Raw genomic sequence first — 237,865 nt, 5'->3', positions numbered from 1 at the left:
TGGGCCCAGGGGAGGGGAGGTGGCAGGGCCATGGAGGGACTAGGCAAGGGGGCCTACTGTATTTATATGCCTAGGGCCCACTGAAGAATTAATTCTGCCCTGCTAGGAATACACCTATTTGAAGCCTGTTCTATAAAGAAAAGTAGGCCTCAATTTTTCTTTGTATAATACCAGCACAAGTGGTCAATAACACAAGAACATAAGAATAGCCTTACTGGGTCAGACCAAAGGTCCATCAAGCCCAGTAGTGCATTCTCACAGTGCCCAATCCAGGCCACTAGTACCTACCTGGCCAAAACCCAAAGAGTAGCAACATTCCATGCTATCGATCCAGGGCAAGCAGTGGCTTACCCCAGTTCTTTCTCAATAACAGACTATGGACTTTTCCTCCAGGAAATTGTCCAAACTGTTCTTAAAACAAGCTATGCTATCCGTTCTTACCACAACCTCTGGCAATGCGTTTCATAGAAAGCTACAAAGAACGCCTCGGAAAACTGGGATTGTTCACCCTCGAGAAGAGAAGACTGCGAGGGGATATGATAGAGACTTTTAAAATACTAAAAGGATTTGATAAAATAGAGCAAGAAACATCGTTATTCACTTTGTCAAATGTGACTCGGACAAGAGGCCATGGACTGAAACTGAGGGGCAGCAGGCCCAGGACAAATGTCAGGAAGTTCTGTTTCACACAGCGAGTGGTGGACGCTTGGAATGCTCTCCCAGAGGAGGTTGTGACGGAGACCACCATTCTAGGATTCAAGGGCAAGTTGGATGCACACCTTCTTGCAAATCACATTGAGGGATACAAGTAAACAAGGTCTTCATCAAGGAACACCTACGTAGCCTTCGCATGTGCGGGTCGCCGGATTAGATTGACCTATGGTCTGATCCGGTGAAGGCATTTCTTATGTTCTTATGTAACTATTCTCTGAGTGAAAAAAATATTTCCTCCTATTGGTTTTAAAAGTATTTCCCTGTAACTTCATCGAGTGTCCCCTAGTCTTTGTCATTTTTGACATAGTGAAAAATTAGCAAATAAGATCTGACCGCTTACATCAGCCATAGAGCTGATGTAAATGCTTGAGCCTACATTGCAAAAGAACATTCATAAATTATAGTATTCTATAAATTTGCATGTAAGTCTGTGGTCTACTCCTGCTTTGCCAAAACTCCACCTATGTGGAAACCGATTGTAAAGTACATGCCATCAAATTCTGGCGCTTACTTACAGAATAGCACATAGACAGAATATGGTCATTTACATGTATAAATGACTAGAATACCAGCCCAACATTTATGATGCCTAAAATTGGATGGCTCTTTATTGAATCACTGTCTTAGCTTTTTCTTGAATATTGGTTCCATTGTTTTTATTTTGTTGTTTGTATCATGACAGTTCTAAACAAGATCTTCAAATGCAGAGACGTATCTCTGTACAAAATGATTTAACATGTCCAAAACCATGGTATTTTCAATAATGTCAATAATGACAGTTGAAAAATGAAGAAGCTTGACAGGAAGAAGATCAATACCTTCGAATTATGGTGCCAGAGAAAAATACTATGGACTACCCAAAGAATAAATTGGAGGAGATCGCAGCTAAGCTTTCCTTGGAAGCTCAATTGATAAGATTTCAATTTTCATGCTTCAGACACATCATGAGATGAGAAAATTAGAGAAAGACATCAGGTTGAAGGTCAGTACAAAAGAGGAAGAACAGCAATGTGCAACAGCTATGGAGGCCATTTTAACAACGATTAGCTACCTGACTGAAGATTGAGCACAATTCTAGCAGCTATCCAGAGGGTCACTATGAGTCAGCAACACCTTGATGGCACTTAACAGCATATTTTTGCGGGAAATGGTTGGGGCGGGAGAAGTGGTAAGAGGGTGTGTTAGTAGAATGCTGGGGAAAATGTATCACAAAACAAGGGGCTTATGTGGAAAAGTGATGTAGTTTACTTTTGAGATATTTAATATTAGTGTTTAAAAAAATAAAAGTGCAGAAGATTTTTGAAGATCCCTCATACATTGCATTGAGCTATTGGGATGACATACAGTAATTTAAAAACTCAACTAACTTTATAAATACATCTTATAAAGTCATTTAAAAACCTATATGGTGTAATTTGTAATATTGCATGTTATCTGCCACAGATAAAGCAGGGGGGTTAGGGCTTTCTGTCCATTAATATGAACATAAAAATAGCCTTACTGGGTCAGACCAATTGTCCATATAGCTCAGTGTCCCATCTTCACGGAAGCTGATCCAAGTCACAAGTTCCAGGCAAAAACCCAAATAGTAGCAACATTCCATGGAACCGATCCAGGGCAAGCAGACTTATCATAGGAATAATACATAATAATGCAGCAAATACTGTTATCATATGAATTCCATATAGAGTGCCAAATCCAGATCCATTTCCATAAACAGTATACTAAAGCCAGAGCATTACTCTAAGAATACCACCACAGCAATGCTCCCTCTAAGGGCTAACCAGATGCAAGCAAATTTTCTCTCATATGAGCAACAAGTTCTAAAAATTCCAAATTTCCCAGTCTTGCAAGTATTTTTGTGAGCAACCATGTCAAATCTGTGAACGATTCTCCTAGAATGTATGAGCGATGTCCACATGCTCCGCTTAGAGGGAACATAGCACCATAGTATGCAAAAATCCAAATTAGTGTCATGATAATATAGCAGTACAGTGGGCCAAATCCAGAGAAATTTTATAGGGATAACATGCTGTATTGTAGGGGTGCACATGCTTGTTTCATTTTGTTTGGTGGGTTTGATTCATTTCAGGGTTAGTATGGCCAGAATCACTCCTGTTTCCTTTTCATCCCTCAGGTGGGATAAGATAGGTCGTAGAAGGCCTCTGTGCTGAGGAGATGGGGAGAGGGCTTAAGGGCTTTTATGTTTGGTTGGTTGGTTGGTTTGGTATAGTTACAGGGACATGCTCTAATTAAAAAAACAAACAAAAAAAGAAACAAAATCAAATTATATTTTCCTTAATTTAAAACAATTATAAAATAAAATAGGAAATTTTGTTGACTTTCTACTTCATTTCCAACAAAAGCACATTCTTACTTTGTTGAGCTAAATTCAAAGGCTAATTTTAAGAACAGCACCCTATAATGTACTAAATTCATGGAATTACTACTGGAATATCACACTATAATGTACCAAATCCAGAGAAAGGAATACATTAAGAGTGACAATAACTAAAAGGGTAAAACAAAAACAGAGGGACTGACAGTGAAATATAAATAATCATAGGAAATTTATCTTAAACTAAAACATAGATATTAACATGGAAATAAGAATATCAATAAATTCCATATCTAAAACATGTGAGGTTATCTCTTATATATAGCCTTGGGCCATAATGATGCCTTTGGTTCCCTTCCCTGCACCAGAGGTATCACTTACCGTATAATATGTTGTCAGTGGGTTGGGGAGGATTTGAGTAGGGAGGAGGCTTTGGCCAATGGGGATGCTGCAAGGATCTCGCTCATTATAGGGAACTCTCTTCCTGCTGCCATCTCTTCCTCCCCCACCTCCTCCTTCTCCTTCAGCCATGAGGTCGTGGTTCCCTGCCTGTGACATCACAGCAGTTCCCACAGCAACAGGGCATGATGTTACTGGAGGCTGTCAGTGTGTGTGACTGCTATTTGCAGAGAGTAGTAAGAAAATGAGGGAGACGTACAGAAGCAGACAAAAAAAGGGTGTGGGAGATGGATAGCAAAATGAAGCAAAACACACAATAAAATAAAGGAAGAAAAAACTGTTCTGTTCAGTCTTGGGATTAGAATAGTAGTACATTATTTTACTTCTTGTGTACAGTTTTTAAATGTCTTTAGTCCTTTTCAACACTGAAAAACATTTAGATCCTCTTTTACTAAGCTGATTACTGCGGCAGCCTGCAGTAATCGCAGAGAAGCCCATTTGGGAATTAATGGGCTTTGGTGCCATTGCTGCACAGCAGCCGCTAGTGCAGCTTTGTAAAAGGGTGGGGGAAGAGTTAATATGGTAGTTCAATCTACCTGTCTGACTAGAGACAAGATAGCTCTACTTTTAGAAAAGATATTAGGCTGAAAATTTATAAGAAGGCCAACTAAAATCATGGAATTTGATCTATCAAAACTGGCTAGAATCTGATCAGAGAAAAGTTGAAAAGTATTTTTTTTTTTTTAATTCTTTATTTAATTTTATAGTTTGACATGATAAACAGTCAATTCAAAGAAATATTCCAATACCAGTTCTCAACCATTGTTAACATAATAATCAAAAAGGAAATTTATAATAGAAAGAAAAAGATAAACAGAGCAATAGTACAGTGCAATAGGAAAAATTTTCTTTTAAAATTCTAAGTATACTGGATTGGAAATAATTAGACTTCAATAATGGGGGAGAAAGCTACTTTCACTGAGCTTCTATCAAACATTACTAAGAAAATACAGATGGTATAGAGTAGAAGCAAGGAACCTAATTAAACTAAGCGGGTTATAACTACAATTCTCTCAAGATTATCAAATTACTCTTTTGCAGAAATAAATTTTATCAACTGCTGAGGTTCAAAATAAACATGTCTATTCCCCTGATAGACCATCACACATTTACAGGGATATCCGAGTACGAACGTAGCACCCAATTGTATGACCCTTGGTCTCAAAATGAGAAACTGTTTTCTTCTCTTTTGCGTCATCCTTGACACATCAGGATACATTCTCACCGTTTTTGTCATAAATGGTATATCCTTAAACTTAAAAAACATCTTAAGCATCCATTCTCTGTCAGAGTCTATAGCAAACTGTACTAGCAGCGTTGCAGTTGCCGGTGGCTCATTATCCGACCTCTCGAGGAAATTTGTTAGGTCCAAACTATCAGCAGACAAATTCTGCTGGCCTGGTTCCTGACCAGAAGTCCTAGTTGGCAAATAATATATTTTAGTGAGGGGCGGATAAGAAGATTCAGGCACTTTCAAAATCTCTTTCAGGTATTTCTTAAACATATCTTGTGGAGAAATAGATAAAAGCTTAGGAAAATTTATAATCCGAAGATTACATCTTCTGGTCATGTTTTCCAGCATTTCAACTTTAAAGTTAAGATTTCCACTATCCCTGACCCACACCGAGGCCTGGGACTCCACAGATTTTATCCTGGTCTCATGCCCATCCACTTTTGTTTCCACACTAGATAATCTATTTTTCAATTCCATATTTTCAGAAACAACAGTTGTATATCTTGTGGTAAGTTGCTGCATTTGAGATCCTAAAGAGAGTTGTAAAGTAGATATTGCCTCCCATAATGTTTCCATCGTGACAACTTTGGGCCTCTGCATGGGAATTAGTTCAGACCCCTGACCCTCTGTTGCAAAAAGGTTACCTGAAACCTCAGCTGGAGATACATTCAGTTTCAAAAAATCCTGAGGAATTTGCAGATCCAATATCTCCAAGTGCTCAGATGTCCCTCTTGGCTTCCCTTCTCCATCCACCGAGACGTTCCCCAATCTCGGTTTCACTGGCAAGGGAACACCCTGGGGCGCTCTGACCTCCATCTGATGGTCTAACGCCCCCGGGCGACTCAGAGGACTCCGCTCCTCCGGAGACAACGATGTCGCTTCGAGGGAGAGAACTGACGCCTAAGCCTGCGCGTCTCTCCCTACCGAAGAAAACTCCGGATACGTTCCAGCCCCACGCTGGAGGAAAGCATCCATCGGGCCCGAAGCTGCCGCCGAAAATTCCTCCGGGAAAACCCGGAGCTTAGATTTTCGCTTAACCATAGGTAAGAAACCAGCAGCACGGAGCCTCCGTGAGTGCTCAACGCCAGGCACTCGCAGCCATCTTGTTCAGCACACGATCCAGCCAGTATTTTTTAAATATCCCTTTCTTATGTAAGGGTTTGATTACCTTCTTTTAACTAATATTCATATTTATAATGTGCTCTGCTCCAATAAGCTTTATTTCTGGCGGTGGCAAGTCAAATGAAGTCCTGCGCGCTGTTGTCTTGTGCTCACTTGTCTTGCACTCAGAAGTCTTGCGTTCACTTGTCTTGCTTGCGCATTATACTATGAACCCTTCGCGCTCAGTTGTCTTCTGCTCAGATGTGTTGCGCTCATTTGTCTTCGCCCATTTGTCCACGCGCATTTGTCTTGCACGCGTTTGACTATGAACCATTTCTGGCAATGTAATGAGTGTTTTTATACTTAAATACACATCAAAGTTGACAATTTGTGAAATCACTTTTTGGAATAACATAGAAACATGATGGCAGATAATGGCCCATACAGTCTGCCCATCCGCAGTAAACATTATCTCTTCCTCTCTCTAAGAGATCCCACATTCCTATCCCAGACTTTCTTGAATTTAGACACAGTCTCTGTTTCCACTACTTCTTCCGGGAGACTGTTCCACGCATCTACCACCCTTTCTGTAAAAAAGTATTTCCTCTACTCCTGAGCCTGTCACCTCTTAACTTCATCCTATCCCCTCTCATTCCAGAGCTTCCTTTCAAATGAAAGAGACTCGACTCATGCACATTTACATCATGTAGGTATTTAAATGTCTCTAGCTTTCGCCGTCACCTTTTCAACCTGTGTGGCCACCTTAAGATCATATAAGGTATCACCCAAAGTGGCTCAAAGGATTCAACTTATTATATATGCTTAAACATACCACTTATTAGGAACAGTGCACTTACTACCATCAGCTATTATAGTGTCTTATAAGAACTAAACTCAGGAAAAGGCCTCAGAATCGGAGCCTACGCACAGTCTTGATCATAGACTGTGGTTGTCAGCATAGTTTTTTTAGCTCCAGTCATAGGCCAAAAAACCTGAGAATGTGTATTAGTATTTTTTAGATAATTTTTAAATATTTTTAAATACTTTTAAATCATTTTTAATAAATACTTTTAAATATTCTAAGTGACTGAATCTTATTCTAGTAGATGCAACTATTCCTTAGTTTTGAAAAAAACTAGCAACTGAGCACTTATCTCAATCTTCTTTCATGTGCTTCAGTATTGCCTCAGCTTCAAATGATTCATTGTTTACTGTTAGATTGTTGCCACTGCCGTTTCGTGGATACACTACTTTTTCCACTGCTTCAGGGCCAACGGCAAAAGCAATACAGCATCTATAGTATAATTGAAAGAGTTAAAAGAAAAGAAAAGTTATCTATGTACTAATAACATTTCTTAATTCCATAGTAACAGAATATAACTTACTATTCACAGCCGCCAGAAGTTTTCCAAACTTAGGTTTTTTGGCCTATGACTGGAGCTAAGGAGCTAAAAAAAACTATGCTGACAACCTCAGTCTATGATCAAGACTGTGCGTAGGCTCCGATTCTGAGGCCTTTTCCTGAGTTTAGTTCTTATAAGACACTATAATAGCTGATGGTAGTAAGTGCACTGTTCCTAATAAGTGGCACCTTAAGATCATCACATACAATCACACCCAAGTCCCACTTTTCTGTCATGCACAAAAGTTCTTCACCCACTAAACTGTACAATTCCTGGTTTTTTGCAGTATTAAATTTTAGCTGTCAAATTTCAGACCATTCTTTTAGTTTCGCTAGGGCTTTCTTCATGTCATTCACACCATCCAAGGTGTCTACTCTATTGGAGATTTTTGTATTATCCACAAAGAAGCAAATCATAAAGCCCTTCAGCAATATTGCTTATAAAAATGTTAAAAAGGACAGGCCCAAGAACAGAACTTTGAGGCACACCACTGGTAACATCCCTTTCGTCAGAGTGATCTCCATTGACCACTACCCTCTGTCGTCTTCTACTTAACCAGTTCCTCACCCAGCCCATCATTTAGGGGCCCATCCCAAGAGCACTCAGTTTATTTATTAGCCATCTGTATGGAATACTGTCAAAGGCTTTGCTAAAATCTAAATACACCACATCTAGTATACTCCCTCTATCCAATTCTCTGGTCACCCAGTTAAAGAAATCGATCATATTTGTCTGACAAGACCTACCTCTAGTGAATCCATGTTGCCTCTTGTCCTGTAATCCACCAGATTCTAGAAACTTCACCATTCTTTGTTTTAAAAGCATTTCCATTAATTTGCTTACCACAGAAGTAAGACTTACTGGCCTGAAATTCCCTACTTCTTCCTTACTTTCACTTTTGTGTAGAGGGACCACATCTGCCATTTACCAGTTCTCCGGTACCACACCCAACTCTAGAGAAGCATTGAAAAGGTCAGTCAGTGAAGCCACCAGAACTTCCCTAAGTTCCTTCAGCACCCTTGGTTGTACACCGTCCGGCCTCATCACTTTGTCTATCTTTAATTTAGCTAGTTCCTCACAAACACGACCCTCTGAAAATCAATTGGGTCTACCACTCCACCATTTGTCTTCTGCTGTCCTGCTGTCAGATCTTCAGCCGTGAACACAGAATAGAAATATTTGTTAAGCAATTCAGCCTTTTCTTATCAGCTTCTACATATTTCTCCCCTTCACTTTTGAGTCTCACAATGCCACATTTGCACTTCTTCCTATCACTGATATATCTAAAAAAATGTTTTGTCTCCCTGTTTTACCATGTCAGCTATTTTTTTTCTTCCATTTGTATCTTTGCTTTCCTGACTTCTCGACCAGCCTCTCTTAAATTTTCTAGATATTTTTGCCTGTCTTCTTCTTTCTGTAATCTTTTGTAGTTTATGAAAGCTAACCTCTTATTCCTTACCTTCTCAGCTACTACTTTTGAGAACCAAAGCGGCCTTTTTTTCCTCTTACTTTCACTTACTTGCCTCACAAAAAGATTTGTTGCCCTTACAATAACTCCTTTCAGTTTTGCCCACTGCATTTCTACTCCTTCCAGACGTTCCCATCCAGATAATTTCTTGACGTAATCACCCATCCAAAGTTAGTTTTTTTTTTAAAGTCTAGAACCTTTACTTTTCAATGAGCCTCTCTATAACCATCTTAATATTAAACCATGCAGTGATCACTGGATGCCAGATGATCACCCACTGTAACATCAGAAACACTTTCCCCGTTTGTAAGCATTAAGTCCAGTATGACCCTATCCTGCATGGGTTCCATTACCAACTGCTGGAACAGTTCTCTTTTTAGAGAATCCTACTTCTAGAATACCCTGCAATAGGGATACCCCAATCAACATCCTGCATGTTAAAATCACCTATTAATAAAACTTCCTCTTTTTTTAGATATATTCTGAATGTCTACTATTAAATTTCTGTCCACTTCTTCATCTGTGAAGGAGGCCTGTAAATCACATCAATGTAAATATATTTACCATTCCCTCTTTCTCTATTTAGATGCTGTAATTGAAAAAGGAGAAATTTGTGCTGTTGAGTCAAAGCTCTAAGTCTGGTCTCTCAAAACCATAAGAACATAAGAATGGCCTTGCTGGGTCAGACCAATGGTCCATCAAGCCCAGTAGCCTATTCTCACAGTGGCCAATCCATGTCCCTAGAACCTGGCCAAAATCTAAGGAGTAGAACATTCCATGCTATCCAATCCACGGCAAGCAGTGGCTTCCCCCATGTCTTTCTCAATAACAGACTATGGACTTTTCCTTCAGGAAGTTGTCCAAACCTTTCTTAAAACCAGCCACACTATCCACTTTTACCACAACTTCTGGCAATGCGTTCCAGTGCTTAACTATTCTCTTAGTGAAAAAATATATCCTCCTATTGGTTTTAAAAGTATTTCCCTGAACTTCATCGAGTGTCCCCTAGTCTTTGTAATTTCTTATGGAGTGAAAAATTGATCCACTTGTACCCATTCTACTCCACTCAGGATTTTGTAGACTTCAATCATATCTCTCCTCAGCCATCTCTTTTCCAAGCTGAAAAGCCCTAACCGTTTTAGTCTTTCCTCATACGAGAAGAGTTTCATCCCCTTTATTATCCTTTTTTCTGAGCACCAATGAATATGATATATTGTATTTGTTCAATTAGAAATGAATTAGAAATGAATATGATATATTGTATTTGTTCAATTGGTTACATTGTATCACATTATCCTTGGTGATACATTTGATATTAAGTACTCCAGAGTGTGTTGGATTTCCTGTATGTTTGTGTGTACCTGTGTATTGTACATGTGTGTCTGTGCATGCATACTTGTTTGTATCTTTGCATATTGTGACAGGGACACCCGGCTAACTCTTCCCGAGCCGACTGGAGCCCTGTCCGGCTGAGTAGTTTGGCGTGTGACTTTAATTATGCAACCTACGATTCAGTGCTTCCCATACACACTGCTGGACCTAGCTTTACTTGGATAGGTTTCACAAACACCACACAGTCTTTAAAGGTGAAAAATGAAGGTTTCAGTTTTTGTTTTCAGGCTTGACTTAAAGCCACTTATTTTTAACTGGTCAGGAATACAGTTCACTAGTTAGGATTACAGTTCATTTCCCCTCCATGAGGGTAGCAATAGCAGAGCTCAAAAACAAAACTCTCAACAGAATATTGCAGCTCATTCTAAAACAATAATGCAGAACCAATGAATCAAAACAGTCCTTTTCTTCCTGGGAACAGGAGAGCTTTGGCTTCTCTGCCTCTCCCCTTCACCGTGCCTGTGGCACTGGGGAAAAAAAAAAACCTCAAAAGGCAAAACTCCTTTTCCTGCACTCCCAGCAGGGAAAAGAAAACAAACTTTAATACTGGCTTAACCCAGAATACTAGGCAAAGTGAAAATGGCCAAATAGCCTTCTTAATACTTCTGGGTCTCTCTCTCTCTCAGTCCCCAAAAACAGAGAGAGAGAGAGAGAGGAAGGAAAAAAAAACATTCAAAAAGGCAAGCTTCTTAAAATGTCCTCAAATGCATGAAGCTTCTGGCTTTGCTTTACACAGTTCACCTGAGCCCGTTTCAAATGGCAACACTCACGTGCCAAGGGCTCAGGTTTCAGCACAGAGAAAAATTAACACAATCAGCAAACAAAGCAGCAAACTTTCCCCATTTTAACTTTGAAACTCTGACCTGCTTTACATGCTGTGCTACAGTGCATGGCCTCCAGCACGGGCAATTCTTCAACAGGCAAATCTCAGTCCTAACTGTTATCATTCCATCAGCTCCCAGGACTCCTCCCCTGGACTCTCCAACCTGCTTCTCCCCATATCGCCAACCTGCTCTCCCCAGCTCTTCCACAGTCCTCCTCCCTGGCTCAACTTTGTTGGAGGATAAGGGCTCACATGTTTCAGGCCCTTCCCCCTAATTAATCTCAATGAGCATACCAGAGGCCTCCTGGCTTGAAGCCATGGTAATTTTCTGTCTCTTCTTAAAGAGGCAGAATGGAAAAAAGGTGCAACCCAAATCTGCTTAACTTTTCTAGGCTGCACTGCTCTCAGCTTGGGAATAGACACAGGGATAGGACTACAATGCTGCAGATCAATGTCAGGGAGTGCAGCGCGGTGTCCCTGTCACAATATGAGCATGTGTATTTATTTATATTGATCTGTGACTTGGAGAGGAGATAAGATGGAATCTGTCTGAACGAGGGGCTGCTGAAAAGTTCTTAGCCAAACCAAGAAGAGAATGATATGGAGCCATGAAACTTACAAGTTATTCCACACTTCTCTTGACACTTTTCATTTCATTTCATATAATTGAAACAAAAAGTGTCTAGAAAAGTGTGGCATAACTTGTAAGTTTCATGGCTCCACATCATTCTCTTTGTGGTTAGTCTAAGAACTTTTCAGTGGCCTCTTCAAATGTTGCAACTGCTGGAGCTGCTTCTCCGTAGAAATGCATTGGACTTTTTTGAGGATCTTTATTTCTTTAGAACCCCCCAGCCTGATTTTGCCCATTTTATAACTCAGTGGGTCTTTTCACCATTTTTTTCTCCATGCTAAATTTGGTCCTGTTCTGCTAAATATTTAATGTTATTTTGAGAGGCAGTCAGAGGAGCATTTTTTTAGCCTTTTATGTATAATTTCTTGCCAACAATCGGTTGGGTTGGAAATAATAATAAGGATTCTCTTAAAACATTTGAATAATTAAAACTGAATTTGGCATCTTACAAGTACACATTTTCTGAAAGCTACAATTACGTCATATATTAGGTGTTGTTCTGGGAAGGGTGAGCAATTTGCTGTTGATCTCCTCTATAATAATTTAAGAAACAATGAAAAGCCACTGGAGCTTCTAAGACAGATATGGGATGACAATGGTGTTATCTTTTCTGATGAATCATGGGAAGAGAATTTATCTCTGTTAATACCAATCTGAAGCTTACTCATTTTAACTTTATATATATTTGATTTATTATATTTCAAAGAGGCTTTTAAAACCAGGATGTAATGAGTCTTTAAATTGCAAGAGATTGACAGATACAAAAGACTCACGCTTCCTTATGGTGTGTTAATATGAGTTTATTCAGAACTGATGCAACATGGTAAGCAATAAACCTACATGTGTGCCTTCTGTAAATTACCTACAGAATATGCAGTCTTTTACTATTTGTAGGGGAAAATTAATATCAGGGGATTAAGAAAAATAGCTCCCTTAATTCCACTTATAAAGAACTGGCTGAAACAATCACTTAAAAACAAAACCCATATTTGCTTTTGAGGAACTATAAATCTTGATGTATGATTTTTCCCACATACATATGTGTTCCTATTTGGAAACAAGGATTACACATGTAGATTTTATTCCCTCCCAAACTCCACCCATATCACGCTGAAATCACACCCTCTTGAAATATCCATATGCTATGGATTTGCATGTATAAACATCAGCTTTCTCAAAAGCGGTTTTCCTTATGTATGTAACATATGAGGGGCGCTGAACAGTTCTCAGCCCAACCAACAAAGCTGGAGCAGTCTTCATCGAGGTCTATACATTTAGTCCAGTGATTTTTTTCCTTTTTTTTCATTGTCAGAAAAGTACAGAACAAATAAAAGTAGAAAATCACTAGACTAAGTGTATGGTCCTCCAAGGAAACTGCCACAACTTTTTGGGTTGGGCTGCAAACTTTTCAGCAGCCCCATACATGTGCAAATAATGTTTTTTAGATGTGCACATCTTGAATAAGCCTTCTAAAATAACTTGCACACATTTATACTTTATTTGGTACAAGAGTGAATTTGTGCTAGGAATTATTTAAAAAAAAAAGGGATAGTTAACAAGATTAAAGATATTATAATGCCTCTGTATTGCTCCATGGTGCGACCTCACCTGGAGTATTGTGTTCAATTCTGGCCTCCTTATCTCAAGAAAGATATAGTGGCACTAGAAAAGGTTCAAAGAAGAGCAATCAAGATGATAAAGGGAATGGAACTCCTCTTCTATGAGGAAATACTAAAAAGGTTACGGCTCTTCAACTTAGAAAAGAGACAGCTGAGGGGAGATCTGATTGAAGTTGACAAAATCATGGGGATGTTAATTTTCTTTCTTCTACTATTTGTAAACGTTTTCATTGGCGGTGAGCTGCGCCAATATGTTTAAATAGACGCAGTGTGTCATTATGCACAAGCGCCATTTAAAAAAAAAATTAAAAAAAGTTATAAAAATGTTTCTTATTGTTGAACAAACTCCCCCCCCCCCCCCAAGAAAATGAAAAAGTAAAAAACTATTTTCAATAAGTTCCAATGAAACATTTTTGGTATTTTCTTTGTTTCATATTGCACCATTTAATTATTGCTTTGCCAGCTGCCCACATATGAATGGCACCTTTGAAGTATAACCCATCATTTTCTTTACAGCTTAAGTGGAACCTTGCAAATAATATCTATTTTACTGTTAAGGGCTGATTCCAGAAGCAGCATAGGTGAATGTTGTATGCAAAACTTTTTATGCACTTTATAAATGTTTAGAGGGATCTCATCACCTTGGAGACTAACTAAATGGAAAGGAGTAATTTGGGTTTTCATTCCAAGAAGCCTGCAAGGATTTAAAAAAAAAAAAAAAGAAAAGAGAGGCTTAATCAAGGATACTCTCTATCAGGGAACCACTAAAGCTTGCTAAAGGAATCTTAAAGGGCCTTTAATTCAAAGAGACAATTCTGATTGAGAAATGGAGTGAGTGATGTTCTCATTTAGGCAACTATATGAGGAATTTGAAAGAAGGGGAAAGTTCTTACAGAGACAATTATTCTAGGTGTGATGACCCTGGGCAAGTCACCTAATCCCCCCATTGCCCCAGGTACATTAGATAGATTGTGAGCCTGCTGGGACAGACAAGGAAAAATGCTTGAGTACCTGAATAAATTCATGTAAACCGTTTGGAGCTCTCCTGGGAGAACAGTATAGAAAAATGAATAAGGCACAGGCCTCAACACTAATTCAGTGGCTTGTGGCTAATATGCTCTTCTACTGCAGGCTTCCTTTGCCTTGTCAAATATGTAAACTAATAATGTGAAAATGAGTACACAGATGGATTTCCCCACAGGGAATGGTCATGGGAGGATTATAATTGATTTCACTAAGAATATAAAGGGAGATGTTTTGGAGGGAAAATGATCTTTGCCTCCTTTCTGTGTGACATTTCCAGCCCCAATGCAGGAACTGTCACTGATAGATCCGGTGTCAGAGCAATTCCTAAAGGCAGGAAGGCACCCAAGCAAAGGGTCACAGACAACACAGAACCCAGAGCTCACTATCATGAAGAGTATGACACTGAACAGATTGCAGATCAAGAACCTGTTAGTGCAACACACACTGATGAGTTCTCTTCCTGTAATATGCCTAGGGAACTCAGAGAGAGCCAGAGAGCATGCAAGCCTATTCCCCAGCCAGGTTAGGGACTTAAACAGCTCTCAAACACTCTAAGGCAGGAAGTCCAAGAGGGCCTGGCACATAGCACTCTTCATGCCAGGCATGGATAAGGCACTGAACAGGAGCCCATGGATAGGTAATGAAGCCCCAGAGGAAACCATGGAGGTTGCGGAAGTTGATGTGCCAGAATACAGCCATCAAACTGATTTATAATGCAAAAAAATTCGATCACGTTTCCCCATTATTGATAGACGCACACTGGCTACCGATTAGCCATAGGATCTTATATAAACTTATGTTTTTAATTTTCAAGACCCTTTCTTCTAGCGAACCGCAATTTATATCAAAATCTTTGATTCCCTATAAAACCCAACGAGCTCTGCGTTCTTCTGAGCAAAGCTTATTAACAGTTCCTTCATTAAGGACCATAGGGACACGTAGGGCTGACATGTTCACTGTCGCGGGGCCACAATGGTGGAATACTCTCCCCCAGTACATTAGAACAGAACAAGATATGGCAACGTTTTAAAACTTTTTAAAAACTTACTTATTTAAGGATGCTTTTAATCTCTAAATAACAGATGATTAATTAATGTTTACGAAAAGTGCTTTGGTAAATTTTATACCCCCCCTTTTGTTCTTCCCTTTTTTTCACCATACCCAAAAATGTAACTTTACCCGCCTTCCTATTACTCATGTCAGTCAGAACTGGAAAACATTGTTATTGTATTAAGTTTCTTTATTGTATTTTATTGTACTTTGTACATCGCTTAGAAATTAATATAGGCGATTAATCAAAAACAGAAATAAACTTGAAACTTGAACTTGAAACTTGAAACTGAGTTTATGGAGCTGATGGTTGTGAGTGTGGCAGTTTCCTGCCAGTGATTTATTTTGCTCCTTTTGGACATTTTTGTTCTGGGGACACTGTACTGAATAAGAAAGCTTCTATAGTGAAACTTGGTGCCTGAATGAATAACTACAAAGGAACTGTGTTTGTGAAGTTTTTTTTGTATGTTTGTTGCACTGCAGTGGGGGCTGAGCTGTAAGCAGTGCTGGAGTTGTGCACAGGCACTGATTTCTTAGTTGTGCACCAGCTGGGACAACCTAACTGACTGACTGGGACTGAACTGTGGTGAAAAGAAAGTTGGTGGGGGGTTTTCCTTCTTTTCTTTTTGTTTGCCTTGTGACTGAGATGGCTTATGGCAACATTATTCATTAGGTGAACTCCAGAATTGTGGGGAGTTGTTATTGATCAACATCTGACCATGAAAAAAGCAAATAGATGCCGTGGTACAAAAGGGTTATTATACCTTATGGAAGTTGCGTACCATAAAACCGTATTTTGAGTTTTCTGCTTTCAAACGTCTAGTTCAATCATTTTTGTTGAGTCTTCTTGACTATTGCAATATAATTTATTTAACATACACCAAGAAAGAGATGGCTAGATTTAGATTAATTCAAAATACGGCAGTCAAATTGATTGATTTGTGGTTTGAGGAAATATGACCATGTGAGACCCTTCTACCGCAAGTTGCACTGGTGGAAGCTCGCGTTTTGTTTAAGTTGGGTTGTCTTTGCTATAAAGTCATGTATGGTATTGCTCCAATCTATATGACTGACAGATTCCTTATAGCATCTTATAAATATAGAAGAGGATCACATGCTTTGTAAGAAATCTTTGGATCATACATTAGCATTCCAGGCTGCTTCCTACGATAAAGAATTTCGACCGTTGTTGTGTAGTGCTTGCTCTTACAAACATTTTAGAACCCAGTTGAAAACTTACCTTTTCTCACAGTACCTGGCCAAATATTTTATGTGATTCTTATGTTATTTTTATTATTAATCTTTTGTTAACCGTGTTGAACTTATGGCTACATAGTTTATACATACGATGTTATGTTATGTATCCTGGGTGGGTTTTACTATGGGTCACTTGTTAAAAGCTTTGTTGAACAGAGTGAATCCAGCAATTCTTTCTCCCAGTTCCCAGGAACTGAGGAGTTGCCTTAGCATGAGCAGGCAACCAGGATGGTCTCGGGACTCAAGAACCTCCCATATAAGGAAAGACTGAATAAATTGCAGCTATACTCACTCGAGGAACGTAGAGAGAAGGGGGACATGATTGAGACGTTTAAATATATCACGGGCCGCATCGAGGTGGAAGACAATATCTTCCTTCTTAAAGGACCTTCAACCACAAGAGGTCATCCGCTGAAAATCCAAGGCGGGCAATTTCATGGTGATGCCAGGAAGTATTTCTTCACTGGATCATTGGAATGGACTTCCACTGCAGGTGATTAACGCCAGCAGCGTGCTAGGTTTTAAAAAGAAATGGGATATGCTTGTGGGATCTCTAGCAGGATAAAGTCTGAGGGTGGGCCACTAGGTGGGCAGACTTGATGAGCTATAGCCCTTTTCTGCCGTCATATTCTATGTTTCTATATTGTGATGAACTTGATGATAAGGTACAGAACTGTTTTTTCTTCTTGTGTATTTTTGTTTGGGGGTTGTGTTTTTTTTTAAAAAACAAACAAACAATAAGAGCCTAATGAAGATAAGAGCTGTGCCGTTTTGAGCCCAGGACTCTGGAGAGTAGTGAAAGTTTTGGTTTTCTTTTCTTGACTATATTTGGAACTGTGCTAAGATATTGCCAGGACACTTTGGACTCAGCAAGAGTCAAAGGAACCTGAGTGAAGTGTCTGGTTCCTTCATGAAAAGGCTGGCAGGATTGCTTTCTGTTAGCAGAGTAAAAGTTAATGAACTGCGCTACACTTCTTTTTTGGACTTTTTCTTTTGGTCTGTGCAACTCTTGTTAGCAGTCAGGGAAGTAAACCCCTTTGTTTGTGTTTGGATTTTGACTGCAGCTGGAATTAAAAGGACTGAATTTGTTTATACAAAAATGCTTGCAATATTCTATTTGTGACTTTTACTCCTTGAACTTGAGTCAGTGACTTTTGCGCTGACTGCACTGTCTGGGAGACACACCAGATTGTGTGTGTCATTCCTGCAGCTTTCCCGTGACCCCGGCAGTTGGCATCTGCCAGGCTATCAAGAGCAAGTATGGAGTTGCTAAGGATTCAGTGTCCTGGGTCAAAAGCATAACTAGGATTTGATGTCAAGGGGGCAGATCTTTTGTAAAATATGTGCCAGTGTGAGTTTGATGGGCCAAACTGCATAAGTGCTGTTTCATTCAAAATCCTCCTCCCCCCTCCCCTGACCCCCCCCCCCCCCCCAGCTACACTACTGTCCTGGGTATTGCCATAGTTTCTGGACAAAGAAACATTTGAGGGATTATGGTCTTTGCTCTCCTTTTCTTAAACTACAAAATAAAGTAGAGGGGTTGCTGGAGTTTTATGTCTGTTGAGTTCCTTCTCCAAGGCTGGTAGTGCAGCTAATTGTCGTGAAATCCTCTCTCCCACTTATCCCTTATATTCCACCTCATACCCTTCATTCCTCAAAACAAACCTTTGTCATCCCAAATAATAGGCATATTACCTACACCAGTGGTTCCCAACCCTGTCCTGGAGGACCACCAGCCAGTCAGGTTTTCAGGATAGCCCTAATAAATATGCATAAGAGAGATTTGCATATCATGGAGGTGGCAGGCATGCAAATCTGTTCCATGCATATTCATTAGGGCTATCCTGAAAACCTGACTGGCTGGTGGTCCTCCAGGACAGGGTTGGGAACCACTGACCTACACTACAATACGTCACACAGTCTTCAGTTGAAAGCCCCTTTCTTAGGAATGCCCTCCCTTCACACCTATGATTAGAAAACCTCTCTAGTTAAATTCAAGTCTGCTTTAAAAACATTCCTATTCAGGGATACCTTTGAATGAACTAATGGCAAATCGCTAATCCTCTGAAACATAGGCTTTGGAACGGGGAAGGCCACAGGGAACATGACCTCCTCAAAATTTGGCGGTCAGAAGAGCTAGTTATGGATCTACTCCCCCACCCACCTCCTCTCAGCCACTGTAATTTCAAATCTGTGGGCAGCTGCCCTTCATCATCGTTGTAGAATGGAGACTTCTGGGGCAGGCCTATTCATTGACATTGCAGGTGGCTGCCCAATGATTTAAAATTACAGCAACTGGGAAAGGTAGGTGGGGGAGTCGTCATGCTACAGGATCCTGCTGGGGATAGGGCAGAGCTTTTGGAACCCCCCTCCCCCCAACAAAAAAGCATTCCGCTGCCTATGCTTTGAAATGACCTTTATACAGGCCTTCAGTGCAACCTGTTCTGACTCACCCTACCATTATCTCCCCTCCTCTTTCATATTAAGTACTGTATTTACACCCATTATCCCCTCTCACTTCTTGCTTTATTTGTTGTGATTATGTGAACTGAATAAGAACTAAAATTTTTGGGAAAGTTGGATTAAAATATCACTAGTACTGAGCTGATGTTTGGTTTTCTGTGCGCAGTTCAGAATCCAGCATGCCTCACAAGTTGTACTTTATTGGCATTCTTTCAATGAAACTAAAAGTTAGAAACACCACCCACCCCCCTGTTTATTTGCAATGTCTTAGGCCAATAAAATTGCATAAAATCATCTTTCTGCTTTGAGTAGGGAGATGTGGGGAAAAAAATTAGGACTGCGGGGATGATAAGGGGATGGGGCTGAAAAATGCAGGGATGGTGAGGGGATGGAGAAGAAAAATGCGTTTCACTGAAGGAACAGTGAGGGGATGAATCTTTGTCCCCATGTCACTCTCTAGATTGGAAGACTGTTCCTGCCCTAACTAGACCACTAGGGACTATAAGGTAGTTTTGGGAGGGAGGCCTTGTCTTTGTGTAAGTGTGGTCCCTTGTATACCCAGTTATAAGATAGGGATCCTCACAATTTAATTATATTTGTGGGCCGTGAGCCAGGACCAGTCATCTGGCAGGCCCTCTTCTCACTCTCTTCTGAATAATCCCAGACCACATAGGCAGTTATGAACAAACCAAACTCCAATTTTATTCCTTCCCTCCAAACGGGAGAGAGGCTCATCTTGTAACAGTACAGTTGCAGGTTAAAACAACAAACTATGCACAGAGACCATTTCAGTAAAGTTAATATAAATGTTGTAAATACTGTATCTCCTATCTCCTATTTGTAAGAGCTCCCGTATTGGTAGATCTTGATCTTTTTTTTTTAAACTTTATCTTTAATGAATTTTCAGAATATACACAAGACAACCTTGTTCAAGAAAATCAGCTGTAAAATTACAAAATTAAATCAGTTCTCAAAGAAACAAATTAAACCTTCTTAGACCACAATCCTCTTTAGAAAGTTCCTGGACAATGTGAAGAGAGACAATATTTCTAGTAATAACTTGATATATAAAGAATAGGCTTAGCAGTAAGGTTGCCTGTACAACTTAATTAACACTAGCAGTAGATAACTTCTTCATATCAAGAAATGCGCGCTAGTGTTCAGGTAAAAGAAATACATATTTCACTGCAAGGTACTTTACTAAACATTTACATGGGTAGGCTAATAAGAAAGTTGCCCCCAGCGTCACTATCTCAGCTCTCATTGCCAAGAAGAGTTTACGTCTCTCTTGTGTTTGTCTTGCAACGTCTGGGTATATCCAGACCCTATTCCCCAAAAATGGTACTTGAGAGTTTCGAAAATATAATCTCAGAAGTGAATTAGCGTCTTGCTCAAACACAAAAGAAACCAGTAAGGTAGCTTGCTCTGTAGAGTCTGTAAAAGATGATTCAAGCATATCTGTAAGATTTAATTGCTCTACAGCTGGTCCATCGGGAGTGACTCCTGTCTTTTTTGTAGGAATATAATATATACGGTTAACCAGAGGAATTAAGTCAGATACTTCAACAAGATATTTTCTTAACATCTCTATAGGTGACACTCCAATAGAACGAGGAAAATTGAGAATCCGCACATTTAATCTTCTATTATAATTCTCCAATGGATCCTGATCTTATGATGGAGATAACCCAAAAGACAATCTCCCGCCCAAGGCAGAAGCTTATGAAACCTCTGATGATGTCACTCATATTTTTTTTTTCAAATTTCTTTATTAAATTTTGGTATAAAATATACAAACAAAGTTAACAGCAAAACACATAACAGAAATGTTGCATTATGATTCAAGAAAATAACATGCAATAATAGGTCAGATTTCTATTGATGACTAACATATTTATCACAGTTATATTCAATAGGAGCCCAAGTTTTACAGAAATGGGAGTAACTATGAGTTTTAAAGTCAATGATCTCTTCGTATTTTCATATGGAACAATGGTAATAACACCACTCAGTTAAATTCAACTGAGAGTTATCCTTCCAGTGGCACACAATTAGATGAACTACCAAAGCAATCATAATATTATAAAGTTTGGAATAGCATTGAGGTATTGGGATTAAGTGATCTTAAATTGATAGTTTTGTATGTGATGGGAACTGAGCTATCTATAGAAAAAATCAAGTAGATTTTGTTCCATATTGAGCACCAATACGTGTGCACATTAGGGCAATAGAACAAAATATGAGACGACGTGCCTGAGGGTGAAGAGCAAGACCAGCAGGAGTTTAATGAATCAATTTTAAAGATTCTGGCTAATTTGGAGGGGATCCAGTAGGCTTTGTGTAAAACGAAGAACGATGATTGTGATAGTGATGCTGACATAGTAGGACGAGTGGTATATGTCCATATAGATGACCAATCAATTTCTTCAAGAAGTAGATTTTGTTATGTTTCCCAAAATTGTTCTATATGGGTATTGTGGTGACTAATGCATTCTTGTAATTTTTTTGGTAAATGTGAATCCACCATTCAGGGAGAACCAAGCCCCGCCTGGGGTCTCATGAATTCCACATTTCTAGAAGTTGCTGGAAACCCAAAGGCTGGGTTTCCAACTGCCTTTTTGTAAGATGTGTGCTGTTCAGTAACAGTGCAGGTCAGGTTTCATGAATCTGTTCTAACGAGCAGCAGCTCCAATCCAGAGCTGCTGTTTTCCAGTTCACATTGCTCCAATAACCTTTAACACATATGCAGCCCTAACATACAGACTGCTAGGTTGGGGAGATTCATGCACCAAATCTCACATTCCCTGGTGCATGAAATTACTCTCAGTCTACATTTGTCTTTGGGGTATTTTTTTTTTCTTTCTGTACTGTAATTGCAAATAATGCAATTATGATCTTGCACAATAATATATATGGTAACTAGAGTGCTCCAAATAAATGCTTTTGATACAAAATTTTAGAAGGAATTTGTCTGTAAATTTGGGATGATAAACTCCTTAGGAATGAACTTCTCTGTAGAGTTATGACAGCAACAACTGTAAAAGCACTATTGCTTTTAGTTTCAGTTTTCATTATCTGAAGTCCATGTTAAGGGTCATGGATTTGATATACCACCTTTCTGTGGTACAACCGCAAGGGTTTACATTTATTACTGTATATATAGATTTAGCAAAGGGATTCAGACTGCAAGGTCTGACAACCTCCAGCAGCCTTCACTGCTTCACATTCACACAACCAAACTCAAGTTTTTGGTTTCAATTTCAATCAAAACTAGGTAATGTGTTTTGGCTGCAGTTTCAGTTTCGTCCAAAACTGAAACATAGCTATTTTGGTCAATCTCCAATTGTAGCACATACTTCATAGAATTACCCTTTTATCAAGCTTAGATGTATAATTTCAATCCCCTGGAATGTCCCAAATTTGGCCCCATTTTTGGATGTATAATCATTTCTCTATCCAAAATTATCTGTTCAACACCTGGGAATTCTTGTAATAAAAGCACTTAAGTAGTTGATTCCACTGACGACCAAATGCTTTTGAATATTGACCTGATTACTCCTAAAGCATATCTCATCCACTGGTTGTCAGTTTTATGGAGGATATGGTTTAGAAAAGTGATGGTAATAATTTTTCAAGCTCTGACTGGTGTTGCTCCTCAATATCTAAAATCCATAATCCAATCATATATTCCTGTTCCAGGTCTTCACTTTGCTTTTTCTGATCAGGGGTTGGTAGTTGTTCCACACAAAAAGCAAGGTCAACATCTGTTTCTGAGAGTATGTATATTTTCAGTGGCTAATCGGATGTTCATGTGGAGGTGAGTTTGCAAAATTTTAGCAAGAAAATAAACACATATATTTTGATCTGGTTTGTGGTTATTCCCCCCCCCCCCATCCCTTTTACAAAACCGCAATAGCGGTTTTTAGCGCAGGCTGGCGTGCTGAATGCTCTGTGCTGCTCCCGACGCTCATAGAGTTCCTATGAGCATTGGGAGCAGCGCAGAATATTCAGCACATTGGCCTGCACTAAAAACTGCTATCTCGTTTTGTAAAAGAGGGGGATATATGAATTAAACAAAACCAGATTTTGTTTTCTCTGAAAATGTGTTTTATGTTTATTTGTGATGTGATCTGCTGAGTGAAATGTTACCAAAAGTGGAGTTACAAATAAAGTCTATAAAAGTTTGGAGGTGCAACTTTCATTTTTGAATATTTAATGTTCTATAGGGTCAGTAGAATATGACTAAGCAATTTTTTCACAATGATGATATTTTTCATATTCTACAGCCTAAAAACTGCAGGTTCCTAAAGTGGGGTATGTGATTTCTGGGGTTAATTGCTGTATTATTGATAAACATTTCTAATTGTTTTAAAGATGTTCATAGTCCATATCTTAGGCTAAAAATTTGCAGGATTATGCAGTTGATTTCACTGTATCTTGTGGCATAAATAAGTCACATGCCTCAATTTTGGTATTTCTTTGCTCAGCAGGTCACATTTTGGCCAGCTTTTATCAAGCTGCGCTAGAGTTTTTTGGCGTAGGTCAGCGCGGTAAATGCTACGATGCTCATAGAATTCTTATGAGCGTCGGAGCACTTACCTCGCTAGCCTGCGCTAAACACCTCTAGCGCAGTTTGATAAAAGAGGGGGTTTGTTTGATGTTTATATTTTTATATATGTTGTAAAGCTCAACACTTACCTTCCTTTTACAAAACCGTAGCACGGTTTTTAGTGCCGGCCGAGGCGGTAACAGCTCCAACGTTCATAGGAATTTTATGAGCATTGGAGCTGTTACTGCCACGGCCGGTGCTAAAAACCGTGCTATGGTTTTGTAAAAGGGAGGGTTAATAATGTACTCTTACTCCCCTCCCCTCTTTTCTAACCTTACCATCATGTTTGTTATTGCAAAATGTCTTCAATGTACTCCTCTCTTCCTTTTTACAAGTATTACTTTTTATAATCATTACTCCTATTCTTATTTTATCATTTTATTGTAAACCAGCTAGATACTAGTTGATAGTCGGTATATTAAAAATTAATAAACTTGAAACTTGAGATTAATGAGGATGAACAGAATGTACATATTTCAGATAAATGCGTATTGTTTCACTTTCTTCTTGTGCTCTATCTCCTTGCATCTTCTTCCCTTAATTTGTGCTTTCTCACCTCTCCTCTTTCCTCCCGAGCTCCTTGTTCTCCGTCATACTAGTGCTATTTTCTCTGTGTTTCTTCTCTCTCTCCACCCCCTCCCCCCTTTCCAGCATGCTACTTAACCTCATTTCCCTTCACTGTCTTCCTGTACTCTCGTCTCTCTCTCTCTCTCTCTCTCTCTCTCTCTCTCTCTTAGTTCCATAGCATTGCAAGCTCTTCAGGGAAAGAGAAGAGAATCTCTGGCCAGGTATTCCTTATATGCAGCATTTGGCTCTCATAGGGAAAGATATAAGGTAAACCAGCTCTTCTCTTTCATGTGGTATCAGCAGAAATTTTTCAAAGGGAGAGGGAGAAGGGAATTGCTGGCCTACTTACCTTCCCATGATAACAGAGGCAGTTCTTCAGGGCTGAAGGGAAGGAGGGAGAGGTTCAGCTGCCAGAAACAACTCTTCAGGGAGAAAATGATAAGTAGTAGTAGTAGTAGTAGTAGCAAAAGTAGAAGATTGGTATCCATCATCCTTCAGTAGTAGCTAAGGCGGTTCTTTAGAGAAGAGTAAAGGGATTCATGGGCTTAGCCTCTGGAGGCAGCGCTTCAAAGAGGAAGGGAGATTGGCTCTGCATGCAGTAATGGGAAGGAGAACAGAGGCAGCCTATTGGAGGAAAGGAGGTAAACTTACCTCCTTAACTGTACAGTGGGTTTCAAGCCAAATGGCTATTTCATAGTTAATAATTCTTCGACAGAACACAATTCCAGCTCTTGGTCCAGTCCCTAGTCCTAGGTCTTCTAGACTACTGCAACATACTCTACCTCACCTGCCCCGCAATCATGATAAAACAACCACAAACAATTCAAAACACAGCGCTAAGACTTATCTATTCATTGAGGAAACACGACCACATCATGGCGGCATACCTCGACTCACACTGGCTCCCAATACAAGCAAGAGTACAATTCATATTCTACTGCCTACTATTTAAAACCATAAATAGTACATTACAGCCTACCTTAACAACCGCCTAATCCAAACTACCTCAACCAGACATAGGAGGACCCACAAACCATTCACACATCCTCCAATCAGAGACGTCAAATGAAAAAAACTGTACGATGGCCTTCTAGCCACACAAGCAGCAAAACTAGACTACCAACTCTCCAATTTACTGATAACGACCCCAGACTACAAATTGTTCAGAAAAGAAATAAAAACCATGCTAGTCAAGAAATCCATGAAGACAAGCTAACACCGCAAGACTCGTCCCAATTCTCTGAAGCAACCCGCTCTACTCTTCAATTCCTCTGGAAATGGCCAGATAACTCCTTTTGTAATCCGCCTTGAACCACAAGGTAATGGCGGAATAGAAATCACTAATGTAATGTAATGTAATATATATATATATATATATATATAATCTAGGGAACAATATATAGATATAGATATATAAGGTTTAAGGTTACATTTATTTGATAGACAGCCTACAGTCAATCCATCAAAGTGGGTTACAATCAACAATAATCTTTAAAAGTAGAAAAAATACATCCTATTAAAAAAGAACAATAAGTTCCCCATGTTCTGCCAAACCCTAGGAGAAGGGAACAGCTCATCTGCATGTCATCTGCATGTGGTGCAGAGGCTAGAGCTACAGGCTCAGCACCCTGAGGTTGTAGGGTCAAATCCTACACTGCTCCTTGTGACCCTAGGCAAGTCACTTAATCCCCCCATTGCCCCAGGTACATTAGATAGAGTATGAGCCCACCAGGACAGATAGGAAAAAATGCTTCTGTACCTGAATGTAAACCACTTAGGCTATAGGTGGTATATAAATACTCAGATAAATAAATATGTATTAAAAGCTATTCAATATAAATGGGACCAACAAAATTTTAAATGCAGAAAGAGAATCTTCCATTTGCAAGGTAAAGGGAGGGGCATTCCATAGTGTGGGTGGTACCACACAGTACATTGATTTGCACAATATTTCTAAAGGCACATTCTAAATTGAGGAGATAGATAAAACTTTATTTTGCCCAGAGCGCAAAGCTCTTGTCAGATCATAGGGTAGGAAAACTGAGGACAAAAATGAAGGGGAACCCAAGTGTAAAATCTTAAAAGTCAGCAGCAAAATATTATATACAGTGCAATGTCCTTCCGGAAGCCAGTGTTCCATCTACAACAAAGGAGTGACATGATCAAGTCTTATAGCATTAAAAAGTAATTTAACGCAAGAGGTTCCTAGCTGCTTAAATCACCTGTTCGGGGCTATCTGCTGATATGCAACAGCACTTAACCAGTTAATGCTGCAGAATATCAGTGCTGGCTGCTAAATTTTGTGAGTGGTCCAGGAGCAGAGTTGGCACATATGTAGTTATAGTGGTGTAGTGAGGTCGGAAGGCACCCAGGGTGGTGGCACTCCCACCCTCTTCTTTGCCCCTTCCCTGCTACGCTTGTGCATCACTTCCCTTTCCCCTTACCTCTTTAAGTTCCCCGGTGTGAGCAGCCTCTCCAACATGCTACCTGCGCCGACCTTGGCTCTCCTTCTGATGTCACTTCCTGGTCATGGGACCAGGAAGTGATGTCGGAGGGAGAGCTGAGGCCAGCGCAAGCAGCAGGTTAGAGTTGCTGCTTATGCCAGCGAAGAGCTAGAGGTGCGGGGGAAAGTGAAGGCATGCACTTGGCAGGGGAGGGGTGGGAAGGAGTGGGGGAGGGGCATTGAGGAGAAGTGCTGGTGCTTCTACCAAGATGGTGCCAGGGTGATCTGCCCCCCACCCTTACTATGCCACTATGTGGTTATTCAACATTTAATCTTTTACGTGGCCAAATCAGACTGCATAAATCTCAGTTTTATCTTTATGCGGTGTCACTAAAGTGCTTAAGGGCTGAATATAACACTTAAATGCATAAGAGATAGCTAACCACACAAACCTGGATATTCAATGTTGGTGCTCAGACATGACCCAGCATCGAATATCTGAAGATAACACTGGCGGCAGTTATAAATTGCTCATCACCACTAGATGAATATCTACCTCTTATTTTCCTCTTATTATGAAAATACTCAGGGCTCTGTAAAATTGATTTAGGACATGGACCCCATGGGCTCCTGTCTCACAAACGCCCCTGTTGTATTCTCTTCTAGTTTGGTTCTTGTGATTCCAGCCTGCTGGTTGAGGCACAATCCAACTTATTTAATCCGTTTTCTATCCCATTCTCCCCAATGAGCTCAGAACGGGTTACAGGTTAACATACATAATATGCATTGTGGCTCTGATCTTCTCCTCTTATATATACTGTCCCCAGTAGCACAGCTAGATTTCAACTGCTGTTTCACATCTGTCAGAAACTGATAAGACATTAGTCCTACAGCAGATTGCTATGATGCCCTGACATTTCATCTCTAAGATGAGTCTCTTTTCTCACCACAGTTGCGTGTGTGGATTAGTGTGCTCAGCTCTGTAGCACACGTATCTATTCCTACACCTGAATCTTGGTTGTGGGTGAAAAATTACCTCTCATTTCCAGAGTCAGAAACATCTTCATAAGTCGATCAAATGTTTCATGTTCTTGTGGCACTCCCTTCTTTGCCCTTTTCTCCAATGAGATGTGTAAAAAAAAAAACGCTTTGAGGCTCATAATAAAAAAAAAACAAAACGTCTAAAAAGTGGCCTAAATGGGTACTTGGACGATCAAAAAACCTGATCGTTCAAGGACCCGTAATCAAAGCTGGTTTTAGTCGTATCTAAAACTAGCTTAGGCCTTTCCCCTGCCTCTAAACGCATAGAGCGAAAAGAGGCGTTTTTAGAGGATAGGAAAGAGCTGGAGGTGGGCCGACCTAGACATAGGTGTACAGCAGGTATAACCAAAAGTTTAGGCAGGTTGTCTAGTCGGCACTTATATATTTTGACTTAGACCAAGTCAAAACAGGTCTAAGTGCCAAAAAAGGAGCTGCTGAGCTGATTGCTGCAGCTCAGTAGCCCCAGCAACCTGCCTACCGTCTACTAACACTATCACTGCAGGAGAGATGGCTCATCTCTCCTGCCGCGATGGTGATCGCCCACACCCCCTCCGAACCGCGGCACTTCGGGGTGAGCATTGTGGCAGGGCATCTCCCTGCTGGCGATCCTCACTCCGAAGTGCCGCAGTTTGGAGGGGGGTGGGCCTTCACCATCACAGCAGGAGCGATAAGCCATCTCTCCTGCAGTGATCAGCCCTCCCCCACGACACGATTGGGGCAAGAGGGAGCCCAAGCCCTCTTGCCCCGGCGAGCCTGACCTTCCCTGACACGATCAGGACAAGAAGGAGCCCAAGCCCTCTTGCTCCGGCGAGCCCGACCTTCCCCGACACGATCGGGGCAAGAGAGAGCCCAAGCCTTCTTGACCCATGGCAACCCCCTGCCAATTACGATTGGGCAGGAGGGAGCCCAAGCCCTCCTGCCTAGGTGAGCCCCTACCCGCCACCCCCACTAAGATATGGGCAGGAGGGATCCCAGGCCCTCCTGCCCCCCTCCCACGAATGCCCCCCCCGAACACCCGATCAGCCCTCCTCCTACCGACCCGCAAGACCCCGCCGACCCCTCGACCCCCCCCATGCCAATCCTCCTCCCCGTACCTTAAATTCATTGGCCGGATGGACAGGTGCCAAGCCTGTCCATCCAGAAGGCCAGCCATCCATTGAATGGCTGTCCTTAGGGCCTGATTGGCCTAGGCGACTCAAACCCCGCCCACAGGTGGGGCCTGAGGTGCCTGGGCCAACCGGAATAGGCCCAGTAGCCTTAGGCCCCTCCTGTGGGTGGGGCATTAGGCACAACAAATTTAAGGTACGGGGAGGGGGATTGGGGTGGGGGGATCGAGGGGTCATCAGGATCTCGTGGGTCGGTGGGAGGGGGCCGATCAGGGGTTCGGGGGGCATTCATGGAATGGGGGTGCATCAAAGGGAGGAGGGCCTGGGATCCCTCCTGCCTGTATCTTAGTGGGTGTGGGGATAGGGGGTTCACCTGGGCAGAAGAGCTTGGGCTCCCTCCTGCACAATCATAATTGGCAGGGGGTGGTGCCGCGGGGCAAGAGGGCTTGGGCTCCCTCTTGCCCAATCGTAATTGGCAGGGGGGTTGCCGTGGGGCAAGAGGGATTGTGCTCCCTCTTGCCCAATCATAATCGGCAAGGGGGGGTGCCGCAGGGCAAGAGGGCTTGGGCTCCTTCTTGCCACGATCATGTTGGGGAAGGTCGGGCTCACTGGGGCAAGAGGGCTTGGGCTCCCTCATGCACCGATCTTCGTCGGGGGTTGGGGAATCGCTGGGGCAAGAGGGCTTGGGCTCCCTCTTGCCCAGATCATTGTATGGGGGGGGGGATTCTGTAACCGGTGTTGTTTTTGACAGACACCGGTTACAGAATCCAGTTTTTAGGCGAAGGACAGGCTCCTCCTTCGCTTAAAAGCTCTTTTTTTGGGAGTTTGGGAGTTCGGCTTTTTTTTAAGTTGATTATATGTTGTTAGTATAGACGTAGTGGTGGTCTCGGCATTTAAACAGCTGAACGTAGAGGCAGGCCATTATAAAAAAAAAACCCTCCTTTTGGACGGGTTTTTTTTGATAATGGACATTTTCCCTGCTTCTACTTTCAACATTTAAGGCCTTAGGCTAAAAGGGGACTTAGATGTTTTTTTATATTATGCCCCTCCACACCTTCATTTATTTTCCTGCATTGCCTCCCATGATCAGTTCTGTGTATAATCACAGATCTTTCGTCAGTTGCTGTCGTGCTTGCACCAAATTTCTGGAATGGAAATCCACTTCCGGGCTTTTGAGGCTTTCCAGGCTGTTTACCACCTGCTGTAAACCACTGCTATAAAGAACTCCCTTTAAGCTGTAAGTCTGTGCAGACTAGCTGCTGCTACATTGTATAATGCAAATATGGACTTCTTTAAAGCCATTAAAACCATTTCCTTATTAAAACTATTTGCAAATGGCCATTAACAGTTTGGGAGGCAATTCTATAATTGAACACCCTCTTTTAGATGCCCTGATGCCATGCGGTGAGAGTGGCGGAATTGCCTTCCTGGACAATTACAATGTATGCAGAATTATCTGCATTTTCATAAGCTTCTGAAGGCACATATGTTTCAGCAGGCCTTTTAGAAGGAGTCATTTTATATTTTTATTTTTAACTATGGTATTTAGTTTGCTGCTGATAGTGGCTTAGCATAAGAATATGCTTTATTTATGATTGGTTAGTGCTGTTTATACTGTTCTTATTATGAATATTTTTTGTACATTGCCTAGCATATTAGATAGACTGGTATAAAAGCTGTGTAATTAATAAATATTCCATAATAGCATTTGGAGAGAGTGTGGTGCAGCAGTTACAATTAAAGCCTTAGCACCCTGAGGTTGTGGGTTTAAACTCATGCTGTTCTTTGTGACCCTGGGCAAGTCACTTAATCCCCCCATTGCCCCAGGTACATTAGATGGATTGTGAGCCTGCTGGGACAGACAGGGAAAAATGCTTGAGTACCTCATTTAAAGATGTTTGGAGCCCCTTAGAAGGTTTTGTTAAGCAGTATGGGTGATCGTACGATTGACCTGCCAGACAAATGGGAAGGTGGTAGGATGGGGGTAGGGTTTGGGTTTGGGTTAGGGAGAGAGGAATGGATAGATAATGACATGACTCTGTTAAAATTTATTGCTACATGTTTATAACATATTTGTGCTGCATTTCTTTGTAAGATGTTAAAACTTAATAAAGATTGAACAACAACAAAAAAAATCATGTAAACCATTCTGAGCTCCCTTGGGAGAATTGAATAAATAAATGTACAGAAAATTGAGTAAAATGTTCATAAAATTGAATAAATAAATGTTGCTGTGGAATATTAGCATAACTGGGCACTAACATTAAGGCACCTGCATTTGCACCAGCTAAAGAGCTAGCGTACCTGCAGGTGCCTGTATATGACAAGAATGCACATAACGTACTGTATTCTGTAAGTTGTGCATGTGAGACGCAGCCCTGTCCATAAGGACAATTCCTTACATTTACACACTACAGCGTGGTCCTCATTTTGCAAGCTCTATTTACATATGATAAGTGCATAAACTAAGTCCCAATTTTACAAATCTGGGATATGCATGTATCAAACCTCAAGCGCATGCACATGGCGAGAGGGTGTGGTCTAGGCATGTCATCATCAGGGCAAGCGCGTGACAAGTTCATAGACATCTGTGCCTCATTTCAAAAGGGGACTAAACATCTATGTCGTAAAAGATCCATGTCGAGAATACTCCTGCTCCCAAGCACATTTAGGATTTGGCAATCAGCTGCTATTGAACAGCGCTCCACAGGAGGGATTGGAAATTTGTCCCCTTAATTCTCCAATATTCCCTCCCCTCAATGACAAAATGGAAAGAGAAACTGGCCACTGTGACAGCGTTGGGATAATAACTGATTATATTTTCAAGGTTGCAGCTATGTGCTGGCTTTGAACCTAGCAAATTTTAATATATTCCCTTTTGTAAAATGGATGTTTATGCTGTATGCACCCAGTGCATGACTGTCCATTTCGCCTGTATTTTAGAACAGGCGCTATGTTGGCAAAATCAGTTCTAAAATACCGGTGAAACTTGACCTGCACATCTCAATTCCTACTTGCTGCACTCCATTTATGCTCACCCTCGAGTCTCCGCAGTGCTACAGTCAATAAAGTAGATCTTGAATTTGACACCCATGGCGGAATTATTGACATCTTATGCTCACGACTCCTCTGTGGTGCTGCACCCTTACAGAATAACACTCAGTGGATTCACTGCCATTTAAATCCACATAATCACCATTTTTCTATCCTTTTACACATGCAGGTGGCATGGAACGTAAGTGCCCAGTTATAAAATTGCCTCTCTTTATTAGCAATGTCATACCCTGCAGATTCTGAGATGCCAAGTCTCACCCATTAGATGAGGTTCACATGTAATTTTTTATTTTATTTATTAGGCATTTATATACTTCCTATCAAGGTTATCTAAGCAGTTTGCAATCAGGTACTCAAGCATTTTCTCTACCTATCCTGGTGGGCACATGTCTATCTAATGTACCTGGGGCAATGGAGGATTGAGTGGCTTGTCCAGGGTCACAAGGAGTAGTGTGGGGTTTGAACCCAGAACCTCAGGATGCTGAGGCTGTAGCTTCTAACCATTAGGCCACTCCTTCATCTGATGGAGGACTCTCACATACAGCAAGCCCTTGTACCAGTGAAGGGATCCTGATCCCAGCTCTAATGAGAGCAAAACTGCTCTGAGAAAAGCCAAGTAGCCCCACCAATAGTAAGAAATCTGAGCATACTGCAATTTACTTCCCATTTTAAAGGCTGATTCCCCTATTCAGCCCTCCTAGAACTAATCAGCCCATTGAGAATTAAGTAGCCATGTGCTCAAGGGCCATTTTTAAAGACAAAGAGGAGGAGGGAGAACTGAGCAGGAGTTGAAGAAAGTTCTTCTGTTATTTCTCCAAATTCTATTAATAACTCTCTGTGCCCCCACTATCTCCCCACTATCATTGTGTGCCTTTCCCTGCATTTCAATGTATGTGTTTTCCCCTCTGCATACATATATGTATCTCTATTCACTCTATTCACTGTTTGTCTTCTTTCCATTTTTATCTACTTGTGTCCTTTTTCATTTGTGTATCTCTTTCCTTCTGTTGCCTTTCTTCATGTATTCGTGTGGACATGTCTCTCTTTCCCTTTATGTTTGTGTACCCATCTCAATGTTTCTACCTTTTCTCCCTCTGTACTGTATATTCCTTTCTTGTTCCTGGAAGAAAAAGTGAAATAAAAAGTTTCCCTTTAAAAATTTGGACCAGCGAGGGCCAGAGGTATAAAAATGTCTGCAGAGATTGTACAGGCTTTTGCTGCAGCTACAAAATTCACCAATGGAGTACAAGCAGGGATTTCAGAATCAAATATCCAGATGTACTCTCCTGACAGCTCTCCCCTTCCTCTGTCCATTTTCCCCACAGTGAAGCCCACACACATATTTCCAGCCACTGAGTGGAGAGCAGCTTTAGTGCCTAGAGAATTTATCCAGTCAACTGGGCAAAAACCTTTGAAAATTGCTCTTATATTGTCTGCTTTGTTTATATATCTTTTCAGAAGCACTAAAGAAAGGCAGGTATTATTTTGTGTTGTTTCTTTAGTTTGTGAAGTAGCATGACACTTAACCCCCCCCCCCCCTCCAACACACACCTTTACAAAATCGTAGTGAGGTTTTTAGCACCAGCCACGGTGATAACACTCCGATATTCCTAGAATTCCTATGAGCGTCAGAGCTGTTACCACTGTGGCTGGCACTAAAAACCACACTACTGTTTTGTAAAAGGAGGGGTTAATTTTTTCTAGATTTATACTCAAGATACTATCTGAAAAATCTCTCTCTGGGGTCAACTCTCAACAGGTCACACTACTTTGGAGTGGAGGAGTAGCCTAATGATTAGTGCAGTGGGATTTGATCCTGGTGAACTAGATTTGATTCCCACCACAACTTCATGTGACCTTGGGCAAGTCACTTATCCCTCCATTGTCCCAGGTACAAAACAAAAGCTTAGATTGTGAACTCACTAGGGACTGAGAAAGTACCTGCATATAATGTGCAGAGCATGGCAGATGCCTAGTAGCACTACAGTATATTAGTAGTAGAAGTAGTAGTACAAATAATGCTAAAAAGGCATTTGATATGTCAAGTTTATGCTTCTCTGGCTCACTTAGAGATATTATCCATTTCACTCTCCCTCTATTGTGCCCTCCTCCCTGTCATCTAACTCAGTGTTTTTCAACCTTTTTACATCTATGGACCAGCAGAAATAAAAGAATTATTCTGTGGACTGGCATCAGTGTGTGGACTGGCGGTTGAAGAACACGGGCTAAGTCATGGGCCTGACCCCACCCATCTCTACCCAATCTCCACCCTAGACCCCACCCCCATAATAGTACTAATTGCACCTTGCACGTCCCGTGCCTCATTTGGAAGCCTTCCCTCTGACGTTGCAACGTCCGAGAGAAGGCTTCCAGTTCAGGCGCAGGATGCCCGTAGGAGCCACTGCCTGTGGCTTTGTGCACTGAATCAGTTAGGAAGAGGGAGCTGGCTCGAAGATAACACCGCATCGATCGCACCGTGGACCGGCGGTTGAAGAACACTATTTTGGGCCTGATGCACATGCTGGCCCTGTGGACCGGCAGGAAAATTCTGTGGACCGGCACTGGTTTATGGACTGGTGGTTGAAGAACACCGATCTAACTGTTTTGGATCATGAGGCAATGTCCCCTCAATATTCAGACCATGAGAGATCACTGGCCATTTCCCATGGTCCGCAGTGAACCCAGAAATGTAATGCCAGTGCTGCATCCAGTGACCAGCATTGAACTTCTGGTCTATTTGTGGCCAACCAAAACATAGCCGGATAGGCCAATGTTCAGCAGCTAGCCAGCAAGTCTCAGTGGCCAAAGATAGATCACCCTTTTGGCCAGCAAACTGCTGAATATTGCCAGTGACATAACTGGTTACCGGCCAATCTGCTAAGCTGGATATTCAGCCGGAAATACAGTAGCTATCTCCCATTGAATATCGCTGGATAGCCAGCCATTTGCTATTTGGCCAGCCAAGAGCCATTTCCAACCAGCTAAACAGCACTGAATACACTGCACAACAAAGTTTTTGCTTCCTGAACACTGCTGGGTGTTTCTTATAGAATTTTGGGTGCTGATCATGAATATTACATCAAAAATTACCCATCACGTACCATTTCAGAGAAATCTTCAATTTTGTCGTGATTTTTTCTTATATTTGGATGCAAACAATTTTTTCTCCCATAAGTGTCTTATCAACAACGGTTTGTGCCGCCTGGGTATGTCCATGCATAAAATCTAGCCAGGTTGGAAGCTGTTTTATGGAAGATGACATCCTGGGCATGTCTGGGCAGGTCTGAACGAGCTTGCGCTGTCTCACCATGCTATAATGGTGGCTTCCATACACCGATCCTGCTCATTTGGTTAATATAGATAGTCCGTGTGTGTATATAGTATCAGTATAGTAAAGTATAGTAGTATAGTAGCTGTAGCAATATAACAGTAAGTAAGCTTGATGCTATAGACGTTTTGGTGTCGGGCAATATGTCTCGTCGGTGTCGTAACAGCCGCGACACATTCTGCTATATCTGTGGGGAATATACACTTACGCCTCAGAGACGTTCGATGACTGCCCTTGTAAAGAAAGCCTATCATCTGTATTTTGGCTGCAAAATAGGTGATCAAGACAAGCAATGGGCGCCTCACATTTGCTGTGCGACATGTGCTGTTAGTCTGAGAGCCTGGCTCAGAGGTACTCGAAAGACGATGCCATTTGCTGTTCCGATGATATGGCGAGAACAGAAAGACCATGTGACGGACTGTTATTTCTGTTTGACTAATGTGTCTGGTTTCTCTGCTAAAAACAAGAAGTCAATTGAATATCCTAATCTGCCTTCAGCAATGAGACCCATGCCACATGATGACAGTCTTCCAGTTCCGAAACCACCAGAGGATTGGACCTTAGACGAACCAGATGAAGAAACTGCAGTGCAGGGTTCTAACAGTGACATTGACCCGGATTTTGAACCATCCTCATCAGGCGATCCACATCTGATAACACAGTCCGAATTGAACGATTTGGTCAGAGATTTGGGTCTGTCAAAAGCAAAAGCTGAGCTGCTAGGTTCGAGACTGCAGGAATGGTGTTTGCTATCACCAGGTACGAAAATTTCTGTGTTTCGAGACCGGCATCATGATATAACCAAATTTTTTGCACAAGTCGACACTCTCTGTTTCTGTTGTGACATTGAAGGATTGTTCTCGGTCTTTGGTTGTGATCACAACCCGGAAGAGTGGCGTCTTTTCATTGATTCGTCAATGTTAAGCCTGAAAGCTGTTCTGTTGCACAATGGCAACGTTTATCCTTCAGTACCTGTTGGCTATGCAGCACATATGAAAGAAACATATGAGAATATGGAAATGTTACTAAAGTATGTCCAGTATACCAGGTATAACTGGAATATCTGTGGAGACCTCAAAGTCGTTGCTCTGTTACTAGGACTGCAGCTTGGCTATACAAAGTACTGCTGTTTCATCTGCGAATGGGACAGCCGAGACAGAGAGTCGCACTATTCTAGAAAGAACTGGCCACTCCGTAAAAAGTTAGTTCCAGGACAGAAAAATGTAGCACATGAATCGCTTGTTGACCCGACAAAGATATTTTTGCCTCCTCTTCACATTAAACTGGGACTCATGAAGAATTTTGTGAAAGCAATGAACAAGGAAGGGGAAGGTTTTCGTTATTTAAGACAGATGTTCCCAAGAATAACTGATGCCAAGATCAAAGAGGGTATTTTTGTTGGCCCCCAGATCAGACATGTTATGAGTGACAAGCGATTTGAAGATCTGTTAGTTGGGCCGGAAAAAATTGGCTGGAAAGCCTTGAAAGACGTTGTTGACAATTTTCTGGGCAATTACAGAGCCCCAAACTACATTCAGCTGGTAGACAAACTTCTCAAAGCATACAAGAGAATGAAGTGCAATATGTCACTCAAGATTCATTTCCTCCATTCACACTTGGACTTCTTCCCCGCAAATCTCGGTGCTGTGAGTGACGAGCACGGTGAAAGGTTTCATCAAGACATAGCTACGATGGAGAAACGATACCAGGGCAATTGGAATCCGTCAATGCTTGCCGACTATTGTTGGATGCTACAACGTGATGCACCAGACACTGAATATAAAAGAAACTCGGGAGCAAAACACTTTTAATTCTGTTTCATTTAGTCGCTTGTGCGAAACGTAAACTTGACTATATATTTTATTGTCAGTAAACATAAAAATGTCTATTTCTCATAGTTCTTACGTGATGCAGTAAAACCAAAACCATATTTGAGCATACCAAGTTGGTACCTGTCATAATCACCAAAAACTTTTCAGGAATCAAGACTTAACCAAAAAATTGTTGTGCAGTGATATCAGTCTCTATTTTTGCTTCAGAATGGTTGCTCTCCAAGGTTCTGATATCAGCTTAACAGAAACTTCACTATGCCTGTATGTACACTATTTTCCATCTACATTTCCCAGAATAGCTTTGTAACAGTTTCCACTCTGATATAGTCCATCTCAAACCCTCTCTCTTATATCTGCTGTGGAAAGGTCCTGCTAAACTGGTGTTATTTTACAGAGAAGGCTGTATTATCTGGTTGCACAGCTCGCGTTCTTCATTCTCTGCCCCCTCACACTCGCACATAGCTCACCCACGTAAGGAGGAGGCGGCCAGCATTTGGGAAAATGTTTAAAAAACGCATCTTATCTCATTCTTTGTGCCCACCTTTTCCTGCTGCTGGCCTTTTGCCAGATACTCCATCCCACCCTGGCCCCTTCCCTCTCTCACCCCTGAGCTTTCCGCTCCCCTTCACAAGACCCCTCCACATCAAAAGATATATTTGAACAGTGTCTTCTCACCCAGAGATTATATATAGAGACAAGGATGGATAGCAACAGAAAGAGGCAGATGGAGAAAAACAGAGACAGAAGAAACAAGATAGAGACTGCAAGAGAATCAGACTGAGAAAAGATCTTTTGACAACTTATGGTCAAAACTGTACTAAATCTAGGCAGTGAGCCAAATGCTTTTTTTTTTTTTTAACTTTGCTTAAGAAACAAGAAGGAATTAACAAATCACATGAAAAGCACTCATTTTTTAAATTTTAAAATTTTTAATTCATTTTTTCCTTTTTTTTTTTTTTTTTTTACAAAATAGATGAGAAGATAAGATCAGTCATTTATTTGGCAAACTGTAACTCTTGGCACTATTTAAAATATCAGATTGGCTCTCTCCCCCTTTAGACCCTTCCTCGCTTGTGCTGGCAGCTGTGGAACATTCAGAGGGGCATGGGGGTCCATAAACACCACAGGGCATGAAGACCAGATGAGTGCAGTTCCCAAGTTCCAAAGAAGGTGAACTCCACATTCCCCTGCAACAACGCTGAACAATAATTTACCCTGCAGCATTTCCTGCTCTAGCAGTAAAGAACGACTCCCTCTGCAGCATGTCATGCACCACCACTCAACAATGACTCTCTCAACAGCCAATACAAAACAATGGTGCCCTGCTTTAATACTGAATAATGCCTTAGCCTTTAGCATAGTCTGCACTAATAAAATATGTACATTGTGATCCACATAGATTAGTGGATAAGCAGAATATAAGTTAAATAAATAAAATAAATAAATACTTATTTCTGCAGCATATTCTGCTTTAACACTGAATGATCACTTCCCCTATGGTATACCCCATATTAATACTAAATGAAGGCTTCCCCTGCTGTATCCTTCAGTAATACCAGTGCTCAAATTTTTGTGATATCGGCCTGTACACTATGTCAATATTTTTCTACTCCACACTAGCATAACAGAAAGATGAGTTGCAATCCTTACAGGACGTGAACCCACTTCTCCATCTGCCCTCATTATCCTTTGTGGGATTCATCATCATGGTGACCGTAGACAGGCCAGTAGTAAAAGAACAAAGAAAGCCTGCTTCCTGTCTCTGTGGCTGCACATTCTTCTTCTCCTCCTTCCTAAGCAAGCAAGTTGAAAGGAGATGTTCTGCGGAATACTGCCAACATGCCAAAAACTAGTACCAGTGTGGTTCTGACTTGCCCAGTGGTGCGTGGAGAAGAACCAGAATTTTGGAAAGGTTGTGGAAAGCAAGAACCTGAATAGGACATTGTGAGATGGACACAGGGACCTGAAACAGAAGGGGGAAGGAAAAAAGGAGCCTGGAAAGGGAGATGGGGAAGAAAGGATGGTGGATCATGAAAAATGGTAAGGGTGAAGAACTGGAATGATAATGAGGGGGGGCCACAAGAAAATTTAGGGCACCTATACTCCCCCTCCCCTACTTCAGGCTTGATATAAAGCTGAATGATGACTTCCTTACACTGAATTAATACTAAATTCTGACATCTCCTGCATTGCTGTTTGCATTAAAGCTCAATGCCGATTCTTCCTGCAGTTATGGATTCACTCTAGCGTTGGGAATGTTAACGCCAGTCAGGTGGCAGCCAAGCTCTAGCTGACAACTCAACATAAGCCTCATTCATGATTTGTCTTCTCTCTGTCTAAGGGAAAATGCCTTAATGAATTGGGTCTTTTATCTATTTTTGTATCTGCTGCAGCAATTCTCCGATTTTGTGTCAGAGCAAGCTTCGAGTTCCTGAGTAAGCCTGTTTTATCCTATGCGCTGCCTCTCCTCACCCACTGTAAGACATAGCGCAACTATTTAGCACAGAGACTCCCAAACTTTTCTTGGAATACTGCAGCCAGTCAGGTTTTCAGGATACCCCTAATGAATATGCATGAGACCAATTTGTTTGCACTGGACAAATATCCCTTAATTCTATAAAACTGGATGCCCAACTTAACGTTTAGCTCACAAAGTTGCACATGCAAGTTATAGAATAAAGTCTGTTGCATATGTAACTTATTTTGATAATGAGGTAATTGATGTTAACTGGCATTAACTAGTGCCAATTAGCATGCAAAATTCATAGTGTGCAACTACAAACAGGCGTGGATGTGTCGGGGCATGCCCAGAACTTGTGTGCACATGTTACAGAGTGTAGGCAGTTATGCATCTAACTCAGGGGTGTCAAAGTCCCTCCTCGAAGGCCGCAATCCAGTCGGATTTTCAGGATATCCCCAACGAATATGCACGAGATCTATTAGCATACAACGAAAGCAGTGCCTGCAAATAGATCTCGGGCATATTCATTGAGGAAATCCTGAACACCCGACTGGATTGCAGCCCTTGAGGAGGGACTTTGACACCCCTGATCTAACTACCTACAGTTAGGCATGAGCACTTACACCAGCCTTTAAACTGGCATAAGTGCTCACACCTAAATTTAGGCACATAAACAGACTCACACTAGTCTTCTATAATGGCAGTTAGACACATATGTGGACTCAGTGGCATAGAAAGAGGGGTGCCGGGGGGGGGGGGAGATCTGCCCCGGATGCAGTCTTCCTAAGGGCACCACACCCCTCCTCCTCCTCTCTGGCCCCTCCTCCTTTCCTTATCACACACAAGTGCCCCTTGCCTTCCCCTGTACCTTTTTTACTTCCCTGGTGCAAGGTTGCTGCAGCGCTCTCTCTGACGTCGCTTCCGGGACCCACGCCTAAGAAGTGATGTCAAAGGGCAAGCTGACAATGACATGGGCACGCTGCTCATGCGGGAGAAGTTAAAAAGGTACAGGGAAAGGAAAGGAGGCACGTGTGATGGGGGAGGGGAAGAGGGAGGGGAGGGGCGCTGCTCACCCTTACTATTCCACTGTGTGGATTTACTCTAATACACTATTATTCATTATGACAGTTCCACTTAGCACCTAAATTTAACCCATAGGGGGCATTTCTATAATAGTGTGCCTGGTAGAAGCCTATTCTGCAAAGGAATGACGGTACTTACTTAACTTTTATAGCATATTAGTTTAACTGGGCATTAATGCACTTAACACTTAGGCACAACTCCTTATGCCAGTCAGAGCTGATGTATTAGTACAGGCTTGTCCAACCTATTTTTTTTTATTAGGGGTCACATTATATATTTCATAACATTCGGAAGTCAAGACATACATGTGTGAGTGTGTGCACACATTCATGCTCTGTCTCTCATCTGTCCCCCCCCACCACCAACCTTCACCCAGTCTCTTTCTCCCTCTTTCATATATCCCTCACCACCATCACTCAATTTCTTTCTCATGTCCCCCAGCCTTCATGCAATCTTTCTCTCTCTCTCTCTCTCTGTTTTCCTCCTCATAGCCTTCACCCAGTTTCTCTCTCTCTCCTGTCTCCCTCCCCAGTCTTCACCCAGTTTTTCCCCTCACCTGGCTATAGTAAATGAAAAAACAAAGGGATTTCTTCTTCCTTGCTGCAACTCAGCTCCCAACAAACTTGAGTCGTGCAGTACTAGAAGTTTAGGTTGGTCTTCTGGTGTCAAGTCTCATGAGACTTGAAACTATAAGACCAACCTGAACTTCTAGCATCATGACTCAGCAACCTGCAATATTGAGCCATGCAGTGCTGGAAGTTCAGGTTGGTTTCATGATTTCACGTCTTGCGAGACTAACCCATACTTCCAATGCCACAAAACTCATGCTTTCACAGTGGTGAGTCATGGTGGAGAAGATTCTGAGAATTGCCTGTGCTTCTGCAGGCCAAGAGGAATCATGGTCCATAGGCTGGAAAGCATGTGTTAGCACCTAAATGCCACTAATGCACACATAACTTACAGTATGCTATAAATTATACATGTAAGTTTGGGTCTTGCCATACTCCACTCCTGTGTATGCCCCCCTTGCAAAAATATGCTATGTAAGTTAAGCAGATAATTGCAGAATAGCACTTAGGTGGCATGGGCCCAAAGTGACAGACTGGGTCATGAAGTGGTTGAGTGGAAGGCGACAGAGGATAGTGGTCAAAAGATCTCTCTGAGGAAAAGGATCTTACCAGTGGTGCACCTCAAGGTTTGGTTTTTGGGCCTGTTCTTTTTAACATTTTTGTAAGCGATATTGCTGAAGGGCTGTCAGGTAAGAGTTGCCTCTTTAAGGGTGATACCAAAATCTGCACTAGAGTAGATACCTGTGATGGACCTAGCGAAGCTTGAAGAATGTGTCTGCTATGAAGAATGTGTCTGAAATGTGGTTGCTAAGATTTAATGCTAAGAAATGCAATGTCATGCTTTTGGGATGCAAAAACCTGAGGGAACGGTACAGTTTAGGGGGTGAAGAACTTTTGTACACAAAAGAGGAGTGGGACTTGGGTGTGATAGTATGTGACAATCTAAAGATGGCCAAATAGGTTGAAAAGGTGAAGGCAGAAGCTAAAAGGATGTTTGGGTGCATAGGGAGAGGTATGGCCAGTAGGAAAAAGGAGGCATTGATGCCCCTGCATAAAACTCTGGTGAGACCTCATTTAGAATATTGTGTATAATTCTGGAGACCGCATCTTCAAAAAGATATAAACAGGATGGAGTCAGTCCAGAGGAAGGCTACTAAAATGGTAAGTGGTCTTCATCATAAGGCATATGGGGATAAACTTAAAGATTTGAAAAGTGGGAGATGGGAAATACCTACGTGGCATAAATGTGCAAGAGGCAAGTCTTTCATTTGAAAGGAAGCTCCAGAATGAGAGGGCATAGAAGTGATATGCTCAGGAGTAATCTAAGGAAATACTTTTTTACAGAAAGTGTAGTAGATGCATGGAATAGTCTCCTGGTAGAGGTGGTGGAGACAACGACTATGTCTGAATTAAAAAAAAGCATGGGACAGGCATGTGGGATCTCTTAGGGAGAGGAGCAGATAGTGAATGCTATGTATGGGCAGACTGAATGGGCCATTTGGCCTTCATATCCCTTGATGTTTCTATGTTGGCATATAGGCATGCATGTGTGTATAGACACAAATATATACTAGTATTCTAAACATTCATGTGCATAACTCATGTTAATAGCTATTTAATAGAATTGCCCCACTAGTGCATGGAGATAGATCTCTTGAATATTTATTTTGGGTATCCCAAAATCCTGTCTGGTTGCTGGGTCCCAAGCACAGATTTAGGAAGTGCTGATTTACCAACATTAATGGTCTAAGCCTCTTCAAGTTGAACTTATGCCTGAACAGCAGGAAAAGAGAAAAATGCTGATAAAATCATCCAATGTAACTTTGTGAGGCAGGAGGTTTGCTATCTGGCAATCTTGCCAAAATCACTACAGTACTAGCTGTGATTGTCACAATAGCATATTAAAGAATCTTTTTTCAAACAAAACAAGCAGGATAGTGTGATGTAGTGGTTAGAGCTACAGCCTCAGCACCCTGAGATTGTGGGTTCAATCCCTGCACTGCTCCTTTGACCCTGGGCAAGTCACTTAATCTTCCACTGCCCCAGGTACATTAGGTAGATTGTGAGCCCACTGGTACAGATAGGGAAAATACATAAAGTGCCTATATCTAAAGTACTTTGAATGTGGTTGTATAACTACAAAAAGGCAGTATTACAAGTCCGAATTCCCCCCTCTTCTCAAGATGGCAACACCAGGCCATATCAAAAAGCCAGACTCAAACATCACAATGGGATGTGAATGCTGAATATCTTTTATTTTACACAAATAATCTCATGAAAAAATATTCAAAAAGCCATTTTGATAAATGGTGTGGAATCCGTAGAATCTCTGAGATGGTCCACAGATAAATCTTTGGAAGATTTTAGATAAGAAATGCTCCTTCATCACTGTTCATCTCCTAAGGTTTCCATTCCACAAAAGGAAGCAAAATGGTTGAAAACTGCAATTTGGGGGAGTACTTAAAAGTTAAGCTGCCAGTTTATCTGTGATGCCCACGACAAAGTTCCACAATGCAGAGCTACCATGTTACCCAATTCCAGGATGGAGATTTTTTGGCTAATCCCAATTTTCTACTGACATCCCAAAGCAGTTTGTAATCCCTGAGTCTACCCACTGAAATTAGTGCAACATGTCCCATAATGCATCAGGATAATCTTATCAGAAATTAGAAATTCAAAATTTCCTTCCCAGAACTGGGTAACTTGCAGGAGGATAACTTGTCAGCTCTAGCAATATTGCAACTGTGCCCAGGCTCATCTAACTGTAGTTTTCAGATTAAACTCTAACCCGGTCTTCATTAAGTATCAAGAGAGGGATCCAAACACTTCAAATCAAACACATAAACCAGCAACAGAATGGCCATGGACAGCAGGATTCAAAATCATAAGAAGAGATGATGTAAATTTCAATCCTGCTGTCTGTGACCAACTCTGTTGCTGGTTTGCAGGTCTTTACCAAGACCTTCATTCCCAGGTAGCTAGAATGAGCTATCCTGTGATTTCAGGGAAGACCATGGCTATTTAATACAGTTTATTGTAGCCCAGAGAATAATGTGCAGTACATAGATAAAAGTGTAACATGCTCAGAACCAATGCTCACAGCTGCTCAAGATAAGGTCATCAAAGTCCAAACCAAGACTGAGCACATGAAGAAAATGTGTTCAAACATTTCAACAGAGATACATCAAAACTGAACACTGATCAAAATCAGTCGGCAAACCCAAAATATGAGAGAAGACATATAGCATGCTAATATAAGAACTTAATGGACCTTTGGTCTGTCCCAGTATGGCAACTCTTAAATTCAGTATGCCGATTTCAACAGTGGCTAATCCAGGTCACAAGTACCTGGCAAGATCCTCAAAAAGTAAAACTGATTTTATGCTGCTTATCCTAGAAATAGGCAGTGGATTTCCCCAGGTCATCTTAATACAGGCTTATGGACTTATCTTTTAGAAAATTAACCAAGCTCTTTTAAACTCTACTAAGCTAACTGCTTTCACCACATTCTCTAGTAACAAATTCCAGAATTCAATTATACATTGAGTGAAGACATATTTTCTCTGGTTTGTTTTAAATCTACTACTTAGGAGCTTCATTGCATGTCTCCTAGACCTAGTATTTTTTGAAACAGTAAACAAGCGATTCAGGTCTACTCATTTCACTCCACTCAGTATTTTATAGACCTTTATCATATCTCCCCTTAACTAACTCTTCTCCAATCTGAAGAGCCCTAGCTGCTTTAGCCTTTCCTCATAGGAAGTCATCCTATCCCTTTTATCATCACCTTTCTCCGTATCGTATATATGGATTTTCAGAAGGCATTTGACAAGGTCCTGCATGAACGACTACTTCGAAAAATTGTGAGCCATGGAATCGAGGGTGAAATACTCACGTGGATTAAAAACAGTTTGGCAGATAGAAAACAGAGAGTGGGAGGTAAATGGACAATACTCGGACTGGAAAAGCGTCACGAGTGGAGTGCCGCAGGCTTCTGTGCTTGGACCCGTGCTCTTCAACATATTTATAAATGACCTGGAAATTGGTACGATGAGCAAGGTAATAAAATTTGCAGACGATATGAAGTTATTCAGAGTAGTGAAGACACAGAAGGATTGTGAAGACCTGCAACATGACATAAACATGCTCGAGAAATGGACTGCGACATGGCAAATGAGGTTTAACTTGGATAAGTGTAAGGTGATGCATGTTGGTAACAAAAATCTTATACACGAGTACAGGATGTCCGGTGCAGTACTCGAAGAAATCCCCCCAGGAAATAGACTTGGGAGTACTGGTCAACAAGTCGATGAAGCCATCCGTGCAATGCGCAGCGGTGAAAGGGGTGAACAGAATGCTAGGAATGATTAATAAGGGGATCACATACAGATCGGAGAAAGTTATCATGCTGCTATACTGGGCCATGGTACACCCCCCACCTGGAATACTGCATCCAGCACTGGTTGCCATACTTGAAGAAGGACACAGTACTAATTGGAATGGTCCAGAGAAGAGTGACCAAAATGGTTAAGGGGCTGGAGGAGTTGTCGTACAGTGAGAGATTAGAGAAAGGGGACATGATCGAAACATTCAAGATAATAAAGGGAATAAGTAGATAAAGACGGGTTGGTTGTTCACCCTCTCCAAAGTAGGGAGAACAAGAGGGCACTCTCTAAAATTAAAAGGGGATAGATTCCGTACAAATGTAAGGAAGTTCTTCTTCACCCAGAGAGAGGTAGAAATCTGGAATGCTCTTCCGGAGGCTGCTATATGGGAAAACAGCCTCCAGGGATTCAAGACAAAGTTAGACAAGTTCCTGCTAAATCAGAATGAACGCAGGTAAGGCTAGACTCAGTTAGGGCACTGTTCTATGATCTAAGGGCTGCCGCGGGAGTGGACTGCTGGGCACAATGGACCACTGGTCTGACCCAGCATCAGCAATTCTTATGTTCTTATGTGTGTGTCCCTACCTCTGCTCCACCCAGAATCTGTCTGCGTATGCCCATCTGCAATTATGCATTAATGAAGATATGCAAGCATGCACTTAAAGAATAGTGAATAAGCAAAAATTTGACATATGCATATATAGTATTGTAATCATTTACATGCCACATACATGTGGGTGTCTGTTTTAAAGAATTATAGCTCTCACTCCATATACTGTCCCAAATGTGCCTGCCTTTATAAAATAACCTCCCTGAAAGCTCCCACACAAAGATAGTCCTGCATGTAGGAAAATTTGTGCATGCAATTGCTGGTAGAAACAATATCTGCTCTGCCCTGGGAATGCACATATGTGTATCACAATCAAGCTTCATACAGCACTCACTTTCTTATTATAATATTTTTGTGAGGATGACCAATGTATATCTCACCAGGATATGTACCAGACCTTAGTACATATCACAAACTCCTCACTAAGGTATGGTACATATCCTGGTCACAATCAAGCTTGACACACTTCTTATCAATTTGTCCCCTAAATCACAAATTTAAAGGACAAGAAGGGAAGTTAATAAGGTGTACCTGCTGCACAAAGTTGAGAATATCATGGAAGAAAGAAAGTGTTGCAAGAAGAAGCTGCTGTCCTGTTTCATGTGCTACAGAGTCAAGTGAAGAATCAAAGTCTCCACAATATGAAACCATGATGATTTTCAGGAAGCACTATGTGAGATGGAAAGGAAGAGTCACTTTCACTGTCATCTCACAAAAGATAGACAATGTTTTGCAAAACTGTGCATAGCAATGGACTATCCTACCTGAACACTCACCTAACTTGGAACAACTCTTCCAGACCAAGGAGAACTCAGACACCTTTCACCTACCCCAATCAAAGACATTCAGTGTAAAAAAATACATGACAGACTATGCCACGCAACACAGCGAAACTAGACAGCCACATCTCCAATTTACTGATTTTGGCACCAAACTACAGAACCTTCAGGTGGGAAATAAAAACCAGGTTGTTCAAGAAATATGTCAAGGCAAACTCCTGATACAACCAATATCCTCATTCCATCACCAGACTCCAAATGTTCCAACCAAAAGCTTCCCTGTAATCTTCTGGAAATGACCAGAATCTCTTCCTTTTGTAATCTGCCTAGATCCGCAAGGTATTGGCGGAATAAAAGAAACTAATGTAATGTAATGCATTTAGGTCTTGATGTTGTCCACAATCACAACAATCAAACATCTTGAAGAACAACATAAATGTTATGGGATATTGTAAGTGTTCAGTGTGGTACATATTAAAGTTTACTGCTACTACTGTTCTTAAGTGGTCATAGTACAAGCCACTTCAAAAGAAATTGGTTTGATGCACATACATTTCGGGATCAGGAAGATCTAGTCAAATGACAAGTGCCCTATTCCATGAATTCATCAAAGTCTTTGCAGAGGAACTGGAGATATAAAAAGGACTAAAATTCCATTTGGATTTTGATCCATCTATAACTCTAAACAATGCGTGGAAGCGGCGAAAAGGGCAAACAGAATGCTAGGAATGATAAAGAAGGGGATCACGAACAGATCGTAGAAGGTTATCATGCCACTGTACCAGGCCATGGTATGCCCTCACCTGGAGTACTGCGTCCAGCACTGGTCACGGTACATGAAGGAGGACACGGTACTACTTGAAAAGGTCCAGAGAAAAGCGACTAAAATGGTTAAGGGGCTGGAGGAGTTGCTGTACAGTGAAAGATTAGGGAAACTGGGCCTTTTCTCCCTTGAACAGAGGAGATTGAGAGGGGACATGATTGAAACATTCAAGGTACTGAAGGGAATAGACTTAGTAGATAAGGACAGGTTGTTCACCCTCTCCAAGGTAGGGAGAACAAGAGGGCACTCTCTAAAATTGAAAGGGGATAGATTCCGTATGAACGTAAGGAAGTTCTTCTTCACCCAGAGAGTGGTGGAAAACTGGAACGCTCTTCCGGAGTCTGTCATAGGGGAAAACACCATCCAGGGATTCAAGACAAAGTTGGACAAGTTCCTGCTGAACCAGAATGTACAAAGGTAGGGCTGGTCTCAGTTAGAGCGTTGGTCTTTGACCAGAGAACCACCGGGTGAGCGGACTGCTTTGCACAATGGACCACTGGTCTGACCCAGTAGCGGCAATTCTTATGTTCATAATGGAAATCTCATCTTTGGGCAGAATTCAAAACTTGATACTTGGATTAAATGCAATGTTTCATAAGGTGTTTCATATTCCCAAAGTGAGCAAACTCATCATTTCAGATTGCCACAGATAAAATGAGTTATTAGAAATGAGAAAATTAGTGAGTTGCTGGACTACAACTTTCTTGCTAAGTTTTGCAACATATGGAATGTTAAAAATAAGGCAATAGTTATCTGGTACAAAGGGATCTTGGTTGTGTTTTTTTAACAAACATTGGATAATTGATATCTTTTAATTTTTTGGCACATCTTTTTATCTCAGGTCTAGAAGACTGACATCCTATTAAAAGCCAGGTAAGTATTTCATCTGTTAGATAGCCATATAAGCTTACTTAGGATTACCATATGGCTCCAGAAAAAGGAGGATGGCTTGACACATCCGGGTTTTACTTCCATTGAAAACAATGGAATTAAGGAGGATAGATTGAGACATCTGGGAGTAAAACCCAGATGTGTGAATCCATCCTCCTTTTTCTGGAGTCATATGGTAACTCCAAGTTTACTAAGCCAATAATCTTTTCAAGACTAAAGTGAGTTAAAAGGAGAAAATTGGTCAATGAACTTTGGTAAATACCAGAACAGACAAAGGAATTTGTTGGCCTCAACAGTGCTTATACTAGAAAGAGCTAGCACATTATTCAAAGGATATTGTGTAAATTGATCAAAACTAATCAGATCAGAACTGTCAATAGGAGGTTTTGAATACAATGTTAATCTTCTCAGTATTTGATAGAATTGCTTAAGGTTGTTTTTTTATGAAAGAGTAAGCTTTGAAAAATAAGACAATTAGGCATGTTTGATCATTCACTTGATTGATGATCAAGTGATTGATGTCTTCTATATAAGTCTAGGTTTTGACTAGAGCAGTTTTTTCTCCATTGACTCTCTATATGATGCACTTGTCTCCTGACGTTTCATAGTTTTGTAGTGTATCAGGAGTTACTTGGGCAGAATCTTGTTTTACTTTTTACTAATGAAGCATGCTTGTCCAGCATATCCTATATATTTGAAGTCCAGGTATGGACTTTTTAAAATTTAATAACATGGCTGAGAAAGTGGAAGAAAGAGAGAGAGTGCAAGACAGAGAATTCCTGTCCAAAATTTGCAATTTTTTGTAATAGGAAGGACTTGACTGAATATGGGTAATACAAGCTGCCACTGAAATGTCAAAGTTAACCAAATAGCAGTCAGCCCAGGATATGAGGATAATACAGGGATGTTTATTTGAAAAGATGCAATCACTAAACTAAACTAAAACTTAGCTTTGTATACCGGTTCATCAACCAAAATGGAGCGCGACTCGGTTAACAGAGACTAAAGAAAAAACGAAAATAACAGTCAAAAAGTGTTAATGTGCCTGATTTCCGAAGTGTTTAGCAAATAAAAAAGTTTTTAAAGGTTTGCGAAAGAGTTGAAAAGGGCAAGGACCCCTTAAGATAAAAGGAAGTTCATTCCATAGTTGAGATAGTTTGAAGACTAAGGATTGACTGAAATTCTTGATTCCTTTGACTGAAGGAAGGGAGAGTTTGAATTGTTGGGTGACTCTTGCATAGGAGAATCTATAAGCATCTACTATAATAATTCCCTTAGCGCGTATGTGTACTTCTAACCTGGTGGCGTCCGTAGCTCCGTGGCCGGCAGAGAAATTGTAGCAGAGAAGTTGGTAAACCGTGCACGGTGCTTGTGACACGTGAGGCATGCGCGTTCGATTTGCAGTGAGTGGTGGTTTACTTCTCCCAGCAGCAGTTATTCTGTGCCGTTTGATTAAAAAAAAAAAAAGTAGGTGGGAGAAGGGGCACAATAATTTACATCCCCCCTAAGATCCCCAATATTCCCCCGACATCACGGACCTCCATCGACATCCCCTTGACATCTCCACACACACAGACAGGGGCCAAGCAGACGGGACTGACAGAAAAGATGGCAGTGAAAGACACAGAAGGACAGGGAGCCAAACAGACGGGACATTGACAGACTGACAGAAAAGGTGGCAGTGAAAAACACACACAGAAGGACAGGAAGCCAGGGAGAGAGATTGAAAGAAAAAAAAAACATACAGTGGTCAAGGAGACAGACAGCAAAAAAAAGACAGACAAAGGTCAAGGAGGCAGTCAGCAAAAAAAGACAGACAGACAGACAGCGTCCAAGGAGAGAGAGATAGAAAGAAAGACAGACAAAAAGCGGCCAAGGAGAGAGAGAGAAAGAAAGACAGACACACACATCTATTCTAGCACCCGTTAATGTAACAGGCTTAAAGACTAGTTCCATAATAAAGGAACAAGAGGAGTGAAGATGCTATATAGAATTTTAAAAGTAATACATGCACATTTAAAGTGAATCCTGAGATAGACCGGGAGCCAGTGAAGGTTTAGAAGCAAAAGAGACACAAGGTCAAATTTACTTTTTCCAAAGATTAATTTTGCAGCCTCCAGATCTACATAATGTTCACTGATATACATAGGTAGAGAAGAAAGTATAGAGAAGTCTGAATCCTTAAGAAACTACAATAACTCAGTTTCTGCTCATGAGATGGTACTGTCATCATGCCCATTAAGATCCCAAAGTAGTAATTAGGACTCAGAGTGTAGATTGAGATCTGTTGTTAAAGAACTTAACTCTTGTAAGGACCCTTGAGAAACAGGAGGGGCTTGGTAGATAACCACACAACACAACTTACCCTCAATCAGGGGGAATTTGAGTGAGAAATGTAATGGGGTATATAGGATATTTTTGGAAGGCACGAAAAAAAATAGAGGTTTGTACCAGCTGAAAAAAGCCCTATCTGTCTAGAAGAAAATAGACAGTGGAAAAAGAAATGAAAGAAATAAATTAAGCATCAGGACCACTATGTTTAGGAAGGAATGATCAGGAGTGCTCAAGACGCATAAGAAGGAGCATGTTAAGGATCAAGACATGCTCCGTGAACATGTTCCTTTGGTATGCGCTATAACACAGACAAGTTTAAAGCTCTTCGTGGTTGTCACCTTGACAAATGAAGTCAGTGGGTGAGCTAGCACAGCAATGGAGATGAAATTTGGTGTCCAAGGTCAGTGGATGGGGTTAGCACAGCAAAATAGGCACAGTAAGGGATATGAAACTGCAATAAAACTATAGTGTATAACAAAACAGAAATTAGGTCCTAAATATAGGAATTTGCTTGTGGAATCTACAACTGTCAGAGTTAATAAAGCTCTCAAGGCCAGTCTATAGTCTGTAATCTATAAAGTATCTATTGGTGTTAGTAGAAAGAGTAAAAAAGTTTTCTAAGGTGGATTTGCCCCAGACTTTTCTATAGTTGGAGCTGATAAATCCCCAACACAAAAGCACTAACTGTGCATACATTATGGAGAATTTCACATCAAACACTTGGAACAACCTGCCCGAATCCTTACGGCAGGCTCCATCTCAGGCAGTGTTGAAGGCCCAGTTAAAAGCCCACCTCTTGAGAGTGCATCCCCAACCCTGTAAGAACATATGCTATGTCTGTCTGTCCAAGTTAGATTGTAAGCTCTTCTGAGCATGGACCGTCTATAAATGTAAAAATGTACAGCGTTGCATACGCCTTTCAGTGCTATAAGTGATAAGTAGTAGTAGTAGTAGTAGTAGTAGTAATAGTAGCAACCATATCAAAATTATTTCAAAAGGGTCTAGTCTTATTTGCTGCCTTTGGTGCCAGTGTTCATGCCCCTGTCTGTACTGTTTTCCCTCTCTTTTGGTGCCATTGGGTGTTCATGCCATTCTTGCCACCAAGTTTTAAGCAAGTTTCATAGAAACTAGATAGAAGGCTTCACTGTTGAAGTTATTAGAGAGGAACAACAAAGATGCAAGCATCTCTGTATACTGAACAGAGGAGTCTGACTGCAGTGGTCCATGCCATGACTGTAATGCCCCATACCCTAGTCAAACCCCCCAAAATTTGCACCATCTCCAACTAATTCAAAATGCTGAGGATGACACCCCCCACCTCCCCTCCAGCTGCTTCCTCCACTGTCTTTAACAGATCTAAATGAAACAAATAAGTTCCAAAGAATCAAAAATAAATGAACCAGATTAAAATTTTAATAAAATAAAAATGAACCGAATTGGAAATGGTATCCATGCACATCCCTAATATACAACTATAATTAAGACTACCATCCTGGGAAATCTATTATGGCTGCTAATAGACCTAGCCAACTGCTGCTGAAGTATAAATAATTTAATATTCTGCTATCTTCTGATGTAGAACTAATTTTGCATGCCAGTTATATCACAAGGATGATATCAAGGTAACAGGACTCGTCAAATGTCTGTAATGTCAGTGTGGAAGGAATGGAATAGCCCATAAAGACACTGGAGGACCAGATGAAGCCTTTCTGTTACTTGTCAGAGCATCTTGTTAAGGCCCATTTTAGACAGTCAGGATCATATTCAGACTGCGCTCCCATGGTCTGTGTCGATACTGGAAATTCAATGCGGATGCCATATCCAGCCACTGACATTGAATTTCTGGTCTAGTTTTGGCCAGCTAGAATATAGCTGGCTATGCCAATATTCAGTGACTAGATGGCTAAGTCTCAATGGCCAAAGATATACCACCCTTTTAATGGTTGTATACGTCCGCCAAATTTAGCTGGCGAGCCGCTGAATATTGGCAGTGACCGGCTATGTTGGCGTGACATAGCCAGTCACTGGTCAATCTGGAGACTGAGATATTCAATGTGAGATAGCTGTCTATTCCTTGCTGAATACTGGCGGATAGCCAGCTATTTGCTACGAAAAGGCACTGAAAAGTTCTCAGCCCAACCAAGAAAAGAATAATGTGAAGCCATGAAACTTACAAGTTATTCCACACTTTTTTTGACACTTTTCGTTTCAATTATATGTAATGAAAAGTTTCACGAAAAGTATGGAACAACTTGTCCACATCATTCTCTTCTTGGCTGGGCTGAGAACTTTTCAGTGGCCCCTCGTATTTAGACGGCCGGGAGCCGATCATGACCATCCAAATAGTGCTGAATATCAGGGCCAGAATGTAGAAACCAGAATTGATAGGTCTAGGTCAAGACATGTACAGTTCCAATAGTATTATAGAAAATGATCTGCTGACATAGATTTGGTGAATGTGTATTTGGTGGCACATGCAACATAAGTATTTATCTTACAAAGATAAAAGTGGAAACAATTCACAATGTTGGCACTTATATGTGCATGGTTGGCATTTTTGGAAATCTATACATGTAACTACCCCTAATTAACTACGAAGGCCACAATCTTTCTTTAGTATCAACTTGGAGGAGGAAAGAAACCTGCTTAATTCCTCTTGTTAGGGGCTGGCCCAAACCAGCACTTTTAAAAACCTATGCATGCGAGAGAGCCGCTGGAAATCTTCACATAAGTACTTTGGGACACACACATACACGTTCTCCCTTTCTGAAGCAGGAAATACACAAATAGGAGTTGATATTTAGTTGGCAGTGGTGAACATTTTTTTTTTTTCCGCCGGCAGTGTTTTTCCCAGATATTCAGTGTTGGGCCATGTCTGAGCCCCAGAATTGACTCATTTCCTTCCAACACACTCATCCACTCACCTGAAGCCACACCATACACTCACTCATTCTCTAAACCCCTTCTGATGCCGTCACTGCCCCCTACCCCTCAAAACAGTCACCCACAGACCCACCTCTTTATGATAACATTTACTGACCCCTCCTTCCTGGACTTCCCTTGCCTCTTTGCACTCACCTATTCCCTGAATCGCTCTCAGAAAGAATACATATCCCAGCTGCAAGTCACCCCCACCACAGCTGTTTAAGGCTTCCCTTCAGGAGAGGAGAGCTCACAGTCGGAGAGAAGGTAACAGAGTGGAAGGAAAAAATCACGGTAGGGGGGGGCAGAAAGAACATCCCCACAGCTGCTGCTAGTTCATTATTGACCTTGCAATTCTCCCGACAACTAGGGCCTTGCCACTGACCCATTCTTCACCCAATTACTGCCATTTCTTTAACTCTGCACAGCTCTCAGAGAGATTGAGCTGTGCAATGCTTGTACTCCCCTGCGTTTTCTTTCTTGTGAGAATGGCAAAGGTGGAAAACACTCACTGAAAGAAACAGCAATGATTGGGCAGTGTACTGGACGGCGGGAAGATTTGTTGCTGTAAAAAAATGGTGGCCACATCTGAAAAATTTTGGCCTACCATGCACGTTACATCTACTCCTGCCATGGCAGACAAATCACTAGAGAACAGTGGCATTTGTCATCACATGCAGCAGACCTCTGATTTCTGGTGTGTGTATATATTTATTTATTTTAGTATTTATATACCACTTAAAGCCGAAATGGTTCGCATTCAGGTACGAAAGCATTTTTCCCTATCTGTCCTGGTGGGCTCACAATCTATCTAGTGTACCTGGGACAATGGGGGATTAAGTGACTTGCCCAGAGTCACAAGGAACAGCATGGGATTTGAACCTACAACCTCAGGGTGCTGAGGCTGTAGCTCTAACCACTGTGCCACACACTCCCCTCCTTCTTTGTCTTCTCTCCACAGCCTCCCTCCCTCCAGACCAGAGGTGACAGCTCACTGTGTGCTTTTAACTTCCCCACACAGCTGCCGTTAGCATGAGTGTAGCCATTGAGCACCCAGTCCTAATTGGGAGTGACACAGCTAGAAATGCAGCATTATTGAACCCTTGAAAAAGCCTAAACAAGGAGGGAAAGCGGATCCAAGATGGCTGCACGTTAGTTTTGGCGTCTCCTACTTCTCTCCACGGAACCGGCTAATATTGCAGGAGCTGTTTTTTTTCTTCTACCAAAATGCCTCACACCAAAGGAAAGGAGCTCTGAAATTTGTTCCCTCCCAGTTCAGCTCATCGCCAGTTCAGCAGCAGACCTTGGAGCGGTATCTGACCCAACTCTTAACCCACTTACCGAGAGAAGAGGGCCCTGCTATAGACGTGGACGATGGAGCGTCCAGTCTTTTGGGGCATGAAGTATCTTTGTCCCCTCCAGATTCCAGTACATCCCCGCATCCGGTGTTCACACAGGTTGTCCCGGCGGTGATCCCAGGGGCGGAAGTCGCAGAGCTGGGCGCAAGCCTGGAGGAAGGTACACCCGGTGAAATTAACGCCAAAGAATCAACTTTTGGAGCGGCGGCGGGTATCCCGCTGCTTTCAACTCCTCCGGTGGTGACCCTAGAAAGTATTTGACAGGCCTTGCAAAGGCTGGATGGTTTGCTGGTTAAATCAACACAAGAGGTACTTTAATCTATCCGGGAAAGTAGATAATTTGTCAAAAAATGTTGAGAAAATCAAACAGGACGCCAAGGAACAAATGATGCAGGTTAAATCTAAGATAAAAGATTTAAAAGGAATAACAACAACTTTGATCAAAGATAAGATCTTAGTACACCGAAAATTTGAACAATTTGAAAACTTTAATAGAAGGCTTAATATTCGTGACTGAACTTCCCTAGATCACTAGCCTTAAATCCTGTAGATTATTATTTTTTTTTAAATCTAACTGAGATTCTTAAATTTCCTCAACAAGCTATTCCTCCATTCAATAAGATATATTATATTCCAAGTTTGTTTCCTAAGGCTGCTGATGAAGGAAATTTAGTGCAAGAAGAAAAAATTGAAAAGGATGAATTAAAAGATTTATCTGCTATCTTGGAAGAATCCCTTTCCGAAGTAAAGGAAAGGGCGACATTGCTAGTTTCTTTCGTATTTGAGCAGGACTTGAATTCTGTGATGAAACTTTATTTTCGAAATTCACATTTGACCTTTTCTGGGCAAGGGATTTGGATGTACCCGGACATTTTGAAAACTACACAAAACTGTGGAAAAGAATTCCTGTCTATGCGAGAAGAAGTTAAAAGGTTGGAAGCTTCCTTCTTATTAGCATACCCCAGCAAATGTTTGATTCGATATATGGGGATTAAGCATACCTTTTTTGTACCATCACAGTTAAGAGCCTTTCTAGACCTTAAAAAGATTTCTAGTGATTTACAGGTTTAACTGAGAAAAAATGTATGTTTGGGTTTGTTAAGCGTATTCAGCTTTCTTAATAATGGTTTCTTCTTTAAAAATCCCCTCCATGGGTTTAATGGATGCCTTCTGTTAAATGGTGGTCTACGAAAGAAAATATTTTGAATTCCTTAATAATTTTTCTTATTTGTAATCAATTTACCCTTTCTGTTTTTTCTGTAACATGTGTTTATTTGTGATATTATTGCAAACTTAATAAAAATAATTAAAAAAAAACACAAAAAGTCTAAACAAGATGAAACGGGTCTCGTCGGGCTATGGATTTGGCATTTATCTAAGATAAGTTACTATATTCCTTTGCTGGGTTGAGGATAAGCCATTGACATTTTGAAAGCAAGTAATTAAAGCAATTTTAAAATAAGGAAGCACTTATAAGAGAAGCAATAAAGAATATAGACAAAAATTTTAGAGTGTTACATAATGGTTTTGGGAATCAATGACGCAAATGTGGAACTTATAAGTCTTGGCTGAGAAACTTTATTCTATTTGTTCAAGCTGGTTTCTGAGATTCTCAGTCACCCTTTCTTAACATTCTATGCTTCAATTTTTGGGACTCTGTTTTTCCTGTGGATTAAGTGACTTGCCCAGGGTCACAAGAAGCAGTGTGGGTTTGAACCCACGACCTCAGGGTGCTGAGGTTGTAGCTCTAATCAGTACACCCCACATATGAGCAAGATGTTTGGCCCCCATATCCCTGAATAAACCTGTATTCTCATGTCTTGCGTCTCCTCACTTATTCTAGGCAAAGGCACAGGAAAACCTTACCAATAATAATAATAATAACACGTTTATTCTTGTATACCGCCCATCCGTGAGGTTCCGGGCGGTTAACAGAGAAGAAGAACTGTAGTCAGTGTTACATGCTACATTAATACTGAAGAGTGACTTCCCCTGCCATCTATGGTTTATTAATACTTAAAGTCAACTTCTACTGCCTCTTACTCTGTATTGCCATTCAGCATGGACTTTGGTGGCATACTCTCCAGTAACACTAAGCAATCAATACTGAAAACAATTTTAGATCCCTAAGTTAGATACCTGTTTCAGCTGAACTCAAAAACCTAGGTTTTCAAACATTAAGCACCTACAAACTGAAGCGGGACATTGAGTTTCCTAACTTTAGGCTCCTGAGTAGAGAATGACACAGGGACCGTTTACCACGGTAAACCGTGGTCACTGCTGTAAATCAGCATGAATGGATGCATTTGCAACTGGTTTACCGCAGGATCGGGGACAAGACCTTTTACTGCCCTGTGATAAAAAAAAATTGTGTCTGTGTCAGACTCGTCATCTCCTCCCCAGCTCCTCATGCGCCTATTTTACCTTTAGGAGCCAGCCATGCCATGATGAAGACAAAAGGAATCCAAAACCAAAGCCTGAGATCAATGTGATTTGAAGAATAAAATTACCAGACAACAAAAGATAGAAAAAAATTAATTTAGTTTATATTTTGTGATTAGAATATTTCAGATTTGAAATATGTATCCTGCTAGAGCTGGTATTAGACATAGCTGGGGACCACAAAGCCCAGGCTATGCTTCTTTAGCTTCCAGCTGGCTTAGGGCTCTCTGTTTGAGCAGTTGCCCTAGTTGCACTCCCCTAACACTATTCCTGCCATGTGTGACTGAAGTATTCTGTTAGCTTCATTTTTCTATGTAGCATTCTGTAGTAATTTGGTTTGTTCAGTTTTCACAATAGTGGACGGGATATTTGTGAAGGGGAGGGGAGACAGGAGCTTTGTTGATCCTTGCTCTGTATTATTTGTGTTTATAAAATGAAAATTATACAGAATATTGTCTCTTTTTATACTTTAATAAAATAAGTTCAGTATCAAATCATAACTATTCGAGGCTTGTGCAGATGGGATCTGACAGCTTGCAGGGTGGTTACGGGGACTGGGATTGCGGGGATGGGGCAGGGACGGGGACCAAGCTTGCGGGGCGGGAACTGTGATACCTTTTTTCCCTGTGTCATTCTCTGCTCCCGAGTTGTGCACCTAACAATACAACTCAGCTCTTTAAACAGCACATAACATGTAAGCTCCACGGAACACACGTGTCGATCGTAAGCCAGGCTCCATTTATAGCATTGTGCCTAGGGGCGCCTAAAGCAGTCTTAAGTACCGGTAGGCGTTAAAACCTTAGACGCAGTTTATTTATGCCAGGATTTCCTTTGCCTAATTGACTGCACCTAAGTTAGACACCTACCGGTGCCTAAGCCAAAATATGCCCAAGATCTGCCCACAATCCGCTCCTAACCATGCCTACTTTCTGGTAGGTGTCTTGGAGTAGACAACTACCTTGAACTGGTAGGCGCTTATCCTCTAATTAATTGTAATTTTTGACTAACAGTGCCAATTAAGGCTTTTTTAAATAATTAACCCCCCCCTCCTTTTACTAAGGGCTCCTTTTATCAAGCCGCGCTAGCGGGGTTAACACGCGTGACATTTTATCATGCATTAACCCCGTGCTGGCCTAAAAACTAACGCCTGACCAAGGGAGGCATTAGCAGCTAGCGTGGCCGGCGGTTTAGCGTGCACTAATACGCGCATTAAACCGCTAGCGCGGCTTGATAAAAGGAGCCCTAAGTCACAGTAGAGGTTTCTACTGTGGCCCGGAGCACTAAATGCTCCAAAGCTCATAGGAATTCTATGAGCACCAGAGCAGCGTCGGAACATTTTACGCGCTGGGACACAGTAGAAACCGCTGCCATGGCTTATTAAAAGCAAGGGTGGGATGTTCGGCACCTAGATTGGCTAGGTGCCTAACCTTAGGCGTCTTTTATAGAATCAGAGCCAGAATGCCTCACTTTGCTCTCCTAAACTGTCTTCTCACCTGATCCCACTTTTTTTCTGAACAGTTGTCTGACTGGCAGGCTGAATATCACCATTACCTGAGCAACAAGAAAGAAGAGAAGACCCAAATTCCCACAGCAGAAATGGCAAACCAAACACAAACAACAATGTTCTTGACCTTGGTTTTATTTCTTCAACAAACCTAAAACACTGTCCACATTTGTGCTTGATGGACCCAACACAGGCCGTGTTTCAGTAAAACACCTTCCTCAGGGGTCCTAGAACATTAGTAATCAAAGGTCAAGAACGTTGTTGTTTCCACACCATTATCTGAGCAACATCAACAGTCACTGCAAAATCCAGATGCTCAGTATCAGCCACTCTCTGGATTTATTTCAGCCGGGGTAGCCAGCGTTTTTTTTTTTTAAAAAACCCAACCCAAACAAGTGGAATACTGACTCAAAAATATTTAGATGCCCAGCTTAAGGAGTTATCAAAATATTTACATAGTGGAGAAAATAACAAGTCACTACATTGATGTCCCAACAGTACAGAATATTATATCACAAACCTGGCATGCTGCTTATGGGATTTGTATTCTTCCTACATAATGCTTAATGAGTTAGACTGCCTAGATCTGTAACACTGAAAATTCCCTGAGTCTCTAAATTTAGATTAATAAAAAGTGAGTAGGCTTAGGTGATGGGGCAATTATCACTATGCTGGCAGGGATCACATACAAGATGGTGTAACATAGTTACAGTAGAAAAATAGAGCCTTACAGACTGTTACAGAACCCTATACAGAAATTCCAGGGACCATCCTTTGTCCTCAGACCACTCCAGTACTATCTGAATAGCACCGGGGTATTCTGCAGTGATTTTCAAGCAACATTATCTGGATAATGCTGATGAAAATCAAATGTTAGCCCTGGTCAACAACACAAGGGTCTCAATTGGAAAGGCTTATTTTTTTCCCATTTTTTGTCTACAGGAAGGAGCTTGATAACCCTCCCTATGACATGCCCTATATGTACACTGAATAATGGCTTGCGTACCCTAAGAAGAACAAAGACGGTATTTTTATGGGAGAGACGATGGATGTATCTTTTTCTCCCTCAAATTCATGCCAGGTAGGCAGTGTGGTGCAGCGGTTAAAACTACAGCCTCAGCACCCTGAGGTTGTAGGTTCAAACACATGCTGCTCCTTGTGACCCTGGGCAAGTCACTAAATCCCCCATTGCCCAAGGCACGTTAGATAGATTGTGAGCCTGCCAGGACAGACAGGGAAAAATGCTTGAGAACCTGAATAAATTCATGTAAACCATTCTGAGCTTCCTGGGAAGAGCAGTATAGAAAACTGAACAAATAGAATATAGCAATTGGGTTTTTTTCTCCTATGACAAGGGGCCAAATTTTCCCCATCCCTATGGGATCTCTCTATCCCTGTCCCATCCCCTTGAGCTCCGTCCCTGTCCCTGCCTCATTCCTGAAAGCTCTGTCCTCATCTGTACAAGCCTCGAACACTTTAAAATCATTAGTGTTCGAGGCTTGTGCAGTTAAGGCAGCGCTTACAGGAATGGGACTGAGACGGGGTCAGAACAGGGATATTGAGATCCCAGAGGGACAGGGACAAATTTGTCCCTATGTAATTCTCTACTCCTAATACTCTAGCCTTTCTGGGAAGAACCTAACAGGTTAAGACATCTCCCTTGCCTTTTTTGTTACCCTTTCACAAGGCAAGTACTCTCTGTTTGTTAATAACCTAACAATGCCAGAACCAATGCATGAATAAAGTCAAAACTGTTGTATACAACCAACTAATAGAACGCTCTTGTATTGCTATCTAGCGTTGATATTAGTACAGTTAATATGGTAACTACTCACTGTTATAGTATAACATTGCTAGCTAGTGATTCTGGTACTGCTACTAGCTGAAGTTAGATTTCAAACATATTTCTAAACAAAGCAGTTTGATAGTAGCCATCAACTAAGCAATGCCAACTAACATAAGTGCCTAATGGTTTTTGTAAAGGTAACGGGCCTAACCTTGATACCGGTAATTCCCCAAGATCCATCCTAAAAACTTTTGAACTGGGCAGAGCCATGTTTCATATGAGCCGGTCTACCGCCTCCACCTTGGAATGTGATGCCCCCCCTCCCCCGGCACAGCATATCTGTTTAATTTAGAGGGGGAGATTAATATGAAGATTAGATTGGTGGGGAAAGATGTGATTTGCATTGGCTGCAAAGACACAACTAGAGAATGTCCCAGGGAATTAATGTGCAGACAATTTCTATTTGATGGACTCATTTAAGTAATTCTTAAGGAAGTATAGGGTCCAGGGCCTATATAGGATGGCACATAACTCTTGGTGCATCTCAAGTTCTGCATTCACAAAACCTTCTCTAACAATGACAGTATTGCCCATTACACCAGTACATTTCCTACTAGGAAAATAGAGCAAAGCAGATTGCTATGGGATCCTATGCAGAAATCATCTTTTAGCAGAATCCCTGACCTTAGCTTCAAATGCATAGCACAGGCAGTGGCCAGAATAAGTGACCAGAAATTAGAAATATTCAGACAAAAAAAAGTAAAATCCTAAGAAGCCAAATACTGCATGCAGTGCAACACTGGAGATATAGAAATATATCCTCTCATCTGCTAATCAAAAGATGCAGGCTATATATTCCCAAAGTGGACATATTCCAGTCCTCAAGCTAGAAATAAAATGTATCCTATATTTGTATTATGTTGATTCCAATTTCTTTTCTGCTTTCCCCCTCTCTTCTCCTAAGACCTTATCCAGGGTCTTCTTTGCATTTCAGTTTCTTCTCTTTTCTCTTTTTCACTTCCTTTTCTAGATCTAAGATTGATCTTACACTTGTACCTCTCTACACTTCTCCCTCCATATTCGCAGTTTCAGCAATTGCTCCCCCCAAATTACATCAGCTTGCATAGAGAAATCGCTGATTCCAAGCATTTATAGAGAAAATCGCTGATTCCCAGCACTTTCTTCATCGTGTTTTGCCTCTTCTTCAGGAACAGGCCAGGTCTCCCACCTTGTTATTCGTGGTTTCACCATATTTATGATGGATTTTAATAGAAAAGAGTGAATAAGATATGAAAAAGTTATTTGCAGATTTTCTGTGTTCGCGGGTCTGTTAATCCTCTATCACAGCAAATACGGAGGGAGAAGTGTATTTTTTTTGCCACTATCCACTCAAAACTATTTCACCCCTACATTTTCCTTTTCACCTTCAGGTCTTCAATTCCTCTTTTTTCATTTCTCATCTTTCTCACTTCTTACACAGGCCCAGATGCACTAAAGTCAGCGATTGTCAAACAATCATTGCTAAACCAATTTTGACTGGTTTAGTGATGATCAGGTTTGCTGACCCAATGCACAAAATGGCTCACCGTTTAGCTTTCTGCACGATTGCTCATTCTCCAATCTAGCCATGCAAATAAAGTCATTAATATTGAAATGTTATGTAAAGTAGCCAAGTGACTAATGCTCTAACATCGCTTTGCAATGCACAAAAAAAGTGATCAGTTTTAGTGATCCGAAAAAAGTGACTGGTCAAGACCAGTTGTCAGCCCTGAAATTAATTATTTATAACATTGATACCATAAATACAGTTTTTACAATAACAGGGACATATTTGTGTATTATATGCACGTGAGCATGTGTGTTGAAGATGTGTCTAATGCGTGCCCGTTAATAGTGCAAAATATAAAAGAAAGGGCAGCGAAGAGATGGGTCTAATGAGAGAAGGCTTACATTTTCATTCCTCATGATTAAAATATATACAAGCTGGGCCAGATCTTTATACAGCACCACTCTCATTTATGCCCTGCATTTGCGTAGTCTGCTGCTACCTCTCAGCAAAGCATCAAGGGATTGACGTCACTGTACTATTTAAAAGTGCTTGAAATACCAGCATTTGTTAACTGCATGTGCTTTGTGCGCCATGGGACACTTGTACTTGTGCTTCAATGGTTAACATTATGAATGGCAGTTGTAGGCTCTGATTTATGCAGGCTGCCCTTTCCCTGGGAGGAAGAGGAAACGATGATGGCAATCGAAGGAGGGAGGACCAGCTGTCACAGAGGAGTCTGACGTAGCAAATCTAGCGCATGTGTACATTATTGCTGTAGCAACTGGACTATTCTGTGCATGTGTGAGAGTTGCTCTCACAGCAATTGAGTGGACGGGATCAAATGGAGATTACGGTGAACCTCCGTGCTAATTATTTGCATGCAAACTTGTTTGAGCATCGATCGCTGTTTCGGAATTGGCCAAAAATTTGGCCCACTGTGATTCACACGGTCTTACCGATCATGTGTAATTCATCTAGCCCACAATCTCCTATTCTGCCACTTCCACCTCTTATACTCAGTTCTTCTCTAATCCTCAAGTACTTTTCTCTTCACACCAGCCCTAGCTCCTCCCCTTTGTTAATGCTCTATCACACCTCCAACCTCTTCTTTCTGTCTTTTAATCTCTACTCAGCTTCCTGTACCCCTATTTCAAGTCTCATTCCCATCCTTCCTCACCATCTTCACTAATCCATTTCTCTTTCACTCTTCATAGTGTGAACATTCTTTTCTACTCTCTCAACCTCTGTGTAGTCTTCAAGAGCATCAGACCACCTCTCACCCCCTCACTACCTTTCAGCCACCTTCTATGACCCCTCAAACCCCTAGCCCATCTAACACACCCCCCTCCCCAAATTCATATCCAATTACTATTCCCATTGTTCCCCCAGCTCCCTCAAATTCTGGCTCTGCTCCCCAATGCTATTTCTGAGTCTTCAATCTACCTTCACTCACTGAGACTTCATTTATCCTCCTCCTGTCTCTTAGTTTCATTTTCCTCTTCTCTCCATCTTTCCAGACCCTTAATCTTTTTTTCCTCTGCTATCTCTCCCTCATCTCTGAGTTCCCCTTCTTCTCCTGCTCTCCTTCCAATCTTACAGTCTCCAATCTTCTTCTGATAACCCTCCTAATTCCAGTCTCCATTCTTATCTTTCTCCACCAATCTCTGAGTTCCTATTGCCTCCGCAAATTCTCAGTTCTAGAATTTATTCTCCTCCCTCAAAAAGCTCTAAATATATTTACTGTTCCTGCTCTGTTGAACTCTACTTCCTTAAGATCTTCTATGACCTGGCCAGAGGATCAGTGCTATTAATCAAATAAAGGTTTCTACTGTAAAAACCCACCTTTTTGCCTAGTCCAGGGGTGTCCAATGTCGGTCCTCGAGGGCCGCAGTCCAGTCGGGTTTTCAGGATTTCCCCAATGAATATGCATGAGATCTATGTGCATGCACTGCTTTCAATGCATATTCATTAGGGAAATCCTGAAAACCCGACTGGACTGCGGCCCTCGAGGACCGACATTGGACACCCCTGGCCTAGTCACTCCCTCAACCATTCACCAGCATCAGTAAGTAATCCTATATGAAGTTATATTGCAACACACTATATGTAAACCCTATATTGTAACACTGTGAATGTAAACTGAGTTCTTTGGGGAGGAAGGGATTTATATCTAAATAAATAAATCCTCTTCTGTATCGTTTCTAGCCCATTCAGTACAACAACAGCTGTTTGAACTACATGGAGATCTCTATGGAGGCCTGTGTGGTTCAAACAACTGATATTTGACCAGAAGAGGTACCAGTACTACAGCAGCAGAACGGTTGTTAGTGTGCATGGAATACATTAGTGCACCTTAAAAATTTAGTGCACACAAAAATCAATTTAACCCATCTTAGCCTACACAATAACATGAATAAAATCAACTTGCACATGTTAAAATGCTCTACCAAAGGTTAAAAAAAATTATTAGCACAACTGTATAAAAATGAAAAAATTCAAAGACTAGATAAAAAAGCAAAGGAACCAATTTTTTTTTTTCCTGGGCACATCTATAGTAGAGGTTCGCTTGGTTAAAAGTGCAGGCTCTGGGCAAATGGGAGGAACATCCAGAATAAGGACAGATGCCTACACAGGTCATGGGAGAATCAGCAGGAGGAGAGATCTCTGCACCTTCTAGATGCATAAGTTGTTCCTATTATATTATATAGGGAAAGGGACTTGATATACCGCCTTTTTGTGGTTACAGTCAAAGCAGTTTACATATTGTATACAGTCACTTATTTTGTACCTGGGTTAGTAGAAAGTTAGGTGATTTGCCAAGAGTCCCAAGGAACTGCAGTGAGAATTGAACCCAATTCCTCCAGCTACTACACTAACCACTAGGTTGCCACTCCTCCACCCAACTAGGCATTTTCCACTCCCCCTCCCCCCACCCTGAAACTCTTCCCCTTGTTGCATGCACCATTGCAAACAAAAGACCCAATTTCCCATTATCCTGGCAAACTCCGTCTAGGTCCAGCCACTTATCCTGAGCTTGGCTCCACTCTCATCCTTGTGATATCTAGCTTTGGTGTTTCTGTGGATGGGCCGACTGGATGGACCATCATGTTTCTAATATACATGTAAATAAGAGAGCCATTTACCAGTGTAACCAGTATTACTGCCTAGTTCAGTTACTGCTAGCAGCTCATACTAGCAGCTCATACTTTTTATCTAGTACTTGTAAATAGTTCAGCTAATTAGTGCTGTTAACTAGTCTTGCAAGCTAATCTGTGTCACCCAATACTGCCAGTTAGTTCTGCAAATGGGATACAGCTAATGAATGATATTGAAAAGAACTAACTACGGTACTGCTCCTAACTCATACAGGACTGGAGTATGTTTTCTGGAATTCTACAATTGGCTAGATTCTGGGTAGCCTCCCTCCCTCCTGGGAATGAGCCACAGTAGTGCAGTGCATAAAAGAGAGACAGGGGAAGAGGTAGGCCATATTTTGGCACAAAACCATTGCTATTTACATGAGAAATGTCTGGGTTGGGATCATGTGACTGCAACAGACAGCAGTGGATCTTAGCAGGGATGTAGATATGAGTAGCAGCAGCAGGAGAACAAAAAGTTCACACTCGGGGGCACACTTACAAATGAAGCATGTGATTAAAAAAATGTTAATGGCATGATTGGATAAGAAATGGTACATCCCATCCCTACCCACCCCCACCCACCATATCGCCTTTTATTTCACCCCATCCCACCCTCCATCCCCCACCCCCATCCCACACACACACACTCTTCCTCTCAGAAACAGCCTTTTCAGATGGAGACTTCATACTCCCGAGTGTCCTAGAACAGAATAGGGAGAGAAAAAGAGAGATTATAATTGGGGGAAAGATGGATAGTAGAAAAATGACTAGAGGTGGAAAGAAAATGGGGAGAGACGGGAGGGAAGGAATAGATAAGACTTTTATTTTTTAATCTAGGGAAAGGGGCAAAGAAAATAACCATAGAGAGGGAAATTGGATGTCACAATTTGGCTACAACTAAGAATCTCCTGGTCTATTCCCAAGACAGTGCGCACAAAACTAGGGATCCATGAGAACATAAACAGGGCCAGGGCTCCCATCTCCAGCTCCATAATCATAGAATTAGCAGAAGACTGGGGCATCCTCTCCATGGAATCCGAGAGGGGAGAGGCACTGAGTATGAGGTCAAGGGATCCCCTCCTTGTGCCCCAGGAGCATTAAGACAATGGGCAGAGGGCTAGGGCAGCAGAGAGATAGAGGATAGGGAAATGGTTCACATGTTTACATTTTTCTGTACACTAATAGCAGTCTTACCAAAAATAGTGATTTTAAGGAAGTGTCGGATGATCATAAAACAATGAAAAAGAATTGCTCGACAGCTATTACAGTGGCTACTGTAAACATGGCTAACACATGTGATGTGACCCTTTGCCCAGTGGAGGCCAACAAGAGAAGACACAGTCGGTGCATCCCTCATCTTTCCCCTTGTGATACCCAATAAGGCCAATTTAGTTCTTCAGAAGCCAAAAATATAAAATGAGACCTTCTGGTGAGGTGCCACTGCCCTGGGAGTCAAGGAGTTGCTTCTGGTAAGATAACTGAAATGAAGTTGTGTTCATAGTCCTGACTGGAGAGGAAGGCTTGGAAAAATAAGACAGAAAATGGGGGATGGGAGGAGGCAGAGAGAGAAAATGGTAACAAAAAGAGAGGAGTTGTTCTTGATCAGTGCTTGACCATGTTATATTATGTTATGTTATGTTAAGTAGGCACTGTAGAGGAAAAAAAGGTTCTCAGCTCCAAACACCGCAGGTATCTTTATTGATTCCTGGAATTATTAAAGCCCAGCTGAACCAGAATGTGTGTTTATCTTATTTGGGGAACCATCTCTTGCAGTGTAGTCCTGATATTGGACACATTTTTTTCTGTAAATTTTCATCATGTGTTTTTGTTTTAGGTCGGGGATCATATACTGCATATATATGTTCTTCCCCTTGGAGCTATTACTATTCTGAAGGAACAAGAGAGGAGAGTGGTGAAAAAATGGGAAGATTGGAATAGAAAGATTAGAGGTTCCTTGGTACATGGTTTTTGAATACAGTATACTGTATGTGTACATACATACATATATATATATATATACTAGTCTTATAGCCCGTTACATTAACGGGTGCTAGAATATATGTGTGTGTGTCTGTCTTTATTTCTATCTCTCTCTCTCTCCTTAGCCTGTTTCTGTATTTCTGTCTTTCTTTTTCCTCGGCTGTCCACCACCACCCCTTGCCTGCTCCCCCTGTCCATTCTCCCTTCCTTTTACCTCCCCTGTGTCCACCACCACCCCTTGCCTGCTCCCCCTGTCCATTCTCCCTTCCTTTTACCTCCCCTGTGTCCACCACCACCCCTTCACTGCTCCCCTTATTTACCAAGCCTGAAACATCTGTATCCTGCTACCTGTCAACTTTTTTTTTTCTCTCTCTCTCTCTCTCTCTATATATATATATACATGCAGTTCTTGCCCATTTTTAATTTGCAGGCTTGGCTTTTCCCTGTCCATCATTATACCCCCTTCCCTTGCAAAATCTTATTTTGCAGAGCCAATAGACAGTCCTACCTTCCAGGGTCACTTCTTTGCCGGCTTTCTTCAGCGCCTGACCAGTTTGAGAGCCAACTAAGTGGCTGCTGCTGGCGGGCTGGCATGTGTTCGTGGGCTCACCGTCTCACGCAGAGGGCAAGGGAGCACGTGCTCGTTGGTTCTCACTCTTGCGCAGGTGCACGCTGGCAGGCCGGCGCACAGCCGACCGCTTGTTCGTTCGGACGGAACGCTGTGACTGATTGTGGTTGTGTGTGAGGAGGAGCAGGGAGGAGACGGAGAAACTGCATTGCCGCCTGGGACCGGGACTGCCAGTGCCTGTTTTTCTTTCTGGGTTGGATCCGCGCGATCGGGATTTAATCTTATACCAGGGAGGCGAAAACTCAGGAACCACGTCCGCACAGCCAGCGACCGCCGGGGCCTTGGTGAGGCGGGGAAGGGGGGGGTCTTGCCTGCCATTCCTATTTAAAACGGCCTGCTGAGGTTCGCGGCCGGCTGTAGCGAACCTCGCAGGCCGCTGTTCACCTCAGTAGCATGTTCCCTCTGACACGATCGCGTCAGAGGGAACGTGCTACCATGTGTAGAGCATCCTGCGAGGTTCGCTACAGCCGGCCGCGAACCTCAGCAGGCCGTTTTAAATAGGAATGGCAGCGGTTATTGGAGGGAGGGGGAAGAACAGGAGCGGTAGCGGTTGTTGCGGGAGGGGGGGAGTCTGCGACGTGCAGGCAGCTGTGAACAGAAGCGGCAGCGGCCAATGCAGCTAACTGGCGCATACGGGGACTCGCGCATGCGCACTCCTTCGGCCACAGACCTACAGCGCACGGAACACGCAAATAGAAGTGCGCATGCGCGGCTAGCTCTTTATTATATTATAGATGTGTGGTGTACATACGTATGTACGTACATACATATATGTATGTGTATATATATATATATATATGTACACATACAGTATAATGTATTTAAAAACCATGCACCAAGGAACCTTTAATCCTTCTATTTCAGTCTTCCCATTTTTTCACCACTCTCCTCTCTTGTTCCTTCAGAATAGTAATAACTCCAAGGGGAAGAACACATGAGATCCCGTTCCCTCTCTCTTTCTTTCCCCCCTCCCCCAAGAGGCAGCTCTTCTTTCTCTACTCTTATATATTGGTCCCATTCTATAAAGCCCCGCAGCCCATGCTTAAATGGCACAGACATTAATGCACTAACTCGTGGAGCTTTATTGTCAAGTCTCCTTACGGCTGGTATAGAGTACAGTTGAAAGGTTTTGACTGCCTTTTCAATGGTCCCCTTGGAGAACGTATATAGCAGCACCAACTTCTTCAACTAACTCTTATGTGGTAATAGGAAATAGGAGTCTCACTGAAGCAGGTACAACACAGTGATGGCCGATTTGATTAGATAGAAGCAAACAGTGGAGATAACTAAACAGTCCAAAGATAAAAGGATTTCTATTTAAAATAATGCCTTCACAGGACTCAACAAAGACTGTGTTTTGGCACCTCTGCCTGCGTCAGGAGTCATTATTAGAAACATAGAAACATAGAAACATAGAAAGATGACGGCAGAAAAGGGCCAAGGCCCATCAAGTCTGCCCACTCTATAGACCCTCCCCTTAATATTAGCCAATGTTCTACCCTGATCCACTTAGGGATCCCACATGGGCGTCCCATTTATTCTTAAAATCTGGCACGCTGCTGGCCTCGATTACCTGTACTGGAAGCTTGTTCCATTGATCAATCACTCGCTCCGTGAAGAAATACTTCCTGGTGTCGCCGTGAAATTTTCCGCCCTTGAGTTTGAGCGGGTGCCCCCTTGTGGTTGAGGGGCCTCTGAGAAGGAAAATGTTATCTTCCACTTCTATACGTCCGGTGATGTATTTAAACGTCTCAATCATGTCTCCCCTCTCCCTGCGTTCCTCTAGAGTGTAGAGCTGCAAACTGTTTAGTCTTGCTTCGTACAAGAGACCTTTAAGCCCTGAGACCATTCTGGTGGCCATCCTTTGGACCGACTCGACCCTCTGCATGTCCTTGCGATAATGTGGATTCCAGAATTGCACGCAGTATTCCAGATGAGGTCTCACCATGGTCCTATATAATGGCATTATGACTGCAGGCTTTCTGCTGACGAAACTTCTACGGATGCAACCCAGCATCTGTCTTGCCCTTGATGAAGCCTTCTCCACCTGATTGGCAGATTTCATGTCTGCGCTGATGATTACTCCTAAATCTCGTTCTGCTGAAGTCCTTGTCAAGGTCTCACCGTTCAAGGTATAAGTTCTGCACGGGTTTCTGCTACCCAGGTGCATGACCTTACACATTGAAGCCCAGCTGCCAGGTTGAGGACCAGCTTTCCAATGTACGTAGGTCCTGCGCCATACTATCTTGTAGTTTGCCCTCGCTTACCATATTACATAGTTTGGCGTCGTCGGCGAATAATGTTACTTTACCATGAAGCCCTTGAGTCAGATCTCCTATGAATATGTTGAAGAGGAGTGGACCCAAGACCGAGCCCTGCGGCACCCCGCTGGTCACTTTCGATGTCTCAGAGAAAGTACCGTTAACCATCACCCTCTGAAGTCTGCCACTCAGCCAATCATTGACCCATGCCGTCAGAGTCTCTCCTAACCCCATCGATTTCATCTTGTTTAACAGTCTGCGGTGTGGGACGCTGTCAAAAGCTTTACTGAAGTCCAGGTACACTATGTCCAGTGATTCTCCTTCGTCCAGTCTTTTTGTTACCCAATCAAAGAAGCTGATGAGGTTTGATTGGCAGGACCTACCCTTGGTGAATCCATGTTGATTGGGGTCCCGTAGATTCTCTTCGTCCAAGACCGTGTCCAATTGGCGTTTGATCAGTGTTTCCATGAGTTTGCATACTATCGATGTCAGACTCACCGGTCTGTAATTTGCAGCCTCTGTCCTGCATCCCTTTTTATGTAGAGGAACGACGTTAGCTGTTTTCCAGTCCAAGGGGACTGTCCTTGTACTCAGTGAGAGATTGAAGAGCACGGCTAACGGTTCTGCCAGGACATTACCTAACTCCCTGAGCACTCTGGGGTGCAGATTGTCCGGTCCCATGGCTTTGTCCACCTTGAGTTTTGTTAGCTCAAAGTAAACCTCGCTGGGTGTGAATTTAAAATCCCGGAACGGGTCTTTTGTGTTTGACTGTGGCTTCAATTGAGGGCCGGACCCTGGCGCCTCGCAGGTGAAGACCGAGCAGAAGTATTCATTTAGTAGTTCGGCCTTTTCGGGATCCGATTCTGCGTAATTCCCGTCCGTTTTTTTCAGGCGTACTATCCCGTCTGTGTTTTTTTTCCTGTCACTGATATACCGGAAAAAGGATTTGTCCCCTTTCTTAATGTTGTTTGCTAGAGTTTCTTCCACTCGTAGTTTGGCCTCCCTGACTGCCGTTTTGACCTCTGTGGACTTGATCCTGTGTAGCAGTTGATCTTCGCTTTTCCCCGTGCGTTTGAAGGAAGCAAATGCGTTTTTCTTCTCCTTAACGAGACGCGAGATCTCTGCGGTGAACCACTGGGGTTTTTCTTTTCTTCGCCGTTTGTGTGATGATTTTATGTAACGGCCGGTTGCCTCGTGTATGACAGATTTCAGGGATGACCACATATCCTCCACATTCCCTGTCTCAGTTTGGGCCTGGAGCGCCTGATGGACGAAGACTCCCATGCGTGCAAAGTCTGTTCCTCGGAAGTTGAGTACCTTTGTTTTAGTGTTTGATCTATAGAAACCTTTCCTCAGGTGGAACCATACCATGTTATGATCGCTGGAGGCTAGCTTATCTCCCACGAAGACTTCTGAGACGCTTTCCCCATTGGTGAGTACTAGGTCAAGGATCGTTTGGGCCCTAGTGGGCTCCATTACCATTTGATTGAGGCGTGCTCCTCTTATGGAGGCTAATAGCCTCTTGCTGCCGCTGATTGTTGCTGAAGGTATGCTCCAGTCTACGTCCGGCATATTGAAGTCTCCCATTAGTACAACGTCCCCCCGTAGAGCGATATTTTCTATGTCTTCGATTAGTTCCGTGTCCTTGTCTTCCGGTTGTCTTGGAGGTCTATATACCACACCAAGATACAGGCATTTTTCTCTCCCTCTGGCCAGGTTCACCCAGAGGGATTCCCCGGTGTACTTAACGTCCGTGATTCTGGTGGTTTTGATGCCTTCTTTAATGTATAGCGCTACCCCTCTTATTAGTCTCAGTCATCTAAAATAAATGAAAGCAAGCAAAAGACCAGGTCATAATCGGGATTTTGCACTTTAGCATCTTAGCTTGAATTGCAATTTTATGTTCATAGCTCCCATTGCTCTGCTATATGCAGGAAACGAAGACGGGAAACTGACTGGGTTGACGGTCAGTCTAGAAGAGGTATGCAGGCAGATTGATAGGCTTAAAAATGATAAATCCCCTGGACCGGACGGCATCCATCCGAGGAACTGAAAGGGGTTATAGTTGAACTGCTTCAACTAATAGCCAATCTGTTCTGGAAGACTGGAAAATGGTAAATGTTACGCCAATCTTCGAGAAAGGTTCAAGGGGAGATCCTGGAAACTACAGGCCGGTGAGTCTGATCTCGGTACCAGGAAAGATGGTAGAGGCGCTGATAAAGGATCGCTTCATTAGTCACCTAGATGGACACAATCTGATGAGGACCAACCAGCACGGCTTCGGCAAAGGAAGATCTTGCTTGACGAACCTGCTGCACTTCTTTGAGGGAGTAAAAAGGCAGATAGACAAGAGTGACCCAGGTCAATAATGTATATCTGGATTTTCAGAAGGTGTTCGACAAGATCATAGAAACATAGAAACATAGAAATAGATGGCAGATAAGGGCCACGGCCCATCTAGTCTGCCCACCCTAATGTCCCTCCCCTACCTTTGCCCTGTTAATAGATCCCATGTGCCAATCCCATTTGGCCTTAAAATCAGGCACGCTGCTGGCCTCAATCACCTGTAGTTGAAGACTATTCCAGCGATCAACCACCCTTTCAGTGAAAAAGAATTTCCTGGTGTCACCTCGTAGTTTCCCGCCTCTGATTTTCCACGGATGCCCTCTTGTGGTCGTGGTACCCTTAAAAAAGAAGATATCTTCCTCCGCCTCGATGCGGCCCGTAAGATACTTGAACGTCTCGATCATGTCCCCCCTCTCTCTGCGCTCCTCGAGCGAGTAAAGCTGTAATTTGTCAAGCCGTTCTTCGTATGGAAGATCCTTGAGTCCCGAGACCATCCGGGTGGCCATTCTCTGCACCGACTCCAGTCTCAGCACATCCTTGCGATAATGCGGCCTCCAGAATTGCACACAGTATTCCAGGTGGGGCCTCACCATGGATCTATACAATGGCATAATGACTTCCGCCTTACGGCTGACGAAACCCCTTCGTATGCAACCCATGATTTGTCTTGCCTTGGATGAAGCTTGCTCCACTTGATTGGCAGTCTTCATGTCCTCACTGACGATTACCCCCAAGTCTCGTTCTGCTACCGTTTTTGCTAGGATCTCGCCATTAAGGGTATAAGACTTGCATGGATTTTGGCTGCCCTGGTGCATAACTTTGCATTTTTTGGCATTGAAGTTGAGTTGCCAGGTCCTAGACCAGCGCTCCAGTAGGAGTAGGTCGTGCATCATGTTGTCGGGCATTGAATCTTCGTACGTTGTGCATTTGCCCACTACATTGCCGCATGAACGACTACTTCAAAAAATTGCAAGCCATGGAATCGAAGGTGAAATATTCACGTGGACTAAAAACTGGTTAGCGGATAGGAAACAGAGAGTGGGGGTAAATGGACAATACTCTGGCTGTAAACGCGTCACGAGTGAAGTGCCGCAGGGTTTGGTGCTTGGACCCGTGCTCTGCAACATATTTATAAACAACCTGGAAATTGGTATGACGAGCAAGGTGATAAAATTTGCAGACGATACGAAGTTATTCCGAGTAGTGAAGACACAGAAGGATTGCGAAGACCTGCAACGTGACAAACACGCTCGAGAAATGGGCTGCGACATGGCAAATGAGGTTTAACATATATAAGTGTAAGGTGATGCATGTCGGTTACAAAAATCTTATTCACGAATACAGGATGTCCAGTACAGTACTTGGAGAGATCCCCCAGGAAAGAGACTTGGGAGTACTGGTCGACAAGTCGATGAAGCCGTCCGCGCAATCTGTGGCAGCGGCGAAAAGGGCAAACAGAATGCTAGGAATGATTAAGAAGGGGATCATGAAAGGATTGGAGAAGGTTATTATGCCGCTGTACTGAGCCATGGTATGTCTCCACCTGGAATACTGCATCCAGCAATGCTCACCGTACTTGAAGGATACAGTACTACACAAAAGGGTCTAGAGAAGAGGGACTAAAATGGTTAAGGGGCTGGAGGAATTACCGTACAGTGAGAGGTTAGAGAAACTGGGCCTCTTCTCCCTTGAAAAGAGGAGACTGAGATGATCGAAACATTCAAGATAATGAAGGGAATAGACTTAGTAGATAAAGACAGGTTGTTCACCCTTTCCAAGGTAGGGAGAACGAGAGGCCACTCTCTAAAGTTAAAAGGGGATAGATTCCGTACAAACATAAGAAAGTTCTTCTTCACCCAGAGAGTGGTGAAAAACTGGAACACTCTTCTGGAGGCTGTTATAGGGGAAAACACCCTCCAGGGATTCAAGACATAGTTAGACAAGTTCCTGCTGAACCAGAATGTACGCAGGTAAGGCTAGACTCGGTTAGGGCACTGGTCTTTGACCTAAGGGCCGCCGCAGGAGCGGACTGCTGGGCACGATGGACCACTGGTCTGACCCAGCAGCGGCAATTCTTATGTTCTTATGTTTTATTTATTTTAGATGACTGAGACTAACATAAGCTCCTGATGCAGACAGCAGGGCTATAACAAAGGTCCATGTTGAGTCCTGTGATGAAATTATTTTAAATAAAGACCTTTTCACCTTTGGAGAGTAATTTAGCATGACTGTTTGTTATTTCCAATGTTTGTTTTTATCTGGACCTTTTTTGTGGAGATTGTCTTCCCCTTTTTGGTTATTGGGGAGATTGATTAGCCAGCATGTGAAAAACATTGGTCTCTTGGAATTCAATGGTAGATAGAAGCATCAGAGAATTTGATGCAATTCTGGAACTAATATATAACAGTGCCAAAAGATTTCAGTGTTTATTGTATGGCAGCCTTGATCTCATTGGAGTTTCATGGTAAACCATAATGTAGGTTTTGACTGAGTGTTGATTTGGTGTGTTATTGTTTTGGAGGTTTTGATTAACTGCTGAATACTTTTCCTTACCCCTGCCTCGTAGAGTGGATTATTGAAGTCTGATTCCACGGTAATGGGGCTGTAAGAGTGAGAATTGGAGAAGGAAAACCCAAATATCGACTTTCCTTGGAACCTAATGGAAAATGTGAGATGATGGGAGAGAAAGAGAAAGAAAGAAAGATAAAAGGCCATTAGTTACATCCCTTAGGATTTTAGAAAGACTCTCAACCCTATCCATCCCTTGCTATCTCAGCATGGAAGAGTTTGGTCTTAATATGCAACTTTCATTCTAATACTAAACCTACATCTAAATTCCTAGTCGAGTTAACACTCTTCCCCCAAGGAAAAATCACATATGCCCTGCGTTAATGATAATATACTTTCTTATTACAAAATATACTGTAGTAAACGAATGCACAAGATCTTATTCTATGGAACATACTGCTCCAAAAAAAGATCAATTAAAGAAAAGAGAGCAATTTTTCAATACCCAAAGGCTGCTAAATATGGCAATTTTTTTATTCACAACAAAACAAAAAAAAAAACCCTAATATTCCACAGTGAGTACAATTCAAATGATAAAAACAAAAAACTGTGGATGAGGAATGTTCTGAAAGATGATTTATTATTCATTCTTCATCATAAAAATACAAATATAAGTTCAAGTACACATGTGATTGTCCAACCGGACCCTACACGGTCCATGTTTTGGCAAACACGCCTTCCTCGGGGGTCCATATGATATAGGGTACAGAGATAAAAATGTGGATTAAAAACAGTAAACGCCACTTTGTTCCATAGCCATTTTGGTTATCTGCTCAAAGACATGTACACTGTTTTTAGTCCACATTTTAATCTCTGTACCCTATATTATCCAGACCCCTGAGGAAGGCGTGTTTGTCGAAACACAGACCGTGTAGGGTTCAGTTGGACAAACACATGTGTACTATATACCATATTTTTTGCTTCATAAGACGCACTTTTTTTCCACCCAAAATTGGTGGAAATGTCTGTGCATGCAATCACTGCACGCTGGCCCTTCCCTTCCTGGAGTTGGGGCAAGTGGCAGACTGGGGGCAGAGGAGGAGGAATCAGCTGCAGATAGGCAGGCTTCGGCATGGCAGGGAGGGAGGGAGGACAAAGGACAAAGGCTGGAAGGCAGTAAGGGGGAGGGGGCACAAACTCGGGACATGGGAGAGAGGGATTACGAAGGACAAAGGCTGGAAGGCAGTGAGGGGGAGGGGGCATGAACTTGGGACATGGGAGGGAGGGAATAGAAAGTGACAATTGTTGGTCCTGAATGAAGAAAGGAGTGTGGCAAGGAGTGTGGGGTTGGGTGCAAAGCCTGGCAGGGAATGAGGGGGGCTGGGTGCAGAGCCTGGTACACAGTACACAATTTGGTTCAGAATGGGTTTTTTTCTTGTTTTCCTACTCTAAATCTAGGGTGCGTCTTATGGAGCAAAAAATACGGTATTTGGACTTATATTTGTATTTTTATGATTTTATTGTGCAGAGTGAATAATAAATCATCTTTCAGAACGTCCAAAGTTTTTTGTTTCCATCATTTAATTTTTTATTCACAGCATAGATACTGCAGATATGGTAATAAGAGTAGAACTTGTATGGCCAGACTGGTATTACAGCATAAGGAAATAAGGGCTCCTTTTACAAAGGTGCGCTAGCGTTTTTAGCGCACACACCGGATTAGCGCGTGCTACCCAAAAAACTACTGCCTGCTCAAGAGGAGGCGGTAGCAGCTAGCGCACGGGGCATTTTAGCACGTGCTATTCTGCGTGTTAAGGCCCTAACGCACCTTTGTAAAAGGAGCCCTAAATTTATTCCAAATATCATGGATACTAATGGAAAAAAATAAGGTTAATAAGGAATGCAGATATCAATAAAACAATTTAAGCAATATTACCAAAAGTTTTATGCCTTTGCAGGTTTAAATGAGTTAGAAATTAAAAGCTTTTTATAGCAGATAGAACTCCCAGAATTGAGTGGGAAGAATTTAGAACAGCTGAATTCTCTGCTGCAAGGGAAAGAGATTGTCAAACCAGTAGGACATCTAGCTAAATTACAAGACACCAGGCCCATATGGGTTCCCTATTAAATTTTATAAAATTTTAGGTCACCAAGTAATGCCCACATTGGTAACAGTCTTTACTGAACCTATAAATAACAACAGGTTCAAGCCAAACCTGAACTCTGCATTAATTACAGTTATATTGAAACCTGGGAAGATCCCTGACATATTATTTTATTTATTTAATTTTCTTTACCGTTCTCCCAGGGGAGTTCAGAATGATTTGCATGAATTTATTCAAGTATTTTTCCTGTCAATTTATTCAAGCATTTTTCCTGTCTTTCCCAGTGGGCTCACAATCTATCTAATGTACCTGGGGCAATGGGGGGGGGGGGATTGCGTGACTTGCCCAGGATCACAAGGAGCAACGTGGGATTGAACCCACAACCTCAGGGTGCTGATGTTGTTGCTTTAACCACTGTGCCTCACTTTCTTTGGTATTTCTAGGACATAGAAGTCCGCCTGGAACCATCCTTACATTCCAATCATAGGAGTTGCTGTCAAAGCCCACTCCAGTCTATCTCAAACCATCTTGCTATATATGGGACACAGACTATAATACAGACTATACAAGTCTGCCGGCACAGGCCTTAGTTCTTCACAGCTGGAGCTGTCATCTAAGCGCCACTTGGCTCAGGAATACATGTAGTCAATATAAGGCTAAATTCGTATACCGATCGGTTTGCACCCCTTTGTGACCCGATTTCCCTCCGACCCGAATCACTAACCTGTGTCTCGATCATTCTCCGATCCACGCTTGCAAATGAGGGAGAACTGTATTCAAATGATGGCAGGCAGCAATTCACTAACAAAAAACCTGCAACATAGACTGGACTGGCCGATCCCACACAAGCGACTGCTGAGGACCAGTCGCTCAGGTCCTTTCTGACAGCCCTGCCTTCTGCCGCCCTGCTCTCTGCTCTGAACTCCTGCTCTCAGCCCTGATCTCCTGCCTGCCCCGAACTCCTGCAGCCACGATCTCCTGCCTGCCCCGAACTCCTGCAGCCCTCGATCTATTGCCTGCCCCGCAGTGCAAGCCCATGGTTTTAACCCGCAGGCTTAAAGCGGGTTAAAATCACGGGCTTGGGAAGCAAAAAAAAAAAAAAAGAAATTTCCTGCTTTGCCGAGTACAAAGGGCCAGCGCATGTGCAGACCATCTACATAAGGTCTGCACATGCTCAAGGATCGCTGTTCAGTGATCCGATTCAGTCTATTTGGGGCGTGATTCCGATCGCCCTCATTTGCATGAATCAGCAAATGAATCAGCCCCCCGGACATGGATCGGATCTAATCCCTCGCGGATCCAATCCATGCCCTTAGTGAATCTAGTAATAGAACAAAAAGGACTTGCTAGCACTCAGTATAATAGATGTAGCCCTCAGATACCTGTGCTGCACAGTGATCAGAAAACACACTGAAATAGCAATATACAGGTTTGCACGTTGTCTTTCATCGGGCATACATATAATTTTTTAGAATTTTTGCAATGCTTATAATTTAGTGAAAACAGCAAACACCACGTAGTGATAAATAGTGACACTTATCTTTAAAGTGGATGACTCGTTTGCTGAGCTTGAACTCGTGGCCCAACGGGACCCATTTCACCGAATACGGCTTCTTCAGGGATCTATTTTCGTCAAGCGTGTATAGCGCGGTCTGACTTTGCAGAACTAAAAAATTCTAAAAAATTATATGTATGCCCGATGAAAGACAACGTGCAAACCTGTATATTGCTATTTCAGTGTGATTTCTGATCACTGTGCAGCACAGGTATCTGAGGGCTACATCTATTATACTGAGTGCTAGCAAGTCCTTTTTGCTCTATTACAGTATTTTCCTGGGACTTGACACCATTACTTTTGAAGTAGTGAGCCACTAATAATTAACCTTAGTGAATCTAGCCCTAAGAAGTGTGTTTTTTTATACCATCCATTTTCTAATTAAAGATTCTCTGTGTTTCATCTTGCACTTTTTTGAATTTCTTCACTGTTTTAGTCTCCACCACCTCCTTTGGGAGGGCATTCCAGGCATCAATTACCCTTAATTCCTAAGTCTACCATCTTTCAACCTCAGTTTATGTCCTCTAGTTTTACTGTTTCTCCTTCTCTGGAAAAGATTATTTTCTGTATTAATATTAAGGCTGATTCTGGTACAAAGGACATTTGAGTTCTGACAATAGGTGATATTTCCATATTCGCCAGTTGATTGCAGAAAGATGAAATTTATATTCTTCAGCTCCAACACCTTTTCCAGTGCTGTAGACCCCACTGGTTTTTCCTTTTGCAAGCTAGTTGAGAAGGTATGGTTCTGATCTGCTCTGATAATATTTTTTTTTTTTTGGGGGGGTATCAGAGTTTGATACTTTCAGTGTTAGAGAGGTCCCTGGTGACCCCGGGGTAGCTCCACCTGGGAGAGGATGCAGACTCTGTATCAGACATCTGCAGCTGGCAAGGCAACCTTCAGGATTCCTGTCTGACTGGCCTGCATTGGAACTTGTAGAAACTCAGGGTTCGTTCCCCTTGAAGCTAGCTTGCATTCTGATTTATCTGGTGCTTCAGCGCAGGTTGTTTGTCCTCAGCATCATCTGCATTGGGAATAGGGAAGAAATGTGGGTCCTAGTCATGTCTGTCACCTTCTACAGCTCACCACCTTTCTTGTCTTTGCACCTCCAGGTGCCCATCCAGTCCTCAGCTGAGAAGCAATGCCAGGGTTATGCAACCCAAAGATGTCTGCTCCTACATGCAGACCTACCAAAGCCTTATGTGATGGTGAACTGTATTCCTCAGATGCCAAGGTGCCTGACAGCAACACATCAAGGAAAGGAAAGACATTAGGAAGATGGTAGGGCTGCTGGGAACACAGAGGTGTGAGATGAAGCTGTGCACAATGGTTGGGGAGTGGGGAGGGGATGACCAGGTCCACAGAGGTTGTTTAGGCATGGGCCCAATCCACAGCGGTTGTTTAAATATGGGCCCAATAAGCTGCCACAGCTGCCCACTCCCTATTGCACCCATGAGTCATGTGCCCTGCTATGTTGCCACTCAGGAGGGACCCTAGCCCCCCTACCCCACCCACCTCAACACCCAGCCCCTCACATGGGTGCCCTGGAAGTGATTCCATGAGATCTCTTAGGGAGAGTAGGAGAAAGTGGATGCTGTGGATGGGCAGACTGGATGGGCCATTTGGTCTTTATCTCCCATCATGTTTCTATATTTTCCCCGACTCTGGGAGAGGTAGCCCCAAAGGGGACACACACAACATAGCTTCCATCTCCCAAATGTACCTGACTGCTATGTTGCAGCTGACGTGTCCAGGGTGCCATGAATGCTGACTGAGGGGAGGAGGTTGAGGACCATCTGTTCCATTGGGGGCAGCGCTGGAACCAGGAAGTGATGTCAGAGGCAGATTTGAGGCTGACACAAGCAGCAGGTTGGAGATGCTTCTCATGCTAACAAAAAACTAAAGGTATGAGGGGTTGGGGTGGAAGTGAAGGCGCATGTGCAGCGTGGGAGGGATGGGAAGGAGCAGGGGCAGAGAGGAGAAGAGATGTCAGTGCCCCCACCAATATGGGGCCAGGAGTGGTCCATACCCCTCCCCCCTTTACTACACCACTGCCTGGCCTATTCTGCGTTACTTCAATCTCCCTTAGTGTGTCCTAGGCTTCCTTCCTACCCCTTGGTCTGTCCTGTGCCTCCTCCCTATTTCTTTCCCTCCCTCTAAATGTGTCCTGGGCCTGACCCAGCAGCAGGAGTGTGGGCTTCTACTGGGAGGCCTTCTCATTCCCCTTCAGGGCAAGTCCTCTTCCTTCTGTTCCTCTCTGGCCCTTGCAGACAGTTCCTCTGCTTTCTGGGGATGGCAACATGCTCCAGGGGGGAGGTGGTAGCAGTTAATTGCTGCTGCATCTGCTCCTCCTCCACGACAGCCTCTTCCTCCACCTCCTGCAGTGGTTGCTGCCGCCTCTGCTCAAGTTGGCCTGTGTGTGAGAGAGGTTTACCATGAGGGTTTGCGCATGGTTAATGTGTTGCATTGTGATACAGCTGGGAGTGAGGTGGTAGGAATGGGTGTAAGTGTAGAGCCATGTTCTGGAAGCAGGAAAAAAGATAAGAGGGAGGAGGCCAATGAGATGACATGGGAGCAAACCCTGATGTGGAGAGCGGTTGGGATGTGAGAGTGTGATTGTTAGATTTGGGCACATGTCTGTGCAGGGGGCCTCATGGTAGTTGTTATGCATTAGATTGATGTGAGTGGTTGTACTTGAAGGCTTGAGTGCTGGGGGGACAGGTAGGAGATCGCATGTTGACATAGGTAGGGGTTCCCAGGGTTGGAGGGTGATAAAGAGGCAGAGGTATGTGCATGTTTTGGCTCTCCATGCTGTAGTCATTGCTGAGGTGCCTCTAAATAAAAAATGAGGAGGGTAGAGAATGGGGGGAGGGATTCGGTCACCCGAGTGTGATACTCCCGAGGTTTAATGGGACTCCCCTTGGGCTCCAAGCTCAGTCCGGACAATGAAAAGGTCAGAAAAAGCCCCTGCCTATCCTCTCCAAAAGTTCCTAAGGAAAGGCCTAGAAAAACAAGAGAGCACAAGCTTACCACTCCACTGATTCTATGAGGGACAGAACTGTTAGAATTCAGTGTGTTCTCAGTCTCCACCTGCTGGCAGAGCAGCGTGCCGGTCTGGAGGGATGTTAAAGAATAAAATTTTTTAAATTGTTTTTTAAATTGGAGTTTAATGGCATTGATCAATTAACAGCGCCAATTGAACCAATTAAAAAATTAAGTTAGGCATGCTAATCTGGGCACCTAATGGCAGGCACTTTTTATAGGATCAGGGCCTTTATGAGCAAGCTGCAGACCTCGTCATTTCAAAATTAGGCAGCGGTGGGGCACCTACCATCGTCTAGCTTACAGCGCCGTTTATAGAATATGGCCCTTTATCACCGCTGGTGGAGTTGCTCCATACAATGGGAAATGTTAGTAAGGAACTGGACCAGCTGCTCCACAATGGAAATTGGTGTAAACTGTTGTTTTCAAACAAAATTTTTGCCCATAATCTGCTTTTAGTTCTGTTTTATTACAATCACTTGATTTTAAGTAGTTTAGTATTATTTTTATGTGTAACTTTAGGGTTGAGTTTAGTGTTAGGTATTTTATTATTTATGATGTTGTGTGTTTAGAGAATATGATTGGGGTTTTTTTTTTTTGTTTCAATAAATTTTTATTAAATTTTCAAAAAAAGAATATTATGCATATTGCAAGATGAACAGCAACAAGGTATTTCCAAAACACACCAAAGAGCAAAACGCTCAATGAACACATACAGAACAAAAAAAAAGTTTGTACACTATATTAAACAAAATGTATGTTTTTTGTTACACGCCTAGAATTGTAGGATAAGCAGAATATAAATTGTTTACATCAGGGGTGTCCAACCTGTGGCCGCATGCGGCCTTGTGAAGACAGGGGGTGGGTAAGCAGAGTGGGCAGACTTGATGGGCTGTAGCCCTTTTCTGCCGTCATCTTCTATGTTTCTATGAAGTATTTTGTGCGGCCCCGGTCAAGGGCGATGCAGTGTTTTCCTCTGTTTCCCTCGGGTGTTTACCGTCTTGCCGGCTCCCTCCTCTGTCTTGCTGCAGCGTTTGCGCATTTATGCAACCCCAGAAACATTTTTTTTGGGCCAATGCAGCCCAAGGAAGCCAAAAGGTTGGACACCCCTGGTTTACATAAATAAATAAATGTGATTTTGGAATCAGATGCAGCACCTTTTAGAAAATATGATGGAATGGAATGTCTCACAATATGTTAAACTAAACCCTCTTCTACGAAACCGCGCTAGCGTTTTTTAGCACAGGGAGCCGTGCTGAATGGCCCGCACTGCTCCCGATGCTCATAGGAACTCAAGGAACAACTTTGGGCACGAGGATTTATACCACCGCAAACCTGGTGTAAATCCTGGTACACAAGTCAAGCGCAGAACTCCCAAATTCTATAATGCTACAGGGATCTTTAGTTAATGCCGCTGACCTGCCCCCGTTTCTGCCCTGTCCCCATGAGCTCAGTCCCCGACCCCGTCCCCACCCAGTCCACATGAGCTCAGTACCCGTCCTGTCACCGTAAACCATCTGATCTCATCCGCACAAACCATCTCCCTTCTGTGTTCCTATTTTCCCCATTTCTAATATCTCCCCTCTGTATCTGTATACTCCCTCCTGTGTCCGGCATTGCCCCTCCTATGTCCATATACCATCTCCATGTATCTCCCCTTTATGTCTCTGTTCCTAAGCCCCCATGCACATAATTTCCCCTATGTTTCTGTTATCTTTCTGTGTCCAGATTTCCCCTCTCTTCCTCTTCCACACCAATGTGTCTCTCTCCTCTCCAACCACATCTAGCTTCTTTCCCTCTTTCTCCCTCCCCCCCCCCCCACTTCTCCCAGCATCTGGCTCTCCTGCCTGTTCTCACCTTTCTCTTTCCTACTGTGGGTTCAATATTTGTCTCCCTCTTCATCCCCTTGGCCCAGCATCTCATTCCCTTTCACTCCCTCCTTCCTACTGTGAGGAAACGCGCATGGTCATGGATCGCGTGGTCCAGCAATCCCCTCCCACCCAATCGCCACATCCCATCTCCCTCCCTCCCTCCCTCCCTTCCCCTCACCTTATCTGGCAAATTTAATTTTTCTTCTTCCAGCGGCACGCTTTCAACAAGTCACGCGCGCAGCTGTTTGAGTTGAATCTTCTCCTCTGATGCAACTTCCCGTTTCCGGTTGTGTCAGAGGAGAAGATTCAACTTAAACAGCTGTGCACGCAACTTGTTGAAAGCGTGCCGCTGAGAGCAGAAAAATTAAATTCGGCACATAAGGTGAGGAGAAGGGAGGGAGGGAGATGGAGGGACGCAGTGATTGGATGGGAGGAGGCTGCTGGACCATGTGATCTGTGACCACACACATTCCCTTACTTCACTGCGGAGACAAGACCATTCACCGCTTCATGCCATTTAAACACCATTTTAGCTGAATTTCAAGCACCTACCAACGCCTAAAAAATTGGTGCTGGAATCGCGCCTTTGTAGGGCTTTAGGCCTACCTAACACCACTATGAACATGGCTAATGCCGAAAGTGGCAGTAGGTGGCCTAAGGTGCCTATTTGTGCATAATTCACAACAAAGTTAGGCCCCAGAAATGTAGTCCTGGAAAACCCTTGCCTAAATTTCCCATGCCTATCTTTCCCGGAGGTGCAATTCTCTATAGGGCACCATCGTGTCATTGATATGTGATCAATGGCCGTTTTTTAGGCAGCCGCTGATATTGTGCTATATAGAGAATCCAAGCCCAAAACATTTCCACATGGATCTTTATATACAATAGTTCTTCTACTTCTTCACTTCTACTTATCACATATATAGCGCTAAAAGGTGTACTCAGCGCTGTGCATTTTGACATTTATAGACAGTCCCTGTTCGGAAGTACTTAGCAAGATGCAAGTGCAAATCCTAATTGGAGCAAATTAACTGCAACAATTGACTGTTAGTGCCAATTTTAAGAACTTGGTTCTTGGGCACACAATTTTGGTCACCCTATATAGAATCCAGGGGTTAATGGCTATGTATAAGTAATTATTTTTAAACCCCCATCTTGGTCCTGTTACCCACATCTTTTTGTCTAAAACACCCTTACTCACTTGGTGTAGTAGATATATATTCCACCAATAACGAGGATGACCAGAATGATTGGCAGGAAGATGGCTAGGGCGATGTTTCCACCTTCCATCTGGTGAGAAGGGCCTGTTGTTTGGGTAACTGAAAGAGAAAAAAAGACACAGAAAAATGTGTGACCCAATCCATGACCAACGAGAGCTCTCCTGAAAGCACAGACCATCTAGTGAAAGCTTATTTATATAAGAACAATTGGGCTAGTCCAGTGGCTTTCCAGTTGGCTTGGGCTAGAGATGCTGCAGATATAGCATTCACAGATCCCATGAAGGAAGGATTCATAAGGGAAGATTCTCAAATGTTGGCGGTAAAATTTGACAGACCTTGTTGCGGTCGCTACTGTAACAATTTCAAAAAGGTGAGCCATTCTTAAAAAATCAAGCATGCAAATGGGGTTTGCGAAGAGTCACAGAGGGTCACTAAATTTGCATTTGCTGATCACTGGTGACAGCGATCGGCCCATGCACAGAATAAACCCACAAATTTTTTTTAAAAGACCCCCGAATCAAAGATCGGCAGGAGGGATGCCCACTCCCTCCCGCTGCCGACATCAAGCAACCCGCCGGCAGCGGGAGGGATGCCCACTCCCTCCCACCACCAACCAACAGCCCCCCTGGGCCTCCGACGACCCCCCTGCCCTCCTTACCTTGTTTACGAAGGCCAGCTGTCAGGATGCCTACTCCTTCTTGCCAGCAGGCCCGTCTCTACAAAATGGTGGCCCTTCTCCTTCCCCAGTGCATCCTGGGATGCACCGGGGAGGGACCTAAGGCTCTGATTGGCCCATGTTGTTTAAGGCCCCTTCTAGGCCAATCAGAGCCTTAGGCCCCTCCCCAGTGCATTCGGGGAGGGATCTGATTGGCCCAGACACCTAAGGCCCCTCCCATAGGAAGAGCCTTATGCTACCTTGGCAAATCAGAGCCTTAGGCCCCTCCCCGGCGCATCCAAGGATGCACCGGAGAGGGGAAGGTCTGCCATTTTGAAGAGGCAGGCCAGCTGGCCTTTGTAAATAAGGTAAGGAGGGGGCGGGGAGGTTGTCAGAGGCCCGGTATGATGTCAGGGGGGCTGTTGCTTAGCAGCAAGAGGGAGTGGGCATCGCTCCCGCTGCCAAGGGGTGTGTGCTTGGCAGTGGAAGGGAATTGACATCCCTCCCGCTGCTGGGTGAATGTCAGGAGGAGGGTGTTCCTTGGCGGCAGGAGGAATGGGCATTTCTCCCACTGCCAAGGGGTGTTGCTTGGTGGCAGAAGGAAGTGGGCATCCCTCCTGCTGCTGGGGGAGGATGTCGTGGGGGTTCTTGGTGGCAGGAGGGAGTGGGCATCCCTCCCACTGCTGGGAGGAGAGGGGGGTGCGCATTGCTTGGTGGTGGCAAAATTTTCTGGCAGGCCTGAGCTGTTATGCCTTACTTTCCTGTCAATGCCTGAGCCAATCAGCACTCAGGCACTGACCAGAAAGTAAGGCTACGACAGCTCAGACCAGCCGGAAAATTTTGTTCGCAAATGTAAGACAGCAAAGTTAGGGAATCACCTGGTAATAATAGAGAATCGTTCGGAGTGCTCATTTAAATATTAATGACCTCGTTGTAATCCATTTGCATGGCAGAGTCAGAGACTGCTAGGAAGCTCAGAAAAGACCATGGTAAGCCATTTTGATAATCTGCTAGTATAATACATGAACGCTAAACCGGCTGGAACCAGTTTAGCGACCACGTTAAAGTTTTTAGAATCTTCTCCATAGCCAGTATTTTGTGGCTGAATTCAGGGTTCATGAGTATAAGATTCTAGGTACTCTGGTGCATGACTTTGGCTGAGGGTTGTTACTGCAATGACTGGACTTATTACAGTACATTATGAGGATAGATGGAATATAAAATATTGAGAAAAACCTATAGAAGTCAGTTGTGATTGAGCTGGTGGTCCACAGAACTAAGAAGAAACTATTGAGTCAAAAGGAAATCAAACATATCCTGATGAAAGTAAATCAGAGCTAATATGAGGTAAAAGTGACCCAAATCAGCTCTCCTGAAGAAAAGAGCCCAATCAGAGCTTTTCTGATCATGAGCTAGGAGCAGTGGCGTAGTAAGGGAGGGTCTTCCCCAGGCGCAGTCTTGGTAAGGTTTGCCAGCCCCTCACCCCACTCCTTCTCAAACCCCCCTATTGTGCACATGTGCCCCCTTCTCTTCCCTCGTACGTTTTTAATTTTCCCTGCACGAGCAGCATCACGAACTTGCTGCCCGCATCAGTATCGCCTCTCTCTGTCGTCACTTCCGTGCCCCGTGCCAAGGGAGTGATGTCAGAAGGATAGCCGACATGATGCGGGCAGCAAGTTCGTGATGTTGCTCCTACCTGGAAAATTAAAAAGGTACGCAGGAAGGGAAGGGGGGCATGTACGCGGCAAGGGGGGGTCGGGAAAGAGCGGGGCAGATGTGCCACTGCCCCGGGTGCCACTCACCCTTGTTACACTACTGGCTAAGAGTCCCAGAATGCACTGTGGGAGGGAAAGGTGAAAGGTTAGACTAAAAATCCTAGAATGTGGGAAAGAATAAAGGTTGATCTAGAAGTTCCAGAATATAATGAGGGATATGCAGAGGTGAAAACTTGAACTAAATGTCCAAGAATATACTGGAATGGGAGAATCAAATGCGTTTTTAAATGCCCCCCCCCCATCTCTCTCTTTCCCACTCTCTCACCTTCAAACTTCCGGTCATCAAGCAACTCTTCATATGTAACTAGGAGAGACAAAGAGAGAGAGGGTTCACAGACCACAGCACTTAACTTTTAGGTTTTGATCATGTTGGTATCAGTGGATTAGTGGGAGGAGGCTAGGCAGGGATGAATTCAGCATTTTCTAATACACATGATAATACCAGAAATAGTTCTATAGATAACAATATGACTTTTGTATAGGTTGGTGCCTCCGCAAAGTATGTTTCTACCCCACTGGTGGCACTTACCTGAAGGAAAGAAGCATATTGGTGCCTACACAGTAATTACCAGCACTATCATGTACTAGAAAACACTGAGCAACTTCCCATGACCTCTCTTACAAATTTTTCTTTCCCTCTATATCACCATCTCCCCCTTCCTTCCTTCACTTTCCCCTCCACAGCTTCTCTTACCTTCCCTTAGCTTGGTCCGTAAGCCACCCCCTCCCTCCTTTTTGTAGGTAGCTTCTTCTACCTGCACAAGTTTTGTCTGTCATTTCTCCCTAGTCCCTTTCACCCTTTGCTCTGTCCTCCCTTTCGTTGTCCCTTTGCTTTGTCCCCCTTTTCTTTGCCTCCTTCCCTTATTTCTATACTGTTTCCTTTTCATATTCCGTTACTTTCTCTTCTCCCCCTTATCTTACCCCTTTTCGCAACTCTACTGCTTCTCTCCTTTGCTCCTCTTTAATCTCTTGTAATTGGTATAGTTTTTTTTAACTTAATACATTTTGTAGCACATTTTATTCAGCATATAGTATGTTTTATGCAATCACCTTGGTTTCTGCAATTCAACACCTTTAAGAGTTTCATTAAGTCCCTGAGTAGACAATTTCCATATCAAGATGTTACCAAATAATGATTTTGCAATGTATCATAATACATGACTCATTGCCCAGACCTTTTTATGCTCGATGTGTTGTTGTTTGTTTTTTTTAAGTTTCAAAGTTTTATTATGAAATGAAAATACAAGAGAAAATATACAATAATCCGGAAACAAATACAACCAGAAATTAAAAACCAGAACACACGATGAAAGAGTCTACCACGTGGTGTCTGCGCGGAGACAAATGAACCCAACCAAGAAACCAAGCACCCCCCCCCCAAAAAAAAAAACCTCCCCCACCCCTCCAAGCACTCCAGTGTCAGAAATTCATGAGGGCACTTCGGGCGCCATGGGACAAGGAGCCCAAACCGCCCGGAATTTCCTCCATCGACCTGAGCCACAATTCTTAACATCCAAATATTCATACTTTAACAAGGTAAACAATTCATTTTTCCACATAGTAAGGGTAGGCACCTCTGCTTGCCGCCATAAGAAAAGGATACATTTTCGAGACAACAATGAAGCTTTTTTCAGCAATAAGCAATTACCCTTAGAAAATCCCAAAGAAGTGAATTGAGAGAAAAGCAAAACATCCGCTCTCAGGGGAATTCTTTTTTGTATAATCGTCTGCAGATGGAAACCAACAAAGGACCAAAAAGTTTGTACTCTGTCACAGGACCAAAACATGTGAAACAATCCAGCTGGTGTTGAATGGCACTTAGGACATTTGGCATGAGTATGCTCGATGTGTTTTATCTCATGTGTTCTAGTGGCCATGTTGTATTTTATTTGATTTCACTTATACATTGTCAATAAATTTCATTTGCCATTTCCCATACGCTGAAGGGCATTTTTGAAAAAAACATCTACGTTCAACTAGGATGTTTCCAGCTGAACGTTCAAAATTGGAGATTCAAAAATTGCCATTTTCGAATGGCACACTGCTGGACGTCCAAATATATATATATTTTTTGAAAATCATCTACTTAGACGTCTTGTCCACCGGAACGTCTGACTTTATACCACATTTTTGATCAGAAAAACATCCAGGTTGAAAACATCCTAATCCTGACCATTTGGATGTGGGTGGGGCCAGCATAGTAATGGACTGGCCACATAGACATCCCGAGACAGCAATGAGACACCTTAGAGGGTACTGCTTTGAACTTCACATAAAGGGTGCCAGCTGTATATTTTACCATAACCCCCTTTTAATTTAGGGTGAGCCCCACAAACCTACTATACCCTCCTGTGTACCACCTCAATAGCACTTATGACTACAGGTGGCAGCTATATGGCAGTATAGTAGGTTTTGGGTGGGCTCACACATTCTACCATAAATGTAGTGGTTAGAGTGGCTTATGGGCCTGGGTCCTCCTCTCTATGATTCATTAGCCCACCCACCAGGCTACTTAAGACACCTGTGTACATCTCTACTAGACTTCCCCATACCAGATGCTGCTGTTTTAGAGCCAGGTATGTACCTTTTTGTTCTCATTTTTGTGTGGTGGAAGGGGGGTCAGTGAGCACTGGGGGTGTGTGGGGGTGTCTTACCTTGATGCATGCAGTAGTCATCTGGTCAGTTTGGGCACCTATGTGGCACTTAGACCCTTCTAAAATAGGTCTAGTTCCAAATATATAAGTTCCGTCCAGGATGTCTTGCAAAATGTTTGATTATCGCCGAAAGACGTCCATGTCTAACCCACCCTTGAGATCACTCAAAGCCCGCCTATAACATGCTTTCACCACGCCAATCTCATTCTCTGGATGTACAGAGCCTGGAACACCTCGCTAGACATACAAAAAGACTATTTCGATTATCAGCACTTGGAAGTCCTGGCAATTAGGACATCCAAGTGCCGATTTAGGATGTTTTTTGGATGTCTATGTTTTTTTATTATGAGCCTGATAGTGCATGTTTTATATTTTTTGTTTCCTGTTTGGTTTATTTTATACATTTGGCTTATATATTATTTAGGACTGATATTTATATTTTTAAGTGTCATATTTTAGATATACCCCTGAAGAAGCCTAATAGTAGGTGAAATGTGGACCTCATCAGGTATTCCTGTTAATAAAGTTATTTCCTGTGAGAACTTTACTCTGGGTAGAGAATGACATGGGGACAAATTTTTCCCTGTCTCTGCAGGAACTCAATTTCTCCGTCCCACCCCGGCGAGTTTTGTCGCTGTCCATTCCCAGTCCTGTAAGCTATGCCTTAACTGCACAAGCCTCAAACACTTATGATTTTAAAGTGTTTGAGGTTAGTGCAGATTAGAGAGCTGCATGGGAACGGGGACGATGGGAATTCCACGGGACCCGCGGGGATCCCGTGGGTTCCCCCTTCAGGTCACAGGGATCTCGTGGGGATGCCTCCTCAGGTCATGGGGACCCCAAGGGGACCCCCCTCGTAGTCTCGGGGATCCCGCGGGGTTGGAGGCAGCTCGAGCCAAGGGCCTCGTCTTCTTTTCTTGCTCTCCATCTAGCTCTGCTATGCATCGTGCAACATTCCCAGCATGCCACACATAGCTGACCCGGAAGTCTTCCCCCGACATCAGAGCTGACGTCGGAGGGAAGGCTTCGCATCAACCACGTGCAGGGCCCGCTGCCCTGCAAAAAAGTGCAATTCTGACGTCGGGAGAGGTACAGTCTTGTGGGAGGGAGGAAGCACATTGGGACATGGGAGGGGCCTAAACACAGGACACAGAAAGGAGGGAGGGAGTGCATTTTTGGACACAAAAGGCATAAACTTGGGAGAGAGGTTGGAGGAAGGGAGGGAAAGAAATGCTGAGGGGGGGGAATAGAAAGGGAGAATTGGGCATGAGTGTATCAGTGAGAGGGAAACAGAGATGTACACAGGGAATGGAAGAAAGAGGATAATTTTTGGTCATAGGGAGAGAGGTACAGATGAAAGGGAAGAGAAAGATTAGAGGGAGAAATGTTGTGGTGGAAAGGGAACAGTACGACAGATTGAAAGGGATGCAAGAGGGAGGAATGTTGGACATAGTGGTGAAGAAAGGAATGGAGGGAGAGATGTATGGTGCTGGAGAGGGGTGATAGAAGGAGAAATGTTGGGCATGATGTTGGTGGGCAGGGACGAAAGATACTGCACATGGTCCAGGGTATGAGAGGGATAAATGCTGGACCATGGTAGGAGGAATCAATGGACAGCAAAAGAAGAATTTACAGAAGATGGGAAAGCAGAAAAAAGAAACTGGGACCAACTTGATGGAAAAATAAGTCTCCAGACATCAAAGATAAAAATGGAATTTATTGACTAAAATATGTTAGCTTTGGGAAATGTATACAGCAGATGTTTTTGATTTGTGTTCAAAAGAAAAGGAAATGCATTTCTGGTTTTATTTCTACAGTGTTGAAGTACTTGCTGACCCTTGCTGTGGCTGGTGGGGATCCCCAAGCACCGCTAGCAGAGGACCTCCTCTAGAGACGGCTAGAACTCCACTCCACCAAGCGTAGCAGTCGCTGGCAGCATCCATAAGCCACTGAGGTGCCAGCATCTGTGAATCAGGATGCTACTGCTGCCTGCCAAGCTTGGCAAAAGGGACCCCCGGCCAACTGCAGAAGTCCTCAGCTGACAGCATGGGGGTCCTCATCCGCTGAGTATTTATATTTTATATTTACATTAGAGGCTTTGGTAGAAACCCGTTTACAAAGTGTGTATTCTTCCCAATTAATATTTCCAAATTAATAAAGTGTCTTTGCTTATTTGTAAATGGGTCTCTTCCAGAGCCTTTAATTCAGAAGCATAATTAAATGAAATAACTTCTGAAGTTTATAGGGACGGGCGTGGACGGATTTGATTCCAGCGGGGCGGGTTTGACTCCTAGTGGGGATGGGTTTGATTTCTGTTCCCGTGCAACTCTCTAGTGCAGATGAGGACAGAGCTTGCAGGAATGGGGCAGGAACAGGAAAAGAACTCGCTGGGATGGGAACATGAGTTCCCGCAGGGATGAGGAAAAATTTGTCCCCATGTCATTCTCTAACTCTGGAATCTACTGTTTTGTTGGGATTCATGGCTAAGTTCTATTATTTCTCAGGCCCATTCATACATGTCCTTTAGGAAACTATTGAAAACTGATTTATTCGAGAAGTTTGTAAATTGATGTTTCAGAATATTGATTGGAAATTTGCACACTGATTTTATAGTTTTACTTTTTAAGGAATATCTATCTATTTTTGCGAATGCATTTTATTCAATTATTGTATACTTTTAGCCATTTTTAGATTTCGTACTTTTATTTACTGTTGGTATATTTTTAGAAATGTATGTGAACCGCCTAGAACTATATGGTAGGGCGGTATGTTAAAATAAAATAATTATTATTATTTATGATTAAGGCCAGTCCTCATCCTCTTTGACTTAACCACTTTTGATGGCTCTTTGACATTCTGTCTTTGTTTGAGTCCCTTCCATCACAACTTTGGAGCAGTTTTCAAACTTATTTATTTTAAAGATTTCTGTACCGCACCATCTAACATTCTAGCTGGTGTACTACAATATACAAATCATATAAACATATGATATACAAAATACTTATTCATCTCCACATCAATTCTGAAGTATAACATGAAATTTCTGAGTTAGACTAAACCGTGTAGTCCTTTTTACATACAGACTTTGTACCAGATTTCAAAGCAAAAGCATGCACATATTTTCCCTTTGAAATTTGTTGCACATGCAAACTGCCTGCTTTTTATGAGAATGTGGGATTTTTTTGTTTTTTGTTGGGGGTTTTTTTGTTGTTTTTTTTACTGAAAATAAGGTGCATAGGTTTGAAAATGGAATCTGTATGGCTTCACCTAAACACAGTCCTGGGAATGCTTTTTTTAAATGCAACTAAATGTAAACGTATCTGAAACATCAGCATATACAGTGTATTTATTTGCACTGAGGGAGGCCAATTCTCAGAAATATAACTCACTACTTCATAGAGTACTATTGTCTAATAAACATAAAGAGGGACATTTTTGATAGGTCATCTAAATCTGACTTTGGACATTTTGAAAAAAACATGTAAAAATCAGGCAGAGAAAATGTCTATTTTTGAATCCACATGACTTTTTAAAAAATTTTTTTTGAAAATGGCCCAGCTAGATGTCCCTTATTTGTTTTACAAACAGGTATAGCCCAAAATGTCTAAATTGTGCCCTGGACGTTTTCTAAAATGTTTATCGCTGTATAACGTCCAACTGCTAAGCCCGCCCTAAACCCACCCAAAATGTCCTAACATGCCCCCTAAAGATTTAGGGGTCCTTTTATCAAGCCGCACTCGGACATTTCAACATGCGCTAACCCCCACGAAAGGCTAAAAAACTAACGCCTGCTCAATGCAGGCGTTAGCGGCTAGCGCACCTTAGTAAAAGAGGGCCTAACATTTCATTATTAAAGACGATAATTAAAACAATGGATACTTATCTTCCCATGCTGTTAAATGTAATGTCCCATACGGCCTCTTTTACAAAGCCGCACAGCAACAGCCTCGAAGCCCTTTAAATCTCTATGGGCTTCGGGGAGTTAGCGCAGCACAGCCGCTAACGCGGCTTCGTAAAAGTTCATTATCAATTTTTACAGCTGATTGCAAATGTCCCCAAAATTTCCATTGGTGAACGAAAAGGGGCTACTCCTCTGTGCTCTTTACATAAAGCTCCATAAATAAGTCCAAAAATCTCTAGTCCCAACATATTCCAATCGCAGCTTCTTTAGGGGATTGCATAGCGGGAATTCTCTGCCACAACCCCACAGCAATTGCCTTTGGGATTTTTGGACTTATTTATGCCGAGTCACATAAGTTAGTCGTGTGACACATGCATTTAGGCCTCTTCTACTACTACTACTATTTATCATTTCTATAGTGCTGAAAGGCATACCCAGGGATTTACATTTAACATTCTATAGACGGTCCTTGCTCAGAAGAGCTTACAATCTAATTTGGACAAACAGACAGGACATCTCAGGGTTGGGGAGTTTCTGGTAGGAGGAATGATGCAATGGGTTTAGGTATCTGACAGTCAGTGGGAGTTAAGAGTTGAAACAGCTTCACAAAATGTGGACTCTTAGCTTGGATTTGAATACTGCTAGAGATGGAGCATGATGTATAGATTCAGGCAGTCTGTTCCAGGCATATGGTGCTCCAGCTCACATGCCTATCCACCCTGATCTCACCCATTGGCTCCCTACCAGCAATTTGGAGTTTCTCGCTTTGGTTTTTTTTCCATGACTTCCTCGGCCTGGCATCTCTCGCTTTCTCTGCCCCCACTACTGTGGTTTCTAAACTTATTTGTGCCGGTAGTGCTGCAGGACACAGCTTCTAGCCAGTGTGAAGCCTTCTTTCTGCCATGTCCCACCTCCTCTGATGCTACTTTCAGTTTCAGGGGGATGGAGCAAAGCTAGGGGAAGTCACCAGGCCAGCTGGAAGTAGCATCTGTTTAGCACTACCAGACACAAATAAGGTTGCAGGACCATGGGTGGGGGGGGGGGGAGTGCCGGGCCATGGGAGTAGTGGAAGGAATGAGAGAGAGAAAATTTATCAGAGGGAGGAGAAAGGAAAAATAGCGCAGGGATGGGGGAGGAGAAAAAGAGATGCTGGGATAGTGGGGGAAAGGAAGAAAGAAAGAGATGTCTGGTGATGGAGGTAGGGAAAAAAGATGCCAGGACCTGCAGGAAAAGAACAAAAAAGGAGAGATGTTAGACCCCCCCCTCTAAGGGGCAAACATAAGAGAGAAAAACAATTGTGGACCCCTGGAGAGGGGGGCAGGAGGGAGGAAAGAGAGAGGGAGAGTTGCTGGCCTAGGAGAAAGAGAAGATAAGATAGAAATAGGGAGAGATGCTAACAAGTGGTGTTGGTGGGGGTGGGAGAGGGTAAGGACATAAGAACATAAGAATAGTCTTACTGGGTCGGACCAATGGTCCATAAAGCTCAATAGCCTGTTCTCACAGTGGCCAATCCAGGTCACTAGTAGCTGGCCAAAACCCAAGGATTAGCAATATTCTATGCTACCGATATAGGGCAAGCAATAGCTTTCCCCATGTCTTTCTCAATAACAGACAATAGACTTTTCCTCCAAGAACTTGCCAAACCTTTCTTAAAACCAGCTATGCTATCCGCTCTTATCACATCCTCTGGCAAAACGTTCCAGAGCTTAACTATTCTCTGAGTGAAAAAATATTTCCTCCTATTGGTTTAAAAGTATTTCCTTGTAACTTCATCGAGTGTCCCCTAGTTTTTGTATTTTTTGACGGAATGAAAAATCGAACTACATGTACCCATTCTACTGCACTCAGGATTTTGTAGACTTCAATCATATCTCCTCTCAGCCATCTCTTTTCCAAGCTGAAGAGCCCTAACCATTTTAGTCTTTCCTCATACGAGAGGAGTTCCATCCCCTTTACCATCTTGGTCGCTCTTCTTTGAATCTTTTCTAGCACCACTATATCTTTCTTGAGATAAGGAGACCAGAATTGAACGCAACACTCCAGATGAGGTTGCACCATGGAGCGATACAGGGGCATTATGACACTCTTAGTCTTGTTAACCATCCCTTTTTTAAATAATTCCCAGCATCCTGTTTGCTTTTTTGGCTGCTGCTGCACATTGGGCAGAAGGTTTCATTGTATTGTCTACAATAATGCACAGATCCTTTTCTTGGGCGCTAACCCCCAAGGTGGACCCTAGCATCCGGTAACTGTGATTCAGGTCATTCTTCCCAATGTGCATCACTTTGCATTTGTACACATTAAATTTCATCTGCCATTTGGACGCTCAGTCTTCCAATTTCCTAAGATCCGCCTGCAATTTTTCATAATCCACATGCGTTTTAACAACTTTGAACAGTTTAGTGTCATCTGCAAATTTAATCACCTCACTTGTCGTTCCAATTTCTAGATCATTTATAAATAAGTTAAATAGCACCGGTCCCAGTACAGACCCCTGCGTCATTCCACTGTTTACTCTCTTCCACTGAGAAAAATGACCATTTAACCCTACCTTCTGTTTTCTATCTGATAACCAATTCCTAATCCACAACTGAACTTTGCCACTTATCCCATGATACTTTAATTTTCTCAGGAGCCTCTCGTGAGGAAGTTTATCAAAAGCTTTCTGAACAGAGCAAGAATAGGGACATAAAAGGGAAAGATGCTCAACATGGTGGGAGGTTAGGGGCAGGGAAATAGTGGTGATATTGGGCAGGGCAGATAGAGATGCAGAGAAAAGATGGATTGTGGACGTGGAGGAAGAACATAAGACTAGCCTTAATAGATCAATATAAGATATGTTGTTGCCTGCTAGTTTTAGGATAAACGATACTGTGAAGATTTATGAAATCTGGGTTTTAAGATGTAATTATTCATCTGTAATGTAAGATATTTGTATAAGTCTTGTTTGTTTCATTTTATGTATGTAATTTTTGTAATACCGCTTAGGAGTAAACGGTTGATAAATCTTTTAAATAAATAAATAAATAAAGACGAAATGCCAAACTGACAAAGAGATGCTGCCAAGACAGTTATGAAAAGACAGAGTAAAGGAACGCAGAAAGCAGAGACTGGGACCAAACAATAAGAAAAATAAAATGGCCAGCCAAGAAAGTTTTGGCATCTGCCAGAACTGATTTTAGACATGGTTTGGGCCCACAAAGAAAACCTCCAACATTCTCTAACGTTGTGGGGGTAAATCTCCAGTTTTGAAACAGGCCATCCTTGGTGCCTCTGTTATAAAATCACTTCATAATAGGCATTTGCTTGGACTTCCTACCTCAGAAGATTTAGAAAATTACTCTCTCTGTATCTACGAATAAAGGCTTAGTAAATAGCACCCTCAATGCAAAATGTCATGTTGGAAGCAGGGAAGGGGGAAGGAAAAGCACCATGCATTTAACACAAGCATCATTAGCTATGGGGTGGCAGAAGGTGGCAAGTGCCAATTTCAGCAATAAGTCCAATGGTCCATTTAGCCCAATATCCCATCTTCACGGAGGCCAATCCAAGCCACAAGTACCAGGCAAAAACCCAATCCAGGGCAAGCAGTGGCTTCCCCCCATATGTGTCTGAACAGCAGACTATGGACTTTTCCTCCAGGAACTTGTCCAAACCTTTTTTATAACCAGCTGTATTAATTGCTCTTACCACATCCTCTGGCAACGCATTCCAGATCTTAACTATTCTCTGAGTGAAAAAATATTTCCTCCTATTGGTTTTAAAAGTATTACTCTCTAACTTTATTGAGTGTCCCCTAGCCTTTGTAAATCTTGATGCAGTAAAAAAATTGATCCACTTGTACCTGTTCTACACCACTCAGGATTTCGTAGACTTCAATCATACCTCCCCTCAGCAGTCTCTTTTCCAAGCTGAAGAACCTTAACCTCTTTAGTCTTTCCTCGTACGAGAGGAGCTCCATCCCCCACCCCAATTCAATGCTTCACTATTGATGCCTTGTTTATTTTATGTCTAGGAAAATTCTAAGCAACTGCATATTGCAGAATTTGCCTCTGGGTGCACATAATTGTTGGTAAGAGAATGAGAGTTGGAGCTGGTGCTGTAATTCACAGTTCACATTCACATGTGATCCTAACCTTCCTACACCACAAAGCTCTGCTTTCAGTGATGCCAAATTCCTGTGCTGTTCTTGCGAGGGTTTGACATCAGATCAGCACAGTATCTAGGGTTGCCAAATTTTACATTCGTAAAATCCAAACCCCCTAGATCCTCCCCCAGGCCCACCCATCCCCACTCCATTATGCCCCAGTCCTGCCTCTAATCCCGCCCTAGCCCCACTCCCGCTGCTTGCTCTGGTCAGGCAGGAGGGCATCTGCGCAATTTCAGGGGAAGCTTTTCAAAACCCGGACAAAGTGCCGGGTTTTGAAAAGCCGTCCGGACCCCCAGACATGCCCTCAAAAGGAGGACATGTCCGGGGAAATCCGGAAGTCTGGTATCCCTAACAGTACCGCACCTATGCGGGAGAGAAGATGAGCTGGAGGAGACAAGATAGGAAATGTGTTGGGGAGGGGGAAGTGCTGTAGACACCAAAGGGTATGTGAGAAAGGAAATGATCTTGAGGAGACAGGGTAAGCGATATTTTGGCATGGGAAGTACTGAGCACACCAGGGTAAGGAGACGTGTGCAGGAGAAATAATCTGGAGTAGAGAATGACACGGTGACAAAATTCATCACCGTTCCCGTCCCCGCGGATAACCGCGGGAAACCATCTTCATGTCATTCTTTAAGGAGAGAGGGAAGAATCAGAGTATAATTGGGCACAACCACTGACCTGCAAGCTTTGCTTTGAAGAATGCTGGTGTAGAAGGACTGAGGTTGAAATAGACACTAGAAAATGACATGAGATTATTTCCCGCGGTAATCCGCGGGGACGGGAACGGTGATGAATTTTGTCACCGTGTCATTATCTAATCTGGAGGTCACAGGTGTAGGAGGTTTGATTGGGGGTGGGGCAGGGAGCCCTGAAGATACCAGAAGTAAGGAAATACACAGAGGAAGAGATGAACTGCAGGTGATGGGGGAGATGGAGGGGAGGGAGTAGCTGGAAACAACAGGGAGTAAGAGAATATTTGTGGGAAGGGCAATGATCTGGGGAGAGTGGGTAAATGGAGCATATGATAGGGGAGGGGAAGAAGAACTGGGGGAAGCAAAGGATAAGGGGATGTGTGTGGGGGGAAGATGGGCTGAGAGAAAGAACACTGAAGATGGATGAATTGGAGAAAGAGAATATTAGGAGTGGAGCTGAGGAAGGAGAATAGTATAGGTGTGTGTACATAGTGGGGTGGCAGGAGTGATCTACTGCCTTATGTTTAGGGTTTCTGGATATCACATATTTTCTTATGGGAAAGTGCAAGGCCCAAGAGGAATTGCAGGTAGCACTGATTTTTTTCAACTCCGACACCGCTGTGATGCCACAAGCATTGGCAGCAGGTACAAGAAGCTGGCATCATCTGCAGCTCAGAGCTCCCTTTGGGCTTGGTAGATTGCTAAAATAAAAACTGCTGAGCCTGAAAAACAGAAGCCTGAGTTACAGTATGCTATAACTGTACTCCTGGGGAAAATCTGCACCAAAAACTTTAAAGTTAATGCAGTAATTAAGTAAGAACTTTTCTGTTTAGAAGTTCAATTGCTGCTCAGAGGTGGTGGCTATATTGTATTAATTGTGGAAAGAATAGGATGTAATATTTTGCAGAATTTGTAATGTTTTGTGCAGAATTCCCCCAGGAGTATTATTTTGAGTCTGGGTGCAGCAGGAGGCATGCTTGACTAAAACAAAAGACGAAACTGCAGAACAATGTACAAGATGCAGGCAATGTTTATTTCAATAAACAATTTGTTGCGCACAAATAAGCCACTTTAAATGAATAATGGGACCCAACATGGTCTGTGTTTCGATCAACACGTCTTCATCAGGGGTCCTATAGAATGAATGTGTCACTGGACTATAAGAATTTCAGTGTGAATGTGAATATGGTGCAAAGGTCCACATGTTGTCATAGCGTAGTGAGCAATCTGTGATAAGTGGGTAATTCAAAGAAAACCCCATGCAAAAATGATGAACAAGTGTGCATCATGTGTACATTGAAAGTACAAAATATGAAAACAAATATGGTGGATGGGTTTTGTTCTCACCCGTTTTGGTTCAATTATATATATCTTTATTCTTTCCCATTTTATTATCTGAATTCTTAAAAGTTTTTGTAAAATCTTTATTTGATCTTATTTATTTTTTCTTCTTTCTTTGTACATAACTGTTGATTCTATCTGTTCTAATGGTTTCTTAAGCATTCTACTTACCTTTTTGCAGCAGGGTTTATTGCTTAATACTGTTTTCTTCCATCATTTGTATATATCTCCTACCATTCATTTTAGAGACTACTAACATAGATTTTAATCCTGTCTAGGAAAGATTGGGGATATCTATGGGCCATGATATGGTATGGTTTTCCTATCCTTAATGTTAACAATTCCTTCCTTATTATATTCTCTTGTACACTGCCTAGAACTGAAAGGCATTGGGCAGTATATAAATAAAGAATTATATTATGTTATCATATGTGTGACTGCGAAACTCACCACGTGAGTCATGAAATGTGGAGCGAGAAAGACATGAAATGAAATATGGGAGTCATGAAATAAACGAGGTATGAACCCAACAAAACCTACCAAAATCCTACTATATTGCCATATAAGTGCCACATGCAGCCATAAGGGCTATTGGGGAGGTAGACAGGTAGGTACAGTAGGTTTGGGGGGAGTTTGGGAGGGCTCACCCTACATTAGAAGGGGGTTATGTTCAGATGTACTCTGGCACCCTTTATGTGAAGTTCACAGCGGTGCCCTTTTAAGGTGCCCCACTGCTCTATTGGTGTGTCTACAGGGCCAGTCCTTCACAATGCTGGTTCCTCCCACGTCCAAATGGTCTGGTTTTCTGACTGAAAATGGTGAACAAAGTTGGATGTCCTGTTGGCCAAGACATCTACCTAAGCGATTTTAAAAAAATGAAGACATCTTGCAGTGTTGCCGGTTTAAAAAATGGACATATCTCCACATATGACTCTGGACTTAGAGTAATGCCCTCCACATTACTATATAGGAAAATGGAACACCCCCACCACCACCATCCTTAGTGATACCACTTTTAAAATGCCACCACACCAAACCAATTAAGTGGCTAATCAAAACACCTTTTTTCTGAGTTCCAGAAAGCATGGGATAGGCATGTATGATCTCTTAGGGAGAAGAGAAAATAGTAGATGCTACAGATGGGCAGACCAGATGTGCCATTTGGCCTTTATCTGCTGTCATGTTTCTATGTTTCTAACAAACATACCCTTGGACCCAATCACAAAAAAGTGCAATAAAAGTTGTTCACTGAATATCTAGTTTTATTTTAACCATGGAGGTCAGTGTTTACAAAAAGCTGACCACAGTGCCTGACCTCTCTAGCAGCTGAATATCATTCCTAAGACAACAACTCTCCCTATACTCTGCCTGTTATTATCCAGATTAAATCTTGTCCATGATTTTCAGGTTAAGGGATGAAAATACCTGGATAAAAGAGTTATGCATTTGCCGCCTAAGTGAGTTATGCATTTGCCACCTGCCAGCCAACTCATAGCTCACTTTGAATACTGATCCCAGTAAAACCACTGTTACCACCGGGGCCGGTGCTAAAAACCGTGGCACGCTTTTGTAAAAGGGGAGGAGGGGGTTAATTTTTTGTTAGTTTTGCAATTTTATAATTTCAATTATATTGTGCCGTGAAAAACATTTGCTCCATTTAATGTACCGGAGCTACAAAAAAGTTTGAGAGACACTGTTGTAGAGGGTGTGTACAAAGGAGTGAGGGAGGAGGCTCTTACCTTTGCAAAAGGGGCAGGTGAATGAGTGATACTGGGTCCTCACCTTTACAGAGGGGCGGTTGACTGTTCCAATACGAAGGGTGCCCAGGGACACATGTGATAGTCACCTCCCCTATTAGCTCAAAGCCTTCATAGCAGAAGAAGCGTAGAGATTCCTCAGCCTGGTAGTGGTGTTTGTAGAGTGTCTGGTAGCCATTCTCTGGCACTCCAGGGTTCATGCATGGCTCGTATTTCACTGTGGACACACCGGCAGTAGTGAGTATAGAGCAAAAAATTATCCAGACACAATTAACACCACAGACAGTCACAGTCTCATAAAGCCTGTTTTCATCAATTTTGCACATTAACATCCCGCCCCATAGCATCCTCAAAACAAATCTAAAGCTAGCTCAGCCAGTGATACAGAAAAGCCGCTGATACCCCAACACATTGGGGTAAATTCGATAAAGGCCGCTAAATGTTAGGCACCCAAAACTTGGCGCTAAGCTAGTACTCTATAACCATATCATACCATAGAGTTTCTTAAAGTCCACAATTTTCTAGAAGGAATCATTGTGGCTTACAATAAGATTGGGATCAACTATTACATTAGCAAGCAGAATCTAGATAGCAAATTGGGTAGAGATCAGTCATTATGAGGAGAAAAGATAAATCTTCTGAAGCTGTAATAGGAGGGAACTTGACATAAGTGTAGGGGTAGAATATTTAGCAGTGTTGTGCACCAAATCCGTTATAGAATACTCCACCAACAGCAGAGCCTCGGCAAGAGAGAAAGACTCTAGGCAGGTTACGGCTTTCGGATACCCCCATCTATTCCACTCATCTCCACCTCATTCTCATGTTCCCAGATGCACTGTGGCATTTGCAAGGTTGGTGGATCTTATGTGGGGGTCTACATATCCCATAATGCATTGGTTGGGGGGGAGAAAGAGGCCCAGCCCCCAGACTCCCTCTAGAACCAGAGTGTCACAGGGTTCCTTTGGAAACTAAGGCATTGCTATAGTGACCCTTTGAGTAGATCCCAGCACAAGTGATTTCCCTTCCCTTTTGTTCCACTTCTTCCCTAACCCAACCTTTTTATTTTTATTGTAACCTCTCCCTTCTTTATCTCCCTTGTACCTATTTTTTGCTTCTATGTTGGTTTAACTTATTTATTTATTTTGATTTCTAGCCCGTCATCCCCGAAGCTCAGAACGGGTTGCATCAGAACATTCACAATGCGGACATTATACAAAAGCGAGGACATAACTGGTCATAGGATAATGGGTACAAAGGGGGGAGAAAATTGTTGGAATTTCACAGAGACTAAGGTTGAGATTGGTCATTAACTAAAGGGGCACAAAGGAGGGTTACAGAAAGAGAGAGGCAGTCTGTCAGTCTGTTTAGCTGAAAAGTAAGGTCTTCACTGTTTTTGCTTATTGCCTCCCTTGTTATATCTTTTTTAATTTTTTTTTTTTTAAATAATATATTATTGTAAACCGCTTAGACTAACTGTGGTTGTATTTGCAGTATATCAAATAAACTGAAACTTGAAACTTGGAAAGGATAGCAGAAAAAAATTCAGCTCCTAACATTCAAAAGAAATTCACCTGTCCTCGGACCTCTTGCCTAACCTGTTCCCTTATATGTTTGTTTTGTGGAAAACGGGTTTCTGTGGCTATGAAGTAGAAAATTAGTTCATCCACACAGAAACCTCCCTATATGCCTGAGAAACTCCTTCTGTTGAATGTTTTAATGTACAGTGCTGCTTAGTGCATACGTCTAGCAGTGCTATAGAAATGATAAGTAGTAGTATACTCAACTCCACTTAAGTGCATGCCCTTCGGACCGGGTCTCCACGTGCGCTTAAATGGAGTGTGCTTAATAGGAGAGGGGGGAGGGGGAGGCTGTAGTTACGCTGGCTCAGTTAAATATGATGCGTGGGCTGCTGGAGCCTAAAGTACAGAAAAGCTATGCCCTACAGCTTGAGTGGAAGCGGAGCACTCACTTTCCCAGCTGTCTCAGCACTCACTTTCCCAGCTGTCCCAGCGTATAAGCTGCTGTGTGACACCTAGCCATTCCCAGTCAGAGCGGGATTGCATTTAACCGGAGTGAATGTAACGTGAAAGAATAGAGGTTGCACCTATGATATCAGTGCGCATAAGCGGATGGTGTGCTTATCCGAATTGCAAATATCCAGAATTTAAGTCCATTGACTTTAATGTTTAAAAAAAAAACCAACAGGACCGTGGTGGTAGGCTGTGGATAACCAAAGCGTGCACTTAGGTGGAGTCGACTGTAATAGTAGCAGTAGTAGAACACAACCACTTATGCTATTTCTAGGCCTGGCATAAATGGGAGCTAAATGCGGCAACTGGGCATGTAAATGCAACTATTCTATAAAGTGCATGTAAGTCAATGCCCCTCCCATGTTAACGTCTCCTTTGCATTTGTGCCCAAGAGAAGCTAGGTGCGCTTTTTATAGAATAGAGGTGTAAGTATCATGTGTGCAACTACAAATTAGAGCTTGTTACTGCTTCTTAATGCCAATTAAGAACATATGAATTGCCATACTGGGACATCAAGCCCAGTACCAGTTTCCTACAGTGGCCAACCCAGGTCCCAAGTACCTAGCTACAACCTAAGTAATAAAACAGATTTGATACTACTTATCCTAAGAATAAGCAGTAGATTTCCCCAATCCATCTCAATAATGGCTTATGGACTTCCCTTTTAGGAATTTAGCCAAACCCTTTTTAAACTCAGCTAACTGATTTCACCACATTCTCCGGCAACAAATTCCAGAATTTAATTACATTTTGTGTGAAGAAATATTTTCTCCAGTTTGTTTTAAATCTACTACTTAGCAGCTTCATTGCATGCTCCCTAGTTCTAGTATTTTTGGAAAGAGTGAACAAGCAATTCAAACTACCATTTCCACTCTACTCAATATCATATCACCCCTGAGCCCGTCAAGCTGAAGAACCTTAGCTGCTTTAGCCTTTCCTCATAGGGAAGTCATCCCAAACTTTTTATCATTTTTGTCGCCCTTCTCTGACCTTTTCTAATTCCTCTACATCTTTTCTGCGATACAGCGACCAGAATTGCACACAGTATTTGAGGTGCGGCTGTAGTATATAGCGATACAAGGGCATTATAACATTTTCGTCTTTGTTTTCCACCAATTATTTAACAATTTAGTGCCAATTAGCTAATTATCCTCCATTTTACAAAACCCTGAAAGCGTTTTTTAGCACAGGGTGGTGCACTGAATGCTCTGCGCTGCTCCTGACACTCATAGAACCCTATGAACATTGGGAGCAGCATAGAGCATTCAGCATGCCAGCTGGTTCTAAAAAACACTTTTGCAGTTTTGTAAAAGGTGGGTTATGTTACAAGTGTAATGGCTCTATTCTATAATTGCGCAAGCAGGCCTATCTTTGGGTACCATTTATAGAATTTGAGGGGATTGTGTGTGATAAATATGTATTACATTCAATTCTATACTGTAATATTCTGACCTCACTTATATTAGGATCACAACATATGCTGTATATTGTATAGGAAGGACAATTTTCAAAGATATTTACAGGGCAAAGAGCAATTTGAGTGCCTAAATTAGCTCTTGGAAAATTGCCTTCCTTCAATGTGGCTAAATGAATACACATTTTACCACATATAACCACATGTTAAGGAGGTATTCCTAGGGGTATGTTTAAGTCAACACTGCAGATTGTATTTTCAAATCTATGTGCATTACTTTGCATGAAAAAGAACTTACTCAAAAAGCAGGTACAAATGTATAGTAGCAATGAATGAAAGAGTAAGTGTTCCTTCTAAGGATATGAACCACACAAGGTCAAGGCTACAATTAATTTTACTAGGTGGTTGCCTAGGACAACAAACTTTGGAGGACAGCAGAAAGTGCTCCCCTATGTGGCCCTTTAGGACTGAATTTGAATGCTCCTGTTAGGTACTCAACTGTCAAGATCCCTACACCCTGAGGTTGTGGGTTCTGACACGCACTGCTCCTTGTGACCTTGCCCAGTTCACTTGGTCCCCCAATGCCCCAAGTATATTAGATAGATTGTGAGCCCACTGGGACAGACTGGGAAAAATGCTTGAATACCTGAATTAATTCATTATTGTAAACCATTCTGAGCGCCCCTGGGAGTACGGTATAGAAATTTGAATAAATAAATAAAAATATGGAATTGGGATACTTCTCTGGTATGGAATTGATGCTGTTTGTCTAAATGCAGGAATCTTATTGTCTGAAACTACCAACATCCTAATTTTGTAAGTAAGGTGATCTAAGAAGATTGTAAGCCAAGCTTCCACAGGCTGCAGTCTCTTTAACAAATGGTTATAAGCATGGTGCTCCCTTACCAAAGCCTGAACCAGTTATAACTGAATCCTTATAGTACGGTAAATAAAAGACAGAAGATGTTTTGTTTCATTTTGTCTGAGAGACCCAGGTGACCTGTGTTATACTGAAGTTTACTTACTAGCTTTGCAAAAGCTGTTTTGATTTCAATAATCTCCTCTGCTTTGTTTCAAGATCATCAGTCTGTTTGATCCCTCACATCATGGCAAGTTTCAAAGCAAAAGTATGTGCATAGCTTCACTTTGAAAATACAATACAATATAATAAAAGGCTTATATACTGCTGCTCCCCAATAATCTTTATTCAGTCTGGTTCACAATAATAAAGAGCTGGTACAACACTAGGATATATTACACAGTCAATAAAAGTTATCAGTTAAAAAGTCGGTAAATTTTAGAAAATGCAAATGTGACTCCCTCCCCCCTCCAAAAAAATAAAAAGAATGCCTCTGCTGCAGAGCAAGAGGTACTAGATTCTTTGAGGAGTCACTGAGGCCCAAATTCTCAACGCTGTGTCGAAAGGTGATAGGTACCCTATTGCAACCTAACTTAAGTGGTTTAATTGGTGATAAACTGTGCGGTAATTGACTGTGACATTTAAAACCAATTAAAATCTGCAATGAGAGGGCATATGATGAAGTTAAGAAGTGATAGGCTCCGGAGTAATCTAAGGAAATACATTTTTACAGAAAGGGTGGTAGATGCATGAAACAGTCTCCCAGAAGAGGTGGTGGAGACAGAGACTGTGTCTGAATTCAAAAGGGCCTGGGATAGGCACGTGGGATCTCTCGGAGAGAGAAAGAGATAATGGTGACTGCAGATGGACAGACTGGATGGGCCATTTGGTCTTTATCTGCCATCATGTTTCTATGTTGCAAACGACAGCGGCCAACCCCTGTCCATAGAGGCACCTAAAATGCATTGATATTTTTTTGAAATGCAGAATATCAAATAACAATAAAACTTGGAAACTTGGAGTTGGAGGCCCCTTTGTCTGAGTGGGAGGGGGAACAGTATATAAGGGAAGTTGGAAACTTGGAGTTGGAGGCCCCTTTGTCTGAGTGGGAGGGGAAACAATATACAGCAGTGTTCTTCAACCTTTTTACACCTATGGACCGGCGGAAATAAAATAATTATTTCGTGGACTGGCAAACTAATAAGACTGAAATTTTTAAAAACCCCATTGCCGCCATGTCCCCGCGAGCTCGGTCCCATTAACTATCTGATCCCATCCGCACAAGCCTCAAATAGTTATGATTTTATATTGAACATATTTTATTAAAGTATAAAAAGAAACAATATTCTGTACAATTGTCATTTTATAAATATAAATAATACAGGGCAAGGATCAACAAAACCCCCGTCTCCCCTCCCCTTCACATATATCCCCTCTACTATCAAGAAAACTGAATAAGCCAAATTATTACAGAATGCTACACAAATATCATGCTAACAGAATACCGCAGTCACACATGGCAGGAATGGTGTTAGGGTGAGTGCAACTAGGGCAACTGCCTCCTGTCAGAGAGAGCCCTAAGCCAGCTGGAAGCTAAAGACGCACTGCCTGGGCTTTGCACTCCCCAGTTATGTCTAACATCAGCTCTAGCAGGATACATATTTTAAATCTGATATATTCTAATCACAAGATAGAAATAAAATTATTTTTTTCTACTTTTTGTCGTCTCTGGTTTCTGCTTTCATCGTCTTTTCACTCTCTTCCATCCAGCGTCTGCCCTCTGTCTCTTCAATCCAGCATCTGCCTCTTCCATCCACTGTCTGCCCTCACCCCTCCCCCTCCCATATGATATCTGTGTTCTTTCTATGCCCCTCTTTCCTACACCAGATCTAGCATCTTTGTCCCTCTTTCCTTATTTTTCATCTGACCCCCCTTCCCAGCATCAATCTCTCTCTACCTTGTCATTCCTCTGTCTCTCCCCTTTCCCTTATCTGATCTCTCCATTCCATCCTGACTCTTTCCCCTCCTCTAATCTCCCTGCCAGCTGTTTCCTTTCAATGTTCCTCCTCCCCTGTCCAGCAGTACCTTCTCCCTTTCTTCCTCCCCTTATCTCGTCCCTTCCCTTTCCCTTCTCCCCTATCAGAAGTAGCCCCTTCCCCTCCCTTGTCCAGGAGTACCCCTTCTCCCTTTCCTCCTCCTATTATCCAACAGTAACTCTCGTCCCTTTCCTTTCCCTTCTCCCCTGTCAGCAGTAGCCCCTTCGCCTCCCTTGTCCAGGAGTACCCCTTCTCCCTTTCCTCCTCCCCTTATCCAACAGTTATTCTCATCCCATCCCTTTCCCTTCTCCCCTGTCAGCAGTAGCCTCTTCCCCTACCTTGTCCAGGAGTACTCCTTCTCCCTTCCCTCCTTCCCTCTCCAGAAAATGTTCCCTCTATGTAGGCTAGCAGCAGCTCTGTGTGCTTTTAACTTCGGCACACAGCTGCCCCTAAGCAGTATTTTAGCGGGGTTTCATGAGGCAGCCTCAGGGCCTTTGGTAGGCCGGCCCGCTTCGATGATGCAATGTGGGCCGGCCTACCAAAGGCCCCGAGGCTGCCTCATGAAACCTCGTTAAAATACTGCCTAGGGGCAGCTGTTAAAGTTAAAAGCCGAAGTTAAAAGCACACAGACCTGCCGCTGCTTTTCTGGGGATGCGGAGACATACGCGGCAGGAGTCCGTGGTGGCAGGCAGGAGTGCCGGCATAGTGACGGCAACAGGAAGTTGCACATCAGCTGACGCCGGCACCTTTTGCTGCGGCGGGGTCCTGAATCCTTCGCGGACCGGCAAGATTTTTTTTGCGGACCGCCACCGGTCCACGGACCGGCGGTTGAAGAACTGTGATATACAGTATAAGGGAAGTGAGGAGTTGAGTGGGAGGGGGAACAGTATATAAGGGAAGTGAGGAGTAAGATCAAGGCTTTTGGTTATCTGGAATCTCCCGTCAGAGCTCTAGTACTGAGAGAGACTCCTGTGGGTACTGACTACTTGTGTAGGGAAAATCTGAGATGGTTTGCCAGAAGAACAGGCAACAGAGTGAGAGGAGAGAAAGTGGAACCTGGAGAGTTTCACTAAAAGAGAATATACGAGGACAGAATAAGGAGTGTGTGAAGACCCATCTCAAAAAGAGAAACTGTGAAAGAAAAATCCCTGCTTCTTGCAGAGCCTGCATGGAGTGTTTCAACTTGGCAGGAAAGATAAGTGTGGTCCCGGGCTGAGGAAAGAGGGTGGGACCCTGGAATGATTCACCGCATGTCCTAAGGAATTGTATAAAGAGTTTGGGGAACGTAATTGAAGTGTTTCTTGAAGTGACTTTATCATAAACAGCTTTGAAAACCAGTGTTAGATTTCCAGAAAGTGAACTGTAAATAGTTTATGATTTATATCTAAAAATCAAGTTCAAGTAAAAGTTCCAGTTATCAAATGCACCATGGTTTCAGCTTGATTCATTTGGTACGAGAATAAAATAAGGACTGAGTGTGGTGATTGAATACTGGAGTTGTGATCCTTTGGCCTACCGGAGAAAGTCCAGCCTCAGCCTACGTCCAGCTTAAAGATTTAAAGACAGTTTCAAATAAATTTCTTTTTTCAAGTCTTGGTCGTGGGTACCTGGCCCAAAGAGCTGACCAGTGCTCATGGACTGTGTGCGAGCGGGACCAGGGTTACACAAAGTATATAGTTAAAAGTAACCATGGATTTTGTCCTAAGGAAGTCAATTTGAAAATTGCCCTATAGGTAGTATTATACTACATTACACTAGGATGAAAGTGAGGTGCTGGTCACCTATTTAATTTTTATTGTTTTTGATTTATGTTGTATTGTTCTTTTGGAGTTGATGTACGTATGTAGTTCTCCCCACTTTCCTTTCATTTTTATGTTTGTCAAGTATAGTCTAGTCGGTACTTATCTGTTCAATGTTTTCCCCTTTTTTATTGAAAAACATGTGGAGGGGCATAATTGAAAGGAACATCTAAGTCCATTTTCATCTAAGTAGCAAGTCGTCCAAAGTAAAAAAAATCTAGAACACATTTCAAAAAATACGTCCAAATTTTCTTTTGTTTCGAAAATTGTCTAAGTATACGTCCTGCTGATCTGATCGTCCAAGTCGCTAAATCGTCCATCTTTATACTACATTTTCGTACAACTTTTTGTCCAAGTCAAAAACGCCTAGAACAAGCCCTGATGGACGTGGGAGGGGTCTGCAAAGTGATGGACTGAACACCCAGATATGGCACCTAAATAATGGGGTACCCTACAGGGCACTGCTGTGAACTTCACAAAAAGGGTACCATGTCATCATCTCACAACAGCTCCCATATAGGTCACGGTGAGCCCCTCAAACCAGAATCCCCTAGACCCACTTATCTACCACCCTAATAGCCCTCATTGTATTATGTAACATCTTTCTTCTCTCATGTATTCTTTCCCCATGCTTCTCTGATACATGATGTAACTTCCTTCTTCTTGCATTTTGTAATTCGCTGATTGTCCAGCCTTCTTTCTATGTGAACCGCCTAGAAGTCAGTTTGACTATGGCTGTATAGAAAAATAAAGTTATTATTATTATTATTATGGCTGCAGGAGCCACTTATATGTCAGTACAAAAGGGTTTTGGGGGTTGAAGACCCTAGGCCTTCACAGATAGACCACTCAACTCTCCTTATGCTGGTTCAAATAATATGAATTTAATAATCAAATAGTAATAGCTTACAGGAACAAATCACACAGCATACAGAGTGATAGAGCACACATCAGACTGGCCAGGCTGATGGAGAACCTCCGATGAGTTCTGAAACCATGGTTCAGGGAGCTTTCTTTTATATGATTCTGACAGCTCTGGCCCACGTTGGTGCATGTTACATTTCACACTTTCATTGGTTAATTATATTCATTATCTCATATATTAAGCTATGGGTTGGTTAACATAAATTGAGTGATTCTGTGTCACGCCTTTTTCCATATGCTTCTCCCTCATTTCCCCATAAATGTTCTCTTAATATACCAAGTTCCTCTTTTGAACACCTGGGCCTAATGATTTTTCAGCTCTTTTTGTATACTTATGTCCGTGGTTCTTCTTTCCTCTGGTGAAAGTTATCATGTTGCTTATCGTCCCTCTAGTGAAAGTTATCTTGTTACTTATGTTTTTCATCAGAGTTATTTTTCTTTATACCCACACTCTCTGTTTCTAGGAAAAAGCAGAAGTCTTTCAGAGTTCGCGGCTGCTCTCAGAATTGACAATTTCTAGTCAGAGAGCCTATTTGCTTTTTCAGCAACCATTTTACTTCTTAGCTGTACTGGCCTTGCTTTGGCCTGCTACTGCTGTGACAGGGAAATTCTCGGGGGTCTTCACCTGAGCTTACAGGACTTTCCTCTCCCCCTTCTCAGGGTGTATAGGGGAATGCACATGTTTCAATATCAATGCAGTGATTACAGGGGCTTATGGGCATGGGGGCCTCCTCTCCATGAGTCCCTAACCTACCCCCAAGACGGCTTAAGCCGCCTCTGTGCAGGACGACTAGGCTTTCCTTTGTCAGGCTGCCTGGTGATGATGGTCTGGAGGCTGAATTTTAAAGGTGTGATTACAATTTTTATGGGGTTAGGGAGGTCGGTGATCACTTGGGGGTCTATATTATGCGTTTGCAGTGCTTATCTGGTGACTTTAGGTGGGTTTTTGTGACTTAGACCATGTTTTAAATGGTCTAAGTCACAACGTCCAAGTTCCGTCGATCCTGTGCTGTATAACTTTCGGTTTTACATGCAGTACGACTAAGTCTAGGCCAGCCCACGACCCGCCCAACTCCCGCCCTCGACACTCCTCCTGAAATGCCCCATTTAGCTATGGTCGTTCAGCGGCACTATGAAAGCCTAGGTCGTTTAGAAATAAGTCCAAAACCCGTTTTTATTATTGGCACTTGGACATATTTTGACAATGTTCGTCCAAGTGCTGACTTAGGACAGTTTTTGGACGTTTTTTCTCTTTTGATTATGAGCCCCTTAGAATTTATGATTAGCATTTTTATCAAAATTTTAATAAACTTGAAACTTGTATGTTATTTTGTAACCCGCCTTGGGTAAGTGCGGGATATAAATAAATAAACCATAAACATATCATATTAGTATGAGGGATCTTCAAAACATTTTGGCACTTATTTTTTAAACATTATTTATTAAATATCTCAAATGCAAATTACATTAATTTTCCACGGGTGATATGGCTTGCCTGACTAATCACATGACATTCTACAACATGCCTTCTTACCACTTCTCCCGCTCCAACCATTTCCCGCAAAAAATATAAAAGTGCTGAAACCTTTTGAAGAACCCTCATATATTGTATATCACCTTATATTAAATATTACATTGTATTTGGGCTGCAAAAACCACAGGGAACGGTACAGTTTAGGGGGTGAAGAACTTATGTGCACGACGGAAGAGCGAGACTTGGGTATGATTGTATGTGATGATCTTAAGGTGACCAAACAGGTTGAAAAGGTGACGGCGAGAGCTAGAATAATGCTAGGTTGCTTAGGGAGAGGTATTGTCAGTAGGAAAAAGGAGGTATTGATGCCTCTGTATAAGACTCTGGTGAGGCCTCATTTAGATATAAAAAGGATGGAGTCGGTCCAGAGGAAAGCTATTAAAATGGTATGTGGTCTTCATAAGGCGTATGGGGACAGACTTAAAGATTTCAATATGTATACTTTGGAGGAAAGGCGGGAGAGGGGAGATATGATAGAGTAGTTTAAATACGTACATAATATAAATAGAAACATAGAAACATAGAAATTGACGGCAGAAAAGGGCCACAGCCCATCGAGTCTGCCCATACCAATGACCCACTCCCCGACTTTCATGTGAAAGGAAACTGTAATGAGAGGGCATAGGATGAAGTTAAGAGTTGATAGGCTCAGGAGTAATCTGAGGAAATACTTTTTAAGAAAAGGGTGGTAGATGCATGGAACAGTTTTCCGGAAGAGGTGGTGGAAACAGAAACTGTGTCTGAATTCAAGAGCGCATGGGATAGGTACGTGAGATCTCTCAGAGAGAGAAAGAGATAATGGTTACTGTGGATAGGCAGACTAGATGGACCATTTGGCCTTTATCTGCCGTTATGTTTCTATGTTTCTATATTACTATATATTTTTGACATTACATTTTACTAAACTGTTTTTATAATAAAGCAGATCCCTTATCTGTCCCCCCAGGTGCAGCAAATTTTGGATTTTGGCAGCAGACTGGTATGGAGGAAACTGGAATTGGTACTTACACACACACTTGGGCACTCGGTCGCTCCATTTGGGGGTGCCCGTGTCCCGGTTGTAGCAGGTCAGGGTGCCAGTGCCCTCAATGGTGTATCCCTCATTACAGGAGTACTGCACCTGTGAACCAATGGGGAAGCGCTGGTCTGAAATCCGCCGCACCCCATTCCCAATTTCCCCAGGGTCTGCACAGTTAAGAACTGAGATACCGAGGGAATGAAAGACAGAGAAGGAGAGAAGATTTATTATTAAAAGATAAAATTATTTCAGCTTTAACACATAGACTTCTGCTCTATGAAGACAGCAGAGGCTTCTAGTGGATCTACTTAGATGCTAGAGTTTGACTTTTACTTGTAAATATCCCCACAGCTTCTGGAAAAAGGGGAGGCTCACCTGACTAGTAAAGTAATGGAAGGAGGCAAACTGTTTTGGAGGGAGCTATAACTGGTAGAGAACCCCAGCCATTGTGCTTGGAGGAGAAAGGAGTGAAGAGCAATGACAAGCTTGCTGAGGCTGCTACACTAGCCTTCAGGTTTAACCTGGAATGGAGAACCAGTTCACTGCCACTCTTGTGGAGGACAATAAAGAAGTGAAGCAGTCGAAGGAGTTTAATAAACAACAAAAGATCCTGACCTGAGAAGCAAGAGAGGACAAGAGGAGTCATCACTTGCACTTATTAAGATTTAAAAAAAAAAAAAAAAAATCTTAGAAAGGAGATTTTAATCCTGGGTAGCACAACACTTGTTCTGCCCCCCCCCCCCCCCATTTTTAAAATGTTATACGCTTTGAAGCTTTTGATATTGCGTACATAACAAAAATTTAATAAACTTGAAACTCATCAACCCAGACAGGCATATTACAGTAAAAAAAAATTTTAGCAGGACCCTCAAAGGAGTAGAGGAGGAGAAGATATTGACCAACAACTATTGGGGCAATTCTGTAAGCTTGCACCTAGAGCTACACACCACTTACATGGATCAAAGGTACCTTTACTTAGTGTTTGTCTACATGAGTGTATTAGGTGCTATTCTATGAACTAATATCTAAGTGCTACAGCTCGTAACTCCAAGGTGGATATAAACATGGGTGGACCACGGGTGTGGTGCCAAGTAATGTGACTAATTTATGGAATACTATCACTTGGCACACTTAAGCGTGATCATTTACACCTGCCGCTGGCAGGATATAGAGGGCTGCATCTAAGTTTTGGGGCAGCAATGCGTGTTTGTGCTAGTATTCTATAATAAGAACATAAGAATTGCCATACTGGGACAGACCGAAGGTACATCAAGCCAACAGTGGCCAACCCAGCTCCCAAATACTTAGTTAGATCCTAAATAGTAAAACAGATTTTATGCTGCTTATCCTAGGAATAAGCAGTGGATTTCCCAAAGCCTATAGGAGTGGCTTTAGGTATCTGGCCAATCAGATTGAGGCCACTCCCAGTGCATCCCAGAATGCACTGGCAAGGAGGCTTAAGATTCTGGTTGGCCCAGGTGCCTAAAACTCCTATGGGAAAGGCCTCAGGGCTTTAGGACCATTCCCGATGCATCCCAGGATGAACTGGGAAGGGGAAGGCCCGCCAATTTGAAGAGGCGAGCCTGCTATCCGGAAGTAATAGGCATCCCTCTGGCTGGCCTTTATGATAAAGGTCCTGGGGGGGGGGGTTCAGAAGTAATTTGGGGGGGAGGGAATGCCAGCAGTAGGGAGTGGGCATCTCTCCTGCCCCAACTTGTGTGTGTGTGTGAGGTGGGGTTCCTGCTGCTGCCGCTCAGCTGATTGCAGCAGGCAGTTTCTCTTGCCATGATCAGCTCATTGGCAATGCGGCTCTCTAAACGGTGGCTGTGACATGGACGCCAGTTAGGGAATCGGGGGGGGAGGGGGGTTTAGGCAGGGTTAGGCGTCTGTACCTTAGGATAGACACGATTCCATATACGACGCCTGTGTGTGATTCTCAAAAGCCACTTAGGCGGCTTCTGAGACTGGGCATCATACAGAATCAGGCCCTAATTCTGCCCCATTGTAGTGCCTCAATCAAGGCACCAAGTTATAGAATTTCCTCCTTTAATTTTTATGATGTTGGTGCTATTTTGTTTTTCCCGTTTCAACCTATAGTTTAAGTTATGGAGATTTGTTCTCTTTCTACTTGAGAAGCCTGATTTTAAGTAAATCAAAGGTTCATAACCCTAATTCTAGCCTTAATTGATTTACTATTTACCACTGGAGCAAAGAAAGCGTTCCCAACAGCCCTATACTGAATTACGGCTCCAACCTGGATTCACCAACAAACCTCATACATATATTTTAATATTATAATCATTTAAACTGACTGGGTGAGAAAAGGTTACAAATAAAAAGAATTTCTAAACATCACAGGCAGGAGGGAGAGCGAGGATGTCCTCATCTAGCTCTGTCTATTATTCTAGATGATTTTTGAGGTCCTGTTCAACCCCAATGTCAGTATGATTCCAGAAGACATTGTGCGGCTCTTTTTTTAACTCCATTTTTCTAAGATTGTAGATAGCATAACATAAAATGTTATTTATATGCCGCTATGCACCTGGTGGTTTGATGCGGTTAACAGAATTATCTAGAGGCTGAACATAACCAGCACATAGTACAAGGACAGTGATCTAAAGGCAGAGCAGAGTTGGTGAGGTAAATGGAAAGCATAGATCATTGCTTCGTCACCTCTCGTTTCCTTATTTCTGTGATCCTGGGGAACTGTTGTGAAGGAGAGAGAAAAGACACTTACTCTTCTCACAGCTGGGCGAACTATTGCTCCAAGAGAGATCCCACTGGCAGGTAAGGATGTCAGAGCCCACAATGTCATAGCCTGGGTCACATTGATAAGTTACAACTGTGCCACGAATGAGGTCAGGGTGTGATGGTGTTTTCCAGCCAAATTCAATCTCTGGCAGATCAGGGCAAGTATCATTCCGGGGGACTTCTGCAAAGGGGGAAGAGAAAGAGAGGATGAGAAAAGCCAGAAAGACATACAGCAAGAAAACACACAAGAGACAAAGGGAGAGAGAAAGAAGCAAAGGCAGAAAGATGAAAGAGAGTGTAGAAGAGGGGAAGAATAGTGAAATGGTTATGTGGAATTGTCAAGCTCTAACCACTGCTGCTCAGCAAAGTCACACACATGGGTCCAAGTACATGATGGAACTGCATGCCTCGTTAGAAGAATGTGTTCAGAGCTTTCTACAAAAGTTGTTTGAGCATTCATCGTCAAGCTAGTTGGGGACTTTTGTCTTTTAGCCTTTTTTGTAGCATGGAAATCAAAAGAAGTGGACCATAGAAAGTCTAAGCTGGTCTTCCCTTTACAAACAAGCCTTTCATACCTGGATAAAACCATAATTCGAATCCCAAGGTGCAGTGTCAAGGCCGTGTTTGGTAAATGCATGGTCAGACTTCCATATCGCAATCTTGCAAATTAGAAAATATGGTCATGAATTTCCTTAAATTCAATCTGCCTGATATATCAAATAGCGCTAAGCCGGCCAACCACGAATATTCAGCGGGAGATAGTTGGCTATCTCTACAGAATATTGACAGTTAGCCAGTGATCGGGCTAGCCGCTATGTCACATATCATAGCTGGTTAGCACCATTGGTTCACCGGCTATGTTTAGCAGCCAGATAGACCCACATAAATAACAGGCCACTATAAGATAGTTGGTCAGCCAAAGAATATCAGCTTAACTGACTCATATTTCTAGCAACCAAAAAAAAACCTGGAAATTCAATGGGTCGCCAGATATGGCCCAGCATTGAATTTCCGCATTCTCCATTAACCATGGGAGATAGCCGAGCTGCTGCCCATAGTCTCCATAGTAATTCTACTGCTGATAGTCTGTGTCTGTATCACTGTGAAACAGACGCACCATTGAAAGTATCATGTTTCAGTGATTTTTCCTGAATGAATTGTAGCTGATATAATTATGTCCCAGTTGTGGCTCTCTGTCCATCACAATTCCATTACAGCCACTATATTCTGCTCAGCCTTCTCTGTTACAGCCTTTAGACCTGGGGCTTTATTTCTCATATTATGGGCACTAGTATACAAAGCTCTCCAGATGCTTCTCATTTATTTGCAAGTGTTTCATATTTTGCTTAGCTGAGGGCTACACAACCCAGATGACCTGGTTTAAGCCCTCTTCAGTAAGGGGTTCTTTTACTAAGGTGCACTAATGTAATGTAATGTAATGTAATTTATTTCTTATATACCGCTACATCCGTTAGGTTCTAAGCGGTTTGAAGAAAATATACATTAAGATTATAAATGAGAAGTAAGAAGGTACTTAAAAATTCCCTTACTGTCCCGAAGGCTCACAATCTAACTAAAGTACATGGAAATTAATAAAGAAGAGAAAATAAAGATGGTTGAAAAAAGAAAAATTCTATGTGAATTTATAGGATGGAAATTAAACTGACAGTGAAGAACTGTATGAAAAATACATATGGAATGCAGTTAGAGAGGGTAGGTTACAATCTATTTATGGTATTTGTTTAATTGGACGGTGTTAAGGTGGGTAATTTGGGGGAAGGTTATCTGAAGGTAGGTGAATCTTCTGGAGGTAAAAGAGGAGGGGTTAAGATATTTGGATGAATTTTTTGAAAAGCAGGGTTTTGATTTCTTTTCTGAATGTTTTGAAGTTGTCTGATATTGTCATAAGATTGGAGATGGAATGGTTGATTTTTGCTGCTTGTGTTGCCAGAAGGTTGTCAAACATTTTCTTGCGATGTGTGCCTTTGAGTGGGGGGAAGGCGAAAGGGTTCGAGGTTCTTCTGTGTCTTGAGGTGGAGATTTGGTTTAAGCGGTTGTTTAGATAGGAGGGGGAAGAGCCGTGTAATGCTTTGAATATCAGGCAGTAGAATTTGAATTGGATTCGTGCTTGTATGGGTAGCCAGTGAGAGTCTAAGAAGGCAGTTGTTATGTGATCATATTTTTTGAGTGAGTAGATCAATCTGAGGGCGGTGTTTTGTATGGTCTGGAGTTGTTTTATCATAGTGGCTGGACAAGGAAGATATAGGGAGTTGCAATAATCCAGCAGACCTAAGACTAGGGATTGGACGATTAGTCTAAATTGTGCTTGGTCAAAGAATTTTCTGATTTTACGGAGATTTCTCATGGTTAGAAAAGCTTTCTGGGTTGTTTTGTTGATCTGGGGCTGCATTGTGCAACATCTGTCTATCGTAACTCCTAGGAGTTTTAGTTCGGGTTGTATTGGGTATTTGGTATTTTTGATTTTCAGTTCAGTGATGGTAGGAGTTTGGGCTTTTTCGAGCAAAAGGAATTTTGTTTTTTTCAGAATTTAGTTTTAGTTTGTGATCCATCATCCATTTTTCTACTGTGTCTAAGGTTGTTTCTAGCTTTGTTGTGGTGGTGGTCTCTGATGGGTCGAAGGGGAGGATTATGGTGATGTCATCAGCATAGCTGAAAGATGTGACATCTAGGGTATCTAAAGTGGCTCCTAGGGAGGAGATAAAGAGGTTGAAGAGCGTAGGTGAGAGAGGTGATCCTTGTGGAACTCCGCAGGGATTTGTCCATGGTTCTGATTTGATATCATTGTATTTTACCCTGTAGGTTCTAGATTTGAGGAACCCCTGAAACCATTTGTAGACCTTGCCTGAGATTCCTATGGCGTCGAGAATTTGTAGTAGTAAGGTGTGGTCAACTAGGTCAAATGCTGCGGAGAGGTCTAATTGTATTAATATCATTTTTTTTCCTTTACTGATGTGTTGTCGGGCTGTATCTAGTAATGTGACAAGTAGTGTTTCTGTGCTATGGTTAGTTCGGAATCCTGATTGTGAGGGGTGGAGTAGGTTATGTTTTTCCAGATATTCGGTGAGGTATTGTGCCACTAGGCCTTCTATTATTTTAACATACAATGGTATTGAAGCGATAGGTCTGTAGTTGGAGGGGCTATCTATTGGGCCTTTGTGATCCTTTATGATTGGAGTGATTAAGATCTCTCCTAGGTCCTGTGGGAATTGGCCTTCTGTCAATGTGGTTTGAATCCATAGCATGAAGTTGGGAAGTTAATTAGCATTAGCATGAACTAATGTGTAAGTTAAGTGCCATGCAGCCTATAGGTATACAATGGGCTACGTGAAATTTAGCAATGCACTAAATCTGTTATCATACCTTAGTAAAAGGACCCCTAAATTAGTTAGTCTGCCCTCTACTTCAAAAGGCAAAACCAAGCTTTGCTCAGTAGACTGTGAAATATCATTCAGTGGAGCAGGAAGCAGAAATGCTCTTGTTGACATCATTTATGTAGCCATACATTTACCTCCAGAATGCAAACTTCTCTTTACTTGATTGGGAGGACTAATCTGAATACCGCCTGCATACCTTCTCTCCTAGAACCATAGAAATCATTTTGACATGCTCAAAGGGTTGCAAGGAGAGTTCTGCCTAGTAGTGTCACTTATGCCAACAAAAATGAGAGGCATCGGTAGGTTTTAAGATTCCTGGTCTTCACTCTAATGTCATGAATCTTGACATCTGGTAGGCAACATTCCTCACAGGCCACCATATCTGGTATGTTGATGGATAACTCTGAGCTCTTCAGTCAGCAACCACAACTCTCCATTAGTTCCTAGGCAAAGTGGTTGTAGATCCTGCAGTTTAGAGTTTACAGCTTTTGATTCTTCTTCTTCTCGGGGTGGTTTCTCTGTTTCTACTACCAGAGCTAAATATCACTTCTATAGCTTGAGGGAAGGTCATATTTATCTAGGTTCTCATAAAAAATAAAACAACTCTCAGTAGACTTAGAATGATACAGAATACAACTGTCCGTCTGATTTTTGGCCTCAAAAAATATGATCATGTTAGTCCTTACTACCAAAAGCTCCATTGGTTACCATTTGAGGCTAGAGTTTTGTTTAAATTCGGTTGTTTTAAAGCTTTATTTGGACTGATCCCAACCTACCTCTCTTCCCATTTTGAATTTCATAATCCAAAAAAGAATACACGAAGAATTAGTTGTTTTATGTTTTCGTCCGTAAAAGCATGTCGCAGCAAGAGATTCATGGGAAAAACCTTTGTATTTCAGGCTGGCACAATGAATTCATGTTGGAATGCTCTAATTTCCCAAGCTCAGACTTACTATTTGTTTTGGAAAAATCTTAAAACTTATTTGTTTGAGAAATACTTGACTTAATAGTAATTCTATCTTCCGATGAACATTTTAATGCTTAAGCTGGTAATTTATTGTTCATTCATCTCTACTTACTGTGAACTGCCTTGAACAGATGGTTTGGCGGTATATAAGAATAAATTATTGTTGTTATTATTATTATTATTATATCATGGATATAAGTTTAGCAGCTGAGGTAATTTAGGTCCAGCTGTCATCTTTCAGTCCAGGTCTTCCTTTATCTTGAACACCTCTATAAACATTTAATCAGTGCAGTCCTCAATGTCACTGATGTTTCTCAGTTCTGTCACCTTTTTTCTTAAGGAATCAACTTGCAGGCAACTTTCACAGTGAACTTACTCCTCACTGTGAACCAGGATATCCATCTGGACAGAGGCAGAAGTCATAGCATTGACACAATGTTTCTTATCTGTCTACTGAAGATAACTGATAGAAACATGATGGCAGATAAAGGTCAAATGGCCCATCCAGTCGGCCCATCTGCAGTAACCATTATCTCTTCCTCTCTCTAAGATATCCCACGTGCCTATCCCAGGCTTTCTTGAATTCAGACACAGTCTCTGTCTCCACCACCTCTTCCAGGAGACTGTTCCAAGCATCTATCACCCTTTCGGTAAAAAAGTATTTCCTTAGATTACTCCTGAGCCTATCACCTCTTAACTTCAATCTATGCCCTCTCATTCCGGAGCTTCCATTCAAATGAAAGAGACTCAACTCATGCGCATTAACGCCATGTAGGTATTTAAAAATCTCTATCATATCTCCCCTTTCCAACCTTTCCTCCAAAGTATACATATTGAGATCTTTAAGTCTGTCCCCATATGCCTTATGATGAAGACCACGCACCATTTTAGTAGCCTTCCTCTGGACCGACTCCATCCTTTTTATATCTTTTTTGAAGGTGCGATTTGGATCTGTTGAAAGAAATAAGAAAGACCTACTAAAGTCCCAACCATTTCCTTGGCTGACCTCAAAGTAAAATCATCAAGTCGGTCTTATGTAAAATCTATCCTCCATGCTCAATATGCCGACTACTTGTTTGTATTGCTGTTTGTTTGCTCACTTGTTGCTTTGACGTATGGAATGGTTTATCTTATCCTTCCAGTCATATCAACATAATGCATTTATGAACTATGTCATTTAATGTGGTTCCCTTTGTAGAATTTTGTTGCTTAATGTACAAGGCCAACCCAAAATAATTAATTCAAAGATCTAATAAGTTTACTATGAATCAAACTCCTCCTAAAATTTACTTAATTGTTCTCTTTTCACAGCTGATCAACAATTGATCTACTTAGGGTTCCTTTTATTAAGCTGCGGTCAGCGCTAGCGCATGCTAACCACAGCTTAAAAGGGCTTATCGTAGGACATGCTGAAGTATCCTGTGGTAAAACTCCTGTGGAATGCTTTACCACCTTAAGTAAGACTTGAATCATCTAATCTCAAATTCCGTACACATCTATTTCAGAAAGCGTTAGGCTACACCTCAACAGATTGCAGCGATATATTGAGAGCTCATTGACCTTCCTTTTTATCTTATTGGCGTTCTCTGCTACACTGTATTTTATTCATTGTATATGATTGTGAACCGCTCTGTATGTATAGAAAGGGTGGTATAGCAAATCAAAATAAACTATAAACCAATGTATACATGCAAACCATGTATTAAATAATTTTTCAGAATTTGCTCAGAGAGGACATGTCTGGAGCAAAGAACATGGGCGTGACAGCGTGAATGAATGCAGTCGCATTACCTTGCACTAATTGATTAGCATGGGATTAGCATGTGAGCTATAATCTCCTACAAAATAGTTTGTGGTAAGGGATCACTAATTTTTGTTAAGGGTCATGTGCTACTGGCAACATTAGCACATGACCATTAATTTGGAGGAAGGAAACTCGGCCATTTCCCAGCTCTGGTGAAAAGGGGCTTAGCATGCAGGATAGACCTGCATGAGTGCATGCCAAGGCCTCATTTTACTGCAGCTTAGTAATGGTATCCCTTACTTCAGATTCTCTTCCAACTATTGCCAAGTAACTCTGTGTAAGCCAGCCCTTTTAATTAGTGAGTCAATATATATATAGTAAGGGTGGAAGGAAAGGAACCAATCAACCATCTCATAACTATATTTCAGAACCAAAGCTCAAATTGCAACAGTATGAAAGATAATATAGAAAGAAGCAATGAGCACTCAGAATATCCCCTCAGCTGCACTAATGTTCATAATCGTAAGCGTTTTGACTGACACCCTTTCTCTAAACTACCCTTGCTAATGTAAAAGTAAGTATAAGGACACTTTTTTGAATTTTCGAGATCCTGAGCAACAGCTTTCTTCTATTAATAAAATGTTGGCTTAGAAATCCTCTGGCCGGCAATGAAAAGTTACATGCTTAAGTTAAATAAACAAAACAAAACAAAAAAAACCACAAGAAAAAAAATCAACATACACATACCGGGGGGAAATTCTATTTATGTCACCTAAAAAACTTGTACCCTCAAAAATCTGTGCTTCGCGCTAATCTATAAACCACCTCTGCAGTTAGGCATGGTTTATAGAATACGCATAGTACCTTTCCATGTGACTAAAATTTAGGCGTGGCGATTTGCGCCAATGAAAACCTGGAATAAATGCTTGTGCCTAAATTATACACAGATTGGACATATAAAATCACAGTGTACCTAAATTTTAGGAATGCCCATGACCTGCCCATGCACCTCCCTGGCCATATCCTTTTGAGATCTGCACTATAGAATTTATGCACACCACTTATAGAATATGATTAGAAAGTTGTGCAAGTAAATTCTGGAAGAGGCATTAACCGTGACACTATTTTACATTCTCCCAAAAAAGTGGACTAGTACTAGAGAAGAGTTCTTCGAATACCTCACTATTAACACCCTAAAAGGAATGTACAACCTACTACTGGGAGACATAAATGTTCACCTAGAGCAAGTGGAAAAACCAGACGTGATAGAAATTGACACTTTCTTAAAAAACTCGGTTTCATAATACCAAAACCAGAGAAAACACATGAAAAAGGCCACCAACTAGACATAGTTACCTTTTTGCAAAAAGAAATCCCTGACCCAAAGATCCATCATAACACAAGGGCCTGGGAAAAATGCATCTGGTCAGATCACTACATACTTGATCTATATTGGCAAAAAAAATCACCCCAACCAAATTATAAAAGAAAAAACTCAAAACCAACCACAATCACCAGAAGAGGAACTATAAATCCAATAGAATTCTGGGCCCACTACGAACTACAACCCAAAACTGAGGAAATACAGAACTTCCCAACTAGACGGGCAAAGTTTAGCAAAGAAGTGTTAGACCAAATAGCACCATTCCAAACATACAAAAAGAAAGAAAAGGAACTAAATGAATGGTTCGACTCTGAATTACTAACTCTAAAACAGGAACTGAGAAAACTAGAAAGAATCTGGCAAAAAACAAACAAAAAGGAAGACAAAATACACTGGAAACAAAAAATGAAAAACTACAAAGATCTGATTAGAGAAAAACGAACAAAACACTACGCACAAAAAATAGGGACACCCAAAACAAATAGCACAAAACTGTTCAAGTTGGTAAACAAACTAACAGACACTACCCAAATCCTGCTACAGGAAAATGAATGTATGCCCTCAGCAGAAACCCTTGCCACTTTTTTCAACAATAAAATCTTAGACGTAAGAGCGACCATACCTTCACCCTCACCCAACTTTGAATTCCAACTCGGACCCCACGTAAAAGAAACTAGAGTAGACATGCTCTGGAACCATTTTGAACCTCCAAACTGGCACCAATTTCTAATCCTGTTCAATAAATATACCAAATCAAACTGCCTACTGGACGTATGTCCTTCCAAGACCTTGAATACAGCCACACTAGATTTTAAAAAGGATCTTTTTAATTGGATAACAACCACTCTCACTGAAGGAACATTTCACGAGGAAATGGGACATAAACCGATCACACCTATCCCTAAAGATCATAAAAACTCACTAGCCTTGAAAACAAACTACAGACCCATAGCAAGCATCCCCTTATTTACCAAGCTACTTGAAGGATTGGTCAACTTGGAGCTAGTGAACTATCTAGACAAATTTAGCATTCTCAATGAACACCAATCAGGATTCAGAAAAGGTTATAGCACTGAGACAGTCCTAGCCTCAATCCTTAATCACCTATACGGCCTATTCAGCAAAGGAAAAAGTGCTCTGATTATACAACTAGACTTCAGCAGTGCTTTTGATCTTGTTGATCACGAAATAATGCTACACTGCCTAAATGCAATAGTACTTACGGGAAGAGTAAGAAACTGGGTACAGGGTTTCTTAACAAAGAGATCATACCGTGTGGTTAGTAGTGGGACATACTCAGACTCCTGGAGAAACCCCTCGGGAGTACCACAGGGTGCACCACTATCACCTACACTATTCAACATCTACATATCATCCTTAGGACACTTACTGCAAAAGCTAAACTTAATCTACTACATATATGCAGATGACATTTCCATTTTAATCCCAGTGAACAGCATAACAAACGAAACCTCAGAATACATTTCTCATATTATGACCGAAATAGAACATTGGACAAACAACTTCAAACTGAAACTAAACACAGAAAAACAAAAGTCTTCCTTGCAAGCCCAACAGACAAAATTACCAAAACAATACTACATATAAAAGATCACGACTACACGATTACTAAAACAATAAAAATATTGGGAGTCACATTAGACACATTTGACAATGGTTGAACACACGAATATAGTGGTAAAAAAGTGTTTCCTGACTTTATGGAAATTAAAGACCATCAAAAAATATTTCGACCCATTATCATTTAGACTACTAGTGCAATCGCTAGTGCTTTCTACACTGGACTATTGCAATATCATTTATATGGGTATACCCAAAAAAACAGTGAGGAAACTTAGAATTGTTCAGAACACAGCGGTCTGCTTGATATTTGGATTGAAAAAAAGCGACCATGTTAGCCCCCACTACAGACTGTTGCACTGGCTGCCAGTCGAGGCACGAATAATATTCAAGTTCTCTTGCATATGCTTCAAGCTGGTTTGGGGACTAGCTCCTACATACTTGCTATCTCACTTCGTATTATATAGCCCTATAAGACAAACCAGAAACTGCAATCTATTTGCATATCCAAGCATTACCGGCTGTAAATACAAAACCTTTCTGGATAGAACTTTTATGTGCCAAGCAAACAAACAACAACACTAGCTATACAACTACATTAATGGAGCTTGACTGACCTACGACGCTTTTAGAAAAGTTATAAAAACTGCCTTATTCGACAGATATATCACCTAAACATATATATAAATATTGTAATATTGTAATTCACTGCATTTTAAGATTCTGCATACTGTAATTTCACTGACTATCTGCATATTGTAAGTCGTTGATTGTCCAGCTCTCTTCAATGTGAACCGCCTAGAAGTCGCACGATTATGGCGGTATAGAAGAATAAAGTTAGTAGTAGTAGTGTCAAAAATTGCATGTTAATTGGAAATTATCGGCGCAGATTGGCTTAACTTGCAAGCAAACATCGGACTATGCACAAATTGTATTTGCAACTGGGGGACTATGTTATATATAGAAACTGGGGGACTATGTTATCCTCATAATAACATAAGAGCTGCCATACTGGGACAGACTGAAGGTCCATCAAGCTCAACAGCCTGCTTCCAAGTATCTAGCTAGATCCCAAGGAGAAAAACAGATTTTATGCTGCTAATCCTAGGAATAATCAGTGGATTTCCCCAAGCCATTTTAATAATGGCTTATAGGCTTCTCTTTTAGGAAATTATCTAAACCTTTTTTTAAACCCTGCTTAGCTAACTGCTTTCACCACATTCTCTGGCAATGAATTCCAGAGTTCAATTACATATTGAGTGAAGAAATATTTTCTCTAGTTTGTTTTAAATCTACTACTTAGTAGCTTCATCTCATGCTCACTAGTCCTGGTATTTTTGGAAAGAGTAAACACGTGATTCACATCTAACTGTTCCACTTCATTCAGTATTTTATAGATCTCTATCATATCTCCCTTGAGCCATCTCTTCTCTAGACTGAAGAGCCCTAGCCACCTTAGCCTTTCTTCATAGGGAAGTTGTCCTAGTCCTTTTATCATTTTTGTTGCCCTTCTCTGTACCTTGTCTCCTTCTGCTGTATCTTTTTTAAGATGCAGTGACTAACAGACATTATAACATTTTTTTGTTTATTTTCCATCCCTTTCTTGATAATTCCTTGCATTCTATTTGCTTTCTTAGTCGCAGACCACAGAATATCCATGTGGGCTGGCAGCCCAGCACATATGAAAACTTTTTCTAACTAGTTCTGTTCATGGTGTTTTGAGGACACATGATGCAATCATCTGACTTATGTGTGTGACTTCTTTAGAATTTGATTGTGAAATTTAAAAAAATATATAAAAATGGAAAAACAGGAAATGGGGAGAAGGGCTACATTAGAATGAGAAGTAAAAGAGAAGAAAGGGAAAAGTACAGTAGTACAAAGAAAACAGTGGAGGTGAGGTTCAGGGGTGACAGCCATTTTCCCCAACCCACCACCTCCTTGGCATTCTACCTTTAAAGTGGACAATAAAACCCTGGCTGAGTCCAAAGAGAGGGTCATTTGCATCAGACTGCAACTGGACAGTGACATCATTGGCGGAGGAGAAGATCTTGAAGCGCTGGTGAACACCCATGTACTGGCCCAGGATACGTGCTGTGAGGTCATCACCATCAAAAACTGTGAGGCTGTCGCTCTTGCGGATATTCAATCTGTAACACAGATGGAAAAGGATCCCAAGACAAGCCAGTATAAGCTACCAAAGTCTGAATCCCCACCTCTCCAAAGCTGCTCTGTTTTTGTCGACCTTCCTGTATGAATTCTCTTCCACACAGCACTTTTGCTTAAGATATTTATCCTATGAGAGCTCACCAGATGCAGTTCTATCTACATTGCAAAACATAAGCTGGACGATATTCAGCCAGTGGCAGTCAGCATTTTTTTGTCTGCTGCTGGCTTTATTCTCAGATATTCAATGCTGAGCTGTGTCTGAGCACCGAAATTGAATATCCACAATACATGCCCAGATAACACTTATACAGTTAGTGCAAGATTCAGTCCTTAACCACATAAAGATAGCTTTTCAGTGGCATAGGAAGGGAGGGGGGTCAGGGGGGTGGACTGCCCTGGGCACTGTCTTGATAAGGGTGCTGGCATTTCTCCTCCTCTTGGCCCCCCTGGTCCTTCCCCACCACACATGTGCCCTCCCTGTCTCCCTGTGCTTCTAACTCTTCACCAGCATGAGCAACACGTACCGGCCTTGGCTCTCCCTTTGATGTCACTTCCTGGTCACGGGACCAGGAAGTGATGTCAGAAGAAGAGTCAAGGCCGGCGCAGGCAGCAGGTTGGAGATGCTACTCACGCTGGTGGATAAGAGTTACAGGAGAAGAGGCATAAGAACAGTAGGGGTTGGAGAAGGAATGGGAGGAGCAGAGAAGAGGGGGGTGCCACTGCAACGGACGCCTACCACTCTCACTACACCACTGCAGCTTTTTATGTAGCCCAAATTATGTAGTTAAGAGCTGAATATTGATGCTTAGCCATATATGTGCCAACTCTGCCGCAGGACTGCCCAGAAATTAGCCAGTTTGGGCCAGATTCTGTAACTGGCGCCGATATCAGCAACCGTCTTAAAAGCAGCCGCCGATCATGTGTCAATCATACATTGGCCCTGGTTTCAGAATCACACCTACAGGAAAGATAGGCGCCAGAAAGGTAGGCCAGGGTTTTCTGGGCCTACATTTCCGTCACCTAGCTTTGCGTGAATTGTGCCTACATAAGCGCTTTAAGCTGCCTAATGCCACTTCCAACATGGGCCATGCCTACTTTGGCATTTGATGGCCTAAAGCACTTATGTAGGCATGATTCCAGCACCTTTTATTTAGGCACTGGTAGACACTTCAACCTCACCGTTTTTTTCCCGTTTCTAACAAAGTTCTTCAATTAACTTAGGCGCCAGTGGGGAACCTACTGGTGTCTAAGTTTAGATGCCAGTTTTAGAATATCCCCTTTCGGGCTTACGTGCTAACTGTGGTTATTTAATGGCACAATCTGGTTAAGTGCCACTGAATATTCGTGGTTAGTTCTGGACAAATGTTTTAAACAGTCTAGAGCCTTTTCTGGCCCTTTACGTGCCGGTTTGAAAATTTTTCCTTTTAATTGGAATGGCTTGATAACAGAAGATAGTGATGGGATTAAAGCTGAGTTAGGGAAATCAAGTTGGTTTTCTTTTCAGTTACCTTCCTTAACAAGTCTATCAAAATCTTTTCAGAAGATGCATATTACCAATTGTGAGTTAGATCCCATTCCTTCACAATGGTTTTCAAGTTCTAGACATGGTCTGTTATCTTTAGCCCTAAATATGATGCTCAATAGTTTGAGCACAGGTGAAGTTCCAGTCCTTTGGAAGCAGGCAGTAGTTAAGTCAATCTTAAAGCACAGTAGTTTGAAGGTGATGTTGCCATCAAATTATAGAGCGGTACCCAATCTTTGTTTTTGGCCAAATTGACAGGGAGGATCATCTTGGAACAGTTAGTATCATTTGTTGAATTAATTATCTAATGTTCTACATCCAAGACAAGTGGGATTTCGGAAGATGCACAGCACTGAAATGGGTCTGGCGTTTTTTTTAAAGTGAGGTACACTCTTTTGGATAGTGGTAAGCTGGCGTTGGTGTTTCTTTGGATTTGAGTTCAACTGTTGATTTAGTAGACCATCAATTGTTGATTAGAGGATATTGGTATAAAAGGGATAGTTCTAAAGTGGTTTATGTCTTTTCTTAGGAACCGTACATTTAAAGTGGTATGTGGAGGAGAGAATGTTGAAGTATAGGCTACTACAAAGTTCTTATTTAACATATTTTTTAGTCTGATGGCTAGAATAAGACAAGAAGCTGAAGTACTCATACTTATATATATGTAGATGGCATCGTAATCATCTATAGACTTTCCCCTACCACATTAAACTTGAGTCCTTTGCAGAATTTTTAAGAGAATATTACTGATGGTTGTGAGATAATCACTTAGGCCCATATTGTATAAATGGCACCCCACAGGCGCCTAAGTTAAATGAAAACTGCCATTTAAAAGACGTTTTAAAATGATTTTCAAGGTGCCTACTGGCGCCTAAATATACAATGTGCTCCTCACGACTCTGTCAGTCTCCCTCTGATGTCACTTCTTATGCGCAGCACACAGAATTGACGTCAGCGGGAGAGACGACGCGGTCGCAAGGAGCACGTTGAAGTTGTTGCTTGTGGTGTTGAACAGCTAGAGGCGCCGGGAAGGGACAGGCCCGCCATTTGTGCGGAGGCGGGTCAGCCAGCTGGAGACAGGAAGGATGCCTCCGGCTGGCCATCATTATAAGTTGGGGGGTTCTGGGGGTGGGGCTGATGGAGTCCAGGGAGGTGGGCTGGGGGGTCCAGCAGGGGGTGACTTTATGGGGTGGGGGGGTATGCCATTGATATTCAGGGGGGGGTCTGACAGGAGGGACTGGGCATCCCTTCTGCCGGCGATGTTCTGGGGGGGGGGGTGCAGCAGGAGGGACTGGGCATCCATCCTGCTGATAGTATTCGTGAGGGGATGGGTTACTGCTAAACCTATCGTAGCAGGCTGATCCCTTGCCTTGATAAGCTCAGCCTTGATAACCCGATTCTCTAACTGGCGCCTGTGACTTAGATGCCTGTTAGAGAATCGTGGTATTAGGTGGGCTTAGGCATCTGTCCATGAGGACAGACACGATTCTATATAGGACGCCTGTGTGCGATTATCAAAAGCTACTTAGGCGGCTTGTGAGACTGGGCATCCTATACAGAATCCGGCTCATTCAGCCTGCAGCCTATTTCCTCTATAATGTGGGGTTCCCCCCTACAACACCCCCCTCAACGGCAGCGCCAACACTACTAAGTTAAGTATGTGGGTCCTCCCCCCACAACTCCCCTCGGAGCACTTTCAAATTGAGTTTAAATCCAGTGCTGATGTCTTGCGCGCGATTGTCGGCCCGGCTTTGTCTGCGCATGATTGTCTCGTGCGGTTTTAACTATGAACCATCTGTATAATAAGTAGATTGGGTTTGGGGTAGAGCAAATCTTGGTTTTTAAATTATCCAGACAGTGGCAATATTCAGCCTCTATTCAAATTATACGAGAGATCTTCAAAATGTTTCTGCACTTTTATTTTTTTTAATGCTGTTTATTAAATATCTCAAAAGCAAATTACATCACTTTTCCACATAATCACCCTGTTTTGTGATACATTTTTCCCAGCATCCTACTAACATTTCTCCCGCCCTGACCATTTCCCGAGAAAATATGAAAGTGTGGAAACTTTGCGAAGAACCCTCATACATTTATTCTAGGCTTCAGAACTAATGATATAGACTAGATTCAGTAAATAGCACCCAAATTTAGGCATCGAAAAGAGGCACGCCAAGTGCTATTCTATAAATGGCATGCCAAGTCGGGCGCTGTTTATAGAATAGTACATAGTGGCAGGATCTGCATCCAACTTTGAGCGCAAGGAATTACACCAACTAAAACCTGGTGTAAATCCCTGCCCATTAAATTAGGAGTAGATCCCCCCCCCCCCCCGATTCTATAATACAGCGTGCATCTTTAGTGAATGCCCCTCCCAAGGTCATGCCTCCTTTCAGTTATGCTCTAAAACAGTGTCTCGCAAACTTTGCGAGCCAAGGCACACTGCCCTCCAGACGGGGCCCTGAGCCACCAGTGGTGGAGGGGGGGTGCAGAAAAAGAAGAGGTGCGGAGAGATGCTAGGGAGGCGTTGGCGGCGGCTGACTGGCTACAGGATGTGCACAAATCCAAATTGATGCTAATCAATGCCTGCAATTGGTACCCAATTATTGGTACTAATTGGCTCATTGCTCAAATTGCACTCATAAGTTGAGTGTGCCCCCAAATGTGTGTGCTATATATAGAATGCAGGGGATAGTAGCAGTGCAATTTAATACCATATAGCCAGTGATATAGCGAGGGTGAGAGGCGCCCAGGGTGGGGTCGCCCCTCCCCTCCCCTCATCTCCGCTATCCTGTTTCTTCCCCAATATCCCCCTGCTGCGTGAGCCCCCCCTTCCCTTCCATGTACCTCTAGTTGTTCCTTTAGTATCCATTTACATTTTTATTGATATGCACACAAAATATCACTGAGCGATTAACTTCACGATTTTCAATAACGCTGATCAAATTTTTATCAGTCTTATGTTCCATTATATCACAAAAACCAGCTTATTTTTGTGAACTGAATAACACCCATCAGCCCCCCTCTCCTACCCTCAGCAGCTGGCAGGATTCAGAGCTCCTGTTCTACAGAGGATTTGAAATTCTTTACTAATCATTATTTTTTTGTGTTGCTTGTGAATTGTCCAGAATTGCAGATGGTTGCTATAAAAATATGTGAAATAAATGAGGTTGGAAATAGCAGGGTGATAGCATTTACAGCTCCCTTGAGACAGGAATCCCAATTATTGTTAAACACAACACTTTCTGTACTGACTCAGGATGTTTGCATACTGTGTTCTAAAGGAAGCCAATCTGTGTCCCTTGGCTTAGGATTACTGCTGTGACGGTTGGACTACATATGTGAAGGGTTAAAATGGAGATAAAATTATTTCCCCCCATTTTACAAAACCACAAAAGCGGTTTATAGCGCCGGCTAGGAAGCTGAATGCTCTGCGCTGCTCCAATGTTCATAGAGTTTCTATGAGCATTGGAAGCAGCGTTGGTAATATAAAGTGAAAGTTGGGTATATCATAGCTCTTGAATGGACTACTTTCTGACTGATTGTACTGGGAGACCAAAGAAGCCTTCCAACCATCACATTTGATAAAACAAAATGGTACAACTTCTTACTGTATCACAGACTAAAAGAAAGCAGGGATATGGATAGAAAGAGGTAATGCAGTTAGCATTGGATAAAGTGAAAGTAAGAGACATAACAGACTTCTGCGTGTTGTGGTCCAGGAGGAAGAGGCACCAATCCAGCCCAAAAGGAGTGTCAGGATTCAAGGCAGATGTGGGTGACTAGAGGAATCCTGAAACAGGTAAAGATGGTTCTTCCTTAGATGGTATCTCTATAATATATATGTTTACTTGGAGAAATATCTCAAAATGGCCAACCAATATTTTCTCTGTAATAATATAACTTCATTCAACTTGATACTCCATATATCCTTTACTCAACTCAGGCCTCAGAAACACCACTCCACCCAGGTTTGTATGGAGTAGGGAGGATCATTGATAAAGCTTTTGCAAAACATGTCTGATCCAGTCCTCCCAGATTGAGTTTACTAAGCTAAAAGAAAGTATTTGAATCTAATCGATAAAGTAAGTAAAATTTAACTATAACTGGTATTTTTGATTTGAATTAAGAAATTAAGAATAAGAAAAGATAAAGAAATCATGAATTAATATTAAGAAGCTAAAACAACTATTATAGCTTTTTAAAAAATTTTTTTAAAAAGGCCGGTGACGATTAAACACAAAACTCACTGCAGTGGGAGTTTTTTCGAGACCTGAGTTGAAGTACACATGAAAAGGATATATGGAGTATCAAGCTGAATGAAGTTATATTATTCCAGAGAAAATATTAGTTGTTCATTAGGTAAAGATGGGGCAGGGCAGACACCAGGAAGGCCAAACAGAATGGTTCAGGAAGGCACTGCAAGGGAGTCTGTATAGCTAGAGAATTTAGGGCTGGTTGGAGAGGACCATGGTGCGACTGGAGTCACCTTTACTCGGAGGTAAAGAAGCCTGAAGGAAACCAGTAGGACCTATAGTACATCTCAAGTGGTCTCACTACTAGGGAGGTGGCATAAGAACATAAGAATTGCCGCTGCTGGGTCAGACCAGTGGTCCATCGTGCCCAGCAGTCCGCTCCCGTGGCAGTCCTTAGGTCAAAGACCAGCACCCTAACCGAGACTAGCCCTACCAGCGCCCGTTCTTGTTCAGCAGGAACTTGTCTAACTTTGTCTTGAATCCCTGGAGGATGTTTTCCCCTATAACAGCCTCCGGAAGAGTGTTCCAGATTTCTACCACTCTCTGGGTGAAGAAGAACTTCCTTACATTTGTACGGAATCTATCCCCTTTTAACTTTAGAGAGTGCCCTCTCATTCTCTCTACCTTGGAGAGGGTGAACAACCTGTCTTTATCTACTAAGTCTATTCCCTTCATTATCTTGAATGTTTCGATCATGTCCCGTCTCAGTCTCCTCTTTTCAAGGGAGAAGAAGCCCAGTTTCTCTAATCTCTCACTGTATGGCAACTCCTCCAGCCCCTTAACCATTTTAGTCGCTCTTCTCTGGACCCTTTCGAGTGGTACTGTGTCCTTCTTCATGTATTGTGACCAGTGCTGGATGCAGTATTCCAAGTGGGGGCATGGCCCGGTACAGCGGCATGATAACCTTCTCCGATCTGTTTGTGATCCCCCTTCTGAATCATTCCTAGCATTCTGTTCACCCTTTTTGCCGCCGCCATGCATTGCGAGGACGGCTTGTTGACCAGTATTCCCAAGACTCTTTCCTGGGGGGGTCTCTCCGAGTACTGGGGCATAGTCAAGTTAGGTCTCATCAGACAGGAACACGGTTTGATGGAGACAGAAGTCAGTGAGACACAAGCAGGATCCATATCTCCAGGCCTACATTAGGAGTTATGTGCATGCTTTTGGTTGCCCACTGGCTGACTTGGAGCTGTATGTGATGAGCAGTTCTGCCCCTTGGTTCTGTGTATAGCGTTATGCTTTGAATGACCGTGCATATCTTTCCTATCTATAACTGGTGTTCTTTTCTGATGCATTTTAAAGTGTAAAACATTTTGACCTGAATTCTAGAAGTGCGATATAGTAAGTCCAGTAATACACTTACACATAAAGGCCTGGGAGAAGAAACCATGTCCAGAGATGTGAAGCCTAATATCTGCTTATGCCAGAATGCATATTTATGAAGTTAATGTCCAAAAAACCCCCAAAAACATTATTATCTTTGAATTAACAATCTGGGAATAAAAGACATTGTTTAGGTCCTTTGGCCAATGTTTCATGAGTGTTTGGATTATTTGGTGAAAGTTCAGGATATGGTACAAGTGCTTGCTATCTTTTCACAGTAACAGTAAATAAGAATGTAAAATTGACAGCTTGACACCTACATTTCTATTTCCAATTGTATACGCTTGTCTTCCTGCACATGGATCCCCCAGACACAGTCTTGTCCCTTCTCGTAGTTCTGCGGCCAGTTGGGAGAGAGGATCACACCTGAAGACTCTGAGATCTCTCCTCCACACAGTGCTAGATGGGAAAAAGAAAAGATTGAAAACATTCAATCACTGCTGGATGTTGACAGACAAATGCCCTCAGGAGGGAGGGGGATGGTTACAATTCCAGAGAGACATAATTAGTACAGAAAAAAAGATGAACGTCCAAAGGGGAAGTTACCAATTCTAGACTTGAGTTTTTGGGACAGGCCTGGTTTTGATCTTAAATCCCAAAACAGTGTGGGATTTGTAATGCCTCATCATGCCCATTGAAATTAGTACTGCAAGCCCCATAATGCACCAGAATGGGATGGTCAGAAACCCAGGACTGTCTTTAAATCTCCAGTCTGGAACTGGGTAATGTGGCTTCTCTGAAACAGACCCAGAAAATGATGCTGCAACTCCTGGGATAGAGTGATAAAGAAGGGAAAAAAATAATTTAGATAAGCATAAAATGACCCCCAATCCTTCTGGAGTGAAGGAGTGGCCTAGTAGTTGGAGCACTGGCCTTGTTCAAATCCTATTGCTGCTCCTTGTGATTGTGGGCAAGTCAATTAACCTTGCATTGCTTGAAGTACAAAATTAGATTGTGTGTAGGGTTACCATATGGCTTCACAAAAAGGAGGATGGATTGAAACATCCGGGTTTTACTTCCATTGCTTTCAATGGAAGTAAAACCCAGATGTCTCAGTCTGTCCTCCTCATTTTCATTGCTTTCAATGAAAGTAAAACCCGGATGGGTGGTGGGCACCTGGAATGCGCTTCCGGAGGTTGTGATAGGACAGAGTACACTACGGGGTTTCAAAGAAGAATTGGATAAATTCCTGAAGGATACGGGGATTGAGGGGTATAGATAGAAGGATAAAGGGGACTAAAGGGTTTTAGACAAGGATCACCTTACAGGTCATGGACCTGATGGGCCGCCGCGGGAGCGGACTGCTGGGCGCGATGGACCTCTGGTCTCACCCAGCAGAGGCAACTTCTTATGTTCTTATGTCTCTATCCATTTTCCTTGTTTCCATTGATTTCAATGGAAGTAAAACCTGGATACCTCAATCCGTCCTCTCATAATCCATCTAACCACTATATTTATGGTGGAAAGTTTGAGCCTACTAAAATCCTATTATACTGCCACATAGGTGCCATCTGTAGCCATGGGGGCTATTGGGGTAGTTGACAGGTGGGTATGGTAGGTTTTGGAGGACTCAGCATACCTTAGAAGGGGTATATGGTGAGAAGTACTTCTGGAACTCTTTATGTGAATTTCACAGCATTGCCCTCTAAGGTGTCCCACTGCTCTGTTGGCAAGTCTGTATGACCAGTCCATCACAATGAGGCCACTCCCATGTCCAAATGGTCTGGATTTGGGCATTTTCAATTTGGATGTTTCTTTGGTTGAAAATAAAGTTTAATGTTAGGCGTCCTAAGGGTTGGACATCTTGTCAGCCTAGACATTCAAGTAGATGATTTTTTTAAAAAAAAAAAATTATCTTTTTGGACATCTAGCGGTTCAGATTTTGAAAATGGACGTTTCTGGGCTTCCAACTTTGGACGTTTAGTGGGAAATATCCAAATCGGGCTTAGACATCCTTTTCAAAAATGGCTCTCATAAGTACATAGACATGATCCTACAGAACATTACCTAGTATGCTCATATACATAACAGCCAATTTTGTTGCCTCTGAAACGCTTAACTCACCTTTGCAGATGGGCTCACTCTCATTCCAGTGGGGATCAGAAGAGTCCACACACTCAATGACTGCTGGCCCTTGCTCCAGCATGTACCCAGGGCTGCAGGAAAACTCCACCAATGCTCCCACACGGTACAGCAGGTCCGAAGTGCTGAAGTTTCCATGCGCCAGAAAGGGTTCATAGCAGCGATCCTCATCAAAGGCTGGAAAGGATTGGTTAGAGGGAGGGCAGAAGAAAAGTGATAGCGATACAGAGGAGAACAGGAGAGAAGGAGATATAATGGGAGGGAGGTTGTAGGAGAGAGAAACAGAGGAAGGGAAACAGAACGAGAGGGAGAAAAGAGAGAAATTTGAGAATTAACTTTGTATTAAGAAAATGAAATACAGCAATGAGAAAAAAACAGGAAGATGGAAAGGTATATAGAGGCACAAAGAGGAAATAAATGTAGCCCTTTCCTCCCCCTCCCCAGGTCTGTCACCTCTCAGTGGGTAGTCACTCTGTGGGGAGACCAGGGTTACATACATGAGGAGAAGCAGCACTCTACTCATTAGAGCCACAACTGTTGGGATACAGAGCTCGAAGGATGGGACCAACAAGTGCTGGGAGGCTATTGACTCTAAGGATCACTGGTTCCATTCACTCTCTATCCCCAACAATGCACAAGTCAGTTCTAATGTGTATTCTACATCAATAAAAGTTTATTTAAAGCCTTTAAATAGTTAGATAGGTAAAAGTAATAAAAAGTCACAGTTCAATTCTTCTGTGCCTCCCTTTAAGACACAGCAACTCTACTTCTTTGGCCCCTCTGCTCCTACCTCCAAAGCCAACTCATAAGAAATCCACAAATAAAGGCATATATTCAGTGCCAAGAACAGTATATGCCACTGAGCACTGATACCTACGTATACAGACTGAGGTAATGTTCAGCTGCGGACCAAAAAACAGTGCACTTTGATTTAGCATGGTATTTTTGCAATCCTAAATTAACCACATAACTGTACAGGCAGAGACATTAGCACTATCTGTAGAACTAGGTGAGAAATCCATATTCCACCATAACTCCTCCCCAGCACTATAAAGACAATGCTGGGCATTTTGAGGGATTTTCAGCAGTACTATTCATATACTGTAGTTCCACTGAAGATTCATAGAGAAGGGACTTATAGTTTAGCAGCCACCACAAAAAGTATAGGTCCCTTTGAATATTGAGCTTGAATTCTGTCTTCTCCTGGAATACCAGTCAAACACATTTAAGCTGCTGGAGACCAGTCTCAGCTTTAAGGATACAGTCTCTAGATTAAACAGGGCTGCCCAAGTCCGGTCCTCGAGACCTACTAGCAGGCCAGGTTTTCAGGATATCCACAATGAATATGCATGAGAGAAATTTGCCTGTACTGCCTTCTTGGTATGTAAATCTCTCTCATGCATGTTCATTGTGGATATCCTGAAAACCTGGCCTGCCCGTAGATCTCGTGGACCGGACTTGGGCAGCCCTGCTCTAGAACACTTACCCTCCTGGACTCTCCTCCTGGTGAGGTTGTTCTATTTCCTTCTACTTTTTTTTTCTTCTGAGGCCTCCTTTAGTCTCTCATTCCTTACTCAACACTTGGTTGTCCAACGGCTTAGTTCGCCAAGATAGAACACTGTTGGTGTAGTGCAGGGTTGTCAAAGTCCCTCCTCGAGGGCCACAATCCAGTCGGGTTTTCAGGATTTCCTCAAGGACTATGCATGAGATCTATGTGCATGCACTGCTTTTCATTGTATGCTAATAGATCTCATGTATATTCATTGGGGAAATCCTGAAAACCCAACTGTATTATGGCCCTCGAGGAGGGACTTTGACATCCCTGGTGTAGTGGCTTCATCAGGCAAAGACAAAGAAGCTCCGGGGTCCAAAGGCTTAGCCATCAAAGACAAGATTAAGCCCTTGGGCTGTCTAAGACTAACTTTTCCCAAGGAGCTCTCCCCTCCCTATAGTGATTCCCCTCTTCCCTTCCTTTTTTTTTTTCCCTCTTATCTCGATGTAATTATGTATTCCTTACCCCACTTTCCCCTTGTCAGTTTCATTTCATCTGTGCAAACCCCTGCCCCCTTTTTATATACCGTATATTAATTTTATTGTAAACTGTTTAGATATATTGGATAGATGGTATATCAATTAAATTTAAAAAAAAACTTGGATTTATGCAATTCAGAGTTTCCTCCCTTTTTGGCAGGGACTCTTCTTACATGACCCTACAAGTAGTAAACCCTCCATGCCTATGCTCAGCCTTTCAAGATGATTGGGGGGCCAAAGACAATATAAATTACACCACATGGATACAATGAAGGAGCTTGTTCAATACAGGAGGTGCTTAGCAGTGACTGGCACCCACAAACCTGGCTCCTATGTTCCTACACCTGGTAACTTTTTTGATTTTAGAGTACAGTATATCAATGCCTTTAACTGGTAGAGCCACTAGAGAAAAAAAAATTCCATAGTGAAAGCAAGACTGAGAGAAAAAAAAGTAGAGGCAGACAGAAATCAGCAGATTGTACATCCCAATGGGAATCTTATCAAGAACCATGGGCAGATTGACCATTGGAATAACAGAGCAGTACCAGAGGGCCTACAGCAGTAAGAAACCCACTCTCCACTAGCTTCCATCTCCTTCCACTTTTGATAGGTGGTTAGAGGCCCATGATTCTTATTGCCCAGGGGCTCATATCATTTTCAGGCTACCCCTGTCAAGAACTAATAAAACTTAAAACTTGAGTTCAGAAGTAACAGAAATTCAAAGATAATGAAAAAGAACAATAATGAGAAATACAGAGAAAAAAGAAAGAAGAACTATAAAGAACTTAAAACAGAATTAAACAGAGAGACAGACAAATAGGTAGGGTTACCAGACATCCGGATTTACCCTGACATGTCCTCTTTTTAGAGGACTGTCCGGGTGTCCAGATGGTTTCCTGGACTGGAGGGAGTTAGTCCGCATTTTAGACCCTCTCCAGTCCAGCTCCCACCCCAGAATTGGGTAATGCTTTTCTTAGTCTCCCCGTTCCCAGTACCTTCTGTGGTGCTGCTGCAATTTAAAAACTTTGGGCAGCCAGCAGCATTAGTGACATGATCCTTTTGCCATCGGCCTGCTCCAGAAGCGTTCAGTCTGTAGCGTCCTGCCTATGCGAGGACAGAAAGTGCTGCAGAGCGAAGGCTTCCAGGGCAGGCTGACAGCAGAAGAATTACATTGCTAATGCTGCTGGCTATCCAAAGTTTTAAAAATTGCAGCAGTGCCAGAGAAGGTACTGGGGACGGGGAAACTCACAAAAGCATTTCCTGACTATGGGGTGGCTCAAGTTGGGGGCTGGAGACAGAGAGGCTGTGCTAGGGGAGTGGGGCAGTTTAGGAGCAAGATTAGCGGAAGGCAGGAGTGGGGTGGGTCAGGGCACCGGGGGTGGGACAGGGGGCAGGATGGAATAGGGCATGGGGTATATGAGGGATGTGGACTTAGCAAATATGGTATCCCTAGTAATGGGCATGGGTGACATTGTCCAGGTTACCTTCATATCGTAAACTGAGCAGTAGTGGCACTGATGGATTTTCAGAGATAAGCTCCACATACAGGGACTGGGCATCACTCAGCAGCCCTCGCTCAGGCACATCATCAAGGTCTGAGTCATAGATCAATGGGGAGAGTTGGCTGCTCCCACTGCGGATCACCAATCTGTGGAACGAGGACAAAGGTGTTGGCATTGGGTGCCATATTTATATTCTTCCAATTATACAGCAAAGATGAGGGGAAAAGAGAGAAAGAACACTCACCTATCATTGTCTTCGTCCAGGGAGACCCGCTCAAAGTGGAGGTGGAGTCTTTGCCCTTCCCCTGCTTCCACAAGCCAGCGACATGTCAGATTATTGCTATGACTGCTGCTAAGATTAGGGGAGATAATTCGGCCCAGAGTGGCATTCCGGATAGTTCCTCCACAAGATGCTGTGGACAAGAGAGTCAGGGTCAGGCAGAGAAATACTCTGTCTGATGATGGTATATGTGTCTGGGATTGCTACCTTACCCAGGAAGATCCAGTCCTGATTTTGACCCATTTCATGCAGGTAATTGTAGTACATCTTTTCTGAACAAGTCAGAACTACAAGGCAAAATCAAAACTCTACCAATCCTCTTGGAATGACCTGGGTTAGGCAGCAATCCCTACATGTGCAATGGGATGAAGAAACACAATGATATTAAATGAAGAGAAGCACCTGAAAGGAACTAGACTGAAGAAAGGGATATCTCACCTCTGATTTGAATGAATATTGAAATGCATACAGAAAAATATTATTAAATATAGGTGGATATTTTGAGACCTGCTGTTATACCTCAAAGGTAAGGCTGATTGCCAGCTGATATGAATGTCTCTTTACAAATAGTTTTCATCTTTAAATTAAATGGCTAGTATACCTAAATTTTTTCTAAATTATAGTAGGTACTTTTTTATGATATGATGTGATGAAGAAGCATAGACAGAAAAGCATTTTGGGAAAACGTGACAAGATAAGGATGAGAAGCATCTTGGGAGCGATAGAAACAGACAAATGCACCATGAGATGAAAAAGTATAAAAATGCAAATATATCATGCAGTGGAAACACACAGCCAGACAGATGAACTGGGAGGAGAAATGATATAGCCAGACATGAACCATAGACCATGAAATTCTAACAGATGCAGTTCATCCCATCCTGGGATGGAGAAGTACAGTCATACTGATGCACCATGGGATGGAGATATACAGCAAAGATATACAGTAAAACCTTGGATTACAAGTAACTTGGTTTGCAAATGTTTTGCAAGACATGCAAAACATTTTATTAAATTTTAACTTGATATACAACAATGTCTTGCAATACAAGTACATACAGTATACACACATCACATCTGAGCCGATGGTTCTTCTCTCTCTGACGCTGCAAGAGTGTAATGACTGTTCTAAACGAGCAAAGTTTTGCAATACAAGTACATACAGTATACACACATCGCATCATCGCCGATGGTTCTGCTCTCTCTCTCTGATGTTGGTGTGTAGTGACTGTTCTAAATGAGCAAGTACGTATAGTATTTTGTATTAAAGTTTTGGGATTGTGGAACGAATCGTCTGAGTTTCCATTATTTCCTATGGGGAAATTCGCTTTGATATATGAGTGCTTTGGATCACAAGCATGCTTCAGGAATGAATTATACTCATAAACCAAGGTTTTTTACTGTATAGAGATATATAGGAAGGGCATTTGCAATATGATATCTAAGTGGATGTTTTGAGGAAAATATCCAAAATCTAGTAACAAACATGACCATTTTCAAAACAGGAAAATGTCTAACTTTTTGTTTCAAAAATGACCATTTCTTAGATGTGCTTGTGCATAGTGCATTGATTTTTTTGTTACCATTTTTGGGAAAAAAACCAAAACCATCCAAAATAAAAATGCACAAAACAAGCCATTGGGTTATAGCAGGGGTAGGGAACTCCGGTCCTCGAGAGCCGTATTCCAGTCGGGTTTTCAGGATTTCACCAATGAATATGCATTGAAAGCAGTGCATGCAAATAGATCTCATGCATATTCATTGGGGAAATCCTGAAAACCCGACTGGAATACGGCTCTCGAGGACCAGAGTTCCCTACCCCTGGGTTATAGGAAGGGCTGGCATTTTCAGTAGAATGGTCACACAGACATCTAAGCACAGCCAAGCAGAGGGGCACCCTAGGGCAGGGGTCTCAAAGTCCCTCCTAGAGGGCCGCAATCCATTCGGGTTTTCAGGATTTCCCCAATGAATATGCATAAGATCTATGTGTATGCACTGCTTTCAATGCATATTCATTGGGGAAATCCTGAAAACCCGACTGGATTGTGGCCCTCAAGGAGGGACTTTGAGATCCCTGCCCTAGGGGGTACTGCAGTGAACTTCACATAAAAAAATCCCAGGTACATGTCTCACCATAACCCCTTTATATTATATGGTGAGCTCTCCAAAACCCACCCAAAACCTACTGTGCCCAACTGTACACCACAACAGTAGCCTTTCTACCTGCAAGTGTCACCTATATGTTGGTAAAGTAGGTCTGGGTAGGTTTTGGAGGGCTCACATGTTCCACCACAAGCACACTAGTTAGAGTAGGATATGGGCCTGGGTTCCCTTCTCTATAGTCCACTACACTGACCACCAGGCTATTCCAGGAATCTGCTTGCTGCTCTAATAGAACTGACCATGATGTCTGAAGCTGTCAAACATACTGTTGCAGTCCCATCTTTGGGGGGGGGGGGATATGTGGGAGGGGTCATGCCTTAATCCCTCCAGTGTTCATCTGGTCAGTTTGGGCATTTTCTTGGCACTTATTCGTTACTGAAATAGGTCTAGCCTCAAATGTCCAAATTCTGCCCTGGACATTTTCTACAATTGTTCCATTAGTGCAGAAAAATGTCCAAATCATAAGCCCACCCTAGTCCCACCCAAACCACACCTCCAACATGCCCCCTTGAGATTTAGATGCAATGCAGACAAACAGCATAGAAAGCCAGCTACAAAATGGATTTTAAAAATAGAGATTTGATTGTTTTGGTGAGAAAAACATCCATCTGCTCCTTTATACCACTTTTTGGACATTTTTAAAAATAAGCCTCATAGTCATCGAGATTACTGTGGAATGGCAAAGTTAAACCAGATGACTGTATCAAAGAGTAGACTGGTACAGAGATATGTATTGCATGATGGACACTTGCACAGTGGCATAGATTGGACAGGACACTGACCCACACAGAGGGGTGCTCTCCCACTCCAACGAGGGTGACTGACATTCAAGCAAATCAGAGATTCTTCGCCATGGAGCTTAAAGCCCGGATCACATTTGTAGGTTGCAGTGCCGCCAGGGTGCAGGTCACTTACAGTCACATCTCCATTGTCAGGACGCCGGGGGAAAATACAGCTAAGAATGAAAGCTATATGTTTTGGAAAAAAAGGAGAGAGAATCCATACTATCTGTTATTGTACATCTACCAATAACATAATATTTTATTTATATACTGCAATACACCAAAAAAGTTCAATTTGGTTAACAAATCCAAGAATAAAACTTAACATTTAAAAATACAATATTCAAAATTCATTCATAAATTTACTATACATTAAGCCCCTCTTTTACGAAACTGCAACAGCAATTTCTAGCGCGGGGAGCTGTGCTGAATGGCCTGCGCTGCTCCCGATGCTCATAGGAACTCAATGAGTATCGGAAGCAGCGCGGGCCAGTCAGCACGGCTTCCTGGGCTAGAAACTGCTATCGCAGTTTTGTAAAAGGAGGCCTAAGTTTTCAATTTACACCTAAATTAGATAGATTATGAGCCCACCGGGACAGATAGGGAAAATGCTTGAGTACCTGATTGTAAAAACCGCTTAGATAACCTTGATAGGCAATATATAAAAACCTAATAAACTTGAACTTGAAACTTGAAGGCATCTTTAAACAAGTGGTTTTTTTAGTTTCCCTTTAAAGCGGTCTCTTAATTCTAGGGTTAGGGCATTCCACAGCTGAGGAGCTGTGACAGAGAAGATTTCTAGGCGTCTTGTACCAATTATTTTTAAAGAAGGAACGCTTAATAATTGCTGATTGACAGATCTAAGTGCGCACAACGGTGCATATGGTATTAACAGATTGTGTATAAATTCAGGCATTTTTGAACTAATTGTTTTAAATGTTAGCAATATTATCTTATAAGCGATCCTATGAACAACTGGGAGCCAGTGAGCTTCCTTCAAGAGCGGAGATACATGATCAAATTTTTCCGCATTTGAGATGAGTTTTATTGCCGAGTTTTTCAATAATATTAATTACTTTAACAATGCGTTCAACACTCAGCAATAATTATCCGGGTTGGGGAGGCTCCTACTTGGACATATTCTGTTCACTGGGTTGTGTCTGGATATTTAGAACCATTTACCTGAATATTGCTGCTGAATAAGAGCAGGCAGAGGGGAGTCGGGGACAGACCCGGATGTTATCTGGGCATTGGGATATTGAGTGCTGGTGCCTGGACACCTATCCAAGCAAGCAAATAGTGGCCCTAATTTGCCTGGATAGTTATCTGGCACTCAATATTGGCTGACACCCGGGTAATATCCGGTGGCCAGTCAATCCCAGATATTCAGTGCCTGTGCGCAGATTAGACCTGGCATTCAATATCTGGGCACCACTCAACCAGGGGTGGTCAGGATTTATAAAAATACTGGCTGCCACAGACTGAATGCCAAGTGGCATGTTTCCAAATCACCAGTTGTGTTTGCAAATAGGCCCAGATTCTATCAAGCCCACTTAAAGTTAGGCGCCGATATCGGCACCAGTTCTATAAAATGGTGGCCACTATAGAACCATGCTTAGCATCGCCTAAGCATCCTAATATTCAGGTGCAACATATTTATGCCAGGGTTTTCTTCACCTAAAGATAGGCGCCAATATCGGAGCCTAGGGACACCTAATTCACAAAGAGGTACCTAACACGAACACACGCCCATGATCAACCATGCCCATTTTTGGTGTAGGGGCTTTGGGCTAGGTGCCTACTTTTTACAGTATTGAGTTTTGGGGGGTTAGGCGCATAACTTTCAATTAAGTCAAATTTAAGCTGATTTTGTAGGGTTGAGTGCCAATATTGGCATTGATTAAGTATATTACTCTAACCCCCATTTTTATGAAGCCATGTTAGACTGTTTTATTGCCGGCCGCAGCGGTATTAGCTCTAACGCTAATACTGCCGAGGCCGGCGATAAAAAAGCCTAATGCAACTTCGTAAAAAGGGGGTAAGTTAGGTGCCAATTTCAGCACCTAACTTTAGGCAGACTTTATAGATTCAGGGCCCTAGTGTTTATTGGAAGGGCAAAAACTATGGTAATTTTTCACACCCTTGTCTTTTGTGTTTACAGTATGGTTTTATTAAATTCACAAGAATTTTTGACCTCTCAGTCTTCCTCACGCCATTTTGAACTTCCTGCCCTAGCAACACAGACCAATAAAGGCAAATAACTGAAAGAGCTGACAAAGGATTTGACCAAAACACACTTTTGAAGTCTGACTGCCCCCCCTCCCCCTCACACACACACCCATTCACTCTCCAGAATTTTCTAGCAGCCTCTTTCTTGATTTGCCATGTTTGTGAGCTGCTTAGAATGGTAGATAGAGCAGGTTCAAAATATGTTAAAAACAGTGGCTTAGTGAGGGAAGGTAGCACCCACCATCATCATGCTGTGCACCCCTTAATCTTCCCTACCATACTGTCTTCCCTGCCGTGCACCACCCACTCTTTCCTGCTGCGCTGTGTGTCCCCTAACCCTGCATACTTCTTGAAATGTTCGCAGGCACAAGCAGCACACTCCACCTGCTGCTTGCACTGGCCTCAGCACCCTTCTAACATTAAGGGCTCCTTTTACTATGGTGCGCTAGCGTTTTTAGCATGCACTACATTGCTGTGCTCGCTAACCCTGTGCTACATGGCAAAAACTAACGCCAGCTCAATGGAGGCATTAGTGTCTAGCGCGAGCGGCATTGCAGCACGCGCTAAAAACGCTAGTGCAGCTTAGTAAAAGCAGCCCTAAGTTCTGATCCTGTGACCATGAAGTGACATCAGAAGGGAGCTGAAGCTGGCGCCAGCAGAATGTAGAAGATGCTGCTTGTGCCAGCAAACTTTTAAAGAGGGTTGTTTGAAAGGTTTAGTGAAAAAACAAGTTAAACAAATATTTTTTTAAAAACCAGTTCTAGTGCAATGTGTCTAGCGCTCCTGAACGCTAGGGTTTTGCATCTCAACCAACAAGTTGCTTGCAGAATGCTGTCATTCATCTTTTGAATTCCGCCTCCTGCCCCTTCAGGTTTTTTTTTCAGCAAGCAAGTTGCTCAGAAGTGTCTCTGCTCTGTAGTTTTAATATTTTTTGGTATTTTTTTTCTAAATCCCACCTCCCCTCTCCTTTTACAAAACTATGAAAATGTTTTTTACCACAGGCCAGCATGCTGAATGCTCTGCACTGCTCCCGGCACTCATAGAGTTCCTATGAGCGTCGGGAGCAGCGCAGAACATTCAGCTAAAAAACGCTTTTGCAGTTTTATAAAAGGGGAGTAAGTGTTTGGTCGGAGGCTCAGTGCCCAGAGGTTCCCACTTGTTGGGACCGCTGTCTGGGAGAAGATTCAGACTCGTGCTGCAGAAGTCTTCTGCTAGCATGATCAACCCTCGGGTACACCTATCTAGCCATCCTGCTTTTTGTATTTTTTTGAGCTAAGGGGCTGTCTCCTGCATAGCTGCTCGCATCCCTGATTTATCAGGAGCTTGAGAGCAAGCTATTTGGCTCTTCAGCTTGGCCTGGATTAATAGGGGGCCAGCTGTATGGTCTTCTCCCTCATTGTGTGTGAGGTTTTCTGGGAGCTGAGGTCTGACTGGTATCTTGAAAATCAAGTTCATCTGGCAAATCTGTGAAGCAGAGTTCTTTTCCATTTATCCCAGCTGCATTGAAGGCTAAAATATATGATTGGTATATCACTCCTTTGTTGATAAGTTTACACTGGTTGCCTATACATTATGGGGCTCATGGCATAGTGAGTACAGTAGCACATGGCACAGTGAGTAAGGCTTATTCTAAGGTTTATTCTCAAGGGATGTTCCTAGTGGCAAAAATGAACACCCCAACATAATTTAAGCTCCTGCTTTACCTGCCAAAATAGCAAAAAGTACTCTCTCACCTCTGACCTTCCATCTTATAGGGAAAGCCTCTATCTTTATTTTTCCTGCCAAGCCTGTTTTCTGCAGTTTTAGGAATCAGCTTCCCTATATCCCCAGGAGAAGGCAATACAGGCAGTTGTTTTTGGAACAAGGATTCAGGAGCCCTTGGAACCAGAAGCAGAACTGACAAAGTTGCTGCCTGGCATTGTGTGATGGTATGGGGAACCACTGCACCTCAGAGAAATCCAGGTGAAGGAGAAAGAGATTTATTGAAGCAGTGCATTCCACCCAGACTACAGCCTTTCACCAGCTAAGGGACTGGTTACATCTTAGGCTGAGAAGGATTTTCATTTACTGTTCCAGCAAAGCTAAACGCAGGTAGCAGATTCTTTACATTTGACTACAGGGAGTTATCATCGAGCTGGTTGTGTTTTTCCATCAAGGTACTAGTTGTATTTGAACTGTAACATTGCAACTAAAGGAACAATATCTTAACATCTTTTAGAAATGATTTCTATGCTGGAGAGAAGGAGGAGCATGTTGTAAATAATTGGCCACCTGTACTGAATTGCTTGGAGTTTGCTTTATCAATTGAAAGCATTAATAAAGCAGAGTTTAGTTCAAGTTAAAACCTAATGTAGACTACTTTATTTCTAAAGGATTACAAATCTGATGCTAAGCTTGCCTGGCAATTCTGATCTCAACTCTGATCCCATCAAATAAAATTATTTGGGTCCATTAATAATAATAATAATACCTTTATTCTTCTATACCGCCACAGTCGAATGACTTCTAGACGGTTCATATCGACTCATGGGAGGCAGCCCGGCCACCTCTCACGGCAATCCTGAATATTCAGTGGCAATTTTGGATATTCAGTGCTGGGGCTGTATCTGGCTATCTGCATTGAATATCTGGGACAAAGTTCACCACCGCTAACTTAGCTGGCCAAGCTGATTTTTATTGACTGACCAGCTAAAGCTAATGGCCGAAGAAAAACGTGCTTTTTATGTTTACTAAAATTTGATATCCTGCAATTTACAACAGATCAATGCAGCTTACAATTTACAACAGATCAATTTACAACAGATCAATACGGCTTTGTAATTTGATTTGATATGTAAGTATGCAATTTGTTATAGTGTGTCCTTGAAGTGTTTTGTACAACAAATGAAAATGTTTTAATTTGTATGTTAAAATGTAACTCGCCCTGGATAAGGGCAGGTGAGAAATAAGCAAACAAAAAAATTAGTTTAAACAAGAAAAGAACGCCATTATCAATAGGAAAGACCTAATTTAAATATTGAAGAGAAAAAAAAATTATTTTTTGTTGTGGTATCCTGAATGCAGTCTTCTCATATCCACTGACAATCTAAAAATTACATCAAATTAAATGCCAAATTTAAAAAATGAGTTTTCAAAATATACTTATATTTTGGAAATAAAAGTTCACTTTGAATAACTTGTGGAACATCGTTCCATAAGGTTGGAGATATAAAGAAAAAATCAGAATTATGAGTTGATTCATAATTAGCCATTTTTGGAGAAGGAAGTACCAATCTCTGAGAGTCAACCGACCGTAATGTACGTTTTGGAGTATATGGAATGGTTACAGCAGCCAAGTATGATGGAGCTGCATAATGTAGAGCTTTAAAAGTCAAATAATTTTAAATTTAGATCTATAATGTATAGGCAACCAGTGTAAACTTATCAACAAAGGAGTGATATGATCATATATTTTAGTCTTGAATAGAAGCCTAGCTGCTGAATTTTGTAATGTCTGTATCCTATGTAAAAGTGCTGCATTGATTCCACAATATGTTGAATTACAATAACCTAACCTTGATATTATAAAGGCATGAATTAATGTGTGAATGGAGTCAAAATCTAAGGTCTTGCTGACTGAACAAATATGTCTAAGCCAGTAATAATCTTTTTTTAATACCTGACCTATCTGCTGTTCAAAGGAGAGTTTACTGTCAAAAAGGATTCCTAGATAACAAAATGTCTTTACTGGAATCAAATCAACATCTAATAATTTAATAGGATCTATAGGTTCAGAAAGCTTTCCACTAATCCAACAGGTAGTACTTTTTTTGGGGGGGGATTAATAACTAGACCATGAGATGACAATCAATTTACAACAATAGGCACGCAAGATTAAGGAGGGGCTAAATCTGTATTATGTGGGGCAACCGGAAAGATCAGTAGGATTTTGTCTGCATATACAAATGCCTTAATATTCTTTTCTTGGATTAAAGTCAATAGTTGACTTAAAGACATTAAATAATAATGGAGACAAAACTGAGCCCTTAGGGATTCCACAGGTCAACATAAACAGAGATGAAACAGATATAGATGAAGCAAAAACCTTAAATGTTCTATCTTTCAAAAAACGATTCAAACCATTTTAATACCAAACCTGTTATTCCAATTGATTGAAGTTGTTCAATAAGAAGTTCAAGGTCAACCAAATCAAAAGCATCAGAAAGGTCTAAGGAGACCAAAAGAATTAAATTTCCAGCATCTGGTGAAGCATGCAATTCACTGTTCAAAGCTGTTATAGTGGTCGCTGTACTATGGGTATTTTGAAATCTTGTCTGCTGTGGATGTAATACTAAAGTATCTCCAACAAATTTCATAAGCTGTTCAAATACCATATATTCAGCTATTTTTGAAATAATACAAAGATTAGATATGGGGCGATAATTGTCAAGTTGAGTAGATGGTAAAGCTGAGTTTTTAATAACAGGACGTACAGCTGCAGATTTTCATAGCAGAGGTACATAACCTGTGGTACGGCTCAATCTGATTAAATCTGACATATAGTGCATTCCGAAAATCGATTAAAACCGCCCTGTTCGCCAAATTCATTGACTAAAACTGTCCCCTCACTCACTAGGACTTCCCCCCTGTAAACGCCTTTTTCTTCCTCTCAAGAAGCTCCTCTCATGTATTCAGGTATTCTCTACCCATAGAACCCCAATCAACATGTAAGTACTAAAGTATTCAGGTACTCACTAACCATAGAACTCCAATTAATATGTAAGTTTCCCTCTTAGATTATTGTTTGTATTTAGACCCATTGTATGGTATTGTACTTAGACTCATTGTATTGTATTGTATTTAGACTCATTGTAATGTATTGTATTGTATTGTATTGTATTTAGACTCATGGTACGGTATTGTAAGTTGACTTATTGTACTGTACAGTATTAAGACCTTTTGTTATTCGCTGAATGTCCAGCCTTCTTACAATGTAAACCGCCTAGAAGTCGCCTGACTATGGCGGTATAGAAAAATAATGTTATTATTAATATTATTATTATAAATGAATATGCATGAGATTGATTTGTCCATGTACCTTAGCCAGCTAGCTGATGAAAACTGGCAGTGAATGGTTACGTCACGCAACACAGCCGGTCACAGGGCTAGACTGCAATCTTGATATTCAGTGGGAGATAGCTGGCTATCTCTCGCTGAATATCAGCAGATAGCCAGCCAAATAGGACTTAGCCAGCTGGGAGCATTTCCCAGCCAGCTAAGTCCCACTGAATATTGTGGGGAGGGGGGGATCATCCCACCTTCTTGGGCAGGGACTAGGCAGCTACCTCGTCCACTTTAAAACAAGCAGGGGGGGTTACATATGGCAGCTTGAAACACCATCAGTGCTATTGCAAGATTGTCACTAGGGGTCAGCAGCAACATTTTGAAGACTCTAGAACAGTGGTGGACAACCACTGTCCTTGAGGGCCACAGCCTAGTTGGGTGTCCAAGATTTCCACAATGAATATGCATGAGATCTATCTGCATACAATGGAAACAGTACATGCAAATCAATCTCATGCATATTTATTGTGAATATACTGAAAACACAACTGTGTTATGGCCACCCAGCTCTAGAACATCAGTACACCTACTAAATATCTCTACATAAATTGTTGTGGTTGTCTGGGTCTTGTCATATCTTAGTAAGTGGAACCAACATTTCAGTCATTGTGCTGTGGCTTTCATCAGTCTCCTCTTTTTACCTGGCGAAAACCACAGCACAACGGCTGAAATGATGGTTCCACTTACTCAAGTGCGGGAGGACAACTACAACAATCATGATGCCAGTCATGGAAGCCTAAAATCATCCCTAGATATAATTTCAATGCTAACAGAATATGGTCTCAGTTATACATATAGAATGTAGATAGACCACCAAAGAGTACAGAATAAATGACCACATATTAAAAATAGAAATATATATACAAATTAAACCAACCCTGCAAGAAACAATACTCTGCATGCAGTACAACACCAGAGAAACAGAAGCTACATTCCAACCTGCTACTGTACAGAATATAAGATTAACAGATTTAAATTCCAGAAATCAGCATGTGTAATTCATCAAATTGAAAATAATTTTCTTCTACCTTTGTTGTCTAGCAATGTCATTTTTCTTAACATGTTCATCTCAGTGTTTGTTTTATGCTGTCTTCTCTTCTTCCAGGGTCTCCAGTCTAATTTAGAGAATGACACGGTGGCGGTTTACCCGCGGCCACCGCATTTAAGCCGCGGGTCACCGCCGAAAACGGGGAAGAAAACTAGCAGTCGCTGCGGTGACGGGGACAAGGCCATTCACCGACCGCGGAAACGGTGAACAGGTTTGTCCCCGCGGGCCAATGTACCCCCTTCTAGGAACCGCTATTTACCTGTGTTTCACCGTGCTCCTCATTTGTCAGATCAACCCTTCCTGCCAATCGCAGCAGAAGGGTACCCAACCCCTCCTGCCGGTCCTCCCAATGGCCTCCCCTAAGATCGCCGGCAGGAGGGTACCCAACCCCTCCTGCTGGACCCCCCCCCCAACGAACCCTCCCACCCCGGAACCCCCTTAGTCTTACTTTCCAAGTTGGACCGGACAGCTCCTCGCTCGTCTGGCCAGCAGGCCTGCCTCCGTCCAAATGAGGCGGGCCCGCCCCTCCCCTCCCCTGCCTAACCCACAGGATCCTAGGGCCTGATTGGCCCAAGCACCTAAGGCCCCTCCTATAGCGGGAGTGGCTTTAGGTGCCTAGACCAATCAGGCCCTAGGATCCTGTGGGTTGGGCAGGGTAGGGGCGGGCCCGCCTCATTTGGACAGAGGCAAGCCTGCTGGCCATACGTGTGAGGAGCCGTCCGGTCCAACTTGGAAAGTAAGACTAAGGGGGTTCCGGGGTGGGAGGGTTCGTTGGGGGGGGGGTCCAGCAGGAGGGGTTGGGTACCCTCCTGCCGGCGATCTTAGGGGAGGCCATTGGGAGGACCGGCAGGAGGGGTTGGGTACCCTTCTGCTGCGATTGTCGGGAGGGCCGTTGGGGGGGTCTACAGGAGGGGTTGGGTGCCCTCCTGCCGTGATCGCTGGGGGGAGGGGAGACTTGCAGCCGTAGCCGCGGTCACTATGCTAATCACGGCAGGGAGATCTTTGCCGCGATTAGGTACAGCGGCCGCGTCTACTTACCATATAGGCTAACATTGTAAGCATTTAAAGTACATGTCGTGTTTGTTTTTGCATTGCTAGCCCCAGGGGTGGTGGAAGATTAGTGATTGAAAAACTGTATGAAAAATAACTATTTTAAATTTAGTGATCAAAATGTGTCAGTTTTGAGAATTTATATTAATTAATTTTTTCTCTGCGTGTTTTGTTTTTGTATAGTTATTAACTAATATTTAACTAAGTTTTAAAGTTTTAAAGTTTTAAAGAATGTTTCCTTTATACGTAAATAAAGAAAAGTGAATGGGATTGCAGTGGCGGTGACGGGGCGGTGAATGGGGTGGCAGTGGCGGTGACGGGGCGGTGAAGAGGATGGTGAGACGGGGACGGGGCGGTGACGGGGATGGTGAGACGGGGACGGGGCGGTGACGGGGATGGTGAGACGGGGACGGGGCGGTGACGGGGACCAATTTTTTCACCGTGTCATTCTCTAGTCTGATTCTTCTTCTCTCCCCCCTCTTGGACATTGATCTCCTCTCATTTTGTTTCCATTTAATTTTTTCTTTCTCTACATACTAAGGTTTTACTCCTCCTCCTTACCATCTCCCTCTTTTTACTGCATCTACCTACAGCTTTTAATCTTTTTCCCTCATCCTAGCCACAATTCCCTAGCTTTCTTTTTTCTCAGTCTTTCAGTAACTCCTTCCTCCCCTTTGTCCTGCATCTCTCCTTTCCCTCTGTCCAATATCTCCCCTTGCTCTCCACCATTAAGAAGATAGTTACTAATGTGGGCTACCGTTACCATGGATTATTTTACCACAAGTCATGCTATTTTATGCAGTGAGACCTTGTGCTAAAATAGCATGATTTGTGATAAAATAATTCATCTTAATGGCAGCTTCTTCCCTTAGTGTCATCTCTCTTTTGCTCTCTTTCCCCCTCCCCCCATGCCCAGCATTGCTCTCGCTCTCTCTCTCTCTCTCTCTCTCTCTCTCTCTCTCTCTCTCTCTATCCCTTCAATGTAGTGAAATGCAAGGTCATGCATATAGGGAGAAAGAACCCGATGTTCAGCTACCAAATGGGGGGATTAGTATTAGAGGGAAGTAACCTTGAATGAGATTTGGGTGTACTGGTGGGCACAACAATGAAGTCAACGGCACAATGCGCAGCAGCCGCGAAGAAGGCAAACAGAATGTTGGGTATTATAAAGAAGGGTATTATGACCAGAACGAAAGAAGTCATCCTGCCGTTGTATCGGGCAATGGTGCGCCCGCACCTGGAGTACTGTGTTCAGTATTGGTCACCGTACCTTAAGAAGGATATGGCAATACTTGAGAGGGTCCAGAAGAGAGCGACACGAATGATTAAGGGCATGGAAAACCTTTCATACACTGAAAGATTGGAGAGACTGGGGCTCTTCTCCCTGGAAAAGCGGAGACTCAGAGGAGACATGATAGAGACCTACAAGATCATGAAGGGCATAGAGAAAATAGAGAGGGATAGATTCTTCAAACTTTCAAAACATATAAGAACAAGAGGGCATTCGGAAAAATTGGAAGGGGACAGATTCAAAACAAATGCTAGGAAGTTTTTCTTTACCCAGCGTGTGGTGGACACCTGGAATGCACTTCCAGAGGACGTAATAGGACAGAGTACGGTACTGGAGCTCAAGAAATGATTGGAAAATTTCCTGCTGGAAAAAGGGATAGAGGGGTATAGATAGGGGGCTACTGCGCAGGTCCTGGACCTGTTGGGCCGCCGCGTGAGCGGACTGCTGGGCACGATGGACCTCGGGTCTGACCCAGTGGAGGCATTGCTTATGTTCTTATGTTCCCTTTGTCAGGCATCTTCCTCCTTTCTCCATGTCCTGCATATTTTGCATATTTATCTGACTATATACCTACACATAGCTATCTATACTCCCTCCCCCAATATGCGAAGCTATTTAATAGGCCAGAAATGACTGCTGACCAATTAAATAGCATCTAACAGCTAGCCTTAAATATTTAGTGTGAAATAAGTGGTTATCTCTGTTGAATATTCATGGTAAGGAGCTAAAAGTTAACTGGATCTAATCGCACAATACTGGCAAAATTGAGTGCTGACCAGCTAAGTTTAGCAGCCAAATTAGGCCACATACTATAAATAGCAGACCTATCTTTGGCCACTATTAACTTAACTGGTCAGTGCTGAATATTGGCTTAGCTGGTTAAATTTGCAATGGCCGAAACGCAAACTGATATTCTTCTTGTTGCAGGTTTCCGGGTCTCGCTGCGTCTTTGTCAGGTAGAAACCGACGTTTCAGCCACCATGCTGTGGCTTTCTTCAGGGTATGCTCCGAAGTCTGCAGTGTGACTGTGGAAATAGTGGGTTCACTGACCTGATTGGAAACAGGGCAGTCTACCAATTTGAATTTTGGCAGGAAAGTCAGTTGATCAGAAATTTGAATTTTGATGACAGTTCATAGAATGAGAGAACATCTAACCCAGCTCCACGGGAGACATTTCCACCAGAGAAATTTCGATTCTATGGACTTTCAGAGCAAAATTCAAATTTCTGACCAACTGACTTTCCCGCCAAAATTCAAATTGGTGGACTGCCCTGTTCCCCTTCTCAAATCCTCCACCTCTTCCATGTACAAATCAGGTCAGATCAGGCATCCCTCCCCATCACCCAATCTAGCAGCTCCTCCAGTGCACATTTTTAAGGTTTTACATGACTTTGCTTGTGCCAGCTCTGGTGCCTTCCCTCTGCTTTGCTCTTATGGCAACAGGAAGATCCATTAAGGGAAGCAGGGTGTGGCAGAGGTGAAATGCTGGATCTGGCATGGGCAGTGTTATGAAAAAAAAAGCCTTTAAATATATATCGGGGGAGCTGTCAGATTAAGGAGGGGGAAGGGTTTCAGAGAGAGATAGAGAAAAGATGTAGGGGAACTCAAGTTGGTCACTGCAAAGTAGAGAGTAAAGTAGGGACAAAGATTTATCCCCACCCCCACATTTTCATCCCTGTCTTCATACTGAAGCACATTTTTTATCCACCTCCCCTCACCGTCCTTCAATTTTCATTCCCACCCCCTCACCTTTCTGCAGTCTTAATTTTCTTCCCCGCATCTCCCCGCTCAAAGCAGAAAAATTATTTTATGCAATTTTATGGGTCTATGGCATTGCAAATGAACATTTTAAGCCTGTAGAGAGGTTTTTTCTAACTTTTATTATTATTGAAAACATCAATAAAAGTAAAACTTGTGAGGCATGCTAGGTTCTGCATTGTACACAGGGAGTGCGCTAGATGTGGTGTATTTAGATTTTAGCAAAGCCTTTCACAGTGTTCCACACAGACGTCTATTAAACAGAGTGCCCTCAGGATGGGCCCCAAAGTGTCAAGCTGGGTCAGAAACTGGTTAAGTGGAAGATAGCAGAGGGTAGTGGTCAATAGAGATCGCTCTGAGGAAAGGGATGTTACCAGTGGTGTGCCTCAAGGTTCTGTTCTTGGGCCTGTTCTTTTTAACATTTTTATAAGCAATATTGCTGAAGGGCTGTTAGGTAAGATTTGCCTCTTTGCGGATGATACCAAAATCTGCAATAGAGTAGACATCCCAGATGTGTAATTAACATGAAGACCTAGCGAAGCTTGAAGAATGGTCTGAAATTTGGCAGCTAAAATTTAATGTTAAGAAATGCAAGGTCATGCATTTGTGCTGCAAAAACATGAAGAAATGGTACAGTTTAGGGGGTAAAGGATTTATGTGCATGACAGAAGTGAGGGACTTGGGTGTGATTGTATGTGATGATCGCAAGGTGGCCAAACAGATTGATGGCGAAAGCTAGAAGGATGCTAGGGCATATAGGGAGAGGTATGGCCAGTAGGAAAAAGGAGCTATTGATGCCTCTGCATAAGACTCTAGTGAGACCTCATTTAGAATATTGTGTACAATTCTGGAGACTACACCTTCAAAAGATATAAAAAGGATGGAGCCGGTCCAGAGGAAGACTACTAAAATGGCGCGTGGTCTTCTTCATAAGGCGTATGGGCACAGACTTAAAGATCTCAATATGTATATTTTGGAGGACAGGGGAGATATGATAGAGACGTTTAAATACCTACGTGGCATAAATGTTCATGAGTCGAGTCTCTTTCATTTGAAAAGAAGCTCTGGAATGAGAGTGCATAGGATGAAGTTAAGAGATGATAGGCTCAGGAGTAATCTAAGGAAATACTTTTTTACAGAAAGGGAGGTAAATGCATGAAACAGTCTCCCGGAACAGGTGGTAGAGACAGAGAATGTGTATGAATTCAAGAAAGCTTGGGATAGGCGCATGGGATCTCTTAGAGAGAGGAAGAGATAATGGTTACTGTGGATGGGCAGACTGGATGGGCCATTTGGCCTTTATCTGCCATCATGTTTCTATGTTTCTATCAGCTCAATACCAGTGATATTTTAGTTCAGACAGTAATTTTAGTTCTAATTATTCATGCGCATAACATATCAAGAACAGCCCTCAGAATAGGCACACAAATGCATGACTATCACCATCCCAACTCACTGGACTAAATATAGGAGGCCCAAACATAGACAATAGTCCCCTCCAACTAGCCAATTTCTAATTAAGAACGTAAGAATTGCCATACTGGGACAGACCAAAAGGTCCATTAAGCCCAGTATCCTTTTTCCAACAGTGGCCAACCCAGGTCCCAAGTACCCAGCTAGATCCCAAGTAATAAAACAGATTTTATGCTGCTTATCCTAAGAATAAGCAGTGGATTTTCCCAAGCCATCTCAATAATGGTCTGTAGAATTCCATTTTAGGAAATTATCTAAACCTGTCTATTGGAATTATAGGACCGTGAACAACAATACAGAAAAAGAAAGCAATACTTATACATACATGTTTAACTCTGCATCAGTAATGATCGAATACAGCATAGCTAATATGAGGCTTCATCAATAGAAGGACAGTTTACTAAACTTAACATAACAATACAATAAAGTGTTCAAGTTTTATTAGGTTTTTATATACCGCCTATCAAGGTTATCTGAGCGGTTTTACAATCAGGTACTCAAGCATTTTCCCTATCTGTCCCGGTGGGCTCACAATCTATCTAACGTACCTGGGGCTATGGAGGATTAAGTGACTTGCCCAGAATCACAAGGAGCAGCGCTGGATTTGAACCCACAACCCCAGGGTGCTGAGGCTGTAGCTCCAACCACTGCGCCACACACTCCTACAGGCAGGGGGTTGGATGTGCTATAGCATTACCATATTTATGACTCAAGTGAAACAGAATAGAATGCATATGTAATCAGTGTTATATCAATCGCCATCAGGGATAGGGTATACTAAAAGTAGAGATCAGCATTGTACCATATTAATGTCAAGTGAGAACACACATGAAACTAGCATCTACAACAGGGGTGTCCAACCTGCGGCCCCGTAAAGTATTTTGAGCGGCCCCGGTCGAGGGCGATGCAGTGTTTTCCTCTGTTGCCCCTCAGTGTTTACCATCTTGCCGGCTCCTTCCTCTATCTTGCTTCAGCGTTTGCGCGTTTGTGTGGCCCCAGAAACATTTTTTTCGGTCAATGTGGCCCAGGGAAGCCAAAAGGTTGGACACCCCTGATCTACAATAATATCTTACAGGTTCCCATAGTTTATTAAATTTCCTAGTGGACTTCAGTTTTTCTGCAAATACCCTTTCATATTTAAAAGATATGCGCACCAAATTCCACCACATATTTGAGTCAACCTTAGAGAGGTCTTTCCACAATGATAGTACATTTTTAATCGCTAATTTAGCTTTATGATCATCCATTGTTAAGGACGATTCAATCTCGCACTCCCCCGTGGTTAATATTTTCAAGTTCAGTTAATCTTTAATGTCTAGTATAGTGCATATCGTTTTCCATACTTATTTCCAGTATGGTTGCAGTAGTTCACATATGTGATAATGAGCCTGAAACTTTATTGCAGGAACAACATTTGGGATTGATCTGCATTTAGTTTGGCTAGCTTATGTGGGGTCCAGTGGGCACGGTGCAAAACAAAGTAAATGGATTGTAGGAGCGAGGCAGATTTTAAGATTTTAAATACATGCAACCATATCATTTTCCAGCTATCAATGTTGACAGGTATTTTGAAATCTTCGTTCCAAGCCTATTCAGTCAATTCAGGGTTGTCAAAGTAATGTAGCTGTATTATCTTATACCAATTGGAAGCAATTCCTTTCCCATTATGAAATTTTTTTACCATACATTAGAACAGGGGTAGGGAACCCCGGTCCTCGAGAGCTGTATTCAAGTCGGGTTTTTAGGATTTCCCCAATGAATATGCATTGAAAGCAGTACATGCAAATAGATCTCATGCATATTCATTGGGGAAATCCTGAAAACCCGACTGGAATACGGCTCTCGAGGACCGGAGTTCCCTACCCCTGCATTAGAATGTCTGGTTGAATATTCCTGGAGGCTAAATCTGTATAATTCTTTGTAAGACAATGCCTTAATTGGATCCACTGATAAAACAAGTGACTAGAAACATTATACGTTGTCATTATTTCGTTGAATGGCATCCAAGTATCGTTTTTAATTAGATGATGTAGGTTCCAAATGCCTTTCATTTGCCAAGCTTTCCAATTAATAGTAGTACCTTGGATTTTAACATTTTCATGTTGCCATATCTAAACCTTTTTAAAACCCCACTAAGCTAACTGATTTTGCCACATTCTCCAGCAATGACTTCCAGAGTTTAATTACATATTGTGTGAAGAAATATTTTCTCCGGTAGCTTCATCGCATGTCCCCTAGTCCTAGTATTTTTGGAAAGACTAAACAAGTGATTCACATCTACCTTTTCCACTCCACTCATTATTTTATAGACCTCTATCATATCACCCCTGAGCCGTCTCTTCTCCAAGCTGAAAAGCCCTAGCCACTATAGCTTTTCCCCAAAGGGAAGTCGTCCCATCCCTTTTATCAATTTTATCGCTCTTCTCTGTACATTTTCTAATTCTGCTATATCTTTTTCGAGATATGGCAACTAGAATTGCACACAGGATTCAAGGTGTGGCTGTACCAAAAAGCGATAGAAGGGCACTATAACATTTTCATCTTTCGCCCAGTTTTACTAAGGTGCGCTAACCAATTAGCGCACGCTAATCGAATTAGCATGTGTTAAAACGCTAACGTGTGCATGTTTGTCTATGGACGCATTAGCGTGTAGCGTGCACTGATTCAATTAGCGCGCTCTAATCAGTTGGCGCACCTTAGTAAAAGAGGGCCTTTGTTTTCCATTCCTTTCCGGATAATTCCTAACACTCTATTTGCGCTCTTAGCCGCCACTGCACATTGAGCTGAAGATTTTAATGTATCCTCAACAATGACACCTAGATCTTTTTCCTGGGCAATGGCTCCTAACATAGAATCTTGCATCATGTAGCTCAGGGGTCTCAAAGTCCCTCCTTTGAGGGCCGCAATCCAGTCGGGTTTTCAGGATTTCCCCAATGAATATGCATGAGATCTATGTGCATGCACTGCTTTCAATGCATATTCATTGGGGAAATCCTGAAAACCTGACTTGATTGCGGCCCTCAAGGAGGGACTTTGATATCCCTGATGTAGCCATAGTTCGGATTCCTCTTTCCCACACACATCCGTTTTCACTTGCTCACATTAGGGAACAAAGAAAAATCCAACAAAAGCTTCAGTGAAAATGAGTAGCCAAACACAAAACAAAAGGAACTGCAGACCATTAACTAACAAACTAACAAATAGTGAAGGAGATGATCTCAGACAACAATATGGGAATCACATTTTTCAGTGAAGCCTGGCTAAAAGAAAGAGACAGTCCAGAGCTTTTTCATCTCTACTCCAAGGGATAAAGTGTATTACAAGCTATAAAATGAAGGGGGACTAGTCCTAATCTACAAAAGTTCATTCCACATATCGACTCAAACATACAATCTAATTTAGAATACATGACATGTAAGCTGCAAGATGAAACTGACAATCTTTCCAGCTCAATTGATCTACTGCTTATATATAAATCACTTGGATCCTGATCTCAAGTCAGTAATAAATTACATGAAATCATTTCAAGTCTCACCTGCCAATTTAACAGACTAATAATCCTAGGAGACATAAACTTGCCTTTAGAGCAGGGGTAGGGAACTCCGATCCTAGCGAGCCATATTCCAGTCGGGTTGTCAGGATTTCCCCAATGAATATGCATGAGATCTATTTGCATGCACTGCTTTCAATGCAAATTCATTGGGGAAATCCCAACTGGAATATGGCTCTCGAGGACCGGAGTTCCCTACCCCTGCTAGAGTCTCAAGAATGCACAATGGCTTGTGACTTCAAGAAATTCATACAAGACAACCATTTTACCCTAATTTCTTCAGGACCCACACATTAAAGAGGCCATACACTAGACTTCATTGCTACCAGGCCACAACATTACCACCTCCACTACCAACTGGGCACCTGGGTAACCCTATCCAAAAACCATCTTATCTAAAGGTCATTATCGAATGCAGAAAAATTCTCAGAAGCTCTGCAAAGTAAACAAATGCTACCCCCGCTTTTAATCTGAGACTTTAAAATTAAACATTCACAACCTTCCAGTTGTCTGATTAAACATTTCTCTAATGAAAGATGCTCTTGTAAATCAACTGCCATTCCATCTCCTTCTACTCATTCTAAATTTATAAAACACCTCATATCTTGGCAGGCAAAGCTGATTTATAACGGTATCATCTTGATCACTCAGCCAGGTTTCAGTTAAATAATGATAGTTTCTTTTTTTTTTTTAATTATTTTATTTATCAAATTTGCAATTATTGTACAAGTAATACACTTGTTAAAGAAAAACAGAAACGATCCATTGTACATAAGAATTGATAATTGAAAAATTACAAATAATCTCTTTCTTAGACCACCATTATCAAAGGAGATCCAATTTACCCATGGAGGGGATTCCTTAAAGAAAAATACAAATTTAAAAAAGCAGTATACGATTAACTAACTCATATGTCATATATCCAGTTAAGCTCATAAATCACTAGAAAACTTTTTAAAGTCTAGAAAGGCACGTAATTTTGAAGGGACAAAAAAGGTGTACTTAACCCCCAAATATCAAATCAAACATTTACATGGGTATGCCAATAAGAAAGAGGCCCCCAGTTTTTTTGCTGCATCTCGCATAATAAGAAATTCTTTCCTACGATCTTGTATAGTTTTTGAGACATCCAGATAAATCCAAATCCTTTCCCCAGCGAATATCACTAGTGAATTTCGGAAATAAAGCTTCATCACAGAATTCAAGTCTTGTTCAAATACAAAAGATACTAATAATGTTAAACAATGATAGTTTCATCATCCAGTGCTAAAATCACAAGTTAAAGCTATCTTTTTCATCACCTAATACCTAATACCTAATACGTAACAATGACACTTTCAAGGGTATCGCCCAAATTGTTTCCCTGTAATGCAGCAAACACCTACTAGGGATGCTGTACATCATAGAAACATAGCTGTTCCCATATTATCTAATGCTCCAAACTGGGGAAATCAAACATCTCCCATTACCTCCCTTCGAGTCCATAAGCCAATAAGCCCATTTGGGCTCAGGCTCCCTCCAAACCTGCAGCACCCCCTTAAACAGCTGGAGGGGATGCTGAAGTCCCCCCCCCCCCAACCAAAGAAATACAGTACAGTGTTCCCCCGTGAATTTGCGGTTCATGAATCGTGAACTCACTTATTCGCAGTCTGCTCCGACCGCCTCTTTCTGTAGTAAAGTCGGGCTACACCAATCAGGAGCTTCTGGTCAAAGCAGCTCCTGATTGGTGTAGCCCGACTTTACTACAAAAAGAGGCAGTCGGAGCAGACCACGAGTGATTTTCTTCACCCGCCGGCGCTCCAGCTACCCTCTCCAGCCTCCCCTGCCCCGTGAATTTCGGGGGAGTACTATATGCTGTATTCTGTTCCCACAAGAGCTGAGCATGCTCAAGAAATCCTGGAGCTGGTGGCTGGAGAAGCAAAGCAAGGAGGAGGGGAGCAACTCGGGCGCGGCACTTTTTTGGCTGGTGCAGCTTCAGCATCCCCGCCAGCAAAGGTATGTTTAATATGCATGGAGGGGGAGAGAAGAGGAATGCATTGTTCTCCCAGTCCACTCCTGGGCTCCCTCAAAAATTGGAGGACCAGCTATGCCCCTGAAGTAAACCCAAACAAATTTTTCAGCCAACCCCACACTTGCAATACATAAAAAAAATATTTTAGCATAGTCTTCACCGAAGAATTTATAAACCTACAATGTAGCAAAATATTTTTTTAGTAATAGGACCACCTAACAAGGCCTTCAACATCAGGACATCCAACAACACAGAAGACAAAACTGAAATTGCATAAAAGAGGTGCACAATGGAGCAAGCCCCTTCAGCATGCCCCACATGATGTCACCACTTGGAATGTTCCACTGGTCACATGGTCAGGCAGGCTGAAGCAGACCAGATGTGTCATCAGATACCAAGCTAGCCCTACTGGTTCTGGGCTCACTAATGCAATCAGGGAAGTCAAAAATCAGTAAAACAAAGCCCAAAAGGGTTCAAACACCCATCCCTTTGCTGGAAGGTGTTAGGTGGATCTGTTATGAAATCAGATCTTTTCTGATTTACACACTGCTTTTCTGATCTACCAAAGGACCACCCACTTTAGTTTACAGCAGTGCAAAAATATACTGTATATTGAACTGTCCTCTGGAAAAAGCCAGATCTCAGTCAAAGCAAGAATATGAAATCATGGATGTAGTCAGGTTTGTTGGAAACAGAGTGAGCATTCAAAAAGGAACATACGGAATATAGGGAAGAAGAAGGAAGGTTGAAGATAGGTATCCATTAGGGTTACCATATATTAGAAGGGAAAAAAAGAGGACCCATGCCGCCCCCCTCCCCCCATTTCCACCCCTACACAAACGTCATCTCCACTTCTTCCAGGAGCTCAGGGCCATGTCTGGAAGGCCTCTGAGCATGCAAGGATGTGACATGTATGCATACATGTGATGTCATCACATCATACCTGCTGTGGCAGGGAAGCCCCGTCACTGGTTCAAACCAAACCAGGAAGGAAAGCACACCTGTGCCCAGTCCTAAAGGAAGGTAGGCAGGTTTCATAAAGGGGGACACTGTAGAGAAAGGCAGGAGATTTGCTTCACTTCTCTATAATTTCTATTATTGTCAATAGTTTTGACATCATTTGACAGTTTGGAAGGCGCTTCTGTTTTGCCTAGTTTCACACTGGTCATTATCTTTTGGGAGAAGTATTCAGAAAAGACTTGTTGGGTTTATTGATTTGGGCTTGTTTCTCAAAAAGCAGATCTCTCACATCTATCCCTGGTCCCCCCTTCCCCCCCAGGCACTTTTCATATTCTTAAAGGCATCCCGAGAGTTAGGTTCAGCCCCTTACCTTGATAGTGTAGTCTGAAGGCACCAGGAGAGGTTGCATGGTAACTCTGAAAGTGGATCAGGATACGGTTGGTTGGGCTGCGGATCACCTGACCCTCAACCATCAAGGATTCGTTGGCCAGGACTAAGGGCTTGTCTCCTCCCAGTCCCTCCACTGTCAGTGAATCCTCTTTAGAAAGGTTCAGGCTTTGTACCTGATATGGAAGAAAACAATACATATTCTCTACATTTCATGAAATTTTTTTTTTTTTAAACTGAGAAAGTGTGTGCCACGATAGATAATCTACATTTCTAGGGCTGGATAGTTCAGATATCTGACCCGGGGATACTAAATCCTTTATCTCTAGACCTGGTTTGACTTAAGGGTTTTTTGGTTTTTTTATTTTCCCTATTCATAGCTCGCTTTCCTTGTGTGTTTAGTTAGTTGTATTTCAACTAGGAACTAGGACTCCAGTGTTCAAAATGATTTAAACAGCCAGAAGAGGCTCCTGGCCATTTAAATCACCTCCTCCCCTCCTTTACTAATTCGTAGCGCGGGTTTTAGCACCGGCAGTAGCAGAAACTGCTCCGACGCTCAGAATTCCTATGAGCGTCAGCGCAGTTACTGCCAAAGCCGGCACTAAAACCCGTGCTACGCGTTAGTAAAGGAGGGAGCTAATATCTAAACACAGTATATAGTAGATGACCCCCCTACAGGACGATTACAATCAATTCAAACAAAGTGGAGAAAAAGACCTCAGAAAATTGACCCTCCACAAAGTAAAGCACATTAAATTGTGCAAACAGGGGCTCTAATATAGTCTATATTGGTCTCAAAAAAAAAAAACTTCACCAACCATCCAGTAACAAAACACTTCATGCATTACAAGACTGCAAATAATATTTTTCCCATGTAGAAGTAATGCAGGACAAATTCAATCAAAAGAAAAAACATCCTATTGTAAGGAAGCAATCCACACATTCATAGTTCACTAGCCAGACTCAACAGCGGCCCTGTTTCGAACTCAGCTGTCTCAAGAGTCCGTAGTTGATGAGCCGCTGTTGGCGAGCCTTATTGCACATTTTCTTTCTTTTTTTCTTGTGTTTTTGTTCTTTTCTCATTGGTTTGTAAGGAATACTAAGGCCAGGCCTCTTGAGATAGCTGAGTGCGAAACAGGGCCACACCAGCTCAATATTGGGCCTTATGTTGTGCCAGGCCCTTCTTTGTTGGTTTGTTTGGGGAGGGGGAAGGGTTTGCTGTTTTACCTTTGGTTTCCTCTGTTAGAATGAATGTTCTATTATTTTAATTTGTTTATTTTGTACACTGCCTTGATGTCTCAAGTGCACAAAAAAACTAAAGAGACAGGATGCTGGGCCTGATGGACCATTTGTTTGACTAGCATGGCACTTTTCAAGTTCACTTTCTGCCTCTCTCTTTAGATTAGCGATCATTGTAAATGGGCTCTGCAGGAACTATAAGCTTGATATACTAACCAGGGCTAGATTAACGTCATACTGGACCCTATTAAAAGACACACTTTTAGGTCCCTATTCATTTTTTGTACCCACAACCACGAATAGTTTATAATTTATAATCCACCTTTAACAAGGCAGATTACAACCTTACATACATAATAAACATACAATATGACAAAAGTAATACACCAAAAACATCCTCTTACTACGAAACAATCATATTTCATCTTACAGAATAAATGGCGCTTCAACATTTCCATAAACTTACATAAGTCTCTTTGCTGTCTGATATAAACTGGGAGCTTATTTCATTCTGTGGGACTCACACATGAAAATACACTAGTTCTCACAGTTTCCAAGTGCAACTTTTTCCCGAGTGGGAATGACCAATTCAGAGCACGCTGCAGAGCGTAGTGCGCAAGAAGGTACATAGGGTAACATATATGGCTCCTTTTGCAAAGGCGCGCTAACAGTTTAACGTGCGTAATACCGCATGCTAAACCGCCGGCCACGCTAGCCGCTACCGCGGTAGTTTTTAGGCCAGCACGGGGGTTAGTACGTGTTGAAAAGTCACGCGCGTTAACCCCGCTAGTGCGGCTTAATAAAAGGAGCCCATAATTCTGTAAATATTTTTGGTGCCAATTGATGTATACTTTGGTAAACCAGCAATAACAACTTATTTTTATTTATTTAAAAATTTATATACCGCATATTATATACCGCATATTAACAATGCGGTTTACAAATTACATACAAATCATCTTACAATCCATGTACAAACAATAGAAACAAATAACAAAAAGGTATAACCAGGGAGACAATAATAAACCGACACATTTTTAGCATATTCGTGGACTTTATCCTCCCCATACTGTATCTTAAAATTCCAGGAAAACATGAACAAATAATAGCAGGTCAGGTTTCAACAAGATTAAAGCAGAAAGATACTAGAAGCCAAAATTTTCTTGAAAATTATATCAAAAAATTCCAGGAAAGCATTATCAAACAAAATGAGGTATTACCAGAGAAAGGCGTTAACACAGGAAGGCATTAACAAATAGTTGTGTTTTCAACATTTTCTTAAAATTAATCTCCCAGCACAAAATCGCAGAATACCAGGCAGGGCATTCCAGAGGTTAGCACCTGCCACAGACATTGTTGCCCCAATCCTAACGTGAGTGACTGACATCTTACCCTCTAAACTCAATTTCATACTATTCTCTGATCTTAGAAAGTTTCTAGATTGATAAATTTCAAAGAATCCCTGTAATACCTTCAGAGAAACATGATGCAGAATCTGATGTACAGTTGAGAGAATCTTAAAATGTACTATTTGCTGCATGGGCAACCAGTGCAATTGCTTCAGCACTAGAGTTATATGCGACATTCTTGAAACCCCGGTAATCAATCTTGCAGCAGCGTTAATTAGCATCTGCAATGCCCTTATCTTCCCTTTAGTAACTCCCAGATATAATGAGTTACAATAGTCTACCCTACTCAGGATTAATGCTTGCACCACACTACGGAAGTCAAATGCTGGCAACATAGGTTTTAATCTATGTAACAATTTCAATTGCATATAACCCACCCAAATTGTTTTCAGTATTTGTTTTTCCGTCATCCATGGTCTTGTCCACTTCCCTCCTCAGGCTGCCATTTCCCAGATGTTCTGACATGTCTGTGGGAAATTGCCAGGAAAGTTTTTGACAGTGGTGGTGGTGGCAGCAGCAGGTTGTAAATGAGTGTGGGGCCTGCCCTGAGCAAATACATGCTCATAGGGCCTACCTTCTACCCAGAACCCAGATGCAGAGTGGACCACTATGGACCTATGAAAATGCATTGCTGTAATTCTTGCACTCACTCACAACCTGCTGCCATACTTAGGCTTAGCCCTTTTCGTAGTGAGCTGGTGGGAGGAAAGAGAGCTGTCCAAGAGGAGAGCATGAGGAAGCACAGGCTGGCAGCAGTGTGGGAAGATGTGGCCTCAGAAGGCCTGGGAGGGATTGGAGCTATAAAGGGAAGCATAGGATAGTCTACTGCTAGGAATTCAGACCATCAGCAGATTATTGTCAATTATATTATGCTAACCACAGGCCTCCCTTAATTAAAATTGCTTCCTGGCACCCTGCCCTGGGCCAAGTATCACAGATCAGTCAGGAGTTTTACCAAACCATCCTCAGGTGAGAATCTTGGCAGGTTTGCAGGCACCTTCACATTGATCCTGCCCCGATACTAACCCCTGGAATTTTCTACAGGTCATCAGCTTGTTTCCAGTGAAAGTTTGTTAGAAATGCTAATGCCTTTGTAGCAAACCTTTTACCAGAAACTTTCCTTCCAGGAAATCAGCAAAAGATAAACTAGATTCACTATTAACACTTTTCCACAAACCAGCTTGCAAACATATTTGTGTGTGCTGGTTTTCATGTAGGCCTCCTTTTACTAAGCTGCCATAGCAGTTTTAGCGCCCACACACTAGACGCTAACACCAGCATTGAGCTGGTGTTAGTTCTAGCTGCATAGCGCGGGTTTAGCGCGCGTGGCAATTCTGTGCGCGCGAAAAACGCTATCGCAGCTTAGTAAAAGGAGTCCTTAATTTTGCATAAATGAGTGTTCTGCGTGATATTGTACCCCAGCAGCTCATGAACGCAGAGTGTTACTACATGCCTCCACATAGCAGGCTGCATATGAAAGCTTTCTCCGATTAGGGGCTCAAATTTACATGTTTTTCACCCCATAGAATGTCGAGCTCTGTCATACCACCAATTAAGCTAAATATTAAAACTGACCTCCTGGATAGCAGAGCTACTCAACCATCGGGCTTGACAACATACAATAGAGTCATTTTCCTCTAGGGCTGAATGACTAATGGGACATTAACCGGCCAATATTCAAAGTGATTTAGCCAGATGCTGACTGGTTATTTATTTATTTAAAAAATTTCTAAACTGCTCTGATTGTACTACCTATGCTGGGAATGTTCTGGAGGCGGAGCCAGCACTTGGCCACTTAAGGGCTGATATTCAGCCCTTAAGCAGCCAGGTTTAGTACATAAATGGGACCACATCGCCTATCTGGCAATTTCCCAGAAGAACTTGCAACGATTACAACTGGTGCAAAATGCGGCGATCAGGCTGATTTTGGGTCTGAAGAAGTTCGACCATATAACTCCTTCCTACCGACTCCTGCATTGGCTGCCGATGGAGGCAAGTGTGAAGTTTAAGTTTGGATGTTTCTGCTTTAAGGTACTTTTCGGCCTAGCCCCCAGATATATAACTGACCTTTTCTCTTTCTCAACCAAAAGACTTAAGAGAAGCTCAAACTTGAATTTTGTTTCTCCACCGGCTAAAGGATGTAAATTTAAAAGACACCATCACCTTCTCTTATCAGGCAGCATTATGGGGTAAAGATCTGAAACAATTTCTCATGCTTGCGAATACTTATGGGGAATTTAGGAGACACCTAAAAACATATTTGTTCCTAAAGTACTTAGGTACTTTAAAACCCTACACGGAGACAGCCCATCATACCTGAACAATCGCCTCATCCAAGCACCCAGTACCAGACACAGAAAAACGCACTCCCCATTCATACCCCCCCCAATCAAAGAAGTAAAAAGAACAAAACTACACGACGGCCTCCTAGCCACTCAAGCTGCAAGACTGGACAACCAGATCTCCAACCTTCTGATGACCACCCCAGACTATAGGACGTTCAGAAAAGAAATAAAAACCACACTTTTCAAGAAATTCCTGAAACAGCAATAACAACACGACCTCTAAATGCTCTTAAGATCTACAACTTACTTCTCTAGCTAATCATTGTAATTTCTGTCTTTTTAAATTAACCTTTTGTAATCCGCCTTGAACCGCAAGGTAATGGCGGAATAGAAATCCCTAATGTAATGTAATGTAATGTAATGTACTGCACAATCTTTCCCCACAATAACTGACCGCTAAATCTTAACTCTGTTAGTACTATTCAATCTGTAACTTTTTTAATTATTGTAAACCGTATAGATTAGAACTTCATGGTTCTGCAGTATATAAACTGTTATTATCATATCATATCATATCATATCACATAAAAGTCTGTCCTATTTTTATGCACGGGCTCTGATGTCATTTCCTAGATACGGGTCCCAGAAGTGACGTCAAAAAAAGCGTCGAGGCCGACGTGGGCAGCAAGTTGGTGGCTGCGTGCGCCAAAGTTGAAGAAGTGCGGCGGAAGGCAAGGAGCATGCGCACAGCAAGTCGGGAGGAGTGGGAAGGGGGGGGCACAGAGAGGAGGAGAGGTAATGACACACAGAGCAAGACTGCGCTCCAGGGCAAACCACCCCCTTTCCCCACTTACTACGCCATTGGGTCGAGGAGCACTGCCACAAGTGATGCTGAAGCCGCCAGTTCCTTCCACAGTCCAAAAACTGGCTTCCCAGGTAAAGTCGCTCTCCTCAACAGTTAGGAACAAAGATCTAATATGTTGCTTCTATCCAGGGATGGCGGTGCTTCCTTAAGGAACAAGTTGTGAGCTTCCTTCACTGCTTTGGTCTTGTGGTTCTCCCGCATTGGCGTCATTAAAGAACTGTGTGTTTCAGGGTCACTCAGTGAGTGTTGTGGTTGCAAATAGCAGCCTGGTCTGTTCTCCAACTTGATGCATTTAATGACGTTACTACAAGAACCTCAGCCGTTACATTTTATGTGTATATATAGATGTGTATAGCCTATATAATATTTCTGTTTAAATATACTTGTGTTTTATAATCTCAGGGAGTTCTTGGAGCTGTCCAGCCTAACTTATCTACCATTTTGGGGGGTTTCTGGGAATAAAGTTTTATTTGGATTTCTAGACTTACATTTGTAGCCATCTGCTAAGTTTTTCTTTAACACTATGGGCTCCTTTTACTAAGCTGCGCTAGTGGTTTTAGCGCGCACGCTAGACGCTAATGCCAGCATTGAGCTGGCGTTAGTTTTTGGCATGTAGCGCGGGGTTAGCGCACATGGCAATGCAGCACGCGCTAAAAATGCTAGCATACCATAGTAAAAGGAGCCCTATGGGCTCCTTTTACGAAGGTGCGTTAGGGCCTTAACACGTGGAATAGCGCGTGCTAAAATGCCGCACACGCTAGCCGCTACTGCCTCCTCTTGAGCAGGCAGTAGATTTTGGCTAGCACGCACTATAGCCCGCACTAATCCAGTACGTGCGCTAAAAAATGCTAGCGCACATTCGTGAAAGGAGCCCTATGTTGTCATATTGCTGCACAGGTGGGGTTTTTTTTGTAGAATTTGATACAGCATGTGCATTTTAAATAAATTACTTTAGCTAGATGTGAGCCTTCGGGACAAATAGGGTAGTTTTTCTCAAGTAACTAATTTCATTTTAGTTTGATACACTGTAAACCGCTTAGATCAGTAAAATGCAGGATCAGTATATCAACTCATATTAATGGCTGCTTAAGTGCTGGCTAGCAACCCTGTGTTAGCCAGCTCAAAAATAGCTGAATACTCAAAGCTGAACCTCAGACACAGCCCGGCTATAAATGTGCCGCAGTTTGTGAGTGTTTTGCAAGACAAGCAAAACATTTGCAAAGTCCGCACCTCGGCAACTGAGCTTGACTCGATTTACGAGCGCCATCCCCCCCCCTCCACCCCCGTGATCCGGCATTTCCATTCTCCCCTCCCCCCTCTCGTGATCTGGCATCCCCCACCCACCCACCCACACACGTTATCTTACCCCTATCTGGCACCGGCACCAGCACCAACGCACAGGACATGCCGGTGCCCGAAGATCTTCCCTCTTCCTTGTGCTGGGCCTTGAGCATCTGCTCATGCTCAAGGCTTCTAGTTCTTGCTCTCTCCAAGATTCTCGGAGAATCTCGGAGAAAGCGAGAACTAGAAAGCCTTGAGCATGCGCAGATGCTCAAGGCCCAGCACAAGGAAGAGGGAAGATCTTCGGGCACCGGCACCGGCATGTCCTGTGCGTTGGTGCTGGTGCCGGTGCCAGATAGGGGTAAGAGAATGTGTTTGGGTGAGTGGGGGATGCCAAATCGCGGCCGGGGGGGGCGATGCGAGCGGGGGGATGGTGGATTGCTGGGGGGGGGGGGAAGTGTGGAGCAGCACCGGTGGCCTCGGGGGGGGGGGGGGAGTAAGGTAGAGCAGCGCCAGTGGCCATGGGAAGGGGGGGAGGAGGTGGAACTAATCAAGCGAGTTTCTCTTATATTCTATGGGGAAACTCACTTTTGATATACGAGTAAATTAGTTTACGAGCATGCTTCTGGAACAAATTGTGCTCGTAAACCAAGGTTCCACTGTATATAGAAATAATTCCATTGGTGATGAGTAAAATGCTCTCTGCCACTGCTTGAATATCAAGCCCTAAATGGATTTATTCATGTTGAGGGATAGAACACCAGTGTCTTAGGTATCTGAACAGGCTTTTTTTTTCCTATGTAAAACAAAGGAATACTAAAACACTTTCACTCTGATAAAAGATTCATAACGGGTCCAAAACATTTTTTAAATGGGAAACCAAAGTACTTTCATATAACAGATTACAGATTTATTTCACTTGATATGCCGCTAACATACAAAAGCAATCAAAGCAGTTTGCAATAACAATTTTAAAACATTTCAGAAAGGAACTACAAAATTTAATAGGAAAGACCACCCTACAAAGATTTCTTAAATTACAGTTATTTGTACAAGAATACAGAGCTTTCTTTCTATGACTGGATCATGGATGTCTCTCTCACCTGCACCTCGATTCCATAGCCCAGGTAGACAGTGACCGTGTAAGTACAGTCCAATCCGCCATAGTAGGTGGAGCCTGAGTAATCAGGTGATTCGATGTATCCCTCTGGGTCTGTGATGTTACTGTTGCAAAGCACTTGGGAGAGAGGGAAGGGTTGCATCAGAAATGATAAATCTATTGCAAGGTTTCTTTTTAAGTGGTAGCTGTATGTGCGACTGCCCCTGTGAAGTTCCATGCCATATCTACTCAGTGTACTGGTTACACATAGCTATATTTGCATTCTTTTACTGCAAAGTGGCAATGGAATGCAAAGCTCAGGAGGTGGTTTGCTTTGTGGTGGCTTCAGCTGTCATTTAGAAGTAATCTGTCAGTCATATGACCCAATTCAGGTAAAAAAAAAATTAGATATGCATAGTCTTATACTGTAGGGGGCAGTAAAACAAAGGCCCTCTTAACAAGCTGCTTTAGGGTGTTTTACCGCCGGCCACTGCAGTAAAAGCTTCAACTCTCATAGAATTTCTATGAGCATCAGAGTTTTTCCCGCAATGGCAGGTGATAAAAAAAACCCTTAACACAGCTTGATAAGAGGGGGGCCAAACTTAGTAAAAAAAAAAAAAATTGGGGCGAGGGAATAGTAGAAGAGCAATTGTCAGGAAATGCACCAATTGGTTCATCTTCCAGATATCACTTGTTTTACTTCCTCCTAGGTCCATCTTTGACTTTAGCTTCACAATAATGTGTTTTTATATAGTTCATAATTTTATTCTCACACTGCCTGACATTCAGTGCTATTTAGCCTGCCGGGAACAGCTCCTGGCTAGCTTGCTAGCACTAAGCTGGCTAACTACCTCATCCGCTGAATATACCAGTCACTGGCTATGTTGGCTGACTGGCTAAGTCTAGCGGCCAGTCCAGTTTTGCTGCTATGTCATAGCCAGCCAGCCAATGACTATCAGCTTGGCCAACTATGCTTATCATAGCTGAACTTAAACCAGAAATTCAATGCCAGTGGCCAGATTCAGCCCAGGCTTTGAATTTCTGGGTTCACCGCCTCTGTTCATTGGGTAAATCCCTCTTATCCGTACCCTTCTTCACCACCCACCAACTCCAGACTCTGTCCCTTCTTTCTTGCCACGTCATATGCCTGGAACAGGCCGCCAGAATCAATACGTCATGCTCCGCCTCTAGCAGTATTCAAATCCAAGCTAAAGGCCCACTTTTTTTTACCCATCGTATCATTTCTTCTGCTAGAAACTCCCCAACCCTGAGATGTCCTGTCTGTTCAAATTAGATTGTAAGCTCTTCTGAGCAGGGACAGTCTACTGAATGTTAAATGTACAGCGCTGCATACACCTTTAAGCGTTATAGAAATGATAAATAGTAGTCGTAGTACCACCCACCGAAGAAGGCAATCAGGCTGCCGCCTTCAATCTGAATATTGGCCCCCACAGCGTAAGTAACAAACATGCAGGAATAACATTTCTTAACTTCATTTGACTTATCTGAACAAATATCCGTGGGGTCCAGCTACCAACAGATTCAGGTTTCATTTTCTGTACCAGCTCATCCTGACTTTTGCACACAAGAAGGGCAACTCTTCAAAAATTAGCATTATTTAACATCAGAATTCAAATATATCCATCAGAGAGACCCTGATATGGGCACACTGATGTTCATACAAATCCATAAATCACAGACGTCGGAACGGGGGAGGTCACAGGGGCCATGACCTAGTTCATAGTCATTCGCGTGCGAGATATCAGCGCACCGACAATTCGGCACAAGACACCAGCACGCCGCGGGAAAGCATACTTTTAAAGAGCTCCAAAGTGGGGTGTGAGTGGGGAACCCCCCCCCCAACTTTACTTCATACTGTTTGTGCTGCTGTTGGGGAGGAGTTCGGGGGGTTGGAACCCTCCATTATAGAGAAAACTGAACTTTTTCCAATTTTTTTAGGGAAAAGTTCAGTTTTCTCTATAATGTGGGGGGTTCTCCCCACACGCCCTGTCGGAGCTCTTTAAAAGTAAATTTTCCCGTGGCGCGCTGGTGTCTTGCGCCAAATTGTCTGCACTAGATTGTCGGCGCGCTGGTGTCTCGCGCACTTTTGTCCCGTCACCCATGGCCTCCCTCAAAATTCTCGATCACTGTTTTTAGCTCTCCCACCCACCCTTCTCCTGGTGTTATGCTTAAATCTTCGGGCAGCCACCACGCAGCATCAAACATCAGGCCTGCCCCGGAACCCTTCATTCTACTTCCTGGTGCAGGCCTGCTTGGGGTCACTGCGCAGCGGCTGCTGAAGATTTAAAACTAAAGCGCCGGGAGGAGGTGAGTGGGGGACTTAGGAGCTATTGAGAGGTCTTGCGCCAGGGCAGAGCTCCTGGGGCCCCCCAAAAAAATCAGCATTCTGCTGCCTATGCCATAAATCACAGACATAAGCATGCAGCTGCACAAATATACAATCACATGCAAATATGTAATTACAACCATGCAGACATTTACAGATAAACATACCTACACTTAGCACTTTACACACTTATAATTACATACAAATGGGTGTATAACTAGGCACATTCAATTGTATGCAAGCAAAATGACACTCACACTCACCTGGTGTGTGTACTGTGATGATGGTGGTGGTGGTGATTAATGTGGTCGTGGTCTCCTCCTCCCCCTCTGGACTGAAGGTTGCTGCTGCAGCACGAACACCTATAGATGCCTCAGGCCCTGTGCCTCCAGGAAGGGTGGTTCCTAGCCCTGGGCCTACCTCCTCAGAGCTTGTTTCCAGATGTGGTATCACCATGGAGACCGAAGGAGTGACAGGGGGCGTGGTGAGGAAGTCAGAGGGAGGCGCAGTGAAGGTGTTCTTGTTAGGTACCTCTCGGGTCATGGGCAGCACTACTGCTGTGGTAAGAACACTAGTCATATCGGTGCCACCAGCAGCAGCAGCCCCAGGTCTCTCATAGATGGGCACAGCCTGTGTGGGGTTAGTGCTGGTGCCTAAACATAAAAGGTAATAGAGACTTTGTTGGGACGAGAAACACAGCAAAAAGGGATACAGGAGCAATTAATTTTATAATTACTAACAAGATGCCCAGTCAACTGAAGCATAAGCAACAGGCATCACTGGGTGCAATGTTCTGAAAGAGGAAGTAAGATGTCTGATCATAAGGAACAGGAAATACTAAGGAGTAGCCTAACAGTGCTGGGGAACTGGATTCAGTTTCTACTGCAGCTCCTTGCGGCTTGATAAAAGGGGGCCAAAATGAGCAAATATATATATACATATATATATATATATATTTTTTTTTTTATATACCATCAGAAGAGCAACTGTCAGAAAATGCACCAACTGGTTCATCTTCCAGATGTCACTTGTTTTACTTCCTCCTAGGTCCATCTCTGACTTTAGCTTCACAATAATAGGCTTTTATATAGGATTACCAGATTTTCCGTTTGGAAAACCTGGACCCCTATACCCGCCCCCAGTTCCACCCATCAAGCCCCTTACACTCCAGTTCCGCCTCCAATCCCACCCTAGCCCCACCCCCTCCGCTGCCTGCTCTTGTTGGGCAGGAGCGCATCCGCACATGCACAGAAGCGCTTCTGCCCGACAGTGATTTGTTCCAAACTTTTCAAAACCTGGACAAAGTGCCAGGTTTGGAAAGCCAATTGGACCCCTGGACATGTCCTCAAAAGGAAATCCGGACGTCTGGTAACCCTACTTTTATATAACTCATAATTTTGTTCTCACACTGCCCGATATTCAGTGCTATTTAGCCAGCTGGGAATGGCTTTTATATAACTCATATTTTATTTCCTGACAGTTCCTCTTCTGTTGGTCCCCCCAAAAAAATTTTGGGGTGTTAATTTTGGCCCTCCTTTTATCCAGCTGAAAGGAGCTGCAACTCCTTGTGAATCTAGGCAAGTCACTTATACTTCCATTGCTCCAAGTTTAAAACATAGGGGTCCTTCTACTAAACAGTCGTAAAAACTGGCCTTAGCACACTGTTAAGCGGGTCATTCCTGTGTACTAGGTTAGGTGCCATCAACTCGTGTTTGAGTCCTAAAGACTTGATAATATCAAGTTTTCATGGCAGATTACAGATGGAAATTGCTAGGCCTTTCTTCTGTGAGGCATAAATTCGATGTTGTCACAATTGTCACATCAAACGCCTCCAACATTGCCAATCTGCTGCCACCTAGATGGGTGGAACATTGTTAGTCTGACATTTCCACTGAAATCTGTCCTCTATGGGAAGCCCTACTAGTAGTGAAACTACCAATGGCATAGCTTTCAGCTACACAGATGCGTGCCACTACGGCATGACGACGCACATGTATCATGACTGGAGTCCTGTGTGCTAAGGCTATTTTTATTACTGGGGTAAAATAGCCAGGCGCCACTTGTTTTACTTCCTCCTAGGTCCATCTCTGACTTTAGCTTCACAATAATAGGCTTTTATATAGGGTTTTCCAAACTATCACCACCTATTTTGTAGGCAATAGGAATTCACGCACTAAACCTGAGCAGTGGCGTAGCGAGGGTTAAGAAGTACCTGGGGTGGTGGTGCCCCTCCCCCCACTGCGCCCATGCTCCCCCTTCCTTTCCCTTCCCCCATACCTCTAGTTGTTCACCGCCGCAAGCCACAAGAACTTCAACGAGCTCCTCGTGACCCCGTCAGCTCTCCCTCTGACCTCACTTCCTACACACAGCACCCAGAAGTGATGTCAATGGGAGAGATGACGCGGTTACGAAGAGCACGTTGAAGTTGTTGCTTGCGGGGGTGAACCATTAGAGGTACGGGGAAAGGGAAGAAGGGCGCGCATGCAGCGAGGGGAGGATTGGGAATAGGCGGGGATGAAGAGGAGGAAGGGTGCCGGTACCCCTACCACCATGGTGCCCAGGGCGGACCGCCCCTGCTTACTACGCCACTGAACCTGAGCTAACAGGTTAGGGGCAGAACATGCCGACTCTCAACCCCAAGGCCTGCCCCCAGCAGTAAGAAATACATTTTAATTTTTTGCATGTGGGTAGCGTGCACACTTCTCCAAATTACCGCTGGGCACCTTAGCGCACCCTCTGGTAAGCCATTTTTGCTGTGGTTAAGCATGCATTAGTGCATACTGTATCTTTGTGAAAGGATCCCTTAGACTGTGAGCCCATTAGGGACAGAGAAAGTACCTGCATGAATGTTAACTTGTAACCCGTTCTGAGCTCTCTGGGGAGGATGGGATATTAATCTAAATAAATAAATATAAGATATAAAAGATATTCATTTATTTGGCTATGGGACTCTTAATCAAAAGAGAAAAACGTCCAGAAACCAGCATAAGTCAGCACTTGGGCCGATAATAAAAACGGGTTTTGGACGTATTTCTAAATGACCTAGGCCTTCATAGTGCCGCTGAACGACCATAATTAAACATGGCATTTCAGGAGGAGTGTTGAGGGCGGGATTTGGGCGGGACATGGGCAGGCTTAGACTTAGTTGTACTGCATGTATAACCGAAAGTTATACAGCATAGGATTGACGGAACTTGGACGTTGTGACTTAGACCATTTAAAACATGGTCTAAGTCACAAAAACCCACCTAAAGTCACCAGATAAGCACTGCAAATACATAATACAGATCCCCCACATACTACCCCAGTGATCACCGACCCCCACCCCCCATAAAAATATTAATCACAACTCGAAATTGTGCCTTCAGAACATCATCACCTGGCAGCCTGGCATAGGAAAGCCTAGTCATGCTGCACAGAGGCGTCTTAAGCCATCTTAGGGGTAGATTAGGGACCCTTGGAGAAGAGGACCCATGCCCAAAAGCCCCTGTAATCACTGCATTAATATTGAAACGTGCACTCCCCTAAAACCCTTTTGTACTGGCATATAAGTGGCTCCTGCAGCCATAAGGGCTGTTGGGGTGGTAGATAAGTGGGTCTAGGGGATTCTGGAGGTGGTTTGGGGGGCTCACCATGAACTATAAGGGAGCTGTAGTGAGATGAAAACATGCCACCCTTTTTGTAAAGTTCACATCAGTGCCCTGTAAGGTACCCTACTATTTAGGTGCCATGTCTGGGTGTTCAGTCCATCACTTTGCAGACCTCTCCCACATCCAACAGGGCTTGTTCTAGGCGTTTTTGACTTGGACGAAAATGTGGTATAAAGATGGACGATTTAATAACTTGGACGATCAGATTGACAGGACGTAAATTTGGACGCATTTTTCAAAAATGTGTCCTAAGCTGTTTTTTACTTTGAACGACTTGCGACTTAGACGAAAATGGACTTAGACGTTCCTTTTGATTATGCCCCTCCACATATCCCATCCTCCCAGGAGAGCTCAGAACGGGTTACAAGTTTACATACATATTAAAGTGATTAAAGTGAATTTCTGCAGGGTGATGGCAAACGTGGCATGGCAGGCCAATGTTTGACAGAGATGGCAAAACAGTTAACAAAGCATGGAAAAACATGGGTTTTGGCCAGGTACTAGTGACCTGGATTGGCCACCGTGAGAACGGGCTACTGGGCTTGATGGACCTTTGATCTGACCCAGTAAGGCTATTCTTATGTTCTTATAACATGACAAACATGGTATGGTGAGATATAGCATAACAAGCATTATGGATGCAAACATGCATGACAAACATACTAAGGTGCACTAACCGATTAGCACGCGCTAAACGCTAACGTATGCATGTTAGTCTATAGACACGTAGGCGTTTAGCGTGTGCCAATTCGATTAGTGTGCACTAATTGGTTAACGCACCTTAGTAAAAGAGGGGGATAGTATTGGAAGTGTGGCTAACAGAGTAGCATGGCAACCATAGTTTTATATATACAGCATAGCATTGCCAAAATATGGGGTCCTTTTACTAAGGCATGCTAACCGATTTAGCACATGCTAATCGATTTAGTGCACGCTAATCAATTTAGCGAGCGCTTAGCGCACGCTAAATGCTAAGGCACCCATTATATTCTATGGGCGCCTTAGCATTTAGCGTGCACTAAATCAGTTAGCTTTCCTTAGTAAAAGGACCCCTATGCTTGCTATCTATGTATGCTAACATGGTAAACATATTATATATACAAGCCTGGCATGGCAAACATAGTGTTATATATACAAACATAGCATGGTAGACATAGAGGGGCATAATTTAAAAAAAAAAAAAAAAAAGTCTAAGCCCCCTTTTGGCCTAAGGCCTTAAACGTTGAAAGCAGAAGCAGGGAAAATGTCCATTATCAAAAAAAATGTCCAAAAGGAGGTTTTTTTGATAATGGCCTACCTCTACATTCAGCTGTTTAAACGCCCAGACCACCACTACGTCTATACTTACACCATATAATCAACCTAAAAAAAAGCCTAAGCCCCAAACGTCCAAAACAAGAGCTTTTAGGCGAAGGAGGTGCCAGTCCTTTGCCTAAAAGCTGGATTCTGTAACCGATGTCTGTCAAAAGCAACACCGGTTACAGAATCCCCCCCCCTCCTACAACGATCCGGACAGGAGGAGCCCAAGCCCTCCTGCCCCGCGGCACCCCCGAACCCCGCGACAAGATCAGGGTAGGAGGGAGCCCAAGCCCTCCTTCCCTGGTGAACTGTGACCCCCACCGCTGACATCGGGGCAAGAGGGAACCCAAGCCCTCTTGCCCCGTGATCCCCAACCCCGCCCCCACCGAGTCCGATGGGGCCAGGTGGGAGCCCAAGCCCTCCTGGCCCGGTGACACCCTCTAACCCCCCCCCCACTAAAATACGGGCAGGAGGGATCCCAGGCCCTCCTGCCCTCGACGCAACCCCCCCCACCCCCTTCCCCGTACCTTACAAATTGTTGGTCGGACGGATGGGTGCCAAGCCCATCCATCCGACAGGCCAGCCATCTCGGGAATGGCTGGCCTTAGGGCCTGATTGGCCCAGGGGGCTCAAACCCCGCCCACAGGTGGGGCTTGAGGTGCCTGGGCCAACCGGAATCGGCCCAGTTGTCTTAGGCCCCTCCTGTGGGCGGGGTTTCAGCCGCCTGGGCCAATCAGACCAGCCATTCCCGAGATGGTAGACATAGAGGGGCATAAAAACTAATGTGTGCTAACGCATCAATAGGATATAATGGATGCACTAGCGCAGCATAGTAAAAGGACCCCATAATGTGGCAAATATAGTATGAAAGATACAATGTATAGTATAGTAGAGTGAGAGAGAAAAGATAACAGTATGACAAAATGTGGTGTGGTCAGACATAATATATAATAGATATACTGTATGTAAACTTCTTTGCTTGTACCATAGAAATGCAGTATATCAAATTCTTGATCATTTAACAGTAGGCCATGCTGAAGCTTCATCTTATCCTGAAGTACTTGCAGCTCTGTTGGGGGGGGGGGGGGGTCCTTTTGAGAACTTGTTTTCTGTTTTAGTGTTTGTTTGTATTTATAATTATGTATGTTTTACTTATTACCCTTCCTGGATCAGGGCAGGTTATAAATATTAAATCCAAATCCAGAATGTTTAATTGGCAGAGATGTAACCTACAAAAAAAGCATCTCGTCTCACCTGGAAAGAATCTATTCTGGTCGAAGAATTCTTTCTTCTGCAGCACCCCTTGAAGGAGTTCTCCCAGGGGCTCCAGGGTCCCTGGCCCTTCAAGATCTTCCCCTTTTGGCACACTGTCTCCAGGGACAGCTGATGCTTCTGTGTTACTACCTGTACCTGCTCCATAACTGTCCTCATCTTTCAAAGGCAAGCCTGCAGAAAACAGAATAATACAGCAATGAAGAAATTACACTTTTTCACATTATTTATATTAAAGATAAAATGCTGGTTCCCTTCCTGGTCTCTGATATGCAAAGGAGATAACTGATATTCTGATTCTTGTTAATCAATTTTATTGTTATATTTGATGGTTTGATTCCTAAAAAGGATGCAGTAAATGCTCCCAGCTTAATTCTCTGTAGATACCAGGAGTTAATGGTAAAGCTAACATAATTAAGAACTGGAAAAAAAAGGGGGGAATTTATCTGGACAAGGAACACTGTTAAGTAGAAATTAAGTGGGTACCATTCCCCAACCTTTTGTTTCCTTACCCTTCCTTTTTATTTATTTTCGAATTGTATTTAATCCATTTTATTTCCCCCCTCCTCTTCATCAGTGTTTTTACGTCATAATTGTCTTTAATGTCCTGTTTGTTTGAAATTTTTTATTTTTTCTATTTTTAATTTTGTAAATCGCATTGGGTTTGGATACTGCGATTCTATCAAATATTTTAAATAAACTTGAAACTTGGAGCCTTTAAAAAATGGTCACTTCATATTTGCAGTAATTGTGCAATAAAATCTTGCGTTAAAATGCGTTAACTGCAACATATGCTGTACTTTAGTAAACAGACACCTTAGCTGTGGCTGATTTTTATATTATTCTTCTCCACAGAGTTAGGGTAACGTGATACAGGAGGGTGGACAGCAAAGGGGGCTGGGGGTTTAAAGATAGTAAAGCGTGCATATATAATTGTATTGAGTGACCTAGTTTTGCTTATCGGGTTGCTTCCTGATATTCAGAAGTTTAAAAAGGTATTGAAAACAGCTCTTTTTGTGGAGGCTTTTAGTTGATTGGATTATAGTGCTGGCTGAGATGAATTTTAGATAGAAACATTAAAACAAACACAGCATATTGTATGTCAAATTATGATTATGTTTGTATTTTGTAAACTGCTTAGGATTAAGCAGGTTAAAATTTTTTTTAAAAATTAAATAAATATAATAAATTATTAAGGGCTCCTTTTACTAAGCTGCAATAGCGGTTTTAGCGCGTGCTGAATTGCCCCGCGCGCTAGACCTTAATGCCAGCATTGACCTGGCGTTAGTTCTAGTCGCGTAGCGCGGGTTTAGCGCGCACTAAAATCCTGCGTGTGCTAAAAACAATATCGCAGCTTAGTAAAAGGAGCCCTAAATTCTGTTAACAGCAGTAGGGATTGACTTGTTACCATGGCCTTTAAGCAGACCACAAATGTTTGATTCAAAATAGGCTTCCAGCTACTGCAACTAATGTATGAAAACTCATCCAAGTCAGGCTTTTTTAGTCACTGAGGTTGTAGAACAGTGTATTGCAAACTGTTTGACTGCTTGGGCTCTTCCCTACTTGGTTCATGCATTTAATATCTCTAAATGTTAACTTAAACAGCCCCATAAAAAAAGCAAACTAATCACCAATATAAAAAATGTAGTTCCAATATAATATTTTTTCAAGAGACACACCTGAACTTTTCTGATAATTCACATTTGTCTAGCAAATACTATTAACTGCGTATTCTCTGCTGCTATCAATAAACATAATGGTGTTGCCATACTTATCCGTCATAAATTACAATTTACTATTGATCATCAATCTAGTGACACTCATGGCAGATGGGCTTCATTAGATATTTGTATTAATTCTAACTTTCTGCTGGTTAATGTTTACACTACTACTATTAATTATTTCTGTGGCGCTACCAAACATCCCTGCGTGAAAGAGCTTACAATCGAAGCAGACAAGACAGTCAAACAGGATGCCAGGGTAAGGGCTACAGTTAGGTGGGATGGTTAATCTGCTGGCTAGGGTGGTGAGCTGTGAGGATATGGATTGAAGGCTATTTTAAAAAGGTCGGTTTTCTGTCTGCTTTTGAACATAGAAACATGATGGCAGATAAAGGCCAAATGGCCCATCCAGTCTGCCCATCCGCAATAACCATTATCTCTTCCTCTCTCTAAGAGATCTCACGTGACTATCTCAGGCTTTCATGAAATCAGACACATTATCTGTCTCCACCACCTTTTCCGGGAGACTGTTCCACACATCTACCGCCCTTTCTGTAAAAAAGTATTTCCTTAGATTACTCCTAAGCCTATCACCTCTTAACTTCATCTTATGCCCTCTTATTCCTGAGCTTCCTTTCAAATGAAAAAAACTCGACTCATGCACATTTACATCACGTAGGTATTTAAACGTCTATCATATCTCCCCTCTCCCGCCTTTACTCCAGATTGAGATATTTAAGTCTGTTCCCATATGCCTTATGATGAACACCACACACCATTTTAGTAGCCGTCCTCTGGACCGACCCCATCCTTTTTATATCTTTTTGAAGGGAAGGCGCGTGACAGATGGATTCAGGTAGTTTATTCCAGGCGTGCGGGGCAGCTAGATTAAAGGAAAAAAGTCTGAAATTGGCAGTGGAGGAGAAGGGTACAGTTACAAGCAGCTTATCTGGGGAACAGAGTTCTCAGGGAGAGATAAGAGGAGAAATATTGAGAGGATGGGGCATGAACACACTAGGTCAGTAATAGGAGTTTGAACTGTATTCGAAGGCAGATGGGGAGCCAGTGAAGTAATTTGAGTAGAAGGGTAAAGTGAGTATAGTGAGGTTGGCAGTAGTTAAGTTGTGCAGCTGAGTTTTGCATCGATTGCAGAGAGGAGAAGTGGTTCAGTGGGAGACCTCATAGAAGTAAATTGCTGTAGTCTAAGCATGAGGTCATGAGAGTGTGGACAAGGGTCCAGGTAGTGTGCTCAGAGAGGAAGGGGTGAATTTTGGTGATGTTGTAGAAAATGAGAGGTTGCGAGCAGAGGAGAATTGAACAATAATAGTATTTACTGAGATGGGAATGCTCCTAATGTAGACTGTCCTGAATTTTTTTCTTGAAATAGCCATTGAATTAGCTTCAGCCAGGTCAATCTAAAATTATCTTAGGGGTTGGTTTTAATCAAATTCAAATATTACAATTGGCAGACACTCATCCTCCCCCTACAGAAATACCAAGGGTCTCATAATCAAAACAGAAATACATCTAAAAACCGGCCTAAATCGGCACTTGGACGATCAGTAAGACAAGTCGTCCAAGTGCCGGTAATCAAACCGGGTTTTAAACATATCTTAAAACAATTTAGGCCTTTTCAGTGCTGCTGTACACCCAGAGCTAAAAGGGGCATTTTAGGAGGAGTGGTGAGTACGGGATTTGGGCAGGACGTGGGCCGACCTAGACTTAGGTTTCCTTTTACTAAGGTGCACTAGCGTTTTTAGCGGGCACTGAAGATTAGCGCGCGCTAACCCCCGCGCTACACGAAAAATACTAACACAAGCTCTATGGAGTTGTTAGCGTGCAGCACGCTCAGCAATGTAGTGCGCGCTAAAACCACTAGCGCACCTTTGTAAAAGGAGCCCTTAGTCGTACTGCAAGTATAACCAAAAGTTTAATGAGGCTGCCCAGATGGAACTTTTACGATTATATATAGCAACTTAGGCGATTGAAAACCAGGTCTAAGTGGCCAGAAGGTATCCAAAGTGACCAGATAACCATTGCAAACACAAAGTGCAGTCCCCCACACACTCCCCCAGTGATCACTGACCTCCCCTCTCACCACCATAAAAATCGTAATAAAAACGTTATATATCTGCCTCCAGAACATCAGCACCTGGCATAGGAAAGCCTAGTAGAGCAGGACAGAGGTGGCTTAAGTAGTCTGGGACTATTGGGGTTGTAAACAGGTGGGTTTAGTAGGTTTGGGGGGTGTTTTGGGGGGATCACCATGACCTATAAGGTAGTTGTGGTGAGATATGTACATGGCACCCTTTTTGTGAAGTTTGCAGCAGTGCCCTGTAAGGTTCCCCACTACTGTGTTGCCATGTCTGGGGGTCCAGTCCATCACTTTACTGGCCCCTCCCACATCCAAGAGGTCTTGTTCTAGGCGTTTTCAACTTGGATTAATTTTTGGACGAGAATGGGGTATAAAGATAGACGATTTAGCAGTCTGGCTGACCAAACAGCTGGACGTATACTTAGATGATTTTCAAAAAAAATAAATATTTTGGACATATTTTTCAGGAATGGACTTTAGACACTGCTGACTTTGAGTGACTAGCAACTTAGGCCCAAAACGGACTTAGATATTTCATTTGATTATGCCCCTCCAAGGCTCTTACTAAAATCACTGAAATAAAGCAGTAATGCCAATTGTTTGTATATCCCTCAATTTTTATAAATTTTATTACTGTAAGCCGCTTAAATATCTGATAAGCGGGATAACAAATTTTAATAAAACTTGGAAACTCGGATCTTTTGGCCTTTTGGATCCATGGAGACTCACACCCCCCAAGGAAAGGATATACACCTTCTTCTCCCTTCCACACAATAGTTTCTCTCAAATACATTTCGTTCTCATATCTTCTTTATTACCAGCTATTACCAAGCCTACATAAATAGCAAGACCATATTAGAGTATTCAGTGATGTCCCTCTGGAAGATCATTCAAAATAAAAATAGACCTCCCTAGAGATTCAATCCAATTCTTCTTCAAGATGATGACTTTATTAGTTTTATCAAAGATAGAATCAATAAATATTTTAGCCTGAACCCCATTTCTGATTACAAAATCGCAACTTGGTGGAATGCCTTTTAGAGGGCATATTATTAGCTTCACCACTGGGGAAAGAACCAGGAAAAATAAAAAAAATTACTAACTGGCGTTGAAAGTAATATAAAAACTTAGAAGCGTGGTATTTACTGGATAATAATCCATCAACATATTCCAACCTTCAATCACTGAAATATAAATTTAACTCCATCTTAACTAATGCTGCACTTCATTGCATGCATCTTCAGAACTCTAGATTTTATGTTGAAAGTGACAAAGCTAGTCATACACTAGCTCGATATCTTAAAAACAAATGCCTGAATTCTACAAATGGCCGCTGACAGTGTGTCAATTATTCAATAGTGCCATTTGTAGAATTGCGGCTACCTCAAGCATAGGCCAAGGTTTTTGAGGCCTATATTTCTGGCTCCTATGTTTGACATAAATCACGTCTACAGAGGTGCCTAAGGATGTCTAAGGTCGTTTCCAGCATTCTAAGATGCCCCCATAACCACAATATTTTATACCTTGCTCTCTAGCTGTGTCGGAGGAATTGAGAGACTCAACGCAGCCAAGTTGTTCCTGAAGAAGGGGGTGTGCATCCCCGAAACGGAGTCCCGTAGGACGAAGTCACCATTCGCTGGCTGTTTTCACACGGAGAAGCTAAGTACTTCCAGATTGTGTTTGGCTTGGCTAGATTTGGACACTTGTTTTTCCTTTTGGCCCCCTGGTTAGGGGACATAAGAACATAAGAACATAAGCAGTGCCTCCGCCGGGTCAGACCATAGGTCCATCCTGCCCGGCAGTCCGCTCCCGCGGCGGCCCAAACAGGTCACGACCTGTCTGAATCACCAGAAGGGGCTCCCCTGCCACCTTGGCTTCCCATTGAAGTCCCATCTTCCCATCGAAGTCCTAACCCTCTGGTCTTGCGCATGCACGACCTGGTTGGGTTTCTATACTTATTAGCTTTCTATACTTGTGTTACATCCCAGCTCCTCCCTCAGTATCCCACGATCCCTTTATCCCTCAGGAATTCGTCCAATCCCTGTTTGAATCCCTGTACCGTACTCTGCCTGATCACTTCCTCCGGTAGCGCATTCCAAGTGTCCACGACCCTTTGCGTGAAAAAAAACTTCCTTGCATTTGTTTTGAACCTATCTCCCTTCAGTTTCTCCGAATGCCCCCTCGTACCTGTTGTCCCCTTCAGCCTGAAGAATCTGTCCCTATCCACCCTCTCTATGCCCCTCATGATCTTGAAGGTCTCTATCATATCTCCCCTGAGCCTCCTTTTTTCCAGAGAGAAGAGTCCCAGCCTATCCAACCTCTCAGCGTATGGGCAGTGTTCCAGCCCTCTTACCAGTTTCGTTGCTCTCCTTTGGACTCTCTCAAGTACCGCCATGTCCTTCTTGAGGTACGGCGACCAATATTGAACGCAGTATTCCAGATGCGGACGCACCATCGCTCGATACAATGGCATGATGACTTCCCGTGTCCTGGTTGTTATGCCCCTCTTTATGATGCCCAGCATCCTGTTGGCTTTTTTCGAGGCTGCTGCGCACTGTGCAGATGGCTTCAGTGATTCATCCACCATCACACCCAAGTCTCTCTCAAGACTGCTGTCTCCCAACAATGCCCCCCCCAATTTGTAGTTGAACAATGGGTTCTTTTTCCCCATATGCATGACCTTGCATTTTTCCACGTTAAAGCACATTTGCCATTTGTTTGCCCAGTCTTCCAGTTTGTCCAGGTCCCTTTGTAGGTCCTCACACTCCTCCCTGGACCTAACTCTGCCGCACAGTTTAGTATCGTCTGCAAATTTTATAACCTCGCACTTTGCCTCCTTTTCCAGGTCATTGATAAATATGTTGAAGAGTAACGGCCCCAGCACCGATCCCTGTGGCACACCGCTTGTGACTCCCCGCCAGTCAGAATATTGTCCCTTTACTCCGACCCTCTGCAGTCTACCCGACAACCAGTGCTCGATCCATCTGTGCACATCCCCTCCCACCCCGTGGTTCCACAGCTTCCTAAGCAGCCTTTCATGTGGCACCTTGTCGAAAGCCTTTTGAAAATCGAGGTAAATGATGTCTATAGGTTCCCCATTGTCCACCCGACTGCTTATTCCCTCAAAGAAGTACAGAAGGTTCGTTAAGCATGACCTTCCCTTACAGAATCCATGCTGGCTTGTTCTCAGTAGGCCATTTCCCTCGATGTGCTCGCAAATACTGTCCTTGATCATATCTTCCACCATCTTCCCTATAATTGAAGTCAGGCTCACCGGCCTGTAGTTCCCGGGGTCACCCCTCGATCCCTTCTTGAAGATAGGTGTGACATTCGCCAATTTCCAGTCCTCTGGTACCTCTCCAGTTTTCAAGGATAGGTTGCAAACATGCTGGATTGTGCCCGCTATTTCTTGTCTTAGTTCCTTTAGAACCCTTGGGTGGATCCCGTCTGGGCCCGGCGATTTGCCGCACTTTAACCTGTCTATCTGTTTGAGGACATCCTCCTTACTTACCTCTATGTGTTCCAATTTTTCAGCCTGTTCTCCACTCATGAGCTCCCTTGAGTCCGGTATATTAGATGTGTCTTCTCTCGTGAAAACCGACGAGAAGAACGTGTTCAACCTCTCAGCTACCTCTTTATCCTCCTTAATCACTCCCTTCCTATCCCCATCGTCCAACGGCCCCACCTCTTCTCTTGCTGGTCGCTTCCCCTTTACGTAACTGAAGAATGCCTTGAAGTTTTTCGTCTCCCTGGCCAGCCCCTCTTCGTATTTCCCTTTTGCTTTTCTAACCTCTCGGTGGCATTCCTTTTGGCATTTCTTGTGCGCCTGGAGATTTTCCTCCGTTGGGTCCTTTTTCCATCTCCGGAAGGATACTTTTTTGTCATTTATTGCCCTCTTTACTTCTGTTGAGATCCAAACCGGGTCCTTTGACCGATTGTTCTTGCCGCCTTTCCTGAAACTGGGGACGTACATTCTTTGTGCTTCCTGCAGGGTGTCCCTGAATAGGGTCCAGGCGCTTCCTACAGTCTCCATCCTAAGGATGTTTCTGAGCTTCCTCCCCACCATTTCCCTCATAGCAACATAGTTCCCTTTCCTGAAGTTGAGCGCGGTTGTTGCGGTCCTCCTTACTATGGGTGTCCCCCTTTCTAATGTGAATCTGATCGCGTTGTGGTCACTGTTGCCTAGTGGTCCCCCCACTTCTACCCCTCTTGCAGGCCCCCCTAATCCGTTTAGGATGAGGTCAAGAGTAGCACTCCCTCGTGTTGGTTCTCTGACTAGTTGCTCCATGAAGCAGTCCCTCACAGCTTCTACAAATCCTGTTTCCCTAGTGCAGTTGGAGTGACCCATACTCCAGTCAATCCCCGGGTAGTTGAAGTCCCCCATCACTGTTACACTTCCAGTCCTGCATTCTTGTCTCAGTTCAGCTTCCAAGTCGTGTCCGACTCCTTCCGGCGTACCAGGTGGGCGATAGTACAGCCCCAGTTTTATGCCTGCACCCTTGTTTCCCGGCAATTTGACCCATAGCGATTCCAGCCCCTCTGCCTTCTTTGCCATATCCATCCCGACCGAGTAGATAGAGTCCTTTATATATAGTGCTATGCCTCCCCCCTTCTTGTGGGTCCTGTCCCTCCTGTAGAGCTTGTACCCCGGCAGCGCCACATCCCATTGATTCTCCTCTGTCCACCATGTTTCTGTAATTCCAATTATATCCAGGTCTTCCCCCTTGGCCACGACCTCTAGTTCACCCATCTTGGCCATGAGGCTTCTTGCATTTGCGTACAAGCACCGCAGGTCCCGTCGTTTTTCCTCCACCTCTGTATTTACCTGGGTTGCCTCCCCTTGAACTTCGGGCAGTTCTCCTGTTCCCTGTGCTTCTGCTTTGCCCTCAGCCCTTACCCTCGTAGCTTTCGGTTTCCTCACATTCCCACCACCCCACTTCCCCGCTTTTCCTCTGGGTTTTCTAGCCCTACCGGCCCCCTCCTGGGCTATCATCCCTTGAGCCTCCGTTTGATCCCCCTCGCCTTGTGGCACCCCTATATTGCCCTCAGCTTTCGCCCTCGTGCCACCCAGTCCCCTTGTGTCTCCATGCCCCTTAGTCTCCTCCCAGCAAGCTCCCTTTACCTGATGTTTCCCTCGCTGTCAGAGACAAATTCAAACTTAGTTACTTGAGTGTGTTTTTTTGATTTTTCACACTTTGCACGATATTCTTGCACTTTATTTATTTATTCACGCGGAGAGAGCCCGGGGATGTTTCACAGTTAACACTTTTCTGGGTGTAAACCCGTGACAGCCTTTCCCTGGGATTTCCCAGTGGTGGCTGTGTGACTGAGGGCTCTCCTGCTTTAATAATTTATATCACATTAAAGCTAGCTGAGTTCTTTGTTTGTCTTTGTCTCTTCCCCCTATCCATTTTTTATTCTTGGGGTTTGGGAGGTTTTTGCTTGTTTTGTGATTTTTCTACCTCCCTTACTTTAGGGTTTCAATTGAGTTTTACTAAACGGCATTAGAGGTTTTTAACGCGGGCCAGCAAAGTAAATGCTCGGACACTCGTAGATAGAATTCCTTTGGGCATCAGAGCATTTACCTCACCAGCCCGCACTAAAATCCTCTCATGCCGTTTAGTAAAAGGAGCCCATAGTTATCTCTGAAAAAGCCCATAATTATCCTAAACCTGAAAAGGACCATACTAGAGTTGAAACCTACAGAACAATATCTCAATAAAAATCTTTAAATGGACTCCCTTAAAGGAGAGAAACATCAACATATATGAGCGACTGAATCTATGAGCTATACTTCTTGAAAAAATCTGTACCAGAGTAATAATTGACTCAGAAGTAAAACCATAAAATATTTTAACGATCAGGCACAAACATTTAAAATCTATTCTTGCTCGAAGAGGTAGCCTATGAAGGCTTTTTAAAAGAGGCAGTACAGGTAAAGGAAGTTCACACAGGAAAACCAAAAGGACAAATGTGCAGCCTAGATTTCCTAGGACTGCAAGTAGTTGAAAGAAAAAAAAAAACCCCACCCCAACACTAATGATGTCCTGTAAACTGTCAGCTAAGCAAGTTGCAGCTACCCCTGGTTAAAGAACTGTTAGCTTTAGAAACAGCCAGGGGAAACATAAATTACATTACATTACATTATATTAGTGATTTCTGTTCCGCCATTACCTTGCGGTTCAAGGCGGATTACATCCAAACTAAAACAAGAATTACATTCAAAATTTGAAGGAATAAAATAAGTGATGACTTAAAATTTTTAAGGTAATAAAAAATGTCAGGTAAAAGAGTTACCAACAGGAAGTAGAAGTCTTTAGGAGATAGGAATAGGGTGAATTATGGGGTTTTAGATAACGTTTGGTAAATATAAGAATATTAGAGAGTATTAAGGGTATAGAGAGTGTTGGATGTTGGGTTGGGAATGGTCGTGCTGGATAGGTTTTATGTATTTTTTGAAGAGTATGGTTTTAGTATCTCTCTTGAAGGTACATGTTGAGAGGCATAATAAAAAAAAACATCTAAGTCCCCTTTTGGCCTAAGGCCTTAAACGTTGAAAGTAGAAGCAGGGAAAATGTCCATTATCCAAAAAAACGTCCAAAAGGAGGTTTTTTTGATAATGGCCTGCCTCTACGTTCAGCTGTTTAAACGCCCAGACCACCACTACGTCTAAACTTATACCATATAATCAACCTAAAAAAAGCCTAAGTCCCAAACGCCCAAAACAAGGGCTTTTAGGTAAAGGAGGAGCCAGTCCTTTGCCTAAAAGTTGGATTCTATAACCGGTGTCTGTCAAAAACAACACTGGTTACAGAATCCACCCCCCACCCCCTTCCCCAACAATGATCGGGCCAGGAGAGAGCCGAAGCCCTCCTGGCCCCGCCGACAATGATTGGGCAAGAGGGAGCCCAAGCCCTCTTGCCCGGCAGCATCCTGACTACGATCGGGGCAAGAGGGAGCCCAAGCCCTCTTACCCCGGTGGCACCCCCGACTCAATCGAGCCAAGAGGGAGCCCAAGCCCTCCTGGCTACGTGACCCCACCCCCTACAAGATCGGGCAAGAGGGAGCCCAACCCCTCCTGCCCAGGTGAACCTCCTATCCCCCACCCCCACTAAAATACGGGCAGGAGAGATCCCAGGCCCTCCTGCCCTCGACGCACCCCCCCTTACACGCTTGCCCCCGAACCCCCTATAGGTCCCCCTGCCGACCCGCAAGACCCCCCTACCGACCCGCGATCCCCCCACCCCCAATCCCACCCCCCGTACCTTGAAATCATTGGCCGGATGGACAGGTGCCAAGCCCGCCCGTCCGGCAGGCTAGCCATCCCAGGAATGGGGCCGGATTGGCCCAGGCGGTTCAAACCCCGCCCACAGGTGGGGCCTGAGGCACCTGGGCCAATCAGAATAGGCCCAGGAGCCGTAGGCTCCTCTTGTGGGCGGGGCCTTAGGCACATGGGCCGGGTTGGGTCCCATTTATTTATTTATTCTCTTGTACTCTGGTGCTGTGTGTGGCTGGGTTTTTCTGTTTGGTTCTCTAGTGCTGTGTATAACTAGTGTTTTCTCTTTGTTATTTTCAATGCCTCTGAATTTCTTATTTTTTTCTCCTGCTAGTGCAAAGTCAATCTGACATTATAGACACTTTGAAAGTAGTTTAGTTGACTGAATAATTTGGCCAAAATACTTCTGCTTGCACTTTTATTATTTCTGATTCACAGCTGGGAATATTCCTATTCTAATCTCAGTGTTTCACTTTGTGGGTTGGTTTTATGGATATCCTTCTTTCTTGTTTTGAAAGGTCCTCATGTCCCCTCTGGGTGATGCCCCTCTTTCCTAGTCGAGGGGGCCTCCGGGTCTGTCCCATCAGTCTCCTATTCCTGCCTTTTTCTCACCCATTTCCTAATCCCCTATTTCCACCTTCTGAACTCACTCTCTAAATCCTCAAGAGCTTCAGCTCCATCCTTGTCTCTCCCTTCTCTTGTATCCAGGTCAGTGTGCTACTATTTGTTTTTTTGCCTCCAGGTCTGTTCCATCAGTCTTCTATTCCTGCCTTTTTCTCACCCATTCCCTATTCCTCTATTTCCACTTTCTCATCTCTTAATTTTCCACCCTCTTGGCCCACCAACCTATTGCTCACATCCGACCTCATCCCACAAAAGCATTAAAATATTTCCCTCCAATAATAAAGTCATAATCAGTTACCAAAAAGTCAAATAATATGATTTTTCTTGGGTCTCCAGAGGGAGGATAATTCATAAACAAGGCTTAAATAACTGAGGGTAGTAGGTCTATCTTCTGCCATATTTCATAAGGATGGGGAACTGGGGAAGTATCAGGAGATGGTGGTTTTGAGAGAATAGACTTCTCCCTGGTTCATGTTTCAAAAGCAATATGGAAAAAGAATATCCTATATGGAACTCTTATGGAATGGAACCATTTAAAAAGAAAAAAGCTAATAACCCCATAGAATTATGTTCAAAATAGGAGGGGCGTGGCTTGGAAGCGCATGAGGAAGGTTGGCTAATAAGTGAGCTCCAAGAAAAAGACCTTGAAAGTCTGCAAAAAGTCTAAAAAAAACTTTAAAAATAAGGAAAAAAAAAGCTTGGATTAATAAAGAAGACAAGATAAAAGAATGGCAACAGGAAAACAGAACAAAAACGACTTTGCGGTGGCTGGTAGCAGCAAAAGATCAAAACCGGAACAGGAGACAGGTTCAAAAATGACAGATATAGAAGTAGTAAAAGAACTAAAGGAAATAAAAGAAATGCTATCAGTATTAACGAAAAAAGTTACGAATATATCAGAGGACGTTTCAGCGCTAAACAAAAAAATGGATCTCCTGGAATTAAAGTCAAATAATCTAGAAGAAAGAATGATGTTTGTAGAAGAAGAAGCAAGTTACAGTCGAACAGATAGAAAAAAAATAGAAATACTTACTAAAGAAATTGAAGATTATTCTAATCGAGAAAGAAGAAGTAATGTCCGTTTGATTGGATTACCAGAAGGAGCAGAAAAGGGAAATCCGGTACTCTTTATTGAAAATCTGTTACCCAAACTACTTCCTATAAAAACAAAATATCCCATAGAGGTAGAAAGAGCACATAGAGTGCCTATGAAGAGAGGAGAAAATCAACACGGACCAAGATCATTTATATTCAAACTATTGCGCCACCAACAGGTCTTAGAAATACTTCAACTAGCAAAGCAAAATAAAGGTCTTAAATATCAAGATGCTTATATCCACTTTGTTCCTGATTTTGCTAAAAACACAGCTATAAAAAGGAAAAAGTTGTTGGAATTGAGGCCAAAACTAAGAGAATTAGGTGCAAAGTTTGGATTAATGTATCCTGCAAACATCGGAAATAAAACTTTTACATTTGATGATGCTGAGAAACTAGAGAAATTTATTCAAACTCAAGAAATACCTATGTTATCCTAATTTTGAATAATATGTCTTTAATTTATTAATATAAATTTGGGGAAATATTATACTATATATATCATCATATATTAATTATATAGAGAAAAATAACTTTAAAGAATTTACTATATTTCAAAATGCAACGATTTAGAATGTTTTTATTTAGCTTCAAATATATTCTTTTCAACGTCTCTCTTACAATAGAATTAGAATGTAACAGACATTCTAAAAAAAAAAAAAAAATTTCAAAGGCTTAATGCAATTATATGTTTGTAAGTTTAACAGGAAATAATTATAATATAAAATATGGAAAAAAAAGTTAACATAAATTTAAATGAATGTAATATAGAAAGGATAATATAACTAAAAGCCTGCTTTGAAATTGATTACAGACAGAATATATTGGTGGGAACATCAGAGATTAAAAAAAAAAATAATAAAAAATTGAGGGGAATGGTTTTTCGGGTGAAGTTTTTCTTTTCCTGTGGTGAGACTGCTGCGGGGTCGCACACCGGACGCATATATATGCTTGTTTAAATTGTGTTTCCTCTTCTCTCTTTAAAATGACTTAAAAAATCTAAAAACATACAATCCCGAAGGTCTATGCGTAAGGAACGCAGGAAATGGATTTTTTTCATACCGGAAACACAACATGAACATATAATATAAAATATAAGAAGAAAAAAGAAGAAGAAGAAATCAGAAAATGGATTACAATAACTTTGGAAGATCGTAAAGAACTATTCAATATAATCTCCTTAAGAAAAGAAGAAGAAAGAAGACAAGGAAAAAGAAGAAAATAAAAATGAGAAGAGAGAGAGAAAGAATCAGATAAGTGGAGAAACGATGTATGTGCCTGGTGTGTGATTTTAGCGGTGTTCTCTCATGGGGGGGGGGGAGATTCTTTACTTGTGAATCTTTACTATATCATTATGTTCCCATATTAATGATATTACTATAATAAAATATAAGATGAGAGGAAAAAGTTTTTTGAGATAGAATGAAAAATACTATATTTATTTAATTATTAATGAATTGATGGTAATAAATATAGACTTTTAAAATATCCTAAGAAATGTATATGTAACTGATTGAATTCACAGATATATAATATATGAACTATTTATATTTTAATTTTATTTAAATATTTAATGACTTAAACTGTACTTGGAAAGCTAAAGGGTCTTCTTGGAGTGTGTTATGGCTGACCTTGATATGCGTGTTACCAAGTATACACTATTTTTGCTAAATGGGGAGGGAAGGGAGGGGGGTGGGAAAAGGGAGATGAAATTAATTAAAGAAAATCTTAAAATTAAGGGTTTAATAATAACTAGAAGAATAAATATTAAACATGTGTGGATATCTGATCAAAAATATATTTATAAAATTTTAATTAAAATATTACTTTTTAATTTAAATGGCTCTTAAAATTTATTCTCTTAACGTCAATGGTCTTAACCAACCAATCAAACGAAAGAAAGTACTAAATTTTCTTCATAAGCAAAAAGCTGATATTTATTTCATACAAGAGACACACTTGTCAGGTATTGAATCTAATAAACTAAAAGAGGGTTGGGTGTCCAAATGTTTTTATGCACCTGCTGTTGGAAAAAAAGCAGGAGTAGCTATTCTCATAAATAAAAAATGTATAGCAGATTTTAAGTTAATAAAATTTGATCCATTAGGAAGATGGGTACATATTAAAATGAATCTGAGGAATACAACCCTGGATTTATTCAATTTATATGCTCCTAATTCAAATCAAATGGAGTTTTTCAAAAATATTCAACAGATATTACTACCACTGGCTGCTTCTAATTTAGTAGTAGCTGGAGATTTCAATGCTGTAATGGATCCTATTTTGGATAAAAAACCAAGTAAAATAATGAAATCATTAGGATTAGATAATTTGATACAAACTTGTGATTTAGTAGATATATGGCGTATCCTTCATTTTAATGATCAAGAATATTCTTTTTGTTCTCAGGTCCATAAATCCTTTTCAAGAATTGATTATATATTTGTTTCTAATAACATAGCACAAAAAGTGATGAAAGCAATTATTGATCCTATTATCATATCAGATCATGCTGGTGTGTGGATTGATCTACAAAATGATATATCTGTTTATTCTAAACCAATTTGGAGATTTAACAATGCTTTACTTGCAGACATAAAATTTATAGAAAATATTAAAGAAAAAAATGCATGAATTCTTTCAATTTAATGATTTGGATAACATAAACATTGAAATTTTATGGGACGCTTATAAAGCAACAATGAGAGGAAATATCATATCATATTCTGCATATATGGAAAAACAACTTAAAAAACAATTTATACAATTGGAACAAGAAATTAAATTATTAGAACAAAAATTAATTACTAAATGGGAACATGATACATTGCAGAAATTATTAAAAACAAAAGTTAAATATAATGAGATTTCTTCTCAATTTGTAAGGAAAGATATGTTCTGTCGGCAAGTACAGTATTATGGAAATTCAAATAAAAATGGAAGATTATTAGCAAATTTTATTAAAGCAAAAAAAAGAAAATCTAAGGTTATTGCAATTAAGGATAAACAGGGCAATACACACACTAGTAATGAAGATATTATAAAACAATTTCTTGATTTTTATAAGGATTTATACACTTCTGATACTTATGAAAATAAAGAACAAGATGGTATAGAATTTTTAAAGGCATTTATTGGACCAAATATTCCGGATTATATAAAAGGAAGTTTAGAAGAACATATATCTTTAAAAGAAGTAGAATCAGCATTGAAAGCTCTTAGAGTTGGATCCGCTCCAGGTGGAGATGGATATACTGTTGAATTTTACAAAACATTTCAAAATATTTTATTACCTTATCTATTAAATTTATATCAATATCAAATAAATAATGGAAATATAACAGGAACTATGGCTGATTCTGTTATAATTGTCTTACCAAAACCAAACAGGGATTCGACATTGATAACAAATTATAGGCCTATATCTTTGATGAATGTAGATGCTAAATTAATTGCTAAAGTGCTAGCTATAAGATTAGCAAAAGCTCTTCCTTTTATTATTGATATACACCAAACTGGATTTGTTGCTAAAAGACACTCTTCACATAACACTAGATTAGCATTTCATTCTCTAAATTTAGCAAAAAATTTGAATGATCCAGCTTTTCTAATATCATTAGATGCAGAAAAAGCATTTGATAGAGTAGAATGGAAGTTTATGTATCAAACTCTAGAATGGTTTGGTATAGGACCTGGTTTTATTAAAATGATTCAAACATGGAGCAAGATTAAATATAAACAATAATTTATCTGATAAATTTAACTTGCTAAGGGGAGTTAGACAGGGTTGTCCTTTATCTCCCTTACTATTTGATATCGTTCTAGAACCCTTATTAATTGCAATAAATCAAACTAAGGGAATAAAGGGAATCACATTTTCTAATTGGGAATTTAAATTATCTGCATATGCAGATGATATATTATTATATTTAAGAGAACCAGAAGACACCATTCCACATCTACTTAATTTAATAGAAAAGTTTGGAAAGTTTTCTGGATATAAAATCAATTGGGAAAAATCTGAAGTTCTTCCAATTAATATCCATTGCACCAAAGGACTATTTGATTCATATTCATTTAAATGGAAAGAGGAAGGACTAAAATATTTAGGTATTCTTATAAAAAATACAATTGATGACACAGTAAAAGAGAATGAAAAACTTTTATTAAAAAAAATAACAGAAATGTGCGAGCAATGGAATCCTTTACATCTTTCTTGGTGGGGAAGAGTCCAAACAGTTAAAATGATGATTTTACCTGTGGTTTGTTATCAAATGAGTATGATTCCAATATTTTTTCAGGGGTCATTTTATAAAAAATTAAACAATATTCTAACAAAATTTGTTTGGTTTGGGAAAAGACCAAGAATCGCTTTAGCATCATTACAAAAAACAATTAAGGAAGGAGGGGTAAATTTTCCAAATTTCTATAGGTACCATCTGAAGGGACACGTCTTGTAGTTTTCCATAGAATGTGTTTTGGAGCAGTAAGAAACCCAGGCCCTGTTTGTTTTTCCTTCTCTGTAATAATGCAAGGACATCTAATGTTTGAAAAGATGTGTGTTCTTATGCTATGTTTAATCCAGATATTGTTTGCCTTCTCTTACCAAATATTATAAGGCTATTCTATTATGTAGTTTTCCTTAAGTTGTGTTTGAAGTTGTAAATCCAGATTGTTTGCCTTCTCCTGCTGATATACTACAAGGCCATTGTATATTTGAGAGATGTGTTTTCTTATTCTGTAGTAAAGTGAATCTAATTGTTTTCTTAGCTGTAGTTGTAAGAAAATTTAGATAAGACTTTGTTAGCCAAAGCACCTTTAGACTTTGGCTTTAGATAAGTAAAGGATTTTGTTATTTCTTTTAAAGTTGCATGTGATCTGATATGGTTTGCATTTACGTCATATGCTGACGACCCTTACCCATGTAAGATGATATAAATTGAGGTACAGAACACTCAATAAAGTGGACATGTTTGAGAGACAATAGGTGTCTGTTTTCTCTTAGATATTGTCCCCGGATGCATCTGCTTGTCAAATGACAGAGTGTGTACAGCCATAATCGGGCTTTAACAGTGGGGGCTCCTCCGGGAGGGACGTTGATATCACCGGTATTTTGTGAGTATTTCTGAATTTTGAATTCTGTTCTTTAATACTCACGGGTATTAGGTGCCCTGTTCCCACCCTTTATTTGTTAAATATAGATTTTTGGGAAGTCTATAGCGGAGTTTATAACAATAAAGAAACTCCTATTGTTCTTTTGGGAAGAACTATATTACTTATAGAGCTGCCTGCGCACTCTGTCATTTGTGGGGTTAACACTTTTTGTATGTGCTTTCTCTCTTCTATCGCTATTCTTTTCTATTGCTTAGAGATAAGATTTTATAGAGTATAAGACTATATTGTATATTACTGTTCTGTATCTCGCTTATAAGGTAAGATAAGCGGGATTCCTGCATTGCTATATTGTTTTTGTAATGGGTCAGAACGGTAGTAAGGTTCCCCCCCCCCCTAAGAAAGCTGAGACTTGTAAGGCTTATGTTGCCCGTGTATGTGACACGGGATATTATCTTATTGATCCTTGGATAGATAATATGGCTGGTTGGACTGAAGGACTTCATAGTTCGAGTCCGTTTCCCCGAGATGGGGCAAATGATACGTTTCATATGGATATGATAAAGGGATTGTGTTTGGGGGATCATGAGGCATGGCCATATTATTTAGGGGATCCGCACTGGGACAAAGAATATATGAGAAGGGGAGGCATTAATTGGCTTACATATGCTCCTTATTGGTCAGCTACTGATAAAGATAAAACATCCAAGCTGTCCATTCTTTCCCCTGCTCAATTACATGCTGCAGAACAATCTATCTGTGCTGCTAGCCCTCCTCCTTATCATTTACAAATTCCTTCACCCAGTGCTCCTCTTAAACTTTATCCCTCTTTATCTAAGGATGATATTGACCTCCTTATCGGTAGTACTCTTATTTCTCCTCCTCCTCCACCTCCCGTCCTGTCCGGTGCAGTTGCATCAGGACAGGTTGCTGACACTTTGCCCCAAGACATTACATTTCCCACTGTATCCACGACCAGCCCCACTGTTCGGGGGCCGATAATCTCTTTTTCACCCCTCCACACTCGTAGCGGTACTCAAAGGGTTGCGGAAGTACAGGAGCTGATGCAAGAACAGATGCCCTTTCTCACAGTGGGGGATACTCTTTTGAAGAAACCCATTGAGTTAGAAGACATTAACAAGATCATTAAACACTGCCCCAAGCCTCTTGTCTCTGCTAGTGCGACTTTTCACTATTTAAAACGAGCATGCAAGGGTCGAAATTATACGCAGGAAGATATGCGCCTTATTATAGATGGCATTGTTGGACACAGTTCCCCTTGGGACTGGTCTAACGTCCCTAGTATTAGTGTTTTAGAGCCTGCTACTGTCACAGCTACTGCTTATAGACTGAATACTGAAGCAGGAAATGCTGTTATGTGGAATGAATTACAGGCAGAGCTTGATCGGTGTTTTAAGTCTCGATCTTCCCTTCCTATTGCAGTAGCCTGCAAACAGAAATCAGGTGAAACTGTTGTGGATTTCTGGAAGAGGTTTAATGAAACCTGGACCCAAGAGGCGGGTCTCAGTTCTCATGCTAATATGGATTCCCTACTTATTCAGACTTTCCTTTCTAACCTCCGTTCTCCCTTGCAAATTCTGGTCAAACAAATGATTTCAGAATGGCCCACTAGTTCTCGTGCTGAATTTCAAAATAAATTAATGGAAAAAGAGGCAGCAGGTTGTTTTGAGATCTCTAAACCTCGGGAAATCCTGCATCAGGGCCAGCTACCCACCTGGGGACCGCGCCTGACTACTACTCGTGGAAGAAGGGGTCGCGGGTTTCGCAGGGGGAGGGCTCCAGTCTCCGGTCGAGGTGGTAATAATCCATCCAGAAGTACTGGATGTTTTAATTGTGGGGACCTTAGTCACTGGCTTAATCAATGCCCTCATCCCAGACCCCCCGCATTACCAGTTCAGCCCGCCCCACCGGTGGTGCCTACCCCTCCCTCTACTGTGAGACCATCTGCCACTTCTCCTCGTTTTCCTATCTCCTGGCACAGCCCCCCTACTCCCCAATGAAGGGGCCCGGAGGTTTACACCCCAGCATTCACTTTGGTCTCTGCCTTTGCTAAGGATTCTCCTATGATATCTCTTATTGTACAAGGGAGTCCAGTGCCTTTTCTTGTAGATTCGGGTGCCACTTGTAGCACCATCAGTGAGGATTACTATCGGGGCCCACGCATGAATGCTGAACCTTCTATGGGAATTAATGGGGTTTTGACTAAATCCTATCGTACCACACCCCTGTCTGTAGCTCATCCTGATACAGGCTTTACTCTTTTTCAGCACTCCTTTCTTATTATTCCCCATTGCCCTGTCAGCCTTCTTGGTCGAGATCTTTTTTTTCCTCTCCTCATTCAGCTCACTACAGATGATACAGGAGGTTTGCATGTCTTTTCCTCCGTTATTCCCATTCGCCCTCCGTCCACCCTTTACCTTTCTACTTGCCCTGACACACTTTTGCCCCTTCCCCCAGACTCTCCGGTCTGGGCTTCTACTGACACTGATGTAGGCTTTATTTCATGTACCCCCTATCGTGCTTCTCTGAAATCACTCATTCCTGTTTTCATTAAGCAGTACCCAATCTCCCAAGAAAAGGAGAAAGTCATGATTTCACTAATTGCTTCATTTCTTTCCTCTGGTATTATTAAAACCACCATCTCTTCCTACAATACGCCCATCAATCCTGTTGTCAAAGCTGATGGCACCCCCCGTTTTATTCAAGACCTTAGGGCTGTTAATGCTTTGGTGATTCCCATTGCACCCATTGTCCCGGATGTCCCTTCTCTACTCTCCTCCATTTCACCTGCAACTCATGTTTTTTCAGTCATTGATTTGAAGAATGCTTTTTTTTCTGTCCCTGTTGATGAGGACACTCAGCCCCTTTTTGCATTCACTTTTAAGCAACAGCAGTATACCTGGTGTAGAATGCCTCAAGGATATGTTGATTCCCCTGTGGTTTTCTCCATTGTCCTGCGGGCTACTTTACAGTCATGGACTGCCCCCCATGGTTCTATTCTCATTCAATATGTGGATGACCTTCTTTTGTGTTCCATAACTCAGGAGACCTGTCAAGCTGATAGTTTGCACCTTTTACAATGGTTGTCTCTGTGTGGTCACAAGGTGTCACGAAAGAAACTACAATGGTGTAAAACTGAAGTGGAATACCTGGGTTTTGTCCTGACTCATGGTCAGAGGAAAATTAGCACTTCTCGCATTGCTGCTGTTCTGGGTTTGCCTCGCCCAGCTACTCAAAAAGACATGCTTACTTTTCTTGGTATGATTGGTTACTGCCGCCAATGGATCCCTGATTGTTCCTTCTATGACCAGATTTTGAGACAGACCCTAGGTACTGAAATGACTGATCTTATCAGATGGACTAAAGAAATGTTGGACGCTTTTGGACATTTGAAATGTGCTTTGGTTTCTAGCCCCGGCTTGGGTCTTCCTGATTATGACCAAATGTTTCATCTCTTTGCTCGTGACAATTGTAAAACTATGGCGGGCGTCCTGGCTCAGGATCATGGCGGTAAGTTACGCCCTGTTGCTTTTTTTTCTAAAGTTACCCCTGTTCAAGTTCAAGGCATGCCTGCCTGTTTAAGGGCCCTAGCTGCATGTGCTATGGTGGTAGAGATGGCTACTCCTCTAACCCTTGGTCACCCCACTACCCTTCATACTTCTCACAATGTCCAAGCCCTCCTTCGCAATATTCATACCCAGCATATGTCAGCTCAGCGCCTTAGTGGTTATGAGGTCATCCTCCTTTCTAATCCCAATCTCACCATCAGATATTCTGCCCCGACATATGGCCCTGCTCTACTTTTAAATGGTCTTTTGGGTCTTAAGGGTGAACAGGATGCGCTTCCTCCTGATCATTCCTGTGTCTCCCTGATATATCAAGACACTTCCCCTCGCCCTGATTTGTCCTCTACTCCTCTCCCTGATGCTTCCTCCATTTTTGTTGATGGTTCTTGCTCACGTCCTAGTGACAACACCTTCCACACAGGATATGCTGTGGTTGAACTCCCTGATATCATCCATGAGGCCTTTTCCCTCCCCTATCCATCGGCACAGGCTGCTGAACTCATTGCTCTTACTCGCGCCTGTCACCTTTTCTCTGGTAAACGCGTTAATATTTATACTGACTCTAAATATGCCTTTGGTGTTGTACACGACCATGGTGTTATCTGGCAGCGTCGCGGCTTTGTGGCCGCTGATGGTAAGCCTATTTCTCATTCTTCCCTTGTTTCGGATCTTCTCTCTGCTTTACTCCTGCCTGCTGCAGTTGCTATTCTTCATTGTCGTGCACACACTGGCCTTCAGACTGAAGTTGCCAGAGGTAATGCTCTGGCTGACCGCATTGCTAAACAAGCTGCTTTGGACCCCCCTCCTTCCTCTGTTCTCTTTCCTCTTCTTTCTCCTCCTGCTTTTCCCCCTTCTTCTCTTTTTTCCCAGCTTCAATCCTTTGTTACCCCCTCTGAACTTGATGCCTGGCAAATTGCTGGTGCCCAAAGCCGCCCTTCGGACGGACTTTGGTGCAAAGAGGGGAAACCCTGTATACCAGCCGCTAGTTCTCCCTTATTCATTGCTCAATATCATGGCATTGGTCATCGTAGTGCTCGCTCGACACTCCAGCTCCTTGCCAGTGATTTTTTCATTCTTGATCTTCGCTCCCTGATACAGACATATATAGCTCGATGTCTAACTTGTCTCCGTGCTAATCCCAACATACCCCATAAAGCACCACACCAGCATCTTACTTACCCCACTTCTCCTTTTTCACACTTACAGATTGATTTTACTCATATACCTCATGCCACTGGGACCCGCCAGGATTATGCTCTTGTTATTGTTGACATGTTTTCCCGATGGCCTGAAGTCTTTCCCACTACAAATGAAACTGCTCAGACTGTGGTGAACATTTTACTTCGTGAAATCATCCCTAGGTGGGGATGTCCCATACACATCAATTCAGATAATGGTCCTGCTTTCACTGCCAGAGTATGCAAAGCTTTAGCTACCGCACTCCGTATTGAGTGGAAATTTCATCTTCCATATCACCCACAGAGTTCTGGTATTGTCGAACGCATGAATAGGACTATTAAAGACAAAATCAGGAAAGCCACAGCTGGCACGTTTGTGAATTGGAAAAAATTCCTCCCTATTGTTTTAGCTGAAATCAGGATGCAGCCTCACTGCACCACTGGCTACTCTCCCTTTGAGATTCTCATGGGACGACCTTTCCCCGCCCCATGGGTAGACAGACCCTCCATAGTTGAGAGTAGTGATCTTCCTTTGATACAAGAAGAATATGTTCGGAAGCTCATTGAAACATTAGGGCATGTTGAAAGAACTGTGTCTTGCACTTCTCCTTTCTCTCCACAGACTCCTACCCATTCCTTCCAGCCTGGTGATGAAGTCATCATCCAGAAGCTTTTCAAGGATCGGAAGCAGACGGATTTCCCCTTTGGCCCTCCCACTACTGTGATCGCTGTGACCAGGACCGCTGTACTCACTGAGGAGTCTCCTGTTTGGATCCACGCAAGTCGCTTGAAGAGGGTTAACCTAAAACCCCAGAAGCAAGCCGTCTCTGCGCAGATTTCACCCCCTTCAGAGGAACAACATGATGATCTCATCACAGCATTCCACCAACTTTATCTTTCTCCTCCTGGCAGCGCTGCTGCTAGTTTTCTTTCCTGTATGGATCATTTCTAACTGTGTCTACAGGGATGATGTGTCCTGGGTTCACGACACTTTCTGCCCATACCCATCTGTAAATGACACTCCAACAATGTACTCATCTGCAAACAGCACCCCCGGCGCCTCTTTGCGACTGAGACGTCAAGCTGGACTACTCCCTCGCAAAGGCTGTCCTTCAATTGGAATTCAGAAAGATAGACAGTATACTACCTTTTGGTATAATTCCAGTAGTGTGCAAGTTGCCACCTTCTCCTTTGAGTATTGTGACATTATGGTCTGCTCATCAATTGATATCCCAAGGCTATGCCATTGGTCCTCAGAGATTCCTAAAACTAAAGATATATATATATGTGTTACTGACTTACGTTGGGGGGATAAGTGTGCATCCTGGGGAGCAGTAGGGTGGAATACTGGCACTGACTGGGCTTATAGACCAGAAAGTGCTCTAAAAAAAGTGGATCAAAATGGTAAATCTCTGCTTACTCGTATGACCCTTCGTAAGATTGGAAACTGTTATAGGAGAAGGGCTCCTGAACAAATTATTAAGCTTTCTCTTACTATTGACAACCCTAGACCTACTGATGAAGGTATGTACGTTATGGGCATATGGTTTAAGGGTGGGTCTAGCTATCCGACCCATCAGTTTTTCTTACGGGATCTATCTACCTCCACTCATCCTCTCCCGCCATTTTGTGGGGGCCCCAAAAATACTAACCCACTGGCCCCTACATTCAATAAACTTACTGACATGATGGCTATTGCCAATCCCACTTTTGAAGATACTATGGCTGTTGAGGTAGGGTTTTCAGAACGTAACCTTTGGTTAGAATGGATGAAATTCACTGCTGATCAACATAATAAGAGTAATTGTTACATATGTGCTCAAGCTAGGCCCCATCTAGGAACCGTACCTCTGGACCTCCCTCCTGGTATCCAACCATGCTTTTTTGGGTTATTTACCAATATCTCCTCTAATTTTACCGATCCCCTTTGTGCGCTGTGGCGTTCTAAATACCCTTTGCTGCCAGGACAGAAAACGCTTGACATAGCCATTACTATCTATAAGGGTAATTACACATGTCATGTTTCTAATTTGACACAGGGAAGTTTTGTGGGCAACTTTCCCCCAGGTTATTGTTCTGTCTTGGATTATAGGTATGCCCCATTGTTACAGCATCAGATTTTCACCCTAGGTGATATTTACTGGCTCTGTGGAGACTTTAGGCTCCGTGTTAAGCTACCCAGCCAGTGGATAGGCCAGTGTGCTTTAGCTAAGGTTATTATGCCTCTGCATATCCTTTCTGAAGGGCACTCTTCCTCCTATTCACTTTCTTCCTCTCCTCTGTCTCGACATAGACGTGATCTCCTTGGTAGTTTTGATCCGCATGTATATATAGATGCTATAGGGGTCCCAAGAGGGGTCCCAGATGAATTCAAGGCCCGAGACCAGGTTAAGGCTGGGTTTGAATCCCTTATTCCCCTTATTACTATCAATAAGAATGTTGATTGGATTAATTACATTTATTATAATCAGCAACGCTTTGTGAATTACTCTAGAGATGCCTTGCAAGGTATTGCTGATCAGTTAGGCCCCACTTCTCAGATGGCTTTTCAAAATCGTATGGCCCTAGATATGATTTTAGCTGAGAAGGGGGGTGTTTGTAAAATTCTTCCCAGTACTTTATCGTGTTGTACATTTATTCCTGATAATACAGGTCCTACAGGAAAAGTTACTATGGCCATTCAGAAATTAGCAGACCTCTCTGCTGAGCTCAAACATAACTCTGGTTTATCTCACCCTTGGGACCAGTATTTTAGTTGGATGCAGGGCTGGGTAAAAGACCTTCTTATCGTTATAATCTCTATTATTATCTGCATTCTTGTCTCTTATGTAATTTTTCGACTGCTCATGCGCTGTGTTATTCGTATTACAGCTCCTAAAACTCCTCCTCGAGAGACATATTTGGAATATCTCTCCCTCCAAGCTCATGCTGTACATTCATGACGTCATTTACATGACGTAAGAGGGGATTTGAAGGGACACGTCTTGTAGTTTTCCATAGAATGTGTTTTGGAGCAGTAAGAAACCCAGGCCCTGTTTGTTTTTCCTTCTCTGTAATAATGCAAGGACATCTAATGTTTGAAAAGATGTGTGTTCTTATGCTATGTTTAATCCAGATATTGTTTGCCTTCTCTTACCAAATATTATAAGGCTATTCTATTATGTAGTTTTCCTTAAGTTGTGTTTGAAGTTGTAAATCCAGATTGTTTGCCTTCTCCTGCTGATATACTACAAGGCCATTGTATATTTGAGAGATGTGTTTTCTTATTCTGTAGTAAAGTGAATCTAATTGTTTTCTTAGCTGTAGTTGTAAGAAAATTTAGATAAGACTTTGTTAGCCAAAGCACCTTTAGACTTTGGCTTTAGATAAGTAAAGGATTTTGTTATTTCTTTTAAAGTTGCATGTGATCTGATATGGTTTGCATTTACGTCATATGCTGACGACCCTTACCCATGTAAGATGATATAAATTGAGGTACAGAACACTCAATAAAGTGGACATGTTTGAGAGACAATAGGTGTCTGTTTTCTCTTAGATATTGTCCCCGGATGCATCTGCTTGTCAAATGACAGAGTGTGTACAGCCATAATCGGGCTTTAACACCATCAAGCCTATATTTTAAGACAGGGAATGTATTGGATCCTCCCAGATCTCATGGAAAATGTACCCGACTGGTTATATTTAGAATGGCGCCTCATGTTTCCTTTACATCCAGAACATTTTATCAGTATAACAATGCCTAGGAGATATAAGGACAACAGAATTCTAATAGATACATGGAAAACACTAAGATTTATAAGCAATTTAACACCAGATCCTTTGACTAAATCTTTAAATCAATCTATTTGGGTAAACTCCAGGATCAAAATTGGTGGATTTAAAATAGTATGGAAACAATGGATAAAAGCAGGTATACGAACTTTAAAAGATGTAATAGTAAATGGATCACTGCTTAGTTTTTCACAATTGCAACAAAAATTTGGATTAGATAAAACACAATATTTTAAATGGATGCAATTGAAGCAGGCCATTAAGGAAGGGTTCCCTGAATGGAAGAATCTTAACACTCAATATAGTTTACCAATCCTTTGTTTTCAAGCGGATTTTCTAGGACACCAAGCCGCAAAATGGTATAAGAAAATAAACGAATTTTTAAACAAAAAAAAGAGATCAGGACTTAGGGATATTTGGAGTATTGAGATAGGACAGATAATTTCTCCATCTCAATGGCAAAAATTTTGGTCCTGGAGAATACATACTACAAGATCAGCATCTATGAGTCAAACATGGTTGTTTTTATTACATAGAGTTTTATGGACCCCTACGAGATTACAAAAATTAGATAGTAGTAGATCTAATAGATGCTGGCATTGTAAGATAGAAGTGGGGACATTAGACCATTTACTATTCTTTTGTCCCTGCATTAATTCCTTTTGGAAATTAATTTGGCCCCAAATTAATAATTTATTAGAAAATCATGTTGGACTATCATATGATACAATATTATTTGGAACAGCAATGAGAACACAAAGTCCGATTTCTGCTGATAATAATAAACTTTTATTAATTTTAACAGGGGTAGCCATACAGCAAATTACTCAGAATTGGAAGGATTACACTAAATTGAATTACACTTTTTGGTGGAATTCAATTTGTCATATATATAAAATGGAAAAAGTATTGGCATTACAACAAGGTTATATTAACAAATTTAATAAAATATGGAGACCATTGACAATTTATTCCACTGATCAGATATAATAACACATGTATAGAACATATAGAAGGGGTAGGGAGGGAAAACTATTGTAATATTAATATGATATAAATTCTGAAAAAGGGTTTATTTAATTCACATTGTAAGAAAATTTAATGATAATTTCAAGTGTTTTTTTGTATAATTGAATGTAATACATGTATTTCACTTGATGTAAGAATTTAAAAAAAAGAATAAAAAATATTTATACAAAAAAAAGAATTATGTTCAAAATCAATATATGTCCAATATATTGTAAATATGTTCCTATAAAAAGATACCATAGCAACTGCAAGGTGTCATGGACATAACTAGTGTCTCAACGGATTTAATAATAGCACATTAATTTTTCAATTTATATTCAGTGTTTAAAGTGCTCCTATACTCAAGTTCAATGCAACCACATCCACATTTTTAACAAAACATGTATTAAAAAGCAAGTACTTATCTCAAGACATTCTTAGTTTGTGCACATAATCCAACTTGAAGACTTCATCATTGTGATAGAGGTCAATCTGATGCAGCAATAACAAAACATGATCCATGTTGAGGTCTGGGAATAGTGATCTTCAAGTTGAATTATGTGTACATGCTGTGAATATTTTGAGATAAGAACTTGCTTATCTCAAAAGATGTGTGTGGATGTACTATGCTGATCTTTATCTGACCTAATAGTTTTCTCAAATTGCTAAAATCATTCAAATACTGTCATCTCATATATGTATTCCACAATTCTAAACAGTATTATTAGTGTTCATATTAGCGTAATTGCAAGGTCTTCAGAAGTGCCAGCTGATAGACAAGTGTTATCAGTGGCTAATATTCAACTTGTTGGCACTGGCCTCCTCATAAGCCCTGCATAATTCTATTTTAGTGCTCTTTTGTGCTCTGTGCTCATTACAAATAAATATTTAATACTTTAACTTATTTAATATTAGAAAAGTTTAAAACTCATCTCAGCGTTTGTATTGCTTATATCGGGAAGGTACTGTGACTCTGACATGTTTCGCCCTGAGGCTGTTTCATGAAAAAGTCCCCTACAACACATAATTTAAAACATATTAAATACAGTTCAATAAAGTTATTTTATCTATCATGTTAAAAGGTCTAAGAACTGTCCTTAACAAACTTGCTGGACAATAATTACCCCTTGAAATGCTTTCCAAACCATCCCGATATGTTGGTTTCTCCTAATCAAAATGGCCGTGGCTTTTTAAAAATATTTATTTAAACCTCCCTCATTCAAACGTCATAGCGTAATGACGTGTCTGCAGTGAATCAGGGCTCAGATCAAAGACATCCATTCTATTTCCTGATTTAAACCGAATGGTGTCACCGTATTTAAAGTGAAAATCCATCTCTGTTCACTATAATTCAATCTTTGTTCATAATGGGCTCCCTCCCACCCTACTTTTATATAGTCAATCACTCTCCACCTAATTTCATCCACCATATGAGCCTGGTCTTGCCAATGTTGAGTAAGTGGAGCCTGCATTATTGCGTTAGTAATCCTAGATTTATGTTCGTTTAGTCTAATGTTAATCTGACAGCTCGTTCTTCCCACATAAATCAAATTACAGGGACATATAATGGCATAAACTACATTATGGGATTTACATGTAGTGGATGTTCTAGATCTAATAATGATCTCTCTGCCTGATGGTTTCCATTCCTACCCTTCAATGGTTTTTGCACACCACTGACAACTGCCAAATTTTGCATGACCAATATCACCTACATTCACAGTTACATCCTCCATATACCTGTATTTTGACAGACGCTCTCCTAAATTCTTCCCCGTTATAATAATAATAATAATAATAATTTTATTCTTATATACCGCCATGCCCATCGAGTTCTAGGCGGTTCACAACAATTTCATTAGGATCCGCATTGACATGCCGATTTACAAACAATGTATTGGATTTACAACACCTTCAGCCGAACATGGCTGAAGAAGCGGAAGTGGGAAGTTATAAGCTATAGTAGAGAACTCTTCAAATAAATTAGGTATTATCTGTAAAATATGTCAGTGATATTCATACCATTAACTAAGATGTTAGAACCATTATAAAAAGGTATAACACACACCAGCCTATTGTCCGTCTGGTGGCTTGGCTGAGCTATCTGTAGTTCAGTAGTAAAGATCGATTGGCATATTTTGCTCAGAGAAAAGCTTTACGGATAGATTTTGGGGGGTATCCTGTTTGGGCTATGCGTGATTCCACGGTTTTTGATTGGAACAAAAAATCTTCTTCATCTGTGCAAATTCTCCAGATTCTTAAAAACTGTCCCACAGGTAAATTAAATTTTAGTCTGTATGGGTGATGACTGTGATATTGGAGCAGTGTATTTCGTTCCATGGGTTTACGGTACAAAGTGGTTTTTAAACACCCTTGCTCTCGGATGATTCTAAGATCCAAAAAGTCTATTCTCTGTGTATCATAAGAAAAAGTAAATTAAATCTGAGGGTTCAGTAAATTTAGGTCCTGGACAAATTGTTTTAAAGATTCCTCTGTGTCATTCCAACCAAAAAAAAACATCATCCAGAAAGCGTTTCCATGTCAAAACAGCGTTGAACTTTAGAGATGTGTAAATTAGAATCTAGAATTTCTTCCAATCTAGGGTGGCCACCGATGGGGCAAGAGTAGCCCCCATGACAACCCCCTGCTTTTGTAAGTAGTACTCATTAGAAAACCAAAAATAATTACATGTGATCACAAACTCAGCTAGTTGGGTCAAAAATTCAGTGTTACTATGTGGTTCTCCCTCCCTTTTATCCAGATAGAACTTTAATAATCTCCAACGCTGCTGTTTGCGGAATCATAGTGTAAAGTGAAGTAATGTCCAAGGTTGCTAATATCATAGATTTAGGTAGTTCTTCCAAATTTTGCAATATAGTGATAAAATGAGATGAATCTTTTATAAATGAAGAAATTTGAGTAGTAAATGGTTGTAAAAAATAATCCAGAAATTGAAAAAGCAGTTCCAACACAGACCCCCTTGTAGACACGATAGGCCTTCCCGGAGATTCTTGTGTATTTTTGTGTACTTTGGGGACAAAATTAATTTTGGGGGTACTTGGATGTTGCTCTATTAGGAAGGCTGCTTCTTTTTTCGTTAGCATCCCTTACTGTAATGCTGGTTGTACCAATGTTTTTATTTCCTTCTGTAATTGTCCAATAGGGTCCTTATCTAGAAATTTGTATGCATGAATGTCAGACAACTGTCTGTATGCTTCCCTGTTTTACTGTTCTCTTGATTGCAGGACTGTCTCTCCCCCTTTGTCCGCTTTGAGGACTAAAAGATCTCTCATATGTACGTATGAGGTGGTCATATGTGGAATGTTATTACATGTCAAACCTCCTATGGATCGTTATAAATGCCGCCTTTTTCTTGTCATGACCGGGATAGCCATGCAGATGGTAACCCAAAATTGAAAGAACTATGACCACCTAAATTTTCCTTTCTGGTGGGCAAATTTGTGCTCCAGCTATAGATATGAAAAAAATGAATGCTGATAGGCACAGTAATTTATTTAAGCTGGTTTGGGGGCCGTTGACATCATATATTACCTCACTATAGTAGGTCTTTGATTATGAGTCAGTTGTGGTTTATTTTCGTACACATCCAGGAAAGGGGAGAGAGTCTATTTCTGTCCTAATTTGACTTTTGAGTATGTCCACCTGGGGTGGGAGGAGGGTGGGAGGATATTTTTAATCTGAATAGGGTAAAGTTATTGGGATAATCTATGTTTCTGTGTTTTATTGAATAATCATTGGGTAGGGGGGAAAAATGGTTGGTTATGCATATTTGTAAGTTGAATGTGCTTTTATTAACTTAATATATGATATATATTTGTGTATTACACTTTTGAAATTTAGAAAATCAATAAAGAATTTAAAAGATCTCTCATCTCTATTAATTCACTAAATGTTTTCATTGTTCTTTTGTCAGATTGTCAGAAGTGGGTCTGGAAGTAACCTCTTGTTCCCCCTTATCTAAATCACTTAATACCAAATTTTGAAAAGTCATAACTGAAGAATGTGTATTCCCTGGTGGTAACCAATGGCTTGTTGGTTTCTTTATAGAGTTGTCTATTGAGGGGGGATTGTCTTGAAAATATATACGAAATTGGAACTTTTGCATAAATCTGAAAAAAAGCTGCTCTGATACGGAAAGGATTTTTGATTGGAACTTATTACGATCCTTTCCATATCAGAGCAGCTTTCTTAAGATTTATGCAAAAGATCAAATTGCATGTGTATTTTCAAAACAATTCGCTTCAGCTCCATCCTTGTCTCTCCCTTCTCTTGTATCCAGGTCAGTGTACTACAATTTATCTTTTTGTCTCCAAGTCTGTTCCATCAGTCTCCTATTCCTGCCCTTTTCTCAACCATTCCCTATTCGCTGCAATCACATCATTATGCTATGATGTTTGAATGAGGGAGGTTTAAATAAATATTTTTAAAAAGCCACGGCCATCTTGATTAGGGGAAACCAACATATCGGGATGGTTTGGAAAGCATTTCAAGGGGTACTTATTGTCCAACAAGCTTGCTAAGGACGATTCTTAGACCTCTTAAAATGATAGATAAAATATCTTTATTGAATGGTATTTAATACATTTTTAATTATGCTGTAGGAGACTTTTTCTTGAAACAGTCTCAGGGCGAAACATGTCAGAGTGACAGTATCTTCCCGATATAAGCAATACAAACGCTGAGATAAGTTTTAAACTTTTCTAGTATTAAATAAGTTAAAGTATTAAATATTTATTTGTAATGAGCACAGAGCACAAAAGAACTCTAAAATAGAATTATCAGGTCTTATGAGGAGGCCAATGCCAACAAGTTGAATATTAGCCATTGATAACACTTGGCTATCAGCTGGCACTTCTGAAGACCTTGCAATTACGCTAATATGATCTTTATCCGACAACATTTAGTATGCTACTATGTTACTAAGCTTAACCAGTTTAGGTTCAAGGGAAATGACAAAAACAAGAAATTGGGCTAGAGACCCCATATTACATAATTAACACTCCCCTCCCCCCCTTTTTACAAAGCCGCATTGGGGCTTTTTTTCCACCGGCCAAGGCAGCATTAGTTCCAACACTCATAGGAAATCTATGAGTATTGGAGCTAATACTGCCAAAACCGGCGATAAAAAATCCTAAAGCGGCTTCGTAAAAAAATGGGGGGGAGGGGGGTAAAGTAACAGAAAGATAACTACAGTACACATGCAAGCCCACTATCTCTGGAACCCCCCCTCCTCCCTGTTTCCAGCATCTCATTAGATATTTCATCAGGATTCATGTATGTTTCTCTCTCGATCAAAACCTAATTGCCAACCCATGTAACTTCTGAAGATTTGTCTGTTTCTCTATCAGTGACATCAAATGCAGGGTCTACAGGTATTTGGAAATCATTATTTTTTTAAAAAGGACACCCTCTGGAAGCGCGTTCCAGGTGTCCACCACCCTTTGGGTGAAGTAGAACTTCCTAGCATTGGTTCTGAATCTGTTCCCTCTTAACTTTTCCGAATGCCCTCTCGTTTTTGTAGTATTCGAAAGTTTGAAGAACCTGTCATAAAAATGCACCAAGCACGGATAGCGGCCAGACTGGAACAGAACATGTCCTAGTGCAAGATGGTAGAGAGCAGGGCACTTTTTGCACAAGGGAGATGTTTTATTTCAGGGCTGCAGGGCTGGGATTTCAGGGCAGCAGAGAGCAGGACAGTTGGAAAGGACATGAGCGACTAGTCCTCAGCAGTCGCTTCTTTAGTGAATCGTTGCCTTCCAACTTTACATGCCATTTCCCCTCATTTGCACGTGTGGATTGGATCGGGGGCACATCGGATCGGGAGGAAGGTTAGTGAATTGGGTCGGGGTCGCAAACTAGTCGGGACACGATTGGTAAACTTTGTGAATCTAAACCATAGTGTAACTAGATTTTCAGAAAGCTTTTGATAAAATTCCTCACAAGAAGCTCCTGAGAAAATTAAAGTGTCATGGAATAGGTGGCAAAGTTCAGTTGTGGATTAAGAATTGGTTATCAAATGGAAAACAGAGGGTAGGGTTAGATGGTCATTTTTCTCAATGGAGGAGAGTAAACAGTGGAGTGCCGCAGGGGTCTGTATTAGGGGCAGTGCTATTTAACTTATTTATAAATTGGAACGACGAGTGAGGTGATTAAATTTGCAAATGACACTAAACTGTTCAAAGTTGTTAAAATGCATGTAGATTGTGAAAAATTGCAGGCGGACCTTAGGAAATTGGAAGATTGGGCGTCCAAATGGCAGAAGAAATTTAATGTGGACAAATACAAAGTGATGCACATTGAGAAGAATAACCTGAATCACAGTTACCAGATACTAGGGTCCACTTGGGAATTAGCACCCAAGAAAAGGATCTGGGTATCATCATAGAAACATAGAAACATAGAAACATAGAGGCAGAAAAGGGCTATAGCCCACCAAGTCTGCCCATTCCAAAGTATTCGCTCCCGAATTTACTCCCTTAAAGATCCCACGTGAGCATCCCATTTACTCTTAAAATCTTTCACGCTGCTGGCTTCAACAACCTGCAGTGGGAGTTTGTTCCACTGATCCACCACTCTTTCGGTGAAGAAGTACTTTCTGGAGTCTCCTTGAAACTTCCCTCCTCTGATCTTCAGCGGATGCCCTCTGGTGGTCGAGGGACCCATAAGACAGAAGATATCATCTTCCGACTCAATGCGACCCGTGATGTACTTAAACGTTTCAATCATGTCTCCCCTTTCTCTTCGTTCCTCAAGTGAGTACAGTCGCAACTTCTTTAGTCTTTCTTCATACGTTAGATCTTTTAGCCCCGAGACCATCCTGGTGGCCATTCGCTGAACCGACTCGATCCTCAGCATGTCTTTACGGTAGTGTGGTCTCCAGAATTGAACACAGTACTCCAAGTGAGGCCTCACCATGGATCTGTACAATGGCATAATGACTTCAGGTCTCCTGCTGACAAAACCTCTGCGGATACAACCCATCATTTGTCTTGCCCTGGAGGAAGCCTTCTCCACTTGATTGGCAGCCTTCATGTCATCACTAATAATCACTCCTAGATCACGTTCTTCCTTGGTCCTAACCAAGGTCTCTCCATTTAGTGTATAAGTTCTGCGCGGGTTTCTCTTGCCCAGGTGCATTACCTTGCATTTTTTAGCATTGAAGCCCAACTGCCAAGTCGTTGACCATCTTTCCAGCAGTAGTAAGTCCTGTGTCATATTGTCAGGTAATAAGCTGTTGCCTACAATGTTGCAAATTTTGGCGTCATCGGCGAACAGTGATACCTTTCCCCTAAGTCCTTGCGTCATATCTCTTATGAATAAGTTGAATAAAGAGATATGACGCAAGGACTTAGGGGAAAGGTATCACTGTTCGCCGATGACGCCAAAATTTGCAACATTGTAGGCAACAGCTTATTACCTGACAATATGACACAGGACTTACTACTGCTGGAAAGATGGTCAACGACTTGGCAGTTGGGCTTCAATGCTAAAAAATGCAAGGTAATGCATCGTAGACAATATGAAGAAATTTCTGCCCAATGTGCGGCTGCGGCCAAAAAAGCAAACAGAATGCTAGGACTTATTTAAAAAGGGATGGTTAACAAGACTAAGAATGTTATAATGCCCCTGTATTGCGACCTCATCTGAAGTATTGCATTCAATTCTGGTCTCCTTATCTCAAGAAAGATATAGTGGTGCTAGAAAAGGTTCAAAGAAGAGCAACCAAGATGATAAAGGGGATGGAACTTCTCTCATATGAGGAAAGATTAAAATGGTTAGGGCTCTTCAGAATAGTTAGGCTCTGGAACACATTGTCAGAGGTTGTGGTAAGAGCGAATATCGTAGCTGGTTTTAAGAAAGGTTTAGACAAGTTCCTGGAAGAAAAGTCCATAGTCTGTTATTGAGAAAGACATGGGGGAAGCCACTGCTTGCCCTGGATCGGTAGCATGGGATATTGCTACTCCTTGGGTTTTGGCCAGGTACTAGTGACCTGGACTGGCCACCATGAGAACAGGCTACTGGGCTTGATGGACCATTATTCTGACTCAGTAAAGCTATTGTTATGTTCTTATGTTTTAGAGTGTTGATAGAATTGAAAAATGAACTTGCAGGACTATTGTTAGTAAATTATAATTTTTCTTTAAAATCCAGCAGAGTGGCCAATGTGACAGCAATTTTTAAAAAGGGTTTCAGAGCTGTAAGTCTGATGTCGGTACCGAGCAAAATGGAAGAGATTAATATACAAAACAAAAGTGACAGAACATATACAAAAGCACGGATTAATGAAAGAAAGCCAACATGTATTTAGTCAAGGGAATCTTGCCTCACCAATCTACTGCATTTCTTTGAAGGGATGAATGAATATGTGAATAAAGGTGAGCCAGTTGATATTGTGTATTTGTATTTTCAAAAGGCATTTGACACAGTACTTCATGAAAGACTTCTGAGGATATTAGAAAGTCATGAGATAGGAGGTAATGTCCTATTATGGATTAAGAACTGGTTGAAAGACAGAAAACAGAGAGTAGGTTGAAATGGTCAATATTCTAAAATGGAGAAGGGTAAATAGTGGGGTTCCCCAGGGGTTTATACTGGAACCACTGCTTTTTAACATGTTTATCAATGATCTAGGGATGGATTTAACTAATGACAATTAAGTTTGCTGATGACACAAAGTTGTTAAATTGCAAGAGGATTGTGAAAAATTGCAAGAGGACTTTGTGAGAATGGGCATCAAAATGGCAGATGATGTTTAATGTGAGCAAGTGTAAAGTGATGCATGTGAGAAAGAGGAACCCAAACTATAGCTACGTGATGCTGGGTTCTATGTTAGGAGTCACTGCCCAAAAATAAATGAGATAATTAAATTTGCTGATGACACAAAGTTGTTCAAAATTGTTAAATCACAAGAGGATTATGAAAAATTGCAAGAGGACCTTGTGAGACTGGGAGACTTGGCATCAAAATGGAAGATGACTTTTAAAGTGAGCAAGTGCAAAGTGATGCATGTGGGAAAGAGGAACCCAAACTATAGCTACATAATGCAGGGTTCCAGCAAAAGGATCTAGGTGTCATCATTGAGGATGTGTTGGAACCCTCAGCTAAATGTGCAGTGGCGGCTAAGAAAGCAAATAGAATGTAGGAGTTATCAGGAAAGGAATGGAAAACAAAGATGAAAATCTACAATGCCCTTATATTACTCTATGATACGGACGTGCCTTGAATACTGTGTGGAATTCTGGTTGGCGTAACTAAAAAATATATAGTGGAATTAGAAAAAGTACAGTGAAGGGCAATGAAAATGATAAGGGATGGGATGACTTTCCTAGGAAAAGCTAAATTGGCTAGGGCTTTTCAGCTTGGAGAAGAGACAACTCAGGGGTGATAAAATAGAGATCTATAAAATACTGAGTGGGGAGGAAAGGGTAGATGTGAATCGCTTGTTTACTCTTTCCAAAAATACTAGGACTAGGGCAGTGATTCCCAACCCTGTCCTGGAGGAACACCAGACCAATCGGGTTTTCAGGCTAGCCCTAATGAATATGCATGAGAGAGATTTGCATATGATGGAAGTGATAGGCATGCAAATTTGCTTCATGCATATTCATTAGGGCTAGCCTGAAAACCCAATTGGCCTGGTGTTCCTCCAGGACAGGGTTGGGAACCACTGGACTAGGGGGCATGCGATGAAGCTACTAATTAGTATGTTTTTTAAAAAACCTGAGAAAATATTTCTTCACACAACATGTAATTAAACTCTGGAATTCATTGCCAGAGAATAGTGAAATCAGTTAGCTTAGCAGAGTTTAAAAAAGGGTATGATAATTTCCTAAAAGAGACGTTCATAGGCCATTATTGAGATGGTTTGGGGCAGTGGTTCCCAAACCTGTCCTGGGGGACCCCCCATCCAGTCAGGTTTTCAAGATATCCCTAATGAATATGCATGAGAGAGATTTGCATATAATGGAAGTGACAGGTATGCAAATCTCTCTCATGCATATTCATTAGGGATATCTTGAAAACCTGACTAGCTGGTCCCCCAGGACAGGTTTGGGAACCACTGGTTTGGGGAAATCCACTGCTTAATCCTGGGATCTAGCTAGGTACTTGGCACCTGGGTTGGCTACTGTTGGAAACAGGATACTGGGCTTGATGGACCTTCAATCTGTCCCAGTATGGCAATTCTTAGGTTATATTGTCCAGCTTCTTAACCGCTTCAATCCAGAAATCAGTTTGAAGTCACCCCACATAAGCCAATTGAAATATAGTTTTTCAGCTGGTTTTTTTTAAAAAGCAAAGTGTTTTTTATTTTATTTTTTGCTTCCTAAGTGTTAGTGGTACCTGATTCCACTCTAGTCTCAACCATTGCAGGTCAGGAGCAACAGCTATGTGCCCTCGGACTGTAACAATTTCACAGGGATAAAGGGCTACAAAATGTGTGTCAAGTAAAATGAAGAAACCGCTGATAAGCCAACCCCTGATGAACCAATAGCAACATCTTAAATTTGATATGAAAAGCAACAGGAAGCCAATGTAACGTGATAAGATGAGGTGAGATATGATCAAATTTAGAAAGTCCCAACAAATGGTGTGCAGCCAAGTTTTGCAGGTACAGAATGCAAAAGGCAGATAGACCCAATTAAAATAATATTACCATAATCAATCCTATTCAAGACCATAATGACCTAAAGTCTGACAGATTTATTTATTTATTTCAAAAATGTATATACTGTCTACACCAGCAGTCTCAAACTCAAACCCTTTGCAGATTCACATTTTGGATTTTTAGGTACTTGGAGGGCCACAGAAAAAATAGTTAATGTCTTATTAAAGAAATGACAACTTTGCATGAGGTAAAACTCGTTATAGTTTATAAATCTTTCCTTAATTGCTTCTGATAATTTCAGCTCTACACAGCTGAAAGCAGTGCAACATGCAGAAAGTGAAAAACTATCAAAGTATCAACTGCAAGAGACAAGATTTTGGACCAACTACTTTGAGGCCCTCGGTATTATAAAGAATGATTCTTTATGGAAAACTTGTGCCTTAAGTGTCAGGCAGTCGCATCCGCAACCGCCTTCAGCTCTCACCTCCTCCAGCACCGTACACATGCACAAGCTGCACTACCTCCAATGGTTATCTTATGTTCTGGAACGTTGCCCGACTCACTGCTGTAACCTCACGCAAGCGCTTTCCTGCATTTGTACGCAATTGTCCTTTCCACTCCACTTCACAATTGCATACAAATGCAGGAAAGCGCTTGCGTGAGATTATAGCGACCGCTGGACACATAAGGCACAAGCTTTTCATAAAGAATCATTCTTTATAATACCAAGGGCCTCAAAATAGTTGGTCCAAAACCTGGCGGGCTGCATGCGGCCCGTGAGCCGCCAATTTGAGACCACTGGTCTACACCTATACGGTTTCAGCTTACTCAGAGTTGAAATGGAATTTGAACCTTGCTTCCCTGGTTCTCAGCTCAGTGTTAGAAAGAATAAGCAGGGTGGACAGACACATATAAGACATAGTCCCTGCTACTTGGTACTTATAATCTAGCCAAGACACACGGACAAACCAAATAAGAAGTTTGGAGAGGTTCAGAGCTTTGATTATATAAAACCTGGTGAAAAACAAAGCCATGCTCAGGAATGATCTTTTTTTCTTTCAAGGGGAGGGGGAATTTAGAAACTTCTCTGAAAGATGGGCTTTTAGAAAGAACTTGAATGGGCATCTTTGAGAAGGAGTCATATTTATTTGGATCATCATGTTTCTTGGAGGTGGGGAAGATTTTTCTTAAGAAGGAAATTTAATGCTGTTGTAGAAATCATTGTTACATCATCCTGTCCTCAGTGGGATCAGGTGATAGGGTGTTAGCCCTTCATGTTACATGTTCTTAATTGCAGTCAAAAGGCTCGGGAAGTGTTCCTCACTGTAAGGCCTGTGAGCTAGTGGAAAATTCCTGAACATTTAATCATAGGTGTTGCTATGGGGTAGCTTGGGATTGTAAGTGCACCCCACAAAATGACTTGCCACCCCGGTTTCAGCTTTCAGATTGGGCCCAGGGTAATTCAAATTCCTGGCTGATCTTAGAGCTCACTACCCTGGTTATTTCCATATTGATCTGCCTCTCTTCCAGCGTGCAGGCACCCCCAAACTCCTCCCCAGGAGAATCATTTATTGAGATGCCATCTCCTAGAGCCATGGGACTAGTCTCACAATAAAAGAGTTACAAAATCTCACAGATTATTGTATTACGTAAGAATGGTCTCATTCCAGCAGGAGATGATATTTCTTTAAAGGCTTCTCCTGCTGCAAGTGAGTGTGAAATCTGAGTGTCATGAAAAAGAGTCAGTTTGGGCCCTAGGGAAAAGTCTCCAAAGGATGGGAGTGGTAGGAGTTAAAGAAAGAGAAGCAGGGAGCAAGAAAGGGACTGAAGGAAAAAATGAGAGTAGGAGGTAGCAGTTGAGAAAGACAGAGAAAAGCCTGTTGAGTGGGTGGGAGAATGGGAGAGGGTGAATGGAGAGAAAAAAGAGCCTCTGGTGTAATGAGGAATACAGGAAGGGAATAGGTGAGAGGGGAGATGGGAGCACCTCTGGAAGGAGAAGGGAAGAGCCTGTAGTGAGTAGAAATATGGGAGGAAAGGAGGGGGTGAAAGAAGAGACAGAGTATCTAGTTAAATGGAGGAAAGGAAGAGGTAAGAGGGGAAAGCACCTCTAGTGGGCGGGAAGAATACGAATGAGAGGAAGAGCTTCTAGTGTGTGGACGAGTGGTCAAGAAGGGGTAAAAAAAGGGAGAAAAGCATCTTTAGACAGAGGGAGGGAAAGGTAAAAGAGAGAGAAAAGCCTGCAGTGGGAAGGAGGAAGGGCATAAGGAATGTCTGATGAGATGGCATGAAGGATCTAGGAGGCCTGGGAAGGGGTTCAGAGTAGAGAATGACACGGTGAAAAAATTGGTCCCCGTCACCGCCCCGTCCCCGTCTCACCATCCCCGTCACCGCCCCGTCTCCGTCTCACCATCCCCATCACCGCCCCGTCCCCGTCTCACCATCCTCTTCACCGCCCCGTCACCGCCACTGCCACCCCATTCACCGCCCCGTCACCGCCACTGCAATCCCATTCACTTTTCTTTATTTACGTATAAAGGAAACATTCTTTAAAACTTTAAAACTTAGTTAAATATTAGTTAATAACTATACAAAAACAAAACACGCAGAGAAAAAATTAATTAATATAAATTCTCAAAACTGACACATTTTGATCACTAAATTTAAAATAGTTATTTTTCATACAGTTTTTCAATCACTAATCTTCCACCACCCCTGGGGCTAGCAATGCAAAAACAAACACGACATGTACTTTAAATGCTTACAATGTTAGCCTTTATGGTAAGTAGACGCGGCCGCTGTACCTAATCGCGGCAAAGATCTCCCTGCCGTGATTAGCATAGTGACCGCGGCTACGGCTGCAAGTCTCCCCTCCCCCCAGCGATCACGGCAGGAGGGCACCCAACCCCTCCTGTAGACCCCCCCCACGGCCCTCCCGACAATCGCAGCAGAAGGGTACCCAACCCCTCCTGCCGGTCCTCCCAATGGCCTCCCCTAAGATCGCCGGCAGGAGGGTACCCAACCCCTCCTGCTGGACCCCCCCCCAACGAACCCTCCCACCCCGGAACCCCCTTAGTCTTACTTTCCAAGTTGGACCGGACGGCTCCTCACACGTATGGCCAGCAGGCTTGCCTCCGTCCAAATGAGGTGGGCCCGCCCCTACCCTGCCCAACCCACAGGATCCTAGGGCCTGATTGGTCTAGGCACCTAAAGCCACTCCCGCTATAGGAGGGGCCTTAGGTGCTTGGGCCAATCAGGCCCTAGGATCCTGTGGGTTAGGCAGGGGAGGGGAGGGGCGGGCCCGCCTCATTTGGACGGAGGCAGGCCTGCTGGCCAGACGAGCGAGGAGCTGTCCGGTCCAACTTGGAAAGTAAGACTAAGGGTGGTGTTTCGGGATGGCGGGGTTTGTTGGGGGAGGGACCGGCAGGAGGGGTTGGGCACCCTCCTATTGGCGATATAGGGGGCCGTTGGGGGTGCCGGCAGGAGGGGTTGGGCACCCTCCTACCAGTGAGGGCGATCGTCGGGGGGGGGGGGGGCGGGTTCTATTGGCAGGAAGGGTTGATCTGACAAATGAGGAGCACGGTGAAAACACAGGTAAATTGCGGTTCCTAGAGGGGGGGACATTGGCCTGCGGGGACAAATCTATTCACCGTTTTTGCGGTCGGTGAAAGGATTTGTCCCCGCGTCTGCGGCGATTTGCTAATGAGGTCACCATAACCCGCAGCCAAACCGCAGCCACGCAGCGGTTCGCTGCGGGGATCGCTCCCCGTGTCATTCTCTAGTTCAGAGGTACTGTGAAGAGATGGGACTGTGGAAGGGCAGAAAGAATGCAGAAATGGTACTGGGGAGAAGTTAAAAAAGAAGGCATGAGAAACTGGGTAGGGAGCAAAAGAAAGAACCTAGCTGTCAAAAGGGGTTGAGTTTCAGGGAAAAAGCTGGAATTGATGAGAAATTAAAGGAAGGTAGATGGGGCTTAGGAGATGTCATGTACAGAGAATGCTAGGGAATGAGTGAAAGACATGGGGAATAGGAAGCTAATAAAAGAGAGATGGGAGAAATGGGTGGGCTGGAAAGGAGATAAGAATAGGAAATGAAACTGGTAGTTGAAAGATGAAAAGGAAGAGTGAGACTGAGAGTGAGAAAGAGAAAGAAGATAAGGAGTGAAGCCTAACTATGAATGAAGAAGAGAGAAATGGTTGAAAAGGAAGATCAATGTAAGAAAGATGTAGAAATGGAAGGGAAGAAAAACAGACTCAAGAGGAAAATAGGGGCATAATTTAAAAAAAAAAAGTTTAAGTCCATTTTGGGCCTAAGGCGATAGTTGCCCAAAGTCGGCAGCATCTAAAGACCATTCTCGAAAAATACGTCCCCAATTTTTTTTTTTTTAATTGTCTACTTCTACGTCCAGCCGTTTGATCGTCCAGATTGCCAAGTCATCTATCTTTATACCACATTCTCGTCTAAAAAATCATCCAAGTCCCAAACGCCTAGAACAAGATCTTTTGGACATGAGGGGCCAGAATAGTGATGGGCTGGCACCCAGACATGGCAACAGAGTAGTGGTTATACTTGCAGTACGACTAAGTCTAGGTCAAAATCCCGCCCAAATCCCATCCTCACCACTTCTCTTAAAACGCCCCTTTCAGTTCTGGGTGTACAGTGGCATTCAGAGTCCTAAAAAGTCCCTGGATACGTCTAAAAACCCATTTCAACAATCGGCACTTGGATGACCTGTCTTTTTGATCATCCATGTGCCAATTTAGGTGGGTTTTTAGATGTGTTTCTGTTTCAATTATGAGCCCCTTAAGTACCAATACAATACATCCCTGGACACAAGAGTTTGTTCAATATTGGGGGCATTTATCACCCATTACACCCACAGAGCTGACTGCTAAACTCAGAAGTGAAAGTAGAAATGAAAGGGAGACCCTGAAAAGAATCAGGAGAAGACTGACACAAGAAAAGACTAGTACCATCTGATTAGAAAAATAAAATGCCCAGTCAACAAAGGTAGAAAAGAAACATTGTATTTTAAATTTTTAGGAATTGGAATGCATCAGTTTAAAAATGTACATCTTTTCCATTTTTGTCTTTTTCATAGTACAGAGGGAAATGCATTTCTGTTTCTCTTTTGCTAGTATTGTACTGCTTATAAAGTCTGGCTTTCTTGGAGAAGGGGGTCTCCCTTTCTGTTTCCAATTTGTTGTCCCTTAATCTTTCTGAGTTCTGCATGTGTGACCAAGGCATAAAGCTTCTGTGAAAGGGTCTATAAAAATCCAGCTTTTCTACTTTTCTAATAGTAGCTGTATTGGTGTTTTATGGCGTGCTGTAATATTTACAGTGTTGTATCTTCATAGGTAATGTTGTTGCAGTTTCAGCAAGTAAGAAGTTAATTATGGCGTGATTATGTTTGTTATATAGATTCTGAGTATCATTTTGCAAGGTTTTGTATTATTTTGCACAATGACTTATTTATGGTGTTCCTAAAACAATTTTTTTCCTCTAGTCTAATCTTATCATCTAGCTGTAGTATGCTTTAACTCATATGCCTATCTGTTCTTGTTTCTCCAGATAATTATGCCAAAGTTAAGATCCTCTATTTGCAGCTCTGTTTGGCTCAACGATTTCAGTTTGTTCTCATATGCTTTCACAGAACCTTTTGCTTTTAGATTTTATATTATTCTATTAAAAAATGTTTATGTCTTTTTTTCAATAATCACACACTACTGTATGCTCTCAAGCATAATTAAGTCTTGTGGCATTCGGTATGTCTTTGCATATAGCTCCCTATCTTCTTTCATTTTCATTTCATTTAACCCACTGCTTTCGACATTTTACACACTTCTGTATGCTTTAGAGCAGTGTTCCCAACCCTGTCCTGGAGGACCTCCAGCCAGTTGGGTTTTCGTGATAGCCCTAATGGATATGCATGAGAGAGATTTGCATATAATGGAGGTGATAGGCATTTGGATCTGCTCCATGCATATTCATTAGGGCTATCCTGAAAACCTGACTGGCTGGTGGTCCTCCAGGACAGAGTTGGGAACCACTACTTTAGAGCACAAATTAGTCTTGTGGTATTCATTTTCTGATATGTTTTTCATCAGTATTCACTTTCTTCTTGATTGCACAACAGGCCTTTTTTTCTTTTTATTATCAAAAATTCTGGTATAATTATCTTTCAGATAGTTCGAGACAGTCTCTAATCACCTATCTCACCTATTACCGTAAGTTTCACATTCATTATTCACCTCGCATAGATATTCCACACATATGTTTCATTTTCATTCACATTCTATTTTTATTTCTCATCCTCATTCATATTCCATTTTATTCTTCTTTAAGCTCATTACTTATGTATTCATATATTATACATATTTCTTTAGGACCCCTGAAAAAGGCGTTCATAGCCAAAACACAGACTGTGTTGGGTCTGCACCACAATTCATTGATGTGTGTTGTATGGATTGCTTTTGCTTTACATGAATCACTTGAAGTATTTGTGAAGAATTCCTGAAACATCACAATTTGAATGTTTTTTGTTTGATACATTTAAGAGGGATAACTTCATTGCAGGGAAATATGGAGGGTGTGTTATAGAACCAGAGATTCAGGAGTTTATATTGAGATTCTGTCTAGTCCAGTATTCTGGGTTACTGAAACTGGCCCTGGGGATTTCTTATAGTATCAGATATAGGCTTTTTCCAGATGGTGAGCTCACCCACATATTCCTCAGGTAACATGTTAGATCTGATTTTTACCCTAGATGTTCTGCAAGACCAAAAATTGACTAAATGCACTAATATCTTAGTACCATGTTCCGGCCACCACCTATCACATTTGATCTGCCAACCAAAGCTAAACCAATCATGAAAATGGATAAACCCTGCTCCTTGTGACCCTGGTAAATCACTTAATCCCCCCATTGCCCCAGGTACATTAGATAGATTGTGAGCCCGCCGGGACAGACAGGGAAAAATGCTCGAGTACCTGAATAAATTCATGCAAAATCTTTCTGAGCTCTCCTGGGAGAACGGTATAGAAAAATGAATAAATAAATAAAAACATTCTCAACCTTGATTCGGCAAGTGTTCTGTTCAGGCCTGCCGCTACAAAAGATACCTGAACAGAACTCTTGCCTTCCAAGCAGGTCATCTAAATGATTGGCTGAGCAATATCATCTCGCGCTCCTCATCCTACCTAAACTTCAGAAAATTACTAAAAACTAACCTATTTAACCGATTTGTAACCTAAGACCTCCTGCCTGACCCTTACTTCCCATGTTCTCTTATGCCTTACCCCAGTTTCCTGCCCACCTTACTCATGGCCCCTTATTTTGCACCTGTCTCCTGCTTCCTATATTATTGTATCTGTATTCGCTGATTGTCCAGCCCTTCTTTGTTTTAAACCACCTCAAACTAATACAGCTTTGGCAGTATATAAGAAATAAAATTATTATTATTATTATTTCCAAATTGACAAGAGATTTGGGTCCAATTAGAAACTCCCTAGAAGAAACAGCCTCAGCATGGCATAATAGTGTTCATCTTCACACACAAAAAAGTATTCCAATATATACCCACTACTATAGAGGAATGGAATGGTGTTCAAACATGTTATGAAAGCCTGGGAATAGCATAGAAAATCAGACCAGAAATCATCTCCATGGTTCACTGAAAATCTGAGGTTGAAAAAAAGAGGTGAGAAAAGCTGAAAGAACATGGCGTAAAAAAAAATTAGAAGACAAATCCCTTTGGAAAAACCTACTAGATGACTACAAATTGGCTACCCTCGAGGCCAAAAAAGCATACTACTCCAACCTACTACTAAAGGCCTCAAACAGATCCAGGAAAATCTTTGCACTGACAAAAAATTTCTTCACTGCTTCCCAAAGGAATGGTCAAAACTAGACAGTGAAACATTAGCCATCTTTTTCCACGAGAAAATACATAACATTCATTCTAATCTAGACTTGAAGGTCAAATCGCTGAAAAACAATTCTATCAACATACCAGAGACTGGCCCTAGCCCAGACTCAGAGCTCAAAGCATTCCTATTGATGTGGCACGAGGTACCAAATCAGAGACTGGCACCCTAAATCACTTCAAAACAGTCTCATATTGATCTGAACAAGATAGTAAACTCACTACGCTCCTCAGGATCAACCCTAGACCTCTGTCCAACCAATCTGCTGATATCAATTAAATAAACCTTCCTATGATCAATCCTGCCTCTAACCAATGAATCTCTACAGTCTGAAGTGGTACCTGTTAGTTGGAAACTGGTCATGGTTTAACCTATCCTAAAGAAACCTAACTCAGACCCCGATCACCCAAATAATTTTAGACTAGTCTCCAATCTTCCATTCCTATCATAGATTTTAGAAAACATCATTGTACAACTGCAAGACTTTGGAGACAACAAAAAAGTACTATATCTATCAATCAGGATTCAGAAAATTCTACAGTACTGAAACAGTTTTAATAGACATTATCAACAACTGTTGAAATATCATGGACAAATGAGAAGATGTATTATTTGTGCTCCTTGATCTAAGTGCTGCCTTTGACACAATTGATCACACTCATCCAGGCCAGCTACCATTGGTTTATGTGACACTGCATTACACTGGTTCTCCTCCTTTGCAGAGTATGCTACTAAGGGCTGACATGTCACAACCCAAACCACTTAAATATGGTGTACCTCAAGGTGCCTTACTATCACCACTACTTTTTAACTTGTACATTAGACCGGTAGTCAACATTGCTTTGAAATATGATATTAAGATTCACTCTTTTGCAGATGACATCCAAATTTACCTTCTGCTGGGAATGAACCAAGACACTCAAATAAAAAAATTACAACCCTGCCCATTTGAAATCAAAGACTGGATGAATATAAACAAGCTACAATTATATGCATTTTTAATGAAGAGTAAATTTGTTTTGGCTTTTACTTTTATGTGCTTGATGTAATTGTTATTGACCCATATGGTTGAAAAACAGGAGACTTCTGTACTAGAGAATGACATGGGGACAAATTTTTTCACGTGGGAACTCATTTTCCCGTCTCAGCAAGTTCTTTTCCTGTCCCTACCCCATTCCTGCAAGCACTGTCCTCATCTGCACAAGCCTCAAACACTTTAAAATTATAAGTGTTCGAGGCTTGTGCAGTTAAGGCAGAGCTTAAAGGAATGAGGCAGGAACAGAGACAGCGACAAAACTCTCAAGGACTGGGACAAATTTGGCCCTGTGTCATTCTCTATTCTGTACTGACCAGTGATGGAGAAGCAGCATATAAAAAGTACATCAGCCAGCAACATGGGCCAAGGATATAAAAGAAGGAAAGTCAGTGGGCCCAATCAACTGAAGAGGTCAATGGAAGGAAGAAGGTGGAGACTAAGGTGAGGGCATCCTATGCCATCAATGATGTCATCAAATACCACCAAGGAGACACCTCCAATGGCTGTATAAGTCTAGGAAAGCTGCTGCCTAACTAGAATCCAGCTTAAATAAGAGATTGGTACTGGGGAACACAGATGAAAGAAGGCTTTAAAGACTTTCTCTGGGTGAGATTTGAAAGGAATTGTTGGGGACATTCTGTTCTTGTTTTTCTTTTACATACTGTGTATGTTCATATTGTACGCCGCTTAGTTGTAGGCGGGTTATAAATGTGATAAATAAATAAATGTTGAAAAGACAGAAGGTGAGAGAGAAAGACTCCTAGAGTTGAAACACAGAGACTGGGAGACAAGATGGGAGAGATGAAAGATACATTGCTGGAGACAAAGTAGTGGATTTAAGAGAGAGAGAGAAAGATTGTGGAGAGCAGGATGGGAGAACTGAGAGTATGGGGCTCATTTGCAAAAAAGATAAGACATCCAAAAGATGGCATAGACTGTCACTTGGATATCTTACTAGTCAAAATGTCCAAGTGGGCATTTTCGAAACTGACTTTCTAGATGTCTTTCTGGTTGTTTTGTCTCCAGTGCATCAAGGAGTTGTGTTTTAGGTGGGATTAGGGCAGGCTTAGCACTTGGACATTTTACAGCAAGCATTTTACAAAACGTCCAGAGAATGGTGAACATTTTGCGATAGACCTGTTTTTAAAATGAATAAGGGCCAAAAAGGTACCCAGACTGACAAGATGACCATGGAAAGGATTAAAATATGGCCCCTGCACACTCTCTCAGTGGTCACTGACCCCTCTCACCCCTCAAATATCTGCATGAAACATAGAAACATAGAAACATAGAAGATGACAGCAGAAAAGGGCTACAGCCCATCAAGTCTGCCCACTCTGCTTACCCACCCCCTGTCTATGCCCTAATGACCCAATTTCCTTATCTTGACCTCGTAGGGATCCCACATGGGTATCCCATTTATTCTTAAAGTCTGGCACGCTGTCTGCCTCGATCACCTGCACTGGAAGCTTGTTCCAATGATCAACCACTCTCTCTGTGAAGAAATATTTTCTGGTGTCGCCATGAAATTTTCCGCCCCTGAGTTTGAGCAGGTGCCCTCTTGTGGCCAAGGGTCCCTTGAGAAAGAAAATATCATCTTCCACTTCGACACGTCCCGTGAGGTACTTAAATGTTTCGATCATGTCTGTCTCTATGACAGTTTCAGATACTTTGGCCAGTACTAGTAGAGCTGCAAGCAGGTCTCTGAAGTAATCTGGTAGTAGTGCAGTGGAATGCAGAGGAGAGGACCCAGGCCCATATGCTAGCCTAACTAGTACACTTGTGGTGGAAAGAATGAGCCCACCAAAACCCACCAAAAACCCACGGTATTGCCATGTAGATGACACCTGCATGCATAAGGGGTATTGGGAGGTAGACAGGTGGGTACAGTAGGTTTGGGGGGAGTTTTGGAGGGAACACCATATAATGTTTGAGGGTTATGGTGAGATGTGCACCTGACACCCTTAATATGAAGTTCAGAGCAGTGCCCTCTAGGGCAGTGATTCCCAACCCTGTCCTGGAGGAACACCAGGCCAATCGGGTTTTCAGGCTAGCCCTAATGAATATGCATGAGAGAGATTTGCATATGATGGAAGTGATAGGCATGCAAATTTGCTTCATGCATATTCATTAGGGCTAGCCTGAAAACCCAATTGGCCTGGTGTTCCTCCAGGACAGGGTTGGGAGCCACTGCTCTAGGGTACCTCACTGCTCTGCTGTCATGTTTGTGTGACCAGTCCATTAAGAATGCTGGATCCTCCTACATGCAAATGGATTGTCTTGGACTTTTTTTATATAATGGCAAAAAAAATTAGACATCCAGCTCGACAAAATGTCTAGCTGGGCCATTTAAATAAAAAAAAAATAGGGACTTCTCGCAGGTTTGAAAATGAACATTTACTCCATCTGATTTTTGAACATTTTTCTCGAAACATCCAAAGTTGTACTTAATTGGCCTATCAATTGTGTTGGAGACAGGATGAGAAAGTAGGTAGAAAAAGACTCAAGGGGACATGATGTCACTAAGACATGCCAGTTAACACTGATTAGTCTATAGCCCTTCACAGGAAGATTTTTGTCATTCTCTTCCAGCCCCTTTGGATCCACTGTAGCCCCTGCTTAAAAATTACTACTGCTACTACTATTTACCATTTGTATAGCGCTACTATGCATACACAGTGTTATACATCAAACATGGCAGAGACAGTCCCTGCTTGAAAGAGCTTACAATCTAGTTATGATAGACAAACTGGACAAAAAAGGTGCATCTGTACACAGTGCTCAAGTGGGGATTTAGACGGTATGATAAGAAAGATGGGGGCTTAGCAGATAGGTTGGAGTAGACTTTGAGCTTGGATTTGAATACTATCAGAGAGAGTGCTTGTTGTACTGAGTCAGACAGATTGCATGGAACATGTAGAAAAGACAAAGTCTGTAGTTGGCCATAGAGGAGAAGGGTACAGATAAGAGAGACTTACCTGATGAGCGGAGTTCCCAGGGAGGAGTATAGAGAGAGGGGGAAGAGATCTGGGAAGCTGTAGAGTGAATACACTTGTAGGTTAGTAAGAGGAGTCTGAACTGTATGTGGAAATGGATAGGAGCCAATGAAGTGACTTGAGGAGAGGGAGAATGTGTGCATAATGACACTGGCAGAATACATACAGCAGAGTTCTGAACAGATTTGAAGATAGTTTAGTGGAAGTCCAGTGAGAAGTAGTTTGCAATATTCTAGGTGAGAGGTGATGAGGGTAGTGAAGACTGTCAAGCTATGGCACCGCCTGTATCGGCTCACTGCTTAGATCTTGCATGTGAATCTTAGCCAAAAAAGGATGTGGCATTAACAGGATTGGACTGTAGCCAAATACTAGACCTACCAAAATGCCATATACACCTCCTGTTCTGTTCTCACCAGTCCAGATACTGTGATCTCACTGTCACTAGAACTTGACTACAGACATCTCCTAATCTTGCCACTGCTTTCACTCCACCATTATGCCTAGCATTCTCTTTTCTCTACTAGAACCTAACTGACCTACTGTTGTTGGGATTGATTGCATACAACTCTCATTGTTGCACCTGCCATGCTTTCACTGCCAGTAGGACTACAACTACCCTCTAAGGTATGACTAAATGTCCAATAGGCCAATCTGCTGAGGGCATTATTGATAAGAACAGGAACTATGCAATGACCTTAGATAAGTGAATTGCCTAATGTCGCTTTCCTTGATTATATCGGATAAGAAATGCAACTCTATGTGAGATACTAAATCCCTGTGCTTCTATTGGAGGTTAGAAAGAAACATTAGAAAGAGGGAATATCTCTCACAAGTGGTACTTCGAGACCCCCATGTCATACTTTGAATAAGCTCCAATAATTCAGAAGCTCCCAGATGGGTAGATTCAGCTTCTAGGAATTACAAATGCACTCTAAAATGTACTGCTGTTTTAGACCGTCACTTCCTCATCCCAGGAATATACCAACCCCAAAAATACACCATGGCCACTGCCCTCAATCCTAATCAGGGTCAGTGTTAGGGTGGTACAAGCAGGGCAGTTACCTTGGGCTCCCAGGCTACAGAATGCCCCAAACCTGTCTGAAGCTGAAAAAGATATATCTCACTAGTAGCTTTGGGACTCCCTCCCAGATTTCTGCCCTGGGCTCCAGCATGTTTAACACTGGCCCTAGTCCTAATAATTGTTCATGCTCCCTACAGCATATCATTATATCACCCCCCCCCCCCTTCCTTCATTCCAAGAACAGCACATGCTCCCCAGAATGACTCACTATCAGAGCCTGTCACTTCCTCCCCCATCCGGGGAACAGTATATGTATCCCAGAATGCATCAATGTCTGAATTCTTCATTTCCACATTGAAAAGCAACCAAAGCATCCTAAAACACACCACTACCATTGTATGCTCTATCCAGAATGCATCACAGTCATGGTCCCTCACCTTCTACTCCAAAAGTCTCACACTCCTTCCAGAATACACTATTGTCACTGACCTTCACTCGCTTCATCCTAAAAAGAGCACAAGCTCCCAAGCATATATCAATGTCATGTTGTCACCTCATACCTGGCTCAGAAATAACACAGAATAAACCTCTGTCACTTGTACTGCATCCTCCATCCTAGAAACTCATACAACCTCCCCTGCCTCAGAACATACTGTCATCATTGTTCCTCCCCTTCCCCTTTCCTCTTATAGATTCCAGAGACTACATACATACTCTACAATGCATCACTGTCATTTTCCCTCCCTCACACCCATCCCAAGTTCTGACAGCATCCCCTCATTATTTCTGGAATTTTAAAGAAGAATCACTTTCATCAGTATTCACTGTTCATCATCTGCTGAATGTGATTGATTTCATCCATGCATTTATGTATTTTTGTGTCTATGTGTGTACATACCTATATTTGTGTTCACATATATAGCCATGTACATATCTGTATGAGTCACACATGTTTTTATATGGATAGGTAGATACAGTTATAAGTATACAGACATTCATTCAGTTATATATACACATAATATACACACACAACAGTATGTGTGTGTATTCATATAGCCATGTTTATATATGCTGCATATGTGCATAATATGTATATATCCATATGTTTACACATATATATATATAAATATCTATATATCTTTACAAAGGCATACATATATATGAAAAACATTGCCATCCATTTGTAAGGAGCAAACTGATTGCTGAAACATCTTACCTGGAACAGACCTCAGTAATGTACAGAGAATAAGCAGCATGCAAGCCACCTGCATCGAACCTTCCATCATGGACCCCACCTCACCTTCTCCTCCTCCCTCACTGCTCCCAGAAAAAACAAGAAAAAAAAAATCCCAAAAATCTATTTATACACCAATAGAGAGGAATTGCGCACCAGAGGAAACCTTCTCCTCCTACATTAAAAAAAGAGATATACCTTCCTTCCCAAAAATAAATATTTGGATTCTATCTTTACAGTGACAGGCCTTTTAATCTGTAGATTATTCTATTCCTGCTGCTGCTTGTGCTGTCTTTGACAAAAGCTTCGTCATGGAAGCTCCAGAAAATATTAAACGGGGAGCAGATTTTTTTTCTGCTGGAAGGTACTCCAACGTCAGTTCCTGGAGCATTGTAAATTTTGGCGTTGTAAAAGAGGTGGGAGGGTGGGGAGGAGGGAGGAGGAAAGGCAGACAAGAAGGGGGAGGGGGGAAGCTGTCTGTAAATGATGCTGAAACTCTTCCACCCGAGAGGCAGGCAGAGAGAGGGCTAAAGAGCAAGGTGAGGGTGAGGAATGAAAAATACACGCACTGAAGAAAAACAACAATTCTCTAAGCCAAAAGCAACCTTGAGACATTTTCTTATACTGATTGATACACACTCGGGCTCCTTCTAGTGTCCACAGTCTTCAGATCCCCTAACTAAATTTAACAAATATTCCCCTTCCTTGTTTTCTAATATTGGAAAGAGGACAGGTGATTAAAAAAAGATGGATCTTACATTTGGTTTTGCTCATTGCTGACAAATATTTAATCTGCTTTGAAGACTTACAAAAGCTATGGTAAAAGACACAGGGCATTGTTTCCCTACCCTGTGTGGGATTCATTATTGCTTTTCCTAATCTTCATATCTATCTGCAGCCGTTTTCCTCCTCTGCCTCCTCTCTTTTTAAAAGAAACAAAAACACATTTAATCTTGCCCATGTTCGCGGCATGCTTTCAAAAGGCTCAAGCCAAATTTCAACACATTGTTTTCTCCTCACATCCTTCAATTCAGGGTTCCACTCCTGATATGTCATTTTACCCTTCCCTCCTTTTCTAAACTCTGATGGCTCCTCTTTGGCCACTGTTTTTGCTATTTGCAATGCAAGAGCCGACCTGGGAACTAAAGAATAGGGGGAGGTGTTTGAAGGCGGGGCCCAGTATAGAATGGAAAGAGAAGGAGAGAAGTAGCCATTGTAGGGAATCTAGGGAGACGGACCCGCAGCAAGTCAGTGTTTGGAGACAGAGTTTCTGATGAATGGTTAAAACTGGAAATAGGGATCAGGTGCTGTGTGGCTCTGGGTCTTAGAGCAGGAATATGCTCCAGCTGCCCTTTGGTGTTGCCATGGAGCTGCAACTTCAGCACCAGCTTAAGAGAACAGCTCCCAGTGACAGAACCCCGCCTTTTGTCAGCACTGATTGGCTGCTTATGTGGAGGAGGTGGTGGTGCTAAGGGGATGTGCTCTAGGGTCTGCATGCAGTTTCTACATTAAAAAGATAGGATAAACCTATAGAAGAAAGAGTGGGGATAGAATCGAGGAGAACGAGGGAAATTAAAAGAAAGAGGAAAAGGAAGATTACAGACACAAAAGGGCAGGACCCAAATTTCAGCGGTATAATGTAAGTCTTCAGTGCTGCTACAAGTTTAGTAGAGGTACACATTAAAGATTTCAGAGCAGAGAGATCTGCATGGAGCAGGAAATGTTATCTTGACTATGCTGGTAATAACATCCCCTTTAACCAATCAAATACAGAATAACACAGTCCTAAAGCTAACAGATGAGCAAGAGAGACAAGGTGCTCAGCCCAAATGATTACAACTCTATGCAGCTCTCCCCCTCCTCCCCTTGGCTCCCAGCCTTGTGACTGAGAAAGAAAGAGTCCCTCCTACCAGAGGTCATGAACTTAGCACAGCTAAAATCACTGTGAACACTGATCATTGAGAGCTAAAGTCACTGTGAAAATCTAGAAAGCCACATGGACCTAGAAGCAACCCCTTCAATGATGGAACCAATTTCCAATAAGGAAGGACCATCGGTGCTTTGGTATGGAGATGGAGTTTAGATCCAGGGATTCAACTTAGTGGTAGAGCATTGCCCCCCTAAAAGGAATAGGGCCCACTGGAAAAGAGTGGTAGAATATCAGAACATCAAGAGTAGCAGGGGTTGCCATACAACATATTTTGAAGAACTAGAAAAACTGGGACCAGTTAAATTATAATTTCTGGTGGGAATCTTTGTGCCACACTTTTAAACTGGAAGGTATGAATGCACTACAAAAGGGACATTATAGGAAATTTAAGGATGTCTGGGAACCATTGACAAAATTCTGTAAAGAGTGACTATTGATTTTAATTTTAGCCCTTTGAGTATACACGTCTAGGGGGGATGGGAGGGGGTGGGGTTATACCATTAATTTAACTTGGGAAAGGTTATTGAAGGAATCTATGTATTGTGTTTTTCATGATTAGTCATTTGGGTGGGCGGGAAGGGTAAAAATGATTGCTTATGTATTTCTGCAAGATGAATATGCTTTTCTTGAATTATTATATGTACATCTACTTATTTATTGCACTTTTGATAGTTGGAAAATCAATAAAGAATATTTAAAAAAAAAGTAGCAGGGGGTCCAATGGCAAAGAGGTGTTAAGTGTCAGTCCCCTCCAGAGGAGATGATCCAATTTTAGAGATGGAGCTGTGGGATTTAATAGAAGAGTAGAATTGACCAACTGTTGATGATCCTTTCATATGATCCACTGTTCTGGAAAGTCTTGCTTTTAGAGCAAGGAAGGCAGTTTATGCATATTTTAAATAAGCTTTATTAGTATGACAAATGTACATGTGATGCCAAAGTTGTGCATCCAAATTCTCAACTAACACACAAATTTGGGTACACATGTTATAGAATAGTGCTAGTTGCATGCCTAACTTAATTGTTAAAGCAGCTTGTAGATACAAGAAAGGAATGAAAATTTGAAATGTCTCTCTACAAATTCTAGAAGCCTAAACATAAGATGTGAGAGTTAGAGCACTATATGAAGCAATACATATAATAGATATCTCAGAAACCTGGTAGAAGGAGGGCAATCAATGGGACAATGAGTTATCAGAGTAGAAATTATATCACAGTAATAGAGTGGATCAAATTGGAGAGGGGTTGTCCTATATGTTAAAGAGAGAATTGAGTCAAATAAAATGCAGGCAGACCCCTGGTTAAGAACAAGTTACATTTTTCAAGCTGTTCTTAAGTCAGATTTGTATGTAACTCAGAACTTGCAGATTTTAAGATTCTTGCTGCATACCTGACAAAAGGGCCAACTATCCCTATCAATGTTCCCTCTAAGGTACAGCATGCACAACCACATACTGTTCTTAATGTGGCCACGTATCATTCCTGAATCTGCTGCAGGAGAAGTGCAGGAGTTTATGCGACTGAATATACGGCTCAGTGAGATCAAATGAAGCCGCAACTGTGTTCTTAATTATGAGACATACTTAAGTTGGGCATCTGTAACTTGGGGACTGCCTGTAAATATTTTATATGAAAATAAACATTCTAGCAGCTGATTCTCCTCTTTGAAAGGACACTGACACCTACCGTATTTTCACGCATATAACGCGCGCGTTATACATGATTTTTACAAACCGTGCATAACCTTGCGCGTTGTACAAATTTTTTTTACATAGTTCCCCCCCCGACGTCCGATTCACCCCCCCCCCCCCGCAGGACAGCTCGCACCCCCACCCCGAAGGACCGCTCGCACGCACTCCCAGCCGCACCCGCACCCCCACCCTAAAGGACCGCTCGCACTCCCACAGCCTCCCGACCCCCCCCCCATCATGAAGAAGCTCCTACCGGTGTCCTGCTGCTTCCTCTTGGCGGTCCCGGCTCTTCTGTGAGCCCTGCGCCTGTGCTGATTCCTCTTCTGACGGTCCCGCCCTTTCTCTGACATCAAGCCCTCTTGCCCCGCCGACTCCCCGACTCCCCGACATGATCGGGGCAAGAGGGAGCTCAAGCCCTCTTGCCCCAGCCAACTGCGGCACCCCCGACACAATGGGGGCAAGAGGGAGCTCAAGCCTTCTTGCCCCCCGACTCCCCGACACGATCGGGGCAGAAGGGAGCTCAAGCCCTCTAGCCCCGCCGACTCCCCAACTCCCCGACAATATCGGGCCAGGAGGGAGCCCAAGCCCTCCTGGCTCTGGCAACCCCCCCCCCCCCGCTAGTTGTTCAGGCCAGGAGGGAGCCCAAACCCTCCTGGCCACGGCAACCCCCTACCCCCACCCTGCACTAC

At 42.2% G+C, this 237,865-nt stretch overlaps 1 protein-coding gene across 1 annotated transcript; it reads right to left on the bottom strand.

Annotated features, from left to right (window-relative positions):
- Nucleotides 1–66,264: 66,264 nt before the first annotated feature.
- On the bottom strand, nucleotides 66,265–235,051 carry SEZ6L2 (seizure related 6 homolog like 2). The gene is made up of 20 exons (XM_033944067.1): nucleotides 234,794–235,051; nucleotides 234,404–234,477; nucleotides 232,759–232,826; nucleotides 181,234–181,425; nucleotides 175,294–175,683; nucleotides 172,688–172,821; nucleotides 164,489–164,681; nucleotides 143,646–143,831; nucleotides 140,665–140,833; nucleotides 140,403–140,566; nucleotides 136,870–137,064; nucleotides 135,066–135,204; nucleotides 127,429–127,625; nucleotides 116,391–116,585; nucleotides 113,644–113,835; nucleotides 102,065–102,256; nucleotides 87,807–87,845; nucleotides 85,093–85,210; nucleotides 75,363–75,465; nucleotides 66,265–66,294 (listed from the first exon to the last, which is right to left on the bottom strand). Exons 1-20 carry the CDS (start codon nucleotides 235,049–235,051, stop codon nucleotides 66,265–66,267), a joined length of 3,228 nt encoding a protein of 1,075 aa, XP_033799958.1.
- Nucleotides 235,052–237,865: the final 2,814 nt, after the last annotated feature.

Source organism: Geotrypetes seraphini, chromosome 5 (assembly GCF_902459505.1).
Source record: "Geotrypetes seraphini chromosome 5, aGeoSer1.1, whole genome shotgun sequence".
NCBI lineage: Eukaryota > Metazoa > Chordata > Amphibia > Gymnophiona > Dermophiidae > Geotrypetes > Geotrypetes seraphini.
The sequence above is the reverse complement of the archived record's forward strand: the minus strand, read 5'-3'. Positions and strand labels throughout refer to the sequence as shown.

Excerpts from the sequence above, each read along its gene's own strand:
- SEZ6L2 (XM_033944067.1), bottom strand. The coding sequence starts at position 235,051 with ATGCAGACCCTAGAGCACATCCCCTTAGCACCACCACCTCCTCCACAT. Across the intron at positions 140,834-143,645 it reads GAGAGCACCCCTCTGTGTGG|CATCTTGTGGAGGAACTATC; the intron begins GTCAGTGTCCTG and ends TCTTGTCCACAG. Across the intron at positions 127,626-135,065 it reads ATACAATTGGAAATAGAAAT|ATTGAATATCCGCAAGAGCG; the intron begins GTAGGTGTCAAG and ends TCTGTGTTACAG.